Source organism: Xiphophorus maculatus, chromosome 11 (assembly GCF_002775205.1).
Source record: "Xiphophorus maculatus strain JP 163 A chromosome 11, X_maculatus-5.0-male, whole genome shotgun sequence".
In the NCBI taxonomy this organism is placed as follows: domain Eukaryota; kingdom Metazoa; phylum Chordata; class Actinopteri; order Cyprinodontiformes; family Poeciliidae; genus Xiphophorus; species Xiphophorus maculatus.
Genome location: NC_036453.1, coordinates 12,685,608 through 12,950,161, shown reverse-complemented (window position 1 = coordinate 12,950,161; position 264,554 = coordinate 12,685,608). Strand labels below are relative to the sequence as shown.

Genomic DNA, 264,554 nt, shown 5'->3' with positions numbered 1-264,554 from the left:
TTATTTCATTGCATTTTTATCTGGTCGTAATTTGGTGTTTTGTGGGTCTGGCGCCTTTTTGCAGTTTCATGAATTTCTATCCCTTTTTGCTTCCATGTTGCAACCTTAAACAAACCATTTAATTCCTCCAATAAGTAGTTTTAGGAATTTTTCAGATAGATTGTCCACTATCTTTTTACTGGGACTTTGAATCTTCACCTTTTTTCTATGAACAAACTCCAGCATGATTATTTTGTCCACTTCAACAACCAACTGGAGCTGCAATAGCATTTACTCTGTAAAGGCACAATTTAACATTTTCTAAATAAATTCCTTTAATTTGGAAATTAAAGACACATGATCACATGATCAACAACCGGATGTTACTACTGACGGAAAATAACGAAGAAGACAACAGGAAGCAGCATGAGGATCATAGAGCGGAATGTTTTTTTAATGACTTATGTGAACAAACTTATTGGACAATTGATACATTGTGTTTTTCGACATTAGCTTAGACTTAGACTGACTTTATTATCATTTTGCATGCACAGGGTGTATACAGAACGAAATTTCGTTGCATACGGCTCAGGACAATGTTTTGAAGTTCCAATGTTGTGAGGTTACTCCAGAATAAAATAAAATACAGTATAAAATATGAATATAAATATAAAATATAAAGTGCAGGACTGACAGTAAAATGGAAGTTATTTAGCTCTGTACATGTGCAAGGTATGAAGTAGAGACCAGTTTTTGAGTGCAGTCCAGTTAAGAGTTCAGCAGTCTGATAGCAAGTGGGAAAAAGCTGTTTCAGAACCTGGTGGGCCTGCACCGGATGCTGCAGAACCTCTTTCCAGAGGGCAGCAGGGAGAACAGTCCATGGTGGGGGTGTGAGGGGTCACTGATGATGTTTCGGCCTCGGGACACGCAGCTCTGGGATGAAATGTCCTGAATGGAGGGAAGGGGGGCCCCGATGATCCTCTCTGCTGTCCGCACTGCTCTCCTCACGTTCTTCCAGTCGGAGGCGCTGCAGCCTCCACACCACACAGAGAGGCAGCTGGTCAGAATGCTCTCTATGGTGCTTCTGTAGAACGTCTCCTATGATGAGCTCAGCAGTTTCACCAGGTGTTTGCTAATTGCTGCTGGCTAGTCTGAAGGAGCTGAGTGGGGGAGGAGCTGTGTCTCGAAGGCGCGGCTAGGTTGCCATGGAGATTAAAGGATTTACTAAACATGCGTGAAAGAATCAAAGCAACACTGCAGCTTGTTTTTGATGACAGAAAAACAGTAAAACAGGATGGAAAGATCAAAAAAAGTCGATTTTACATGACACTGGCCCTTTAAGGCGTCGCTATGGAGATGAGGGTGTCTGGCTGGGGAACCTCTGGGTTTCATCTTTTCTGTATGCAGATGATGTGGTTCTGTTGTCGTCTTTATGAATCCAAGTCTGAAACCAGGTCTGTTTAGTTTCTGCCCCACGTCTAGTCTTAAAAAAACATCTGGAGTCAGATTTTCGTCATGGAAACGATACTCCCAGGTAAGCAGGAAGTGAAAACTTCATATTTCTTTAAAAAATATGAAGATGTGAATATGTAGAGGAAGTCTTTGGTGCTTTTAGAATAATGGCTTGTTGTTTGTTCAGATGATTTGTGTTCTTGACAGAAAGCTGATGTTCTCACCACAGCGATCACTCTGATGTTTGATAAATGTATTTCCTGTCTCAGTTCAAACCGCAGCGTTCAAACATGGCAGAGCAACATTGACCTGCTGCTTATTGCAAGTTGATGAAGTCTTCCTCCTCTAATGATTTTGGACTGAAATACAAAATGTCTGCAGTGGTTTAGTTTCTGAGGAAACGCAACTCCGTCACGTTGGTGGCAATAATGAATCTTAAGGAAGTATCAAGTAGCAAGTTGCAGCTTGTTATCCGCCAGTTTTATTGCTCTTATCTGGAGCTGCTCCTTGTAGTTCCTGTTGCTAAATGGCAATAAAAAGATATGTTCTAATAAATTAAACACGGACATTTTTCCTGTCTGTGTGACTGCTTTTAATTCATTTTAACACTAAGGAGAACAATGAGAACTGTTTATTGGGGAGATAATTACCACTTTGTTTTTAAATCAGAGACATTTGATGATGCTGTAATGAAGAGCAAATATATTGGCATTTAAAGCGTCAGAAGAAAAACATTTCTAATCAGATGTTTTATTGAATCTCAAGTGCTTAAACCGGCTGAAAGAAACTATTAGGGAGCAATAATCTTGTTGCATAACTGCGAACAGAGTAAAACTAATATTTGTTTTATTCCATTGACTTTACACCTGCTGTCAAAACCTGATTACAGTGAACATCTGTCTATTCACAGACACTATTTACTCAAAATTATTCACAGAAAATCTGACTATATGTGGATATTTGAAGCTTGGCAGGATAAATGCAGCTTGGGCAGATGCTACTAGACTCTGGTATTGATCCAAAATATTGATAATATCGACCAAAACTAACGTGTAAGATCCCTACTTTAGTTTCACATTCACTCTTGAACTTTTTTTTTTTTTTTTTGCATTGCGGTTTCTCCACTCTACCTCAAAAAATGATTTTGTTTTAATTTGCGCTCAAATTATGATTTTTGCTCTTTCAATAGGAAAAAAACTGCACACACATTTATTTAGTTTTTCAATTATTACTGTTAACATGTTCTTAAAGTATTTTCTAGACACCTATTAACTTTGTCTAAATCCTTTTCTAAGACTTAAATAATCAACAAATAAAACCACAAAAAATCAGAAAGGTGAGAAGTTTGCTGATTAAATCAGGGCTAAAAACCCAGAGTTGCTTTTCAGCCATAATAAATGGAATATTGACTGACATTCTGATGTTTATTTGGGATTTTGATGCTGGAACCTGACAAAATGTAATGCTCTTTGTTACCGGTTTCTCAATTATCGACTCCATGTTGTTTTTATAACTTTTTATTTTTGTGTTTTTATGATTTGAAGCACTTTGAACTACATTGTTGCTGAAATGTTCTGTACAAATTAATTTTATTAATTGATATATGAGACTTGAATAGCAGGATCTGGATTTTAACACATTAAATTTGATTAATTAATTTCCTTGGTTTTAATGCATTAATAATTTTAAAGCATTGGTTGCTATTTCTGAGCCGGAACCTTTGCATTTCTATGTTTCTGGTACACCCGTAAATCTGTCGCACAGGGTCTGGTTTACCTGAATTAAGTGCATTAGCAGCTGCCCAGTTTCTCTTGATGTTGAGCAGAAAGCAGCTGTTAACATATTGGATCACTTAACATCAGGAAGGAGTTTCTACACATTAAACCAATTAAAAAGGTTACATTCTCTCCATCATTGTTTTCTCATGGATTTCATCCAGAGCCGGCCCAAGCAGCATGCGAACTAAGCAGCTGCTTAGGGTCCCAACTCCACCAGGGGGCCCACAGGAGCAATTTTACACACATTCTACACTTTCTGCTCCACATGTAGAAACAAAAGATATAAAACTGGAATTTTCTTGTAAATTCAGTGTTTGTCTGCAGCTGCTGCATTTAAATAGTCACATTAATTTTAACATGCCACACTTAAACACCACTCTGCATTTCAAAATGCCAATTAATTAGAGCATCTTTGCTAGTTTGCTGCTCCTGCAAGTTAAAATCAACAACCATAATAACACTGGTATGATATACCTGTAAAAAACACAATCTTAACCTGATGGATAGATTGGATTTACCTAAAGGAATAATAATTAGAATACCAGACATCTCTTTTTCCGCTTCATATATTTTTTTTTAATCATTAACATCCCTTCTGTTGTGGCAGCAAATTCAACCCCATCAGTCCTCCTGAGATTTACAGTGAAAAATCAAATCTTCATGGTTATATAGACAACCTGCACTGCCCCCATGTGGTTAAAAAGAGAACTACTACATGTTTACAATAGAATAGAAATATGCTTTATTGTTCCAAATGCAACAGCAGCAAAAGTGACAGGCAATCAAAGCATGTAAATTCAGACAAAGATAGGAATATTAAAATGTACAAAAACAGAATAAAAGTAACATACTGAACAGTAAGGGCAAAAATTCAACATAAATACTGTTTATCAAATAAAATAATGACTTCCAATCCGATGGAATATGCAACTTAGAAGGTTAATTTTAAAAAATGACCAAATCTGCATATTTGAGCATATTTGACAGACTATTTACAATAAATGACAGTAAAAACTGTGGAACAGCAGAGATATTCAGAAATCAGCATTAACGTTATTTAAAATATATAAAAGCCAGGAAGTGTGCATGTGGTGTTTGTTTTTATTTATTTAATTATGAACTGTTACAAATATATTGAAATACCAGTAGTCAATAAATTACTGAAGTAAGAGTAAACAAGCAACTGGTAAAAAGGTCCCCTGAGTTCTGAGTAAAGGACCTGACTGTGTGACTTAATATTTAAAAATAAAGTAATCAGACAGACATGAATGCAAATTTAGTTGCAAATTCTCGTATTAAAAATGAATACAAGTAACATACTTACAAAGTGGTAATTTTAAGCAGAAGAAGCACTTTTCCAAATCAGTCCATCCATCCATTTATCCACTGAATGTCAAGGTAAACATTTAACCTGTTAACAGCGCAGCTCTTCAAAATAAACACATTTCCGGCCGTGCTTTTATTGTGTTGGTCTCCTGAGCGGAAGTGGAGTGTAAGCGTTAGATAAGGAGCTCAGCATCGACTCCGCTGCTGCTGCTGCGCTTCTCTTCACTGTGTCTGTGCGGAGATGTTAGACCGTTCCCGGTGAAAAAGCACCGAAGCTCTGCCCCGTGGAAATGCCTCACCGCCGCAGGCTGTAACCGAGCGGGATTCGCGGACAGCCGAGCGGGGCAGAGAAGGCCAGGTCTCCGGGACAGGTTGGGAGGAAAACACCGGCAGGATGTGGCAAGTTTTAGCATGCGGGGCTGTAGTTTTCCCCGGTCTTTTCTTCGTCTTCAGGAAGATTCTGCCCGCTGTGTTCAAACACTGGACCGATGCCGACGTGGTTCTGGTCAGCGAGAGGTAATGTGACTCGGTTCGGTTCGGCTGTTTTCGGAACGTCTTGGCTGATTATCGGGGTTTAAGCTAGTAACGGTCGCTCTCATCCAGTTAGCTGGCTGCGCTGCTGCACTTTCTTCCCCCGGCAGAGGAAATGTTCCTGAATCGGGAATATTTCATCTTGCCGCGGGGTATTCCTGCTCCTGCCGCGGTTTAGTTGGCTTTTTACTCACTGGACGCATTATTACATAAATGTCACCGCGCATCCAAACTATGGGTCCCTGCAGGGAAAAAAGCAAAGTGTGAGAAACGTCTCGGTTCTGGGTTTACATGGGAATGTTGATGGGATTAGGTCACATGTAGACTGGGATTACTCTCCTACAGACTGGGATTACACTCCAGCATTTTAAGGAATAATAAATTGGGCTGGGAAATATATCTGTAAACTCATTTATCCCGTTTTATACTCAGTTTTCTTCCTTCCATTTCTCGGTTATCCTTCCTTCCATCTGGTCTTTTTTCCTTCCTTCCTCCTTTTCCTTTACTTCCTTTTTTCTGCCTTTTTTCCCTTACTTGTTTCCTTCCTTGCTCCGATTTGTTTTCTTGTTTTATAAATCCTTATTTTCCACCATTATTCCTTGTATCCTTTCATTCTTAGTCACCTACCTTTATTTAAGTCCCTTTTTCTGTCATCTTTCCTTTTTTAAATCCTTGTTTCTTCCTACTTTCCTTCCTTGTATCTACCTCTTTGTATTCTTTGTTTCCTACCTTCTTTCCTTGTTTATTAAACCGTTTCCTTCCTTGCTGCCTTCATCCTTTCCTTTCCTGTGTCCTCCCTCTCTCACACAGTTTTGTCAGGTCAGAGGTTAGACCTCGCTCCCCAATGATGTCACCAACAGGAAGTATGACTTCATACCCAACTGGGCCACTGTTCACCTCCAGACTGGAAACCAGCAGGATTTTCTAACTGCTGCTGAGTTTTCACTGTCTAACAATAATCCTCACCAACCAAAACAACGGCCACGCTGGAAATGTTTCCATCAGCAGTTCCAATGTGTTCAGTGTAAATATTAACTTTAGTCTTCATAATTCCTCCTTTTAGGTCATGCATAGCCTGATTCAGTCGATTACAAGAAGCTCAGAAAATATAAAGTAATGCAGGACGATGGCAGACAGATCGACCAATGGGGAGTAAAACTGGGCTGACATTAACGACCGATGTTTGTAGCCATCTTGATGCTGACAGAGAAGGGACGAGGTTGGTCATGTTGTGTTTGTTTGGTCATGTGATCAGGATGCACCAATAAATTGGTCGGCCGATATATCTGAACCGATTTCCTTAAATTTGGGAGATTGGAGATTTGTGGTCTGCCGACGTTGAGTGAGTGATTCCACTGAGTGGCTAATGGCTTTCCTCTTTCTTCATCTCCCAGAATGCCGTGCAGTTTTGGATCGGAGTTCAGTGAATATTCCAGACTATTTTATCAGATGAATTTCTATTGACATTGATCACTCGTCTATGGCGATAGATATTGTTATTGATTTGTTGTTCTGCTCTGGTGCAAACGAACAACTACATTAGGATCGTATCGTTTATCACAATAAATTTCTTAGAAGAATTTTGATTTATGGTTGTCATAAATTCCAATTAATGTTTAAAACCTCCTAAACTGTCCTATGATCAGATCGATAGTTTTTCTTTTTCTCCTCTGATTAATTGATTTATTGCTTATTGTGACAGGTTAGTTGTTTATTTCTGGGGCGTTAAATTCGTCTTAAGGAGTTCCCTAAACGTAAACGGTTCCCTCCTCGGTGATGGTTGCTGTTTGTAGTGAGCCGGGTCAGCGGGACGATCATTTCTGCTGTCAGTCCGGTTAATCCTGAACCCTGTTAGTGAGCAACGCTTCAGCTCATTTCCTAATGCTCAGCCAGCGGAGAGCTTGGCCAGAGCAGCGTTCACGCCCCAGGGGAAGACGCCCTGTTCATCCGCCACAGAAACAACGTCTTAGAGGAGGAATCCAGGAATCATTTCTGATGTTTCCTCAATGTAGTTTAGCTTCAGATTGTCAACAATGCTGATATAAGGCAAAAAATAACCTGAGAAAATACAAGCAGCACTTTTCAAGCAGCACAGCAGGTCTGATGTGGAAAAAAATGTGAAGAATTTACTGGTCCTTCAACATGAAGTACAATAGAAATATTCAGCAGCAAAGCGTCACACAGTCAAAGCAAATAGACTCGCAGAAAGATAAGAAAATAAGACACGTAAAAGCAGAGTACAGAGCAAAACACTGTACAGAAAGGTCAAAATTTAAAGATAAATAAAAACAATAAGTAGGTTAATTTAAAAATATGCATTAGTGGTGAGCATTTACTCATGACTTACCATTTATTATAATAGACTTTATTATAAGACTTTTGATTTGTTACTGTCACGATAAATTCCAATTAATAATGTTTAAAATCTTTCAAGTTTTGTAGTTTTTTATTTTCTCCAACGTTCATGGAGTGTATCTATATCAATAAGTTTGAAAATTAAATACGGTTACTGTGTGCAGGTTAGGGATACAAATCACTTTGTTTATTTTATTTAACAAGCTTCCAAAAGAAACGTTTTATAAATGGGAATGATTTCTAAGAGCAGGATTTGTGTTTGTGAAGCTTTAATACCTGTGACCTGCAGTCACAGTCATAGTTATCTGAAGAAGACGTAATGGATGAAACTTATCACCACTTTTATTGTTATCATAATTAGGACCGACATGATAAAATCCTTCCTGGACGATAAAGCGTCCCTGAAGTTATTGCAATAAATAGATTATTGTTTTGAGACCATTTTTCAGTATTGTTATGATAATGGCTTAATAATGCAAGAACACATTAACGATTAATAAACCTTAAATTCTAATGTAGATTTAACACTTAAACATCCAAAACAACAGAAACAACAAATAAAATGAATTCTGAAGTCTCTGTAAACAAGATTATCCTTCAAAAACAGAAGATACTAAAGACCAAAGTTTAATTTTAAAGCCTTTTATCATCCAGTTCTTAGTACAGAGAAAATAGAAAAACAATCATGCAGATGAAATCATTTGAGCTTGTTTTAATTTATCATGCGATTAATCAATTTATTGCCCAAAATGCCATTTAAAAATGTTTTTGAAAATGAATCCTCCAGCCCTGTAAGTGGCGCTAGACATGCGGTATGAAATATTTCTATGAAACCTCCACAGGAAGTTGGCGGAAAACGCAAGAGAAGAAGAGCAACAAAATGCGGCTGAAGTCCTGTTCCAGCTCTTTTATGGAGTTAATAAGTTTATGTGATATGTTTGGCTCCGTTTCGTTTGGCGTGTAAACACAAAGTGATGAGTTTGCCTGAGCGATGCAGAAGAAACTCCAACCAGAGTCACATTACCAGCATTATGCAACCTGACTACTACAGCCGGGCGGGAGGCACGGCGGCCGGCTCCGGTTACCGTCCCGACAGCCACGGTATCACCTTCTGTTAAAAGTGTCTTAATGGCTTCAACGTGACACCAACACAAAGCAGTGGAGGAGGGAAACTAGGGGAAAAATATAACTTCTTAAAAAAAAAAAAAAAACTAAAACAAAGTTTCAAAAAAATTAAATCTGAAAAAATGTATTGAAGAAAATAAAATCTGAAAAGATATCTGAAAAATAATTTCTGAAACAGAATAAAATCTTAAGAAAATACAACCTGAAAGAAAATTCCTTAAAAAAAAAGATGAAAAAATGATCAAGAATTTGAAAAAATAAAATCAGAAAAAATAATTTGGCAAATTAAAATTTGACAAAATAAAAACTGAAAATTATTTAAAAGGGGGAAAAAACATTTCAAAAAAAGCTAACTGCATAAATCTCATGATTGCCAACACATTCTGAATTATCCTCAAAACATTTTTGATTGAGGAGTTTTTCAAACTTTTATTTTCGAAATGCATTTTCCCCTTCAAATTCTCATTTTTGAAACATCCTTTACTTGCAAATGCTGACTCAGCAGATCATCTTCACTCTGGTATTTCTGGAGGAAGTTTGTGGTTTCGTGAATAACATCAATCTTTTTTTTTTTCCTTTGAAGAACTTGTCATAAAACAAACTGGTTCAGATCACAATTGACTGAATCGATGAACTGTTTAGAGTCGATCTCATTTACTCTCCTTCCATCGATCAAAAAGTGCTTCAACATAAACAAGATCATCAACATCATTTCCTGTTTTCTAACTGATTAACCGCTGCTCAGGCACTCAGTGATGTGGCAGCATCCATTTATCAGACAATGTGGTTCTAATGTAGAGAGAGACTTCCTGTTCCAGTCCTGGAGGATCAGAACCGGCTCCGGTACCGAGTGCCGGGCTCTGGTGGGCCGAGCAGCAGCAGCCTGTAGGAAGGAAACACTGAGGTAGCCCGGCCTAATGCAGCAGGAGCATAAAGCCGGGCATTTCTCCTTTTCCCTCCTCGCTGTGCTCACCCCACCGACCTCAGAGTTTCGTCAGCGGGGGGGTTACTGGCGGACACGATGAATGAACGGCAGACTGTGTGAAATCTGGGTCTTGTGACACGGCGTGCAGCCACACAGTCAGAGCTACAGCAGGACTGGAGGGGGAAATGTTTGGCCGTCTTCCCTTCCTCCAGTCTGTGGTTTCAACCAACAACCAGCAACTTTTAGGGTTTTCTTCTTTAAAATGTGCAAAACTGAGCTGAAAACCCGTCTTCATGGAAAACAACTTACTCTTTCACATTTGTTACAAACTTTGTGAACTTTTAGGAAGTTTTCCCTCCTGATAGACCGATAGACTTGGTATATTTGGGACCAAAACTTTATCAACTGCTCCATCTCCAGCTACTGTGGTTCTCTTTCTCTTTGCTCTGAGTCAAACCAATCAAACCTTTTGAGCAACCTCCTCACCTGTGGGGGCGCTGCACCAAGAACCACTGAAGGAAGCGACACAAAAACCTCTGAAGAAGACGCTGAGTGCAACTTCCTTCATGAAATGGAAACAGAAATGGATGTTTGGAGTTTGGTGCCTCTGGGAAGGCACAGACCAGTGCCAGTGTGAAAGTTTGTTACTTCAGAACAAATGTGTTTCCAGCTCCACTTGAGCTCTTTAACTCTTTTTCAGAAAAGCCAAAAACCACTTTAAGCAATAGTAAAGCCCACACTCTGACTTCCACTGCTGTGTGACATCTAAATTCCTCCACCAGGGGTGGGCACTCCTGGTCCTCGAGGGCCGGTGTCCTGCAACTCTTAGATGTCTCCCTGGTCCAACACACCTGAATCCAACAGCTGAATCTCCTCCTAAGTGCAGTCAAGTTCTCCAGAGTCCTGTTAACGACCTCATTATTTGACTCAGGTGTGTTGAAGTAGAGATGCATCTAAAAGTTGCAGGACACCGGCCCTCGAGGACCAGGAGTGCCCACCCCTGCTTCACACATTCAGGTCGCTTTTTAGGTTGTAAGCTGTCCAGCCTGACTGCGGTTGAATTTAATTAGTATCATGAACGACCAATGAAGACAAAACAAATTTTAGGAAAAAAAAAAAAAAATTAAGAACATAAAGACCTGCTATGTGAACGAAGCATCAGACTCTTCTCCAGTTAAACCAGTAAACAGGGCTGGACTATAAATGGATTTATCAATTAATTAAGTTTCTGGCTATTGAACATTTAGTCTTCGCATTTTTTTCTCCTCATGTTTCCGTAATTTAGCGACATCATCACGCCTGGGGTGGCCATCTTGTTTTAAAGCTTCAGTTTATTTGGACTTTGAAATTGGGTCAGGCAAGATTTTTTTTTCTTTCTTTTTTCATTACAAGAATGAGGTCGTAATGTTAGCAGAATGAGGCAGTAAAGTGGGCAGAACAAGGTCGTGTCGTTGGGGGAACGAGGTCGTATCGTTGGCGGAACGAGGTGTGTCGTTGGGGGAACGAGTTCGTATCGTTGGGGGAACGAGGTCGTGTCGTTTGGGGGAACGAGTTCGTTGGCGGAACGAGGTGTGTCGTTGGGGGAACGAGTTCGTATCGTTGGGGGAACGAGGTCGTTGGCGGAACGAGGTGTGTCGTTGGGGGAACGAGTTCGTATCGTTGGGGGAACGAGGTCGTTGGCGGAACGAGGTGTGTCGTTGGGGGAACGAGTTCGTATCGTTGGGGGAACGAGGTCGTTGGCGGAACGAGGTGTGTCGTTGGGGGAACGAGTTCGTATCGTTGGGGGAACGAGGTCGTTGGCGGAACGAGGTGTGTCGTTGGGGGAACGAGTTCGTAAAATTATACTCCAACACAAAATGTAATATAAAATTCTACAAGCTTTTTCTTATTAAAATAACTTTTTCTCAGAATATTAAGATGTTTTTCTAGTACATTTACCTTTATTCTGCTAATATTACGACTGTACCTGTAAAAAAAATGTAGCTGATATTCCATTGTACAAGACACAGAAGGGATGTTTGAAATAAAACCACTTGTACAATGTTTTCTGAAAGAAATATTTTGAAAGGAAAGTGAGAAAAAAAAGCTCTTATCTAAATGTGAGCTTTAATTTTAAGCTGTACCAGTAAAGCCAGTTCCCCTCATCAATGTGCGTTTGTTATGCACATCCATCAGAGGAAATCATTATTCAACAAAGTGTTGTGTAAACGGAGCTATTACAGCTCCAGAGCGGGGAGGGGGGATTAAATGAAATGTTTTCAGATTTTAAAGGAGCTTAGTGTCGGTGCTGCCAAGCTGGAGCGCCGCCAGCAGCAGAGCCGGTCCCAGCTGAAGCTCCCATTCACAGCCTGGTGATGTAACCAGAGGTCCTGCTCCGGCACCACCCGCCTTCATCCTGCTGCTCTGTCCCTTCATCGCTGACTTCCCAGAGGTCATAGAGCTGGTTAAAGACGCAACCTCTCCTGGGTCACCGCTCTGGGCAAAGAGGGAGGAAATGCTAATACAACTGTGCTATGCTATCCTAAATTATGTTATGCTAAGAGTGGCCTACATCTTGACCTCTGTCTACTTTATGAAGCTTTGGTTACAGCAGAGCAGCAGATCAGTCCCCATTATATTTAAAATCTGTGTGCTTGTTTCAGAATCATGCTAAAATCTGTAGAAAACTCCTAAATTTAACTGTGAAATTGAAATGTGCAGAAACCCTGATTTCTGAAGATTTCCCTGAGTTTTAATGTTTGTACCATAAACATATAAAAACTTGTGGCACCTGGAGCTCATCCGTCCTGCTGGACGCCAAAGGAGAACTTCCTGTTAGCTGATTCCTCCGTTATAAACTGACTGATTAATATTCTAATATTAAACGCTGGTCATTTATTGACAGTTGACCAGCTGCTTGTTCAGAGTCTATGAACTTTGACCCGGAAAACGTGAACCGTTAGAAATGTTCTGATGCACAGACGTTCCCCGGAGGCCATCTTGTCTGGAGCATTAATTATTATTAAAGTTATTATATATTTTTTCAGGTAATGATGATGATGGTGATGAACGGATGTCTTTCTTTGCAGACTGGTGTCCTCCATCCACGCTGTCATGGCAACAACAGCGGGGATCGTCGTCGTTTCCTCATGCAGCAACAACATCATTTATGACAGGTCAGATTTTATTCTTATAGTCCTTGTAGCTCAAATTTAATTTTCTTCCAGCATGTTTTAGTGGCCTTATGAAGACCCCTTATGATGGACAAGAACTTTGGACTTGGTGTTCCCTCGCCCGGACGCGGGTCACCGGGGCCCCACTCTGGAGCCAGGCCAGGAGGGGGGGCACGATGGCGAGCGTCTGGTGGCCGGGCTTTTACCCATGGAGCCCGGCCGGGCTCAGCCCGAAGAGGAAACATGGGCCCCCCCTCCCATGGGCCCACCACCCGTGGGAGGGGCCAAAGGGGTCGGGTGCAGTGTGGGATGGGTGGCAGCAGAGGGAGGGGACCCTGGCGGTCCGATCCTCGGTTGCAGAAACTGGCTCTTGGGACGTGGAATGTCACCTCTCTGGTGGGGAAGGAGCCGGAGCTAGTGCGTGAGGTCGAGAGGTTCCGGCTAGAAATAGTCGGTCTCACCTCGACGCACGGCTCTGGTTCTGGAACCAGTCTCCTTGAGAGGGGCTGGACATACTTCCACTCTGGAGTTGCCCAAGGTGAGAGGCGTCGGGCAGGAGTGGGCATACTTGTTGCTCCCCATCTCGGCGCCTGTACGTTGGGGTTTACCCCGGTGAACGAGAGGGTAGCATCCCTCCGCCTACGGGTGGGGGGACGGGTTCTGACTGTCGTTTGTGCTTACGGGCCGAACGACAGTTCAGATTACCCACCCTTTTTGGAGTCCTTAGAGGGGGTACTGGAGAGTGCTCCTCCTGGGGACTCCCTTGTTCTGCTGGGGGACTTCAACGCTCACGTGGGCAATGACAGTGAGACCTGGAGGGGCGTGGTTTGGAGGAACGGCCCGCCCGACCTGAACTCGAGCGGTGTTCTGTTGCTGGACTTCTGTGCTCGCCATGGATTGTCCATAACGAACACCATGTTCAAGCATAAGGGTGTCCATATGTGCACTTGGCACCAGGACACCCTAGGCCGCAGTTCGATGATCGACTTTGTCATCGTTTCATCGGATCTGCGGCCGTATGTCTTGGACACTCGGGTGAAGAGAGGTGCGGAGCTGTCCACTGACCACTACCTGGTGGTGAGTTGGCTCCGGTGGTGGGGGCGAAAGCCGGTCAGACCTGGCAGGCCCAAACGTGTTGTGAGGGTCTGCTGGGAACGTCTGGCGGAATCCCCTGTGAGACGGAGCTTTAACTCCCATCTCCGGCAAAACTTCGAACACGTCCCGGGGGAGGTGGGGGACATGGAGTCTGAGTGGACCGTGTTCCGTGCCTCCATTGTCAAGGCGGCCGATCGGAGCTGTGGCCGCAAGGTTGTCGGTGCCTGTCGCGGCGGCAACCCTCGAACCCGCTGGTGGACACCTTCGGTGAGGGATGCCGTCAGGCTGAAGAAGGAGTCCTATCGGGCCTTTTTGGCCTGTGGGACTCCGGAAGCAGCTGATGGGTACCGGCGGGCGAAGCGGCATGCGGCTCGGGCGGTTGCTGAGGCAAAAACTCGGGCGTGGGAGGAGTTTGGAGAGGCCATGGAGAAAGACTTCCGTACGGCTTCGAGGCGATTCTGGTCCACCATCCGGCGTCTCAGGGGGGGGAAGCGGTGCAGCACCAACACTGTTTATAGTGGGGATGGTGTACTGCTGACCTCTACTCGGGACGTTGTGGGCCGGTGGGCAGAGTACTTCGAAGACCTCCTCAATCCCACCAACATGCCTTCCACTGAGGAAGCGGAGCCTGGGGACTCTGGGTTGGGCTCTCCAATCTCTGGGGACGAGGTCACCGAGGTGGTTAAAAAGCTCCTCGGTGGCAGGGCCCCGGGGGTGGATGAGATCCACCCGGAGTTCCTTAAGGCTCTGGATGTTGTGGGGTTGTGTTGGTTGACGCGACTCTGCAATGTCGCATGGACATCGGGGGCAGTTCCCCTGGATTGGCAGACTGGGGTGGTGGTCCCCCTGTTCAAAAAGGGGGACCGGAGGGTGTGCTCCAATTATAGAGGGGTCACACTCTTAAGCCTCCCTGGCAAGGTCTATTCAGGGGTCCTGGAGAGGAGGGTCCGTCGGATAGTCGAACCTCGGATCCAGGAAGAGCAGTGTGGTTTTCGTCCTGGTCGTGGAACACTGGACCAGCTCTACACCCTCGGCAGGGTCCTGGAGGGTGCATGGGAGTTCGCCCAACCAGTCTACATGTGTTTTGTGGACTTGGAGAAGGCGTTCGACCGTGTCCCTCGGGGAGCCCTGTGGGGGGTTCTCCGGGAGTATGGGGTACCGGGCCCTTTGATACGGGCTGTCAGGTCCCTGTATGACCGGTGTCAGAGTCTGGTCCGCATTGCCGGCAGTAAGTCGGGCTCGTTTCCGGTGAGAGTTGGACTCCGCCAGGGCTGCCCTTTGTCACCGATTCTGTTCATCACTTTCATGGACAGAATTTCTAGGCGCAGCCAAGGTGTTGAGGGGGTCCGATTTGGTGGCCTTAGGATCTCATCTCTGCTTTTCGCAGACGATGTGGTCCTTTTGGCTTCATCAGATCGTGATCTGCAGCTCTCGCTGGAGCGGTTCGCAGCCGAGTGTGAAGCGGCCGGGATGGGGATCAGTGCCTCCAAATCCGAGGCCATGGTCTTGAGCCGGAAAAGGGTAGAGTGCCTTCTCCGGGTCAGGGGGGGTGTCCTGCCCCAAGTGGAGGAGTTTAAGTATCTCGGGATCTTGTTCACGAATGGGGGAAGAAGGGAGCGGGAGATCGACAGGCGGATTGGCGCAGCGTCTGCTGTCAAGCGGGCCCTGTACCGGTCCGTCGTGGTGAAGAGAGAGCTGAGCCAAAAAGCGAAGCTCTCGATTTACCGGTCCATCTACGTTCCCACCCTCATCTATGGTCATGAGCTTTGGGTCATGACCGAAAGAACGAGATCGCGGATACAAGCGGCCGAAATGGGTTTTCTCCGTAGGGTGGCTGGGCTCTCCCTTAGAGATAGGGTGAGAAGCTCAGTCATCCGGGAGGGACTCAGAGTAGAGCCGCTGCTCCTTCACATCGAGAGGAGCCAGTTGAGGTGGCTCGGGCATCTGGTCAGGATGCCTCCTGGACGCCTCCCTGGTGAGGTGTTCCGGGCACGTCCCACCGGGAGGAGGCCCCGGGGAAGACCCAGGACACGCTGGAGGGACTATGTCTCTCGGCTGGCCTGGGAACGCCTCGGGATTCCCCCGGAGGAGCTAGAAGAAGTGGCTGGGGAGAGGGAAGTCTGGGCCTCCCTTCTGAAGCTGCTACCCCCGCGACCCGACCTCGGATAAGCGGAAGAAGATGGATGGATGGATGGATGGATGTTTTAGTGGGGATGTTTGGAGACATTACAAGCAATAAATATCTTACATTCAGTACTTGGCTTTACTTTGGATAAATAGATGCTAACAGCTAGTCTGAGGGAAACTGTTTTTAAAAACATTTAATCTGCACATAAATGAGTATTCACATAATAGTAACAGTTAGCTTTTATTTTTTATCAGAACAATGGCTGTTTTAATTTTAATAGATACACTTGAGTCTTTCTTTGTTTATTTCCTTTTGTTTCTTTCTGTCTTTGTTTAGTTCCATCATTCATTCTTTGTTTCTTTCTTACTGTCTTGTTTTTGTCATTTCTCTCGCTTTCTCAAGAAAGAACATATTGATGATTGAACATATTTAGATTTTATTAAAAAAGATGAAAATTATTGACACCCTTCCTACTAATCAGTGGATAATCACCAATCAAAGCCTTGTATTAAGCGTCTCTAAAGTCCGGTTTGGTTTGGGACAAGCGTTTTTGTTTTTATATAAACCACACAGATAAATATCCATTCATGGTGAGATATTATTGTGATAACAATAAAATGTTGATGGAAAAAACCATTTATTACACATTCTTAGGTTTAACTGAAAATTCTGTGCCATGTAGTTGCATAAAAAAGAAGTAATACTTTTTTTTTTTTTTTAATCATAATTTATATTGTTTTCACAATAGTGCTACAGAATATCATGATGAAATTCCCAGTCCATATTTCACGCCCTTAGTAGCAACCAAGAGAAATAATTTGGTACAAACGAGAGTCTTCATGGACCTGCTATTGGCTGAGGTGTGTGTTAGCGTAGCGCTGGGCTCTCTGTGGTTCAGGAAAGTGTGATACTAGGCTAAAGTTTAATCCCACTGAGTCAGCAGCCGGACCAAGCAGTCCCAGTTTCAGCCTGCTAATCCCCCCCCCTCCCCATATTAAATCCTCAGCGCTGCTCAGTTCAGTGATGCTCGTTGAGCCTGGAGCTTATCAGATCCATGCTCCACACAAACGGCCCAGAGTCGGGACCTGTCCTTTGGTTGGGACGCTTCGCCTCGTCTGGTGGATGTAATGAAACGGGCCTCATTAAATCTGACTTGGTTTATTTACCTGAACCCGTTTTCCTGATCTGTGGAACATCAACAGCATCTGTACCGGAACGCAGCCTGTGGTTTATATAAGACGTCTTAACGGGATCCAGGGTTCCTTCACAGAGTGGGAACATCTGGGTTCACTTCAGTGTTTCCTGCTTTGGAGAAGCAGAATATAAGAAGTCAGGGGGAAATATTAGTATTTCCAGGCTTTATTGTCTATTCAGTTCACTAAATGCTGTCCTTCCATCTTTCCTACCTTGAACTATTGTTAGACTTATAGGAGCCCTGCCCTGCTGTCTGGATGGCACCCTTAAGGCACAATTAGCAACAGAGGTTTTTCCAGCTCATGCAGTCTGTTTTCCATTCTGATCTCTTTGGCCGGTTTCTGCTTTTAATCTTCTTCCTCTAAGTTTCAGAGCTAAAGAACTAAGTGAAAGGTCAAAGGTTGTCATTTTTATTCAGTTCTGTTTTCTTAATGAACCACTACGTTACTCTGAACATGAACCTACCTGCTGATTCTGCTGGTTTTCTATTATACGTCTAATTTCTCCTCAGGCACTGGCTGGCCACCTATTTCGTCATTTGGTACGGCGTCCCCTATATGACGTACGACATCTTCGCCATGTACCTCAGCCACTACTACCGCTACCACGTCAAGGGCCATGAGGACTACAAGCAGCACTCGCTGAAGACCATCAACTCCTTCGTCCGGAGAGAGTTTCTGCTGGTGCTGCACCACATCGCGCTGCTCACCATCCTGCTGCCTATCACACTGGTACGGAGGGGTGGAGAGGGGTCCTGAGACAGCAGTGATGAGGCCAGTAGTTCAGGCCAACAATTAAAAAAGCTGGATGCAGGCAGGCAGGCAGGCAGGCAGCAGCAGCTCGGCTGGTGATAAATCTGCAGCTTGACGCATCAGGATTAGATGTTGCTGACACACCAGGAAGCACCTAGAGAGGAGAAAACGTCCAAACAGGCCCAGAAAGTCAGAAAACACCACAAACACATGAATTTAAACTCATAAAAGTCAAAGTTTCCAACATGAGTTTGTACATTTTGGTGATTCACACATTAATAGAACAAAAGTATGTTTTCAGCAGAATCTCTCTCTCTCTCTCTCTCTCTCTCTATATATATATATATATATATATATATATATATATATTTTTTTTTTTTTTTTTTACATACTACAGTTCCACCCGGAACCTTTGTATTCATGCGTTTCTGGTACATCCATAAATCTGACACACAAGCTGCATGATCCGCTGACAGCAGTGATGGATGAAAATCTCATTTTTTAAAATTATATAGTTTTTGATTAAATTGGGATTAATTAGACTCTGAAATTAACTCAATTAACATTTTAATGTACTCCCAACACTAATTACATGCAAATCTACATAAACTTAGCATTATTATTGTAATCCAACAAATAAGTTAGCTGCTAGCTCTTCTGCGTAGCGCCAACAACTAAAAATACTAACTTATAACTAGATGTGTGCGGTTAACAACGGTCGCCAACTTAGCAACTTCATCATTATATTTATCAACTTTTCAGACAATAAAATTTGAATCGGCAGGTCAGTCTTTTTGAAACATCAATGATTGGTCGACGCTTAGCACCAGCCAAGCAGGATAAAGGGAGATCATAGTTGATTGTTTTCTATTATTGTGAAAAGCCGTCTACGAAGGTTCTCCTGATGTTTCCATGTAGGAGAGAGAAAGTTATCCAATGAATGTGATCAGATGGTTAGAAAACCTGATCAACAGTCCTGAGGTTGATGATTACTTCTGATGAGTAAAAGTCATGTGATTTTTCCTGCCAGTAACCCATTAATGCAGGAGCTCTGATGCGTTGCAGTGGTTTCAAATCAATCCACGCATAAAGCTGCATTACCTCCTAATGATTGCTTAAGTGGCAGCAGAAAATAGACCCAAAACTCAATGTCATGGATTAGCTAGGAGGTACCGTGGGTCTGGCCGGCCCGGGTGAAAATAAGGCGGACGCGGCCTGGAACAAGGAGGCGACTAAAAATAGCAGAAGCATCACTTTGAATGCAGACTTTAGATCTGATGGCAGAACTCATCCCTGCTTTTATTACTGCTCATCTGTTTCTGTTCTGAGATACTCAGCTGAGATGAAAATGAAATTAACTGAGTCAGTTTGGTTTTTAGACTGTCTAGTGCGCTTTGATCCAACTCCAGTCCATTTGTCTAAAAAGTCTGGGTTCGTTTGGGGAGATGTGAATGTGTAGTTGAACTGCAGATAAAAAAGAACTTCAAACTTTGCTCTGGGTTCAGTTGAAGTGAACTCTAGTTTGGTTTGAATGTACATGAGAATGTCAAGCGGGCCGGAGACCGCTCCAAAAGCGGGAAGTGGATTACAGCGCAGGGCATTCTGGGTAACTGCAACTAAAACAAACGTACTAGCCTAGCGCTAGCATGGGAAATGGCTCGTGGTTTTTAGCTAAAGACTAAAGAGAAATCCTCCAACCACTAACATCGCGATAAACAATAAATCAATTAATCGTACGATAAATTAAAACTATCGACGTCATTTTAATTATCGGCATTATTGTCTCTTCCGGTCTTTTTCTCTTTCTGTTGATGACACTGAATGAAAAAGGCTCAACTCCGGTGCTCTCCACTGACCCTCCCTTACTCATTTCCTTAGTGTAAAGCCCAGCGCACACTACACGATCTTAGAGCTGTTGGCCCATTTTCAAAACTTGACAGACCACACATTAGCCGACAGAAATCCTAGGTATAACGGTTCGATCGGTTCGTTCCTGCTGTGTGGTGTCCAACAATGGGCACAAATAATGGCTACAAGTCCAGTGAACTAATTTTAAAACCAGGCATTAATCAATGCTTTACTACAATCTACCTGCAATGCATGTGGCTAGTGTCAGCGTAAAGTCCTGACTGAATGAAAATCATTAGAACCTATTTACGTCACGTTAACGAAGAACAGCTGAAAAGTTACCAGGTTTATCAACTGCGGTAGCAATTTCGCTCCAACTCCTCCCCTTGTCATTTCTATATTCTTTGCATGTTGAATAAACATTAATATTGTTTCCACATATCATCTCCAATGTCCGCTGGACTTCGGGTTGCTCCGTTTCAGCTGTTTGGGATTCCCTTCTGTAATTTACCATCAGAAAACACTGAGGAGAATCCGCGCTTTCTGATTGGCTGCCTGTCACATTCAACAGGCTGCGTTAACTCTGTCAGTCGGGGAAAACCCCTGATTTGGATCGGAGCGGCAACGACGATCTACCGTAACACACCACACACTACAGGATGATCGGTTATGAAATTGCAAGCTTGTTGTAAGGGGAAAAATCAGGACAAAAAAATCATGTAGTGTGAACTATTGCATCAGGTAGTCGATGTGTCCATCTTCTCTATTTAAATCTAATTATTACTGAAGGGCAACATAATATACAGACTTCATAATCTGCACTCTTTTGGTTGAATGAAGTATTTATTTCCACTTTGGAAATAAATTTATGTTTAGTTTTTATTCACGTCCATTTTTTGTTAATGGAGACTGGGAATCCATTTTATTTTTGTTTTTGGTTGTTTTGTTTATTTTGTTGATCAGTTCCAGTGTTAAATATTCTTTTGAAAATAAAGTTTATCTATCTTTGGCAGGAAATCGCATGCATTATTACGTCATTTCCATTAAATCAGTGTAAAAAGGTCTTCAAACAATATTATTGTTTATCGCAATAATTTTTGAGACAATTAATCGCTCAGCGAAATTTGTGACAGGCCTACTGACGACTCCATTTTAGTTTCCATTTTGTGAAGAAGGAAGTTGCGCTCAGTGTCTTCTTCAGAGGTTCTTGGTGCAGCGCCCCACAAGGGAGGAGGGGAACAGGTTGCTCAAAGGGTTTGGTTGGTTTGACTCGGAGTAGAGAGAAAGAACCACAGCAGCTGGAGATGAACAGATGCTGCCGTTAAGTTTCACTTTCTGCTCTTCAACAGACATTTCTCCTCTCCAGTCAACTGTATAACCAGACTGTCCTGCAGGTTGAACATTTGCTTGAATAAATGACCCGATATTATTCTGATCACGTCTCTTTCCGTTAATGATTCAGTAATTGAATCATGTAACCGTGACTGTTGGACCTGTTGGTTTTCTGTTTAGCCACTACACCTCGCAGTGAATTATTCATCATGCAGGAAGATCATTTCTACTAAAACCAGCGGCTAATCTGGGCACTTGTCGCTTATAAAATCCATCTTTATGGATTTTATGAGGTAATTTAAGAGATCGATCAGAACTGCTTTCATGTTTACCCTGACGGCCGGGCAGGTCGGTGGTCCAGGTGGAAACCAGGCCTTTGTTAGCAGTCGGTGCTCTCGGATCACATTACCCTACATTATTCAGCTCCAGCTGCAGTTGGCCTCTCCGTTTGAAACGCTCCTCCCCGTTCTTTGTTTCTACTCCTGTTTCCTCACTCATCAGCTTCATGCCAGTTTGGCCACAAAGTCCCACTCTGAGGCGAGGGGAACGTGCTGGGATGAATGGAAACCTCCCAGTATGGAGAACACTGAGCACACGTCCCGGAACTGAATACTGGAAAACATTTCAGAGGAACTGGAGCAATCAGACGATCATTTATATGCTTAAATTCATTTAGTTTAACTTGTTTATTTTGCAAATAATAAACAACCAAAAAAATGACGGCCTGTATGAATTATAGTTGCTTATTTTACATAATGTAAAATAAAATACTCAGAAAAGACAGAAGAACTAAATTTATCATCTTTATTAGAACAATAAAAAAATTTTTATTGAAGATTTTAAGAGGAAGCTGGTCCAAACCACCCTGGTCATGTGAAAAAGTCATCACAACCTCATTGAATAATAAATCAACGCTAATTAACAACAGTTTTTGAAAAATTAAGTTCAGTTTCCATCAGGATGTTCAGTCTTGACTGTCAGACCAGAAGAAATCTCTTCATTAGAACCAGACTGGCAACATGAAGTAGGCTGAAAGGTTGCAAGAAGCGGGGAGGCCTGCTTCCAGTTTGGAGAGAACCTTTCTCCTGGTTCCAGGTGTTTTTTCAGCAGCTGACGCCTCTGCAGTTGGTTTCCTGATCCTCATCGGCTCTCAGGTTGATGCTGAATCTCATTTGTGTGGCAGAAAATTTGAATGATTCCCTGAGCAGATGGAGCGTCTGATGGGAACCACAGATAAATCCATTGTTACCAGTGGCTGTAGGCAAATCACAGGCGCTTATGTCTCAGGTGGAAAAGTATTTACACCCTAAACTGTTTCTGTTTTGCTTTTCTCCATCACATTTTAGCTTCTTCTGAACAAACAGAAAAGTTGTTTATAGATTATGATTTTCATTTATTAAGAATTTAAAGCTCTAAAGCAACCTGGTGCTAATAGGAAAGTTAGCACACGCTATGCTGGTCTTCAGTAGAAATGGAGTGGTTAAGGTCACATCAACATATCGTAATTAAATTAAAGGATTTAAGTCTGCACTTTAACCAGGCCACTCTAGGGATGTTTTCACCAGTAGATTTGGTTCAAATTTAGACCAAAAATTATTTAATTCTGTAAAGAACAAGTCACACTGGAACTGGAATACATTTTAAATATCCAAAATAAAGCACAAAAACCATAAAAAGAATGGAAATACACTGTGTTCCAAATTATTATGCAAATTGGATTTAAGTGTCATAAAGATTGAATTTTTTGTTGTGCTATTACATTTATAAATGGTATTGTGTGTCAGGGCTCTTTGAATCACTAATTTCAGAGAGCTGGTTGATTAGTTTGTTTAATGAGCTCAATTAAAGGAAATCTACTTCAGAAGGATGTTCCACATTATTAAGCAGGCCACAGGTTTCAAGCAATATGGAAAAGAGAAAGAATCTCTCTGCTGACGAAAATCATCAGATAGTGTAGAGCCATATGACAAGGTATGAAAACATTAGATATTTAAAGAAAACTGAAGTGTTACCGTACTGTAAAGAGATTTGTGGCTGATTCAGAACAAAGATGTGTTTGTACAGATAAAGACTTAATGAGGAAGGTTTCTGTTAGACAAATTCATGAGATTAAGAGAGCAGCTGTTAAAATGCCCTAACAAAGCAGCAAACAGTTATTTGAAGCTGCTGGAGCCTCTGGAGCCTCAAGGTGGAGGATCCTCCAGAGGCTTGTGGTGCATCAACCTACTATTGGGCCCCTAACCAGAGCTCACAAGCAGAAACGGTCTCAGCGGGCCCAGCCGTACATGAAGATTAATTTTCAAACAGACTTGTTCACTGATGACTGCTGTGCAACCCTGGATGGTCCAGATGGACGCAGTAGTGGATTGGTGGTAGATGGCCACCACATCCCAGCATGGCTGCGACGTCAGCAAGGAGGTGGTGGAGTCATGCTTTGGGCTAAAATCATGGGGAGAGAATAATTGGTCGGCCCCTTCAGAGTCCATGAAGGTGTGAAAATGATCTCAGCAAAGTATATGGACTTTCTGACTTCACCACTTTCCTTCATGGATCAAAAAGAAGAGCCGAACCTTCAGTAGCAAACTCATCTTCATGCATGACAATGAATGCTGCAAGGAATATCACTGTGTCATTGGCTGCTATGGGCATAAAAGGGGAGAAACTCATGGTGTGGTCACCATCCTCCTCTGACCTCTGACCTCAACCCTATTGAGAACCTTTGGAGTTTCCTCAAGCAGAAGATCTGAGTTCATATCAAACCAGCAGCTCTGGGAAGGTTTTCTGACATCCTGCAAAGAAATTCAAGCAGAAACTTTCCACAAACTCACAAGTTCAATGGATGCAAGAATTGTGCTGTGATCTCAAAGAAGGTCCTATGTTAACATGGAACTTGGTCTGTTAAGATGTTTTTGATTGAAATAGCTTTTGATTTTAGTACATGTAACCACTTAATGCTGCACATTCAAAGAATGACTGTTTGCAGTTCTTCATAATCCATAAAATGTTTAGAAAATCTGCTGTGCATAATAATTTGGAACAGTTCATTTTGAGTTTTTTATTTTTGAAAAAAATACTGTTCTCATGGGGAGCTTTGTTCAGTAAAATTTGATTTATACTGTAATAGTTCATGTCTTGAAAATTATACTGACCATCATTTGCACTGACCATTTAAGAAAATCTGAGAAAATATGACTTGCATAATAATTTGGAGCACAGTGTAAAAACCAAAACCAAATATAACATCACTAAAACCATAAATAAAATGGATTATGATTTAAAAAATATCAATCATTAGAATTAAAATGGTCATGTTCATCTTAATGTACTATGCAATTAATTGATTAATTTAATTTATAGCGACAGGTTTAGATAGGCCTCTGTGTTCTTTTGGGTCAGCAGAGGTTCCGGCCTTCAAACTCTTCCATTTTTGTCTCTTTCTTATTGAATCATGACCTTTGACCTAAACTAGGTCAGTGAGGCTTGCAGGACATCAGATTTTATTCTGGATGCGTTGTCGATGAGATAAGAGAGATTCTGCTGGCTTGGTGTGTGGATCCTGGTTCTACTGAGGTTCTCTGGACTTCCAGAACCTTCCACTTGGTTCTGTAATCTGATGGACGTTACAGATTTTGCTTCTGTTGTTGAATTCCTTTGGTTTGGGACCAGATGTGTTGCTTTTCTGGATCTCTAGGCCTACTTCCTGCTGCCAAACAGGTTCTGATCCAGTGATTCCTTCATGTGCCTGCTGGAATTAAACCCAAACATTGAGGTTTAGTCCAATTATATAAGCGATAAATACTTTCCCATACTGGGCCAGGTTGATTTGAGATACTTTTTTTTTCTTTTATTTAAATGATGTAAAAGCAGATGTATTGTATATTCAGTTACTGTGATATATTTCTCAGTTCTGCCTCACCAGTCGCCAGGCGGATCGGTAGGCGCCTCTGGTGGTTGGGCCTCTGGTGACAGATGGTGAAGCCTGGCCTGCAGGCTCATGGTTTATTGATCCAGCCCAGCTGCAGACGGGCTTGTCTTTTGTTTTCAGGCTCTTTATCCACCTGGTCTGACTCACCTGTTCTGGGGGCGGCGTCAGTCACCGCTGCTCAATATTTGAAAGCTTCATTCATTACTTATAACCGGGACGCCACGCCGTCCCACCCGCCTGCAGCTGGCTCCGCTGCGGATGTGTTGTTGTTTTAGTGAAATTCAAAACAAATGGAACATTGAATAAAACCTGATTATTATTATTATTATGCCTTTTCTTGGGCAGTAGTATAGACGTCACTGTGTGTCATTAGAGCGTAAATTTTATTGATCTGAGTATGTATTATACTATTATCATTATATAGCCAGGAAATGGTCTCAAAACAACAGTATTACTGTTTATTCCAATAGCGGAACAACTTATCGTCCAGCAAAATTTGTTATTGTGACCGGCCTTGTTGCCACACCGATTATACCCCCACAAACACAAATACTGCTCTTGAAAATAATCCCAGTATTTATAAAACACTTACAGAAAACCAGTCTCACAAAGAAGTGTGATTTATATTACTAAACCTTCACACAGTAACTGTATTTAATCATACGGTTACATTTATTGATGCTTTTATTAAATTAACGGTGGTGAAAAATACTAAAACTAACAATTGAAGCTATATAGACAGGTTTGGGGCGTTTTAAACATCATTAACTGGAATTTATTGTAACAACGATGAATCAAAATTCTTAAGAGTTTACTACGATAAATGATAAATGATATAAAACAGCCATGCACAAGTACCTGAGACTCGGTCTAAAAACACAATCAAACAAAATCAAACAGATTAATTCACAATACAAGGCAATAAAAGTGAAAACGTTCAAAGGGGGTGTGACACTTTTTTTTTTTACATTCATATTTTTAATATTTTTATTGACAGCAAAGTGGAACTGAGGTTTAATTCTTTGTGCAGAAACCTGGTGAATAAAGCTGATTCTGATTGTGGGTGCAGTATTTATATCCTGATTGGTTGGAAAAAAATTGGTCTGTGACTGCGGTTCATCAGAGTTGATCACATGCCAGAACAAACATTTAGCAACGTCTTGGGAGGTTTGAACCTCACAACTCAAGTCATCGTTTGTTCATATTGTAATGCGCTCGGATCGGTCTCACTGCACGCTTCGGTTGGTGGAACAAAAATAACGCTATAATGCCTTTACCTTCAGTTTATTAGCAAAACTGAGAACGTGAGATGTTTAAACACCCACAGCCCTCATGGTTGTGACCCCCATCCTACAGATAACGAGTTGGCTACCATTGAGGCCATTTTAAGGTTCTGGTTTCTAGAATATTAAAAACTGCAAAAATTAGTTTTAAAAAATTTCCCGTTTTAGAATAAAAACCCGAGAGAACCCTAGTTTTAGTTCTGTTTCAGCTGCAGCGTTTATTTGCCTGTAGGAGGAAAACTAAGGAGCAACAAGTCGGGACTTGATGTTCTGACTGCAGAGGGATTTATCTCTGAACGTCGGCCCGATTGAACCGGTTCAGCTGCTACTAACAGGACTAACGCCACCGCAGGTTGGGTTTATTGGTTAAAGCTACAAACTGTGGTTCCTACAAGAACTGTTTAAATTTCTCAACACAGCAAAAACACAGAATGTCACTTCCAATGACATCTTCAGCATCAGAAGTCTTCATTCCACTTCTGTGTCTCCTCAAACAAAGTCATAGTGGACCTGGAGCGTAGCCTGGGTTCATTGTTCTGTAAGAAGGTCCAAAGATCCTCAAGCCATAACTCCCTCACCAACAACAGGACATTTTCTCCTGGTATTAAATCATCAGGTTCCGCAAACGATGCCTCTGCGCCTCCACCATGTTTCATTCTTCCCCCAGACAGTCCACTGATCTATAAACCCAACGGTTCCACTGTTGATCCACAGAACAGATCAGCTGAGTAAGATGAACCTGGCCTTCCTTTGGTCTTACTCACCACCGGCCTCAAACTCAAACTATTCCCTCGCTCCCTCTGAGCGGTACAGCTCAGGCCGGTGCGGTTCAGTGTCTCCCAGTCTCTCTGCTGGTCCACATGCTGGTGCTTCAGCCAATCCGTCTACTGGTTTGTTCTTCAACAATTTACCGGTTTGCAATTTTTTTTCTTGCAACTCTGATGGTCTGGATGGAAACTCCCCTTCGTTCCTCAGAACAACGGTCCGTCTACCGGTCCGTGTTTCTCTGTGTTTGGTGTTTGTTTTTTTGTGTCATTCTCTAACGGTTACAACGCCACCGATTGGCCTGGCAAACCCACCACATCGCGCTTCATCCTGTTTTGTAAACGCAAATTTTTTTTCTTAATCGTTAACAAAAATGTATCTTGTTTGTCGGACTGCTGTGGTATCATGATTAAATCCAGGATTTATTTTTCAATTTGAACAAATCCTTTTCAGATTAGTTGACTATAACTCTTAAAACTGTTCTCCAGTAATTTAATTTAAACACGTAAGCTTTCTGTCCCAGTAGCACGATGTTTGTATCTGACTGAAATGAAGTGAATGTTTGTTGTTTTTCTACTTATTTCCACAAGGAACTAAAAACTAAACCCAGATGGCAGCATTTCACTAAAATCTCAGCTAAAGAAATCTGAAGTAGCTTTAACTGTTCCTCCATGAAAAATAAAGATCAGATGGTGATTATTGGTAAAGTTTGGTAGGAAACGGTTTTATTGTCTCTGTTTGTCTCAGTTCTTCAGGAAGGACCAGGGGGATTTCTTCATCGGCTGCTTGTTCCTGACGGAGCTCAGCACGCCCTTCGTCTCCCTGGGGAAGATCCTCATCCAGGTGAGACGCACCCTAATGCTAATGCTAGCGCTAACTCCTGTTTTCTGTGAGTACAGCCAGCTACTGGTGGAATTGTAAAAAGGTTCAGAGGTGGTTTAGTATTTATTTAAAAAGGTTTGTTTTCTTCAGGTGAACAGAACTGATTTGGGACTTTTTTTATCGGTCAATACATGAGTTATTGGTTATGTTTGTTTATTAATCTGAGTGTAAAGGTAAAAAGGGCTAATCTGGGATTTTAAAATGTATAATAATAATGTTGGAGCAGGTGGAAACTTAAAGAGAGTTTAAACTGATTGATGCTTCAGATATTTTCCAGACTCAAAATGAAAATTAGGCCTAAATATTAACAGATTGTCAAACATTTGATGCGTTTTATTTTGGAGCTGCTGACTTCCTGGTTTGCCCCACTGACAGGAAGTGATGCAAGCTCTCCAGCTCTGGTCTTCTGCTGAGGCGGGCCGATCGTTTCCCCTCAGGGCCTGATGAGGAGCTGTGATTATTGCTGAGGGACGAATTATTCACCTCTGAATATGATTTATTTCAGCTGCTGAAACTGAACCAGAAAAACAAACATAACGAGTTTTATTTTTAATCAGAACCATGCAGCAGCGGTCCAGTCAAAGGTTCTGTCTGTTCAGAGCAACAACAGACCAACGAAAGCTTCAGCCTTCCTAGGAATCTGAACATTTATGCAGAACTTTAACTGAAAACTCGATTATATTGATTATTTTGACATTAAATAAAATTTCTCTCCATATATTTGAAGAGGAGTTTGGCCTGGAAAGGTGTATGTAAACTTCTGGTTCCCGCTATATTTCAGCAGCACAAGAAATATCTGAACTCGGTCCAGTGAGAGGTTCTGATCTCTGTAAGCCCAGTGAATCCTTCAGATCTCTGCTGACTTCTAGTGTCGGCAGGAGGAACTGCGGTGCTGCTGCTCCAGTCGGATCAGAACCATCAGAACCAAGCAGACGTGTTTACCGGGTCGTTTGATTCTGGTCAGTTGACTTCCTGTTGTGTCTGGAACCATAGGAAGTTCCCTCCTTTCGTCAGAACCATGAAGCTCATTGGGTTCCTGCAGGTCTGGAGGTTTAACTAGAAGAAACATGAAAAAATTCAGAGACTTAAACCCGATCCAACCTTCCTCCAAGACGTTTTTCCTTCTGCTAAACTTTCTATTAGTACGCTGAGATACACAGGGATCTGTCTTTCTTCGGGGTTTTTTATTGTTTTTTTTGTCTTGATTTCTTTTTCTTAATTTTTTTTCTTAATATTATTTCTCTTGATTTTCTCATTCTTGATTTCTGTTTTGATTTCTTTCTTGATTTTATTAATTTTGTTTTCTGAATTTCCTTTTTCTTTGATTTATTTCTCTTGTTTAATTTCTCTTTTCTTCTGTTTTGATTTTTACTTTGATTTTCAGTTTGTTCTTTCTCTTTATTTCTATTTTTCCCTCCTTTCTCCTTTTTCTGTCTTTCCTGATCAGAATCTGTTTCTTTAAATCTGGACATCAGAGGCTGAAATGAATATTTCTCATAAACGATGAAAACTCGATGATTCATCTTTAATTTGGACCTCGGGGTTTGATGATGTCAGCTGAGTTTCCATTAAAAGCATCGTTACATCCAACGATCCCGACCCGACCTGGCCCGGTTCTGACTAATAGAACCTCTGGCCAGGTCGGCTCATTAAAACACACCGACGTTCCCCACATGTTGGCGCTCATTATCCAGATTTCCTCGTGCAGCTCTGATGGATGGAAACTCTCACAACAACAGAGCAACCAAAACCGACCCGACCCGGGTCATCAGGATGATAAGAAAGCTTCATCAGAACGAAGCTTCTGTTAACGAGTGGAGGGTTCTGATGCAATGAGTCCAACATTAATTAAAGCAAAATTAATCTGAATGTATCTAAAAGTTTCTGTTTTCTAATAAATTACATTAACAGTGAAACTCCTCTGTACCTCTTTCTACCACATTTTATCCTTCCACTAAACTTTCTATTAGTAAGCTTGTATAGACTGGGTTCCTAGGCAGTTTGGCAACATCTGGAATTAGATAATGATGCGGCACCACTTCCTGTTTAAACCTAACTATTCAAAATCAAGCATTGTGTTGTGTTTAAGGACCCAAAATAAAGTGGTAGTTTTCAGTTTTCATCCATATATTTTATGATCAGGTCGTCTGCTGGTTGAATTTTGACGGCTTCCTCTTCCTCCTCTCCCTCCTCCGCCCCTCCAGCTGAGCCTACAGGAGTGCTGGCTGCATAAGGCCAACGGCGGCATGGTGCTGCTGACCTTCTTCATGTGCCGCATCGCCCTCTTCCCCTTCATGTACTGGATGTACGGCCGTCACTACGGCATCCCGCTGCACGCCGTTCCCTTCCACCTGCCGCTCGCCACCAACCTGGGTAACTGCTGCATCCTGGCGCCGCAGCTCTACTGGTTTGTGCTGCTGGTGAGGAAGGGCTACCGGCTGTACCTGCGGAGCCGCAGGCCGCCGCCCGCCAAGGAGGATTGATGCTGCGGCTGCGCTAACTGGACCCGTTACGGTACTGTAGTTCACCAGGACTGCCTGCTCTCTGTCGCTCCTCCTGGGCCTCCATACTCCAACTCCTCTGTAACAAAGCTGTTGCCTGAAGGACCTCTCACTCTGTCTGATTTTACTGCACTCTGAAGAAAGGTCACATTCACCTCACTGGGAGCGGGAGGCGGAGCTTCCTGGAGACTTTCTCTGATCTTTCACTCCTGCTGTTTGTACAGCTGCTGCTGATGGAGAGGTTTGTTACGGCGCTAATTGCTGGCCGCTAGTGGTTGGTGGTTATGTTACAGCTCTGATGTCACGTCTCCTGGGAGCGCCTCATTCACATTTAAATCTGTTACAAATCTGCATTAATATTCCAACTACACTGTTTATTTTGAAACTTTATTGGGGCGATTAAACGTTTCTGAAATTTCAGGGTGGCAGAAGTTTCAAGGGCTTATTTTTAGGATCTGATTTCATCGTTAAAATCGGAAACGGATTGGATCATCCAGGAGTTTTTTTTTATTTACTGCTGTGTGATTTTTCTAATGTGAATTTCCTTTTTCATTGCATAATCTCAGTTTAGGTTACACTGGAGGAGAGCGGGGTTAGAGCAGCTGGGAAGAGGCAGGATGATGGCTCAGGTTCTGGTCCAGTAAGGCTAATGCTAGCTTCTTAGCTGGACTTATTGTCCAGAAACCCATTTATTAACAAAAAGAAACAATTCAGCATGCCACCTTTATTGGGTCATCACAAAACTTCAACAGCCACATTTACTTAGTTATTCTTTCCTTTTCTTTTTTACATTTTTTTCTTTTCTCCTTTTTTTTAATCTTTTCCTCCCCCCCCCCCCAACAGTTTCATTAAGTCCAGAAAAATGTAACACTAAAATATTCAAACCGGCCAATCACGTGTACAGATGGGCTGACCAATGAGCCGTCAGGGGGCGGGGCTTGCAGTGTGGTTGTAGCAGAGGCTCACTCTGCTCTCAGCTGAACCATTTAAACATTCAGACTCTGTTTTTCTGCACCACCTCAGTTCAAATCAGCTGTTTGAGGTTTTGTTTGAACCGTGTTGGGCCTCAGGCCCGGACATGTCGCCCTGCTAACGAGGCTGATATCAGGAGATCAGAGGTCAGCCTCTCAGTGGGATCCATCAGTTTGTGTGAACTTCTTTATAAGTTAAAGCACTTCACAGGAACGACTGTATATGAAGATTTAAAGATTGAAATCATGTTTTATTTTAGCTTGAAGACAGTTTGCTAACTCAAAGTGAACCTGCTGAACATGAGAGGACAATTCCCTCATCCTGGTAGATATTTATCTGAAAGATAATCAACACTTATTGATTAGTTTTAGTTTGTTGTCTATATCATTAAAATATCTATAGAAAAGCTAATTATATTTCACATCTAGGGTTTGAAGTCATGAAGACTTTGTGTGTCAGATGATTTTATTGTTTCCTGTAACTTCTCTATGCAACAGAGGCCTCTGCAGCACCGCAGTCAGCCGTAACGAAGTCATCCCTTGACATAAAGATCCAACGCTACGTTTCTAACTTCCCCGTCTGGTTGGTCGGATTTAAAGCTGTAGGGTCATTATTGAAAACCGGATCAGGATTAATGCACTAGGCTGCGTTCACACAGCAGGTCTGGATTCTAAACTCCCATTTTTAATGTTTGTGCGACCATTCATGACACTAATTAAATACAACCGCAATCAGATTTCTGTGTGAGCGGTTTGTGACACCATAATGAAGAAGAACGTAGCCGTCTTCCTGCAGCGCTCCGTCTACAGCAGTGAAGATGGCCGCAGCACTCTGGATGGGTTTTAAAGTTACTCAGAGCTGACAATATGGCCACCAGATCAGAACCAGATCACATCAGCTGATAAACAGAAAGCCCAGCTCACAGCAATGGCCTTTAGTGGAGCATTGACTGCGGCTTCTGACCCGGTTCTGTTTGGACGTGGAGTCAGACCAGGAGTGGTCTGACTCCACGGTCAGTCTCCACGGTCAGTCTGAGACCAGGAGACTCCAGTCTCCTGGAGGACGCTGTGATGCGTCTGAGTCAGTGAACGCTGTGATGCGTTCACTGACTCAGACTGATTTCATCACTTCATTATTGTCATTATCATTTTCAGCTGCTGTTTACGTGCAGATTTGCTGCCTGGATTCTTCTGGTCAAGTAAATTTCGGATAAAATGCGACATGACCGTTCAAACTGCAGATGTTTTGAAAACTACCAGATCCAATTTAGTTCCACGTCTGGAAGTGGAGTGGATCCGAACGGGGCCGTTCAGGCTGCTGTGAAAAAGTCCGATTTGGGTCGTAGTCACCTGCTGTGTGAACGTATGAGACACTACGGATAACAAGGTGGGGAAGGTTCTGGTTCAGTGTCGGCTCTTACGGTTCTGGACCAATGAAGGTCGAACCACTTCCTCTGGATTAGTGGGAGGAATCAGTCCGGATGGATGAGGTGAGGCCTGTTGCTCCGATCTGTTAACAGTCGGCTTCCTGGACCCAGCCTTGGGGGTGGAGTAGAGCGTCTCCTTGCTGGGAACTCTTTGCTCTCTTGGGATGTCTTTCCACCTGATAGTCCCGTAGATTCAGTTCTGTTGGAACCAAAACTTCACCATTTGATCCATCTCCAGCTGCTGTGGTTCTCTGGTTCTTGGTTGGTCGCTTGGAGACTGCAGCTAGCTTAAAGCTGCTGCTGGAAGTTCCAACCTTCATCCATAGCCAGCTGATTTCTGGGCCGGTTTTTGCCTGGTGCAGAACCGTGAAGCAGGCCTAACCAGATCTGACTCCATCTTTAGTGATTATCCAGCATTTCTAACACTGGCCTCAGTGATATAAGCTAGCAGAGCAAGCTACATTATAGCAGAGCATTGGACTAAGTTGAGTCAGGAAATGCTTTGCTGTTGTCTGGATTACTGATGGGATCAATCAAAGTTCTGATTGCTTTGTGGTTTTATTTCCTCCACCCACAAGCTAACAGAACTTGGACACTTCAGTGTTTCAGATCATCAAACCAGGTTTTATATCAGACAAAGAGAAACGGAGTAAAAACAATCAATTCATTAGGACCTGTCTGACAGCACGAAGTAGGCGAATCACTTCCAATCTGAAGAAATTCGAGGTACAGACTATAAATAAACATTCAGCAGTTTGGAATGAGTTACAGAACCGTCTAGAAGGTTGTGGGTTTCCAGAGAACCTCAGTAGAACCGGGATCCACACATGGAGAACCTTCCCAGGAAAGGCTAAGGTACCAAAATGGCTCCAGGAAAATATCAGGGACTAATCCAGGAGGTCCAAAAGAACCCACAACAAAATTTTTATGACACATTGGCTGGAACCATAGCTTCTCCCTCAGTTAAGGTCAGAGGTCACGGCTGCACAATAAGTAAGAGAAACTGGGCAAAAATGGCTTCCATGAGAGCGATCTAAGACCAGAACCACTGCTGATCCAAAACAGCACAAAGACTCATCCTGATGTGATATTTCTGGAAGGTTTTGGTTTCGTTACGTCTGGATTCAAACCTCAGCCTTTCCGAACCATCCCTACATTCAAACACGGTGGTGGGGGCATCATGATGTGGGACTGCTGCAGGACTTGGTGGATGGAATCATGAGTTCTGCTGTTTGTCCGACCGTCAGTCAGGTTGTGATCTTAAACTCTGTAACGTCTCAAAAACCAAAACGATGGTTTTGGAGTGGCCTAGTCAAAGTCCAGACATGGCGTAACACATTAGCACTCCCTCAAACAGATTAATCCAGCTAGAAAACCCTCCAGTGTCTGAATTAAATGAATTCAGTAAAGCAGCGAGGGTCAAAGTTCCTCCAGAGAGACTCAAGAACACCTGGTGGAACCAGCGGTTTGGGGTGTGGATGCTGTCCCCAGCGGACCGGTCGGGTTTCCTTTGTCTCACATTATGTCTGGTCTGGTGATCTGAATCGTTAGAGTCTCTTTAATGTGCTAAAGCGTTCCTCCAGATCATTCCCTTCTTCTCATTCGCTGGAGCCAGTCAGGTTAGAGTCCTCTGCTGCCCCCTGGTGGCGGGACTCATCCCTCCAGCCGCATGTTTCCTCCATCCAGCTTCCATAAAACGCGCGGAAGAACAGGAATATGTTGCTGCTTCATTAATACATATTCTGAGGTTTTAATAAACCAGATACCTCAAACATTAATTATTCCTTGTTTTGCTTTTAAGGTGAATCTTATCCGTTCTGAGAGCAGAAACCAGAACTTAAAGAAGTTAATCAACCCATAAAAAAATCTGAGCCTCACATCTTAAATCGAATACATGTAGCATTTTTATTTTAAAACATTTTAATTTGTTTTTACTGTTATTGTATTTGTGAACACATTAAGCATATCTTTATTTGTATGGCAAGTCGTTAGTATCAAAAGTAAATCATAAATAACAGGATAGAGCATTTTAACCAATTCAACTCACCTTACCAGCTATTTTTAAAACACAAAGAATTATTAATCTTTAACAGGAATGTGTTTATTTCTTATTTAGTACACTACTGTAGTTTTCAGTTTTGTTTTATAACTTGAACTTATGTTTTAGTGATTCTAAACTTGTAGTGATCGATTAAAATACCCTAAAATCCAGGAGGAAAGCGCTAAAAAAAAACCCTTCTTAATAAAATATGCACAAAGCCCCATTAGGTCACTGTTGCTAAATAAAAAAATCCCCCCCCCCCCCCCCAAAAAAAAAAACAAAGTTTGATTTGAACAGGGGTGTCCAAACCTTTTGTCACTGGAATCTAAAGTACTCACAGGCCAAAAATAAAAATAAGTAAATAGATTTTGTTTTTTTCGGTTTGTGGGAAAGGGATTTTATTCAATATATAGATAAAAAAACTTTAAAAGGATTTTATTATAAGAAAGGAATCTGCTTTCCAAATTATTTTTGGCTCGATTGAACAAATTTATTCTCAGTTATAAAAGCAGAATTTGGGTCACTTTATTTCAAAATGATTATGTTTAGCCTAATTTAATAAATTAAATAACAGCTGGTTTAGGTGCAGGAAATTTTCTGGATAAATGTTGTTCTACTCTTGATAAAAACCTGGAAATTAAAAGACAAATACTTTGCATTGTACTGAACATTTTCCATTGTTAAAATAGTATGTCCGTATTAATTTTACCTTGGTTAAACTTATAACAATGGACACCCCCAATGCATTAACATGCAGATTATTTTTATACCAACGGCTTGCCATATATCCAGCTCATCAAAAGCTTTCAGTAATAATCCAGAACTTTTTTAGATCCATAAATTACAGTCCTAAGTAAACCAAAGAGTCCCGTTACGGCGAGAATATAAAGACAGATTTTTAATTTCAGTAAACTGAACTGACCTTCAGTCTGTTCAACTTTATTTTTAGCATCTAGCCGTAAAAATACAGACTTCTATTAAAGTTTTATATTATAAATTCTATTTTTCATTTTGGAAAATGGAGTTAGACTGCAAAAACAATTCACCAGGATCTTCTAAATATTAGTGGACGTAGTTTAGACTTGCAGGACCACTTTATTAGGTACACCTGTTTTATTGCTTCCCAACACAAAGCTGCTGATCTACTGGGATTTTCACCTACAGCCCACTTCTACCATAAAAGAAGACTTCTTTAGAAAACACAAATGTGAATTTGATTTATTCAACTTGTTTAAAAGACAGCGATCCAAATTCAGTTTTTATGTCTGACAATAGGCTGAACGTTTCTCTGCTAACTGTATATTTTGATTTTCAGAATGTGAAAAAGTCTTAAGTTTTTTTATCTACAAATATTTAAGCTTCCCCTTTCTGTTTTCAAAAAAACATAAAATGAACAGACTTTTGTTTTCTCATTTAATCAAAACAAAACACTGTAGTTTTTTGTGGTTTTAGAATTTTATTTTGACTTAACAATTTTGTAAATAAGTTTGGAGACTCCTGTCCGACTGAATCTGTGTACCACAGCATGTAGGAGGTTCTGATGGGGGGGCGGTACCTAATAAAGTGGCCATTTATGCCTCTGTTTCTACTTAGCGGTAGAAACTGATGATGTTTTGTCAGTTTTGTCCCCAAAAATCTACCCATAGCGCGTCGTTCCTGACCCGCCTTCATTGGTTGTAGGTCAATAGGTCAACAGTCCGGTCCGGTTAGGGCGCAGTACTTCGATCAGTGGTCAGAAAAACATTGCAGATTTGTCATCGTACTAAGAAGAAACTGAGCACAACTTCCTTCTTCACCAAATGAAAACAAAATGGAGGCATCAGATTTTAGCAGTTGAAGACCACGAGCCATTTCTCCCGCCAGGTTAGCACGTTTGTTATGGTTGTATTTACCCAAAATGCCCTGCCCTGTAGTCCACTTCCTGCGTTTGGAGCAGTCTCCGGTCCGCTTGGCGTTCACATATGCATTCAAACCGAACCAGAGTTCACTTCAACCAAACCCAGACCGAGGTTTGGAGGACCAGAGTTTGATTAGCGTTCACACCTCACTAACTGGGCCGGACTGAACAGGGCTGATCTGAATTCACTCTTTCTTACTCCCAAACTTTGATCCTGCGTTCAGCCGTTATACTAAAGGTCAATAGAATGTTGACCAAGAAGACGTTTCTGCTAACGGTTATAGTCAAAGTTAGCATTTTATGCTAGCTTTAACATAAAGATAAATTGGGATTGTTGATCTTCATGTTGAATCTGAAATTCAAAGATAAAGATTTTGTTTATCAACTTAAACCCTTTAACAGATGTGGCAATCTAGCCATCTACTAGAATGTTAGCATGCTAATCTTTGAGCACTTTTTTTGTCCAACAACACTTTGACCTCTGCTAGCTGTTATTTTACTGCTGAGTCACATCAAGGCCTGGATGAGGCCTTTGATATGGTTTCAGTCAGAGTGGATTTTAATTCATACATTCCTAATTAGCCAACATAATTAGCGCCTGCTAATTTTCAGAACTGCTGAGTCATTTCACGCTCAAAGCTGGCATGTCGATTAGCTAGGTGAGACTTCCTTGCTAACGTTTTAACAAATTTAACAAAAGTTTGTTTCTGACATACAGTAACAATAAAAATGATTTATTAACTTCAGTGTGTCTGAATAAACGTTAGAGCCACTAATCAACAGAATATAATGTTAACGGCCCCAAGCTACATATTTGTGACCAAAATCTCAAAACAGTTGATTCACTTTACAATAATGCTTAATGCTCAGTAAATAGCCAGGATGCATTTATAAATCACCAATAAGTAGCTTTAAGACTATTTCTACTAATTCAGACAGAACTGTTTTTAAACTAAATTACTTTGAAAAGTAATTTATTTTTTATTAGACTTTAATAATGGTACTCCTGTCTTGAAAGCAGTGAAATTTAATAAACTAAATTTTTTGCTGTTCCGTTGAGCTGTAAGTTGCTACGCGCCTTCAAATGAAAAGAATTAGCAAGGTACGACTGGAGCGGGTTTAAATTCTGAGATTTTTTTACTAAAGAAAACCAAAAAACATTAAATTTAAGTCCAGAAAATGGTTTACTTTTTCATTTTCTAAAAGGATAAAAATCAAGAGTCGATGTTGTTTCTTTGGCCTTCAGACCAGGATGCCAAGCGAACTGTTTTTATTTGTTTTTTTGCTTTTAAGAAAATCAATTGAGTATCCAGAAACCAGGCGGTCATTTTCCTCGATGAAGAACCATTAGCTATAAAGATATAAAACCAGACGTTAGGACGATGTTTTGTTTGCCATAAAATAATAAAAACTGATTTGAAAACTTGAATTAACCCTGTTTTCATGGCGTTCTGCATGGAGTTGTGGGTCATTTGCACTACAATGTTGTCACAGGGAACAGAGAGAGGACGCTGTGCTGGTCAGAACATGTCAGCCTAAAACTAACAGACAAAACATGCAGCTAATTTAGATCATCACTAGGGGGCAGCAAATCACATGCCGGGCCACCAGCTGCAGCATCTCATCTGGTTTTTAGTAGAACAAGAACGTTTTTAGTAAAATGTATGCGTCAAAACATGAAGTTTTGTAGTGAAATCCTGCTAACACATGTATGTCATAGAAAAGGAGTTAAAACCTACAGGGTTTTAGACACAAAAATTCAGGTTTTTAGTATAAAACATGCAGGTTTTATGTGTACTGCAGCTTGGATCCAGTAATTTATTATAATTGAGTTTTTTAGTAATTTGATCAGAGGCGGGCTGGAAGGGGCCTTTCAGAGTTTGGATGGGGCCAACATCTCGCATGTCGCCACTAGGGGTCAGCACTGACTCTGCTTGCTGGTTTTGCTCTTATTTTTTAAATTCAATCAGCTCCACATAGAGGACCTTAGAGACGAGGTTTATTCCTCACTTATTTATCAGACATTTAGATTTTTAACACAAATTCACCCACATTAAAGTGTTTTAGGTTAATTAATGTGGATTGTTTGAGGCATTTATACAGATTCAGAGCATGAAAACATGGAACCCATCGCTTTATGACAGCTGCCATATTTATTAAGCTAAATCATGTTCCTCACCTGTTGCTTTTATGACAGTTCCTACATTCATCAGAGTGTTTAAATCTGAAGTTTGAGTTGGAGCGGCTTACGGTTTCTCCATCAACCTCGACCGGATCGTCCGGTCAGAAATTTTTCCTTTATTTAATCAGGTAAACCCCGTTGAGATCTAGATCTCATTTCCCATTCCTCAGAAAAATCCTTCATGTGGCTCAATAAAAAAAAAAAATATCAGAGTGAAGCTTTTCCTGGGGCTGAATTTGATCTGTTGACTGAACCGAACATGGTCTCCGGTGCCTTGTGAAATATTTGATATTTATATCTACAAAACAGAGTTTAAAGAGCTAAGTTGGCAGGCCGTGTTTACAGGTTGTGGCTGTGTTTATAATATTCTTTATTTTAAATTAAAGTTTGCAGAAATGAGGCTCATTAAAGTCAACTTTAGTTTTTAACTCATAAATATCTGATGTAATGAGGTGAAAATCTTTATTTTCTAGTTTTGCAACTTTTAACTGGTCGCTCAGATAATTTCTTTCTATTGCTCGAGGTTTAAATTTTGGTTTCATTTGCTGTGTCTGTTGATTAGTACAGAGGTGTCCAAAGTGTGGCTGGTGGGCCGTTTGTGGCCCTCAGAATCAGTTTGTTCGGTCCAAAATTCAAAACTGGTGGATTTTTTTATGATGTTTTTTAGAAAAGATTTTAGATTTTAGCCGAAGGAGATAAAACACACACCAATTTTTGCTTTTATTTAAATCTCAAACGTCCAGAGAATTTTACTGAAAAAAATCTTGGAAAGACAATAAAACAGAAAATCAACCCAAAAATACGTAAGATAAAACTGAAATGAGGCTGTTCTGTTTGTTCACAACCTGACCTAACATATAGTTCAGTTTGAGTTTTTGTCATTTAAATTTGGCCAGCATTGGCCCTGGAGTTCATCAGGGCGGACAGTTTGGACCCCTCTGCTTTAGTGTTTTGACGTTTGGAGTTCAGGCGTGACTCTGCTGTCCATATCACTCCGTTTTCCTGACCGATTTGAACGCAGCGCCCTCACAACCTTCAACACTTCCTGCCCCACTTATTTTTGATAACACTCAAATTTTGCCATACATATACAGAATCTATCTCAGACATAACGCATCTGTTCCGGTTTTTTTGTAGCGTGACTTTTTTCGGGGAAACTTTTCCTACCTGAAATGTGACTCAGCTGTTTTCTGAGATGAAGCGGAGGTATGTACTGTAGCTTGTGAAATGAGAGCACCCCTTTAAAATCCAATAAATTTGATTTGATAGACTGTTTGCTGTCGGCTTCGTATCTGCACTGTGTTCGACGTTTTCCAGAGTTTATATGAAAAATTAGCACCTATTTAACTATGTTTCTATAAGTTTACAGCATCTAAAAATGTTCAGGCTTCCTGAACGTTCCTGTAACGGAACCACAAACCTTATTTTTCCTAAATGTCGTCAAATCATCCAAGCGTCTTCATCGAGTCTTTGAGGCCAGGAAGGAGCTCCAGTAGCAGTCAGGATCGCAACGAATCTGAAGAGGCCTCTGGCTGAAGACTGTTAGCATGCCATGCAAATGAGGATGGAGGGAAAGGAAGGAAACAAGGTTGGATAAGAGGAGGTGACCAAGGAAGGTAGAAGATGAAGGTGTTAAGGAAAGGAAAAAAGGAAGGATGGATGAAAGAAAATGGGAACGAAAAAAGATGTGAAAAGACGTGAGAAATTAAACAGTTTAGAGGAAGGACACAAGGAAGGAAGGCTAGACAGTGGAGAGCAGCGAGGGGGAAAGGAAGGACCTAAAGCAGGAAATGAAGAAAGAAGAAAAGAAAGAAGGAATGGAGGTAGAGAACAAGGATGTCAGTCTGGCTTCTTCTGGACCAAATTCCAGATTTTTCCAGACTGGGACGGAAACCTGGAGGACGTCCAACAAGACGACGGAAGACATGATGGAGCTTTTAGTTGTGAAAAACCTTTCAGAAGAAAAGCTCTGGAATAAACAGAAACATTTCCAGGTAACTTCAATCATCTCTGCTGTGAAGACCCAGGATGAAACTGATCCCCTCTCACACACACACACACACACACACACACACACACACACACACACACACACACACCCCTCCACCCCCAGATGAAGTGGCAGCTGAGGGACACACAAACATCTGAATAATCCCGGCTCTGCCTGCCCCTTTTATTTCTTCCCGCCCCCTTTATGTCCCAAAATACAGAGGCGAAGTGGCGGGGAAGGAGCTGCGCCTGCCGGACTCTGGGGAGGCTCACCTCTCAGCGGGACAGGATGTGCTCCATGGCGCTGGTTGGCTCTGCTTCTCCTTCCTGCAGCAGCGAACGTCTGGAGGCAGCAGGAGCGTCCGGCAGATAGAGGTTCAGTTTGAAGAGAAGCAGCAGGTCCCATGGAGGAGGGCGCGGTGAGCCGGGCGCTGGCCGGGTTCAGGGCCACGCTGGACGCCGCCGTCAGGGAGGTCCACGTGGACGTCAGTGCCTTCAAGCAGCAGGTGGAGCACCGCATGGACGAGCTGCGGGCGTCCAGCCGGCCGCTGAGCGACGCCGTGGCCCGGCTGCAGGAGGAGAACCTGCAGCTGCGGACCCGGCTGGACGCCCTGAGCCGCGCCGTGGGGGAGCTGGCCGGGGCCCGCGGCCCGGAGAACGGCCACAATGAGGCCGGGCCGCCGGACTGGGCCGCACCAGAGCCCGGCTGGGGCGGGTCTGGACATGCTGAGGCGCCGGGACTGGGCAGCGACAACCCGGGTCCGGCTCCCTGGAGACTGAAGAGACACGCAGACACAAACGTGAGTTTTCCTCCTGCAGACAGAAACACGCCAAGAATTCTGGTCCAGGTTCTGGTCGGGATGCGACGGCATATAATTCATTCCCGGTATCCGCTGTGGTGGAGCGATAACGACACACATCACGGTTCCACCAGTGGATGTTCAGCCTGGTGGCCCGCCAGGCTGAGCTTTGGTTATTTGGTTCAGGTTTAATATTTTTATTGTTTAAAACCTTATAGTTGGTGTTTTAGCCTTTTTTGTCATGTTTTCTAATAGTTCATGTTTACCTAGGGATATTTTCAAAATTTCTGTCAACTTCTAAAAGTTTTTAACAGCAAACCGTTGACTGACTGTCCTTGTGCTCCTGTTACTGCCACAAGGATATTATTCGTTCGTTAATTTATTTATTCATTTGAGACTGGCACCATTTCAAATTAAATATTTAGTTGGCAAGCTTAATTTTTATCTCCAAACTCAACATCTAGCTCTGTGTTACCTAAATATTTTTTCTAACCTAAATATTTATTTCAGTATTTATCTCCAAACTGAATATGTAGCTCTGAGCCAGTTAGCTCGGAGCTAGCACAGAGCTACATGCCTAGCTCACATGCAAATTCTCTTGCTGATAACTAGAAGTGGACTATCAAAATAAAAGCTGTGTCTTGCTAACCTCTGAACTCCTGCTGGTGAGGCTGAATCCATCAAAGCTGATGCGTCACTCAGCAGATCCTAAACGTCTGTTGTCTTGGAAACCGCTCATCCCGTGATTCAACCTAAAATGTTGTACAAGAAAAGAGGAAAAGAAACGTGACAGAGGTTCAGAAGATCCAGCTTTTATTTTGGTGGTCCACTTCTGGTAAGCTAAATATTTAGCTGGTTATGGTAAATATTCATCTTGTTTTCTAAATGCTGACCTTGATAAATACATATTTAGTTTGAAACTCATTTATAAATTAGTGAAAAATAGGGTGAAATTCTGACTTTAAAAAATTAACCCCCAGTGTTTTCAGACAGACTAAATAACCGCATTATTGCTGATAATTTATGGCACATTATTGTTCCTGATGGTCTGTTAACGGTCCATAAGGAACCGCGTTACCGGAAGCGAAAATGAGGAAAATTCCAGGTTTTTGCTTTAAGTGCTGATTTCTACCATCATAAGATCAGAACCTGCATCAATAAATGGGCCGAACGTTCGGACCCTGCCGACCAATCAAAGCCAGATTCTCCCATAAACACACCGTCAGACCTGGACACACAGGTGCACTGATAGCTTGGGGCTAACTGCATTGCTCAGGGGCAACAGGTAGCAAAAGGAAGCTGGAATCGAACCCACAACCTTCCGACTCGACTGTTTCAGACAGACGGAGAAATTCAACACAAACGTAAAAACCAGAATTTTTGCCCTCCATGCAGTAAAGCACAGCCCTGTTAGGGTTGACCTCTGACCCCAGCGCACCGCCTTTCAGTAGCTGAAATGATTTTCCCGTTATTGATTAAATGTGACGGTTTGCGGCTGCAACCCGAAATAGCCTCCTCCAGAACCGAGTGAAGCCCGGTTCTGGGCCGCCTGCTGCTCATGAGCCAGTTTTTTTTAACCCAGCGGGTCCTCCAAAGGGCGCGGATATTTTTGGGTTTGTGATTTGGGCTGCAGCAGGTCTGGACCTTCCTCTCTTATCTGAGGCACACACTGTTCTCAGGCCCCAGCCGGGGGGTCTGCAGGCTCCGTCTCGACACCGCGACCCGGATCGATGAGGAGCGATGAAGATTCCACGTTTAAAACAGCAATCTGGGTTTCTACTAACGTCAACGCGCCGCCATGTGGCACGGCCAGACGTCACTCAGCGACTAAAACAAGCCCACCCCCCTAATCGCTCAGAAATGCAGCCTTCGAGCCAAGTCGGGTCTCAAGTCTCCCGATGGAAAGTTGAAAAGCGTCTCCGTCGCTTTGACCCGTCAGCACACACACTTCAGAGAGACGAGCAGCTGTCCTCTGGAAACACACACCCTGCCAACATTCCTCCCTGCTGAAGTCACCTGGTCTTTAATCAACCCCCCACAGACTGACGTCTCACCGATTAACCCTCTGTCACTCAGGCAGCCTGAGCAGGGAACCCTCCATGCCGCAGATCAGTCAATATTTCACCAACATCACAAAAACACAAAAAGCCTGAACCATCAATTCAAGATGGCGGCCGTTTTTTCATTTATTTCCGGACTTAATTTTGTAATACTTGTCACAGATCAATACTTTCTGCTGTCAAGTCAAAGATAATTGGATCGACAGAAATCCTATTTACTTTTATTTTGGGGATTTTTCAAGATGGCTATCATGATTATTGTGGAAAATTAATGTTTGTGCCAAACGTCAAATTTGATCCAAATCAAATATTTTCTCAGTCTTGTGTTTTCCATTTCTGGTGGGCATTTTTCTAAATGGCTTCCATAGTTTCAATAGAGAATATGTTTGCACTAAAATCGGCAGAAGTTTTTAGCCACAACTAATCAAAAAATTAGGAGTCTAAAAAAAAATTTTTAGTTTCTGATCATTTTTTTCAGTTTAAAAATAATTGTTCATCTTCAAATATTTAAGTTTCACATTTATTTTCCAGTTTCAATTTATTTTCTGTTCTCTAATCTTTTTATCTGTAAAAAATATTTTTCATCTTGAATTCTTTTCAATTTTATATTTTATAGCACATTTTTTGGCCCTAATTTAGGTCCATAGCCCAACATATCCGATGAAAACTAATCCTGTATCAATCCGGCTGAAGCTGAAAATCATCTTTTAGCTTCAGGTGAAACTGTGAAAGTAAAATATTTGATCCAAGGGAGAAATTAATCAGGGTTTCTGCGCATCAGAAATGTAATATTACCTGTTCAGGGCTGCACAGTGGTGCAGTTGGTAGCCCTGTTGCCTCACCTGGAAGGTCCTGGGTTCGATTCCCGGCCCGGCGTCTTTCTGCATGGAGTTTGCATGTTCTCCCTGTGCATGGTGGGTTTGGACTGTGCAGCTTCCTCCCACAGTCCAAAAACATGACTGTCAGGTTAATTGGGTTCTCTAAATTCTCCCTAGGTGTGTGTGTGTGTGTGTGTGTGTGTGTGTGTGTGTGTGTGTGTGTGTGTGTCCTTTCTGTCTCTGTGTTGCCCTGCGACAGACTGGTGACCTGTCCATGCTGACCCCACCTCTCGCCCGTTGACAGCTGGAAATAACAGACTTCCTGACCCCACTAGGGGTTAGGGTGCAAGAAAATGGATGGATGGATTATCTGCTCATTAGAGGGTCGCTGGCACCCGGTGGCCTCCATCTAGAGCCGCCCCTGGCGACTGCCGAGTAATTTCCAGAACCTTTGGATTTGTGCTGCTGACATCATGTCGATGCTTTTAGAGGTTAGTGATCCGGACCCGGCGGGTCGGCTGGAGGATTATCCGGGTCAGACAGCCGGACTCAGATTCCCAAAGACCAGCGATGATCTCCAGCCGATGATGGACTGACGCTGGAACCGTATCGCATGATGGCTGCAGCGTTGCATGCTGGGAGAGCGGCCCGGTGGGCTCGGCGTTCTGCCTGAAGTCCAAAAGGTCCGTTTGGGTCTATATTGGGACAGATGGAGAGGGCAGCGGAAACTCCTGGAATCTAAAATAGATGCAGCTGTCAGAGGAAGAGCTGCTGGCAGCTGGAGGCCCAAACGCCCAGAACCGGGCTCAGAACTAGAACCGGGTTACGACTAATAATAACAGCCCAGAATTAGCTGGAGCTCCACAGAGGTAGCATCACCTGGAAGGGAGGAACGCTGCATGTGGGCCCGAGTGGTGAATGGTTCTGACTGGACCTACTGGTTCTGACAGGTTCTGACTTGGTTTTCTGGTTCTGACTGGATCCCATGTTCTGGTCTTTATAAAGGTAAAAGGTTGTGGTTCTGTAAGATGATCTGGATCAGAACCAGTCCTTCCATCCATCAGCTCAGTCCGTCTCTACATTGTTCTGATCTTTTATAAAATACAAAAAGACCAAAACTGAAATAAAAAACTAATATTTCCAGTGAAATGTGAAAAATGTTGGAACCCTGAGCGTCATTTGAGATTCCTGTCAGATAATCAGTGAGTAAACAAATCAATAATGTGAGATTCCTGAGGAGAATGAGGTTAAAATAAAAGATCTTTGTTTATCGTGACTTCTGGTTTGTGTTGGGTTAACACAAAGATATGTCTGACGGTGAGATGAATTCCTCGGCTTGTTTTTCCTGTCCAGGGCATGAATGCTAAAGGAGGCAGGAGTAACTGTGAAGAAGCCGCGGCTGACCAGGAGAAAGAGACTGAAGCAGGTAGCACTCCTCTCCATGCAGAGCAGTTGCCACGGTAACCATCCTCACCAGGCTGAAGATGGCCGCTGAGTCGCACTAAAGGGCTATTCCACCTCGTTTACTAAAGCTGTACCACAGTTAAAAACATGCAGCTGCTGGTTTTAACGTTACTCATTCTAAAATTAACACCAATGTTTTAGGTTATTTAGTCTTAAAAAAGAGAAAAAAATGAGGTTCAAAGTCATATTTTTACCATGTTATGTATTTATTCATTCATAAATGTCAGTTTCAAACTAAAAGCTAGCAAGCTAAATATTTAGCTCCATAAATATTTTTGCTTCCTTAATGCTAACTAAATATTTAGCCAGCTCAGAGTTAAATATTTACCTTGGAATTAAACAGTAATATGCTAAATAGTTAGCATTATAACTATGTAGGACACTGAATAGCTAATAAAACATTTAGTTTGTTTCTAAACTAAATATTTAGTTTAGAAATATTCAGCTTTCTAACTAAATATTTACATTCAAGCTAAACAGTTAGTTAGCTAATAAACTAAATACTGTAGTTGGGCAAATATTTAAAAACTGAATAAATATTAGTTTATTTAGTAATATTAGTAGCTAAATATTCAGTAGATAAACTGAATAGCTTGCTAACTAAATATTTATGGAGCTAAATATTTAGTTTAAAATCTAAATATTTAGTTTGAAGCCATAAATGTATGAATGAATAACATGTGAAAATATGATTTTGAAAAATAAAACGTCTTTATGACAGTTGATTAATTTAACACAGTCACCTATAAAACCTGCCATACCAGGAATACTCAACCTTGAACTGGATCGCTTTACATAATTTACAGATTTCTATTAATTCCACTTTATGATTGTTTTTGTTTCTTTTGTGAAAACACAACTCCTGATTTTTTTTTTGACTTTTTTGAGTATTAAAGTATCTCTTGGTGTAAAACAGTGCAGTAACAGTTTGAGTTTGGTTATGTGGAATGTTTTAAAGAGCTGGTAAATGCAGCAGAATCGCTCTTCGGTGCTGAATGTCGACGTTCTTGTTTTCGCTCAGGAGTTGCGTCTGAAAGCTGCGATGAAGCCACGCCCCTTTCTCACCTGGCCTCGGAAACCCTCAGCTCACCTGGTCAGTTCGTGTTTCTTCATCCTCCTGCTGCAGGTGAAATACAGGAAGATAAACTTTACTGTCTGACTTAGACTGAAGAGAAAACCATCCACTCTGCTACGCAACAAAAACTAGTAAACGATTAACCAGATTAATCAAGATTAATTGATTATGGAAATAATCGTCAACTAATTTAGAAATCAATTAATCGTTAATTGGAGTATACAGACTCTAAAAAAACGGCCATTTGCTGAAAAAACACATACAGAGCAGTAAATAAGCAAAACTGTTTCCCTTCTAGTGTGCATTCAGGTACTGTTGGACATCAAACCTTCTGTCCGTTCTACAATGACTACTTTCCTAAATCCTAGAAAAAGACAATAAAATTTAATTATTGTCAGGATTGTAACGTTATTCACCCCAAAAAGTGAAGAAATGAAACACATTTGTTTCTTTTACTGATTGTACTGGACTTTAAACCCAGAGTGACGCTTTTTTTGTAGCTTTTTACCGGGAATTGGACCCGGAAACGTGAGGAATATTAAACTCTGATGGGAGACGGGTTAACTCTGCGTTTCTTACTGCAGACCAGGAAGAGTCGGGTCCGTTGACCAAACCGCATCTTCCTCTCAGTGCAACGACGAAAACCAACTCAGATGCTCCAGTGAGCACGCCGTCTCCCACTGCTGTGGCCAAAACCAGCAAGGAATCCCAGTCTAAACCAGTGGAGTCGGCTGTAATCAGCGGTGAGTGGAAACATGGCTTCTGCCTTTGCGGTTTAATGAAACAAAACCTTTGAAATCTGACTGCTCCTCTTTCAGACTCTCATGAGCCGCAGCCCCACCTGCCTGTCACAGCCATGACCACCAAACCTGGCCTGGAGGGATTCCTCGGTGCCAAACCCGTTTACTCTCCGGCTTCAGGGCGGAAAGCCGCAGCAGATCATTTATTTATCGGAGGTCGGTCACACGGATCTGCAGGGTCGAGCCGACATGATCAGGATGTTTGATTCAGTCTTCCTGTTTTCTCCAAACTGTTTCAGTTTGTTAGACTCAACTTCTGGGTTCTGACAGAACTGGACTGCAGTTAACAATTACTATGGTGATTAATAGATTATTCTGACGATTAATCATGAAATTAATCTGTTATTCTGACGATTAATCGATTAGTCTGACGATTAATTTAAAAATTAATCAATTCATTAAAATTAATATATTTTTTTGACAATTAATTGTGAAAATAGATTATTCTGACAATTAATCGATTAATTTGATGATTAATCGGCAGAAAAATGCTGAATTGATTAATCGAATAGAAAAATCACATTCTGCCGATTTTTCATTTAAGCCTCTTTATAGAATAGAAATACACTGAAAGATGCAACGAAACAAATAATTAAATCCTTTTTTATGAGGAAATAAACATTTTATTGCCTAATAGTTAATAATAGCATTGTTTTAGCTTTATCATTTGTAGCAAAGAAAACATCTGCAGCCAGAAATCATGCGACATATGTATGCCAGTGGATGCAAAGTGCTAAATTTCTAATTTATTTACAGTAATAGCAGCATAAGTATATCATGACAGAAATATTTCTCTCTCTGCTTCTGTTGCAACCTGGCAGAAAATGTCAATCTGTTGTGACTCTCCCATCTTTCAGAAACCCATCTAGTGACTTTCTAAAATCACAAAGATTTAGCTGACCACATGTGGAATACAACAAAATGGCCGAACCAGTAGCGGACAGCTTCTCTGTTCATAAATAAATCACCTTTTGTTGTATGTGGCTCTAAGCCCTGTGAAACACCGAGTCTTCTGTATTTGTACAGGCGCTCCCGGAGCAAAGGATCCGATCGCCCAGAATCCCCGGGATCAGTCCGACTCGGAGGCTTCGTCCCATCTTCCCATCGCTACTGCCACCAGAATCCCGTCAGACGTTTCCGCGGCGCCTAAATCCGATCAGACCGCCGCGTCTCGCCTCAATCCTACAGCGCAGGAAACGCCAGCGGCGCTGAAGCAAACGGATCCTCCAGTCAGACACGGTGCGGACAGTTTCTGCCTCCTGGTTCATGCTGGGAGTTTGTTTTAAACCAGTTTACATTTTCATTTTTAGACGTAAACGAACCCAAACACCACCTGCCGCTTTCCGCCATGACCAAGCCAAACACAGAGTCGGCCATTTCTGCTCCGTCTCAGTCTCTGTCAGCATCACTGGACCTCACAGTGAAACCAGGGGAATATCCCTTTAAACGAGGCGAGTTTGGCTCCAGCCAGCAAAACATTTAAGGTGCATTCACTCCAGTCCACTCTAACAAAACTCCAGTCCGCTCTAACAAAACTCCAGTCCGCTCTAACCCAACAGTCCGTTTTTTTAACAGTCTATTTTAATTTTTCTTCCCAATCGAATCGGGTCTACCGGACTGTCAGGTGTGAAAACAGCCTTACTTCTCTGTTATCCTCTGACTGTTGGTTCTGTTTAATCTCTTCAGTGCCGGTCCTGAAGACGCCCAGTCCCAGTTTAAAACGAAGCGTGAGTTTTCCTCAGCCTGCAGGTGCGACTGGCTCTGTGGACTTTCCTCCATTCCCTCTTGTTCTCCCTGCTGAGATTTCTAACTATTCCTCCACAGAAAAACTACTTCCCTCCAAATCCTTCATGAAGTCTGGACTCTCGCCCAAACTGGACCCGTATGTTGTGGTAGAACATCGTCTTCGCTCACGTTGCATAATTTATGACGATAATCTGAACTGGTTTGTAAACCCTTCAGCAGGTCGAACAAGTCCGGAGGTATCGAGTTTAAACCGGAGGCGATGAAATCCCAAACCCTTCCGCGCTCCAACGGCGCCCAAGCCAAACGGGCCCTGTTTGAGCGGATGAACTCTGACCCCATAAAGTAAGTGAACCCAGATTAGATTCTTCCGTCCAGAAGCAGCCGCTGCTGTATAATCTGTTGCACTTTTTACCAAACAGGCCGAAGGACTCCAAGCCCAAACTGAAGCGCTCCCAGAGCTTTGGCGTGTCGAGCGCCAGCGGGATAAAGCAGATCCTTCTGGAGTGGTGTCGCTCCAAAACCATCGGCTACAAGGTCCGACTTCACCAACCCTCACAGGTTTCCATCAGAGAGACGGATGAACGTCTTCCTGAGACGCTTCCTGTCATTTCTCTTCTAGAACATAGACATCCAGAACTTCTCCTCCAGCTGGAGCGACGGCATGGCTTTCTGCGCCCTGGTCCACTCTTTCTTCCCGTTGGAGTTCGACTACAACGCTCTGAATCCGGCGAACCGCAGACAGAACCTGCAGACGGCCTTCACTATAGCGGAGTAAGTCCAACGGAGCTAGAGCTAAAAAAGCTTTGGTGTCTCTATATGGTTCTCAAGCATGATTGGGTTGGTTGGTTGGTTGATTGGTCGGTTGACTGATTGGTTGAGTGACTGTTCACCTTTGCAACTACGTCGCCAAACCACATTGAGGCGCCATGACGGACTTCGGACGCGACAGCAGTATTAATTTCAGTCTGTCAGTCTTTCTGACTGTGGTGTTTTAAAGTACTGGGTGTGTTTCTTTTCAGTCGGTGTCAGTCTTCTCTCTCTCTGTTTCGTCTCAGGCAGCAGGCGGACTGTCTGCGGCTGATCGAGGTGGACGACATGCTGGACATGGGGGACAAGCCGGACCCCATGTGTGTGTTCACCTACGTCCAGTCGCTCTACAACCACCTGAAGAAGTTTGAGTAGCTCTGGCTAGTTTCACGCAGAGTGAGTGTGTTCACCAGCTAACTGAGTGTGTGTCGGGGTGAGCGTGTGTGTGTGTAGCGGGTCCTGCGATCTGAAGATGAATACCGGATGGGAGAGAGGACGTCGCCATCTGCTGGTGGAGCAAAGGAACGTTGCCCCCCTGTTGTAGTTGAAATTAACTTGGTTAACCAAATAACCAAGGCTTGTTGGCTAACCTGGCTTGTTGGTTAACAACAAGCCAGTAAACACATTTCTGTAAATGACTTTTTACATGAGCTCCTGCTCAGTAAGTACACATCACATTATTGCCAAGCTTGTTCATTTCAGAAAAGGTTCTTTTTAACATTTAAAATCCATAAACTGGAGCTTATGTGCTGGAGTCGAAGCCTCACTACAGAAAGTTTTCATCTTTTTGGTGGAGTTGTATTCCAAACAAACTCTGGTTTGAAGTGCTTCACTGAGGCGAGGAAAGTCAAGGTGGTTGCCATGGTTACTGCCTAGTCTGGAATAAGGTTGAGAATGAGAAAAGAGGAGTTTTTCTGTTTCCCGATGTATAAACGTAGTTTCCTTCCTTCCTTTTTCCTCCTATCCTTCCTTCATTCTAGCTTTCCATCTATTCTTCTTTTTCTTCCTGTCATCTTTCCTTCATTTCTTTCTTCTACCCTTCCTTCTTTGGTTTCTTCCTCGTGCCCTACATATCTTCCTTCTTTGTGCTCCTTTCTTCCTTTCTCCTTCCTTCTTTGCATACTTCTTTCCACCATTTCTTCCTTCTATGTTTCCTTCCTTTCCTCCTTCTATCCTTCCCTGTGTCATCTTTCCTTCTTTCTTTCTTTCTTTCTTTCTTTCTTTGTGTACTTCACACACTTCCTTCCTTCTTTCTTTTCTTCTTGTCTCTTTTTATTGTTTCCTTTCCCTCCTGTCATTGTGTCCTCTCCTCCTTCTATCTCTCCTACCTTGTGTCCTTCCTTCCTGTTCCTTGCTGTAGAAATATCTGCCATAGATTAACACTGAAGTTTCTTTATTTTATATTTTAGAAAGAAGGTTAAGGACTGGGAACTTTGGAAAAGTCTGGAACTTTTACATGGAAATGTGTAGCTGCCTGGGTTTTAATCTAATTAAAGTCTGTGTACTATGAAAAAAAAATAAACTAAACAGAAAACACATAAAATCATAGATGTTTTATTTATTTTATATGATTTTAGGTATTTTTAGATTCATTTTTTACTTTAGAAACAACAGAAAAGGGAATAAACACTGGTGGGTGTGATGAAAAGAAATTTAAGCAAATGTTTGAATAAACAACCAACAATGAAGTGAGAAGATGGAGTCAGAGGGAGCACATTAAAACTTTTTAAGAATCTGTTACATATGGAAGCCCATTCCTGCCACAGAAGAAAAGATAAAAGCCAAACAGCCCTTCATAGCTGTGTTTTAAATGTCAAAATTATGACAGTCATAATTATGAGAATGAAAGTCATTTTCAACTTTTAAATTAAGAGTTGCAAGTTTTAAGATAATATTTTATCATAATTATAAATTTTAAAACTCATAAAACTGCACAGGTCCTACACATAAAACCCGTAATTATAACTTTAAACGTGTAATTATGAATTTTATCCTTATAATTTACTTATTCTCATAATTATAACTTTTATTCATATAAGTACCTCCTTTAATTGAATTATTCTCCACCTCACAGAAACCTGATAGCCCTCACTAGCATGCTAACATTAGCCTGACAGTTAAAAAAATTTCATTTGCTAGCTATGTTTAGTATACTGAATGGAGCAAGACAACGTTCTAATTATACCCCACAGGCTACTGACAGCATTTAAGCTAACCATAGCATTTAAGCGAATCATAGCATTTTAGCTATAGTTAGCTAAAAGGCTAACAATTTAAGGTGTTGACTCACATAAAATTGCACATTGAAAGGAGCAATTTAATGTGAGTCAACATAATAGTGATAACCCTTATCCTACTGGAAGTGTTTACATGCCAGTCATTAGTGCTAGCCCTGATGCTAATGCTAGCCTTATAATTAAAGTTTGTCCTGCAATCAATAGGTTGCTGATTCGATTCCTGCTCTGTCTGCCTCTGTCGTCATGTCCTTGGGCAAGGCACTCCACCTGTCTCTTGCCTGCTGGTGGTGGTCAGAGGGCCCAACACTGGTGCATGGCAGCCTCTCCTCTGGGGCAGCTATGGCTACTATCTAGTAGCTTTTGAAAATGAAACATTTTCTTTATCACGAAAAAGTGTAGTTAATGACTTCCATAGGATTCTTTTTTTTATTTTTTAGTGGTCCTAATCCTCTTCCATAGATTATATTTACAGATAATGAAAACCTTAGTGTCAGTGTCTCCGAAAGTTTGAATATTAGAGTGAAACCACAATAAATTCTGATTTGTGCAACAATTTCTTGTTTTTATTCCGATAAAGTAAAGCCTTAATAGTCCCAGTCAATATTTATGCTGAGTTAATGTAAAGTTCGGAGTCGCAGGATTTTCCAATGTTTTTTAGGGGGCGTGAACGCACCGTTTCCCATTGACCGGGCATCCCTTTCCGGTATATGAGGTCAACCTTTCCCTCTATCCGCCATTACGGTCCCAGAGACTGCTGTCGCTCGGTAGTTTTCAGCAATTCTGTGTTTTGATCAGCGGAAACCGGCGGTTCTGTTTGGTTCCGAAGAACTTTAACCGCAGGAAGTCGAGGCTTTGCTGCGTTTGTTTAACAGCGCCGGCGTCGGGAAACAGAAGTTGTATGAGTTACGGGGAAAACGGGGTTCTGTCCTGAAAGCTCGGACCGGACTCCGCTGCCATGGCCGGTCATTTTGACGCCGAGGACCGGGATAGCTGGTACTGGGGCCGCCTGAGCCGCCAGGAAGCGGTATCTCTGCTGCAGGGACAGAAGCACGGAGTCTTCCTGGTCCGGGACTCGTCCTCCATCCCCGGAGACTACGTCCTCTCCGTGTCCGAGAACTCCAAAGTTTCCCACTACATTATCAACGACATAAGCAACAGGATGAGACCTGGATCAGGTAAGGCTCGGTTCTGACTCATCCAGGTGTTTTTTTACGGCACCAAATTTAGTTTTAAGGTGAAGATTCTGGGAGGGATATGGTAGGCCATTTTAACATATAATCACATTGACATTCCAGATTTTTTTAATTGGTTTATGACATATAAGTAAATTAAGGAATCTCTAATAATATTTGACTATACAAAGTACAGGTACCGGGACCGTAAATAAATATATATATAAAACTTTATTTATAGTTTTATAAATAAAGTATTCAAGACAGCCAGAAAGAATTACTATATGAAACACATTTCAGATATCTACATTTAAATTACGACTGGTCAAAAAGTAAATTCAAGAAATCTTACCTTTTGTTCTGTCATCTCCAGTTAAAGATATCTTAATTGTATATTTTGATAGACATTAATTAGATTTGACTAGAGCAAATTAAATTGCAGATGTCTTGAAAGCAATTAATGACTAGGAAAATCTAAATTGGGGAAATCTGAAATCATAATTTTGATTGATTCTTTTTAAGATATCTCCAAATGAATTAGTGATGCCTTTAATCAGCTTTTCAATTAGAGTTAGCATTACAACTAGTCAGAATGACATTACTGGTATCCTGAATTTGTATTATGTCTAATAAAAAATAGAAAAAAAGGATTTTTGAAAGTTCTTCATTTTCAGCTTGGGAATCGGTTTACCATAAAAGCACTCCTACTTTTCTAAAGGCGTTTTTAAGAGCATTGTGTTTGTCGGAAGTGAATAAACAGGAATTTTTCCTGCAGATTTCTGAAGCAGTCTTCAAGTGCATGAAGTTTGTACTGTTTGGTCAGCTCAGCGGCAGCACAGGGTGGGCTTATACCCTCTTGTGTAAATCAGATAGATAAAAATGTAATTTAAGTTTGAGATCTTAAATCATAGTCAGAAATGCATCAAATGACAAATCTGCTGAAGTCATTTAAGACATTAAAAGGAATTTTGACTTGTGGTGATGTAAAGATACATTTAACTATTATTTTTTTCTAGTCAGAATGTGAATGCAGATTTCCTAAATTACCGTTCCGGGTCGTCAAAATGCATTTGTAGATGAATGTAATTCCTTGCGTTCAGACTCGACTGGTTTTATGTTAAAAAGGTTTGCCGTAGAAAGCTGCATGTTGTGACGTCACAACTGGGACATGACTGGGCAGATTGGTGTTTCAGGAATGTCTCTAGTCCGTCCCCTTCACGCTGCTTTTTCCCTGAATCATGACTGCTTCACAAACCTTTCCTTAGGTGTTGGACAGTTCTGCCTGTAACCCACCAGAACCTCTAAATGTTCTGACTTAACCAACCAGAACCTCTAAATGTTCTGACTTAACCATCCAGAACCTCTAAATGTTCTGACTTAACCATCCAGAACCTCTAAATGTTCTGACTTAACCATCCAGAACCTCTAAATGTTCTGATTTAACCCACCAGAACCTCTAAATGTTCTGACTTAACCATCCAGAACCTCTAAATGTTCTGATTTAACCCACCAGAACCTCTAAATGTTCTGACTTAACCATCCAGAACCTCTAAATGTTCTGATTTAACCCACCAGAACCTCTAAATGTTCTGACTTAACCCACCAGAACCTCTAAATGTTCTGATTTAACCCACCAGAACCTCTAAATGTTCTGATTTAACCATCCAGAACCTCTAAATGTTCTGATTTAACCCACCAGAACCTCTAAATGTTCTGATTTAACCATCCAGAACCTCTAAATGTTCTGATTTAACCCACCAGAACCTCTAAATGTTCTGATTTAACCATCCAGAACCTCTAAATGTTCTGATTTAACCCACCAGAACCTCTAAATGTTCAGATTTAACCATCCAGAACCTCTAAATGTTCTGATTTAACCCACCAGAACCTCTAAATGTTCTGGTTTAACCCACCAGAACCTCTAAATGTTCTGATTTAACCATCCAGAACCTCTAAATGTTCTGATTTAACCAACCAGAACCTCTAAATGTTCTGATTTAACCATCCAGAACCTCTAAATGTTCTGATTTAACCCACCAGAACCTCTAAATGTTCTGATTTAACCATCCAGAACCTCTAAATGTTCTGATTTAACCCACCAGAACCTCTAAATGTTCTGATTTAACCCACCAGAACCTCTAAATGTTCTGATTTAACCCACCAGAACCTCTAAATGCTCTGATTTAACCAACCAGAACCTCTAAATGTTCTGATTTAACCATCCAGAACCTCTAAATGTTCTGATTTAACCAACCAGAACCTCTAAATGTTCTGATTTAACCCACCAGAACCTCTAAATGTTCTGATTTAACTAACCAGAACCTCTAAATGTTCTGATTTAACCAACCAGAACCTCTAAATGTTCTGATTTAACCCACCAGAACCTCTAAATGTTCTGATTTAACCCACCAGAACCTCTAAATGTTCTGACTTAACCCACCAGAACCTCTAAATGTTCTGACTTAACCCACCAGAACCTCTAAATGTTCAGTTTATTTCAGTCACTATAGATTAATTCCACACAAACTGGTATTTTCTATGGAGGGTAAAGAGTGTCAAATTACAGTAACAATAAATAATTATTTAATAAATTAATGAATAAAATGGATTAAATATCAATAAATATTCAATTAAATGTTGATTTTATATTAAAAATTACATTTTGCTTTTCATGATACAGGAGTTGCTCACCTACAGTTCGCAGTAAATAACAATTTATCAAAGCTTTTTCCACACTTTCCAGTGAAAATATTGACTCAGAGTGGAAGAAGTTGTCTTGACTTGCTGCCTGAAGCGGCCAATCAGATGTCAGGTTGGTTAATGTTATCAACTAATGATTAACTGATAAGCAGCCATTTTGTTAAGAGTTTTCTTTTGTGTGAAAATGGGCGACTGTCTTTCCATAATCTGTAGGGCAAAATGTGTAATAATACACTGGATTTAAAAAAAATTGTGAAATTTAAGGATCTTGAGAGTTTATGTTTCTAAACAGAACCGCGTAAAGTGCATTCTCCGTTCTGAACCGGACTCTGTTTGGACCATTTCTCTTCCCCGTCCCGGTGTGCCTCCGCCATTTTTAATTCTGTTTTAGCGAATTAACCTGCAGCGCCCTCTGCTGCATGAAGGCCAAAACTACAAGAATAAGAGATTTATTTCTCACGCTTTCTCAAACATTCACAGACTCTAATAAAAACAATAAATATAACATAACATGTTAGACGATATTTTGTTTCAGCCTGAAGAAAACCCAACGTAAATGATTATTTTATATTAAGTGTTAGCGGTGCAGTCAGTCAGCGCAGACGCAGCCCCAGATCTGTGTGCTGGTGCCATGCTATGTATCACAATACTGTTTTAAAAACGGTAAAAGTTCAGCAATTCACCCCGAGATACTGATAAATATTCCTAGAGATACGAATTCCTCTGATCATATAAACGATGCAGCTTAGCCATTATTATTTTTAGGTGCATATTATTTGGTAAGCTAGCTGTACGGGTCGCACTCTGAGGTCATGTCATGTTTACATGCAGTACTTTATGGACCAATGTTTGAGAAAGACTGGTCTAAGCAGGCATTATTAGTTGATTAATTATGTTCCTTTTACATCTGACTAGAGTTTCCTTCATACAACTAGCCAAGTGGTCGGATGCTAGGACTTTGGGTTTTGGAGTAAAATTTTTTTTTTAAATTGACAAGAAATTTGAACATACCCCTAATGTTTTATTAAAAGACATTAACAGTACCTAAACACCAACGATAAAGTCTTAAAAAAGGGAACAATTTTATAAAACTTAAAATAAATATCTGTTGATTAATGTAACTAAAGCCTGGTGGGCTGCCAGGCTGATCATCCACTGGGAAACCCTGATCAGGATTTATTCTGTGTCTGTGATGTAAACCAGGAGTTCATTCATGTTTATTGATTGTTGATGGAGGTTGACCGTCCGTCCGTCTGTCAGGTGTGGAGTCTAATCGGTTCCAGATCGGGGAGGAGTCGTTCTCGGAGTTGGCCGCTTTGCTGGAGTTCTACAAGCTCCACTACCTGGACACCACCACGCTGTGCGAGCCGGTTGAGAAGTCCAGGAGCGCCCCCGCCCCGCCCGCCGCCCCCCAGCAGCCCAAGGAGCAGGAGTTTGTCCGGGCGGTCTTCAACTTCCCCGGCAACGACGACGAGGACCTGCCGTTCAAGGTGGGAGACGTGCTGCGCGTCCTGGAGAAGCCCGAGGACCAGTGGTGGAGCGCCGCCAGCCAGGACGGACGCATCGGGATGATCCCCGTCCCCTACGTGGAGAAGTACCGGCCCGGCTCGCCCAGCGACGGCGGGGCCCCCCAGGGGAACCTGCAGGGCGACCCCGGCCCGTACGCCCAGCCCATGGTCAACGTCCAGCTGCCCAACCTGCAGGACGGCCCTGTGTACGCCCGCGCCGTCCAGAAGAGGGTCCCCAACGCCTACGACAAGACGGCGCTGGCCCTGGAGGTAGGAGACCTCCGACCACATGTCCACACACTGTCTCCCTTCAGCAGCTGCACACAGGTCCATTCACAGGACGGTTCTGAACAGAGCCTTTAGAACCGGCTGGCTATGGCAGGCTGTTATGCCATAAAATCACATTACAATCCAGATATCTGACATTACTTTATGACTACACATATAAGCTAATTAAGATATCGCTGACAATGTTCTGACCAGTATAAATGACTTCAGATTTACCATTAAATGGTCTGGAAGCTGTAATTCAAGTAAGACGGCAGATAACAATTACTTTAATAATTGATTAGTCCAACAATTAATCTGTAAAATAATCAATTTATTGTTTATTTTGATGAGTATTTGGGTAAGAAAATTGGCAAATTTAGCAGATTTTCTTTTTTTGCCAATTTATTTGCTGTTTTGCCATAAAATCAGCTTATATTGTAGATATCTGAAATTACTTTGACTAGACATGTCAGTTAATGGAATGTATCTAATCATCTTTGTGCAGGAAGCCAAATTAGTGCAGATATTTAACGGTTTAGCTCAACTGTGATAATCAAAATGTAGTGGTGTCTCGTCAGAACTCATTTTTCGATATTTACAGCAATCTGCTGCACTAAATGCAGAATCCAATAAATGAGTTTCTTCCTGTTAAACCTGAGGACACAGCAGGAACTAAACATGTAGAGAAAACCTCCAGGTTTTTCAGTGTTTCAAATGAAACACTGATTATAATGGAGTTATAATGGAGCGCTGACTGGAGACCTTCATGGTGCTCTGGGCTTTTTTTCCCGGGAACAAAACTCGTTCAGTGATGAACAAACTAACATTGACGTCTGAACCAAAGACCCACAGTGTCATCCTAAAGTCAGCCTATGGCAGGCGGTTTTGACATAAAATCAGTCTGCACAACTATCTGCCATTACAGCCAAACATCTCCAAAGTGTGGATCCAAGCATAAACATTAGCATGCTAACCAATCAGGTCGATTGTTTTCCTACTTGAATTTTTTTGTAAAAGTGACACTGCAGCTTAAAGCCTGATTGGGTTTTCATTTCCATGTCACTTTTTCTGTCCTGCCTGCAGCAGGACGAGCCTTCCTGTCACTTCTATAGAAAACACAGATAAATATTCTGTTTAAAGCAGCTTCTGAATACTGCACAGCAAAAACACAAACACTTACCAAGCGCCTCTGTCTAGTTTGTAGCGCAAATAATTTGAAATGGCACAAAAACTAACTTATAAGTAACTTTTCAGCACGAAATACAAGCTTGTTTTAAGTAAATAATTCCTTAATATTGATGAATAAGTTTCAGTTCCATTGGCAGGTTATTTCACTTATAACTAGACATTTTTCCCTGGTTATTAATAAAATAATCTGCTAATAGAACTAAAACTGTTTCATCAACAATGAGAAACTATTCATTTAAAACAAGGTCATATTTCTCGCTGAAAAGTTGCTTGTAAATTGTTTGTCTTGCATCAAGTGCAGTTGAAACTCGACCGAATTACATGAAGCTGTCGGGTCGGTTTGGTAGAGTCGTCCCTGGTTCCGGTCCAACAGGCTGGTTTGGTTCTGTCTCCTCCAGGTGGGGGACATGGTGAAGGTGACGAAGATCAACGTGAACGGCCAGTGGGAGGGCGAGTGCAACGGGAAGCACGGCCACTTCCCCTTCACCCACGTCCGGCTGCTGGACGACAGCGAGAGCTGAGCAGAACCGGGCTGACCGGCCGGGAGGAAGCTCGCCCACCGTCAGATCTGGATCGGGACCGTCCGGCAGGAGGCGAGTGGGCCGGCCTCCCTGTTATCTTTGTGGTGGACAGGTTTGAGCCTGGGGTCAGACCGGGGTCGCCTGTTTTATCCCCTTCATCCCAGTTTCAGCTGCTGAGTGGAAAACCAGCTGCATCTCGTTTTATTTGAATTAATGGTGGGTTTTTTATGATTTTAATATTTATTACCATGGTGCAGATAATTCTGGAGTTTCGGAAGAGTAAAGGCGATGTTTGTAAAATGAACATATTAATATTATGGGTGTCTTTTTGTACTTTAGATTTTTTACTATTATTTTTGGACCAAACATCTGCTCAGAAGCTTCCAGAAGTCGGGCTCTGGTTCTGTGGCGGCCATCTTGAAACTAAATACTTTAGTCTTATTTTGGACATTTTTCTGCTCTTCTTGACCACAGAAATATGGAAAAAATATTAAAGTGTTTATTAAACTAAATTTATCACATTTAACAACAGGGGTTAAAGGTCATGGTGTTCTGGTTTCTGTGGTGGAAGGGAACCCTCAGAGGTTTTCCTGGTTTGTGATAAAACGGTGCGATGCATCAGTAAGAGGATCGTCCCGCATCATGACGCCTCCACCGCCGTGCCTTGGTTCTGCTGGTCTCGGATGGAGCGGATCGGTGTCTCGGTTTGAATCGGGATCACCCACAGTGAGACGGTTTAAAAATGTGAACTTTCTCCCAGTTTTTGTTTATGTTCTTTAACTTCCTGTGAAGCGTGTGGACGTCCTGCTGACCTGAGGATGAAACTGATCTGAAGCCAGAGGAGGGTCAGTTTCTGGGTTTTTGTTTATCTAAGCAAGCAGTTCAAAAAAACAAAACATCCACAAATTAACACATTTTAAATTATTAAACTTTCAAGTCAGGATTTCTTTTAACAGTCATTCCTGTATTGTAGATTTGTAGTACAATAACCCCTAACATTCAAACAAACTGTTATTTTATTGTTTGAATTTTGATCTTTTCCCTGGTAATAAAAAAATATTAGTTTTTTTACTTTATTGTTTTTATTCTTTAAGCAGAAGAACATAATTTTATGACTTGAAAAGCTTTTGTAACAAACATCCATGTTTTATTGGGATACAGATCAAACTTCCTGGTGTTGATAGTACTTGTTAGTTGTTCTCTCCCTGACGCTGGATTAATCCCTGAACTCCTGAATCCACAGATGCAGCCACAGGGTTTCTCCGTCTGCCTTAAAAATATCCAGTGAGTTTTGTTGGGAATATTTCTCCTGACCTCAGTTTTATATGAACCTGTTTTTTTTATTGCGTTTTATATATTAAGAACACCAACTCTGTATTGATGGATTTCTTCCCCTGTCTTGAGTTTACAGTCTTTTACTCTCCAGTTTCTTTTGTTAAGTCTTAGAGCAAAATGTAAAAAGAGCTATTTTGTACACTATGATAAAACTGTTTTATTACAATGAAAACCACAGCCAGTCTGCACAACACTGCATATACTGCATTAATAAATAAATATATGAAATATTTCTGACTCAGTCGTCCATTCTTTTGAGGGCTCCTGGAATCTTGTTTTACCAGAGGTGGAAAGAGCACAAAAATAATGCAACCAGGTAAAAGTACAATTACTTTGATCAAATTTGACTCACATAGTTTAGTTACTTACACAGTGATGGCATTGACGGCCCCTCCATGTGGCTGGCACAGAGCGTCCCGATCTGTTGCCTCAAAACAACCGTACAGAAGTTCTTCATGTTCCTTTGACCATCATCTATCAGATTGTTTTATACTCATCTGGACAAAGGAGTTTACATTTCAAGATGAGAAAAACAAGATTGTTCTCACTTTCCCAGAAAAGGTCTATTTTTTTTTTAAATCCTTGACATTTACATTAACAAAAAATCTCTTCTCAGTTAGAGCTGCTGGCAAACAAACACTGCAAGTGTATCAGAGTGAAACATGACTAAAATCTCAAGATAATGTCACAAACGCCTTAGGGTGTTGGTTAGCTACAGAAGTGCTGACATCACAGGAAGTTCCAGGAACAGCTGACGATTGAATGGATATGCTAGTCAAAAAACACAGGAAAATTAAAATGGATGATAACTTTCTGCTAACAGCACAAAATCTATTTTACAGAGATGGATTTCACAGCAGCACCTCCTGGATTATGCCTCTTTTTTTCCCACAAGCATTGCTAATCCACCTCCTTTGCTTTTGCCATTCCTTTTTAAATCTCTGGTTAAGGTCACAAAGAGATACTGGAATAAACTCATCTGTAAAACAAACACTGAATTCTAAAGGAATTAAACGGTTTTATATATATATAAGTTCAGAATGAATTTAGCAGAGAAAGTCCCACCAGCCACGCAATTATAGAAAAAAATCTAGCACTTTAACACATTTTTAAACTGTTTACATAAATGTAGGGTAAATAAAACATTTTAGTAGATTTTGTAGCTTCGCGGGAGGCGTGGATGCTGCTGCTGCTGCTGCGTGGATTTCCCGGATGGAACGGCGGCGCCATCTTCACGCCTCTGCTCACCGGTGGGTCTTCGGCTCAGCGGAGCGACAGAGCTGTTGCTGATCCACCGCCAGGACTCTCCGAGCAGCCCGATTATCGTCCCCTTTATTCCCCATCGGGACGCTGAACGCAGCCCTCCCCGCTACCGGAGCACCATGGCGGACAGAGAGAACCTGGTGTACCAAGCCAAACTGGCCGAGCAAGCGGAGAGATACGACGGTAAGGCTGCGGACACACACAGATCATAACGGTCACTGCGGAGTGCTGCGGCCCCCGCTCCGCCGCCTGCCTGTCTCCCTGCGCAGCGCAGGGGGCTCGGAGCCGCAGGTACAGGCGCTCACATGGATGTGGGGGCTGAGATGACACAAAATGGCGGAGGCTTTCCCTGCTTTATAAAGGGAAACTCTGCGCCTCATAAAAACCGGTCTCTGTCCCGACAGAAAGCGGGGTCCGTTTGCGAGCGCGAGCCCCGGTTTGTGCTTCGCTAACCGGGGAACGTTTCTGTTGATGCAGCTAAGCTAGCCTCCTGCTAGCGCTAGTTAGCTGCTAACTAGCTGGTTAGCCTTTCTTTACTCCTCAGTCCTCTAGCTCAAACTTAAACCAGTTTACTTTACACCAATCATAGCAATAAAAATATCGCTTGGTGTCTAAAATACCGCAATAGTTCATTTTAACGAATCTCCCCCCCAAACTGTGTGATTTAAAACACATGACTAGCCCTTTAATTCAGGTGGTCATGTCCTCTTTACTGCAGGTGGAGATGAGGAATAAGCATGTTAGCAAACATTTACTGAACAATTCAGTCCCTAATTAAACTATTTAATCAGGAAGGGGATTAGAAATTAATGCCACTAGTTTGGGGCAAAAAATTAAAACAGCTTCAGTGTTTTAAAGCGAAACTTTCCTGATTCATGTGTGTCAGTTTGAATTAATACCAGTTAAATGTTGTGAATCAAAAATGCAAAAAATGCCTAATTTAAGTTTTTAAATATTGCCCCTAGATGGAATGTAGCCTTTCTGAATAGCCTTTCCTTTTTTACTGTTATTAATAATTGTCAGTTAATTGACCATTAACTGTCAAAAATTCACATTTTACTGGAAATTTATTTTTTCACCCTTTAGAACAGCAACCAATCGTTTCCTACATGCAAACTAAAACATATTTAGTTTACATTGTTTTTCAACTTGAGCATTGGAGCTAAATCCAGTTTCAAGATGAAAAATTATATCGTTTTTGATTGAAACTAGACCTGCTTTTATTTATTAAATTAACCAACTTTTTTTGTTTTAGTTCTGTTGACATTCTAACAGAAAAAAAAATACAATCCTCAAAAGTGAGTAGCGCAGTTCTTGTTCCTCTCGCTGAGCAGAGTATATTTTTGGCGAGGCTGGAAAGCCTCCTCGTCATCAGCCTAATTTTCCGTAGGTTTTACAGACTCCAATTTTGATTTAGTCCAATTAATGAGACAAATTAACTAATTAATGAACTAATTAATAACTAATTTGCTAGTTAATACTCGGGCTTCCTTTTGTTGCTGTAAGTTATTTGACTGTTCTGATGTCAATTCTAGAGTTTTCTTGCAGCAGTGTGTGAAAACTGACGAATATTGGAAAAAACATTGATATTGTCTGACCTCATTTCCTGTCCTGCTGTCTAAATCATCCGTCCAGACTCCGAGGCGACGCGTTCGGGACGCCCTGCGCCTCTTTCCGTTCGATGCCAGCTCCCAGTGCTGGTTGGCATTTATCGTTTATCATTTATCCTGATAAATTTGTTGGAATAACTTTGATTTATTGTTGTCACAATGAATGTTTAAAACCCCCCAAAACCAGTCCTTATTGTCACGATTGATAGTTTTACTATTTTATTTCCCACTGTTTCTTCAATGGAAACATCAATAAATGCCGATGCGTTTGAAAACAGTGTGAGGTTTAGTGAAGTAAATCACACTTCTTTGTCTGACTGGTGTTATAAACAGGAATGTTTTTCAGGAGCAGCATTTGTGTTTGTCTCTAATCTGGTAAAACTGGCAGCGATGATGACGATGAGGGTCAGAGGTCAGTTCTGCTGCTGCTGATCTTCAGGTGTTCAGAATCATAAACACTGATATCCATAATAGTAATAATAATAGTACTCAGCCCAAACAAAGCATGACAAAGCATTTCCCCACAACGAGACGTTTTCATTTTGCACATTTTCCAGAGCAGCTGCAGCTGATTGGAGGAGTCCTGTGTTTCCCTCGGCAGCAGGTTTAGATCGGAGACCGATAAAATGATCAATATCGATAGATCTGAAGTGACTTGTGGCTGCAGATGAATGTAACGGATATGGTTTGTAAAGGTGATTGTGTTGCTTCAGTTTGCAGGAAGTCCTGAGCATCGATCAGCTTCCTGCCTCTCAGCAAATCAACTTACAGAAATACATTCCATGTTCGGGCTCCAACTCATAATTCATCTACTAATCAATTATTCTGACAATTACTCTGTTAAAAAAAAAAAAAAAAAATCAGCACATTTTGATGATTTTTCATTTAACCACAAAAGGTTTTTTTCTGCAATATAAAAAACATTAAAACATGCAAATAAACCTCTAAACCTTTTTTAAATAAGAAAATAGATATTTTATCACCTAAAACTCTTTTGTTCTAGTGACTGATCATCTGCAGAGAAAAAAAAACTTTCTTAACATTAACATGAAAAAAGCTCTAATTGTCGGATTAACTGATTAATAACTGGAAAGCAAAAGCTGGATATTAGATTTTTTTTGTCTATTTTACACATTTTGAACCAGATGAAGGTAAAACTTCTACATGATGGAACGTAATTATAGAAAAATAAGTGGCTCTGCTTTGTCCTCCTGAATGCTAAATGCATGTTATGTAGGTCTGTCCTAATAATAAATCAATTAATGTCACGATAAATTAAAATGAACTCAATCATTTCCAATTTGCGTGATTCATTGTTTTTCTCTTTGTGTCAAAAACTGGATGATAAAAATTTTCCTTCAACTAGCCGTTTATATGAAGACTTTAGAATTACTTTCATTTGTTTTGTTTATTTATTTTGAATATTAAAATGTCTTCCAGTCCCAGTCTTAAATGTTCATTAGAACTTAACGTTTAATGATCTTTGTGAATTTGTTCTTGCATTATTATTATTATTATTATTATTATTCCATTACTTGAAAATGGACTCAAAGCAACAATATTATCGTTTACCGTGATAACTTCTACTTTATCGTCCAGCAGAAAGCAGATTTTCCATCTGATTGAAAATGCTCCATAAAGTGTTTGCCGTTTGTTGTCGTGTTGTGTCTCAGAAATGGTGGAGTCGATGAAGAAGGTGGCCAGCATGGACGTGGAGCTGACGGTGGAGGAGAGGAACCTTCTCTCCGTCGCCTACAAGAACGTGATCGGCGCACGGCGAGCGTCCTGGAGGATCATCAGCAGCCTGGAGCAGAAGGAGGAGAACAAGGGCGGCGAGGACAAGCTGAAGATGATCCGGGAATACCGGAAAACGGTCGGCCCCGCTCCGCACCGTCTCACCGGGAACGCTGGCTGACCCAGCTGGCCTGATGCCGGTCTGACCAATCACAGTGTGTTTTACTGTCCAGGTGGAGAAAGAGCTGAAATCAATCTGCAACGACATCCTGGATGTTCTGGACAAACACCTCATCTTAGCAGCAACCACCGGAGAATCCAAGGTTTTCTACTACAAAATGTGCGTACACACACACACACACACACACACACACACACACACACACACGCACACACACAAAGTGGTTTACAATCTACCTGAAATCAGTGAACGTGAGTCCAGAAAACCAATCATGATTCTGATGGTCTGAATAAAGTCCTGGTTAAACTGGAAACCAGTAGCTTACTGATGGAGGTTTAAACTGGACGAACGGCTGGATGGATTCGTCCATCCATGAACTGGTGGGAAATACATTATTTTCAGTATGAAAAAACTAAAACTGCTGCTGTAATTAAACCTAAACACTATTTATCTAAAAACAAACTTACTCTAAACACTAATTAAAACTGAATTAGACAAAAAGTCACAACAAAATAAAACTAAACTATAATGACAAACTCAAAACTATTCTAACGCCGACCTGAATTCAGTCCAAATAAATAGAAGCGGTAAGACAAGATGGCCGCCATGGCGTGCTGACATCACTCTGACCTACAGAAACATGAGTATGTTGGTGGGGAGGTGGGAATCCCTCATTTCCAAAAATAAAATCTTCAGAAAACCAAAACAATGAAAAATGGACAAAATCATTTTATTGTCCAAAAACAGGAAACTTTAAGTTCACAACAACCGATCATATTTTCCCTCTGAGTCTTCCTGAGTGTGGAGTCGGTTTCTGTTGGCGCCGCTGACCCGCCTTCTGTCCCGGTCCAGGAAGGGAGACTACCACCGGTACCTGGCAGAGTTCGCCACGGGCAACGACAGGAAGGAGGCGGCGGAGAACAGCCTGGTGGCGTACAAGGCAGCCAGCGACATCGCAATGATCGAACTTCCTCCAACGCACCCCATCCGCCTCGGCCTGGCACTCAACTTCTCCGTTTTCTACTATGAAATCCTGAACTCGCCGGACCGGGCCTGCAGGTACACTGCCGAGCCGCAGAGCGGGACGGGACGGGCCGGGCCGGGCCGGGTCTGACGTATATTAGCATGGCTACCAGTATACTATACCTATACTATATTATCACTGGTATTTTGGTTCTGGCAGGTTGGCGAAGGAGGCGTTCGATAACGCCATCGCGGAGCTGGACACGCTGAGCGAGGAAAGCTACAAAGACTCCACACTTATCATGCAGTTGCTACGGGACAACTTGACGCTATGGACCTCAGACGTTCAGGGAGACGGTGAGACGCCACGCTCTCCACCGCAGCCTTCTCAATTCCCTCCTGAGTTCTTCTTTCCACTAACTCTTCATCTGTTCCTCATCCTCCTCAGACTGTTGAGGAGCCTCCTCTTCCTCCCTTCCTCTCCGTTAGAACAGTGTGTTTAGTAAGTCATTCCTCCTCCCTGGCTCCGCCCCTCACTGCTGCCCTAACCTCCCCTTCACACCTCTGAGCTACTTCCTGTTTCTGGTCTGCTTCCTGTTTCCTGTCTGCTTCCTGACTACTTCCTGAGTTCAGAAACCGTCGGGAAGTTTCAGTGTTTTTGAAAAAATAAACGTATTTCCAGATGATATTCCATATTTTCATCCATCCATCCATCCATCCATCCATCCATCCATCCATCCATCCATCCATTCATCCATCCGTGATCAATAACTGAACTTTTATAAATTCAAATATTAAGTATTTTCCTTCATTCCTCGTGAATTTCTGATCTTCTCTCCAGTGAAAACGGCTCATTGAGTTAAATTAATTCATTATTAATTATGGTAATGACTGTGAGGTCACATGACCCCCGTCCCTTGACCCCTGTCACATGACCCCACAGGTCGCTCCTTCATCACTTCCTGTTTAAATCCTGATGGATTCCAGTTGTCTTCCTTACACAGGTTGCTTTCTTGTTGTCACGGTAACCCCTCTAAGCTACCACTGCTTCTGTCTCAATGTATTTTCCCTCCTACTAACCTCACCAGCACTCTTAACAGCGCCCCTCCCAGCATGGTGCCACGCTGCCAGCAGCAGGTTAGCCTCTGAAGCTAACAGGAGTGGTGCTGTTTGTTTCACTGGAGCGCTTGATGTGAAGTTTTCCATCACTACTAATGGGGAAAATGGGTCGTGCTTTCTTAAAGGGACAGTTCACTCCTTTTTCTGGTGCTCTGATCAGAATCTCAGCATCTTCAGTTTGAGGTGACATGTTATCAGCAAACACTATTCTATATTATGGCTGTTTATGCCATGCTAGAATATACAATGGGATATGTTAGCATATTAGCATGGCTACTAGTATACTATACCTATACTATATTATCACTATATATGCTCTCCTATGTTAATATGTGTTATGGTATGTTAGCTCATGTCTATCTGCATATTCATTCCTAAAATATGGACATTTATACTAAATTAGCTTATGCTATGTTAGCATATATCTATACTATGTTATGCTAGGTTCCCGCTGTCGCAGGCGTTTCCTCCAGACTAAACTTCTGCAGTTATTTTAACTTTATAATCTTGTTTTGTTGCTTTGCTCCTCACTGAACTGTTAGCTTTAAAACTGAGGATGCTGAAAAACAAACATGTTCTGGTTTAAACAGAGCTTCACAAAACCTGACGTAACGTGACGGAGGAACGTTTCTACCCAACTCTGGAACCACGCCAGAGGTTTGACGCGTTAGCCTCGCGAATCCTCGCTAATCGCTCTCTTGCTCTTCATTTCAGGCGAAGAACAGAACAAAGAAGCGCCGCAAGATGCGGAGGAAGAAGCCCAGCGAGACTGAACAACTCAAGACAAACCCTCCTCTTCCTCTTCTCTCTTTTATTTTTTTCTTTCTCGTCCCAGAACCAGCTCCGGTTCCAGCCGGGTTCAGCCCACCATCTTCCTCCTATCCTCACATGCACGTCTCCTGTCTGTCCCCTGAGGGTGCTCCCCGTCCACCGGGGGGCGTCCTACCCTTCCTCTCTCTCCGTTAATCATCCTCTGTGACTTTTTTTTTTTATTATTATTTCGCATTCTTTGCTGCATCATCTGTTGCCAAGTCCGCTCGCCTGTATTTGTACCACACATCTGCAAGGCTTTATTTAAAGATGAAACTTGTTTTTGTTCCTGTGTGTGTTCATGATGCGCGTCGTCTCCATGCTGTCGGTTTGAAACTCTTCAGTCCTCACGATTAGAGACTCCAGCTGAGTCTTCAGGGTTCCCTCATATCATCCTGTCTCTTCCTCCTCTTCTTCCTCCTCCTGTTGGGTATGTGTAACGTGAATCTGATTTGTACTACTGGATATTCTCACCGGAGCCACAAGTACCATCTGTATTCTTTCTGAAACGCAGCATGGAAAACATTAAACTTCAAACTGAAAACTTCAACCTGTGTCCTGTCTAAAACTCAACCACTAGAGGGCAGTCACGTCTTTTCAAAGACTTCAGCCTTCACTCTTCTGAAGTGTTAAAATGTATTAAAATAATTTCATTTAAAAATGAGTCTTAAATGTATGCATAATATATAACAAAAAAAAGGATGCAGTTCTTTGCTACTAATTGTCAGCACTGGGACAACTAAAGACAAAGAAAACTTTTTAATTCAAAAACTAGTGACAGAGTAGGTCAGTTATGCTAGCTTGACTTTGACTACATTAACATGTAGCTGTGCTGTGGAATTCGGTGTGTTTCAGAGAAGTGTGCTAAATGTTTTCAACGTTAGCAAAAGAACAAAGCTAAACTCTAGGTCCACTTAATACTGGAGACCTAGTAGAAGCACAGTAGAAATTATGTGGAAAAATTAACTTGGAAGCTAAATGGACTAAAAGCACATTGTTACTAATAAAAGTGTCAATGTGTTTCTAGACCAACGAGCTTGGGCTCATTGGACGTACGGCGCTGATGTCACTTCCGCATGAGCGAAATGCAGCTTTCTTCTTTCCGCTTTGAGTTACCATGACAACTAGAAAAGACAAAGTCGTATTTGAGAAGCAAATAAAACAATACTATGTACATTGTTGTCTTCCTAATATAATGGGTTTTTAAGTTTTCATGGATTTCCAAGCGGTCCTGAATTAAGAAGACGGTGGCTTGTAAATATTTGTCTCTACCAGTTAAAGCTAGCGCAGCACAGCAAAGTTTGCAGCCTTCACTTCACTCCAAATCAGTTTCTTCGGCCAGGGAGAGACGGATGGTAAATTTCCATGGAATCCCTTCTGTATTCAGCCTGATAGAGCGAGTGTATGGGAGCGACCAGCAGACCAGAGCCAGACAACTGATGCGCCTGTACACACTGCTGTAAACGCCGTCCTATTTGAGCTTTTCACAAGAAACATGCGAAAGTAATAGAACGAAACAACACGGAGTCCTTAAAGAAACACGGTAGCACAACTTTGAACATGAACAGTCAGCTGAACTCTGACACCGGTGCTGCCCTACTATGAGGCTTGTGCTTCGTCATGCTTCGGAAGCAAAAAGCCCGAACTGTAATCTCTTACCTGGTCTCTGACTCCAACGACAATAAAAAACACACAATATACTCGGAAACAAGTACAAAATAATGTAAAAACATCGTCCGATAGAATGGATTAAAAATGTTTAGATACGTAAATAGCACATTTTTACAAGAATAATGAAGAATATTGCCTACTAGCATAAGCTAAAGTTAATGTCAGTCATAAAGTAAAACTCACCTTCGTATCTGTGAACATATAACGAGGCGAACATCTTAAAACCTTTCTCCAGCTTACTTGTTGAGGCTTTGGTTCGATGTACATCATTAATTGTTACCTTGGCCAAGCCCTGCAAGCACCGAGTGTAAAATGCCTTTTTCAATAGTCCGGAAACGACCGAGCCGCTTTTCCCTGAAAGCGGAAGCTGAGGTGCAAAGAGCCCAAGCTCCGCTATTAGTGTCAGTGTCCCCATCACTGAAAATCAGCATCACTTAAAAAAAAATGACACCACATTTTAATCTGAAATTATTTTTTCCTTTACTTAAAAAAGATCAAAATAAAGACGTACAATTAAATCAAAAGACGCCCATGTGACACGTCCGGTCTAGAGACGGATGGCAGGACAGGAATGCAGACCTGGACCGGTGCAGCTGGTTTCTTCCCTTTTCGTAAACATGTATGAGGACGGGCCGGATGATGAAACGTCTAACAGCGCCTCTGGGCGTCTCGTGTCCTCTCGCAGACCGTCCAGCTGGACGTCTCTTCTACAGCATGTTGAGCCTCCCAGAGGATCCACAGTGATTCAGCTAGGACTGGCCCTAATCCCAGTTCAACACACAACATAGTGGGAGAGATGGCGTCGTTCCATTGATGGCGGTAAAGTACTACCCTGATAGTACTGACTCAAGTCTTTTTTTTTTTTTTTTTTAGTTCTCAGCATAAAAAAATAGATTAAAGAATGGAAAAAACTAAATAATCAGAGAGCAGGAAGTTGGTTCCTAGAGCCGCTCTCTGGATCTACGTCTGCACAGTGAGGACTGTCACGGCACCGGCTGTTCCAGAACCACGATCCGGACCAACGGCTCGACCACGCATGCTCTGAAGAAATACTTCCAGATTATTCCTAAAAAGTACATCGACAGAGTGTAATATAGTTGTTTATATTCATATACTTATAAGAGGAGCTATTTTCTAGATAATGAATAATAAATCTCATAAAAGATTTGATTATTGTAAAAATAAAGGCCTATTTTGCCCACCATTGACAGTAGCTACTAGCTAACAGTCCCGTGAGTCCGATTGTTCTCATCTTTGAACTAAACTAGAAGATTTAACACTTCCCGTGAAAATACAGTGTGAAGCCTGTAAGCTCAGTGGTTCTGGTGAAAATTTCAGAAGCATTTAAAGTCAACTGCAGAAGACTCGCAGAAATGTAAGAAATTGGCAGAATTGGCAGAAGAAAGCAAAAGTCTGCAGAAGGCCAATTAGAAAAATAAATTTCAGGAGTGAAAACTTTCAGTGAATGCAAAAATCACACCCAGAGGCTTTTAGAAATTGATGCTTTCAAAGCTAAACTGTAAGGTCACATCAGTAATTAAGGTAAAATGACATAATGACAGTTTGTCATTTTACAAACTATCTTACAGACAATACACCGGGGGGGGGGGGGGGGGGGGGGGGGGGGGTATGGATGAATGAAAAGAAAAAACAATTACACAAAAGTGTTTCACTGTAAAGATGAGTTTTAGTGTGTTTTGTTGCAACCTGAAGTGTAAAATAAACTTCAGTGGAGTTTGAAAACAAAATAGGTTTATGTCTGGTTCAACGATGTGTGAGCCCAGTTGATTTTTTTTTCTTTTTGGGGGGGATTTTATTGTAATCCATAGGGGGGCCCAGAAAATCTTTGGGAACCACTGGCCTACTGCAACATTCATTCCATGCAATGTGAAAAAAACACGTAAAAGCTAAAATTAATTGAAAAGCTAAAGCTAGATGAAATCCTAATAATAGCTTGTAGGCTATCAGTAGCATGTTTACTTAGGATAACAGTGTGAAAAAACCCATACACTAGCTACATTTAGCTAAACTGCTAATATAAGCTAAAATGTTACAAGCTACAGCAGTCACGCCAATTATGACAATTATTCATTAAAATAATTATAACATTGTTTGTGAAAATACATCCTCTTATAACAAATAGTATTTTAATTAATATAAACAAATTATGTTACACTTTGTTGAGCAACATTTTAAGAATAATCCGGAAGTATTTCTTCAGCGCATGCGTATTTCAGCTGACGGTCCAGATTGTGTTTCCAGAACCGATGGTTCCGTGACAAAGACTACACGGGTCGGGCCTACAGGTGGAGCTAGTAACATTCATCCTGGAATATACTTCAGAAACTTTACTGCAACAGGTATCAGAGTATTTGGGCAGTGGATACCCTTCACATTTAGTTCGGATGCTCCTATATTAATAGAATAAACACAAAGTTCATCGGTCGTCGTCCGCGTCGTTATTGCGACGAATAAAATCTCCAGAGATGGTTTAGAAAAGAAAGAGTCTTCACTACAGCGTCCGCTATGTACACGAGTTTAAAAAGCAAGCACAGCCGTGGGGATGTACAGCTAGACTTCCTCCTTAGAATATACATATTTACTAATCTTCACAGTATTCTAGATTTGCTCATATATTCAGTATCAATAGATTTAAATTTCCGCTTTTATGAATAGAAATATCTGCGTTTGTTCCCGTCGATATCTTGTCCGAGAGCGGTCAGCTCAGAAAACAGCAACTAGTTTCAAGTGTGCAGTTTTTTTCTCTGATATTATTTTTTGTCCTCCGGTTGGAATAAAAAAAAAAAAAAAAGTTCTGGTTCGTCCCCCGCGGCCTGGCAGCGACCCGCCGGCCCGGTGAATCTGCCTCCTGGTGGTTCCGGTCGGTCGGTTGGTGTTGCATTAAGGCACTTGAGAGGTTTTTGGTTTTCAAGGAAGCTCGGAGGAGACGAGGGCCAGGCCGGAGCTCTGGCGGACGGGCGGCCCGGTGTGGACGGCCTTGGGGCAGTCGGGCGTCAGAACCCGGCCGTTCTCGCCGACGCTGCCGGTGATGGACAGCCGAGCCTTGTTCCTCATGGCTTCTGTGAAGGTCAGCTGAGGAGGACAGAGACAAACAAGAGGCTTGTTTCACTCCGAGGTTCTTGGTTCTGGTTCTGGACAGGCGGCTGCAGACTGGAGTTTACGGGTCGACACCAAAGTAGAAGTATCTGGAATGGCCGCCGAGTGCCATGAGTTTGAAACAAACAAACAAAAAAAACTGAATCTGAAAATTAATTAATTATGAACAGTTTTTTTTTCAGTTTAACATCCTTTTTCCAGTTTCATTTTTTCAGTTTCAATTTCTTTTCTTTTTTAGTTTCAAAACTTTTTTCCAGTTTCAAATCTTTTTTTTTAAGAATCAATTTATTTTTCAGTTTCAAACTTTTATTCAGTTTTGAAAAAATTTTTCCATTTCAATTTTGTTTCAGTTTCAAAACTTTGTTTACATGTTAAATTTTTAGATCTTTTGAACTAACTTTATTGCCCCAATGTATCTCTGAATCTGCCCTCTTATGGGTTTATTGTCCAAAAAAAAATCAAGTCTCAAACAAATTAATTTAAAGGTGGCCTAATATGCTTCCTTCAACAAGTTAGGATTCAAAGCATGTTGATTGCATTTTTTCCACAAAATCATTATTAGACAAGATTTTATTCTGCTCTGCATTTTGAGCTGTTTTGGGGCCTCTGTCACTTTAAATCCAAATAAGCTGCTGCTGGCCATGCCCCCCACTCAACTTTTCTCACTCCCATGTGAAAATGGCCGCAAACAGATGCACAATTATACAGCCTTATGTCTTTGAAAAGCAAAAGTGGAGCCTCCTGCACGACCAACCAGAATGCAGCAAGTGGTTTCTGGTTGGCAAGTCAACAACAAAACACTCTTTTACAGCAGCCATTGTTCAGTGCAGACAGCTGAGCAAAACGTGCTTGGGTTTCTAGGTAACGGGTGGAGCTCCACTGGAGTTGCTAGGCAACGACGCAGTTGTTTTTAGAAGCAGTTGAGATTGAAATTGTTACTTTCCTAAAATAATGGCCTATATCATTTTCTACCAAACGTAATTTTTTTTAGTTGCCTAAAACATCTTTTGGAAAGAAAGAAGTGGTGATTTTTTTTTTTTATGAAACTGTTAAAAACTCCAATCTGCAAAACCGATGAAAGCACGAGACGTACAGCAGCGCCTCCAAAGAGCCAGAGCTTCCTGTCTCCTGTGAAGAGGTCTTCATCAGCATTTCTGTTTGGACTTTGGCTGCATCTCACGAAACGGTGACCTTTGACCCACTTAGATATCAAACTCAACGGATGAATCAATGCCGTTCCTGTCCACACATCATCAATCAGCATCTTCAGGCACTATTAATTGTTTTTATCTTGTAACCAGGTTGCTATGTATTGCAATTTTTTGCTCAGGTCCCTCTTGAAAATGAGATCTAGATCTCAATGGGGTTTACCTGATTAAATAAAGGAATATGAATATGAAAAATACACAGAGAAAATACCATGAAAATACCAAAGACGTCGCGTGTTTGACCGACGGAGCATCTGAATCCTAATGGAGACGCATCGAGATCAGAATCAGCCGAGTTTCACCTTCACCTAAGCTGTACATTAATTTGTCAGTCAGAAACTCAAAAAGTCAACCCACAATAGACCCTGTTCTACTGGAACCAAAACTTCAAACTTTGTTCCATCTCCAGCTGCTGTGGTTCTCTTTCTCTCTGCTGAGTCAAGCCCTTTGAGCAACCAGTTGTCCTCCACACCTTTGGGGGCGCTGCACCAAGAAACACTGAAGGAAGCGAAACAAAAACCTCTGAAGACACTGAGCGCAACTTCCTACTTCACCAATTGGAAACAGAAATGGAGGGATCAGATTTTAGCGGTTGGAGGATTTCTCCATGAGCTGTTTACCCAGAATGCCCTGCACTGCAGTCCACTTCCGCTTATTTGGTTTGATTACGTGTTCACACCTCCCCACATGAACCAACGAGGTGTGAATGTCCACATGAACTGGACTTTCTAGGCAAATGGACTGAAGTTGGATCAAACATATTGAATGGGGTCTTTGTTTCAGGTCTTTACTAGATGTTTTGCTTTTTTTTAGATTTTCTAGGTTTGCTGAAATTTCTTATGTCCAAAAACCGAGTCTAGTCACATTACAAGGCCCTGCTGGACTCAGAAGATTTATCCAAAGCAACCCAAGTCCAAAGAAAAACTTTGAAGACGCCCAGAATTTCTGGAGAGTTAAAAGTCTGACTCCTTGGAGAGAAAACATGAAAGTGGTTCTGCTCAGTTCTGTAGACATTTATATGCAGCCACTTATCTCTGTATAAACCCATTACCAACAGAATGACTTCACAGTGATAGGTGCAGGGAAGACAGGGAAGCTGACTGAGCAACGGTGAAGCTAATGAAGAGTTTATGCTGATGGGGGACACAGAGTTGGACAGATATAGACTGGGGACAGAGATCTGGAAGTCAACAACAGAAAAGATAAAGTTCTTGGACTCGTCTGGAGGATTCTGTTCCTAAGAACATAAATTTGATGAATGTTGGGATCTTCTAGGGACAGACTTAAGACAGTGTCTCTTACCTGAGACCTTTAGAAGGACACAGATTTTTTCCTATAGGACTTAAAGTTTGAAGACAACGTAAAATGGACAAAAGCTTTGATGTCCTCAAAGCTGTAAATGTGAGACATTGATCCTCATCTATATGGTCTTTCCTCAAGCCTGAGAAAAAAGCATCACCTCAGGGATGACACTGGAAAATAAAGAGACCTAGGTCCAGAAAGCTAAGCACTTATTGGCACTCCTGCCTGAATCCCTAAACCCATTGGCACCCCAGCAGCCCACATTAAAAATGTTTCGTTATTCTGAGGTGATCAGAGCGTTTAGGAGCTTCTAACTGCTGAAGACCGTTCCCACATCAGCTAGAGGACTACCGGTAAAATGGGTCTTATGGGGCAAAGAGATACCAGACCAAGCTAACCTGGAGGCTAACTCTACAACCAGCGGACCAGCGATGGACACATGGTGGAAAAGGAAAGTTACTGGCTCTGGTTCCTTCATGAGCAAAGAAGAAAAATGTTCTCAGGATTCTGGTCACAACTGCGATAAGCATTAGCATGAAGGATCTAGCATAGCATACGTTTTGTGTAGTCTTGCCAAAGTACCAGAATCAGTTCTCATTGCCATATTTACCTGACAAAAATTGCATCATTTTGTTCATTAAGTCTTTACACCTTGTCACCCTCTGCTCCTCTGCCTGGACATGTTCGGCGTAGATCCACTTTGAGTACTCCTCAATTACATGCTCGTAAAAACTGACCGTTGAGTGGATGTGTCCGGCGGACGTCCACTCAAGAACACAGTGAGAAAAATTGATCTTTGCATGGACATATCTGGCAGATGACAACGTGAACGACTACCTTTACTACGCCTCAAGTACAAAGTCGTAAAAATTGACCTTGGTGAGGACGTATCTGGCGGATGTCCACTTCAACTACACCTAAAGTACGCAGTTATAAAATTTGACCTTCCACTTGAGGTGTACTCAAAGTGGACGTCCGGGTCAGGCGGATGTCCACCGTTACAGTGGCTTGTCCGATGGATGTCTAGTTCGAGGGAAGAATGCCAGACTATTTGGAAGCCTTGCCAATAGCTAGACGAGCTTCTGCAGCGTTCAACACTGAATTAAAGGTTGGATGGGGTGCCAATAATTGTGGAAGGTACTGTAGGTTAAAAAGATACTCCTGCACTGTGTCTACAGTGGCTTCTGTGCTGAGAATTAGCAATGCATGTTTTCTTTTGGCGGGAAGAAGGTTTCTGTGTGATGAATGAGGTCCAGTCTCTGTAGCCACACAAACTGCGAAGCATTAGAGACGACATAAAGTCTGAGGATGACTTATCGTTCCTGTCACACCGAGGGGAAGTTCAAACGCAGACCAGGACGTCACAGCAGCACAAAGTGAGCAGCTAAGACAGGGAGGTGGGAAGCGCTTTGCTACTGGTCACCACAGTCACTCAGCATGGTGGCGCGAACACAGGGAGGCGAGGCGACAGGTTTCACTTACAGTCTCTGGCAGGGAGCTAGTGAAGGGAGAGCAAAGGGTTGGGTGAAGCTTCTAGGAAAACCACAGCTACATCTTAGCCTCCCCGTCGCTGCCATTACCATTGAAAACCTCACTAAACTCGGCTAAGTTGCGGATGCTGCCGCTGCGCCTGGGGTTCTGGCTAGGCTCAGGACTATGGCGGGGGCTGCCAGAGCGGCAGAGGCAGCAGCAGTGGTGGGAGTGGTGGGAATGGGGGTGTTGGGACGGGGTTTGGGACGGGGACTGGGCCTCCACCTTCATTCTTTTGGCCTCGTTGCGTGACTTGTAGCAGAATTCGATGAGGGCCACCAGCATTGCCAAACCCAGGCCCCCGACGAGGATGTAGAAGACCCCCGCCACGTTGCTCAGGCTGAGGGCCTGGGACGACTTGTCCTGTTTCCAGTGAGGACAGGAAAAAACCAAAATCAGGACAAGTTGGTACAGAGAGGTCAAAGCATCAATAAATATACATCAGTCAGAATAAAACGGAGAAAAATCTCTCTTCAGACTCTCATCATTCACTCACAAACACACCAAAATCGTCAAACTGCAACCATTTCCACATTGACCTAAACTACATTGACTCAATACTAATGAATCAGTTAAAAGATTTTCTCACTTATCCCAGTTTACTAGAACTATGAGTTTTTAGGCACATTGAAGCTTGGTCTGCAAACAGTTTACACTGTAAATAAACACATTTATATAGTTTCCTTAAATTATAACATTAAGGGGGCAATAATATGCATTTTCCAGGTACAAAGTCCTGTATTGTAGCATAATGAAGTAATTATGTTAACTTCTAGTTATAAAAATGCTATATGTATATATATACTGTATATATATATGACTTAATAGAAATTTAACTTCCTGATTTAACGCTTTGAAATTGGGCCTCTGTCTCTTTAAAAAGCTTCTGCTCTAAAGCTCTGCCTTCGGGAAGTCATCCCAACATGGCTCCTCTATTAACCCTTTAATGCCTTTTTTTTAACAAGTGTTGCTGTGAAAAGTAGCTCCTATAATGAGTTCAGCAGATGTTTGCTAATTGCTGCTGGCTAGTCTGAAGGAGCTGTGTGGGGGAGGAGCTGTGTCTCGGAGGAGGGGCTAGGTCCACCCAGGTGTTTTGCACAGCTGCCATGGAGATCAAAGGATTTATCAAGCATTCATGGAAGAATCAAGGCAACATTCCAGGTGTGTCTTTGGGGAAAACTTTAAAACACAATGGAATGCTCAAAAAAGTTTATTTTACACAATTATGCCTCTTTTAATTCAACTGAACTGTTCCTGTTTAGGTCAGCAGAAATCAATTTTTTGCTAAATGAATATTTACAGAGACTTTCTTCAGATTCAGAAGTTTCTATCCATCTGAGAAAGTCTTCAGACTTTGGTCAAGCATTCCGGTTTTCCTTCTTCAGGATTTTCACCATAGATTAATGGAGTTTTGGTCCATTTTTCCCACACAGAACTAGTATAACTGGGTCACCTTTTCAGTTCTGACCATGACCTTTCTGTGGGACTGAGATCAGAAGCTTCTATTGACTTTGTTCCTCTAACAACCAGTTTATGGGGGCGATTAGATGGGTTTAGAGACATTTATCCCATTAATGAATTAAATGCTAATTTTAAAAGAGCCATTTTTATTTACTAAGGTTATCTATTTCTGGTGTTTCATTATCTGAATAACTTAGGTTTGACAAAATTAATAAAACTCAAAAACCTGTAGGGGGTTGAAAACATTTAGTAAAATGTGATTGTCTCAAGTCTAGCTGAGGTTCAACCACTGACTTCCTGTTAGTTTTCCACTTGTCTTTACACCCTGAGGTAAGTGAGAAAATCTGTTTACATGTTTTATATGAACTGCTCCTTTTATTCCTCCCTTTAAAACAGATCCTGGTTTTCATTCCCGACCTTTGAACCCTGATTTTGTTCAATCAGATGCAGCCGATCTGAGCTCACATCCTTCAGGCACATTCAACCCACGACCTGCTGGCACCAAACGGGTGCCTGTCATGCTTAACCTCATCTAGCTGATGGTGTGTGTGTGCGTGCGTGCGTGTGTGTGTGTAGCGCGCTGTGCTGCATGGGTCTGATTGGAAATGTGGAGTTTGCATGCAGCTTTCCTAGATGAAGCCTCCTCCGTGCTGCAGAGCATCAGCAGAGTGGATCAGTCGAAGGTTCTGGTCATGTCTGAACATGCCTTCTGACCGCTTGTGGTGGTAAACAAAGTGTTTCTGAAGCTGTGACACATTCAGACGTGGCCAAACGTTTTTACAGTGACACAAATGTTGTCTGTTTATTTCAAGTTTAAATTGTTTACCGGAGCAACATGGTGCTGAGAATAGCGCGGTTCCAGCACCAAATTAAGACTAGGCACTCTCACTGGTGGCTAATTCCTTGCAGCAGAAGGCTACATCCATTGCTAAGCTAGCTACTGATCTGATTAATTGGCAATTGGCGCCGGAGGCTACTCGCTAGCGTTAGCTTTCAATAGGCTAGCTGCTAGCATACCTAGACATTCACATCCCATATACCCATATTTTCTTCTTCAAAGGAAACTTTATCAAGACAAATGGAAACCTTGAGCATAGTTTATTAGCTCTTGTTTAAAAACAAAAATGGTCAGACTCTTCACACATGGATGAGATTATTCTACTCTAAAATAATGTTTGAAACCGAGTTTGTGACTAGTGAAACCTTAGAAAGTACTTCATGGATCCACTTAACAGGTGTCTCTATCTAAGATGTTAGAAAAAACATTGTAGCATAAGCACTTTATATTGGTCAACGTTGATAATTATTGATAAGATTTTTTTGTTTTGAATATCTGAAATATTGCCTAACGGTGTGACCTTTCCTGTTTAATCCAGCTTTCTCTCTACGCTGTTTTTGTTGTTTTTTATGAGGCACAGTACTGCTGCACAAGTTACTCAGCAGCTTGTTGCTAGGTAGCCAAAGAGCAACTTAGTTGACGTCACCAACCTAGCTTAGCTAGCGGTGAGCTAGCTAAGCTAGGTTGAAGCTTAGAAAACAACAAGAAGTTGTTTTCTTAACTTAACAAGAAAAAGAAACACAAAACTTTTACAAACAATTGAGTTTTTAAAAAACACGCAGTCATCTATTAGAAAACGATTAACAGAGAAGAATACAAGGATGGGAGGAGGGGAGGGGGGAGGGAGTGGAGCCTTTCTTCCATAGTCTTTCTTCTGCCCACATTCACATTTGCTGCCATTTAGTGGTTGGAGTTATAAATATTTATGCCTAATTTTCTACTAAATCTATAACTTTATATCAAATGCATGCACGTTATGGAAACAAACCATCTCTACTTAATAATGCATTTCTTCATATAATTGTTTTTAAATTCAAGTTTAATGTGTAGAACAGAACGAAGCTAACATGGGTTAGCATGTGGTAAAAAGCCATTTGTGTCACTGCAGAAGCGAGAGGCCCCAGCTGCTGTGCGTGGTGCTCATGCCTCATGTTGGTCATGCTGTGTCCGCCATCTTAAGCTTCTACCTGCAGGTCTGTCATTGGCTGCACTGCCAGCAGGACAAAAAGAGTGCAAAGACACACAGAGAGGAGGGGGGGCACCCAGGCTGGTGGGACTGACCTTACTTCCAGAGTCCTTGGGTCCACACTCCCCTTTATCGTACCACCATTTGTTTTTCAGTTTGTCTAAGACTCCTGCTTCACTCAGTTTCAATACGGCAAGGTTTACGGGCGTTCTTCAAATCACGGGGGGCAGGGAAGGGCAGGGTGGGGAAATAACATAAATAACATCATAGGACATGTTATTTTATGTTATTCAGTCAGAAGAAGCCCAACAAGAGCAGCTCAGTACTCTTCACAAAGTGACGGAGCCAGTGAGGGCCCCACGGACGCTACATGTCTCTTTGCTCTCTGGTCATGTGACCCCAGGTTGGTTTGGGAAAGGGGGCGGAGCTAACAGACATATACAGGTGGGGCCCCCGGCTGCGTCGCTTTTCTGGAACGGGCGCATACTGCCGGGACCTTTCTGGGTTCAACGGCTAGCGCTGCTGGACCAGAACTACCGGCTCCGTTCTGCGTCAAGAACAGCGAGTATTTCTGCTTCAACAGCACTCCTCTTCCTCCTCTTCCTCACGGGGTCGACCCGGCAGATGCTCCTGTTCCCAACAAACATTTCTCTCCTACCCACATCAACGTCAGAGCGACATCGTGGCTAACCTTCTCGCCACCGCCTCCGCTGCCACACTCTCCTTTGTCGTACCACCACTTGTTTTTCAATTTGTCCAACAGGCCCTGCTCATTGAGCTTTAACACGGCCAGGTTAACAGCACTTCTTGAAAACGATAAAGCATATTTGGTGAAAGGGGTGAGTATGCTGTCCAATTTGGGAGGGGAGGAAGAAGAAAAGGGGAGAGGGAGGAGAAGTCAGAGAGGGACAAGGGTGGAAAAAAGTTAATCCCAGTTAAAAGACCTGAAAGCTCCCTGAGCCAAACCTCTCCTGTCAGAGCAGCAGCTTAAAGCTGGAAACAAACATTAGCATCTTTTAGTTCCCATTAGCCACAGGGATTTCAGCATGACAGCCATTTTTCAAGATGGCTGCCGTTTTTGAGCCTTTTAAGCCAAATATTGCCATAAAATGATCCCCATTTTCATTACTTGGATGAGCTTTTGACGTTTGTCATCCTATTTATACAACTTTAAAATAACAATGTGTAGCAAAATCAGAACGTGAGGACGTTGCTGTTAGCGAGACTCAAACCGGTTGTCAACAGGAAGAAAATGAAGATATGAGATAGACCGAAAAACGATCATCTTTAATGGCTAGCATTAGCATTTTTTATGTGTTTAGTGGATTAGTCTTAGCATATGCAATTTTGTTTGTGTTTATCGGGTTAGCATTAGCTTCAGATAAGTTCTTTTTGTGTTTAGCAGCTTAGCATTAGCTTATGCTAATTGTTTTATTGAGAATTAGCTTCTGCATTTTGTGTGCTAGTGGGCTAGCATTGGATTATGCTAATCTTTGTATGCATTTAGTGGTTTAGTGTTAGCTTATGCACATTTTTTATGTGTTTATCAGGTTAGCATTAGCTTCAGATATTTTCTTTTTGTGTTTAGCAGCTTAGCATTAGCTCCTTCTAATTTAGTTAAAGTTACGCCGACTGATATATATTGATGTAATATTCGCTACAGAAGAAGAACTGAGCAAAAGTTTTAAACCACCTCAAAAACAAAGACATGGAAGTAGTTCAGAAAACCTGATGAACGATGCAGGCTGTAATAAATGAGTAAATATACAAGAATAGTTTAAATAAAACAAACAGAAAGTTTTTTTTAAAAATAGCCATGTTAAAAAAAATTAGTCATTAATAAAACTTTTGTGAATAGCGCATCAAAAATTACAGAGATTTCATTTGTACTGCTCAACAAGATTTTAGAATAAATGGGAACAAATAATTCTATGCTTTAACAATAAAATGAATGACAAATATTCTATTTCTGCACATTACTCCTTGATTTTATAAATCAATGCTTTGATTTAAATAAATATACATACATTTATTTAATTAAAGTATTTCTTTTCTTTTTTAAAAAAAATTATTACATGTTGAATTACATTGTGGCCTTTAAGACGAAAGTCTTCAGATACTGTCTCGTTTTAACCAGTAAAGCAATAGTTTAACAGGTCTTCTAAAGCTTTTTAATGTCTTTATGTTTTTCATTTTAAAACAGTACATACTTAATGGTTTAAAACTTTTGCACATATGTACTCAGCTTTATAAAACAGTTAAAACTGCTGAATCAAACAAGTTGCTGCCACCTAGTGGACTGGATGCAAAGCTGCACCAACATTCACATTTCTAAGCTGAAATTTGAAAGTTTGCTTTTTAGTTTTGTGAATACAGACAGGTTTAGTTTACAAAACTAAAAAGGAAATAAATACAAGTAATTACAGAAAGTTGTGATTATAGATCTCTGATTAGGTAGAGATTCAGGTCAAAGGTCAGAGTGTGCTTTAAGGAGCTGATGAAGCTTTTACTCTGCTGCTGTGACCCAGCAGAAAAAATACACCGACCTCCATCGCCATGACAACTGCATAAATCAAATCAAATACATCTCTAACTGTTCCCTACTACTACAACCTGAACCGCAAACATTTAGATATTTTTACATGAATCTGGTGGCTTCTGAAGGCAGATGGTTTAATTTAGGGGTGTCGGTTATAATGAGCTTTAAATGTTCATTAGAATTTAAAGTTTATTGATCTTTCATTAATTTGATTGAAAATGGTCTCAAAAGTACAATTTTATAATTTACAGCAATAAGTTCTGGGATGCTTTATCACCCAGTGAGATTTATTACAGGCCTTGTTTGGATCGGTTTAATAAAATTATGAAGCGTTTCTGAGCCAAATATCGGTGAAATTTTCTGTAAATCTAAAACAGACTTCATGGTTTTACTCTGCCGGCTGCTGTGGAAACGTTCAGGCTTTATTATAGTTCAGTTTTATTTACTTGTGGCTTCTTGTTTGTCTAATTCAGTTTTAATTAGTTTTTAGAGTTTATTTGCTAGTTATTATTAGTTAAATATTGTTCCGTTTTTATTAGTTACAGAAATAGTTTTAGTTTTTTCATAACTTGGTAAAAGGTCAACGTATTGTGATTATGTTTACACTGCATTTATATACTCGGATGGATTCAATTTGCGGACTAGCTTAGCGTAGCGTAGCCGCCAGGAGGAAAACGGGAGAGCCGTAGTTCACCGACAGCTGACGTAAACTGCTTGTTTCACATCAGTTTAAAAGGCTGATAAATAGACACAAATAAACATGAACACGAAAAATAACATATCAATTTCAGTATGTTTTAGTAATATTTTTCCCCATTAACATTTGTATTTCTGTTGCGTAACAAAATGCTTTCTCCAGTTCATTTCTTGTAAATTTTTAACAAAAAAAATTATTTAATAGTCTTGGGATTGTCTACAGGGTCCAGAGGTTTGTCTCCTGCTGGGTTCAGATCCTTTTCATATCTTTGCATCATTGACAAAATGAAACATTGGTAATGGCAGCAGATTGCAGACAGAAAGCAGCATGATGCTGAGTCAGAGGAGCGGTGTGAGCGTCCAGTCTGCTGCTGCTGCTGCTGGTTTCCCGGCAGGAAGTGAGAGGGTGATCCTGCCCCTTCCAGAGGAAGCAGCCTGGAGGAGAGGACCACCGGCATCTGTCACTGACTGTGTCTAGTCAAAGCAGGAACTCCAACCACAGCAGCGCTGCACAGCCTCACAGATCCTTCACTACAGTTTACTGTAATTTACTACAGCTTACTACAGTTTACTGCAGCCTACTGTAGTTTACTGCAGCTTACTGTAGTTTACTACAGCTTTTTGCAGTTTACTACAGTTTACTGCAGCCTACTGTAGTTTACTACAGCTTAGTACAGTTTACTGCAGCCTACTGTAGTTTACTACAGCTTACTGTAGTTTACTACAGCTTACTGCAGTTTACTAGTTTACTGCAGCTTACTGTAGTTTACTACAGTTTACTGCAGCTTACTGTAGTTTACTACAGCTTATTGCAGTTTACTGTAGTTTACTACAGTTTACTGCAGCTTACTGTAGTTTACTGCAGCTTACTGTAGTTTACTACAGCTTATTGCAGTTTACTGTAGTTTACTACAGTTTACTAGTTTACTGCAGCTTACTGTAGTTTACTACAGTTTACTACAGCTTATTGCAGTTTACTGCAGTTCATCACAGTTTGCTGCACTTTATTACAGCTTACTGTAGTTTGCTACATTTTACTACAGCGTACTGTAGTTCACCACAGTTTACTACAGCTTGCTGTAGTTTACTGTGGTTTATTACAGTTTACTGTAGTTTGCTACATTTTACTACAGCGTACTGTAGTTCACCGGAGTTTACTACAGCGTACTGTGGTTTACTACAGCTTAATGCAGTGTACTACAGCCTGGAGCTCAGAAAGAAACTAAAGAGAAATCCAAGACTGAGGAATGGATGGATGATTTAATGTACTGATGATTTGTTAATTGGATTAAAGGTTGGATTGACGATTCTTTTTATGACTAATTCGATGGATGGATGATTTAATAGATGGAAAAATGATTAATTGGATGAAAAAGTCCATCTGGAGTGTCTGGACCTCCAGGTATCCAGGTGAACAGGTGCTGTTCTCTAACCATAAACAAGGTAATGTGAGGCGGCTTTTGCACAGGTCCATATCCCGGATCAGTGGAGTCTGATGGAGGCAGAGCTGGACCTTCACACGGCTCCTCAGAAGAAACACAAATCCTTTAGCTCCATGCAGCTGAATCACACAGACTTACCTGGAATGTACACCTGGAAGAGACACAACAAGAGACAAGCCCCGCCCCCTTCCCGCATCATCACACATGCAGCAAACCCCCCACCACAGAAAGGCAGCACGCCAAGGAAGGTGGAATACCATAACAACACGTCGGCCATATTGTTACACTATTCCACCCACCTTAACTGTGAACCCTTGGGCGTGGCGACGCCGTAACCCTTGGAGTCCAGGTTCCCGCCCACTTTCATGGTGTCGCAGGGCTTCCTCTGCTCCGTATACTCGTTCATGGTGGACTCCAGCAGGAAGGCGTACTTCCCCTTCGACTTGCGGACCCGCGCCACGCCTTCCGCCGTGGTCTTGGTGAACACCGTGGGCTCGGCCGACTTCATGTAGCCCCACATCTTCTCATAGACGGCGATCTTGGAGCGCTGCGGGGAGTCGGCAGGGTTCAGGAGAAACACACCTCCAGAAGTATTCACCCCCCAGGGGTTCCAACACACACACACACACACCCGCACACACACACACACCTCCAGAAGTATTCACCCCCCAGGGGTTCCAACAGACCAACACAAAGCAGAAGTATTCACTGCCATTATTGATTTGATAAAATAAAAAAATCCATTGTCTTTTGGCCTCCATTTTATAACCACGTGGAATGTTACGATGTTAAAACCGCCATGGAGACACGCGAAAAAGCACCAAACCAAAATGAAAAAGAGATTCAGCCAGTCCAAACATTTGGATTCATTTTGGTTTTATTGATTCGCAGACAGACTGAGCAGAGCCATGAGCTTCAAGGTCAACTAGAAGAAAATATGTGGACACTGACCAATGTGTGAGAGAAAGATACATGAACAAAATGGCTGCTGTCCGGACCGACCCGTATGAGACAGAGAATGGAAGCATGTTAGAAGATGTTGACCAGCTACTTCTGATCTCATACTACGATGTAGTTCACTACATAGTGAACAGGAAGAGTTTATACAACATGGAGGAGCTTCACCTGAAATCTACAGACACAATCAGTTTAAAAGAATTTGTAAAGGATGTACAAACTCTTAAGGTGAATAACGAGGTTCTGGTGACTGGCAGAGTAAGAACATGTTGTAACAAACATGTAGGCTACATGGCCGTCTTAGCTAGCAGATAAAAGTTATATTAGCTAAGCTAATTTTGCTAGTTCATCAGTAAGTACTACAGTGAATGTCACTGCTGTTTTATTATTACACAGAGGGTAGAGCTCTTTAAAATAGTAACTGAGTATTGGTGTAACTGAGTATTGGTCGATCCGTATTTATACGTAACGAGAGGTAGTTCTAAGTTTGTAGCTTGTGTTATTGTTGTCATAGCAACTCCATAGCAACTGCCTGTCAAGATGACCGTCAGCTACAAAGTTCATGGAACTGTGACATCACATGAAAACTACATACTCTGCTAAATTCAGATTGTGCCTACAGCTCAGTTTGGTTTTCTCCCATTCACTTGGATTCCTCCAGTAGGTTTTTGACCGGGCCAATCAGCAATCAGAAAGAAAAGTCATAAATTATGACGTTGATTTTCTGCGATGTTTTAAAACTGAAGTCCGCCTGCAGTTTTAGCAATAGTAGTGGAGGAGCTGAATGACCGTGTTTGCACACTTCCAAGTACTGGATTAGCGTTAACAGCCGCCTTCTTTGACACGGCTCTTCTGTCTTATTATTAATTTATTTAAGTTTGAAACGCTAGCAGAAATGCTCTGCTTGTTGACGCCTCTCTTCCACTATGTAGGTTTTTGTATCTGCAGGCGACATGATTGTCCGACGTGGTGAGGAACTGTACATTTAAACGATTCTTTTCTAAATAACTGCAAAAGCTGTCAGATGGCTAAAACAACAATAATAAATGGGAATTAAAACGTTTCCATCCACAGAAGAGGCTGTCTGCAGAGAGGTGGCGCTCTCTCTGTGCCTACCTGCCTGCCACACTTTTCAGATACTGTATCATTTCTTGCTGTTTGTGTTGGTCTGCCTTCCTTCTGGGTCGCAACGAGACAAAGACTTCAAAGGCAAAAAACTGAAAATCAGTTGGCAGAAAAAAGTCCTGATGTGTTCTCCTACCTTCCCTTGAGTTGACCTTTGACCCCTACTCACCCTGAAGAACTCCTTGGTGGATCCGGAGTCCAGCGTGCCGTAGGCGATGTCGGTCTGCTTGGCCAGATCCTCGGCGCTTTCGATGGGCGAAACCATCCGCTCCACGGTGAGGAAGGCCGCCAGGTTGGCCGTGTAGGACGAGATGATGATGAGGGTGAAGAACCACCAGACTCCGCCCACGATCCGGCCGGACAGCGACCTGCAGGGGGCGCCGCAGAGGAAAACCAGAGGGCGAGACAGGAGAGAGACGAATCAGTCAGAACGGAGCAAGAATGAAGAAATGACAATTAAAAAAAACAAGAATAAAGTCTCAATAATACGACAATATTTATGTTGAAGAATAATTAACAGATCGATTTTCAATCCGGTTCAACTCCAAAGAGTTCGGGATGTACAAACATGTCTTCACTGAGGATCTGTACAGCCGTTTACAGTTTTAAACTGATGTCTGTCATCAGTGACAGAACACAAAACAGAGCAGAGCGAGTTTCATCATTTAGGGAACGCATAGGAAACCTGTTCCCACGTCGCCTGGCAAAGAGTTTCAGAGTGGAGGAAGAAGAGTAAAAAAGTTTAAATAAAAAGTGTTTTAATGTTTTTAAATATAGATTAAAATCTTTGATTGTGAAGCACATTTTCTGATTGACTGCCAATCAAATTCATCAAGCTGCTTTACTGCTCATGCTAACTTAGCTAGCATGAAATGGAAAATATTCTGACAAGAGGATGTTGAACGGAACTGCTGCTGCAAAGAACATAAGAACTGTGGGGATAAAACAAAATTTGATGGGATTAACATAAAATACGACATTATAATAAAACTGGTAATGTTATCTGATAATACTGATGGCTAACTGAAATTAGGCAATATGAGGTTAGTATTTATGCTAAATGAATGAAATAATTAGTGAATAAAAACATTGTAAAAGTTGATGTCTATTTTGTAGGATTGTCTGTTGGTTTGTAAAGGGGGTCAGAGGTCAGCGCTGTACAGCAGGGAATCAGAACCTTTCTGCTCCGTGGTAACATCTGAAGCATGGCAGCTGAGCCACCACCAGAGGGAGCTGTGTCTCTGTGTTCAGCCCTCATCAGAGCATCAAACCCTCCATGTTCCCACTGATGGAGGCGATTCTGTTTCTGACCGGAGGAAGAGCGCTGCAGCTCCTCTTCCTCCTCTGGGGGGGGCAGACGGATCAGAGCAGCGAGTGAGGAGAACGTCAAAGCAGAAACCCTTCATGGAGGAGAACAAACAGCAGGGGGCGCTCACAGCACACAGTTCAGGAAAACATCCCCATTAAAGATCTGCTGCGGCTGCTGCATGTTGGGAACTTTAGCCTTGAAATGGACTTATTGATGTTTCAGCTCCAGACCTGAATACCGATGAGTCTCTGCTCCGTCTGTTTCTGGGGATTCCAATCAGTTTAGCAGGGAAATGTCACCAGAGAGGGAGGCGGTGCTGACAGGGTGCATTGTGGGAAAATAAGGTTAAAGTCATTAGAATGTAAACGCAGCCAGAGAGGGGGGCAATATTTAAAATCTGAGCTCAAAGAACTGATTCAGACTTTAAAGCTGCAGAATGTAACTTTTATTAAAATATTTGCTAAAACAGCCAATCAGAACCAGGAGGCAGGTCTTATCGCTGTCAATCAACCGCATGTATGCACTGCTAAATGTGCTAATGGAGAAACAACTTACAGTTACAGAAAAACAGCTTGTCCAACATCATCGGTGGCTATGCTAACTACCTCCAGCATTGACTGTAGGCTGTGCTAGCTGCAGCGTAGCAAAGAGGAAGGAGGAGGATGTGAGCAGTCAACATGGAGAGGGATTGACAGTGCTAAGCCCCGCCCCTTGGCTCTGATTGGTTGTTTCTAATAGGAACAGGGAGGAGGCAGATATCAATTTTTCAAAGATTACCTATCAGATTATATGTAAGAAAAATATTTTTATAAAGTTACACTCTGCAGATGAAGCTCGTGCACTGACAGTCGTTCCTCTCCACTGTCGCTTCCCAGGATGTGGTTTTATTCTGCTGTAATCTGGATTAAACTGGGATGATTTCTCTGAATTGGACCTGAAGCTTCATTGTTTGATGAATTGGTGACATAAACAGAAACTGAACTGACTTAATTAGAAAGAGGAGAGTCGTCATGTTTTCTGTCTCTGCTGCTTTATTCAAACTGAACCAGAGGAGCAGAGTGTTTCCCATGATGCACTGCTGCGTGTTGGCTGGCTGGTAGCTCTGACTGTGATCCGCAGTGACGCGCGGCTGCGTCCCGACGCGCCTGAAGTAAACAGTCAATGGAGGAAACCTCAGCGAGTTATTTCCAGGCTGCATCACTGCTTTGCTTCTTCATTTAACTGGAACTTTGTTGATTCCAAATATTAATCTTCAAAAAAATGGTGAAGAAATATTTTATTTTGAAGTCAGATAATAGATGTACCTTAAAAATGAGTCTTTAGCCATCCCTCATTTTAAAAATTTTACTTCCAAGCAGCCAAACTCTCTTTAGTCCTTTCAGACCGGTTGGATTTTCTTTGGACATTCGGTGCTTTAACACTTATCTTTGAGTCCATTAAATGATTACTAACGATTTTAAACAGAAACACAAAAGATTCAGTTTCTTCCTATTTTCAGCCGAGTGTTTGAAAAGTACCAAAGTTGCAAATAAAATGGGATCTTTTTTTATCTGCTCTTTTTTTAGGCCTGATTTCTGTCCTCCACTTGTTCATTTTCCTCCATTTACTCAAATGTTTAATCAAGTTAAATCTAAATGAGTTGCTGCTGGCTCAACGATTACCCTCACACATGAAAATGACTGCAAACTGATGCACAACTAATACAACCGTAGATCTTTGAAAAGCAGAAATGGAGCCTTCAGCACAACCACCCAGAATTTAGCAAGTGATTTCAGGATGGAAAGTCAACAACAAAACACTTCTCTTTTCCAGCAGCCATTGTACAGCGCATACAGCGGTTAAAACCAGCTCACCAAATGTGTTGGAGCTCAGCTTGAGTTGCTAAGTAACGAGTTCTACTGGGGTTGCTAGGTAATGGGCAGTGCCTGCTGATTTGTGATGTTACATTAAGCAGGTTTTTAAAACGGCTCATTTTCCAGACACCAAAAACATACACTTATTGATTTTTTAAAAAGCTGGACTCTTATTGGAAGCATAAAGTATAAAACTGTACAAAATGAGAATTTTGCACATTAGATCTGCTTTAAACTATTGAAAAGGAGCAGACAAAGTTGACATAATACTCTCAGTTTTTTGTAATAAAAGGTTTGTCAGACATTTTACAAGCAGGATTCCAGATATAGTTTCAGTGCAGAATGAAAGTCAGTTTTCATGAGGAAGCAGAAGAAAGCTCCATCTCTCTCTGATGCTGAGCTGAAACCTGAATGTCAGGATGTATGAGGCGAGTTTTCCCTGAGCGCTGGAAACAAGAAAACCCAGACAGGAGAGTATTAGATGAAATAAAGTGGAAACTAAACAGAAATTGGCTCCAGAGTTGCTGCACCGCAGCCCGCTGAGCCGCAGGGAAAACACAAAACTCAATATTGACCAAAAAAAAGAGACACTTTCAGCAATTAGTCGGCGGTTTTCCACCATTAGTGCAAGTTAAACTCGTTTGTATTCATTAAATAGGAGAGAAGCGCCGCTTTATACTCGGCTTCTCCACATTTTAAACAGCCAAATTCCAGATTTCACAGACATTTCTACCACATATCTAAATGTTGACTTTGGTAAAAATATGACTTTGAAAAATTTATTCCAGAGCTAAACAGGACAAAATATTGTTGTTAATTATTTTTACTTTACTAATGGCCCTGCTGCTAAATTGTGGCTGTTGGTGATTAACAATAAACCCCAATCAAAGAAGAACAACCATAATCTATAAACCTTAGAAATATTGTGATTGTCTACTGCCGCCACCTGCTGGTCAGGAGAACAACGACTCGATGTTTTGCTGGGATTCCTGAGACAGAAAACTTTTAAACTAATTATAAACTGAGCTTAATGCATTGATTGATAAGTAGAATCAGTTGAAATAAATGGGATTGGATTGACTTTTATTTAAAAAGCGTCTCGGGATAAAGTGTTGAACTGAACTGGATTTAAATATTTGTGAAAATTCTTCTTTTGGTGGATTTATTACCTCAAATAAACCAAAAATAAACAATAACAGAAAAAAACCCATTTACAATTCTTTTAATTGAATCAGGGAATTACAGTTTTAAATATGCAAATTCAGAACTACCAAAAAAAACAACAACTGGCAGTTCTGATGGTGGTAATGGAGTCAAACTGTGGAATATTAAAAAAAATTAAACTGTCCAAATGATTGTATAATAACATGACTACTGCTGGATATAATAAGTAATAATATTATTTCATTATTGTTGGTGTTTCTGTTATTGATGCTCGTTTTGTTTTGGTGAAATTTTAAAAAATAATGATTGTTCCTCTACTGTAGATAAAATTAAATAAATGCTATATTCATACGTTAACTAGTTGTAATATTCATGGATTATACATGTCACAAATGTAAAATTATGTAAAAATATCAGGAGCATTGATAAGTTTATACACACTCCCTTAATATGTAAAAAGGTTTTACATTTTTTGTACACATTAAAACAATATTTTAAGGAAAATGCAGTTTGGGAATCTGACATGGCAAACTAGCTAGCTAGCTGACATGCTATTAGCTGGATCCTGAGAAAAATCATGGATGTTAGCTTCTGCGTTAGCGCTAGCCTGGCTTCCACTGAGCGTACTCATTCTTATTAAGGTATATTTGTGGTTTTAACTAATATAATAGGAAGTTTTAAGCATTTTTAGTGGGATTCTGACATATTTTCTGGCAGTCCAGTGAACACCAGGGTCAGCAGTAATTAATCCTCTGAAGTTTGATGCAGAAACATTAAAGTTGTTGATGTTTCATCTGGATTTGAGCGATGTGTGTGAATATATCTCCGCACATCGCTCTAGTGTGACTGAAGAGCCAGAAAGTGCTTTCTGAGAGCAAACATCCCAGCTTCAAAGCCCTGCTGGAACAATCAGCATATAAATTATACGGCAAATGAAATGCTTTTCTTCTTTCCATCTGCAGCCGTAAAAACGAATCATATGATGGGAAAATCAGACGGAGGAACTTCAGAGATAATAATCAGGATGAAAGCAAAACAAATCTCCCCTCAGGATCATTAATACGCCATAATCTGCTTTATTATCAGTGACTGGTTAGCACAACAACCGAAAGGGTCTCCAGTTTTTATTTAATAAAAAGGTTCTGTTGCTACTAAACACCGATTACTGATCCGTTGCACCTTTATTACTTTAAACTTCTGGATTTAGGAATAAACTGCTGACTTTTGTTAAGGAATCATGGCTATTTTTGATGGTTTAATATAGTTAAGCTAATGCCATGTATGTTTAAGTAGACCAACATTCCTTTGGACAAAAGCAGATGCAAGCAGGAGTTCACAGATAAACATTTTTCTGGCAAGGTTGTAACTTAGAGCAACCATAAAACACTATGCTCTTGAAAGGTTTTAAATTAGGAGGCCATAAAGAATATCTTCCCCGGCTCGCAGGTCAGAGGTCGGGGGTTTCCCAGGAGCTCAAAGTTGCATCTGGAGTTGACCACAACTTAGGAATCTTGGAAAACACTTAGTTTAATTTCTGATATACCTCTTAATATTAATAGCAATAGTGTGTTAGATTAAAGTATATTACCCAAGCTACAAGTACTAATCTAGTAAATCGAATGTATTTGAAAATGTACTAACTATGACAATATCGGAATCAAAAGAGAATGATTTGAATGTTATGTTTTACAGGTTAAAAAAGACTTCTATCTCATTATTGTTTGTGATAAAGCAAAGGGTCAAATCTTTGGAGAAGCTGACTGCAGAGGAGCAAGATAGGTTTTGTGAAAATAACTTATAACTTTAATAACTAAAATGACTCTTGATATTTGTCATTAAAACTCAGGGGAAGGTCTAAGTTTTTTTCCAAGGTCGCTCTTGGTTGGTCAAAACAGAGGTACGCCCTATTTGCATATATTAACAAAGAGAAACGCCTTCCCTAGAAAAAGGGAATGCGCAACAATAAAATTCAGACAACTGTCCTGTTATGCTTTTAAGCAACAGCTGTCTCCAAAGGATCCTTTGTTCTTTTTAATTCTTTTGTCTCAGGTAAAGAATGTATTTTTGTACTCTGAAGTTTTCTTGTTAAATTCATACGGTGTTTACTATTGAATTAAACTCTGTATCTCTGTGACGTCATCGAGCCTCGCCGTCTGTTTTTCCAGCCGTGACGGCATCCGCTTGCGATCCGGGCTAACAGGAGGAAAAGAGAGCCATGCTTTTTTCAAAATTTAAGCTAACCTAATAAATTTCCTCCTTAATACTTTCCAGAATAAAAATAAAATGATAGAAATCAGGATTTTACTCACAGAGAATAAAATTATAATTACTCTATATAATTACTATATAATTATAATAACCTGACCAGTAATAAAAAAATGACTCAATCTGAGGCTTCCTGGGTCAAATGTATAATTAATAACTATTTATAGGAGGATAAAAGAAGAGAAATGGTTTTTAAAACTATTTTATTAACTAAAACAGTAAAACTTGTAACAAATGGTTTAATTCCACATTAACGCAGACAATTGTAATAAAAAGCTGAAATATATTTGATGAGGGGCGGCTGTTATAAGTTTACACACTCTTAATGCTTTTTTTTTAAAAAAAGTATGATTAAATATTTCTGATATTTATCCTGAAGAATCCAACTAAAAAACAAACTTCTGTTAGGACATTAAAAAGGAAACAAGCAAAAGGGAAAACGGAGCAAAAACAGCTGAATGCCCTGCGTTGCTTTTGGAGCGGTCTCTGGTCCGCTCAGCGTTCATACATGCATTCAAACCAAACCAGAGTTCACTTCAACCGAACCCAGACCGAGGTTTGGAGGACCAGAGTTTGATTCAGAAACGAACCTTAGAAAACATACATTTTGACAGGAATGTGTAGATTTTTTAAGTAAAACAAGAACATATATGCACCTAAACGTCAGCCATACATGTCTGTTTTTCATAGCCGCAGCATCGTTAGCACAGGGACCCGAATATCAAAGCAGAAGCTCTAAATTGGAGCTCGTCTTTGAAGCTCCGGGCCAGCGGTGAACCCGGCCCAGTGAGAGCCTCCAGTGCAGCCCAGAATATGCGCTGCGAGTGCAGAGAGGCGCTGCTGACATGAGCAATAAGCCATGCGGCAGAGCAGCGCTGTGGCGCCGGATAACAAAAGCTAATTGGCATTGCACTGACGGCGCGGCGTGAACAGATAGAGCAGCTTCAAAGTCGTCCTCCTCTCTTCTTCTGGCCTGCGACTATCTGCAGCCGTCAGGAACGTTTGCTTCACAATCTGAGCTAATCGGCGCTAATCAGGACCAAATGAGCGGCGGCATTACTCAGCAGAAAGATGGTCGGTCCGCCGGAGGAAGTCACCTGGAGGAGCAAGGAGCTCCTGATGCCGCCGCAGGAGGGAAAAACTTCACCTCTATTCAGCTGGGATTTGTAGTCAATTAAAATGACTTTGGTGTCACCGTTTCATCTGAGCTCCCTTCTTCTCCCGTAACCATTGGAGACCGGGATATTAATCACTGAATTAATTATTGCGGCCGCCCAGAGGGAGCGGAGGGGGGCAGAAACCCGCATTTAAAAGAGAAGAAGACTATTTCCAGCTCTGTTTGCCCTTCCTGTCAGAGAGGGAGAAATTAGTTAAAGATCTAGATTAGGAAGGAGAGATTAATGTTCCTGAAGGGACAGAACCACAGACCGGTCCACATATAGCTTAGGAAACATATTCACTCCCTCACTGATTCTCATTTCTTTACATTGTCCCTCTAATTAATCAGAATGTCAACAAGCCAAATGAGTTTTCTTTCAGCTGTTCTTTAAAAGCTCAGGCTCTTTATGAAACTCTGCCTTCAGGAACGACCTGTCCTGTTTCCAATGAGGAGAGGAAATCTAAAATCAGGACCAGCACTGAGCTGTAGCTCCTACAGCAGTTCCACCAGGCGTTTGCTAATTGCTTCTGGCTAGTCTGAAGGAGCAGAGTGGGGGTTTCCAAGCTTGGAAACTGGATTTTCCTCCAACATTCTGAGCTCTTAACTAAAACACACTATGTGTCTGGAAAACACTCCTCCCTCACAGATGTTTCTGGGTACATTTGAAGGTTTTGGTAAAATCTCTCAGCAGCTGTAACTTGTTTTGTAATTGTTTTTGACCTCTGACCTCGTCCCTTCTGGTTTCAGGGTGATCTGGAAGCGGTTGATGGACTGAGGCGTCATGAGATTAGCAGAGATGGGAGGGAAGCGCCAACAGAGCAAAGGATGAAAAGCATTGTTGAGCTTTAAGGCTGTTATCTGCAGGAAGGCAGGCGGAGGGCGGAGGTGGGATGGAGGCAGGTGGAGGTGCACAGCAGGTGTTCTCCTAATCATACACGCCGACCCGCTGGAGTACGGGCTGCTTACGTGAGCTCCGGTTTTGACGCGCCTCTGGATCCTCCGTGCGTGGGCGCGGCTGATACGGGCCGATTTCATCTGCCAGCGTTCACACTATTACTCTACAACAGCAGCCGTTAGAGAAGCAGCAGCACAGGGCGGCGCTGATAGAGCAACCGCTCCTGAAATAACCCGAGCGCACCAGCAGCAGGAAGTTTAAGCCTGACAAAGCCATTCACACTGAGATGGCTTTGCAGCAAATGAGAAACCGCGGGGAATTAGAGGCTTTATAACCGTCTGAAGGCTTCGCCGCGTCGCAGACAGGGAGCCTGATGTCACAACAACAGGCGACTTCCACCGCACAACAACAAGAGCAAGCCAGATCCTCCACCATGTTTACTGGGAACCAGTCTGCCGAACTCCAGGGTTCTTTGCCTTCAAACAATAGAGGGGAAGTCGCAGACAAGCAGAGAACAACAAGTACAGAGACAGTCCGAACCAAAATCAGCAGAATCAGTCAGAGCAACACAAGACGTTCGACAACGAGCGACAGCAAACAGAGCAGCAGATATCAGTGCAACACAGAAAAACAAGCAACAGTTTTTACTTTGAGCTACATGCAAACTCCCTCATCAACTTAAAACTCTCTTCTAAAACAGAAGAACGAGTTCAGCATTTCTGGGAAGCATCATCTGATGCAACAGCGCTGCAGAAAACATTTCAGTAATCATTCTTTAACATCACAATAATTCGTTTCTCATTTTCCTCGTCTCCTTACCTCACATCATTGCAGCTGGAATCATTTCAGACATAAAATTCCTCTTTCTTTTTGAGTTTCCCCCATTTAAACTGGGGTTATGTTGGGTAAGTATAAACAACCATCAACAGGCAGCAATCAGACTTGTCTCTGTTTGGAGAAACAATCAGCATTTCACCTGGGAGACTCAAGCTAAAACCTACATCGTAAGTGTTTGAAATTTAAAACCTTCACAGTTTAAGAAAATGCTATGTGAGCCAATTTTAAACTGAAAATCACCTTGAGGAAGCAACTAAAGCAGCTGACAGTACGCTGCTATGTTGTGGAACGTAACCCCAAATTGGCTTCAACAAACAGAAAAACTGAAAGGAGGGCTAATAAAGTGGTTTTGGATTTCAGCATGAGCCAAATCATACGGACAAAGAACTGCTGGCAGAAGAGGTAAAAACAGAAAGCTAACATTAGCAAAAACAGAAACACAAATCTCGTTCAGATGAGAAGCAGTGAAACAAATAGCAGCCTCTTGCTAAATTGATAAGAATGTAAAGCAGATAAAGTGTTCACAAACGTACCAACCTAAGAATTTAATATAATTAGCAGTTAGCTTCATCATGAGTATCTGTTAGCTTCTCTCTATTTAGCAGTTAGCTTAACCATGAATAGCTTCTGGCTTGTCTCCAGTTAGACAAACTAGCTGGAGCTTGTCTAACTGGGGATAAGCTAGCCGCTGTCTCCACATTAGCTACTCAGATTCCTGCTAATAGCATAGCTATAGTATCTGGTTATGCTGACATTCATTAACTTTTATTTTTGCTCCCATTAGAAGTTTTTTAAGAATCTTCAGACTGAGATTTCTTTGACTGCTGCAAGAAGATTGAGCCGTGGCCAATTTCGGCCATCTTTGTTTTGTTTTCACAATGGACTCCCAGTTTTATTATATATTTCAGCTGTTTAGACAGACAGTATGCCCCTATACTGAATTGTGAATAGATTTGTCATGTCCCTAGGTATTCCCAAAAATGTCAAACTGTTGTTCCAATGCAAATGTTCTCATGTTAACTTATCAGCTTTATGCTGCAGTTATAATAATCTCTGACCCACATTACGGATTCACCTCAAGACATCTACAATCTAACAAAGACACACTGCTGGTAACCTTAAGGATTTAAAACACAACGCAGTTTTTCTTCTTCTACTTCGCTGCCACAAACTGCTGCTCGTCACAGCAGGGTGTTAACATTCACTCAGCTCCTATTTGTGTCAATCAGACATGTTTGAAATATTGATGAAGGACTTAATTGGATTGGCAGGCCAGGGATTTGAGCACTAAGTTATCTGTATGATCAAGATAATGCAGCCTGACATGATGTCAAACTGTGAATTTAATTGGCCTGGAGGTCATGTACACCCTGAGGGGATGAGGTCTGAGCTTCATCACAAGTAGCTGTTAGCTTCTCTACAGTTAACTTCATCACAAGTAGATTTGGTTAGCGGAGTGTCACTAGATTAGCAATTAAATTTATTACAAGGATATGTTAGCTTGTCTAGAGTTAGGAGTTAGCTTCACTATATGACTAAAAATGTCCTTCATTCCAACTCTGTTAGCAAGTAGCTTCACTATAAATAATAATTACCTTCAGTATGAGTAGTTTTTAGCTTGTCTACAGTTAGCAGAACATCACTGTGAGTAGCAATCACCTTTGTTACACGTGTTAGCTTGACTACAGTTAGCTTCATCACAAGTAGATTTGGTTAGCCTTTAGTGTCTAAAGAGATTAGCAATTAAATTTATTACAAGCAGCTGTTGGCTTGTCTACAGTTAGCAGTTAGCTTTACTGTGAGTAGTATTTAGTTTGTCTCCAGTTCGTAATTAGCTTCACTGTGACTTGGAATTACCTTCATCCCAAGTAGCTGCGGGCTTGTCTCAAGTTAGCAGGTCGCTTCAGTGAGTAGCTGTTAGCTTGACATTAAAACTGTTGGGTATGGTGTGAGTGGATGTGATGCTAGCTGTAAAACACTGTTATCTTTTAGTTTCTGGTAGTTTGATGGCGATTAGCTTCATGGTCATTCTGAGGGTCTGTTAGCTTAAGTTTTATTAGCAATGAGTTTTTCTTCTTCTACCTCGCTGAATCTAAACACCCTGCTGTGATGAGCAGCAGGGTGTTAAGATTCACTCAGCTGCTATTTGTGTCAATCAGACATGCTTGAAATATTGATGAAGGACTTAATTGGATTGACAGGCCAGGGATTTGAGCACAGAGTGAGCGCTAAGTTATCTGTATGACCAAGATAATGCAGCCTGTCATGATGTCAAAGTGGAGGTCATGTACACCCTGAGGGATGTAGTTCATCTCAAGTAGCTACTAAATTGTCTCAAGTTAGCAGTTAGCTTCACTATGATTAGCAGATCCCTTCAAAACAAGTTGCTTTTAGCTTGTTTACAGTTAGCTTCATTACGAGTAGCAGTTAGCCTATCTCCAGTTAGCAGTTATGCTAATCATAAGTAGCTGCTAAATTGGTTTCAGTTAGCAGTTATCTATAACTAGCAATTACCTTCATTATGTTTAGCTGTTAGCTTGTCTCTGGTTAGCAGCTTCACTATAAGCGGCAGTTAGCCTGACATGATGTCAATCTGTGAATTTAATTGGCCTGAGGTCACGTCTGAGCAGAGTTTGTGGCGACTCTTGCTCTTCTTGGGTTAAAGTTTAGTGGAAGAGCGAACTCACCTGGGGGAGATGTCACAGCCCTGCTGCATGAAGGCGCCCAGGGAGAACCAGAGAGAGTTGAAGATGCCAAACTCATTGGGGGGCTGGTCGCTTGGCGGACCGTCGGTGCCCTCCTCGGGCTCCTCGGTGTGCCATTCGTACGGGCTGAAGCGGCTGACCAGGAAGAGCACCACGCTCACGCCGATGTAGGCGAACACGATGCACATCCAGATCTCGTAGGCCAGCGGGTCCAGGAAGGAGAACACGCCCGGTTTGGACTTCTGCGGCTTCTTGATCATGATGGAGATGCCGAGCGACATGAACGGTTTGGAGAAGTCGATCACCTCCTCCCGGACCAGCGTGATAGTCAAAGGGGCCACAGCGATTTCCGCTTTCTGTGGGGGGAAGAGGAAGAGGATTTAGTCGAGATTAGGTCAGGATTAGGTTGAGACTGCAACTAAATATTAGGGCCATGGTGGAAAAAAGAGTCAATGTCTGCTTAAAAACTGAGATATTTTGAGAATAATCTCAGAAATTTTGAATCTATTTTTTTTTTCATGATTTAAAAAAAAAAATCTATAATAACTCTTTGGAGAATTATTGAGTTACAACAACATTAATTTCCCTTTGGGATTAATAAAGTATTTCTGAATTTAATTGAATTGGGAAAAAAAGGTCTTTTTTTTTTTTTTTTTACCCCTCCAGGGGGTCTTTTGTGGGCTCTAGTGTCCCTTATATGATAGTGGGCTGACAGGAAACGGGGAAGAAGAGGGGGGAAGACATGCGCCAAATGTCGTCGGGTCCGGGAGTCGAACCCGCGACGGCCGCGTCGAGGACTCAAGGCCTCCAAATACAGGTCGCGCTAACCGCACGCCCCCAACAAGGTCATTTTTGACCTTGAAAAGTTGAAAATTTGCTACAAAAAAACTCACATAAATTTTGAGAATAATCTCAGAAATATTCAAGAAAAAATAAACTCATTTCTGAACTTTAAAAGTAAAAAATTTAGAAGAAAAATCTCAAATCGTGAGATTGATCTCAAATGTTTACGTTTCGAAGGTTAAAGATATTCCACTTTTAAAATGTTCCAACTTTATTTTTCTAAATGATTTCTGAGGTTAAAATCGAGTTTTCTGACTTTAAAGTAGCATTTCAAACCCAGAAGTTTCCAATTTTTTTCTAGAAAATTTCTAAAATTAATATGAAATTTCTAAGGTTTGTTCTAACAAATTGACTTTTAAAAAAGAAGTTCACTTGTTTTTTTGTAGAAATTTGAAACAAATGTCGACGTTTATTTTTTTCCTAGCCATTTTTCAATCTAAAAATTACTGATGTTTTTTTCAAGCAATTTTTGGATTTTCCAAAATCAGAAATTTAGAAATTTTTAAAGACAATTTCTGAGACTAATCACAAAAATTGTGACTTTTTCAAATATCTCTCTGACCTTTCAAGCTCAAAAACCTTTACGTTTTTTCCTAGAAAATTTCTGAATTAACCTAAAAGTTTTTATAGCAAATTTTTTTTTTTACCTTTCAGGCTAAGAAATTTCCTTGTTTTTTTTTTTAGAAAATTTCTGAGATTAATCTCAAAATTTCTGAGCTTTTTTTTCCTATTGACAGTGGCCTTAATACGCTGTCGTACAAGTCCGTGGCAGTTAGGAAATAAAAAGCAAAAATAGACCTTAAAATAGTCCGAGGCTTAACTGTGACTCTGAGAATCAGCAGGAAGGATAAAATAATCAGAGAAATATGCTTAGAGTGCAGGACAGTGTGTCACCTCTTTGCTCTGCAGCTGTGGAAAAACGCTCACCAGCTCGCAGAAAATCCACAAACCAGATTACAGCGAACGGCTCGGCAGCCATGGCGGCGCGGGGCTTACGCTCTCACAGCATTTTAACTTTCATTACGGCCGTCCAACTCGTTGGGAAACACAGCCCCAGGAAAGAAAACGGCAGAGATTAAAGTTCTTACATCCTCAGCAGAATGCGCTAAGACGACAGCCTGGCAGCGTTTAGTGTTTTAAAAACTCGCCGGGTTGAAGAGCTTCTCCGGGGAAGAAATGGAAAAGTGTTGATAATTTCTCTGGATGTTCCCAGTAAACACAGAGCTGTCCTAACTCACATTTCCACCGTAAACCTTCTGGATTTTTCTGCTTTAAATTTTATCCAAATAAGCTACTGGAGGCCACGCCCCCAACTCAACGTTTACATGCCAAAATGGCTGCAAACAAATGAGCCACGGTAAAACCTAGGACTGTAGGATAAACCAACCAACCAACCAACCAACCAACCAACCAACCAACCAACCAACCAACCAACCAACCAACCATCCATTCAACCAACCGTCCAATCAATAAGCTAATCATCCATCCATGTAACCAACCAACCTTCCAACCAACCAACAAATCAACAAAACAACCAACCATCCATTCATCCATCCAACCAACCAGCCAACCATCCAACTAACCAACCAGCTAACCTCTGGACAGAATCGGTAAGCATAGCACCACCTACCCCGTACACCAGCTCCCCGACCATGCCGTTCCAGATCTTGGTCTCTGGGTCCCTAGCGCCGTACTTCCCGTCTGGGACGATGGCGATCTTATACTTGATGCCGATGTGTTTGGCGATCTCGGAGGCCAGGTCCACGCAGTAACCCTCGTACTGGTCGTTGCCCTCGAACGACTCCCAGTTCTTCTTCAGCATGACGTAGGGACCCTCCTACAAGACCAGTGAAACCAGTGAAACCAGAGCGTCAAACACAACACAGGCTGGTGTGTTGTGTTTTCATTTATTCTACTAGTGAAATAGAGCAACAGTCTTTTCCGTATGGAAGCCTTTAGCTGCCAGAAGTAGAAACTAAATTCAGCAGCAGTATGGCATTACAAAATGCAAAACTCATTAAGACAAGAAAATTTCATTTAATTCGATCAGTTGTATATGACAGAGTACTAGCTTCAGGACAACATCTTTTTTCTTTCAATGACGAGAATAAAGTCATAACATTCGATGAATAAAGATGCAACGCTACCAGAAAATAAGTCAGAAAGTTACAAGGAAAATGTTGTTTTAATGAAAAGAAAGCTTCAATAGAGTCAATAAGATCTGACCGGCTCATCAAATCTGGAGTTTCTAAATAGACTCAATACTGGTTCCTTTCGGACGGTTCACCAGCAGCGTTCCGGCCGATTAGGAACCTTTTGGGTTTTGGAGTTTCTCTGAAGGTCACTCCAGCGACAGACGGAGCGCAGGGTCGAACCGCCAACCATGTAATTACTGAGCGGCTCAGTCTACTTCCTGAGGCGGGAGGATTCACGCTGGGGTTAATTTAGAGACACATTACAGGTGTGACTGTAAAATCCCCCCCCCGCTGCTTTACTGCGACTCTTCATGAAGGCAGTTTGTTCCTGGAGCTGATCTGCCAAACCCAAAACATTCAATTCCTAACATCTGAACTGCAGGAGAGAACCAGAGCTACGGACCGGGTCTCACCGGGACCACTGCTGCGTCTCCTCAGAGACTCGACTCAACGCTCGTCTCTGCTCACCTTTCCAACGTTTGTTCACAAAGTGATGAAGAACAGAACCAAAGCTGGGTCAGAGTCCAGCAGGAAGAGGTCAGAAGAACTTCTGCTGCTTTCTGAAGGTGATTACTGAGATTAGAGCGTTTATAATTATTACCTGAACCTAATGATGGTTCAGCACAGAACGGCGATAAGTACCGGCTTCAGACTTCAGTTCAGCCATCTGATACTTTTATTTACCTTCAGATAAATTAAACTTACGTTACATGAAAAATATCTGCTTATAATTTTGGATAAATATTTACTAAAGAATATTTGTTTTCATGATTAAAGAACCATAATTTTATTTCTGTTTTTAGATTTCAACATAAAGAAAATAAAGTGGACGGATACATTATCTTCTATTGGATGTTGACTTTATTTCCTCTAATGTTCACTTGTGAATACTTAATGTCTTTACACTGTGAGCTCTTGATATCAAATTACATTTTTATGTTTGGGTTCATAATTTTGGTGATTTCTGATTCTGAAAATGTGGAAAAGTTTCCAACCCAACAACAACAACAACAAAAACACAGATTTGAAGATCTGATTACGATATTAAAGGCAAACTTAGTTTTTAAAATGAATTTCAGACATTTTAAGGCCTGTAATCTTCTTCACTCGCACAGACGTCGGTGACTTTCTGACGTCTCTAATCTTTAATGAACATAATTATGTTTTGTAAGAAAATGGATGCAAACCATCCTTCACATTATGTTGGTCCATCACATAAAATCCCAATAAAATACGTTGAAGCAGATAAAACTGCATCAGTTTGAGTGGTGAGGTTCCAGTTGGTTTCAATGGGTTCTGAATGGATCGGAGTTCTGGTCGTTTCTGGAGGCTTGGTTCTGACAGAACGGTCCGTGTTTCTGGCACAGGAAGAGAGAGCGATCCTTCACGGTCTTCACTTTAAAAGGCCAACATGGCTGACAGCCTGGTCAATAATCACCGCTCCGCCGCTGTCTAATGAGGCTCACGACACGGGCCGTCCAGAACAAACACACGACCCGGCCCGCTTCATGATCCAGAGCCAAACAAGCACCCCGACATGTAACCAAACGGAACCCGTTTGCTCAGCGCCACGCCGGCTTGTTTGGGTCCGTGTTTGGTGTTCGGGACAAACGGTCTGTTTGGTCAGGAGCGCTAATCAGCACCAGAGCGACGGCCGGCGGTCCAAATGACCCGGTGACACAGAGACAGCGCTGACTCACCCAGCAGCCTCTTCATGCATTATTCCAGTTTTTATGTCATGAAGCTGCTGAACGGTTTATTGGGCTCCGGTTGGTTCCTGCTGCTGCAGGCTCAGGGTTCATCCTCACTGGAAACAGTCTCTGCTCTCAGAGGGACGGACCGTTAAATATCGTACCATTAAAAACTCCTGCTTTGTTTTAGCGAGGCGTTCATTTCTTCTGAGTGATCGACTGAACTCATCTCGTTAAACTAAAGGTTTTTTAGATCCAGTGAAATGCACCTGTTATTTACGCCATGACATTTTCTACTAACTGTAATTTCTGCAATGACAAATGGAAACAAAAATGACCAAAAGATTTCCATCACTTTTCATATTTTAACTGTTAAAGTAAAATATCGTGTCAAGGTGGTGAAATTATTTTTCTTGGTCTTATTTATTTTCTATCATAAAATAATCAGACGTTTCCTTTTAGTTTAAGCCGCTGCGTATAAACACAGCAGGGCTTTAAGCTTTCAGAAGACAAACAGGAAACATCAGGATATTTCACAAGGTCGGTTCCAACCACGACCGACAAACACGCTGATCCGACATCAGAAAGGAAGCCGCCACAGAGAAAGAGTAAAATCATGCTACATAGGAAGGTGATGGATCTGAATTGGTGTGATTATGGGAGCATTAGTCTTTCTAAGCTGTTTTAGGGCTTACAGGGAGTCCTCTGAGTGTGTAATATACTGTAAGTAAGAGCAGGTAGTCTGACAAAGTGACAGATTTAGAGCAAACAGCAACTCTGCTACTTTACAAACCAGGATCCATCAGTCTGGGAGAAAAACATGCAGCTTTACACCTAAAGGACCAAAAACACACACACACACACACACAGTCACACACACACACACACACACGCACACACACGCACACACACACACACACACACACACGCACACACACACACACACACACACACACACACACACACGGCGTGTCTGTGAAGAGACGTCCTCCATCCTCTGAAAAACAACAAAGCCAGCGTCTCCCTCCATATGCATCCCCCCTCCCTCTCCTGGGACTCCATTATGGCTCTGAGTGTTTCTGAACAGGGATCCATTAACATGGCCGCTGTCTCTCCTCTGCTCCGGTTCTTCTGGGCCTCGTTTGGGCTCGGGACGCTGCGTCCATCACTGCCACTAAGGCCTTTCATGTCCCCTCCTGTCCAACTGGGGACCAGTCTGTTAAAATGGGCTGAATAGAGGGAGGAAGCTGAATTGACTCCACTTCCTCAAGGTGCAAAAATAGCTGAGAATTAAAACATTTTACTTTCACTGCTAAAAATAAAAAGTTTGAAGATTTTTAAATCTTATTTTTTTGTAAAATGTTTTGCACATCACTACTATTCTTGATCAGCGAGTGACATGATGGATCTGGAAGATTTTAAGCAAAAGCTAAAAACAGGAAACGTTACATTACTAAGCCTAAAGAGAGCAAAGTCCGGTTTGGGAGTCTTCAAATAAAATAAAATGTCGGGTTTACTTCAAGTGTTCAGAGTTAATTAATCGGATTTTTTATAGCCGATCTCAACTCTAATGTTTCCTGCTGAGGCGTTTTAGCATCGCGGTCACGCCAACTCTGTTTTTCAGTCAGCTGTCTCCTTCCAGCGCTTGGCGCTAATAGCGTTTAGCATTCATCCACAAATCATTGGCAGAAGTGAGAGCACTGCGCAACACAAATAATCATCCAGCCGGAACAAAACGCGCTAAATAGCAAAACAATTTAATGAAGCTGATGAATCGTTACAGCCCTACTGTCCTGATTATGGTAGAGCTGCAATCAGGGCATGGCACAGAAAAAAATGTTTATGTAAACCTACAAAAGAAGCAAGTTTTGCAGAAAAGATGTCTGAGAAAAAGCGCAGAAGGCAGTGAATGCAGCATGCTAGCTTACCATGATGGTCGTCACGATAACGGTTCGGTTATCCATGCCTGTGGTGTCGTTGGAAAGCTGCTGGGTTTCCTCCTCCAGAACCAGTTTGTCGTCACCGTTCCAGTAGCCGATCTGCAGGAAGAACAAAGCATCAGAACCAGAACACCCAGTTCACACGCTAAACTCTATTAATTATTAATATTACTGATGGAGAATCACAGGAGTTTACTGGAGATGTTCTGGGTGACGGAGCAAAGAATCTCAGTATAAACAAGACATGAAGCTTTATTCATTTGCTTTACGAGTTAAACGGTCTGATGCACAAGCCAAATAATTTGGTCTCGACTAAAAAACATCCATAATTTAATTAATTTTATAAAACCAATGCCATGAATGTCAGACTGAACGCCTCAGATTTGGTTTTCTCAGGACAGTTGATATCAGATGAATCATTTAGCTGAACACTGGAAACATGACGCGATCTTCACTACTGCAGTCCCTGATTATACCGAATGGGTTCCTGTGTTTGAAATGTTATGTAAAAATAATAATGGCTGGGTTCTGATAAGCTTATAGTACATTAAAAATAAATTCAGATATGTAAGAATAAGTCAACACTTGTAAATTAATCATTAAGTCATCCTCGGCAATTCAACAAAATGTAATAAAATTGTCAAGAGAAGTTAAGAAACTGATTTTATTTCAGTTCTTACACATTTTTAGAGGACCACCATCATCCTCATACATGTGGCCATTTATCACATGCCATCACATAATTATGGAGGAAAATCTGGGGGTCAATTCCCGACCTTCCGATCCTTGCTCCATGTCTGCCCCCGTCTAGTTCCTGTCAAAATACTTTTATAAATCCATAATTTTAAATGTAAATACCAGAATCTTTATAAAAACACTTATAATGCCCTATTTTAATAGTTACACCAAATGTAGCTTAAAATGCACCAATACACATGTTGGAAACAGTCTTAAAACTATCGCTAGGAAAATAAATGGTTCTCCTGGATTGGCTGCTTTGGACACTCCAGCCAATAGCACGTCAGCTAGCATAGCATGTAGGCAGCCTATTTCAGATTCCACAGATGCTTTTTAGAAATGCTTTACAAAACAATCCATGAACAGGTGGAATATGTATGAAAATGTTCAATTGCCCGAATACTAAGCCTGGAATAACCAGGGGTCCTCAAATTTATTTTAATAATTAGCATTAGCATCTCACAGTATTGAGCTAATCATGATTAGCTCATAATTAGCTAATTAATACCTGAAAATGGTGTTATAAAAACATTTTATTCTACCATAAAGTTGAATAAATAGGATTTTACCACATTGTTAGCAGTTTAGATAAATAAGGTCTAATTAGCATTTAGCATCAGCAACTAACATATAGCAGTTAGCATGAGTAATTATTTGTTTCTGATTGACCATTTCATTTAATAAACCACTAGTCCCTGATTCCTTCTTTGTTAGTTCTCATGTAGTTAATCCAGCCTTTTGGTTTTTAGGTATTATTAAAACCTTTTGCCATTTAGCAGCACATCTGTAGCATCGGTACCATCGGTGTGTGAAAATAACATTTGAGATTTATTGTTTTCCGTTGGCTTGAACTCACTCCAACTAGACTTTCACGTTACTCTCAGATAAAATCTTCTTTTCGTTCTCCAGATTATTCCACATGCTGCGTCCTGCAACAGCTTCCATCTTGTGATGCCGCTTAAGCAGCAACTTAATGACTAATCTTTGAAGATCTCTCTCCGTCTGTAAGAATCTCCTTCCAGAGGTCATCTGGGGTCAAAGTGACTGCCAGGAAGCGACACACAGGATGTGCTTCAGTCAGAGCATCGGCACATCGTGACCAGGGAGCGTCGCAGGAATTTATGGTAAAAAGCCGGAATGTGAGAAGCAATATTGTGTCAGACTGATATACAGATCATAGAGGATGCAGAGGCTGTGACAGGCGCTGCAAACAGCCATAATTCAGACAGAGTGGAGGCGGCGGGGCCGGGGGCGGCGGGGCCGGCGGCCCTCGCCCTCAGGATGATTGAAGAACATGCAGAATGTGGGGGCAAGGCTCTGACCTAACACAAACACACACCAACACCCACGCATCCCGGAGCCGGCCAAAGCAGCTTCTGATTGATGGGAACTCCTCTCCTCCACCAGCATACCTTGATTGCCTTCTGTTTCACTTCATCCTCTCCCCATCACTCTCTCGGCTGCTCCCGCCTTCGCCTCCATTTCTTCCACACACATCCGTCCTCTCAGACCAGAGGCGGAGATGCTGCCCAAGGCTGTTTTTTACACCTCACTTATGATAACAGAAAATGGCGCAACACGCATTAAATCCTACCAACCCCAAACCACTTCATCCATCACAGCAGCCTGGGCACATCTTTGACGTTACTCTGATTTACAGGCAGTGGAGAAGCAGAGCTACTCTTAACACTGAGCCGCAGCTACAGGTGGGACGACTCGGGCATGTTTAGACGAAGGCAAAAGAAAACAATAAGGGAAAACTCATCCATCCATCAGAGCTGCTGCTCAGCCTCTTTTTTCTCAAAACAAGGTCAAAAACACATATGTATATACAGTATGTATATACATATGTACACACACGCTATAGCATTTGGCACATCAACCGTCATTCAGGCTTGATATCAAAACAGCAGACATGGTTTAATGAACAGGTGGGCACTGCTAGCTAAAACATTAGCTATGCTAGCAGTAATACACTAACCATAAACAGTTCCACTGACAATAAACTGTTACACCAACATAGTATTTTGGGGAAGCTAATGCTAAAGCGCTAACTTCATCCAGGTTGATACCCGCCATGTATCAATGACAGGACATGTGCTTATAGCGCCCTCCACAGGCGTAAGCCTGTTATTAAACTCCTTCCTGTACGGTTTGAAAGTGATTCTTTGGGACAGACCTTTCATTCACGCTTTCAGTTTTATGGCTGACTCTGGTCAGAGAGCACGCTGGATTTTAAACGGTTCACAGCAATGCATTCTGGGAAGCTGGGAACCAATCTGGACCCAGATCGGCCATCTGTGTCCAACCTCCAATGATCTAGATGAGCATTTGAAGTTGTGGAGATCTGTGGTGTTTCTCTTTCTCCATTATTCCAGATTCTGTGCAACAGAACCACTGGCAGTGACACGGGACCAGAACCAGAACTAATCCTGTTCAATGAGGCGGTTACATGCTGCTCACGCATTGAGCCCATCCTGTGAAGGTGCTTATTGCCATATAATGGAAACACTTTTTATCCACAGTTCAGGTCAGAAGTGCACATCAACTCATCATTTAAATGAATGTCATTAATGTGGAGCTTTTAATGAGGCTTTTTAAATGTTTTCTTTCCAAAATGGAACAACTGGAGGTTTATTTTAAATTTTCTGCCATCCACTCAGTGTGCTCATAATGACTCAAATATTACTCTGCACTCCCATTAATATTCTCTGAGCAGGTTGTGCCCTGACAACAGTCAATGCTGGAGATTCATTACGTTGTTTACACAGTTTTAGTCAGGAAATGTCCGGATTTAATGTTCCAGGTCACTCTGACCTGAAAAGACAGGAAGGAATTAAAATTTGGAAAGTCGTAGAAAAATTATTTGATAAATTGTTATAAATGACCCAACTGCAGAAAGTCTGGGAAATTTTCACAGGACTCCAACAGGAACATGCTAAGAGATCTGAGTCGGACAAATAACGGGACGTCATCGGCTAAAACATTCAGAAAGATTTAGTAGCTACAGATTTTTATAAGACATTTAGAGATACTGCAGAACCTTCAGCATCACTTATCGAAGCCAATTAGTTAAAGCCCACAGCAGTGTTGCTTTAAAACCCATCACAGTTGCTATCCTGTAATCCTTCCACTCTGGAAAAAAAACAAACTAAAAGCCCCAAATTAAGTTCACGTGGTTCATCTCTGAGACCTGGTCCTCGTCTTCATGTCTTACCCTTCTGGGTCCGTTATTCTTCAGCTCAAACACGTCCATGGAGTAGTTGATCCTCTGACCAAACTCGTTAAACTCAACATTACCTGTTAGTCCCTGCAGCTGGACCTGCACACAGACAGACAGAGTGACGTCACGCAGAGGGGAACCAACCAACGAGACCTTCACCAATTTGTCTGAGCCTCATCCACAGAGCTGGCCCACGGTCGGTTCTTCTTACCGGGATTTTATGTGACAGAACAAATAAAGCAGTAAAAAAATGTGAAGCTGAAGGAAAACGACACGGGATTTTCCTTAACGCTCCACCCAGAGACCTTCTGTAAACATCAACAAGCAACAGATTCCCAGCTAGATTTAGGTCTGCACTTTGACTAGGCCATTCTAAGCCATCGTTTTGTTTTAGAGTCTTCACTTTAAAAACTAAAACATTTGTTGCTTCATTTCTCCTTCCCTTCTCTTTCTGTTGGTCTGTCACTTAAAATATGTTCAAGTTTGAAACCTTTAAACTTTAAGCCTCTTTAGGTTCAGAAAGATCAAATAAGGTCGATATTTGTCCAAATCTGTGACTTTATGTTAGTTTTATAATGTTTACATCTTCAGTGAATCTAGATCATCATGTCAGCCATCATGCAGCTAAACAGAAATAAAGAAAGGAGTTTCTCTCCATCATAATCCTGATTTCCTGAAATAAACACATTTTTTAGATTATGATTAATTTATTCAGTTGTAGTTTATCTCTTTGCGACGCCGTTTGAACAGTGTGTCCAGGCATTTTGCATGTCAACCAAAATGTTCATTTTTAAAACGGGTATAACTTTTCATCGGATGTTTTTCTGTGAAAGATGTTGAAAGTCATGTTTTTATTTTCCTTCCACTTTACATTTATGTAGCGCTTGTCACATCAAAGCCAGTTGAAACAGAAGTTTTATGGTTAGAAGGTGACCAAATGGGAGCAGTTCATGGTGGTGACTAAATGAACTCCAGGTCCACCGGCGTGTTTCTCTCGCCTGTTTCAGGGTGCGCTCCATTTCTTTGCCCTGGTTCCAGGGGGCGGCGGGGTTCGCCAGGCAGTCCCCGGCGTTCCCCCGTCGGGACAGGTCCACCTTTCGACTGCGCAGCGTCCTGAAGGCCTCGGCCATCACCATCACGCCGTCATACGTCAGCGCAGACGTGTACTGCAAGACACGAGCAGGCATTAACAGATAACCGGGTCTGTTTCTGACCCGGTTCTACTGGAACAAAACGTCATCTGTTCCATCTCCAGCTAGTGTGGCTGTCTTTCTCTCAGCAACTTGTTCCCCTCCTGACCTGTGGGGGCGCTGCACCAAGAACCACTGAAGGAAACAACATGAAAACCTGTGAAGACACCGAGAGCAACTTCCTTCTTCACCGAGTGGAAACAGAAATGGAGGCGTCAGATTTTAGCGGTTGAAAGATTTATCTTTAGCCAAAGGCGAATCATTTCTCCTGTTATGGCTAGGCTGGCACGTTTGTTTTGGTTGTATTTACCCAGAATGCCCTGCAATGCAGTCCACTTCCTGCTTTTGGAGCCAGAGTTCACTTCAACCGAACCCAGATTGAACACAACCGCTAAAATCTGATGCCTCCATTTCTGTTTCCATTTGGTGAAGTAGGTAGTTGCTCTCAGTGTTTTTGTGTCGTTTCCTTCAGTGGTTCTTGGTGCAGCGCCCCCACAGGCCAGGAGGGGAACAGGTTGCTCAAATGGTTTGGTTGGTTTGACTCAGAGCAGAGAAAGAACCACAGCAGCTGTTGATGGAACAAGTCAAAGCGAGTCTACGGACTGTCAGGTGCTAAAACACTTTAAAAACGATGTAAAACTCAGCAGGCAGAATGAAATGAAAGTTCTTGTAAGTGCAGCCGGGAGGAGACCCGACCCGGTCTGAGGAATGAGCCCAATTAAACTCTGATTTAGCCCAACAGATTTAATGCTCTGCTGTTCAGGTGTTTTCAGAGGACGTGCAGAGTTTCTTCAACGTAACGGGAGCAGGAGACTGCGGTCATTATTTCCTGGAAACAGAGAGGAAGACGAGAGCAGAGCCCCCGCCCCGGTGTAAACTCACCAATTTACCCTCATTTATCTGTGACCTGAAGACGCGCCACTGCCTCTAATTATTTGCTCTGTAAAAATGTTGCTCTCCTTAAAGCACCATAAATTCTCCTGAAACTAACCTCTGGCAGGGCAGAGAGGTAATTGAGGGAATGACGAACCGGCAGCCTGGCTTTGGGGGTTCAGGGGTAATAGAGGGTTGGTGGGGGGGTAACGGGAAGCATTTTGTCCAGCCGGGAAGCAGCCTGACATTAATTACCCCGGCTGGCGGGAGTTTATTAACTCTGCCTGCAGCCGGGGTTGAACCCCATTCATTAGCCTGCTGTTCGCTGCAACATTATGGCTTCCGGAGCGCTCTAAGCCCCGCCCCCTGCCGCTGCCCGACCAATCACAGCCTGGCACCTGCTTCTATGATACCTTTAGCAAAACAAACCTCTCTTTGAACCCGACACCTGCACAATGCTTCGGTTTGTTTGACACTGACACGTTTAGAGAAGAAATGAGTTTAATATCAGATAAAATTAGAATAAAAATAAAAAACAGTTTTAAAATGACGATGAAGGAAAACCAGTGAAACGTAAATCAGGAAACTCGGCCATGATGAGGAACCTGTCTGACAACATGAAGCAGGTAAATACCTCAACAAGCAGCACATTGAGAAAGTCAACAACAGACGGGTCACCGACTGATTATGTAAGGAAGTTTGAAACCTTTTATTTTTCTTTTGAAGACCCAAAAAGTCTTAAAAATATAATCATGTGCAAGAAAAAAAAATTATATTAAAATATTTTTAAAACGTCCCCTTTTTTTCTTGTGGATTTTTTTTTCTGAAGCTGAGCATAAAAAAATAATAATGTGCAAAATTTGACTAATTGTGTTTTTCTACCAAATATTTAAGGACAATGAAGATACATTTTTCTCATTTATCAGCAAAAAAAACCCCAGTACAATTATTATTATAATTATTATTATTAATATTATTATTATTTTGTCTTTGGGCCTACACGGTAAATGGGTAAAAATATTCAATTCAATTAAGTGAAAAAAAAAAAGTACTGGGAGAGAAAAAAACATTTCTTCAGGACTTAAGCGAGAAATAAAAAACAAGACAAAAGGTATTGATTGAATACATGCATGTTTTTTGTCCCCTTTGACCTCCCACAGGAGGCCAAAGGGCCCGGGGCCTAATGGCTTTATAACTGACGGCTAGATGGAGGAAAAACTCCAGCCTGAGTGGGAATCCTACTTCAGATCCAGAAACGTAAATGCCTTGAAAATTTATAGAACTTTAATAATAATAATAATAATAATAATAATAGTAAATTTTATCTCATCAGGTCTCTACCTGCTGATAAGAAGAGCTTTTACCGAAGCGTTGCTGTTTTTATGTATCTGAGCGAGTAAAGATGGTGGAGGCAGCGGTCGCTTAGCTTAGCTTCAGGCTAACTGCAGAGTCTCAGTGGGGAGTCCACTCATTTAGGCTGAGTGGATTTCCAGGAGAGAGAGAGCAATTCATCAACACACACACCACCGTGGATAATATCACACTGGTGTAAACTTTTAATTTCACCCAGCCCAATACATCACACACCCACACACACACTCAGCTCGTCTCTGCTGCTCCTGCGACTAAAGCAGAGATCTGTGCTGGACACAGAGATGAGCTGTAGGGTGGAGGTTTGCTAGCCGCCGTGGCGTGATGCCCCAGCGCCTGAACCGTGTGCGGGTGAACAGGAAGTGGGTCAGTCTGTCACATCGCTGCATGCAGCAGCAGAGGATGACATGCAGACGGCTCTTCCTCTCTGGGTTCGCTCCTCAGATCTCCAAACGGCCGAGTCATACCCATTTTGCAAACATCAGCATTCAGCTTCAAAATGAAATTAAAACATTTCATCTTTAAACCTGACCCATAATGCTTCCTAGAGCAGGTTAGGATAAGTCTATGGCCTAGTCAAAGCATGTTCATTACATTCTCTGCAATAAATCATTCTGAAATAATGAGATTTAAACTCCTCAGTTCTCCCTATTCTGAGCTGTTTCAGGGTCTCTGTCACTTTAAATCCTATTAACCTGCTACTGGCCACACCCCCCAACTCAACGTTTACACTGACATGAAAATGATGGCAATAATTTCACTCTGTGTAAATAAATAGTTTTGAATCATTCTTGAACTGCAGTTGTGGTTCTAGTTCTGGTTCTGGTACCTTGGGCGGGGCGTCGGAGCCCGGGTACTCCCTCTGGTCCAGTTTGTTCCAGCGCTGCATCAGCTTGATGACCATGGGGTTGCTGAAGTTGACCAGCTGGAAGCCGGTGACGTTGGCGCCCCCGTGCATGAAGCGCTCCAGGTTGATGTCCTTAAATCCCTGCAGAGGAAGAGAGTTACGGCGTTCACAGACGACTCCACGCCGTCACACTACCTGGAGAGGAAAACCAAGATGGAGGCAACCGACTCACCAGGTTGGCCATGATGTAGTGGTAACCCTTCACATGTTTCCCGACACTCACAATCTGAGGAAGACAAAGCCGAGTTAATCTGACAGCATTGCAGGACATCACAATCTGGGATGAAAACACATTTAATGGCTGAGATCTGTGGTGTCTCATCATCAGGCATCACTGTGGATCTATTGGTAAACGTCTGGATTGCCTTTTAAACGACCCTTCCTTTGTTTTAAGATAAAATGTTGAACAAGAAAAGAGAAAAAGAAACGAAATAAAAAGATTAGAAGAGATTTTTTTCTCTTATGACAGGCCATCCATCCATCCATCCATCCATCCATCCATCCATCCATCCATCCATCCATCCATCCATTTTCTAACACCCTTGTCCCTAGGGGGGGGGTCAGGAGGGATGCTCCGGGCGAGAGGCGGGGTTATGACAGGCTAAATAACCCAAATTATTGTTTGACTTTGCTACTTTACAAAGGAGGTCAACTGAGATTTCTCTTTTGTCTTTTTCTAAAGACCACGAGCCATTTCTCTTGCTAACGCTAGACTAACACGCTTGTTTTGGTTGTATTTACCCAGAATGCCCTAACCTGTAGTCCACTTCCTGCATTTGGAGCGGTCGTTTACCAAACCGAGGCTTGGAGGACCAGAGCTCGATTAGCATTCACACCTCCAAGAAACGAACCGGACTTTATAGACAAACGGACTGGAGTTGGGTTAGAGCAGATTAAATTGAACTGGTGTCAGATGAAGCTCAAAGGAAGGTCTCTGTCTGATAAAACAGACTTTATCTGTCTGGTTTCCGGTGCTGATGTTCGGCCGGACCACAGTGACGATGCGTTTCCTGTTGATTGCTCTCTGAACCCCTGACTCCACGCTAATGAGGTGCCGGAAGCTGACCCACGTCCCGCAGTGACTCAGCGGCTTCGTCATTAACCGGATCAGGAGCTCTGCCTTGGAAACTGAACCGTCAACCTTTCACCTCCCTCATATGCATCCATCCAGGCTGCATTTTAAAGCTGATGAAAACTGAAGCAGGAAAACATGCGGTAATATTGGTTACGGGGATATAATGTGAGCAATGTTCCTGCTTCTAAAAGATCATTTAACTCATTATTTACATCTAGAAAACAACATTTTATTGAAAAGTTGCTTTTGGGAAACATAAAATCTCTAATAAATCAAACATAAAACCCGATGATGTGCTTTAGAAGAAAGCTACAGGAATTATAAATGCATTAGATTATTTTCCTGCAACCAATGAAATATTTCTTCCACTGCAATGAAATATTTCACAGACCTGCACAGAAAACAAAAAAAGCCTTTAATAAAATCCTCCTATGGATGTAAACAGAACTGGTTCAAAGTTAAAGAAACAAATTATGAATGAAAATAAAAAACAAAAATCTGAAATTCAATTCAAAAATAAAAGGCAGCAGAATGAAAAAAAAAAACATTTTTTGAAAACGTTTTCTGCAGTTTTTTAGTTCATGTTTTCATCTTCAGTCGGTTTAATAAGCGAAGTCTCACTTTGAACAGCCATTTAAAGCTTTTATGTTTCTACAAAACCAGGACGTTTTATCAATACATAAAATCCCTCGGAAGAAAAGTTTGTTATGCTAATAGCAATTAGCATTCATCAACAACTCACTGGTGGAAGTGAGAGAGTTCAGCAACACAAATAAAGAGTAAAACGTTACAGCTCTGGTTTTAACATAATTAGTAAAAATCTAAATAAATAAACTTCAGATTAAGCTGAGAGTCGGCAGCAGAAGCAGCCGGCCCTCAGAGAGACGGAGGCGGCCATGATGAAGAGGAGCAGGAGGAAGAGGAGGGAGGAGCGGTTTCTGAATGAGCTGCTGCCAGCGACCATCACTGGAGATGAAAACAGACGTTTCCCAGGTTCAAACTGGTCTAATTAGCAGGTACAGTGTCCTCCCAGTACCGTCTGACTGGGAGGGAAACACTCTTTGAAGATGTTGGCATGACGACGCATTAAATCCCTGCAGACCTGAAGGCAACGCTGCAGCCTGAGGGTAAAAACCAGCTGAACTCTGAACCTTCAGAGTCACATAGAGACGGTTACAAAGTCGGCCTTCCATCACCTGAACAGCATCTCAGGATTAGAAGGAGTGAGGAACTCGTGCACACGTTTATCTTTTAGTCGCATTAATTGCTGCAGCAGCTCAGAGAAGGCAGAGGTCGACAGATGACCTCTTACAACAAACTGTCACAGCATGGGGACAGTTTGACCAAATATTTTTAATAAAAGTTTCATCCTGCAGCTTAAAATCCAGGCTAAAACCTCCACACGTTTAGATTCCTTTGAACAATAATAACTGAAACATCGATCATGATATTTGATCTGTATTGATCACTTTAACGATAGAACTCAACAACATGTAACATCTGTTGTTAGTTTTCACTGCTGTTGACCGTATGACGTGTTTATAATGCTTTCATGTTTCCACAAACTGCCGCGTTGCTGAAACGCGCTTTATGATTGATTGATTGATTGGTTGGTTGATTGATCACCTGCTCCAGCATGTTCTGCAGCCTCTCGGCCTCCAGGTCGATGACAAACTTCTTCTCCTCGCGGCGCTCCAGGTCCTCCAGCAGGCGCCGGTAGTTGGCATCGTTGAAGTTTTCCACACAGATGGCGCTGACCTGCCAGTCGTCTAGTCCGGCTTTCTCCATGATGGCCTGCAGGATGGCGTACCCTGAGACACACACACACACACACACACACACACACACACACACACACACACACACACACACACACACACACACACATGCACACGGGGTACGGAGACAATCAGGCTCTGATACGCTTCACAACGGCCTCTGATTATCGATCAATATTCCACTGATCGATCAGGTTTTTAGTTTAGTTTATCACAGTATAGACTTCGGTGTTTGACAGTTTTCACAAATAGAAAAAGCTAAAGCGGTAACTGTGTCTTCTGCTAACCGGCTAATGCGCTAATGTCAGAGCTAATTCTTCCTTTAGCACTTTAGCTAACTGTGAAAACGTTTAGCGTGTTTAGCTTTCCCAAATACGATTTTCCCGTTCGTTTGGTTTGCTGCTTTTTAAACTTTCATTTTAAATAAAGTTGCTATCTTTATTCTGTAGGTAGCCGTTTACATTCATCCTCTTATTTAGAAGTTATTATTAGAGAAACAGTCTAAGATTTAAAACAGAATATCTTCTTGTAATAAATTTAGTTGTACAATAATTTTCTACTTCTGGGATTTTCTAAAAGTTAATATTTCCCAGACTCTTGAAGTCAGTTCTGTTGACAACATTTAATATTTAAATGATGTCCACTGGGTGTTAACGTTTATTTTAAATATTCCAGAGTCTGCTGGTGCTTTTTAATGCTGCTGAACAACAGTCAGGATATTTCTCTGTTCATCTCATATTTGGGCTCCGTATTATTTTCCAGGTTCATCTCTGGATCCGCTCTCTGATCTGTAGCAAACAGCTCTGAGCAGAACCTGACAGGAAGTTTAAAACTGCAGGATTGAATCTCGACGTCCTCAAGGAGCCAAAACAAACTCTGAAGCGTTTCCAGACCGAAGCTCCGGATCGGAGGCAGAGCCGGGCGCAGGGCGGCCATGACGGCGGCCGTCCTCCAGCAGGAACAGATGTCCCCCTTAAACGGCCCCTCCTGGTGGCCATCACAATCTGGCAACCCGGCTCCCTTTGCTCCCAATTAGTGGCTTAACCTGCGCTCTGGCAACCTGGCTGCCTGCACACCTCCATCCCTCCTCGGCCCTTCACAGCCCATTAGAGAGCTGCTATTGCCAAGACACACACACACACACACACACACACACACACACACACCCACACACAGAGACACACACTTGTCCCTGCAGAGAGGAAGCGGTTCGTGGCATTTTGGCTTCTTTACAGCCGAATCCCCAGATGGGAGCGAAGTGTTTCCAGTTGAAAGGGAAGATTAATGAGGTTTTGTGCTGAAAACAAGAAAAACTTGTTTTAAGTTTCACTGAGGGATTTTTTTGGGGACATTTTCATGCATAATAATTTAGTATTTTTAGCAGCTGTAATATTTTATAAATTCTTAAAGACAGGATAAATGGGAAAATAATCAGTGTTTGTTGGTTATTTTATGTAGCGGTGGAGAGAAAAACTTGTTGGATCAAGGACTGCAGCTTTAATTCATTATTATTTTTGTTGTACTTATTGACAGAGTTTATGTAGTTTAGTCATTTTGTTTGTTTTTAGCAAGACTAAGTATTATCCAGATACAACAAAAGAAAAACAGCATTTTGGATAATTATTATGCAATTACAGAAATGCCAACTTATGTGCATTGTCTCTACCAAATAAATAAAATATATGCATATAAACATAAATTGTACATATTTGATTTATTTACAACAACAGCCCTTTTGATTTTTTTTCTGATTGATTTCCTTTTTTGTTGATTGAGATACATCTTTAGTAAAGTCTGCAGCAAGTGGAAGAAAGCTAGAAGAAGCCATAGGACAAGGGAGAAAAGATGAAAGATTGTCACAAATAAAGATGGAAAGAAATGGATAGAAGGACAAAAATTAAGGAAAAAAGAAAATAGGCAGAATAGGGGAAAAAAACTAATAAAGTGAGGAGGAGACATTTAGAAGAAAACTGAAGAAAAAAATTGGGATGAGAGGATGAGAAGAGGAAATGGAACAAAAACTGAAATAAGCAGCAGAAATATAAAAAGATTAAATAAAAGAAAAGTGAAAGAAAGCAAAAAACATTACAGGACTAAAAACCAGAAATGAAAAGAAAAATGAGACATAAAGACAAAACTGAACAGGAAAAAATGTTGAATAATGAGAGGAATGGATATGAATGTCAGTTTGAGCCCAGAAACAGTAAAAACTGTGAAAATGAAAGATGTTGGTAACAAATGAGTCTGCATGTAATCACTGAACAACAATATGAGCCGTCGTCACAACAGACAGAAAACAAGATTTATCCGTCTGACAAACCAAAAACTCAAACATACAACTCAGTAGATATATTATAATTAGGCCTTTGACATGAAATTCACCCGGGAACTGGAACCAACCCATTAAATCTACATTAACTAAGAAAAACAAATAGATCCATAAGTTACACGACGTGTCAAAGTGTTTAATTAATCAGAAACTGAAGGCAGAAAGCCAAGAAAGCAGAAGAAATCTGTCAGCACTCAGAGAGCAGCAAATATCAGCTGATTCAGCAACGCAGAAAAGTTTCTGGATTGTCAAACAAGAAGCGACTCAGGATGAGAAAAAGCAAAAATCAATTTCTAAACCTTCACACAGTTTAATAGAATCAATACTTCTGTTAGAGGAGTCAAAATATTAAACTAAGAGCCTCAGAAAAACCTCCAATTACAGATGTTTGATGAAGAAAATCAGGAATAAACTCAAGAACCCTGGCCTCTATCTGCTCTTACCACACAAGAAACAAAAAGTTTAAAGTTTGGTGGAAGGAAAATCATGGTGAGGAGTTGTTTTTTTTTAAATTTTATCTTTCCATCATGTTACTCCCTGGAGTGATGCTTTGACTCTCGCATGCACGTTTATGAAATCCTTTCATCTCCAAGGCAACCATTCAGCTGATTGGACCTGGCTCCGCCTTCGAGGCATAGCTCTTCCCCCACTCAGCTCCTTCAGACTAGCTAGCAGCAATTAGCAAACAGCTGATGGATCTGCTGAAGTCATGATAGGAGCTGCTGCTCAGAGCAACGCTGGTAAAAATGTTAAAGGGTTAATAGAGGAGCCATGTTGGGATGACTTCCTGGAGGCGGATCTCAGGAAGAGCAGGCATTTTTAAAGAGCCCAATTTCAAGGCATTAAATTAGGAAGTAAAATTTCTTTTAACTCATATTTGATATACAGCATTTTTATAACATGGAAAGTTGACACGGTGACTTAGTTATGCTATAAGGTGGCGCTATATGCCTAGAAAACACATTACTGGCCCTTTAAAACAAATACTCCTGACTTCTCCGCCCTGGTGTTATATGATAAATGAGCTTGCCATACAGTGATGAAGGCTCCACTCTGTCCAGAAACCAGAAGCAGGAGGACAACATGTTCTCTCTCTCCCCACATGTTGCAGCTGCAGTTGCTCGGCCCAGGCTAGCGTTAGCGTTAGCCTCAGTGGGCCGACACCCAGGCAGAGCCGGGTTGATGCTGATTGCAGCCGGCTGCTGTTCCTCCTGCAGCCTCCAGCCACACATTCATCAGCTGGTAATCAGCCGGCCCGGTCCAGGCTGTGCTTCACTTCCTGTCCGGCCTCTTTACACCAGACAGGCTGAGCGCCGCGCAATGGGACACGAAGCCTTAACACCGCGCCCCAAACAGAGCTGCTGCTGCTGCTGCTGGGATTTCAGGCATTTAATCTGTTAGTTTATTAATTTCTGGCTCTTTCTGGTGGTTTGGTTTCTTTTCTCGCAGAGAAAACCAGAACCAGCTGAGAAAGTTCAGTCATCTCAGAAGTACCTGCTTTAGAAAGTTTAAGCTGCCAAAATGTTCAGATAAATATTATTCCTGCATGCAAATTATTACCTGACACAAAACGTTATGAAGTAACAGGACGATAAGCTTCATCAGTTCATTTAATGGCATGAATGTGACAACATGAAACATCAAGTTTCATGTTGTCCAAATCGGACAGAAAAGACGTGCAAAATAAAAAACAAAAGATTTTATAACCTTCAACTGTATATTTAACTGGTGATAGAGGGTTGTAGTCATTGAAGAACAGAGATCATTTTAATTGAAATTAGCACATTAGCATTAGCTTCTGCTAAATATCATGTTGATGCTGTGATTTAGCATTAGGTTATGCTAAATGCTGTGTTGGTGTAACGTTTCAGCGTTAGTGAAACTAATTTTTTAGCGAGCGATGACTGAACTGGAGGATTTAAGCATTTATTAATATTTATAAGGAACAGACAAGAAGACTTTGAGTTAATGAGTTACATCAACATTTAATTTCCCTTTGGGATTAATAAAGTATTTCTGAATTTGAACGACTAGAGGGTAAATGCCTGTATTCTTTCTCTCCGTTTAGTTTTACAGTAAAATCTGTTTTTAAATTTCCCATAATTCTTTGCTTCCAGCGTTTTCCTTCCTTTCCAAGCTGCACGTTTCATATTGTCCTTCCTCTCAGAACGTTTTGTCCAGTTTCCAGACTCCAGAGAAACAGACACGTCTCCATGTCTAAATGTCTAAATGTCTCCATTGTTGCTGCAGTTGTTTTTGTCTCCGGTGTTTCTGTGGGCTGCCTCCGTTATGCTCAGCGCTGGATGAAAGCCCGGCAGTGAGCGGGTGGAGAACATCAAAACTAAACCCCTGAGGCCATCGCTGCGACCGTCACGCTCTGGCGGAGCGTCACAGGAAGTGGCTCCGGTTGGACAGGAAGCAGAATCATTTAGCAGGAGAAAAACTCTGGTTCTGCACAACACAGCAAAACTGGCAACAAAACTGAAGCAAAACTGAAGCAAAGGAGCATGAAGAATTAAAATGTTTGATTGTACAGAAGGTTGAGCTGAGCTCTCTGCTCTAATCTGGATTATTTTCACTTCATTTCCTCTAATCTGTCATTTCCTCATAATTATTCAGATCAGGATAAGAAATAAATCAAAACTGTTTTAATAGATATATGTGTGGACGGTTTTTCCTCCTAAACCACAACACTCTTAATGGAATTCACGTTTTTGCGACCACAGTTTGTCCTTCCACCAAACTTTCCTTGATCTGTAATCTTCGCCAGCAGTCTTCCCATGATTCAGTTCATAGCACCAAATCAAAATCAGATTTTACTGGATTAATAGAACATTCTGATTTATAACGGAAGAAAATAAAAATAATAAAACTACAAAAATAAAGTTGAAATAATGTGAAATCCTATCATTGTGACTCATCTCGTAATTTTATGACTATTCTCACAATATTGACTTTATTCCCATAGTCCCACTTTATTTTGATAATTTTATAACTTCAGAAAAAATTAGCATCCTTTTATTCTCATCTTATTAGCTTTATTCTCATATTTTGATTCTGTTCTGATAGTTTAATATTTCTTCTATAATCCTCCATCATCCATTTTCAGTAAATATTTCTTCTCTCCTCCTGTTTCCTGTGTATTATGATAAAATATCTGATCATGTAAGGCTGCTCCGCGGCTCTCAGCGCAGCAAACCGTTTCTGTTTCTGGATTATCTAGATCAGCTCTGGCTGCGTTTTGCTTCCCCTGCCTTTGCCTCATCACTGTAAAGTTTCTGATGAATCTGCGTTAAAGTCCCGCTGCGTCGTTCTGCCAGGCGGCGCCGCCTCCGACAGGAAGCCATGCTGGACTTCTGCAGAACACTCGATCAGATTCCTGCGGCTTTTGTTGAGCGGAGAGAAGAGAGAAGCTTTTTACCCAGTCAAGCGTGCGTGACCCCCAGATAAGAGACGCAGAGGCAGGAATGGGTTTTCTGAGCAGATTGGGTCGGCGCCGCAGCCCCGTCAGCCAATCAGCTCAGAGATGGAGGCAGCGGCCCGCCAGGCGCCGCCGCCGCTCTGCCTGTAATGGAAATGTGACACGGTGCGCTGAATCCGAACAAACCGGGAGCAGGGAGAGAAGTGTGAACCGAGAAACGCTTTCCGGAGGTTTCACTTCGATATTAAACCAGAAAAAAACCTGAGAAACGACGCAGATAAAACATCCTGACACCGAGATTTATCTGCATTTAAAAACATTAAAGTTCAACTCAGACAGGCAAAAACCAGAAAGAAGGTTTTGGAGTGGCCTAGTCAAAGGCTTTGCGCAAAGCTGTTCAACCGTCTCAAAACGGTTGAGTAGCAGATCAGACCCACGGCGACGCTAACCAAACCTAAACACGCTGATTCAGGGAGCGATTACTTTTGAATAATCTTTTTAAAAACGCCTGTTTGTTTTTACTCTGATGATCTTAAAAATGAGTTTAATGATCTGAAATGAAAACAGAAACATCATCAATGAAAGCTGTTATTATTATTATTATTATTATTATTATTATTATAATTAATAGTTTTAATGATTAGAATGATTATTTTATGATTCCACGATTGTGGAAATTCACGCAAAATCAACAAATCCCCATATTTCTTCACACTAACGCGAGGATTATTGCAAGATTTGAGCAAAAATGGTCAAAACAAAATTACGTTTACGCGATGTTAACTCCCACCTGTAGGTGGCAGTATTTCCAACTTCTTCTCCTTCGCTGTACCTCAGTCAAGTTACAATTCATGTTTCCAGTCTGTTTCAGTTTTCCTTCATCTTTTTCTTCTACATGTAAATTTTATCAGTGGTTTATTGAGGATTTTTCTTGCAAATATTTTAAAAAGGGCAACAAAAATAAATCTGTGACTTTGATAAGAAAAATCCACCAGACCAAACGAGCTATCCACCTATTATTAATGTAATTATAGTGTAAATGGTAAGCAATGCATTTAGAGCTGCATGTTTATTTATTTATTTTATTTCAAACAGACACTAACTAAAAGCAGAAAGAAAAAAGTGAATAATCATGTGGACTTACATGCAATTTCACACGATTTGTTCAGAAAGGAGCAGTTAGAAAATATAACATCTTTTGATTTCCACCAGTTTAAACTCTTCAGTTATTCCCACACTGAATGGTGTTTAAACCTCACATTCAATTATTTATCCACATTTAATATCGACACCCGTCCTATAAAACATAATAAACTAATTATTGAACTCAGATTTCTAAAAGCAGGCTGAGAGATTTATTCTCATTCATTTAAAGCACAACAGCAACAAACCTGCATCAAAAGTCTGGTCCTAAAACTGGACGTTTGGGACCAGACTAACCGCTGGATTAGACCAAACCGACTCATGCTGCATTTGCTTCCCGTTGGAAAGCAGGAACGCGTTTCCAGAGGCGGCCTCACCTCGGTCCGTGTCGTACAGGAAGACGAACTTCTTCCAGTCGTAGTGGTCGAGCAGGGAGAGCAGCGCGCGGCGGATGGACGGCCGCAGCTGCAGGGCGAACTGGCTCTCGCCCTCGGTGGGGAAGCTGGGCGTGATGAGGGAGATGTGCAGCGCGCTGCAGAACGACGTCAGCGTGTGCACCGACCGCTTGTCGTACAGGCCGAAGATGGCGAAGACACCGCGGGAATACTGCGAGCAAACTGCGGACAAACACACAACAGGGGGCAGTCAGCAGCGCAGAGGTCAAAGGTCACCGGCCTGGGAGGAGGCCTGGAACACAGAGTCAGAAAACGTAACTTTAAAATGAAATCCAACGTTAAAAGTGAGCAGAATTTATGACAGCAAACCGAAGCTGCTGGATTTAATCTTTCACTGAGGCTCATGCACTGTAAAAACACAAAATCACTCCAAATATTTTTATCCAGTTTTTACTAGAAATATCTCAGTTCACTCGAAACCAAACCAACTTAAAAGTCACTTTTCAGAAAGAAATGAGTTTAAGTCAGTAATGCCTGACTATTATTATTTCACTTACAATAAGACATTTTTCTCATGTTGTAAGTGAAAAAAATCTGCTTATGGAATTAGAACTTTTTCATAAATATTGAGAAAAATGTCTTATTGTAAGTGAAATAATCTGAGAATGTTTTTATAAATATATATATAAAAAATGATTCACTTAAAAACAAGCTAAAGTATCCTGCTGAAACAGTTAATTGTGAGTGGGCCTGTCATGATAACAAATTCATAAATGATCCCAGCAGTTGTCACCACAAACAATAATATTTATCCAGCATATAAAACAAGAAAGACGTGAACTGTTCCTGTCTCTGAAAATACACAAAAATACAGAAAAAAATTAAAACCTTAGGTTTTTTATTAACCTGTCAGACCTGCAAGAAAGAGCTGCAGAGATATGACTGCTTTTATTTGATTAAAATATTCTGTGATTAGTTTGTTTATTTAACAAGTAAAAACAAAAAATGAAATAGTTTTTGGGATTCAAATTGATAATTGCCACAGGCTGTTTATAAAGGAAATAATCTGCAACATTTTCATCAATATTCTCTTCAGCAGCTCTTATGAAAAATGTTCAGTCCCTCCAGGATTCCCAGGAATTGTTTTTGTGGTGTTTTTGTGATTAAAATATCAGATTTTGTGTCGATAATTTGGTAGGATTTTTTTCTCATTAAATTTCTTCATACAGAAGAAAAATGAGGAAAAAACAAAAGATGTCAGGTTGGAGTCAGAAGCTACAACTTGAATTCAAGTAAGGCTGAGACAGCAGAACAGTAGAAAGAACAAACACTGCCCCCTGCAGGTCGGAGTTAGCATCACTTAAATTTGATGTTTTTGACTTCTTTTGCAGAAAAATTCACCAAAAAAAATTTTTTAATTTTTTTTTCTTTTTTAAATCGGGAATTCAATGATCTTGTGTGAAAATCCAGAGAAAGTGACTTTTAAAAGCATTATTTTTTATACCAGATGAATGAACGCTGCTGTTAGCATAGAGGCTACATGCTAGAATGAAAGCTAACAGAGCGGTTAGCTGGAGCACGGCGTTGGAGGCTGATGGTTGAGGCTCGTTCTGATCAAACATTTCCTCTGTGCTGACATGAACAGAAACTGTTTCCTTTGGCCGCGCTTTGAGTTAAACAGAAACTTTGATTAGCATAAAGTCAACAGCAGCTCTCATTACAGAGCGGCGCGCTGCGGCGCTAATGGCCTCCTTTCTTCTTCTTCTCCTCCTCGCCGCACGGAACGACAACAGGAAAGAAATAATGAGCCGCCGCTGCCACTCTGAGCAGAAAGAGAAGAGGAAGAGCTCAAGATGTTCCTGAGACAAACATTTCCTCTTCTGTTTGACACGCAGCTAATGCAGACGGAGGCCAGATAAACCCGCTAGCAGCAAACAACCATTTTCATCTCAGAATATTTAAACTGCGGCTCTGAGAAAACAACAAACATTATCTCCAGAGAAGAAGAACCGCTTCAGGAACACCCCAAATAAACTTTAACACGACTCAGAAATTCAAGAAATACAGAAAAAAAAGCAAATAAAATCAGACTTTTTATGTTTTATGTCAGGGGGGATCAAAGTGAGGCCAGGGGCCATTAGTGGTCCTTAAAGTTATTTTGTTTGGCCCTGGAATACAAGTCAAGAATAGAAAAAAAACAACTGATGATCCAGAGATGTTTTGGAAAATGTCTGTTTTTCTTTTAATAATGCAAAAGTCCAAAGTCATTTTTATGTTCTGGGTCTTTAATTTTATGTAGATTTCTTAAACATGTTTATTATTGTTGAGCAGATTAAACAAACAAAAATAACATTTTTTTTACATCTTTATTCTAATGAATTTTGTTCCCCTCCAATTGTTCTGATTTGCCAGTTTCAACAGAAACATTTAGTATAATATTGGTAACGTAACATATTAATAATCTAAACTAATTCCTAATTTGTTTCTTAGCAGAAAAATTTTTTATTGCCTAAAACAGAGATGTTCAATGAAAACTGTCAAATTTAAACAGCAGAACAGCCACAAACTCCATTAAACATCGAAAAATTTGTTTTAATGACATTTTCTTGTTTATTTATTTTATCTGCTCAACAATAATAAAAAAAAAGATCTTTATGAAATCTCTATAAAATTTTAATCCCAGAACATGAAATGGCCTCGGATTGTTGAATTATTAAAAGAAAAGCAAATATTTAAAATTTTTTAAATTGTTTTGACCATTCTTGACTTGTAATCAGGGGCCGAAAAAAATAATTTCAAGGGCCACTAATGGCCCCCGACCCACACTTTGATCACCCCTGACTCTGACAGCTCTCTCTCTGGGCTCCATTATTAAGGTCTGGATTTGGGGAAGCATCATTTCTCTTAAATCTTCCAATGAAACTTTGAAACTTTCCCCTGTTTTTGTCTCGTTTTATCAGATAAAAACCACCAAAGGAACCAACTGAGGTAACATTAATGCTAATCTAATGTAATAATGACTGAATATTGAATAAAAGAGATGAAGAACATTTTAAAAGTCAGAGTTTCTGTCCATACTGTGTCGAGCCCTGGTTAGAAGTTGGGTCTAGAAATTGGCAGCTAGATGTGTCAGTGAGGAGCCGTTCCAGGCCTCGGCGGCCATGTTGTGTTCACTGATCAATAATTCATATCAGCCATTGATTTGCTGCTGAGTTATGAATCACAGACTCATCAGCGGCTCTCTGCGCCTGTTCAGGATTTTCCAGCTCACTGCTTCTGGTTTAAATCCTGTCGTTTTTTGTTGTTGTTACTGTTTCGGAGACGCTGCGAGTCTGAAAAGTGAATATCTAGACTCAAAACTCCCAACCAAACTGCCGCATAAAGAAACAAATCTGGACGAACATCGTCCTAATTTCATATTTCTGAACTTAAAGAGGATCAAAGCTTCACCGACAGAGAAAAGTGTTTCAATATTTTAAAGATTTTACGCGACAGAGAAACACAAAGAGAAGGAAGGAGAAAGAAACCGAGAAATGCTTTTGTTTTTAAATAAAAATCTGCAAAAACAAAGAGATGGCAGCATCATGCTGTGGGACAGGGGAGTGTTTAAGAGTTGATGTGAAGGTGGATGGAAGAAACCTGGCAGCAGACTGGGGTCAAGGTTCAACTCAATAAAGCAGAGTCATGTGTTAGAACGGCCTAGTCAAAGGCCTAAATCCAAACTTAAAAACCTGATGTTTTATGAAGAATGGGAAAAAAACGCTCCAGATGTTCACATATGTTTGAGATAAAACCCAGAGAAACTGCAGCCAGAGGTGGATCTACAGAGTTCTGACTCATTTCAGATGAATATAAATGCATGCCGCACCTTTCAGATTTTTTTTGGGGAAAAAAAACATTTAAAAATTCTAAATTTTCTCCTTCAATTTGACAGGTTCTCATAAATTTCTTAAAATTTGTGTTTGGGTGTTTTAAGCTGCATCAGTAGAAAAATCAAGGTCAGAAAAATACAGAAAACAATAAATTCTTGTTTTTAGTCTGTCAGAGATCTGACTGGTTTTATTTCATCACAATATTCTGCCATGAGTTTGTTGACTTAGCAAGCAAAAATAAATAAAACCATCTAAATTCAGACCACCAGAATAAAAACTTTTATCATCCAGATTTTAGTAGAAGAAAAATTCTAAATCATCAAAATGGAAAGTTTGTTTTAATTTACTATGTGATTAATTGATTTATTGATTATTGCTACAGGCCTCCTTATCACTAGAATGCTGAATACTTTGTGGCCCTCGGGGGAGTTGCAGCGTGCCATTCTTGGCCCCCATATGTTTGGCCCCTCAGGTAGCTGGAGCGATCCGGTAGAGGTGTGCTGGTCTCCCGGCCCGGTCCGGCCCGCTCAGCGGTGACCCTGAAACGGCCTCACACTCTGCTGCACATCCAGGTCAGCGCGCCGCTGCAGCGGGTCGATGAGCGGCACACTAACACAGCAGAAGCCCCACCCCCGCCGCGAGGCCCCGCCCACACCGCCATGCTGGATCCATTTATCGAGCCGAGCTGCACAGAACGGACGGCACCGGTTCTGCTGACGGTCGGTAAGGACTCCGCACGATTCAGATTAAATTCAGGGTCAAAGTTCAGCAGGGGCTGGATTAAATCTGCTGACGTTCAGCGACTCCTTCCGGCTAAATTATCTCACATTAAAACTGAAAGTTTAATTTTATTTCGCTGGGATTTTAGGTGATAAACATGGGGTGATCAAAGTGTGGCCCGGGGGCCATTTGTGGTCCTTGAATTGATTTTGTTCGGCCCCTGAATACAAATCAACAATGGTAAAACAACTGATGACCACATTTTTTAAAGTTAATGTTTTAGCTGTGAAATAATTTGATGTGTATAAATGATTTTGATGATATTACTGGACAAAATGTAAAGTTTGTTTCTGTTTCTCGCTGAATAGTTTTTTATTTTTGTGTTTTTAAAGCACTTTGAACCGCGTTGTAGCTAAAATGTGCTGCAGAAACAAACTTGACTGATTAATTGGCTTATTGAACAATCTGAAGCCCTGTTTGTGTTTCAGTGACAAAGTGTATCGCTTTAGCGTTAGGACAGCTACTGCTTTAGCCAGCGGTCTCCAGCATATTGGATGAAGTTGAATCATTTTCAATGAACCAGTCAAAGTCTGAGGAAACGTCTTCAGAAACGCAGCAGGTCTGCCGACGCAGACGACGACGTCGGCCATCTTGGAGGAAACGCAGCAGGAGATCAGAGCTGCTGTGCAACATTTTCGCAATGTGCAGAAAATCCATCAACATCAAATTAAATCTGAGAAACGGAATAAGAGCAGCTCTAATTTCCTGCAGCTAGAAGATCATGAACATGTATGAAGAAATCAGAGTCGCAGTGTTAAGCGTCTCATAAGCATGTTTGACAGAAACACGCCTGCTTCCTGCAGCCACACGGTTAAACCTGTCACCTTACAGTACTCTGCTGCCTCCTCTCATTCCCCAGTGTGTGTGTGTCTCAGAGTGAATAAGGCTCTCATGCCCTGTGCTTCTGTGCAGTCGGGTGGAAGCTGCAGCACGTGAGCATTTGTGCGCAGGAAACCCACAAACGTGCAGCAGGAGGGACAGAGAGACGTCACATCATGCTTGCTGTCGTCACACAGCGCAGCGCCGCATTCTGTCTGCTTCACTTGGTCTCCCATCATGCCCCGGGAGGAAGGAGAGATGCTCCACTCCTCATCCTGATCCTGTTCTCCAGCAGCCCGTCACAAAGATCAGAGTCTTGGGGCTGAACGCTGGAAGGATGAGAGGAGAAATTCATCCTGATGTGATCTGAGCCTGAAAGGAAGAAACTCCTTAAAACTATTTACCACAATACAGAGGTGGTGTAGCGATTTAGCATTAGCTTCCTCCAAATAACATGTTGGTGTAGCTCTTTAGCATTAGCTTCCTCTAAATAACATGTTGGTGTAGCGATTTAGCATTAGCTTCCTCCAAATAACATATTGGTGTAGCTCTTTAGCATTAGCTTCCTCTAAATAACATGTTGGTGTAGCGCTTTAGCTTTAGCTTCCTCTAAATAACATGTTGGTGTAGCTCTTTAGCATTAGCTTCCTCTAAATAACATGTTGGTGTAGCGCTTTAGCTTTAGCTTCCTCTAAATAACATGTTGGTGTAGCGCTTTAGCATTAGCTTCCTCTAAATAACATGTTGGTGTAGCGCTTTAGCATTAGCTTCCTCTAAATAACATGTTGGTGTAGCGCTTTAGCTTTAGCTTCCTCTAAATAACATGCTGGTGTAGCGCTTTAGCATTAGCTTCCTCTAAATAACATGTTGGTGTAGCGCTTTAGCATTAGCTTCCTCTAAATAACATGTTGGTGTAGCGCTTTAGCTTTAGCTTCCACTGAATAACATGCTGGTGTAGCGCTTTAGCGTTAGCTTCTGCTAATACAGTGTTGGTGTCGTATTTAATGATGTCTCCTTACACCAATGCAGCTGAATGTGGACATTTAAATACCTAGATTTTAAAGAGCTACATTTTCATGTGTCATTGTAATGTTACGGTTGAAACTGAGCTCCAAACATCTGCATCAATTTTCCAGATTTTTGTTTAGATCCTGGCGTGAAGGTGTTCTCCAGAAGCTGAAGGATTTGACTGGGAGAATAATTCAGCCTGCGGACTTTAACTTTATGATCCCTCTGTGCAGGAATCCGTAAACGCAGCAGCGTGGCTGTAACTCTGAAGCTGAAGCAGGTCAGTAACTCTACGGCTTTCATACTCGTGACAACAGGTGAATAAAATCTACTCTGACTCTTAAAAACAACAACAAAAAGCTTCAAACGAGGTTCAGCAGCAGACGTCCTGGGGGATTCAGCAGAGGGCACCGAATGCTTCTGAGTGTGAATATTTTAAGTGGCGCCACTGAGGGGTGAGTGAACTAAACTCCTTTTAATGCTTTATCACTTAGCATCCATAAAACATGAGGAACCAGGAGGGAACGCAGACAGAGATCAGTCAAATAAAAAGCTTTTACAGTCACCTGTAGGGAATGATAATTTGGGATCTAAACGCTGAGTCATCTCCAGGATGAAGCTCCAAATTAGCTGTGAAGACACCAAATTATCTTCAGGTACAATTAAACTTTTTCGTTTGGTGAAAAGAATAAAAAGACAAGTTTTTTAAGTACAAATTTGTTAAGATTTGATGGAATTCACAAACGGAGCTAACACTGTGTTTCATTTGGACGGCGGTTGGCACACTTCCGCTAACATGCTAATGGCAGAGCTAATTTGTAGCTCAGCGCTTCAGCATTTTTTGCTAACTCTGAAAATGATTAGCGCACTTAGCTTCCACTAGATTAATCTTTCCAGGCCGATTCTAAAGTACTAAGTTAGCTAGCGCAGTAGAACTTGGTTATTCATCCTAATGTAATAAAACTAAACAAAACAAAAAATCAGATTCCAGCAGAAACGTGGAACATCAGAACATGACTTCTTCTGGCTTTCTTCTCCCAACTGAAAACTATGAATCATTTTCTGTCCACATCACATTAAACTCACATAAAACATTAAGTGAAAAACTCTGAAGTTTATTATAATGTGACAAAATGTGAAGAAACTCTTTTGCTGCTGTTTATAAATTAACCTCCAATCGTCTCCTTGTCTCCATATTTGCTGCTTTTTCAGCAGAACTGCCTCCAGCTCTGTCTCACGCAGATCTGGTTGCCCCACACACACAAACACCCCCCCACGCACACACACTGTGGGACATGCATGAATCCCAGGTGGAAACATGTCAGCACTAAAACCCATAAGCTGCGGTGCGGCTCCCAGTTTTGACAGACGCTGGTGACTTGGTGATGCCGACGCGTCGTTTTCCTCATAAAGACATCAAACATGTCACCAAACAGATGCTGTACGGTGGCGGCCATTTTCAAACTCTGGATCTGGACCAGTCGCCAAGTCAGGCCCAGACTTCTATTGTTACTGTTCATAATAATAATAGTTCATGATGCAAGAGGAAAACTCGTCTTTATTTAGCCCAAAAGTAAATTAAATGTCGTAACCGGATGGTATTGCTCCAGTAGCAGTCAGTATTCCAACAATTTTGTTCAGGCCTCTGACTGAAGACTGTTGCTGCGCGACCTGAAACATGCAGGCAGGAGAAATCTGGAGCCCGTATGAAGACTTTTGGACCCGGTTCTCAAAGGGTTAATTAAAAATGAATTTTATTTCAATGTTTCCGTTGTTTAAACCCAGAAAATGAGCCTGACGTTCCTGAAGACGATGAGACATTTCTGGAAGCGGGACAACAGATTCTGTTCAGGACCGGTTTGTGATTTATTGTTCTGGTTCCAGTTGCCTGAGGTTCTGCTCCAGCAGTAACTCGTCCTGTTTTACAGTCATCAGCTTTATAAACGTCTGCGTCTCCGCGTTCAGTCCAGCTGACGCCAACACCCAGCTGGAGGCCAGAACCATAAAGAACCGGATCATAAAACCAGAACCAGAACTCTCCAAACGGCTCAGCGGCTCCCAGACAGAACCAGAGATCCAGAAGCAGAAGATCAGCAGGCGGTTCTGGTCGTTTGGACCAGAGTATTTAGACGGTGCTGAGATGCTGCACTGGCAAAAATCTAAATCTTACCAAATATTTTCAGTTTGGTTTCCAATGCAAACGTCTTAGTTCACCTGAAATAAGACAAAACTAACCGACAAGAAACTTTAAGTCAGTAAATTCTGGTTCTACTGGCAGATTATTTCACTTGTGACATGATATTTTTCCTGTATTATAAATCAAATAATCTGCCAGTGGAACTAATATTTTCTCATTTAAAAAAAAGTGTTTTTTGACACTTTTGTTTTAAATGTCAAAATGTAAATTTGAAATTTAAAATGTACATTTAAAATATTTTTGTTCTTCCATTTGGGTTTCTACTGTTTCTAAAAATGAGATCACTTAAAAAAAACACCCAGCTGTTTTTCTGCAATAAGCTATTGTCTCTTTGGTGTCTGGAAAATGAGTCATTAAAATACATCTAGATTGTTAACTCATATTCCACAATGTGCTGTTACCTAGCAACCCCAGCAGAGTTCCTCCCCGTTACCTAGCAACCTAAGCTGAGCTCCAGTATGTTTGTTCAGCTGGTTTTACCGCTGTATGCACTGTACAATGGCTGCTGTTACTGACTCGCCACCAGGAAACCTCTTGCTGGATTCTTATTGGTTGTGCAGGAGGCTTCACTAATGCTGTTCAAAGATGTACAGTTGTATAATTGCATATCTCTGTGTTGCCATTTTGATATGTGAATTGGGGGCGTGTCCAACAGCAGCTTATTTAGATTTAAAGTGACAGAGGCCCTAAAGCAGCTGATTCTGAAAGAAGACTGAAATCTCATTATCTAAGAAAAATTCTGTCTAAAAAACTGTAGAAACATGTTCTGTATACTTTGCTAACTTGTTCAAGGAAACATGATAGGTTACAGGTCACCTGTAACCTGACAGGTTATTTTATTTTGAGTGAAATTAGATATTTGTAGAAACGAGACAGAAATGCTTGGTAGATGTTGTTTCTGTGTCCTGACCCGGTTCATCGTCCTGTCAGTCTCCTCCCAGACCCAGAGTGAGTGATGATTCCCCTCCAGGCCACTATGATCACTCCTGTCTCTGGCTGCTGCTCTGAGTGGATGACCGGTTTGGGACGGCCTGACCCGGTCCGGTCCGGTCGGGTCCAGCTCTGAGGGTGAGCGGTTCTGACAGCGTTGGCTGAAAACGGACTGCTATCCTCAGAGCGAGCGGCTCGGTTAGCGAGGTGGCTGGCGCTCTGCTCGGTATGTTCCCCTGATCAGAACCGCGTCCTGTCAGGGAGGAGGCTCCGCTGGGGCCCGGGGCCCGGAGCCGACAGCAAACCAGCAGCCACCTGACCCGGCATCGTGGTGCAGCTCTGCCTCCGGCCCACACTGTGCTCTCTGAGTCAGAAACCATTAGCTTACATGCTAGCACTGCCCATCCCCCACCAGCAAATACAGAGAGAAAAATCAGCCTTCATGACATCAAGACATTATTTATCCTGCAACCCCCCCCCTAAAAAACACAAGCTCTTTCTGATATTAAAGGTGACCTGTTACGGTTTCTTGAAAAACATGTTTCTACATTTTTTACACAGAATCATTCTTAGACAACCTCTGCTCAGTTCTTCTTATGTTTAGCTCCTTTAAGGCCTGTGTCACTTTAAATCCTAATAAGTTCCTGCTGGCCACGCCCCCCAACTCAAAGTTTATACTTACACATGAAAATGATTGCAAACAGATGCACAATAATATCTGTACCACATCTACTTTGAAAAGTAGACGTGGCGCCTCTAACAATGCATCACAAGGTTTCTGGATGTCAAGTCGAAAACAAAACACTTCTCTTTTCCAGCAGCCATTGTACAGTGCATACAGTGGAAAAGCCCGCTGACCAAATGTGCAGGAGCTCAGCTTGGGTTGCTAGGTAACAGACGGAACTTTGCTGGAGTTGCTAGGTAACGGTGTAGTGTGACTCAGCATTCTACAGGCTTTTGAATAGCTAATTTTCCAGACAAATATTAACTTATTGCCAAAAAAACGCTTTTGTGAGTGTATGGCCTGTTTTTTTTTTAAAGGAGTAGAAACTCAGATGGAAACACAAAAACATGCAAAATGTGAATTTTACACAATTCGTCCCCTTCATGGCTGTTTTACCTCCTGGTAGTCCGGCAGATCCGGTTCCGTTAGAACTAAAACTGCAGCTGTTGCGGTTCTTTCTCTCTGCTCTGCGTCAAACCAGGAAACTTAACCAAGTAAATCAAGTTTTACCTGCAAATCTTTAGTTCAGCTTACAAATCTGCTGACTCATCATTTCAATTTTAGGTCTAATTCCTTTTCATTTATTTTATTTTTTTATTTCTCCCCTCCAGGGAGAAATAAAAAAAATAGTGTCTAGTGTCCCTTATATGAAAGTAGTAGTAGTAGGGGGAAGACGTGGTAAATATCGTCGGTCCGGGAATCGAACCCGCAACGGCCACGTCGAGGACTCAAGGTCTACAAATGTGGGTCGTGCTAACCCCTAAACCACCACAGCACACCCCATTTATTTTACTTTTAAATGTGACCAGCTTTAAGACTCGAAGAAAAAACTGATATTTATTGCTGTTGCTTGTTTTTATGTTGTGTTTGCCTCCAGAGTTGGTGTTTAAGTATCATCAGTAGTTTCTTCCAAATACACATAACTACCGAGTCATATTCTCAAACTACTGAGTCATATTCTCAAACTACTGAGTCATATTCTCAAACTTCCTGTCAAAAACAGAAACAATGAACTATAGGTTGTTTACGTTAGCTCCAGGTAACAGGCTAAGCTAGTTTTCTGGGGGAAAATCCTGAATTATGGAGCAGATATCAATGTTTCTATAGTTTCAGCCAATAATTATATTAAAACGCTTTGTTAGTTTCGTTATAATTTTGGGGGGGGGATTTAAAACCAGGGGCTGCACAGTGGCGCAGTTGGTAGCACTGTTGCCTTGCAGCAAGAAGGTCCTGGGTTCGATTCCCGGCCGGGGTCTTTCTGCATGGAGTTTGCATGTACTCCCTGTGCATGGTGGGTTCTCTCCTGGTACTCCGGCTTCCTCCCACAGTCCAAAAACATGACTGTTAGGTTAACTGGTCTATCTAAATTCTCCCTAGGGGTGAGTGTGTGTGTGCATGGATGTTTGTCCTGTATGTCTTTGTGTTGCCCTGCGACAGACTGGCGACCTGTCCAGGGTGAACCCCGCCGCTCACCCGGAACGTAGCTGGAGATAGACACCGGCAACCCTCCCGACCCCATTAGGGACAAAGGGTGAACAGAAATGGATGGATGGATTTAAAACCAGGTTCTTGTGCAGAAAGCAACAAAATGAAGGAGTTTCTACAGGAACCGGTGAATAGAAGTTTCAAACATCAGGCAGTGAAAACCTGCTGGAAGTTGATAAAGTGCTGAAATGTTGATGTTTCCCCGGCTGCTCGTCTGGGTTACTAACCGGTCAGAACTCGGCGACGGGTCAAAACCCGACCCAAACGGGCCTGACGTGGTGGAGGCGACGTTCCCGGCTGCGCTGCTGCACCGAACACTGCAGAGATCCCGGATATTTTTAGAAACAGCTGAAAGCGTCTCAGAAGCTCAGACAGGCAGAAGATATCAAAGGGCATGCAATGTTTAGAGTTCCCTGGCACAGAAATGCGTGGGGGAGGGGCGACGGGATATTTACAACCTAAAGGTGAGAACCCAGCCGGGTTCCCAGGAAACGCCAGGAGGAACTCCTGATGGAGGAGAAGCAGATCTGCTGCCCCCTCTAACAGAAAGCTACGCTACAAAACGACAAGATCAAACCAATCCAGGGACAAGGTCGTCATTTCCGTGGCAACCGCAGCCTGGGCGACCCCCGCTGCAGGGCGCCAAACAAAAGACGCCTTCGTTTACCGTTGGTGATTCAGCTTCAGCCAAAAGAAACAAAAGGTTCAAGAACAATATGAGAATACAGTCCTCTGCATTCAGTTACACATTAAATTAATTTATAAATAAATCTAAAAATGTATCCATATATCGACAAATATATAAATACACTTGTGGATAAAGTAATTTATACATAAATACATACATTTATAAATAAATATAACTAGATAAATATATAATTACATTTTGTAGAGGTAAATAAATGGATAAATAGTTATGGATAAAAACATTTGTAAATGAACATGTAAATTTATAAATAAATTATAAATAAATTGTTGTTGGTGGTTAGGCTTTATGGATCTGCAGACAATTTATCAACATATAAACCAATAAAAAGCTACAAGAAGTTCACATCAACTAAAATAAACTGTATTCAGAAATTAATTTAAAAACAAGTTAACTGAACAATGAAGTGAGAATATTCCCCAGTACAGATTCAGTTTCCATGAACTGAATCCTGACAATGAAATCCATGAAACCAACATGATTCAGAAACACTTTAGAGTCAAAACATGAAAACATCTCCTTTAAGACATTGAAGGAAACAGCAGCAGCAGAAGAAGAAGTAATGACTGAGTGACGGCGCCTCCATTAAACCCAACCTGGAACCAGACGGGCGGGTTAATGAGCAGAGAGTCGGGCCGAAACATGGAGCCTCGCGCTGGGAACCAACTGGGAGCGCCGAGAGGCTCCTCTGGGACCCTGAGTGTCTGTGTGTGTGTGTGTGTGTGTGTGTGTGTGTGTGTGTGTGTGTGTGGGTGTGTGTGTGTGTGTGTGTGTGTGTGTGTGTGTGTGTAAGGATTTACAGTAAGTGGTGTTTGCAGAAGAGAACCGAACACTGGAGAAAAAAGCTGCATCAGTGGCAAACTCCATCAGGATGCAGGGAGAACTGGGAACACCCACAGACAGATGGTTCCCCAGTCCTCCCAGTGTTCACAGTGTTTCCAGTCCTCCCAGTTCCCCCAATACTCCCAGTGTTCCCATCCTGGTGGGTCCAGAGATCCTGCTGGCAGCCATGCAGTGTCCACATCTCTAACCATTATCATTAAAGCTCATCCAGTAAATATCCCAGACCCAGTTTGTTGTTTCTCACTTCACCATGAAGATCGTAGCCAATCACAAGTCGACTTCTGAAATGCCTGGCTCTAACCAATCACACACCAGCTTCATCAGAATCTGTCCTGGTTTACAGTAGAAAATGGGTCCAAAGGGAACCAGAACCACAATGAATAAGAACAAAGAGAAATAAAATGTATTTTAATAATAATAATACGCTTTGAAGGACTGAGCCATAAAGATGAGAAATGGACCGGGTCAACGACTGGGGATCTGGATCTGTTTCAGTCCCACAGGCTACCAGCACACTCAAAACTGAAAATCCTGTTTCTTTATGGTCAGTGAACGCACCGCACTGAGAAAACAGTCAAACATTAACAGCGATAATTTGCGTTCATAGAACCTGCCATAAGAACAAGTCATTTTCACCATGGTATTAATTCATTTATAAATATCTCACAATCTGTATTGATATGTTGGAAAGTGGTAAAAAAAAACCCCAACAGAAATAAACCCAAAAAGTAATCGATTAATTTCTAATAAAAGTCAGGTAAACTCCACTGGGCCAGATGTGTTTTGGGCAGATTAAACTAACATGCAGCTTTCCAGCCATAAAACCTCCAGATGAAAAGGAAGGAAAACACTGTGAAGTAAAGAGGAGGTTCTGTGATGCTGTGGGCCTGATTCTCTACCAAAGGCCCTGGAACGTCAGCAGCCTGAGGATGGGCCGCCGTTTGGACTGTTGGCACGAAAACGGCGTAAGTAACGTCAACAATACTTCAGCAGAGACAGGAAGTGACCTAAAGCCTGGACCATCTACAGGAAGTGACCTAAAGCCTGGACCATCTACAGGAAGTGACCTAAAGCCTGAACCATCTACAGGAAGTGACCTAAAGCCTGGACCATCTACAGGAAGTGACCTAAAGCCTGAACCATCTACAGGAAGTGACCTAAAGCCTGGACCATCTACAGGAAGCTACAGGAGTTTAAGGGATAAATCTGATGAAACGTTCCTCCAGCTGCTCCTCATATCGTCTCTCTGGAAATGATTGGACGGCTGGAGCGCCCTCTGGTCTCCTTCCTCCTTCTCCTGCTGCAGAGCATCAATAGAGCGGCTGTGAATTGTTTCAACCCGGTTGTTTAATTGCTTCTGTCGTTCAGGACGGCTCCACACAAAGCCACCGCTGCGCAGCAGCAAGCGCCGCTGTGAGACCCAACCCCGGTGCTGGACCGACACCAGAAACCCAGTCAGTTCATTTCAGGGTCTGTAATTAATTCATCATATTTCTATCCATAAAATAAGCAACATAAATTGTTGAATAAGTAGTCATATGAACTTGTTTTAAATGTATTTAGATTATTGAACCGTCTGGTGCAAAGTATTCTACCTACACTCATAAGAAATGAGAATATTCATTCATTCTGATTTTGAAAATTGACAACCTTTAAGCAGGTATTAAACATAACATTTCATAAGGCCACGGTTCTGTATTAAACTGTTTTTCCATTACTCTGACATAATCACATCAATATTAATATTCACATTTAAATGGTTTTACTGGCTGTAAGCAGAAAATCAGTGTAAATAACAGAAATAAAAGCCTTCCAACTTCGATCTGGTGTAATTCATCAGTATGGATTTCCTGGAATAAACGGGCTTTTAAATAATGTGCCAGTTTATTAAATGTTTCTGTGTTTATCTTCCCAGAGTTTCTCTGATTGTTCCTGGATCTCCTTCAGCTCTGCGTCTCCCTCTGCGGTTCAGACACCAGCATCTTTATCGGGGTGAGCCTGGAGGCCAGCGGACTTCTTCTCCTCTGGATAAATCTCCATCTGAGGTGGACAGCGGCGACTCTGACCTCATTACTGCTGCTAAGCGGCGTTAGCGTCGCCGTTAGGACTCAGGATTTATCAGCCTCCACCTCCAGCTGCATTCCTGCAGGCGCAGGAAGAGCTGCAGCAGCGAAGCTTTCAGTGCAGCTGTCGGCTCTAAGGGATATAAAACCTTCCAGTAGAAGAGAAGGTCTTCATCAACCATGTCTGGAACATGGGTTTAAATCAGATATCAATAAGTCATATCAGAACTTTTTCTTGACTTCTAGGTTTTTTTTTTGGTTTAGACGTTTCGTGTTTGCTCATTTACTCATGTTCAGGTTCATGAGGTGAGGAAGATCGTCGTCTGGATCTTTGTTTTTTACTCTGGTGATGCAAAAACAACTTTATTCCCACATCCTGACCCACATCAACATAACGCGCGTGCGTGTGTGTGTGTGTATGTGTTTTATATTAGCCTGATGTCAGAGCACATCAGGACGTTTCTCCTCCTCTCCCCTGAGATCACTTCCTCTTCCCTCTCAGTCTCTAGTTTTTGCAATCGCTTCATTCATCGCAGGTTTAGTAGATTTTTTTCCAGCGTTTCCCTGAAAACAAAGACTGATGGTTTACATTCGTTTTCTATTACTCTCCTAACCCTAAACCTCTGAATAGACTATTTTCTTAAGGTGCAGACACAGGAAAGATGCAAATAAAGTACACAAGAGAAAAATACTCCAAACACAAAATGGAAATATGCTGTAAAAATGAAAAACAGCAGCAAACGTTGCAAAATCTCTCAACAGAACAGAAAGCAGAAGTCCTCCTGACCAGCAGGGGGAGTCGACCAGCAGATGATCTGCAACACGATGCTCAGTAAAGAAGAAAGTTAGAGGAAGAAATAAAAGCTGCGTTATACTTTTTGTCTTTTACATTAACAGCAACAGATTTATTTAGGTAATATTACCGACTCCAGACGCCCCCTGGTGGCCTGGAGGACTTCTGTTTAGTGGAGCGAGCTAGCAGAGTTTGATACTCGACGTTTTTGTTATTTGTAGATTTTTTTTTCCATTTTCTGTGATTGCAGCTTCTCTGTTTAAATTTGTTTTTTGGAGTTTGCATCGTTCATGTGTCGTTTTCACCGCCATATTTCCTAAAGATTCACCGATCTGACGAACGACGATTCCTGGTCTTCATTAGGATTGTGACCGGTCCAGATTTTTTATTCTGACTTTCAAGATCAGCTCAGACCAAAATGCACTGCAGCTTCAGCCCGCAGCACCCTGAGTCACCACCGTGCTTCAGTGTGACTGGTTTTCACCTCCACAGTCAACGTTATAATCAAAGTTCATCTCTGAATGGAAAACCTGGCAGTCTGAGCTCCACACTGATGATTTCTGTTTGAGTGAATGATCCAGTAACTGGATCAGCAGCGCTCATGTTGAACCTGCTGCTTTTCTGTTCCTCTGCTACTGAATTATTCATCACCTCTCCAGGCGGCGACCGATCCGGTGCTGCTGTTATTTTAGGATCAGATCTACGTTTCCTTCCAGGTTCTGAAGCAGACGAAGACCCGGTCCAGTAGAAATCAGCATTTATTGCATCATTTATCACGATTAATTACAATTAATATTTAAAACCGCTAAAAACTGTCAAAATATTTAGTCTTAGTAGCCTATTTTTTTCACACTATTTGTCTAATGAAAGCATCAATAAATACAGATAAATTAGAAAATATGATTAAATCCAGTTACTGTGGGCAGAAATCAAACTTCCTCATGTTACAGCTGTCCAGATGAAGCGTTTTATAAAATAGGAATATGTTTCAAGCAGGATTTGTGTTTGTGGGGCCGTAATTACTGTGACACACAGTTACAGTCATGGCGTTACTTTGGATGGGAACTGATCTAAATTTATCGATACAGATTCCATTATTGATCTCGCTTATTAATTCTGTTTGAGTTGGGAAATAAACTCTTTTAATTCAAAATATGAACCATGTCGTATTCTAGGGCCACTTCCGGTCTCCACAGGAACAGGAAGTGGCCCTGCAGGAGGCAGGAAGAACCCCAGATCTATGAATGATAGATGTGTCAGCGTGAGGGGAATCTAGTCTGGAATAGACTAGATTCCAGACTCATCTAGTCTGGAATATTCCCAGTGAGTCGGATTTATGGCGTTGTTTCTCATCTTTTGTTATTGGTGCAACGCTGAAATTTCATCCCGCACATGAAAACATAAAACATGCCGTGAATGCAGAGCAGCAGCTGAAGCATGAATACATTATGTGTGGAAAACAGGATGAAGACGGATTCATTCTCCATTCATGGCTGAAATAATATTCTGCTGTTAATCAGTTTCTTCAGCTCCGCTGTAAAACGTGAAGCAGAACCGAACTACAGAAACGGTCCAGCTAGAGTCAAACTGGATCAACTTCATGAATATCTTCATTCTTTAAACGAAGAGCAAGTAGTTATAAAATACTCTGAGGTGAGGATTGTTTGCATGCCATCGAAATAACTTTAGTTCTATTAGAGAAACTCATTTATACAAACATTGCCGAATGTTTGTTTGGATCATTTTAGCTTGAAGCTCCTTTAAACCCCCAGCCTCACTGATTTAATGCAGAAATGATCTCAGACACGAAGGTTGACATTCAACTAGTCTGAGTTTATGGATCCACCGGAGACATGAATATGAAGCGATTCTTCACCAAATAACTCCAAAACTGTCAGATGGCTAAAAACTCCTCATGGTAATTGTAACATCAGTGCAGCAAATTATCAACCTTAAATTATGTTTTAACTAACCCTCAGAAATCAGAAGTGGGAAAGGTGGATTGGCGCATTCTTAATTTACATCATTTAATCACATTTTCAAGTTGACTGTTTTGTCGATGCTCTTGTGGAACAGAAAATGGAGAAAGTAGAAACAATAACATTTGAGATAATGTCAGTTCTTCTTTTTTTTACCATCAATAACTGAAGAATAAATCATAATAAGACATTTTTCCCGATGAATGCCCAGCTCTAAGTTGAGGAAGGAAAAGCCGGCCATTTGCATTTGCTGATAATGACAAATTCTTCTCCTTCTCTGCCCTCTCTCCTCCTTTGCGTCTGCCTCTTTGATGGTGTTTGTCGGACTGAGATGTCCGCTGATGCTCCCATCATGCTTTCTGTTCCCACAGGAAGCAGCCAGTCAGCGGATTTAGCAGAGATCTGCGGTCAGGACTCAAGGACGATCCCTGATCTCCGCCGCAGAGCACAGGGGCATGATGGGAGCCGTCCGCAGTGAAAAGCTCGATTATATGAGTTTTGATTGCCCGAAGTGAGCAGCGAGGAAAAGTCAAGGGCGTGACCTCCAAATCCACAGCTAGCCGTCTGAGGGAGTCTGCTGAGTGTTAGCCGAAGGGTTCAGGAGGAAAATGAATCTGCAGCGTAAGTTCTGTTTCCTCTGCAGTCAGCAGTAAGCACAAAGTGTGCTGCTCCTGCACCTGATACGTCCGCGTCGCTAATGCAAAAATACCTGCTAAACATCAATAAGTGAGAAGCTGAAAAAAACAAAAAATATATACTCAATGCAGAAAGGTTCAGTTTTCCACCAGTGTTTAGAGACCCAGCAAACTTTGTTTTTAGCACTAGAAACTGATGTTTACAGTAAGAATGCACTGTTAGCTACAGATACTGATACTTTTAGAATAATTACTGTTGACGGATATCTGCATGATGACTGAGATATGCAGCAACACTAGAGGTTCAAAAACTATCAGGAACTGGATCAAAAAGCTGTGAGGGTGATAGAAAGTTTTCCTGCAGCTGGAAAACATCAGAGGTACTTGGGAATTCAGCAATAGTTTGGGCTACTTGGCCGGTCAGGAGGGCAAAAGAAGATTGTTTTTTCAAAGTCATAGATCAGGGGTGTCCAAACTTTTTGCAAAGAGGGCCAGATTTGATAAAGTCAAGATGCCTGGGGGCCAATAGTTTGTTCGGACATTTTTTAACTACAAAAGTTTCATGCAAATACACACTGTTATAAAATAATTTTCATTGTCACAATTATCTTTATTTTTCAAATGACAAAATAACCAAATATAAGCCACTCAGGCAACTCTAAAAACAGAAATTCTGCTTTTCTTTCATATCTGGAGAGTCAGATAACATTGAACACACTGTATAAAATACCTTAAATTTACATGAGTTTAAAAATATCTTTGCCTCAAGAACATTTTAAACAGGAGTTATAAGTAATGCAAAGTTGTCTGTTATTAAATTTTAAAACAAGTGAATTTTGCTCGTCATTTACAATATCTTTCAGAAAGTAATAATTTGTATCACATCTACAGGTTCATAACATCAACAGTAAAAACCAAATCTTACTCAAGAGTTTAATAAAAATAAGTGCCATAAATCCAGGTGCATAAATGTTCTTTGGCTCTTCACTGCTGATAGTGACAGACGTTGCCGTTCAAAATACTCAGTTTCATGTCCTCAGCTCTCAGTGCCACACTGTTACTGCCAGGCAAACATTTTTCTCAAATTCTTGCTTCTTCTCAGGGCAAAATGTTCTCCACCATTTTCATAACACAGTCTTTGATAAATGTACCTTCAGTAGAAGGTTTGCCATGTTTAGCTATTAACATTAACTTCATAGCTTTGGTGGTATTTTCTTTTGACTCAGGCCCAAAGAAATCGCTGTTGTGATGCCAGGGCAGCTTGGAGTTGCTTCAGTTTTTCAGCATGGTCACTTCCTGTTAGCTTGTTGTATGTGTTAGCATGTTTAGTCTGGTAGTGTCTCTTTACGTTGAAATCCTTAAACAAGGCAACCGTCTCATTACAAATTAGACAAGCACAATTGGCTTGATTTTCAGAAAAGAAGTATTATAATTCCCATCTCTCTTGAAAGCGGCGGCCCTCACTGTAAACTTGTTTTCTTTGCAGTGGCCATGGCAGAAATGAATGGAGAGCGGTTCGCTGCACGGAGGCAGAGACTGATAGTATTAAAGTGGTGCTGCCACCATTTGGTGAAAGGAGGAATTACAGTTTCAAGTTTTATGATTTATTTATTCTGTTTGACAGTGGAGCCATAAATAATACATTATAAGACCGAAGCTGCGGGCCGTATGAAATCTGACCGCGGGCCGTGATTGGCCCCCGGGCCGGACTTTGGACATGCCTGTCATAGATTTTCAATTAAGAGTCATGATTTTTAAAAGTCATAATTTTACCTAGTAATTAATTCGTTTATAAATGTCACAAATCCAAACTAAATATTTAGGTTAGAGCTAAATAGTTAGCTAGCAAGCTAAACATTTAGTTCCAAATACATTTTGAACTCTTTGAGCTAGCTTGCTATTTAGCTAGCCAGTTAGCTCAGCGTCATAGACATTTAGCATGCTAAATATTTACCTCCAAAGTAAATAATTAGCTAGAACTATGCTAAATATCTAGCTAATATGCAAAAATGGCATGTTAGCTAGCTAGCTAAATATTTAGAATAATATTGAGCTAGCTAAATATTTAGCTAGCTCAGAGCTAAACTTAATATTTAGCTAATTCAAAGTTATATATTGTTAAATAAATATTTAGCTTCAAACTAATTATTCAAGTTGCTAACTGAATATTTAGTTTGTTACTTAAATATTTAGCTTGAAATTGTGAGATTTGAATAATGAAAGAATTATGAAAATATGAGTTTGAGCCTCTGTGTTTTTCTCTGACAGCTAAATTATCAGTGTTAATTTTTGACTGTAGCTTTACATATAGGAGAGTTATAATTGAGGTTGTACGCTGAGTAACGCTCAGAAAGAACTAAAGAGGACAAACAGATTCAGAGAAGGCCCTGAGGCTCTGGAGCAAACCGCCTGCAGTAATCGGTCGAATGAGTCAGTGACCTCCTTTAACTCGCCTCTCATTTTTCCTCTTTATATCCACTTTTATCTGTAATTCTCATTTTCAATCAGCCTCACTGAATCAGTTGTGTTTCGTCAGATTGATTTTCCTGAAAAACTGGAAATTCAGAAAGTTTAAGGTGACAGGCAGGCTAATAACAGCATCTCAATATGAAAATGTTTTAAATGTTCGTCTGAACATTTTGGATTCTGGTTTCCTGTGACCAGTAAGTCAGCGCGGTTTAGATTAAATTCAAATCACGTTCGAGCGGCAAGTCACTAAAAATCATGGAAGCGGCCCAGGTAAATCACAAATATATTGATAATTCAGCCATGGTGCTCATCATCCATCAGCCAATCAGAGGAGATGTTTGTACCTGGGAGAGACAACCTATTACGTGAGAAAACTGTAGGCGGCCATTTTACAGAAGAGCGATGGATTCAGCACGTTGAACTGTGATGCTGTGAGACTTTCACACAGTGTCTGAAAAATAAAGTCTTCATCCTCTTCCCACTTCCTGTCATCTTCTTTGGTGTTTCCGCCAGCAGTAACATCCGGTTGATCATGTGATTGATCATGTGATTAGAAAAAAGTGTTTCCATTGCCGTTTTGAAAATACATCCATTTTGATACAGTTGAAAAAAACCCTCATCCTAAATTTGCGTGTTTCTACGAAACAAATTTATTTCAGTTGGCTGGATGTCAGGCTACATGGAAACACAGCTACAGACACTCTGAGGTCTGTGAACAGGAGCGCCATCGGCTGACTCCTCTGAGCCACAGACGTCTGGATGGAGCGGCTCAAACTGCAGGTAAAGGAGCAGAAACATCCAGCTAAGAGAAAACATCTGGGGTTTTTACAGAGTATCATCAGCCTGGCGGGCCTCCAGGCTTTACCTGCCCCCCCCACCAGCCAGAGCATTGTTTACTTATTTTAACTTATACACCGCTAATAGTGATAGCAAAGACGGGTTAAGCTAGATTGATGTACAATAAAACATCAACGATTTTAGCAGACAATTATCTATTTAAAAAGAAAATGACATTTGATTGGACATACACAACGGACAGAGAGATTAGTTTTATTAATTCACTGCTGGATTTTCTTTGTCGTTTCCAAAAATTTCCTGTCAACTTTGAACATTTTTAAGAGAGAAACCCGGTGGGGCAGCTGGCGGTCGGCCTAGCGCCCCCTAGCGCCGAGCTGAGCAGGTTTTCTGGAGGAAACGCTGATTTGGTGGCAGCTCTAAGGAAATCCGTTTCCAAGTTTCAGTGTCGTCGTGTCGGCTGTGTGAAGGTCATGGCGACCTTGGGCCGGTTTCCACCTGGAGTGAAGCAACACCTCACACACGGCTTCAACAGCAGCAGAGAAAAACCGACTCTTCCTCATCAGCTCATCCTCTGGCTCTCTGACCACCATGTGGGGAGGGGGCTTGGATAAAAGCGAAGTAATTGGCCAATCATGCAGCAATCAGGGGCTTTTCTCTGCTGGACCGCTGGAGAGAATTCAAAAGCTGCAGCCACTCCAGCAACACACACACACACACACACACACACCCACACGCACACACACACACACACACACACACACACACACGCACACACACACACACACACACCCACATACAGTGATGGTCCAGAATTGATAACCAGTAATCATCTGATCTAATAATAGATCAGAGCGAGCAATAGTACAGGAGCGAACACGCTGCTGCTGGTCTCCATGTTGGGACCCAGATCATTCCTCTGAGGGAAAACCAGCAGCTGGACGACACAGCGCCTCACCCACACACAGACACACAACCACACGCAAACACACTCACACACACACACACACCTTTGCTGACACTGAGCCAAGTCCTGTTACCGGACGAGAAGCAGTGACATAACAGTAATGACATAAGGATGCAAGATCAATAAACTTTATAATGAACATTTAACACTGGAACTGGAAGACATTTTAAATATCATTTTAAATATAAGTTTAAAAAAAATCAGATGCAACATTTTAAATAAATAAACAAAACAACAGAAACGACTAGGTTACACTATGTTGTTTTTGGTCGTTTTCAGGACAAAATGACAGTTTATTAGACTTTTACAGGGCAACGTTGCATTATTATGTAATTATCAATAAATTACTTGATAATGGTCCCAAAACAATCATTTATCTCAATAATTACTGGGAAAAGGGATCGTCCAGTAAAATGTCGTGCACAGCTTATTACTAAATATCACTAATGTATGTTATGTTCTTTTGACTTTTTTCTTACAATACTGTTCTATTAGAGTAGAAAGCTAAACATTTAGCTAGCAAGCTAAATACTTAGCTTAAGACTAAATATAGCTTAACGTTAGCCAGCTAAATATTTAGATTGAAGCTAAATCTCAAGTCATCGACAAAACTACAAAATTCTTCAACTAAAATGGAGCAGAAAAAATCTAACAAAAAAGTTAAATAATCAAAACATTAAGAAAAAATAATTGCTCCTTCCAAAAACTACTAAAACTTAATGACAATATTAGTCAAAAAATAAAAAGAACAGTAGAAAAGAGTTGAGCTGCAAAGAAGGTTGTATCTAAATGTTCTGATGGCCATTTTGTGGTAGGATGTGGTTTAGTGACGTTGGTCCAGTGAACTGACCCGTTGGTAAAAATGCTTGTACTCTGGCTGGCTGCACACAGAGAAACTCCTGGTTTCCCTCTGAGAAAAGAAAACCGAGCGGAAACCTGAAATCTAACTGGAAACCTGATTAACACAAACTGGAACGGCGTGCTGTCCCAGTGTGCTGGGCATGCATCAGAGCATCCAAGCAGACTTCTAGCTGAGAAAGACGGTGACGAAGACGCTGCGTCTTCCTCTTTAAGCGTTCCGACAACGCGTCCGATAATAACTCAGCTGACACGTCAAACCGTTTCCATTCAAACGGCGACAACATGGCGGCTCCGTCTGAACCGCTCAGCCTCACGTTTAACCACAGCAGCTTCAAACCGTTTCCTCATCAACACCCAGCAGCAAAACCAACCAAACAAAACCTCTTCCTCCTCCTCTTCCTCCTCAAACATCTGATCAACACCTGATCATTTTGTTCTTCCCCTAATATTGACGCCTTCACATTTCCCCCCTTCTCTTCAGGGGAAAGTCATTAACCAGAGAAACAGTTTTCCAAACCAAACGTGAAAAAATAATCACTATGCTTGTTCATTATGATTAAATGTGATTAACCGCTCATTTTATTGGAAAGCTGAGTCCATTTTCACCAGGTTTGACCCAAACCCAGGGCCTACGGAAGCCCTGAAAGGCAAAAACACACTTTCTAACTCATATATTCTTTTGACTTTACAAGTTATGCGCAAGTAAAACGAAAACAAAAGAATGTGCTTTAAAAAAATATTTTAAAACTACGTTTTTGTCCTTTGAAGGTTAATAAAAAAATATGTGCAAAATTTCATTATTTGTGTTTTTCTATTACTTCTGACTAAATTTCTTTAATTTGTACAGGGAAAAAACCCCAACAGAGTGAAAAAGAAAAATGTGTGTCTTCTTTTTTCTCACCGAAGTCCTTTAGTGAAGAAAAAAACATTTCTGCTGTGTTAATCTGCTTTTCCTCTCATCTGACACAAATGATGTTTTTGTTTTGCTTTAACAATTTTTTAAAATATTTGTTGAATCAGAATGAAAAGAAGACAAAAAATACAATAGAAATATTCTTTTATTGTCCCACAATGGGGACATTTCAGTCTAACAGAAGCAAAAATGGCCAATAGACTTACACAAAAACAGAAGGTAAATGAAAACAGAAATATCTAGAATATTTTTTTACAGCTCTGTGCTTTTAATAATAATTTTTTTTTTTTTTTACAAACAAAAATCATTTTGGAAGAAAAACTGTAATTTCTGTGGCTTCTTTTATTCATTATTTCTAAGCAGCCGACAGACGTGTAAACAGGTCAGATTAGACTAAATACCTGACGAGCAGCACATCACCTTACATTTACCCATCTCTGCAGGCCAGCTCCACTAGTTTAAATGTAGACATTAAACATTAATATGTTACAGTTAGACTCTGATGAGCTAATTGCTTAATTACAGGCATTTTAAACTCATAAAATTTTATAAAGCACCTTTCAAGATATAAGAGTCCCAACAACGCATAGAAATTAATAAAATGAATATGTTCCAACTGGCTTTAAAAAAAAAGAAAGAACAGAGCTTTGCATGAATAACTATCTAGTTTGGTGATATTTCTCACATGATAAAAACTAAATATTTGCAGATTTTCCACTGGAATGTGACTCCAAATTATTCATGGGAAATCAAACTAATGAAAGATTTTTTTGGAGATAATCTACCATCTCTTAAATTATCAGTAGGTTTAAATGAGCTAATCTATTAGAAATAGCTCATTTCCACATCAATCACTTATTAATATTTGCAAAATAAACATCAAGTCTGAAAACATTAAATTGTTTTACGGACTGAATGGTCTGTTCTTTGTGTGGTAAATTAGTGTTTTTTGGTGTTGAACCCTGATAAATTAGTGGCGTTGTCAGTTGCTATGACAACGAATCTGTGTGTAGCGTAGCGACGCAGAGAACGAGAAAAAAAGTGGTTTTGAGTTGTTGTGATTAGCTGTGGCGCAGTGCACTACATTAATCATGCTTATATCTCCTGGTTTCAATAAGTTAACATCATTTATGTACCGCGGCAAATAAAAGAATCGGCTTTTCTTTTCCTGCCTTGTGCACATGCGCGAAATTTCCGGATGTAAACAATACATCACTTAGTGAAAAAGTTTCTGAAATAAATGGACTTTTCTGTGATATTCTTGTTTATTGAATTGACAGGTAGGCGCAATGCTATCAGACAGAAACATCTGTACACGTTCTTACCGCTAATAAAGTGATGAGAACCAATCCGTGATGCATTTCCTCTGGGTATCAGCCAGCCAAAGTCCTCAGCGCTCGATGTTTCGTAGCAACCGCCCCCTTCAGACGGGATGTAATGGAAACTTCTCTCTACTGTTTTACCGCCTTTGTTTTCACGGCCTTGAATCGAACAATATCCGACAACCGCGGTTCTCCAGCGTGCGATCAATGGACCTTACCAAGCTCCGCCCACAACCGACCTAGAAAATCCCAGGTGGCCGCAAGTCTCACAAACAAAGCCTGGTGGCGCATTGTTTCTATGTAAACATGGCGTCTTCCACTTAGACTGAGTCTCTGCAGTGTATTTCTGACTGGATTAGTGCATCATTTCTACCGGATTTTCACAATATATCAGCTACTACAATGGACAGAGGAACTAACAAGTTCATGTCATCTTTTTTGGATGAAATCAAGGTGTTTGAGCCACACGATGCCTCCAACATTGTGCATGTCACAGCAAAATGCTTTCACTCGATGAGGAAAACAGCAGATCCACACACCCTCTACATCAATATAGCTGTGGACAAAGATCACTGATGCCTATTGATCTTGCAAGGCTGGGTAAGTCGGCCAGTCATCGTTTTATAGGTTACTTTTGAAATCAGTGGGTGATTCCTGTGGTTTATTGGCAAATGTTTGAGTGTGCCAAGGCCTGATACACTGTACTTGGTGCTAGCGTGGCTAACATGAGTAACAGTTTAGTCCAAAGCCTTTTCTGCTAAAATAAAATCTTTAGTGTATGTCAGATACAGACACATTACATATTGATCTGTTTAGCTAAAGTAAGACTGTGTAGCAGACAGGCTTCAAGGTGTAGAAGTTGTATCAGTTCTGCCATTGTGCTGAACTTAATTAACGGGAAGCTAAGTGTGTTTGTGAGACGGCCACGCACGTGACCACGTAGGATGGGCATCAGCCAATGAAAAGCGGCCCCTGTGGTAAGGTCCATGAAGTGGAAAGCCGCTTCGCAGGACGGCCACAGAGCACCCGGATGTTGAAGGCACGACGTTATAGTTACAAAGCGGCCAATACAGGAGCGCCATTCATTGTTCTTGCTGCTTATTGGCTGAACCTCCAAAGAGCGAAGGGCTGTTAGCTTGTCTAGTAGCCTTAGGACGTTTTCCATTGTACTTATTAATGAATATTATGGAATATTTGCAGTTGGAACCATTAAAATATGTTGTTGAAGGTGTTTTTAGAGGCGGTCTGGAATGGTCACAAACAGCTGTGGTTTCCAACCCTCATTGTTCACTGTGAAGCATATATTTTTTAAACTTACCTATTTATATTTGACATATTTTTTTTTATTATTTGTCATTAATTAGAACATTCAGTGAAAATTATAATAAGGTGAAGAAAAAAAGCAAAGTGGGACTGCACTCCCACTGCAAATTAGATATGCTTTGACTGTGTGAAAAGTTGATGATTTTGTCTAATTCTCTCACACTTGTTTTTATCGAATGGTTTGGCAGCCAATCGGTACAAGGCAATAACAGGACGAAACCAATTACTGGTGTCAAACATTTTTAAGAAGATATTCTCTGCTCTCCAAATCACCCACTGCTTATGTCAGGATACTATTCAGATAAGCGTCAAATGAAAGCAGGCTTGGTGTTCATCACTTAGTTTATCTGTTTTATTTTAATATTTTCACCGATATTTGATAGTATCATGACTGTCTCTATGTTCGTCTTAAGTTTCCTCCCTGTGATATTAACCGAGGTTTTAGCTTCATGCTTTCCTCTCGGTGCTCCTCCTTCTCTGATAACTACTCCTAGTTCAGCTGATTGTTTGTTTTTCATGGCCTCTGGTTTTTATCATATCATGTGAAGCACTTTGTGTTGCCGTCGTGTTACAGCTGTCAATAAATAAACACTGATTGATTTAAAAGATGCTAAATTATTCTGCAGCCTGAATGCTCCTACGCGGGAAGATTTCACAGAGGGATCTTCACTCTGTCAGCCGCTTCTTCAACTCTTTCCCTTCAGGCTGTAATAACGGAATAAATCAATCATCTGAACGATCGTAGCTTGAACACAGCGCATAAACACGCCCGTCCGGAAGCACCTCGGACCAGGAGGCGGAGGAACAACGAAGGGAACAGACGGAAAGCAGAGCTGCGCACACTGACTAACGAAGAGGCGATAAAGGCGGCACCAAACGTACGGCGGCGGCGTGAAAGTAAATGATGTCGGTTAATCTTGATTACTTTTTTGGAACGCCAACGGCTCCTATCTAAACTGGAATCTGTGCACATTCACCTTGTTTAGTGTAGAACAGATGGTTTCCGGGTTCTTCAGCTTCTAGTCAGTAAAGTAACAAAGAAGTGATGAAGTGAACAGATCCTGACAGATCAAAACATGTAAACATGTTTTCCTTTAAACCTCTACAAAATACAGGAAGTTGCTATATGTCAATAATTCCATAAGACAGATGAAAAGTACTAGTGTGAACAAGAACTCTTTCATCAATGTCGAGGAATTATTGACGTAAAACAAGCTCTTGAAAAGTTGTAAGTTAGTCTTTCTCATTTCTAGTGAACCAAGACATTTGCACTGGAAACTAAACAAAAATACTTGGTAAGATTTTGTATTTATGTAGCGTAGTGACCCCAACACATTGGTTTGTACTAGTGATACCTCAGCACCACAATTCCAATAAAGAAGTATTGAATTGGAGCAGACAGGTTTGGCTCGTTTTGATCAGACAGACAGCAAAGTCCTAACTTCCTCTGTGAAGACATGTTTGTCTTTCTGCGAGGTTTTCCTTTCATCTGCTCATTATTCCTGCTTCTCTGCTGCTTGACTGCATTAATCTCTCATTAGCAGACCTCTCGTTTTCTCCAGAGCCCAACGTTTCGCACAGAGGCAGCCAGTGACGAAAAGGCCTCAGCGTTTCCGTCCAAGCGGAGGCATGTCCGGACAAACGGGGCGCGCGGCGGCCATTTAAAGGCCGGCAACAGCAGAACAAGGAGAAGTAATCAAGCCCAGCAGGGCTGACATCAGGCCGAGGAGACGGAGAGAGGAGGCGTGCACGTGAAACCGCGCCGCGCTCGTCGCAGGAGCAGAGGTGGCTGCCTGCTGTCTGGATGTGGAGTGAGTCAGAGCGCCACGCTGAATATGAATGACTCAACGCACATTAAGATGTCACCGATTGAATGGAGGCCAAGGCAACGCGGAGGAGGGACGCCTTAACCCCTTCCTGCCCGGCAATCATCAGGCCTCAGCCTGGGCACACGAGACGAAGGCAACTCGCTCTCTGGGGAGCGGCCATGTTGGTCATCCTCCTGTTAGGATGGCGGCCATGTTGGTCATCCTCCTATTAGGATGGCGGCCATGTTGCTCAGCTTCCTGTTAGGATGGCGGCCATGTTGGTCAGCCTGTTGTTAGGATGGCGGCCATTTTGGCCAGCTTCCTGGTAGAACGTTTGCATATCAGAGGCTTGTAATGAATGATCACTGTGACTCAAACTCTCCTTCCTCCAGCCGCTCACATCATTTACGTTAAAAACACTCGACTCTCCGAGAGCCGCCCAGACCGGCTGCCTTAAAGAGAGTCACTCATCGTTTCTCTGCTGCACCGTGAGGCAGTTAGGCTGCTCAGTCAGCTCATCCATCCATCCATACATCCATCCATCCATCCATCCATCCACCCATCCATCCATCCATCCATACATCCATCCATCCATCCATCCACCCATCCATCCATACATCCATACATCCATCCATTCATCCATCCATACATATTCCTCTGAGAGGAGGTGTTCTGAATGTGCTTCTTTTATTTTGAAAGGCAACATCTTTCCTTCCTGTTTACCAGACTCCGCAGCGATAAACAGAGCGAAACTCCTTAATCAAATAAAGACTGATGCAGATGAAAGCGTTTGTGTTTATTAATGGTTGCTTTAGAGGCGTAGTGACCTCAGGGTGAACCGAGTTATAAATCAAACACGTGTGAAATCATTTGTGTCTGTGTCCACAGGAAGATTATCAGCGACACGGAGAACATCTAGCTTGTCCTCTTCCTCCTCCCACCAATTATCTCCATCATCCCCCCTGACAGCAGCCTCCCCACATCCCACCGCCTCCCCTGGCCTAACCCACTACCTGCCCTCTACCGCCCTGATCACACGCAGACCTTCTGAGGCTCCGATGGCTGAGCCGAGCAGCAGCCGAGGAGCAGAAATGCAGTGAAATGTAACACGGAGGACTGGGGGTGAAAACAAGCCGTGTGGGTTCGATCTCAGACTCCCAGCTGACCCTGAGCTATCACAGCCATTGATTGGCTCATGTAATTCTGCTCTGATTTGGCTCGGCCAATCAATGAGCTGCAGACCGACTTTCAGTGGATGTGGAGCCATTAAAGTGGGAAGTGGAAAAGCCAGCGTAGCGTTCTGTGGAGGGAAAGCGTTTTCTCCGGATCATTTCAGGATCTGAGCGTGGAAGTCTTGAAAACTCCCAGCAGGAGGATCTGAAAACATGCAAAAATCTAAAACGTTCAGGTGTTTGGACGAAAGTTACACGAGAACACACGAAGTGGTTGGAAACAAACTGATATGACAAGGAAGTCCAGAGGAGGTCGGGGTCAATTCACAGTAGTCCAGTCCAGTTCACCTTAATCCAACTCCAGTCCGGTTTGCTTGGCGAGGTGTGAATGCTAATTGCCTACAAACCGTGGTCTCAGTTCGTTTGAAGTGAACTCTGGTTTGGTCCGAATGTTTTCGACCAACACCACTCCAACAGCAGGAAGCAGACCATAAAGGGATTAGATGTTTAACATGGCCAGTTTCTGTGCAATCTGACTGCAGACAGAGCCAACCCGCCTTTAAACTGGCCCGGTTGCCATGGTTACCCACTGCTGTTTTAACATTAGCTATGGCGTGATGAAATAAGTTATCCTACCAAGCAGACATTAGTGAATAAGATTTGTCCTAATGACCCAAATTTTTTTTTTTTTTCTTTCGAAAAATTTTTATTGTTACTGTATACATTAAAAAATTACATTATTGCAGTTATACAGAAATTTTTTTCAGGAACTTACAAAATCGACCTAATGACCCAAATGTGTTAAGTGGATAAATGACAGGAAAAACCAAGCAGTCATTTTGACTGCAGGGAATTTCCTTCCAAAATAAAAGCACATGGTGGTTTTCTTACGGTGCTTGGTCATCCTTACAGAAAAACTCCCATGAATTTCACATAAAAAAACAAACATACAGCTGCAGCCTTCAAGGCAGGTGGTAAACGAAGTAATCGGTGCAGAGACGCTGCACTGAAAATAAGAACTTGCAACTTTGTAAGTCATTTTATTTGCATAATTCTAAATAGTTTAAATGGTTGGAATAATATAATCCTGCTTTCTTTATGCAAGTGACATGTACAGTACAAAAGTTGCTGACACAAAGTGACGTTAACTGAAAATCCCTCTACAAAGCAAAGCATTCTGGGTAAATACAACCAAGACAAATGTCTTGTAGTGTTTAGCCAAAGACCAAAGAGAAATCCCCCAACTGTTCAAATCAGACACCACTCCATTTTAGCAGGGTTTCCTCCAGTGAATCATCAGCCTGGCGGGCACCCGGCTTCATTTGCCCCTGCCAGGCTTAGCATCATTAGTTTATTTTAAATAGGATTGTTTATACACCAGTAACAGTAAAGGTAGATGAATCTAGATTTACAGTTGACGCATTGAACTGGCTGTGAACCAATTGCTCCATCGCTGCACCTGCACACTGACATCACACAATATTATACCAGACTACGATGCCATCCCATAAAACTTCAAATGTTTGCAACATTTAACATATTTCAACACAAAAACATGGTGGACTTAGCAGGTTTTCTGGGGGAAACTGAGTTTTGCTTCCATTTGGTGAGGAATGAAGTTGTGCTCAGTGTCTTCTTCAGAGGTTTTCATGTCTGTCTGGTACTGGAGATCCTCCCTCCCTCCACCATCACCATCTGGATGATCTGAGTTACAACGGCCAGACGGCCCGTTCTGCCTGTCCGAGGTAAAACCCAGCTGCCTGCAGCCTGCCATGCACCAACATGAAGCCACTTCATTCTCTGCTTAATTTAGCCATTGATTTTTTAAAACAGCAGATAGTGGGAACATCAGGCTGAGGTGTTTTACGGTCCTGCAGCCGCTGACAGAGTGAGCGGGGTGAGAGAGGGAGGACGATGCTCCTCCAGGGAGAACATCCCCGCCTGCTGCGGTTAGGACACCCAGGCCCGGTGTGGGTCCGTCTTCCTGTCGCCGTCGGCAACCATGGCTCAGCTGTTGACGCCGCGTCATCAGTACTCAGCTGATGGAAGCACAGAAACCTAACTCTGTTTGGGGGAGGTGGAGGACACCGATAATATACCCGTAATTATCCATTTTACTCTTTACTTTATGGCTGTGACTTCCAGCAGCAGATGGTCGTTTAACCAAACTCACTGCGATGTTCCTACACTGATCTGAAATGCTAAACGCACAAGCAGAATCAGCAGAAATCCGTCAGCGTCAGTAAAACTGTGAGGGAAAATCACCCAGTTTTCCTCTACTGTTTATTTATTCAGCCATCAGCAGCTAACATCTAGGAGAAAATTCAAAGCAAGTCTCTTCAGACCCGGACCAACTGATCCTGGTTTTCAACAGGAAACCAGCTGGCTCTTTAGTTTTTATGAATTTAACTAAAATATCGTCACACAAACGTTGCCATTTTGTTTACGGTGCAATGCATTCTGGGTGGACGACGCACGCTAGGTGCAAAAAAGCTCTAAAAAGCTAGCTGCGTCCAGAAAGAAGACTTATCTTTGCGGACTGAGTAATGGTCCGTCCTTTACATTTGAACCAGAGCGCTTTGAAATAGAAGGTAGAGAAGAAATGATGAGGAGAAATGAAGATGAGGAGGACCAAATGGAGGAAGAAGAGAGAGCCGGTCGTTAAAGCCGGTGTTTGTGCTGCTGATGTTTGGAAATGCTAACCGGAAAGCGGAGCTCCACTTTCCAACTCAAGCTATTGATGGTTAGCATCGAGATCAAAACATTGTGAAAAAGACGCTTCATTGTCACTTTAAGCAACCATTTATTATCTGCCAAACTGTTTTGATTTCATATTAACTCTAACTATCGGTGTTAGCTCCTGCTAATGGCCTAAACTCTAGTTATTGGCATTAGCTCTTGCTAATGGTGTTAGCTCTTGCTAAGATAGTAAACAATAGATCCTAAGCTGATCAGGTTTGTTTGTTTCAACATATCTCATGTATCACAATGACACTTTTTATATGAGATATTATATTACGAAGACAATAAAGATATACAAGTTTTTCTGTATCAAAAAGCAGCAGTATTTAGGTTAATAGGAAAATTACAACATATTTAGGCTAATCTGGCTTTAAATAACTCAAACTAAACTCTGAATTAAAGCCATAAGAAACAATATTTTCAGTTCAAGTCCATCACGGCTGTCTGTGACATCAGAAGAGTAATTAGCATGTTAATAACTTTTCCGAATCAGTTGCTCGCTGCACAAAAGGACAAAAAGATTCAATGGAAGGTCACAAGTTCCTTTTTCCATGTCATTAATCTTAAACTGACCAACACAAACCTCGGAGAGCATCGACTGAATGTGAACGTCAGAGAGAAATAAGATTAAGAGAAGCAGAATCTCAGAATTCTCTTTTTTTTTACTGCAGCTTTTCGAACCAAAACAGAACAAAGTTTAATGTTTTAACCGCCTCATTAATTACACGCTCACTTAAATCCCCGACGCAGAGCAAAGCAGCTAGAACCAGCAGAGTTACGGTCGTTTTTCAGCCCGTTATTTCTACTGCGTGCGTTGAATCAGTAGGAGACGCTGTGGACTCACAGGCGTTGGTGACGGCGAAGCTGTTGGCCGTTTCGATGTTGTCCACATGAGGCACCAGGTTGAACGGGGCTTCCGACGCGTTGGGGCTCGTGTTGTGCAGGAAGATGGCCAGGCGGAAGGCCGTGTACTCTTGATCCGTGTTTCTGATGAACAGACCACCTGCAGACGGGACGAAGAACATTCAGACCATTCAGCCAGGAAACAGCAGCAAAGAAACGACACAAACTGCAAAAACTGCAAAAAAAAAAAAAAAAACTAAACTGTGGAAACACAAATCCTCTGCTTCTGCCTCATACAAATGGAGGAGGAGATTTAAGGACTCCTGTAATAATTTAAGCTGATTTTCATGTAAAATGCCCTGCATCATTTTTAATTTAAAAACAAAAAGTGTTTTCATAAAGACAAAATCACAAACACAGCGATAAAACAAGCAGTTAAGAATCAACGCCCTATCCCCAAAGTCTGATAAATTCAGATTAAAATCAAAACCAGCGATGGAAGATGATGGAAAAGCAGCGGCTTCCTGATGGAAATTATAAATGAAAACACAGAAACGCAGGAATAAATGGACCGGAAGCAACGAGAGAACAAAATCTGCCAAAGAGGGGAGAAAACGGACTGGCTTTTAAACATCTGGGAAGGCGGATGGCGGCAGGAGAGACACGCAGGAACGATTGGGACAAATCTCCCTTTACTACGACTTCATTGTTGTGAAACTTTCTCTGTTTTTTTTTAATCTCGTATTATGTCTTTATTCTCATATTATCTCAACTTTTTTCATTTGACTTTCTTCTTGTGTAATAACTGTTTTTTCTTGTGTCATATATTTCTCATATTATTTAGACTATTCTATGAATAATTTTGACTCTTTCATTGTATGACTATTCTATTATTACAAGATTTTTTTTGTATTATTCCAACTTTAACCTTGATTTATTAAGACATCTTGATCGTACCATTTCTTTAATCATATTGCAACTTCACCCTGGCATTGTTATGATTACATTGTCATTTTATTTTGACTTTATCCTCATAATTAAGTTTTTTTCCCCCCCAGTTTGAGTCTAATGCTTCCTGCACGCCTGTTTCTGTGTCCCTGCCTGTTTGTTGCTCGGCTGGATGAGGCGATGCCGTTCCTGCAGCCTCCTGCCGGATCCTCTGAGTGTTTCTGTTTCTTAGCTGAGCGCTACGTCAGCCTGGCGCTGCGGATCAGCCTCGTCCGCTTCAGTCTTCATCCGGAGACCCGAACTAAGCCGCTCGTGGTTGTGCAAATGTCACAGGTGTTAGAAGTGGTTTGTTTCATATTTTGAATTCAGACTTAAGGCAACATTTGCGCGGACGGGACAGTGTAAATGTCATTTAAAGCTAAATGTCAGAACGGTCTTTCATGGCTGACCTCTTTGAAGAAGGTAAGGCTCAGAATAATTCACTCATCTTTACGCTCGGTTCAGGTTTCACCTGAGCGCACAGATGACCCCCTGTTGTCTTCTGTGTTTCATTAGCAATGGGAGAAAATGAAACCCTCTGGTAAGTCTTAACAGTGGTTGTTACGGCCCTGGGCCTTAATGGCTGGGTTGCAGGTGTCTTGTTGTCTGTCTTTGTGCTCCTCCCCTTTACAGGTGCTGCTGATTTTATTCATTTGGAGCACAGAGCATTTAAACCTGGCTGTCTCCACCTTCTGGGTCGCCATCAGCGTCCACTCTGCCTCGATGCTTGCGGTGTTTGGTTGCCAGGCCTCAGCTCCCCTCCTTTTGCACATTTGAGTTTGTCTTTGTTTTTGCACTTCAACAATTCCATATGCACTCATACATCACATCCAAGCATTTGCATTACACCACTGATACTGACATCCTCAATCCATTGTTGTTTGTGTTAATAAACATTCCTTTTTATGCACTTTAATCCCTGCATGGTCTCCCGTTATTGTTATGACCTTGAGCCAGTCGTAACAGTGGTTAACAGTCTCAACATTTAGGTTTAGAGCGCTTCCCTCTGATCCGCCTGAGTAAAACCAAGAGGAACTAGTAGTTGTCTTCAAAGGTTAGGAAGAACCCAGAGAAACATGGTGGTGGCAGCATCATGCTGTGGTCCAGAACCCAAGAACACAAGCAGCAACCAAGAAACCGATGCTAGAAAAATTAAATCATTAGAAAATGTTAAAGACATGAACTATAATGTAAATAAAACGTTCTCCCCTGATCCGAACCGGCCCAAAGCATAACCAAACTAAGGGAATTTAACACAGACTATCGCCGTCATCAAAATGATTAGATCTGCTTACTGAAAATGAAAGGAAAACTTTGTTTATGTAGCACCTTCAAGACATTAACAATATTGTCAGTACATCCAATAGTTAATCCAGTAGAATAGTTTTACATTTGATTTGCTAGGTAGACATGTTAGCTGGACTTAAGATACATTAAAAGAATTGAAATTGTTTCAAATTAAATGTAAGATTTAAAGGAATCAGATCGTTTGTTTGTAAAAGAAACTTTCCAGCCGTTGCCTTACTACACTATTCCACTTGATTCTCATCTCCCTTCAGAGTCTGTCTGGGATTTCTCCCATTGAGCTCAATTTCAATTCCTATTTGAATTTAATTAATTCCTCTGGTTGAATTTTAATTTAGTTTTAATCAGTGTACAGAGGGAGGAATGATGTGTGCGATTTTCTGAACTGTTTCAGGATTGCAGTCTGCTTATCGACTCTTTACTTGTGACATCAGGCTCTTCAGAAAGCGAACCACTCAGCCATGACAGACCTTAAAACAAGTTAGGTGAGCGCTAACTCCTGTAAAGCTGGTGAAAGACGTACAGCTGGTCGCCTGATGTCACTTTTATTTTGCTGATTTCACAGTAGAAATGGTTACAGGGCGCTGAGCTGCACAAACAGACAAGGACGTAAACCAAATTTGATTCAATCATAAACCTTTTGACAAAGAAAGATGACGGCGATGGACAGCACTGGTTTATTCATGGATTTGCTGTGAACGTTTTTTTTAGAAAGTAAGAAGATTAATGTTAACTTAATTTATAAGCATGATTCGTAAGATACAATCAAATACAGCACTATGGAGAAGGAACCATTAATAATTATTAATGCAGGCTAAAAACCACCACCATTTAGCCTAGCATGCACGAAAAAACTGGTTAGCATGTAGACTTTTGTACAGTATTAATTCTGCTTTGATGTAAGGGGAAACGCTGTTTTTTGTGGCATGAAATTAGGCAAAGTCAGTTATTTGATCAAACCAACAAAAACGTCAGAAGGGAGAAACTTTGGGTCGGTTTCTAAGCTAGCTAGCTACTACAGTTGGCTAGACAAGTTAGCTTAACTCAAACAAGTAGTAGCCATGAATAAACTGCTAAAAACAATTTAGGAAAATAATGGCAGTCCCTTCCATGCCTCTCTTCCGGCCTCCATCATGGCGGCTCGGCGTCGCTAGGTGACGTAGTTAGATACAGTTTAGTAATGGCAGCGGGTGAAGTGAAACGAAGCCGTTCAGTCCGTGTCGGCAGTTAAAGTCAGAGCAATATTTAAGCTCTTGGAGGTGCAGGCTGGTTGTTTACAGCACATTTCCGGTTAGCTTCACAGCTGAGCGCCACTTACTGACCATTAGCGATCGGGTAAAACCAGATCCGATCGCTTCTCTTCGTTTCTCAACACCCAGATGGTCCAGATCTTCTGTCCGAAGCAAAGCGCAGAAAAACCGGAGCGGCTCACCAGAAACCTGCGCATCTGCAGACCTCTCTGTCTCTGAACCTGAGGGGTTGTGGGTGAGAATCCCGGCGGAAGCGCTGGTTCTGCTGGGAGTTATGGTTTCCATTGGAGAGGTTCTTCCTGGTTCTGCTGCGTCTTCGACACGTCAGCACGAACCAACGAACTGAGCTGCTGCCATTTTGATTGGCCAAGCCGATATCGGCGTTAACGAGCATGTGAAGAGCAGGGAGCGGGGGGGGGGGGGGGGTGCCTAATAAAGTGGCCTCCTTTGGTTCTGAAGAGGCTCCATGCACGGCGGAGTACCTGTGATGCTGTGGACCGTTTTACAGACCCGGATCCTGTAGAGACGACCTCAAACAACCAACTAACAATCCAGATTTTGCTCTAATGTGTCACATTTTCTAAATGTTTCATTTACAGAATGTGTTCATGTTTCATATTTTTTCTCTTGATAGAATTATTCATTTCTGTTCCAAATCCACGGAGTCATGATGTCGGAGGCTGCTGGACCTGGACCAGCCTGGACCTCCAGGTAAAATGCGAAGCGGAGTGCGTGTTGTGCGTGTTGTGCGTGTTGTGCGTGCGTTGCGGGCGCAGGTCAGCCTGGGCCGACCGGAGGTTGCATAAGCTGCGTTATCTGGCAGCGGTTCGGTTAAACTAACGGTAATAAGCTGCGATTGTTGGTTTAAGCAAATATCTGGACGCGCACACTCACACGCACACCGGTTACATAAAGCTGCAGCCCGTAGAGGTGACGCTCTGCAACGAGCCCTGAACTTTGACCTCTCCTCTCCCCTCCAGTGGGTCGCTCTGGTAGTTGCGGCTCGTCGTTTCCCTCCAGCCTCTCTGTGGTTTTTCCTCTCGGAGGATTGGAGGCTTGTTTCTGATTTTAGAGGTGATCAACAGCTGGAGGTCACGCGCTGCCCTTCCCTCTCTAATGGAAACCATAAAGCTGTCACCTCTCTGCTCCCAGCAGGAGCTGCAAAGTGGTTAAACTGGAGGGAGACGAGTGGGACCCACACACATACACAGAGAGAGTCACAGTTTACCGCTGTGATCTGCTGCAGTGGCCGCCTGAGCCCGCAGATACAAAGCGCATTAACCCTCCTGACTGCATCCTGGAGGAGCAACCCGAGCGCCGCCGCATCCGCAGCCGCATGCGGGACGTCCACGCAAGCGAGCCGCACTCACCGATCTGAACGCTGCTGGGGAAAGCTCCCATCGCGAAGCCCGAGAACATCCACACCATCCAGCCACAGGGAGAAATCCTCATCTTGGTTCCGTGATTAACTGAAGAGCAACATCGAGCAGATCCTCTCCCTTCCTAGGGCAAAAGCAACATCCTTAAAAAAAAAAAACAACAAAAAAAGAAAAAAAAAAAAAACCAAACACTCCAAAATAAATCTAAAGAAAAATCTGCAAACAGCGTGTTGTTGGTGCGGAGAGCAGCGTGCGGGTTAAACATCCATGTCCGCTCCGGCGGCTGCTCCTCCTGGGTCCCCTCCGTCCGGCGCGGGAGATTTTTGCGCACAACAGCACCAAGATGAGGGGCGACGCGGAGATGGCAAGGAGGATGATGATGAGGAGGAAGAGGAGGAGGGGAGGGGAGGGGAGGGGGCGGGCATCAGCCAGCGGCGGGCAGCGCGTCTGGATGCGGCGCAACTGGCAACACAACCGCAAACACACATGCGCCTTTTTTTACGGTACCGGCGCAGCCCGGAGGGGCGGCAGACACAGGGACCCTCCCCTCCCCCCAACACACACACGCACACACACACACACACACACACACACACACACACACACACACACACACACACACACAGTGGGACCCCAAACTTCTTAAACTGCTGACATCAACACACCCAAACATCCTGGACGGACCGGAAACAGGCGGGACCGTCAAAGCACATCGCGAACATTTTACGTTTCTGTTGAAATAAATAAATACATTTTAACATCAGACAGTAAATATAGATATAAAACCTAAAACAAGAGTAAAATCTCCAAATCAACCACAACCCGTGTGAAAAGTGGTCACACCCCTTGTTTTCCTCCCATGTTGTATTATTATTCAAATCACGAGCAAAGCACAGAAATGAGTTTAAAACCATTAAAAACTGGAAGACTGATTTTAAAAAATAATCCAATTTGGCTCGTGTTAATGCTGAGGAGAGCCGGGATGATTGATTTTACCAACTGAGCCTCGTTTCAATCACAGTTCTCTGACTGTTTAATAAAACTCAAAGCAAACTGATGCTAAATACAGAAAATCACATTTAGAAATAATTATTCCAACATCATTTTTGGCGCCCCCTCCAGCGTGGCGCCCTTCTGACTCATTGGGGCGCCATAGCCACATTTCTTTTTTTTAGCTAGCTGTATTAGCATTGTCCTGCGAAAAAAACGCATCACAGTTTCCTAGAAAAGTTGACAGTCATTTGATTCTAGTTTTAGCTGTGAAATAAATCACTCTTACCACTCTACACATCACAGATCTACGTTTTTAAAACTGAAGTATTAAAATATTTTATTAACCAAACAGGCATAATGTGAAGTTTTTCTCATCAGTAATGCGTCGTTTTGTATTCTTGACGTGTTTACAGACAGTTTGGTGGTTACAATCTGAGCTTCAAAATAAAAGCACATTTTAACGTCCGTCTTCCTCGTGTCGCCTTTCTTCTGTTTGATCTCCTTTATTTAACCAGATGAAACCCCGCTGAGGTTTCTAAGACGTCCTAATTAAAGCAATGAGAACATGTGGCGTTAGTTTGCTGCTCCACAGAGACGATGACGATCTGAGTGATTTCTAACCTTCAACATTTATCCCCAAAAGGAGAAAACAAAAAGAAAGTCCTAAACAGAAAAAATTCAGCCCAGACTTTACGCCAACTGAATAAAACCCAATAAAACCCTTTTGCTCAGAAATTCTTTGTCGTGGAACAATAACTACATGCAGCATGAAGGAATGTTTCACTCCTTACCAAATTAATCAAAAATACAAAAAAACAAACAAACATAGAGCCAACTAAAGAGCGGTGCAATAAAAATTTTACTACTGCTGAAAACCACAAAGAGGAAGACATCAGGAAGCAGCAGGAGGGTCCCCAGATGTTCCTGATGTTTTTAATGAACTCTTCCTGCCAAAAAGCGGACGCTTCTCCTTTAAGTGATGAGGTCAAAGTGCCAGTTAATCAGCAGCAGCTTAAGGAGAAACGTGTTGGTCCGAATCTGCAGCTCAACTCAGAATAAACGACATGGAACTGGAGGAGGAGGCAGGAAGTGCTGAAGCTCGGCGCCGGTTCTGCTGATCTGGAGGTTTGCTGTTTCCTGCAGGTGGAGAACCTTTTCAAAATGAGTTATTATGAGAGAGAGACAGAGAGACAGAGAGAGAGAGAGAGAGAGAGAGAGAGAGAGAGAGAGAACTGGAGGTCGGTCTGTGTCTGTTCCCCGCTTCAAGTTAGAAAACCAACAGAACCAGGCTGCTCGGCTTCAGAACCGTTTGATCCAAACAGACTGGAGCCGTTCTGCATGACTTTAGTTGTTTGTCCTAAAGAAACAAAGTGCAAATCAAAGCAAATTGGTTTATGATTCATCTTTAAGAAAATACAATACAAAACAATTTTAATTAATTAAACATTGAGAGGAAATCTGAAACTACAGTGGCGCTCTTGCCACACTGGTATGATCCGATACTTACACCGATGTCATCAATCAATCGATCGATCACCTCTGGCAAAGAACCGTCTGAAGACTCAAACGGTTCTGAAGAAGACGGAAACAAAAACAAGTGAAATCAGAAACATCACAGATTCTCTTACTCATTTTTACCTCCAGTCAGACGGAGAGGAAAACTTTCATGTTTTCGCCTCTTTGTGGCGAATAAAAATCCACAATTTGTTTTTACGCCTAATAAACGTTTACTGTTATTGTCCTACTGAGTCTCCAAATGACTCATCGTGTTTGTATATTCATGACGTCACCAAGCCTGGTGTTTTCTCAGAGTTTTGTGCTGTTGGTTCCAGTTCTTAGAGGAATAAACAGCTCAGGCAGAAGATGACATAAAACTCCGTCTTGGCTTGTTCAGAACCCCTCCTAATGCCCAGACTAAACTTTCCAGGAGCCGATCGATAAAATAAATGTTTGCAAACCGATCCAGAGCAGAAGTATCGCATCAGCAGCTCTATGCGGAGCGGCTGCTGCTTCTCACAGAGTGCAAACACTCCAGAAGTCCATGACTCGGCGCAGATCACTGCGACGTGCAGGAACAAAATTGCAAACATCCCATTTCTGCTGCGCGCGTGCTTTTATTCTGAAAGAAAAACGACAACAGGTTAGCCACCGTCGCGTGGGGTCAGAGGAAGCAGCAGCGCGTTGCATGTCGCCCGGGTTGCTCTGGACCAGCAGAGATGCTGAAACGGAGGCGATCTTCTTCGCTCCTGAAGCCGTGAAGAGGAACTTCCTGCAGACGCTCCAGCTCCTCACATTAGAGGGGAAATTGAATCTGCTGTTCCAGCTGCCAGGTTGGTGCTGAGTGGCGGTGCAGCTGTCAGGGCACATTTCAGAGGTCTGCTGTGACTGAGCAGCATGAAGCAAACGCATTTATCAGGACGACAGGCAGACATCTCCTATGAAGTGGTTTGCCGACACAAGCAGCTCTGAAGCCTCCTTACTCTGATTTATGGAACGACTGAAACTCGGAAAACCACAGAAAACTCATCATCTGCTGCAGAAGCACGAATATATGATATTTAAAGTGTGGCTGAGTGTTTCCCCTCCACGCCTGCACACACACACACACACGCATACACACCCAAACACTACACACACACACAGAGCAGCGTTAAATATTACAAAACTGTGAGGCGTTCGTGGGACGTAGTTTATCAAGGTTTCAAGTTCAGTGAAGCTAACAAACAGGAGGGCTCCGTTTACTACAGTAAAATATATATTAAAATAAAATCTGAAACCAAATCTACCCTCATTATTCTCTTTAATGTTTGATTTACTATTTTAGGTACAAGCTAGCATAGCACTGCAGTCCAGCTGACTGCTGCCGGACGCTAGAAAAGTTGAAGTTTAAAAATTTTTATAGCTTCACATTTTGCCTTAATATTCTGGTTTATTATTATTATTAACATTCATTAAAGTTTTTTCAGCACTGAGTCAAATCCTGTGAAAGCTACATGGATGCTAAAGCTAGTTAGCTTGTTAGCATAAGCATTAGCAGGTTAGCCTACGTCCAAAGTACACTACTGACGGAGCTTCAGAACAACTGAAGATAAAAACGACATTCAACATTTTTGACAGTTTTTACTTAAATTCACTAAAACGGCAATAAAATAATGTTTAACCACTAATTAAAGAGAGAACCAGCGGCAAGTGACACAGATAACGCCTCACTGGCATGAAACGACTCTGCAGGAATAAATCTGTTTGTTTTTATCTGAAATGCATTAAAATGAACTAAACTGAATTCATGTTCATTTGGACCAAACTGGTTCTAAATAAAAGCGTCTAATTTTGGACCAAAGCAGCTTAAGATGACGCTTTGATGATTTTCACATAAACCAAATTAAATATTATGGAACTTTTTTTTTTTTTTTTAAAGAAAGGTTTTAGAAAAATGTAAAAAGGAACTCATGAGCATTAAAGTGCCTCTATGAATGAAGCGTGTGTGTGTGTGGGGTGTGTGTGTGTGTGTGTGTGTGTGTGTGTGTGTGTGTGTGGGGTGTGTGTGGGGTGTGTGTGTGTGTGTGTGTGGACCGCTGCCATGTCGCGGTGCTGAGCAGATGGTCGGCTGCAGCAGGTTTTCCTGCTCACATCAGGGTGACACTCAGAGCTGTCAGGGAATCCCGAACCGCCGACACGTTGCAGGTGTTTGGATGCCAAGGTGTGCTGGTTTGTCACCCGGGAGAAAAAAAACCACAAAACAAAACCCAACATGCTGTTTTTCTGCAGCGCTTGGCAGTTCCAGTTCTTGGCTTCCTGTGGGTTTTTTTTGTTTTGTTTTTTTAAGCTCTTATTAAAACCGTAAATGGTTGGAAAAAGTGTGAAATAAAAGCACGAAGGTGAACGAAAAGCAACTGGAATGAATAAAACCTGAAAAGTTAGAATAATATAAATCCTTGATCGGTAGTGCTGTGGGCTTTTTTTTTTTTTTTTTTTACCTTCTCTGTTCTGATTACGTTCAGAGGAAAATGTTACGCTTTCAGGAGGTGAAGGACTGAGGCGAAAATCACGAATCAGTAACAACACACTGAAACTAAAACGAGGAAGACGTGGACACGGAAAACAAAGAGATGAATGCTTCCAATAATAAGAGATGAAAACTCAAATAATAGCCTTCAGACTATTTATTAGTCTGAAGAAGAATAGAATAACTCTGAGTCACTGAGGCATAAAATGTTCCTAAATTAATCCAATTCAATTTAAAATATTTTATCTCAGGAAAAGTAAATGACATCATAACTCATATCATCCACGTCTGATGCTGTAGACGGGAAGGGTCTCCTCCAGCAGCAGTCAGTTTTCCAACAACTCTAAAGAAGCCTCTGACTGAAAACTACAGCAGTAGTCTTCCGACTAAAGACTAGCAGCAACTGTTAGTTTTTAGCATGTTAGCATGCTAACACAATAACAACTCAACATCAAATATTCCACAGCAACACGTCCTGGCTGACATCATCAGCTGCTTGCAGCTGTTAGCAGCTCTGCTAATCCGCCTCCTTTGCATTTGCTGCATCTCTTTAAATCTCTGTCTGGCCGTCGACCAAAAAAAAAAAGAACAAAAATAGAAAAAAACCAGTCAGAGCTGACAACACGAGTGACACAAAACGACTGAATGGACGTTGAACGTGACGAAGCAGATTTTTAACAAACGTTCTAATTTATCTGAGGAAACATTTTGATCCCGATGCTAACAGAGTCACACACTGGAGCAGCAGCAGCACAAACTCAGGTTCTTCTCCCAAATATCTCTTCTTCATCTGTTTCCTCTTCACCTTCATTTCTGCTAATTCACACTGAATTTGGTGGATGTTACCTATAGCGCAAAAAAAAAAAACTACTGTTCTGACTGGACTGAGCTAGCGCTGCTAACACCTAGCACACATCACATCAAACAGGCTATACAGGCTTTCGCATGGCTCAAACCAAACCTGATCTGAGTCCGATAAAACTACAAGCAAACTGAAGCGCAGTCTGAAGCGGCGCCTCCTGCAGGCCGGAAATGAATGAGAACATAAAACAGATGAAACGTTTGTGCTGCAGCAGGATTAGCTCTGATGCTGCATCAGTTTGTGGTTTCAAACAGCCACCAGCAGACCCAGTGCGACCGCCGTAGCAGCCCTGCTCTTCCTCTGGCTGCTGCCTGCTGGCTGAGTGTGTGTGTGTGTGTGTGTGTGTGTGCAGGTATGTGGCTGCGTGTGAGAGCCGCTCTGTTATTTGTAATCAGCTGCTGCTGCTGCAGGCGCAGGAACTGTGCGCTGTAAGAAGGCAGCGGTGCTGGTGGTTTATGATAAATAGCCTTTTCTTGCCTCAAAACCCATAACACGCACACACACACACGCACACACAGCCTCCTCTGTGAACTCACACTCATGACATTTGCTGGGGCCAGATTCATTTGTCGTACCCAGAGCCGCCTCCTGTTTTCCCATCAACCTGAGCCGCTCCTTCCTCCAGCGGCTGTTTGCCGTCGACATCCTTGAAATTCAAGACGAGCCTCCAGGAAGCGAGGCTTTATTAACTTTACCTCACATAAGCTTGTTCTGGTGATGGCATGCAGCTTTTGATGCAGCCCAGGAGATGTGATGTTACAGACCTGCTGAGGGGAACATTTCCACCGAGTCCCCCCCTCCACACTGAGTCAGGATCGCTGAGGCGGCTGAATGAAGCCGGACCTCAGAAAATACAAGAACCTCAGAGAGGAGGGAGAATTCTGTCTGCTGCTTTACAGGTAGCGCCAGGCTACGCTATGCTACAGCATGCTATAGTAATCTTAGCTATGATTTGGTTTGGTCTGGCAGAGTATGCTATGGTCTTTCCCAGCATGGCCACTGATATCCTCCATAAGAAAGGTAAGTTAAGAGCTAAACCAGCTGGTTTTGGCGTTTTGACCAGGTTTTGTCTCTGGCCACTCAGCCAAAGACATTTGTCCATCTTCTGCCATTTTGTCCCAAACTCTTGAGCGAGCGTGACATCCGATCTTCTGGAGGCTGCAGTTATCTCTGCTGCTCCTCCACATGTTTCCGTCACATTTTGTCCTTCCATTCAACTTTCTCTCAGAACATCGTGATCTTGGTCAGATGCAATATTAACATTTTCTGAGGGAATCTGAATTCTGATTTTTTTTTACCGGCTTTACGCCAGAATCATTAAATCTAACAGAAATAAAGTGAACTCACAAAGTCGTAGTGTGGTGGGGTTGCTCTCTTTAAGCTCGTCAAGTTAATAACATCGACTATCAGAGTGAGTTTTGGAAATAAGCCAGCAGTCTGATGACCTCATGGTTTCTGCAGTAGCTCCTGCAGCAGTGCTGGTTTACGGTGTAAACCAGCCGCTGTGAGTTAGCCTCCCTAACGCCCGGCCCAGACTGTTAAACCTGTTGATTCAGATGTGATGGCTGAAGTGTGGCGCCGCTGCAGCGCCTCCTCCATCCGTCCTTCTGAACTCCAGCCTTTCATGCGCCATGCTCTCGGTTGCTCTGTGACGGGCGAAGGTGGGCTGAGGGAGAATGAAAGGCATCATTATTGTGCTGAGTGTGACTCACGCTATGATTCACTGTGGAGCTGCTGAACAACAACACCATGTGACTTCAGAAGGTTAACCTGTTTGTATGCAGCCCACCTTTCTGTCCCGACGGCGCAGCACCGAAAGGTTACATCTGCTTCATCTCGCCTTTGTTAGCCTAATATGTCCTGCACTACTGAAGTTAACGCGTTTTTATCAGGGTTTGTTGGTCAGACAGGAGCTTCTGTCAAATGTTTGTGAGGTCACAGTTCATCATGAAAAAGTCTTCATCCCCTCACAGATTTATTGTGTTTTTGTCACACTTGGGGTGTTTTCTGGTGAACTGCGGAACCAGAACTTCAATATCTGTTCCATCTGCAGCTGCTGTGGTTCTCCTTCTCTCTGCTCTGTGTCAAACCAACCAAACCCTTTGAGCAACCTGTTCCCCTCCTGGCCTGTGGGGGCGCTGCACCAAGAACCACTGAAGGAAACGACACAAAAACCTCTGAAGACGCTGAGAGCAACTTCCTCCTTCACCAAGTGGAAACAGGGATGGAGGCATCAGATTTTAGTGATTGGAGGATTTCTCTTTGGTCTTTGGTTAAAAACCACGAGCCATTTCTACAGCTAGCGCTAAGCTAGCACGTTTGTTTCGGTTGTATTTATGCCCTGCGCTGTAGTCCACTTCCTCCTTTTGGAGCGGTCTCTGCTCCGCGTGGCGTTCATGTATGCATTCAAACCGAACCAGAGTTCACTCCAACCAAACCCAGACCCAGGTTTGAAGGACCAGAGGTCAGAGGTCGATTAGCGTTCACACCTCGCCAACTGAACTGGACTTTCTAGACAAACGGACTGGAGTTGGATTAAAGCGGACTGAAATGGACTGATGCAAATGCAGACAAATATTCTTCAGGACATTACAAAAACAAGTCTTTAACATCTCTGTGGAGGAATTTGGACTCTTTCCTGAACTGGTTTAAGCTCACCTCACAGCCTTTCATTCAAGTCTGGACTTTGACTAAGCCACTCCAAAACCCCCCCTCTCTCTCTCTCTTTTTTTTTTTTAGTTGTTCAGGTGAATTTGCTGCTACAGTAATACCATTGTGCTTCATCCTAACTCCCTTACTTCCCACATTTAAATTAAAAAAACATATTTGTGCTTTTTTCTGTCAAGCAGATGTTAAATTTAGAAGAGACAGTTAAAGATAGTGCATCCAATAAATACAGATATTATTATTATTGATGAAATGGGGCATAACTTCAACTACTGCTGGGAGGCAGGTGAAAGCAACCAGCAGTCAACAGAGCAATGGAGCAGCTGAAGAAATGACAGAAACAAGGAAATCATGACAAAAAGCAAAACAATGATCAAAATGTAGCTTCAGTCTTTGGTTTAGTTAGACTGGTTGTGATTGTAAATGTTTTCTACCGTAAAAAAAAAAGCATCTCAGTTATAAAGTAGAAACGCATTTCCTAGAAGAACTCAGCAGACTGTTGGTAACTCCCATAGTTTATACGCTTTGTGTTCGTTTCTGCAAACGTACAAGTCCTAAAAAAGTCCTGAAAAACTAAGAGTGGTGTAAATCACATCTGAATCTTTCCTAAAACTGCTTTCACGGAAGCAAACTGCATTAAACTCAGATTATCGGGTGGAATATTGGACCATCACGAGGTTATTCATGACATTATTGCATTTCTGCCTGCAATCTAATCTGCAGATGTTCCCTTCCTGCAGCCGCGTTCAGATGTTGGTTTGTAGTTGAGTGTGGAGAGCGAGGCTGCTTTCTGAGGAGCGGCTAAGTGACAACACGCTGACATCACATTAGCAAATTATCAGAGGTAATTTCAGTACAGCTGGCTAATTTAGAAAACGGGAGACAATCTGAGGAAGCACAAATCAACGGAACAGGAAATGAATGGCAGACATCAAGCAGGTACCTGCAATTAAACTCAATCATATGAATACAAGAGAGAAACGTCATGAACTACGTTACAGAAACACACAGCGATGCCACTGTGCGTCAGATTTACAGAAATACTGCAAACACAAAAAATGGGTTAAAATCGAACCAAGTAATTCCTCAAAGTTAACGTTGTTAAAGTCGTTGCTTTAGTAAATAACAAAGACGATAAAAAGATCCAATAACGCGGCCTCTTTCACTGACACAGATTTTAATTCCCACTTTGACATTTCAGAGAGATCGTTACTGAATATGGAAAAATTCTCCCCAAATCAGCAGCTGCATCAAAACATGTGTGAAGCAGAAATCATGTGTTTGCTTGTTAATAATTCTCCTGTTGCTCCTCATGAACGTCTCATCCTGCTCGGATTGTTCAGAGCGTTACCACAACGCACCGCAGCTCCATTCATCTCTCTGTTGACCATCTGCAGCACATGCAGCATTACTCTGGACATGGGAGCTGAAGTGTTTCCTGGAACATCAGACGCTGCTGCTGCTGCTGCAGCAGCTGCTGCGGTCCGCAGCGTGACAGGCCACCCGCATTAAATGATGAATCGTTTCTCATTATGTTTTCCAGTTTGAGCCGCTGGTCCCATTAAACGCCGCCGAGCAGCATCGATTCCTGAATGCTCACAAACACACGAGAATTCATTTCATTATTCAACTGTAGCTTTAACTGTTGATTGGTTTGACTAACAGCACGATGCAGCGAAGCGGCGCTGTCTGCATGCAGGAGGCTGACCTGCAGCTGCAGCCGTGTTTCCAGGAGCCCATCAGGACTCTGACGCTCCTGCAGGAGTGGAGCTCCGTACGAATAATAGCTAATTAGTGTTTATTTAAATGACCTCCTGCAGCCAGAGTGTGTGTGGCAGCAGATGAACTCGCCGTGTGACTCACATCGATGGCAAAAACTAACAGCTGCTCTCGTTTTGGGACCGGTCGGTAATTAAGTCCTCTGAAGCCTCAGGCGCCATCTCAGCCGGATCCTCCGTTTTCAGATCCGTTTGCAGACACCGTGTTTTAGAGCCACCTCAGAGGGGTTAGAACCTGGACCTGGCAGCAGACCGAACCCATTTATTGAATCCACAATGAAATCATAGTAACCGGCAGCGCAGTGCGCTGCAGATCCATGACTCCACGGTCAGACCTTGAGGTCCAAATCTTTCATCACTTCGTGGAGGAAGTAACCGAACCAGACCGCAACCAGCCAGAGAGACTCGTTTCCATGGAGAAGAGGCTTTAGTCAGGCTCAGGGTAAAGGTTTTAACCAACATGGCGTCCTGTTCTCGTCTTCTGCATCACCGTTCCTGGGCTTCAGAGATATAAACCCGGGTTCTGCAGGGTATCCAGACATAACGCCGTAACTTTGATCAATTATTCCAGGCTGTGTATGGATATTTGTCTACATGTCTGAAAGGTTTCTGCTTTACAATAAACTGCAAACTTGATGTATTAATCTGTGATTTAACTATTAAGCGATGTAATGATGACAAAATCCTTCATACAGGCCAACATGTAGCTATCTGTCAGTCACTGGTTTCTTCAGCTGCAGGCATTTATCCACGTTTTACATTTTCCAGACAATGTTTGGGTTTTGGAAAATGAATAAACTTGACTCTGCGCTCTGGGAAAAAAAGTGTCTTCATTGCATGTTCCCCACTGAGGACCTTTAACCACTTTTAAATGAAATAAATGACAAACACCAACAGTTTGTTAGAAGTGACCCATCCGGCTCTCTGTCTGCACACAGACAGGATGTGTGGGCCGTCTTCTTCCTGCCAGCTGATTAACCCTTAAATCAGTCGATTCGAATGAATCAGCTCCATTAACAGTATAATACGAAGTAATTACAGTCATTTAGTGTTAAATCATGGGGGGGATAAGCCGGAGCTTATAGATGGAATTATTAATTACTCCTGTGGAAATAAAGCGACATGATGAACAATCCTCAATCCTCATGTCTGTTTCACCGGCAGCCGGTTTCGGCTCTGTCAGGTCCGGTCCTGGTCCGGTCAGGTTCAGATGAAGATCCTCCTCCTCTGGTCTAAATTCAGCCACTAAATTAACCAAACCAATGGGAAACATGGAACCAGCTCATTATGCCTTTAATAATGCACAATGGAGGAATTAAAAATGAACCAGCGTTTTATGAGTCGCCTATTTACAGAAAGGATGAGAAGCAACGGCATTAATTTTTAAAAAAAGGGGAAAATCACCAGGGGAATCATTATTAAAGCGTTTGTCTTCCACCCTGGTCATAATAATAAGCCTCAAAGCGACACATGTTGACCATCTATGGAAGAAGCTCAGAAAGTTGTGAATATGGTTTTTGTTGCTGCAGCTGCTGAACCGGATCTGGACCCGGATCTGCTTCCAGATCTGGACCCGGATCATCCTGCATGGCTGTATGATCAGAGTCCAGTGACTTCCTCAGATCATTTGTGACATTTGACTTTGCAGTCACAGAAAACTAACCGTGGATGGATGGATGGATGGATGGATGGATAGATGGATGGATGGATGGATGGATGGATGGTGGATGGATGGATGGGTGGATGGATGGATGGATGGATGGATGGATGGATGGGTGGATGGATGGATGGGTGGGTGGATGGGTGGATGGATGGATGGATGGATGGATGGATGGATGGGTGGATGGATGGATGGATGGATGGGTGGATGGATGGATGGATGGATGGATGGATGGATGGATGGATGGATGGATGGATGGATGGATGGATGGATGGGTGGATGGATGGATGGGTGGATGGGTGGATGGATGGATGGATGGATGGATGGATGGATGGATGGATGGATGGGTGGGTGGGTGGATGGATGGATAGATGGATGGGTGGGTGGGTGGATGGATGGATAGATGGATGGATGGATGGATGGATGGATGGATGGATGGATGGATGGGTGGATGGATGGATGGATGGGTGGATGGATGGATGGATGGATGGGTGGATGGATGGATGGATGGATGGATGGGTGGATGGATGGATGGATGGGTGGATGGATGGATGGATGGGTGGATGGATGGATAGATGGGTGGATGGATGGATGGATGGGTGGATGGATGGATGGATGGATGGATGGGTGGATGGATGGATGGATGGGTGGATGGATGGATGGATGGATGGGTGGATGGATGGATGGATGGGTGGATGGATGGATGGATGGATGGGAAAAGCGAAGAAATTCTGGAAAAATTGATCATTTTACTTTCCTCACTTGAAAGTTCCATAAAATGCTCCGTAAAAAGTGAGGCTGTTGCTAAGGAGCATCACTTGTGAAGTTTGCTCCTCTCTGAATCCAGGATCAGTGTTGGGAATGGGGTCTGGTGCCTTGCTGTCCGAACCATTTGCCCTCACCAGTCTGCCCTGCTGGTTTCTCTGCACCCAGACTGGGAGGCTGCTGGATGTGACGTTCTCAGCTCAGAGGCACCTGAAGGTAAAAACGCTGAAAATGAGCCGCTGAAGGTTCCCATCGTTTCCTGAAACAAGGGCGCTGATTCAGAACCAGGAAGTGGAACCTGACAACAACAACAGCTGATGAGTGTTTTTGTAATCAGGCAGCAAATTAAGCCGTATTCTCCACATTCTTTGTTTTGCTCCTGATGAATGAAACAGACGAGTAGGTGGAAGAAAAAAACCCATCTGAGCTCATTTCATCTTCATGCATAATTGCACTGCGGTATTTTTTTTTTCTTCTTCTTGAGTCAATGCCTGCAAGACACAAAGCTTCAGTTTATGCAGCTCTCTCCATAAATAGCAACATGCCACCCCCTGTAGGCTCCCCCCCCACCCCACCCCCCTTTAAATTCAAGGCTGGCCTAATCCCTGCGCTGTGCAGCGCCACAATCTCACCAGCAAACGCTTTCCGCCTTTCATCCTGCACAGCAGCGCTCAGCAAACCCAGCCGATGCGCCACGGCGACATCTTTAACTCTCTCGGCTCGTCATGATTTCTGACCAATGGTGACCTTTAACGCCCCGCAGCCACTTACCTCTGCCAAACAAACACCTGACTTGTGCATAAAGTAAGTCTAAAGAGCTGACGGGGAAATTAGATTCGATTTAGTGAGTCAAATTTAGCCATGTGAGCTGAAATTAAACTCACAGGAAGAAGAAATGGAGGAGTAAAAAGTTCAGGAGGCCTTTAGGAACATCTGATGATGACGAACCAGTCGGCTTCGGCCACAGAAGACCATAAGGAGAAATGAGAGCTTCACTGCTGAGGCCTCAACCTGTCACAGATTTACAGAAATCATTTGGGTTATTTGGTCACAAGAGAAAAATGGTGGTTCGCTTTTCAAAATCATATTTACTCCGTTTTATTCATTCATTTATAAATGTCAAAGTTTAAATACTTAATGAGAAAGCTAAATATTTTGTTTATAGACTAAATAGCTTCAAACTAAATGTTTATTTAGCAAGCGAAATGATTAAAACACAAACTGAACTTGTTAACCACGCGGGACTGGAAGCATCTTAAAGCTGCTTCACCATTAAATGTTTCTGTATGAAGTTTTAAACACATTTTTTCGGTCAGTGGGTTTAATATTAGCTGAAATGCTAATAACATTAGCATTCGAACTGCTTCTGGTATATAAACTAAAACTGACACACAGAATGAAATAAGTCAACGTTAGCCAACATAGTGACAACATTTTATCTAACTTTAGCATTTTAGCTAATTCTGATATGTAAGTTGGACTGCATATTTACTTGTTATGTTATTCTGGTATTTAGCAACTAGGAAACATTTAGTTCGTCCAAACCGACTGGAAACCGGAAACATTTTGTCTGATTTAATGTCAGTTCGTGTCTTTCTATGTGATGTATTTAAATATGCAGCTCCAGCTGATTAGTACAGCTATTTCACAGTTTAATGTGTTATTTTTTTTTTTATCACAATGCAAAAATTCAGCTACTCTGAGTGTTTTTGAGGAAATGTTTTGCCAATCAGTTAAAAAAAATGAGCTGACAGGCAAGATAAATATTCAGGCAGAACACATATGAACTGGAATTGTTTTGGCGGTAATTTTTCAGAGTTAAACCAGATTTAATTATTGAGAACATGAATGAGTGGTCGTGTCAGAGAAAGCAGAGAAAACTCCCGTTTCCTGTCCAGCTCTCACGAAGCCGAGCGAAGCGCCAGCAGCTGCGCTGTCGCGTCGCTTTCTTCTTCTCTCAGCAGCTGGAAAATCTTTCCCAGGCAATTAAAACGCTCTGCTTAAAACAGTCAAATTAATGGTTACATAAATCCCTGCGTCACTAATGACAGCCTCCCCACAAACGGCTGCGATAAAAGGATTTCATAAACAATAAAACTAATGAAGATTAAAGAGGAGGAACGAGCATTAAGATTCAAATAAACGCTCAGAAGAAAGTGGCATCTGTACGTCTCTGCACAGCTGGAGAACATCTGGGATGATACCCTCACATTTAATCAAATGAAAATGACAGAGGTCTCCGCTGAAGACCAGACAAAATTAATTTCCGATATTTCCATTGATCTCGTCCGAATTTGGTAGATTTATGGTTGAACTGTTTGACTTGGACCAAATGTTTCGCTTCAGTGTTTCCACAACAGTTTTCTCTCTTCAGGATGTTGTTAAGTTCATGAAGGGCACCAGTCCTTCCTGGAGCAAAACAGCCCACATCGTGATGCTGCCACCACCATGCTTCACTTGGGCTGCCGTTCCCCGACTCAGAAACTTACAACATTCGTTTGTCATTATGAACAGACACTTTGTTGGTTGCTGAGTGTATTTACAGACAAAAATCTTCATTTGCTGTTGACCTTCCATGGGTGGCTTCTTCCTCTCTGAGCGGCTTTTCAGTCCAGTCCAGGTTTTATTTCACTTCATTCTGGGGTTGATTCACACGTTTCAGTCAGGAACTCTGAGCTGTTTCCTTCCTGAGCGGCACGACGGATGAACAGTCCCATCACGTTTATGCTAAGTTGAAGCTACCACTAGCTACCTGTTAGCAGCTAGACGGCTAGCTCCTTGTGTTTATCACGGGTGATGGACTCGATGAGCGACAGTGAAACTCATCGCCACTCGGTGTCTAACCCAACACACAGGAAGCGATAGCGATAAAAGCTGAGCATTCTTCAACATTCTTGTGTTTGCGTGTGTGTGTGTTTACATTTACAAGTGCAAACTTTCCCGTGCATGTCATCGTTGGCTTGGCTGGAGGAGGGGAAGTGATTGTTGTTTTTGTTGTTTGCGTTGAGCCTTTTAAATTTGTAAAATGTAAATTTAAAGGGCCGGTCGACTTTCTCATTCGGCTAGGTGCTTCTGTGCTAAAACTCGTTTAACTTGGCAGTACAGGGTTAACATAGCAGAACATGAGCAGTGGGAAAAGCACAAAGCTGCTGCCAAGAGCCACGGAAACCCCAGAAACTTCATTATTTTTGCTTTGCTTCATTGTTTTGCTGCAGAATCCTCCAGCCGTCCTCCATATTTACAGTTTTTCTGTCTTAAATTTAGTTGAAGGTGACATTTAAAAAGTTTTTAAAAAGTCTTAAGTTTGTCTTGCTGAAACCTGCAGGTGCCCTGGGAATAGAAATCATGTGGTTAACAACTGAACAAACCGATTTAATGTCAGATGATTTATGCTGTGGGTCCAAATGGTCTTTTAAGGAAACGGAGAAAAAAAATAAAAATCAAGTCATTAATTTTTTTCAATGGTCTAAAGTGGCTCTGCTACGACCTTTAACCCGGTTGCACGTCTTATTTCTATTTAAACAAAGTGAGTAGAAAATAACCTGAAACAGGAACGGCAGCAGACGTTTTCACACCCTCCAAACACCCGGACAGACGATGGCGCTCGTTAATATTCGATGAGTCCCAGTCGTCGTGTAAGTGGGTGTAAATTATTGACGCATCGTTTCTCAGCATCATAACATCATAACTGTGACGGGCGCTAACAGAGCAGCTGAAGGACGAATCCGTCTGGAAACATCCAGCCCTGCTTTTCTGAAGGATGTTGGCTAAAATCACAAACACAAATATGATGTCGTTTCCTCGGCAATGACCGGCTCTGTTCCAATCATGTTGGTGTAAAAATGAAGCTGACAGTTTGGGGAATCCGTCAGAAGAGTAAACATCAGCAGCTGCTTCAGTTTCAGAGGAAATGAGGAGGAAACCAAATAATTTGGATTTCTTGTTCTGCACCAGAATTTGCATCACAGAATATATAAATGATGTATCAATATCATAAACACAACTATAAACTTTTGGAAACTGCAGGTCCACATGTGCAAAGATTGATGCAGCAGAGCGAAACTGAAGCAAATTTACAGAAGTTTTATTTTGAAGAAATGTCCAGGTGTTCTTCGTATGGACTGGGTCAAATAAAGGACAGGATTTCTGTTGTGTTTTTACTCACTAAACTAAATAAACACATTTTAACACGTCTAAAACTGTTTGTTTCTGATTCTTTTTTGAAATAACCACATGTATTATTTTTATCCAAGTAGAATAAAACAATAAAAAAAATGCTACATTTGAATTGAAGTGTGTTTTTTAAAATCCATTTTAGAAAAAAAAAATTACAACAAATTTAGGCACACTTTATTGAAATGTTTTTTTTTTTAAAAAATAACCGCATAGCATCACTTCTCTTATAGAGAAAAATAAAATACATTTACAGCATATTTGTGAATCTGCTAACCTTAAGTCCTCCTGAATTTCTCCACATCGGAATAATAACGGATGTTCCTATTATTTTACTTTTTCATTATTTAATTATAACCTGACAAACCGTGATCAGAGATCAAAAATCTTTAAGAAGCAGTTTTATTTTATTTCCTGGTTTGAGGCCAGTCGCAGCCTGTTGGGATGAGTTTCTGTGGTACTTTTTTATTTTTTACAGTTTATTGTTACTGAACGGCGGCGGCTCTTTGTGTGGGTGGGAGTGATGGAGTCCCCACTCTGTCTGACGGAGGCCCATCCATCACCTGGAACCAGCCTGAACCGGCAGCCGTCTCAACGCCGCGGCTGCAGACTCCGTTTCACCTGAAATCCTTTATCAAAACCTTTAAAGGGCCAGCATCACGGATAATCATCGAGAGGGTTTCGTCGTGTTTTAATGTTTTTCCCGCATCAGAAACAAACCTGGAGACATCCTTTCATCTCCATGGCAACCACTCAGCTGTTAAAACACCTGGGTGGGCGTAGCCATTAGCAGCTTATTGAAACCAGAACTTCTTTACGTCAGACGTAACTTCTGGACGTATCATATCTTCGACGCCATAATGTTGCTTCAGTTGTGAATAACTGCATGTGAAATAATGTTCTGGCTGCACTCTTACATCGTGTCTAGTAACATGCTCGGCACGTTTTTATTTAAATATGTTGTTGCTATGATTCATTTCAGTGATTATTTTTCTCCAACCTGATGTTTTGGCGCCCATGGCCGCTTGGTGTCCTACATGCAGGAAAACAGGAACTGATTCATTTATGCTGTTTTATTCAGATCTGTTGTCAAACTTCACTTAATGCTTTAAAAAGAAAACCTGGACATGCCGTAATTAGTTATTAAACTACTCCATCAATGATTTTTACCACTTTTATTTGTTAAATCTGGTTATTAATAAGCAGGACGGGCTAAGTCACTGATGAACGGTAGGAGCGAATCAAAAACAAAGATTTGAATGATGAAATGCGGGAATCTGGTTGTAAAACAAGATCAGGTCTTTTTGTTTCTGTAGCCAGTGGAATGGAAAGTGCTGCTTGGAGAGCATATGGCTCTGTTTACAGGAACGGCCTTTTGTTTGAGGAGACCAGACGGAGCGAAGCCGCGCGGGAAGCAAAGCCAAGTCCTCTGAGGCAGACCAGCAGCGAATGTGGGTCAGAACCAACCAACACAAACAAACTCATCCATTCAACCCATTTTTATTATTACAGACTCATTCCTCCATGGATGTTTGGAAAGTGGGAAATCCCCCCGTCTGAAGGAAGCTGTAAGGCGCTGAGGCAGGGAGAGTCAGCGCAGAACCAGCCTGACCCGAACCCCTCGGCGCCGTCTGAGGGGAAACTCCAAATCACGGGCGGAAAACGGAAAACTGAAACCGGGCGACGGCCAGAGATCATGTTGTTTCTGCTGCTCAGCTGATCCTGAAGCTTTAAATCCCAACAGCCTTAAAATAGTTTAGAGGTTTTTTTTTTTACTATAGTTCACTTTTATTTTGTTGTGACCTTTTGTCTTATTCGGTTAGTCTAAATACGTTTTTATAGTGTTTGCCAGTTTTTATCAGTCATTGTTATTTAAATACGGCTTAGGTTTAGTTTTTGCACACTGGTTGCATTTTAAGTGCAAAATTTATGAAGATTAAATTGTTCGATTTATACATGACTTGATAAAAAATAAATTAAAATGTTGAACAACTCTGAAACTTCCTCCAAACTTTTGCTGTTGTCATTTTGTGGACTAGCTTAGCGTACCATAGTATAGCATAGGATAGCGAAGCGTAGCATAAGATAGCGAAGTGTAGCATAGCGTAGCATAGGATAGCGAAGCGTAGCATAAGATAGCGAAGTGTAGCATAGCATAGGATAGGATAGCAAAGCGTAGCATAGCATAGGATAGTGAAGCGTAGCATAGCGTAGCATAGGATAGCAAAGTGTAGCATAGGATAGTGAAGCGTAGCATAGTGTAGCATAGGATAGCAAAGTGTAGCATAGCGTAGCCGCCATGAGGAAAATGGAGCGCCGTGATTTACCGACAGGTGACGTAAACCGCTTGTGTGGGGAAAAAATAATTTCACTTCAGTTCAAAAGGCTAATAAATAAATTCATAAACACAAAAACAAAGGATATTAAATGATTTCAGTATGTTTTAGTTAGTGTTATAAACATGATACAGTTCAAGTGAGCTTTAGTTTTTCCTCATTGATTGCTGTTTTTTATTTCAGTTAATGAAAATGTTTTCTCAAATCCATTTTTATTATTTCATTAGTTTAATTTAATTATAATAACTTTGGTTTGAACAGGAGGAAACAGATTCAGGCTGAAAGCTGCTGAATGGATGAAACTTTGGACTGCTGGAGAGATTTAATACAAAAATGTTCAAAAATGTTTTAGTTTTTTTTTATTTTTAGAAAAGTTGGAATTTTCTGAGTTTCAGATGTTTTTCTTATATGTTATTTGTTATTTTTGACTTATAAAACTCCAACTTTTTTCTAGAACAAATCAGAGATTAATCTCAAAATCTTTTACTTTTTTCTTGTTAATATATTCACTTTTTCTGTGTTCAATGGCCCTAAATCACCAGAGTCATTAGAATGTGGATTATATTCTGATTTATTGAATGTGGTTCTATTCTCATAAACCACATGTTTTATAATCTAATGCATTCCTGACCTAATAATAATAATAATAATAATAATAATAATAATAATAATAATAATAATAATAATAATAATAATAATAATAATAATAATAATAGTTAAATTTGAGGAGTTTCCTCTGCTTCCGTCTTCAGAGCCAGTTGGTCCTGATGAGGGATTAATAATCTGGGATGAATTTCTTCCTCTCTGCCTCCTTTAGTCTGTGTGGGATTGAATTAAGCCTGGCTGTATTTATGAGTGAAAGATATGAATATTATTTAGGTTTTAATCATTCATGATGAGCTGCTGAGCTCAGAGACATTGGCACCCCTGGAAATTACCGGTTCACCTCAGCTGTCCGTGTGTGTCTCTGTGTGTGTCTCTGTGTGTGTCTCTGTGTGTGTCTCTGTGTGTGTGTGTGTGTGTGTGCGCGCGTTTGTTTCTAATACGTTGTGGGGACACACTGCTTCTTCTTGTGGGGACAGAAGCCTGGTCCCCACAAGGGGAAACGCTGTTTTTGGGTCAGGGGTCAGATTTAGGACTAAGGTGTGAATTGAGTTTTGGTTAGGGTTAAGGTTCGATATGTAACGGTTAGGGTTAGGTTAAGAGTAAGGTTTAGGCTGTAGAAATGAATGGAAGTCAATGGAAACTCCCCACAAAGATAGCTGCGCAAACGTGTGTGTGGGGTGTGTGTGTGTGGATGTGTGTGTGTGTTCAGGTGTTCAGGTGTTCTCTGTACCATCTACTAATGAGATCTTCACCATCACATCCTCACTGGTCAGAGAAGTTTTCACTTTGATAAACTATGTGGGATTAATTTATTTACCCCACCTGGAAAATATTTTTATTGTTAATTAATTAGATTTTAGTTTTTACTTTTTATATTTAATAGTATTTTATTATATTATAGTGTCATGTATTTTAAAGGCATATAGAGCCATTTTATAGCACAATAAATGAACTGTTTGACCTTCACTTGATATAAAAATGCTACACACATCAGATATTTAAAAGAAATTTTACTTCCTGATTTAATTGATTAAATTGGGCCTCTGTCTCTTTAAGAAACTCCTGCTCTTTCTGAAGCTCCGCCTCCAGGAAGTCATCCCAACATGGCTCCTCTGTTAACCCTTTAGCATCATTACCAGCGTTGCTCTGAGCAGCAGCTCCTATAATGAGCTCAGCAGATCCACCAGCTGTTTGCTAATTGCTGCTGGCTAGTCGGAAGGAGCTGAGTGGGGGAGGAGCTATGCCTCAATGGCTGGGGGTCCAACCAGATGAATGGTTGCCATGGAGATTAAAGGACTTCTCAGGAAAGAATGAAAGAATGAGGGAAAAACTTACTGAGATGATGGGAAGATTTTTATTTATTTATTTATTTTTAAAGTCGATTTTGCACGTTTCTGCCCCTTTAAAGTCAGGATTCTTAAAAAAAAAAAACAAAAAAAAAACAACAACAACAGATTTTTAATCCTCTCTTGAAGCTTTCTATGCTTTCCAGACTGAATTCATAAAACACCTGACTGCGACTTCAGCATGGAGGCCAGTTTTCTTTCCGGTTTTTGTTCTGGACTGAGACGAACCGAAGGCAGAGAAGCAGAGAGAAGTTCAGGCTGAGCTCTTCTTCAGCCCTCATGTTATTAGTCGAGCGGCAGAAAGCCAGCGCAGTAATTAGCTTCCCAGGGGCGGCGTGTTTAGCACCGATAAGCGCCGCTCGGGCTGGAGAGCAGAGGAGCTGCTGGTTATCTGAGCAGAGCAGAGGAAGAGGAGGGAGAGGAGGAAGGAGCTGCCGAACTCCGCAGACCGGCGCGGAGAGGGTGGAGGTCTGCATGCTGCTGCAGCCTCCACCCTGCTCCACCCTGCATGCTGCTGCAGCCTGCAGGAGGAACCAGGGCCAGGCGGGATGTTCCGCTGCTAGCCGCGGTGAGCATCGTGTCTTCGCGCCAGCATCATTATTCATGGTGCGTCGCGGCTGCGGAGCGGCTCGTGACGCAGTGCTCGTCAGGATGCGCCTGTCGACTGAGCCCGACCGCCGTGTCATGTGAGGAAGAGGAGGGAGAGGAGGAAGAGGCTGCTGGGAAGTCAAGCTGAGGTCCGGATGGTTTAGAAGCGGGCTGGGCAGAAAACCCAGACCGGTTCTGGTTCTGGTTCTGGAGCACAGCAGCTGATTACTGTGAGCTGCAGAGAGTGATCTTTTTTTTTTTTTTTTTAATTAAAAATAAATATTATTTTACATATTTGTTCAAAATGTCATGATAGTTTAATGAGAAACAGGTAATTGCTATTCTCCTCTGTCTGAAACAACCAATCAGAGCCAGGAGGAGGGTCTTAGCGCTGTCAAGCAGGCTTGTGTACGTGCTGCTCATGCTGCCACTCTGCTATGATTCATCTGAAGGCCTTTCTGTCATTTTAACTGATTGTAATCCCCCCTCCTGGCCACTAGGTGGCGACACGCTGAGTCCAGGTAACTAAACCAGTCAAAGTCCCAGCAGGGGGAAGTCACGGGATCAGGACGTCTTCTGATCAATTCAACTGGAGAAATGTTCCCCGATTTCCAAACTTTTTCCAAAGTGTCTCTTGTCGTCCCCGTTTCCAGTGTGGCAGCAGAAAAACATCAAACCCCAGAACGACGTCGCCCTGGAAACCAGGAGAGACGGAACAAACCAAAATGATCAAATTAACCTGAAGGTCCAACAAATCATGACGACATTTAAAGCTGGAAAAACCAGACAGAGAAAAAAGCATTTGGAAAAAAGAGTAAAAGTTTAACCTTTTAGATGGTTTTGTTGAACTTTGGATGTGAAAATATGTTTTCAGATTTGTTTTTTTGCAAGGTTTTATGCAAACGTAATAGTAAATATACTATTTTGTGAAAGTGTTACACAAAAATAATACATTTCCTTGATTTAAAAACATTTTATTCACAAGTTTTATTAATCTGGTACAGATAAACAGAGATTTTCCAAGTTGTGTCAGTTTGTGCCTCTTGATCAACTTGATCAAATTTTCTAAACAATTTTAGGTGAAAACATTTGTCCACTTTGTCTAAATATTACAACACGTTTATTTCAAACACTGCGTCCTGCAGGGATAAACCGCTTTCAAATTTACATCAGTCTGCTGAAGAATGTAAAAAATAAATAAATATCTGAAAACTTATAAGAAAGGAAACACGGACGTTTGTGTATAAAGTCTCCATAGTTCAGCTGAGACTGAAATCAGGGCTGGACAGACGGAGCAAATCTTTCAAAAAATAACTCGGACACAAGAGGACAGGTGAGAACCTGCAGCGGGCAGAGAGGCTCCTCGTCACCTGGACCGGCTGATTGGAAAGCTTTTTACCCGGGCAGAGAGCAGCGCAGCGGGCCGCACTTCAGGAACACGGAGCGGAGGAAGGCTTCAATCAGCGCAGCGGACCAGAACCGCTTTCAGGTCCGAAACACTGATTCTGGGTTTTATTGCTAACAGAGCCGGACGGAGAGCGGCTCCTTATGCAGCCACTCAGGGGCCCGGCTGGCTGCTGGAGCCTTCAGGGAAACACCAAGGGTCTTTAAAGAGTTAGCAGCCTGTAAATCAAACCTTAAAAGCAGGAGGAGGTGGAACATGGGATTCATTTTGGGTTTATACTCTATTTTTTTTGACTTGTTCCTTTTACAACTTCTATACTTCAGGGTCTAATCACGTTTTAATCAAAAATTACGTCTATAAAATAAGCCACATTTTCTGTTCCTCAACCTTCAGATTGGAGCAAAGTTTCAGGAAGTCCTGATCATTCACGGATCTTCTTTAGAAATGTGGGCGCTAACATTAGCATTAGCTGCTAAATGTTTAGCATTGAGATGCTATTTTAGGCTAGCTTTGGTTCACTGATATGCTAGCTCCTTTTAGCACAACTTGAACACAACAGTAGTCTTTCCCAGCGTCCAATCAGATCGTTTAGAAGCAGAAATTAAACCCCGATTGGCCGAGAGAAGCAGTTTCGTCGTCCATCGCTGTAAATAAAAAAATATTGATGACTAATTTATTATTTTCATAATTACCTACACTAGTATATAATTTTTCTAAATTGTAAAACAGCGTGAATGTTTCTATGACAGTACAGTAAAGTGAGTTTTCAGTATTTAGCTGGATTGTAGACACTCTAATGTATTTATAAACAATTTTCTATTTCTGTGTTTTATGTTTTTGTAGCATTTGTCATGTTTTCTATGTGTTCTGCGCATCACTTTGGTCCTTTTGATAATTTAAGGTTCTTTATAAATAAATCTGGATTGGACAAACACCAATAGCTGCTCAAAAATTTATGTTGAAATTCAATTTTGAACCTAATTTGATGTCGCTGAAGTGGCTACAAGCTAATGGGACTGTGGAGTGATGGGTTTTAAGTACTATAGTGATGAAAAAGTAATAATTGTTCAAAATACATACATAAAGTTTGAGTGAATCAACACACTGACATTGAACAGTCTGTTTCATTCCTTAAGCGCCCAGCGCACCTAATTAGCATCACAGCTAAAAGTACACTTATGGCCCTTGACATGTTTTAATTTATAATCTCTTAATAATCTAATATCTGATTAAAGGTAAAAACATCAAAGGTTTTTAATTCGGACTTTGGGGATTAAAACACTCCTGGACCGAAGTGGAGAAAGTTTCTCTTCTAACATCCAGCAGAAACATCAGGATGAGTCCCGGTTTGTTCCTGCGGTTCTGCCAGGTGTGGAGGGGCTGACCAGCACGTCTCATTGTTTCACTCATTCAAACCTTTAATTAACCATAAAAACAGAAACGGGACGTTAGGCACAAACTCAGTCTTTTGTCTCCATGTTTCTGCAGAAACATTTAAAAGTAAAAGTAAACCCCACTTGTTCTGACGCCTCCCTGGGCATTCTGATGCAGTCTGAGCTGGCTGCTGTTTTCATATTCATTGCTCTCTGATCTCATTGTCTTCATGCGTATTTTTATTTATTCATTGGTTTTGGGCTGCATGAGGAATCGCCCCGCAGTAAAATATTTATTAACCTTTTTCACCTCAAGCTGCAGCAAAACTCTTGGACCGAGCAAGAACATCGTTAAGAGAAAAAGAAAAAAATGTTTTCATGAGGAGTGAGACATTCCAGCGATGAAGTCTGGAGCAACAAACGAACTCCTGGAAACCATCAAGACCAACGCATTGCACCGTCTGAATGTCCAGTTTCAGTTCAGAGAGAGAAGAGTCACGTTTTAAATCAGAGAGGAGGGAGAAGTCTGGGTTTGAGACACACCGGCACCCTGCCCAGGGTTTTAAATGCGACATGTGGTTATGTGATAAAAACTGTAATTCAGTCTTTAATTTATATTTTAATTCATTCTTACAAAAAAAACCTTAAAAACGCACGCAGTTTAGATTCAGGTGTTTTTCAGGTACGTTCTACGTTGCTGATGCTGCTAAATTCATTCTGAATGAACTTCACTGTGAACCTTTCAGTGACGTTATAACTGTTATAATTATATACGCATATGTTGTTTGTTGTGGTTTCTAGGATGTTTCTTTTCTCTTTCTGCAGGTTTAAGAGCAGACTCCCTCACCTTCCTCTCTTTCTCTTCTTCTTTCTTTTCATCTCTGTTGTCTATTGCAATTTAAACAAATTCAAATGAATTTCTAGTAAAGCCTCATCTTTCTACGAAGTGGAGCATCATGGCGAACCCTGCGATGCTGAAATCTGTTGGCTCTCACCTAGGAAACGTTAATAAAGTGTTTCTGCTCCCGTTCTGACCAGCATTATTACTCTGCATTTCTACTAACATCTGTGTCACCAAGCCATCCATTCATCCCAACTGACTCCTCATTTGGGAAAGCAGGGACGCTGTGTGTATATCAATAGATGATGTCACTTCTGTATATGATGAGAATAAGAAATTTAAGCAGTAATAATTATACATTTTGCATTTTGATAGCACCCTGATGTGTGATTTGTGCTTCTACAGAAAGCTTTCATAAAACATTTAATAACTTTAAAGCAGATCATTTGAGATTCTTAATATTGTATCAACCATGAACATTTTTCTGTTTTATAACTAAAACTGTGATCATCGGATTGTGTTAAAGCTCTTTTCTCTCTGAAAGGTTTGTTTTAAAGTCAAACTGAATGTATTTCTGCTCCATCCTGTCAGGATTTGCTGGTTTTCTGGATTTCACCTTTAAGTCTGGTTTCTGTTCTCTGAGTCGGCGGCTCGTTGTTCTCCTTCACGCCGCTCCCTGTGAGCAAACATCGCTCATAGCAGCGTTCTCCGGTCTTAATTACAATGAAATATTACATTTACAACAAACGTCTGCGTCGGCGCTGTAAGGAGCGGGTTTATGTGTTTGGGTTTTCCTCTGCTGCTTTGTTGGATCTGGATGTGTCTGTAATTAGTCCAGGGTTTTCCCAACAGCCTGGGACTTGCAGAGACGAAGAGCTGGTGTTCCAACATGGCGTCGGCGAGATTCACCGTAACCCACGCCGACGTGTAGATGCCAGCGGAGAGTTCAGCCTGCGGCGCTGCAGGTGAGGGGAAGCCCTCCAGTCCTGTAGAAGATAGAGTCACATATCGGTTTTACTCCGTTCTCCTCCAGGCTCGCGTTGTTCTTCTTGTCTTTAAGAGGACAGGCAAGTGGATGCTCCTCGTTAGAGGCTTTTTACAATTCAGATCTAATCCTGACATCCAGAGCAAAACGCCTGCCATGCAGACAGACACTGTGTGGAAGCTGAGGACCTCTGTCGACATCAGTCAGCCTACACTTCAGGTCCAACAGGTTAGCAAAGCCTCTGAGAGGCTAACAGAAATAAAACCAAAAATATAAAAGGATTCAAATTTTACTGAGTCATCATCCTAACTAAGGTCTGGAGTTTAACGTGTTGATTTCGATTATTTACATGGATTTTAATGAGTTAAAACGGTTCCAAGCGGAACCTTTGTATTTGTGTGTTTCTGGTACACCCGCAAATCTGACGCACATCACCTGCAAACAACACAAACAGGAAACCCTGAAAACTGAAAAACAGCACTTTGCACCAAGCGATGAATAACTTCACATTAAAGCTGTGAATGTTTATGTTGTTGAGCTCATGTGTCTGTTTATTCAATAATCTAGCAGAAAAAAGGGATTTTTTTTTAACTGAAAAAGCTGCGTATTTATTTAAATAGTTTGATTAAAATAAAATTAACTTGATTAAAAATTTGTTTTTTTCTGAAAATGTATACAACATAAGAGTCCTCAAAAGTTTTCCTAGTATTTCCAAATCTAGTTTAAAAGTTAAAAGCTCAAAAAGAATCGAAGAAGAGCATGAAGATAATTATTAAAACATGTGAACCATTTTATGCTAAAAGATTACCTTCTTCTGTTGGATTTGTATTTATAATATGATAAAAAATGTTGTGTTTTTCTGTCAACACAATAAGATTTTGCAAAACATGATATTTAGCAACAAGAGTTTGGATCAGTGGAGCCGACGTACTAATATTAATAATACTACTAATACTAATACCAGCATAAAGTGCTGAACAGTAATCAACTAAACTTGATTTAACTCTAATGAAGCATTTTAAATGTAGCTGTTGTAAAAATGTGCGGAAGCAGAATCACTTATTCATTGATTATTGATTCCAGTGAAATCAGAGAGGAAACAGAAAAATCAAATCTCACAACCAGGAAATGCTACAAGCCGTGACGCTAACTCCACTGATCATTGACAAGTATGAACACAGATATTTATTTAAACGTTTATCCGAGCCGCAGAGATCATTTATTCGGCTGAGATGCAGTCCACCTCTGTAAAAAAAAAAAGAAGAAGAAAAGAACAAACAGTTGTTGCCTGGCAGACGCTGTGAAGGTCACATAAGATGAATCTGCCACCCAAGTAATGAGTTTGCCATTTACGGCTTGATGAATTGTGATGTAAACAAATTAATGCAAAGCAGACTGGGTTTTTTTTGTTGTTGTTGTTTTCCAATGTTCTAAAATTCAATGATTTCTCTGGAGCGAAGTGAAGAGGCGGTCTGTCTGAGGTCTGATGCAGGTGGAAACCTGCAGCTCTCATGACCTTTACAAGGTCATTTACTCTAACCGGAAGCTTTGCTGCATCGCAGAGAAGCGTTGAAGGGGGGGAGAAGAGGGGCCTGATGCGGTGGGTCCGTTCAGCTGCTCTGTATGCATGCGTGTCCGTCCGTCCGGCCTGCCTGCATAATGCAGAGCACAGCGGATTGCTTAGCGATTCCTCAGCAGCGCCGCGCTGCCGCCCCCTGCGAGCGCAGCGGGTCGAAGCGGCTGGAGGACGGGACGCAGCGGGAGAGGACGCTGCTGCCGGGGCAGCGAGCTGACTCCCGCCACGGCTGAACTCAGCGGCAGGCGGCAGGCGGGCCAGGTGAGGTTTAAACACACCTGGATCCGATTTATTTACTGAACTGATCCGTCATTTTGATCCGCACGTCTCAGGTTCTGCAGACGTTTCTAATTCTTCTTTAACATGTTCAGGAAAATGATTTAGAGTTTAATAAAAGAATTTTAAAAATCCATTTAATTGACGAAGAGTTTCATGAAGAGTCACTGCTGAGCGGAGTGTTGGCAGTAACTATGGTTACCTTTATTTGAGTAACTTTGGGAAAACATTTACTCTTATGGGTATTTTTTTCTCTTATTTGAGTAAAACGTCTGGATTCTCTCCCCACTGAATGAAAAGCAAACATTAAAAGTTCATCAGACCCAGGCCTGCAGTTTTCGCTCAAGTTTCATGAGTTTTTTTTTTTTTCTTAAAAGAAACTGATGTGGAAAAAGTTTCTCCTGCATGTTTATGTCGTTTTGCAAGGATATTATTTATATGACTAACTTCGGTCTTTAAAGTACCAACATTTCCACTTAGCTTTATATTTTTGCTCCAACTCTTGATGTGGTTTTTGAAATACTAAATGATTGATAATTTGATCAGTTTCTCGGTACTCGAGTACTGCTGACTGATTAGAAACCAGCATTATGTCACGATGGGCGAGTTTGTAAACCAAAAAGCAGACAGGAACTGCAAGTCTGAGATAGCATGACATGCTACATGTAGGCTAATACTTTCAGTGTCGCTTTAATGACATCATCAGGTTAAAAAAAACAGAGATATGATCTAAAAGTGGAGGGCGATTTGTCATTTAGTTAAACTAATTGATAAATATTTACTCCTCCTTCCCGCCCGGTGCGTCGAGGAATGTGGAAATGAAATAAATGAATTAGATGATCAGAAATCTTTCACTGACAGAGGAGTTAGATCTGAGTCTCACTAAACCACGTCTGTTTTGATTTTCTCTTCAGTTAGAGTCGTTTTTATCCTGTCATGGTTTTCTCTTCTTGTTTTAGTCTTTGATCCATCAGATTTGGAGCCAGACGCGGTTTTAAAGGGGAACGTGTGTGAAACAGAGAGAAGCGTCAAACATCAGAAGAAAGGAGTCCAGAACTAGCTGGTGCTAAAGCTAACGCTAGCTTAGCCACTGAAAAGCCTTTGTGATGTAAAGTTTTCCGAAACATAAAGTCCAGCAGGAGAAACGGCGCGCATCAGCTGTTCAAATCACTAAGAGAAGAGGAAGAAGCTCGACTCTGTTAGAGGAAATGCCGCCATTTTGATCCGCATCCAAACAGGAAGTGACCCGTTTTACCCACACCCGGACGGGCTCTTCTGCACAGGTTGGTTTGGATAAACACTGAATGAAAACTACGTTTTCATATTTATTCGTTTCTTCTACCTTGTTAATCTGTTGAAGTGAATTTGATGGTTTGAAACATTAAAGTTTGGGAGGAAAAAAATACAACAAAGCAAAACTGAAAATGTGTCCTGAAGAAAAGGCGAATATCTCTTTATGAAGAGAGTCAGGCCATCGCTGCCCATCATTACACATTTCCGCGTTTGACTGAAGCGATTCACTCCCAGGCTCTCTGCCTCCATCTTAATTAACGGCGCAGAGATAAAACGTGCCTCCGAGGGCGATTCATCCATAATGTGCATTAGAATAATTCTCTTTTCATAAAAACACAGGGCCTCGGCTGATTGGCTTTGCGCCGCCAGCCTTTCATCAGCTGCCATGCAGTGGAAAACCGACACAGAGCGTCAGACCAACAAAAGGATTTATTCACTTCCATTTCCCTCTTACTCTGAAAATGAACAAGTTCGTTCTGTCCTCCACTTGAGATATCACCTTTTTTTTAGACCAGAGGTTCAATTTAATCTGATGGAAACGGAGCTGAAGCTTAAAAAACAACATTTCCTGTGATTAGAAGAGTCGCAGTGAAACGTCCCGACATTGAACGGACTTCAGCAGCTAGACTTTGCCATAATTATGAGTTTATGACTTCATTTCATCTTATTTATATGAAGGTTGTTATAGAGGATCTGCTAAGTATATATAAGGAACTAAACATGTTCGTTTCAATTAATTAATCAAATGAATTAAAGATTTTAATGCAGTTAATCATCTTATTAAATGAAATATTTCAATAGAAAAACAAATATCTTATTTGGAACTACAAAAGTGAAACTAAACATTAAATTTTCTGTAGTTTAATTGGTACTAAAATAAATATTTACTTTCACTAAATATTTAGTGTCATAACTAAATGTTTAATTTGCAAGCTGAAAACACAGCATGCATATTTTTGCTCTAACTTAATTAGTTTAAATAAATGCTTATTTTTCTAACTAAATATTTAGTTTGCAAGCTAAAAATTGAAACAAAAATATTTAAAGGTACAGTTAGGTACAAATGCTGAAATTTGTACCTATTTAGTTTGTAAACTACTTCTTTAGCTCTAAATTAAATATGTATTTTGCCAACAGAATGTTTGAATTGCAAGCAAAAGTTTTGTGATAAATCATGAATAATGTGGTTCCTATAAATCTAGACTAAGAGCCAAATGTTGGAGTTGTTTTTAATTTTAAATTAAAACTATGTAATAATATAATGTTGAAATAGTTGATTTTCATGTTTACATGATTTACAGCACTTTGAACTGCTTTACAAATAAACATGATTGATTGATTGATTGATTGATTGATTGATTGATTGATTGATTGATTGATTGATTGATTGATTGATTGATTGATTGATTGCATATGAACGCTGTTATTCCCAGAAGCAGAACCAGTTTTATGATCAACTGTAGCGGGTGAAAATCATCCAAGGTCATGCTCTGAAAACATTTATGTTACAGTTAAACAGCCGTTTAAGGAGGCGTTAATCTTAATGGTGCGTAGAGCACCTCTCTTTATGAGAGCCGTGAACAAACGACTCGTTACAGGAACCGAGTCCCGGAGTGGCTGGGAGCTCGTAAAAGAAACTCCAGCGATAATTACACACAGTGATGGAGTCCAACGGCAGCGCAGCGGTGATCGGGTCGTCATGGTAACGAGTCACAGCAGCCGACTTTTTATGATCCAACCAGGATTCAAGCTGCTTAAAGGTCCACAACGTTAGCAAACCAAACGAGGCTGCAGGCTGATGCTACGATCTTATCCTGTAAGCAGAGCTGTCAGCAGTACCACACACACAGACACACACACACACACACACACACACACACACACACACTGAGGCCGGTCCTGGTTCTGCAGAACCGGAGCAGTCTCAGGTTCAGGCCAGTTTGTGCAGCGCAGCGTGACCCGGCGCTGACACCAGGCTGACTGCAGCCGGGGCACAGAGGGAAAGTTATGGATAAAAACTAAAAACAAGATGTGATCCAACAAAACATTTCAGTACTGGAAGCCATTTACACATCTGGGCTTTACTTCAGCTTTGGTTCTCACAGTTAATTGTACAGCACCGGTGTCCAAAGTGTGGCCTGGGGGCCATTTGTGGCCTTTGAAAGGATTTTGTTTGGCCCCCGAAGACAAGAAATTTGGTAACAATTTGGCCAATAAAACAGAAAACAACTGATGAACCAAAAACAACAGATTATTGTCTGTTTTTCTTTTAATAAGTTAACTGCCTGAAGCCTTTTTATGTTTTGGATCTTTAATGATGTAAAGATTTCATTAAAAAAAAGTTTAATGTTGAGCAGGCTCTTTGTTTATAACAGACAAAGTTTCCGACCAGAACCTTTGCATTGTGTTTCTGGTACAACCGTAAATCTGATGCACAAGCTAAACCCGCTAACAACAGCGATGGGCGATAAAGCTGCTTCACTGAGCCCAATTCATTTCTGCTAATATTATCTAGAAAAAGGATCTAGTTTCACTTGTCTGGTTTCACAGAGCAATTAATTTATCACATAATCTGAGCAAAACGGCTCATTAAACGTCTTTCATCAAGTTGGAAAAAGTGCAAAATAAAATAATGAGTAGTAAACTGAGTCCAAAAATGATTTCAAAATCTTAAATAGTGGAGATAAACATTTGAATAAAATATAAGTAGAGCTGGGATTTTAACACATTAACTTAGATTACTTAATCACTTAATTAATCACATAAGTGCTAAAAAAATCATAATCACATTTTTTATTTTTACATTAAAAAGTCTCAAGTAGGAACCTTTGTATTTATGTGTTTCTGATACACCTGTAAATCTGATGCACAAGCTAAATCCGCTAACAACAGCGACAATCTGGTCCCATTGGGGGTTCATCTCTGCTTCTAATCGATCTGATTGATTGTGTTCAAGATGTGCTAAAAAGGAGCTAGCCTAGCAGTGAAGCTATGCTAGCCTAAAATAGCATCTCAATGCTTAACACACAGCAGCTAATGCTAATGTTAGCGTCCACAGTTTACATTAATATAGAAGCTCCATGAATGATCAGAACTTCCTGAGACTCTGTAAAGATAAAATCAAAAAGTTCGATTCTCAAATGTTTATTTATTCAATAATTTAGCAGCAAAACAGGGACTTCATTTGAAAATGTTACTTATTTTGTTGTATGAGTTTTAATTCATTATTTTTCTAAATTTGTCTTTAGAAGAATATAACCGAACACAAACATGTATAGATTTTATGAAGCAGTCTGTAGATTTGTGCAGTAAAATGTCGTTTTAAGGCCTTGTGTCAATTCATCGACAATTAATCTACAAATCCAGAGCAATTAAAGCGGAATAAATCACATGAAGTGGAGGCGGCTTGGTTCAGTGATTAATAGAAATAAGATGTGTTGTCAGCGTAGAGCAGGGTGACTTTGTCCCGATCTGTTTGTGTGGCGAAGGGAAGCGTGACCAAACTGATGTGAACGCCGCTAATCCGGTTTTCCACTCGGCTCGTTTGCCTCCTTCACCTTGAAATGGGACGGGACGTTTCCTGACCAGCCAAATCGGCCTGATGACGGTCACCGTGGCAACCAGTAACTCAGCCCGGTCGTGCTCTTAATGCAGAAATTAGCAGCACTACTGTGGGAATCCAATCAGGACTAATGGGAATTAAATCTAAACGGTGACATTAATGTAGGAATCTGTTCACATTCAGATCAATCTTCTCAACAACCCATTAAAACCAGAAGAAGATAAAACTTAGTGCAGTGAACTGAATTCACCACATCCAGCTAGTTAAGAAAACTTAAAGCTTTACTGACTCACTTTATTTTGGTTTATAAATAATTTGCTAGACCATTAAAGAGTGTCAGATGGACCCAGGAAACTTAAAGTACCTGATTAAATGGGAAAAAGAAGTACGGTGTAAATGGCGTGTTGAAAGTAAAATAAAGAAAAAGCGTGGTGTTTTAGTTTTAAAATAAGGGTTAAGTAAAAAACTGGTACCAGAAAACAGGAAATTATTGGTTGTTGGTAGATTCTAACATAAGTTTGAGATGTCCCTTTTTAAACGTGCACGGTATTTAAAACAGGTTCCTGTAGACTAGAGTTTAAAATTAATTAAATTAAAACATGAAAAATGTTAATAAAACATTGGAATATTCCTGAAGCTTCAGTGAAATTTGATAAAATTTCACAGATACCTGTGAAATCTAAAGTCTCTCTCTCCCAAGCTCAATTTATTGCCCTGCAGGAAAATGCTAATTTTATGGCCTCCTGTGCTGTGGGTGCTTGCCCAGCTGGCTTCATTTTGAATGCTTAACACAAACCTGTTCAAACTAAAGAAATTCTGTTCAAAATAAGAGTGTTGACTATACCTTTTACACATGCCGTAAGATTAACTGTATTAAGCACTAAAAATAATCATTTTTCCTCAACACATGCAACATAATTTAATGCAATTAATGAAATCATTTAAAAACATGAAGAATTAAAGACTGAAACTGTCAAAAAATAAAACTAGAGATCATTTTAAAGCTCAGAAGGTTCAGGAAACAGGACAAAAATAATTAAAAAACAAATATTACAAACGTATTAATTCAGACGTCGGCCCGTTAAAGAAACACCTGTAGCTGATGCGTCATGGCAGGTTTGCTGAGTCATGGCGGCAGTGAGTGGGCAGCCGCCATGACTCAGCGTTTCATCAACACGCAGTCGGTGACTTCCACCGGAGCCGCTGTCCAGGCTGGCTCACCTAAGACTAGCAGAGAGCAGAGCTGGTGATTGACAGCGCTATGCCCCGCCTCCTGGCTCTGATTGGCTGTTCTTAGTTAGCACTGGGAGAAGGCAGAGGAGATTAGTTTTTTCTGATTATCTTTTCTGCCAAATTTGGAAAGTTTTTTTAATTTATTTCCATCAACCTTTATCAATGCAATTCTTCAAAATGCAAACAAACAAAAGGTGGCAACACGGCTGGAAAGTCTCCAGCTGCGTTTCCATTCACCATATATTTGCAAAATTTGACGTTTCGAAAATAAATTCTGTCAATGGAAGAGAGTTTGACAAAACTTGTGTTGCAACTAATAGTTTTGGTGTCAAAGTTGATGTATTTCACAAAACTCCAACGGAAACACTTTTTTCTGATCACATGATCAACTACCGGATGTTACTACTGGCAGAAACGACAAAGACGATGACAGGAAGTAGTTGGAGGATAACTGTGCTGCAGGTTTCTTAATGACTTATTCACGTTTCTTAATTAATGGAAACACAATGGTGAAATTGTGTTGATTTATTTTATTTTTTTACATTGGTGGAATATTGACAACGTTTTGAGTAAATACGTCGGGCTCTGATTAATAAAAATAAATTTAAATACAGATCAAGTCCTTGATTACTGACTGACTGGAGCACAGGGAGCAGAGGGAATGAAGAATGCTCCCGTTTCTCACGTTGGGCTGTAAAACGGGCCAAATCAGAAAAATGAAGCCAGTTTGGGGGGTTTTGTGTCTGATTTGTCGCAGCTCTGTCGCTCTCTCTCTCCCTCAGCAGCACAGCTGTGTTCCTGTTACTGACTCTAACGCCAAATCTGAGAGTTCATGTAACATCGCACACACCAAGCTGGCTGAGATCAATAAATTAAACGCTGTATAATTCCTGAAACCACCCGAGCTTCTCTGGTTTTCAAAGAGTCGCTGCTTCGCTGTCGAGACGTTTTGGTTTCAACGTCTGGTGGAAACATCAGCGATGGCAGCAAGGTTCAACAACCGAGTCAGTCTCTGAACAGTAATGTTGTTGAAAAATGTTTGAAATCTGCATGGAAACGATTGAAACAGTTTTTCCCTTTCAGCAGCGCATAGTGGAAACGATGGCCGGCCCAACATGGCGACACCAAACCCAGCAGCAGAACCTCGGCTGCCAGAACATCCGACACATTTTACAACTAAATGATGATTATTATATCAAAATCCATAAATCACCTCCATGTCAACCCACTAAACACATTTCTGGCTCCAGCACAACAAAACTTTACAAAACTGGAACTAAACATGAGTCCAACACGAGTAAAGACCACCGATTTGATTTGATTTATTTTATTTTATTGTTTGTTCGACACGGAGAGAGACAGGAAACATATAGATCAAAACAATCTGATGCCTGCAGCCTACACTCGTCCAGAGAATGACCTTTAACAGTCGGTTTAAGATCAACAGTAAATGCAGTGAAGTGGTGAAAAAGAGATATGAAATAATGTCTTTAAAGCTACTGAATAAAACCAATTACAATATTTAAATTAAGTGAAATTCTGGCTGAGATTTTGAACCTTGAAATAAATATTTTAATGACTTCCAAGGCTGACAGAGAAGACTCTGTCCAAAGTCTGACCTGCAGAACGATTATTGGTGGAGCTTCTACTGACTCCGGTTCTGTTCGGTCCAGCCGGCGGACCGGACGGATTCCTGCTCCGTGGCAACCAGAGTTGACATTATTTTAAACTAAAACCTGTAGCTACAGAAACAACCGGCTGCAAAATGTGCGACTCTGTTTGATTCTAGTGACTGATTTGTCGCAGTCAGACGCAGCGGCGGTGAAGAAAACTTTGGAGGATTTATTCTGGTTCTGATTCGTTTCTTATGGTTCTGAATGAAGCCGCTGGACTGGGTTCAGCTCACAGGCTAACTCTGGTTCTGGCTTTAGATTGCATTCTGCTGCTTTTCCTCACCTGCTAATGAGAAGGTGCCGACCTCAGTGGGCACCATGGCAACGGGCCCATTGTGTCCCAGGTGACATTTTGCCTTCCGTTGTCCTCATCACACTTAAAGGGTTCAGATAAATAAACGCCAATATCCGGCAGAAACGGTCAGAATAAATATAAAAATTCATTTTTAAAGGATATTTTATTTACTCAGATAAAAACAATTTGTCTATTCTTTATCTTTATAAATTATCTCTGCGAAAAAACCTGGACATTTCTCACCTCAGAAAGTTTCAGATTTGCAAGAAAAAAAATAAAAAATGTTGACATTTTTCTCAGAAGTCTTCAGGAAAAAACCTGGATATTTCTGAGCTCTGTGAGCAAAACATTTGCAAGAAAAAAACTAAAGGAAATTTAGATTAATCTCAGACATTTTTCAGAAAAAATGTGCAAATTTTGGGAATCCAGAGGTCAAAATTTTCCAAGAAAAAGGTGAAGATTTTTGAGATTTCTGCCACAACGTTTCTAGAAAATACTTGGAACTTTCTGAGTTTTGAAAGTTGAAAATTTGCCAGAAAAAAAAACAAAAACTCAAAACATTTTAATTTTCTCTCAGAAAAAAATGAGAAATTTTCTGAGCTCATAAAGTTGAAAATATTTTACTTTTGTAAAAAAAAAATTCAGAATTTGAAAAGGCAAAATAAATTTCCAAGTTTTTTCTAGAAAATTTCTGAGATTGATCTACAAATTTCTAATGAAGGGTTGAGTGGATGATGTGAGCTGATGGTGGAGTTTTGCCTCTGGCTGCAGATCAGTGATCTGCTGAAAAGCTGAGACGAGCCGCCAGCGGGTTCCTCTCTTCCCTCTCTTGTTCTCACTGCAGTCCTGCATTTCAAATCAGGCGGTGGAATAATAAAACCCATCGCACATAAATTAGTGAGACATGCTGGATTCCCCTCAGGATTCATCTCTATGAATATTAAAGCAAATTCAGAAGGTTAAAGGGAGAAAGACGCAGGAAGAGGGAGAGGGCGGCCATGTTTGTTTATCTCACAGCTGAGAGGAATCAGGAAATGTTTTCCTGCTCATTAAAGCTGTCATGTTTTATCACATTAAAACCAAAGTTATGACATTTACAAGAAGCAAACCATTACTAGCTATGCAGCAGGGTCAAAGGTCAGGCCTTTTCTTCAGATTACTCGGATTCACGTTTGAAAATTGAAAAACAAAAAAAGAAATTGTTTCGAGAGTAATTTACAATGTGTTTGCCATAGACGAACCTGCTGTGATGTCGTTTGCTGTATTTTAGATTTTAATTATGATTTAAGATATTATAAAATTAAATTCTTTCAGATAGATTTTTTTTCTCCAAATATTATGTTTCTCAATTTATTTTTACGTATTTTATTGTTCAATTAATTACATTTTTCAGATTTTACTTTTCCCTATTTTGTTTTTTGAAATTATTCTTTTTGCAGATTTTAGTTTTTCAAAATATTTTCAGATTAAATTTTTTGAGATTTAATTTTGTCAGTTTTCTTTGCCAAATTGCATTGTGTGTGAGTCAGACATAACCCAATCTGCTGTAAGCGATAGGAAAATCCAGCTGCAGTACCACAGTTCTTTACATAGAGGGCAGCACTGACATAGTTCTTGCCTAAATATTGCTAAATTAAACAAATTTACACAAAAATCTTGAAATTTGCACATAAAAACCCCCATAAAGATAGAACCCTTCGGAATTGACTGAGAAAAATAAAAAGTTAATTTTGAGTTTTTCAGTTTTATCTGCTCCAGATGAATAAATGCATCAATCTGTTGACTGACTGCAGCAGGCTGGGTGGATGTGTTCAGGCCGGTGCTGCAGTTGATGCAATCGGAGCGATATTACAGGAAACTGAAGACATCAGGAAGGAAAAGAGCTCCAAAGAGGGAAGAAGTGAAGCTTCAGGTTGTCTTTGTAGAAAGGGCACCAAAAAAACTCACCTTCATTCATATCTTTTGTCAGCCAGTTTCATGAAAGAAGCCCCTTCACTTTTCAACAGAATACACGTTTATCACAGGCCCACATTCCTCCAGCAGTGACACATCTCCTCTGCGTTATCGCGCTTCCCTTCACCTCTCCTATGCTAAGAGGCCCATTTGTATTCCGCAGCAGGCTGCGCTTATCTCCTCTGAAGACGTCCTCTGAACAGCCTCCATCCCACAAACCCGACCCGGCTGACATCCAGTGGCACGCGGGCAGGCAGGGTTCAGGGTGTGTGTGAGGGGGGAAGTAGCCATCACGGCTGGGACGGCCCACAGTGCATTTGGTGCAGCGCCGCATCAACGTGTTTCTGCCAGAAGCAGACGGAGAGTCGGAGAGAGAAGCAGGCTGCTGTTGTTGTTCGGAGGCTGACAGCGCTAGCCGCTAGCTAACCGAGGAACCCGAGGCTTGGTGGCGGCTGCAGGAGGGGAACAGAGGAAAACCAAGAAGAAAAAAGGTGTCCACCCATAGAGAACAGATGTGAGGTGTTCACGTTAAATAGCATCAATTACAGTCAAAATTAGTGACGCACCAACTAGAAAATTTGGGTCGATATTGACACCCGATATTCACATTGCTGTCATGGCCGATTACTGATACTTATCAGTATTGTATGAGTTTCACTTTCCTTTCGACTCCAGCATTACCTCACCACCACTTCAGTTAAACTCCCCACAACCCTGCGCTGCATCACAAGTCGTGTTTCCTTTACAAATGAGCTCAAAACTTTGTTGAAAACACAATTTTTCAGTTGCACTGTTTCTATTAATTAAGTACTGTGACTAAAATTACACGTGAATAAGTTTGTTCATGTGATAAATCATTAAAGGTGACTTATTATACTTCCTTAAACAGGTCAGGATCAGTTATGGTCTATACAAAACATGTTTACATGTTTTTCCTACAGAATCATTATTAGGTCAAAGGAGTTTATTCTGCTCAGTTCTGCCTGATTTCAGCTGTTTTAGGGTCTCTGTCACTTTAAATCCTGCTGGCCACGCCCTCAACTCAGAGTTTGCACTCACACGTGAAAATGGCTGCAAACCGAAGTGCAGGTGTACATCTTTGAAAAGCACAAGTGGAGCGTTCTGCACAACAAGAGGTTTCTGGATGGTGAGTCAATAACAAAACTCTTTTTTTTTTTCCAGCAGCCATTGTACGGCGCACAGAGTGGTTAGACCAGCCGAACATACCTGGTGGAGCGCCGCCTGGTTCCTAGGTTACCAGGTGGGGTTGCTAGGTAACGGAGTAGTGCCTGCTGTTACATTCTGTTTGGAAAAATTTTATTTTCTAGACACCAAAAAAATTAAGTTATTGCTAAAAAAACGCCAGGTGTTTTTTTTAAGTGCTTAGTTTTTAGAAGCAGTTCAATCCAAATGGAAGTTTAAATGTATATTTTGTAAAAGACGTCACCTTTAAAGAAAACACAGACCCTCCAACCACTTCCTGTCGTCTTCTTTGTCATTTCCAGCGGTAGTAACATCCGGTCGTTGATCACATTAATCACGTGACGCAAAGAAAATGCAGTTTTGCAGTTTTCTGCACCTAGATATAAAGAATATGATTAAACGTGTGATTTTCGCCCAGACTGAGCCTGAAACCTGCCGATCCTTCACGCTGTGCCTCTCCAGCGGAGCTCAAGACTGATGACGGCCGAAACCAAACTCCAATCCGGATGATGCCGTTAGAGCCTTTTTAACCTGGTCAGCGTTTTCTTCCGAGTAAAACTGATGTCAAACCACATATTTTCATGCTGGAGGTCATGAAGTCTTGCACCCCGCTGTGTTTTTAAAAATAAAGATGAACAGCTGTTTTGTTCACGCTGAGACGGGAAAACGCTGCCAGAAGCAAAAGTTCTGCTGAAACACGGAAAATGCAGTAATGGACTTTTCTTCTGACGCTCTGAATAAGTAATTATTCAGACATTACTGAGGGAGGCTCATTATTTCTACTGAGAACAGTCCTAACATTGCTTTTTTTTTTTCTTCCTTCAGCTAAATCATTTCTTTTGTGATTTAGATGTGGAGAAACATAACAGGCAGGTGTAGCATTGTGTTATAAAATCAAAGGTGGAATTTATTCCGTCGACCAAACAGAAGCGTCAGAGAAATGAGGACGAAGATGAAAGGCTGAGAATCACCGCAAAGATTCTCCGGAGGAAAACTGAGGAAATAACAAATACAACTAAGACCAGCCAGAACTGCAGGCAGTTGTTAATGGGTTCCAAGAGAAACTCTAAATATTAGTAAAAAAAAACAAAAAAAAAACAGATATTTTCTGTCTTCATATTATCTTATCTGACATGATAAAACCTTAAGCTGAAATTTATTCAAGATTTATCAAAGATTGTCAAAAGTTTAATCCCTCTAAAACATTCAGTTTCCTATTAGCTTCAGTTAGCTCAGATAAATTGGCCTGTTTGCTTAAGTTAGCTTAGCAAAATTTGCTAAAAAGTCAATAGGTGCTAGCTTAGGTTAGCTTCCCACAGTTTCAATAAATAACTAATTAAATGGTCCATTACCTTAGCTTAGCAAATCAATCTGTGTTAACTTATGTAAAAATAGCAAGTTAAACAATAACCTGCTGTACCTTTGCTTTCCAATATTTTTTCTTGTTTTATTTAATTTTTATCATACACGGCACTGTGAACTGCCTTGTTGCTGAAAATGTGTGATAAAAATAAACAAACTGCTTTGCCTGAAAGCTTTGCTGTATTTGTTTAATAAATAAACACATGTTAGTTTAGCATAGCTTAAATCTGCAAAACTCAATTACACACATTTACTTAACATCATTTAAAAAACATAATTTTAGCATTATCTGTTATTTTACCCTTTTTTTGCCAGCTTAAGCTCCACTGTGAGCAGCGCGCTAGCAGGAAGCCTCATTAGCATCGGCGACACGTAGCCACCTAGCAAGAAATTATGACAACTTTTGTATTGAAGAGTATTAAGCCTTTATTACACTGTTAGTGTTTGTCTGCCCTTGGTGTAAAAAGTATAGATTTCCAATGTGATGCACAGTTTAGCATTAACCTAAAGCTAACGCAATTAGCATCAGTAAGCTAACAATTTAATTTGGTATTCTGGACAATCCAGTCATCCACCCGTCACATGTTTTCTGCTGATCTGAGATTTCCTGAAAGCTAAAGAGAGACTTTAGAGATGATCTTTAAAGATAATTAAGGTTTTGATGCCCAGTTCGTCCGTTCCCTCTGTCAGCGCCGAGACCTGATCGGAGCAGGAAGAGTGTTTCCATCAGTCTGAGGTGTGGCGGCCTGGGCATGCTGATCGCTCTGAGCAGGTCAAACATGTTCAGGATCTGATCGGTGCGAAACAGGAACGCTACCTGGAGAGCAGCACAACCAGCAGATGTTTGTTTTGATCACTTCTCCCTGCTGGTTTTCATTTCAAGTATTTATCCACATTCATAAAATCAGCTCAGGTTCTTATTTATTAGTAACTAGAACATTTTAGGACTGCTGAATGTTTTCATCTGCTAGGTGATCTCAAAAGAGTTGATTTCATTTCCACTTGCTTAGTTAAACAAACGGCTTATTGCACCAATAATTACGCTTCACTGATCAGTCAGTAAAGCAACAGAAAACCCTCCTACATTTCTATTTGTTCTGAGAAGAAATCCCAGATCAGAGGAATTTTCAGCAAATAATCTGGAGTCATGTTCCCCAGAAAAATAGTCCACTCCAACGAAAACAGACATTTCTGACAGGTTTTTTATATTAAAAATGTATGCTGAGTATATTTTAACACTGAAAGAGTGAGTACAAATATGCAACATTAAAGTTTCAGTGGTATTTTCTAACCAAATCCCAGTGACACATATTTGCCTCCATATTGTGCGTCTCTGATCCTGCAGTGTCCCGTCAGCAGCAAGCAGAAACCCGGCTCTGTTTCGGCTGCAGCTCTTCCTGTCTTGATGATAATTGTTTGTTTGACAAATTGCCAGTAATAATGCGCCGGAGCCTCTGTTCTTACTTAAATAATTACTCTTATTCAGCGTCTTGTAGCCCACTTCCTTGTGCAAACACTGATATGCTAATTAGCCTTTCAGTCTCGTCCTCCGTCAGCTGCTTTCATTGGACTCGTGTGCTGCGTCCAGCGGTCTGTCCCGGTCCGTCCCTTGGTCTCAGGAATGGAAATGTGTCTCGGCCAGCTGCTCTGTTTTATTTAAACGTCTTTAGTCAAAGTCCAAATTAAATCTGCTGGCTTTTCCTCAGGAGGGAGCCGGAAGTTTAGGAGTTTTTATCTTCGCTGTCCCTCCGTCCCTCGTCTCGTTAAAGAAACGTCCCCCACCGTCAGGCTGTCATGACCTCTGACCTTCAGACGGTTTAACAAACGTCCAACTGGACCTGGATGTGATGAAAACAGAAACGAAGCTCTGAAATCCTTCAATCTATCCAGAACGAAGACACGGTGGAAGCCTACTGAGGTGACTGGGAGGAATGGTGAGTTCTTCATCAGAGATGCCAGAGGCTTCATTCAATGGGCCAGAAGAAAGTACTGTGGAAGGAAGATCATTTTCAGAGGATGTGCTTGTGTCTCACATATTTAACTGAACTTTGTCAACACAAATTAACCTGATTTTACTCCCTTAAAGGGCCAGTACCACATAAAACCCTCTGTTTCTATCTTTACATCAAAGTTTTTCTCTCATCAAAAACAAACCTGACTCTTTCAGGCATGTTTGAGAAATCCTTTCATTTCCATGGCAACCGTTCAGCTGTTCAAAACGTCTGGGTGGACCTAGCCCCGCCTTCGAGGCGCAGCTCTTCCCCCACTCAGTTCCTTCAGACTAGCCAGCAGCAATTAGCAAACAGCTCATTCTCAGAGCAACGCTGGTAAAAACGTTAAAGGGTTAATACAGGAGCCAAGTTGGGATGACTTCCTGGAGGCGGAGCTTCAGGAAGAGCAGGAGCTTCTTAAAGAGGCAGAGGCTCAATTTCAAAACATTAAATCAGGACGTACATTTTTTATGTCATATTTGAAAGAACAGCATCTTTAAAACAACTGAAGGAAACACAGCTCTGCTTCTGCTTTCATGTTGTTCCATTTTCCTCAGATATTTGCTGCTCAGCTCCCCACAGCATGACACTTCCACCTCCATGCTACACACCAGGTTTATGCTGAACATGCTTATTCACACCTGACCCGTTCTGGTTCTGTCCGGACCGGGTGTCGTTGCCACGGTTACCCCTAGCTTTGCTCTGCTTGGAGCAGATCTGCCAGACCCGCCGGGACGCGCCGCTGGGTTCCTGCGTTCTGCTGACTCATGGTTCTGAAGCGGCTCGTATCATTGTGGATTGCTGAAGCGCTCCAGTCTTCAGTTCACCTCACAGCAACACCAACCGTTCATCTGCCCCCACTAATTACCAACAGCAGGAGCAGGAAGACGGAGCGGCCGAGGCGTCGCTGTGGCAGAATAAAGGAAGAGACTGGATTATCATAATGCTGATATGCAGCGCTAGCCGGCATATTAGCTCATCCTCCACTCTGATGGGCATGTAGCGCTGCAGTGGCGGGATTATGCAAATAGCAAATTGGAGAGGAAGGAGTTGCTGGTTTCCCTGCAGTCGACTTCAAAGCAGGAAGGAGAGGAGAAGGAATTAGAGCTCAGCTTAATCCCACCGGAGGAGGGAGAGGAGCCGCGCTTATTAACGCACCAGCAGCCTCCATCAGAGAGTTAAAACATGATGGAGGGATGAGGAGGAGCAAAGGAGAAGAGGTGGAGGAGAAGAAGAGGAGGAGGAGGACGGACAGAACCAGATTCTGTTTCAGGTTCAACAGCTGCAGGCAGAAACTAACAAACATTTCCTGGAAAGTTTTCTATTCCAGCGAGGATCCAGAGCCGTTCCTACTGTGAGCGAACACTTAAAGGGCCAGCACCGAGGTTTACAGCCACATGGAGCCATTTTATGGCAATCAAGTAACTATGTTACCGTCAGCTCTTATAAAAATGCTGCTTTCGTCTAATACGACTAAAAGAAATTTGACTATGTAATTTAAAGTTTTGAAATAGTGCCTCTGTCTCTTTAAGAAGCTCCTGCTTTTTCTGAAGCTCCGCCTCCAGGAAGTCATCCCAACATGGCTCCTCTATTAACCCTTTAACATTATTACAGGCGTTACTCTGAGCAGCAGCTCCTATAATGAGCTCAGCAGCTGTTTGCTACTTTACTTTTAAACAAAGTAAAACAAATATCTTAGCATCCTCAACACTGCAGACTTTACATTATTCCTTTGTTGTCGTTTGTTGAGTCGCGGGTTGCGGTTTTTCTGGGCTTGTTTTTGAACATGAAGTTGCTCATTTGGGCCTGTAAATAAGCAGAACCACACAATGAGACCCAGATGTTGTCTGACACCCAGGTAGTTTTAGTCAGGCTCTCCCTGTTCACCATTTCCCGAATGAACAGGGAAATGTTCACCTGTGTCTCTTTGTTAATGTCAAGGTAACATAAATAAGCAGTGACGTGCGGTCAGGGGAGGCAGGTGAGGCAGTGCCTCACCAGCCATCATGGAAAGAAAGAAAATATATAATCATAAAGTAATTTAAATTGTTATATTCATCCGGTGGTTTGTACTAAAAAATATTTATTTTTCATGTAGCTTCACCAATTTCGATTTTTATTTGTTCAAAATCGCTGAATTTTCTTATTTTCCCATTCAAATGCTTGGAAGCGATGCCGGTGAGGCAGCAGCGAGCTCTGCCTCACCTTGGATTGCGCAACCCCTGGCTCTGCGCTGGCTGCTAAGCGGAGAGAGCATGTTGCTGTACGGCGTCAATAAAACGGTTTAAACAAATTTAATATGTGAACTTATTTCCAATAATTTAGCTTATGTATATAATGTACAGTGCTTTTTGTCACCAACTGTGTTTGTGTAACGTGTTTCGTGTAATGAGCGATTATAAACGGCAGAGAACAGGTTCGAGGTGAGGCATGCAGTTCTCTTGCCTCATGGCAGGGGGCGCTCAAGATCCCAGACGTTCGTTTTGTTCACTCCTCAACTGCCGAGTAAGTGACAGCGAGCTAGGCTAAACGATTCGGGAAGCAAGTCAAGTGCAGCGATAGATTTTGTGAGCTACAGTTTGTATGTGTAAGGATGCAGAAGTGAAACATAACCTGTAAACTGCTGTCAATCTATGCATCTATTTGCAAATCTGATTCTGATGACGTCAGTGCCTCACCAGCTATGAACCTCACCGCACGTCACTGTAAATAAGGATAAATTTAAATATAAAAATATATTTATTGGCCGTCCTAGCCAAACAGGCTTAAATTTAAAATTACATTTCATTTAAGCCTGTTAGATTTCAGTGCCAAAATTAAATTTGGTTCGTGCAGGCGGTGTTGTGTTGACGTCCCAGTTTGATCCGTCCGTGTTGTGTTCAGGGCCTGTAGGACGTGACGGCGCTCTTGTGCCTGCAGCAGTCTCCCGTGGATCAATAATCCAGCCCTGATGCATTTCACATAATTAGAGCTGCAGATATGAAACCAGCGGCGCATTTTCTCTGCTTCTTGCCACAAATTGATCTATCTGAAGGAATGGAATTGATTTTCCCTGGGAAACCAGCCGCTCTCTGCATCCTGCGGAGAGCGGCGGAAAGCAAAAGACTCTACTGTTTGGACAGTGTGTGTCGCTGCCAGATTAAATCAATAGGAAACAAGACAAAGTGTCCGACGCCTGGACACCGCGCTGCAGTATTTCACCGGGCTGCAGGTAGAGCTGAGGGTTTTCTGTCCAGCAGCACCTTCACATGGACGTCTGGAGACACGGCGGAAACAACCACAGATGCACTTCCTGCAACCATATTTGGTGTTTGGCTCACTTTTTAACTAAAGAATGAAAGTTAAATATGAAGAGCCGTGTGTAAACATACAATAAGAAAAAATAAATTAACAGCAATAATTTGTGTTATTTGATCTGTCACCAGAGGAAAAAATAGGTTTCATTTCTCATCATGTTATTCATTTATAAATGTCACAGTTTAAATAAAACGTTCATCAATAGGCTAAATATTTAGTTTAAAATCAAAATATTACTATATTTACCTCCAATTTAAATATTTAACTAGCTCTGATTTAAATATTTAGTAAAATATTCGGCTGGTTAACTAACATTAGTTTGCTAATTTCAAGCTAAATACTTAGTTTCAACCTAAATATTTAGTTAATAAACTAAATATGTAGCTGGCTAGCTATTTAGTTTAGCTAGCTTTGATTGAAATATTTAGCTACCAATATGTTAGGTTTGCTAACTAATAATAGTTTGCTAGTTTGAAACCATTTAGTTTTAGTCTAGATATTCAGCTAGCTCTGATTTAAATGTTTAGCTACTAAATATTTAGTTAGCGAAACGTTTAGTTTGAATCTAATTGATTGTTTTGCAAGCTAAATGTTTAGCTCAGAGTTGAGTATTTACTGTTTTTAGTTTTAAAAGTGAAGCTAAGTAGCTCCAACCTAAATATTTAGTCATGAGGTAAATATTCACTAAGGTCTCCTCTCATTAGTCTCCATCTTCCTCTCACATTTTACTGTTTGACAGAAATAAAAACCAGAAAAGACGGATTTGAACCTGCTAGCTCATCACACCTGGATTAGAAACACTGACTGTGCTGTTGATGTGCTGAATGAGCTGAAACACGTTACAGATTTAACAGATTTGATTCGAATTGACCAAAGCTGACCCTGGTAGCCGCTGAGTCCTCTTACAGTAATCCCTCAGCGTCAACACTGCAGAAAGGTGAGGAAGAACTGAGTGAACATGTTGACTGAATGGATGCTGCTGTCACGAGTCGCTGCTGTTTGGTCCAAACTTGGATCCAAGTGTTCCAGTGATCTTTTTTGAGCTTTTTTATGTCAAGTAGTATGTCATTATTGCATTTCAGTCAATGCAATTAATTAAACAAAATTATCTCATTAAAGTCCCAGCCTTAAAAAAAATCCTTTAAAAATCTGTTTCGTTTCTGTAAGTACTGTGACGTCGCACCTTTTTGACATGAAGGTTATTAAAGTATTTTAGGTTCTTCTCGGAGAAGCTGCAGTTCTGCGGGTTTGCTAAAGCAAACCAAACAGAAATCGCTCAGATTGCTGCAGGAATCATCCCAGGAGACACACACACACACACACACTACCTGTGCTTTTCATGTTTTTAGCTCGTTAACTTCAAGGTGTGAAGGATCCGGATTGATCTGGAGTTCAATCCATTATCCGTCCACTCAGCCTCACAGCGGAGAGACGGGAATCCATCAGAGTCAGCACTGCTCTGGGATCTGAACACCAACTCCTTAAAGTGTTTGTGACAACTGCAGCGCTGCGAAGCGTTTCAGCTGGCTGCACTCCACACCGCTAATGTGTGTCCCTCCCTGAACAAAGCTGCTCTGAGCAAAGCTTTCATGTAGGGAAGTTTCAGCTGAAACATTTTTGATTTGGCCAAAAAAAAAGAAAAAAAAAAAGGAGAAAGTTTTCAAATACAAGGTGATAAAGTGTGAGCGTTAGTCACCGTCGTGCATATGGAGGATCCTGACTTGTAAAAGTCACTTGCATATCCATTGGGAATACAGGGGGCGGACATGTGAATTGCTTGTCTCAATGAATAAATATCTGAGCTCAATGAGGGGTGACTCATTTCATAGAGTGCAAAAGGAAGAAATTGTGTTCGCCTCCGATTTATCAGGCTGTCAGTAAAGCTGAATCAGCTGCCGGCTCCACCAGATGTCTTATTGTCAGGACGCTCTCCGAGACATATTTAGAGGCAGACTTTCTCTGAAGAAGAACGCTGATGTTCCCGCTTCCTCAATGACGACGATCCAGCGACAGCTTCTGGGCTCTTCTGTTCGCTCAACGTACACCTCTAGCTTCTTTTAGCATGATAAACTGAACTATTCGGTTCAGTTTTTCATGAATAGTTCATGATAAACAGTTAAACTTGCCCTGTGAAAACAGGAGAGGTTTGTTACTCCTGCAAGGTTAAAGTCATCAGCCATGATAACACTGATGTGATGTAAGCTAATAACAAACTATGCTAATGCTAGCAGGTATGTTACACATGTAGAGTAGCTCAGGAATGATGAGGCTTCTGCTGTTGACATGTTGGCAAAGGGGGCCCCAAACGAAAATCTGCCCAGGGCCCCAAAAGGCTTGGGTCGGCCCTGCTAACAAGGACCGTCCCAGTCCGCCAGTTTTCCGCTGAAGCAAAGCCGTCAGCACGGAAAGGCCTAAAACCCGCAGCGCTGTTCTCCTCGCTGCTTTCGTGTTCGGGTCAGTAAACCGAGGAGTCGCTGACTTCAGCGGAGGACTGGAGCTCCGCCCCGCGGCTCTGACTGACTCTCATTACACCAGTTCGCCTGCCGCTAATCCGCGGCTTTGCTCATGTTGCTATGGTGACACAACGCGGCCTGCGCGGCCCTCTGGGGTCACGAAACAAACCGAAACACTGACTGGCTGTCAGAGAAGCGGCCCAGCAGGCCGGGAGACTCCCAGCATGGAGCTAACTGGGAGCTAACTGGGAGCTAACTGCGGAGTTTAGTACTAGCTAGCTGCAACTTTAAATCAGGACGTTAAACTTCATTAGGAAGCAAGAGGAAAACTACAGGGCGCGGTGTGTAAAGTTACCCAATAAAAGGTGCGTGTTCATTTCTCTAAGTCATATCTTCACCGTTTTATTTCTACATTTTTAATATCAGAGTTCCAATCTAAATATTTAATTCACAAGCTAAATATTTAGTTTGTAAGCCAAATATTTAATTTGGAGCTAAATATTCAATTTGAAAGCAAAATATTTAGCTTCAAATTAAGTATTTGCAAAGTTACTTTCAAAATGTCAAATTGTGTAATTATGGTCAATGCAAACACAGATAGCAGTACTAACAGAACTAACTTAAAATTAAACTTTTCAGTAAGATATAAAAGCGTTTTTAAGTTCATAATTTTGAATATAGATTTAAAAAGTCTTAGAACAGACTTTTCTTGTTTTAAGTGAAATTATTACTTATTTAAATCTATATTCAATCATTGTTACGTTTAAACAAGCTTATATATTAACTTTTACGTTTTTTGTGTCTCTTAATTTAAGTGTGTGAAGATATCTGCTCTTGAAGCCAAACTAAAATTTTCAGTTTCTGTCCTCTCGGCGCTTCGGCTTAGACTCTCCTGTTAGTGTTTGTCTTTTTAACATCTGCTTTTAAAAAAATTATTACATTTTGTCAAGCTTTTAGAAATCGGATAATTTCACTAAAATAATGACTCTTACACCTTGAAGTTGTATTATTTCTTTCCCTCTCAGTTCAACCATGTTCAATTTTGTGTGAGTTTGCTGCCCTCTGCTGGTCACTGAAATTCAAAAAGGTCCAAATAAATCATCACAACTCTTCAAAAATACAACAAAAAACTCGCTGCTGCTGCTTTTACCTGGTAGAATAAATTACGTCAATTCAAGATTCTGACCTTTGACCTAATTTAAGAAAAATAATGAGCAGCTGTGTTTGTTTATTATGACCAAACATCTAAATGAATGCTAAAGCTTCTTACTCCTGACACTTTGACACATTATTATTATATCAATAACAGAAAACAGAAACAAAAAGACAACAAGCCAAATTTAACTGACATTTAATTTTTATTAATGTTTCTAAAAGTACAGCACAGACAAATTAAATCCACAGTTACAATTACCGTTACAGTACTTTAGTGAAGCATACAGAATGAAAACATCCATGCAGATTAAAGCAGAATACTGGAGCCTAAATTCATCTAGATTACAGTGGAATGCCACAGATTACCAGATTAACCTAAAATAGTTTGGAGCAAAGCAAGGCGGCAGAACGAGGTGAAATCAGAAACATTCAGCGGCTGCTAAACACCGACTAAAAGCTTCAACTCGACCCAAACAACCAGCAGTGGCAGTAAACATTGATGCTGTACATTTTAAGGATTTTCACACCGTGGTGATGAATATTAAAGCAAAGCAACGACCTTAAAGGAAATGTGCAACTTAGAGCAACTTAGAGCTGAGACAATCAAACTGCTGCTGAGCCAATAAACGGGACGTTTACGACTCTTTAGTCTGAATAAAACTCATTTATTATTTCAGATTAATGACTGTCAAAGCTGAAGGGTCATAAAAATATCAAGATGAGAAATGTAAAAAATAAACTGAAAGGTTTAACAATCTTTGGTTGTTTCTGACACCCAGTAGTGAAAGTATAAAGATTTAAATGTTTAATTTAGTTTTTTTGTTTTTAATGATTTCTGGAGAAATAAACAGATTCAGTTTGGAGAAACTTGGCGAGTCAAGCTAACATTTCCATCTGCTGCAGGTAAGATACTGACTGCTAACAGCTCCACGTGACCACCAAGCTATCACTTTGGAACATGATTAAACTTTAACTCTGAAGTCCTGATTTATCTTATTTACATGGTTCCAGTTAAAACTACGTTCCTCCAGAGTAAATAAACAAAATAAAGTAAGAAAGTGACCCAGTTAAACTTATCCTTACATTTTATTAAGTTTTTATTTTTTGCTCTTAATAGACCTTTGGATCTCTGTGTTTAAATATTCAAAAAGTACTTTTAATATCTTAACGTCCATCTGATTGAATGTTTAGTATTTGCATTAAGGACTATTGTAGATTTGACAGCTTGACTAGTTTAAGTTCTAACAAATTCTAATTTGATAACTTTTAACACGTTTTTTAAAATATCTTATCTGAAGATATGCACACCGGAGAGACGGTGACTAGAACAGGTTTGTTTAACCTTTGACCTCTTGGTGTGTGTGCAGCAGCCTGACCTTCAGCTCCGACCCACAAAGCGAAACAAGCAGGCACGCGCGGCGCGTTTACAGAAACCAAAGGAAATTATTGCTTTGGTTGAAACAACTATAGAAACATTCAGGAAATGAAACAGATTCAAACATTCAGAACAGAAGAAAATGTGCAAAAACTCTGAAATGTGAAATATTTATAAGTGATTCAACTTTCATATTGAAATATTTCAACACCATTTAGCGTTTTTTTGTTGTTGTTTTGTGTTTAATATTGAGCTACAAACTAACTGCTGCTGAGTGTTTTTGGCAAGAAGACGTCCCTCGTGTTCAAGTGTCCAGAAAATGTCAATTACAATCTATGGCAGTTTCAATAATACAGATACAAGGTGAAGCAGCTCCTTAAGTTCATAAAACCACCAGGAGCTTTTCCTCTAACTACGTCAGAAACATCTGAACACAAAACGCGTCGCTAACGGCACGTCAACATCCCAACAGACGGCTTTTACGGATGAAATGATGAAAATGTTCATGTCTGAGGTGAAACGGCTGCGATACAATCAACACGATTCCTTAAAGCAACGATGAAACGGAGAGAAGCAGCTACAATCGCCAAGGTCGTCCTGATGCTGGTGGTCTGAGCTGCAGCCGGAGGCAGTGAATGAGACGGGAAGGTCAAACTGACTGAAAGGTCAAACTGATTCAAGGTCAAAGAGACTGAAAGATCAAACTGATTCAGGGAAATAACCAGATTATAGCATCTGCACCTGGCTTTAGCACGAGGCTAACTCCACCCTAACAGATACTTTCCACACTTTCTGCTGTGTTTGAACTTCTCGTCCACATGCTAACAGCTAACTGAGCATTTTTTGTTGTTAAACTTATTTCTGTTGAAGTGGACCACAGAGATCTGTGCTAAAATCTGGATTTTTTTTTTTTTTTAAAGTTCTTTAATGTGTTTAAAGTCCAGTTCTGTTGGTGAGGTGTGAACGCTAAGCTAACTCTGGTCCTCCAAACCTCGATCTGGGCTTGGTTAAAGTGAACTCTGGATCGGTTTGAATACTTATGAGAACACCAAGCGGACTGCAGACCGCTCCAAAAGCAGGAAGTGGACTGCAGCACAGGGCATTCTGGGTAAATACAACCAAAACAAACACGCTAGGCCAGCAGGAGAAATGGCTTGTGGTTTTTGGCCAAAGACAAGGTGCAAATGCACAGCAAACAGCAAAACACACAAAGAAAGACGGGATGTCCAGGTGAAAGACGGAGGAAGAATGAAAAGGTGTGCTATGTAGAATTAGGCAGGTAACATTACAGACTCCAGACTCCCCCTAGTGGTCTGGAGGACTTCATTTTTGTTTTTTGTTTTTTGGGGGGGTTGGCAGCGTTTCTCCGTCACATTTGTTTTTTTGCTTTTGTTGTTTGTGTGTTTTGGAGTTTGCATTGCGACGCTTGCACGTCTCTGCCACTAATTAAAGTAATTCAAATAAAAGATTAGCTTCGTCGTTTGGGAGAATGATAAGTTGCAGTGGAGCCCCGCAGTTAGAGGACGTGAGAAAATATCTGAATACCTCTAAACATTTAGAACTGCCTAATCTAACACTTCACACATCAAATATACCTGAATATGGATTAATACGCACAGTAAAAACCAAGCTAGCGCTACAGCAGAAGCTAACATTTACAGTCTTCCTTATCTCTCTGCTCTGAGGGGTTAAGCCAATCAGCAGCCAGGAAAATAAATGCTGATTTGCATTTTGTTTGTGATAATTTACGAGGATTTTACTGTACAAAACAATCCATGAATTATTTGTAGTTACGTCTCACAGAAAAATGGGTGAACACTAAAAATAGGCGGGGCTCCACTGAACTCTCAGGATCAACTTCCTGTGTGATATTTTTACTTCTTCGGTCAATTCTCGCCACCTGCTGGCCCAGGTTCTGGTGTTGCTGTGAGTTTTCATGTGGACACACGTGTCAGCCTGACATGCAGACGATGTGGAGGCCTGAGGGCGACCAGGAGCAGGCGGAGCGCCGGGGACGGTGAGCTGCTGGCAGTGACGCCATGACGCTAGCTGGGAAACGCCTCCAGCGGGTCGAGGAACCATCAGCGTGACGCTTCGCCGACCCGCTGGAGGTCGCCTGGGGGACGGGGGGTCACAGGTTGACCAGGTGGAGGTCGGAGGCGGAGAAGTGGGGGCACAGAGCCATGTCCGGGTTCTTCAGCTGCCGCAGGATCCGCCGGTGGAACTTGGAGCGGACCCGGTTGAACTCCATGATGTCACTGGGATCCTCCTCGATCCAGAACCGCTGGAACTCCTGCATCAGGTAACCTATGGATGGATGGATGGATGAATGGGTGAAGGAAAAAATGGGGTTAGTTTTTAAACATCATATTTTCACCATCATTCATTTCCAAAGATCAATGTTTCAAAACTAAATATTTAATAAGCAAGATAAATGTTTAGTTTGAGGCTATTTATTTAGCTTCAAACTAAATATTAGCTAATTACTTGGTTTAGAGCTAAATATTCAGTTTCCTAACTAAACATTTAGCTCCATACTTATAATATACAGCCAGCAAGCTAAGCGTTTCATTTGAGGCTAAAATTTGACACGCTAAGTAAATATCTTGTTTCAAGCGAAACATTTAATTGGAAAGATAACTAAATATTTACCAGCTTTAATGAGCTAAATCTTTCTAATTAAATATTTAGCTCATTAAATATTTAGTTAGTAATCTAAATATTTAGCTTGATTGGATTAGCAAGCTAAATATTTATGTCGAACTAAACATTAATCTAGCCAACATAACAACTTGGTTATTACGGCAATTATGAGCCAAAATGTGGTTTTTCTAACAAGATGACTACTTTTTTGTTACATTTTTCAGTTTTGGTCTTCAATGTTTTTGTTCTCGTTGTTAAAATGTTATTTGTCTTTAGCTCTTTAATTAAATGTTGAGTTGTTGGTGTGGGTGCTCACAGAAGATCTGCTGGAAGTGCTGCAGGCCGGCCATCTCCGGCGCCACGTTGTACAGGTGGGTCTTCAGGGCGCCGCTCACCAGCAGCGAGTAGGCCAGGTCCGTGATGTTGATGCCCACGATGGCGAACGAATATCTGGACGGAAACAACAGACGGTGAGCCACGATCACAGGATCAGAACCGAAAGTTTGGACCAGTAAACTTTAAGCAGAACATTCTGTCTGATCAGAGTCTGCAGCTGAACTCCGGTCCAGCCGAGCTGTTTGTTCCCCAAACCTTCAGGTTCCCTGAACCCACCGACCCTTTCAGAAACATTCACACCCTGTCAGAGCTGGGTACTAATTATATTTACTTGAGTAACTTTTTAAAAAAACATTTACTCTTAGGAGCATTTTTTCTACCATGTACTTTTTATTTTCACTTGAGTAATGTTATTATGAAGTATTTCTACTCCTACTGGAAGAAATGTGTGGATTTCCTACCCACTGAATGAAAAACAAACATGTTTTAACCAGAAACTCACCAGACACAAACACACACCTGCAGTTTTTATTAAAGTTTCAAAGTTTTTTTACTGAAAGAATTTTATTTATTTATTTTTGCCTGATTTCATTTTTTGGTTCCTTATATGAATTATTGTCATTTTTGTCCTTAAAACACCAAAATTTCCACTTAATTTTATATTTTGGTCCATCTGATTGTGTAATTTTTTTAATACTAAATGATTGATGATTTGATCAGTTATCAGTACTTGAGCAGACTTTTTACCAAATACCTTTTAACTCTGATTTGAGTCATTTCTTGGCTACTTTTTGCTGTTGGTTGAGTATAAAATTTGGGAACTCTGCCACCTCTGGAGCCAGTAAACTTTTCATATTTTATCACATTACAACCAAAAACAATGTTATTTATTGTTTTTATTTGTTGTGACAGACCAACGTAATGTGAAGGACAAACTTCTAGAAAACTGCAGAGATGCTGAAACACTGAGTTCATTTAGAGTTGCTTTTGAACCATAATTAACGGCTCATTAATTAAATCCAAATTTTGTTCTCAAATCTATGACTGTATGATGTTTTTGTGACTTTTTATTTTTGTGTTTTTATGATGTAAAGCACTTTGTTGCTGTAATGTGCTATATAAAATAAACTTAACTGATTGATTAATCAGTTAAAACATTTGAAAAGCTTGAACCAGTCGAGCTGAACCTGCGGGTAAGACACTAACCGCTCATATCCGCTCCACTGACTCACAGAGACTCACCCGATGGCTTTGTCAGGGACCTTCTGCTCCCAGTCAGGCTGGTTCAGCTCACTGTGGACGACACGCTGTGAGTCACGGTGGGAAGCAGCACACACACACACACAAACACACACACACACACTGTAAACTGCTTTACATGAGCTGGTTCACAGATGTGTCGTAACTGTGACACTGTGACATGTTGCATCGTTTAAATGATGCAACATGAGCTAATAAATACAAGTATAAATAATCTAATAAAGTCTCAGAGGTTCTGATCAAATAAAAGCCACATTTTGAGCTGCGGCTGCATCAGCAGACCCAGAATTAATTTTCAACTGAAAAACCAAACAGACATGGGAAAAAGTGATTCCGTTTTTTTGGGGGGTTTTTTTTGCTTTTTTGTCACATTTAAGGCTTCAGATGATTTCAATATCAAACAAATATAAACCTGAGGCAAGAAGTTACCAGCTACATTTACTCAGGAAAAAAAAATACTTTCAGGAGTATTTTTACTACATTGTAATTTGTACTCCTAGTTTGTTCTGCATGCAGTGAGTGAAGAACAAACATTTGGTTTTTAACCAAAAACGCACCAGAGACAAAACTAAGAGTTTATGTCAGAGTGAGACCTCTTGTTTCTATACCAGCTTTGCTGTTTTAATGTTATTTTCTATCTGCTGAAACTTTTCTGGCTTCAGGGGGTCAAATAAAAACACAAACACCATAAACTTTAACCTGTTAGCTAACAAAGATGGTAACAATCAGGCCAGATTATTATTATTATTATTCTTTGTCTGATATCAACATTTATTTGATGCTCTGAAACATTGAAATGTGACAGAATGCAGAAACAAAACAATTTTATTTTACAGCTTTCTTTTTTTAAACTTTAGACCTTTAAGTAACAGAGAAACTATTTAAATGCAGTTCATCTATATGAAACTTGACCCTGAAGGACAAATCAATGAAAGGTCAATGCAAGTGAATGAAAGTGGAGGTCAGTACCTGGGCTTTCTGTGAGAACTCCTAGATGGACAGAAAGTAAAGGAGTGCGCAGAAATGAAGGTGGAGAGCAAAACAAACAGAAGAATCTTCATTTGAGAAATGAGACGAGTCAGTGAGAAGCAGCAGCAGTCAAGAGAACAGTGAGGCAGCGATGGCATGGAGCAAAGCAGGCAGAGAGATGGAGGCTAGCGGCGGCTGGTCTGACTTTAACTAGCCAGTAACACAGACTGATCTCAGGTCAGGAAACGTCACGCCAACGTACTTGTGCTTTGGCTGCAGTGAGTCCTGGAGCATCTGCAGCGCCGCGGCTCTGTCATGTTCTGCAAAATACCTGCAGAGATCCAGAGCAGGTGGACAGACGCTCAGCAAGGCAAACACTGCAGCTAGCTTCCTCTGCAAACCAACAACGAGTTAGCGTGCTTTCAGATTAACAGCTATAAACTAACAGGAGCCGTTTGTAAAAAAAAAAAAAAAAAACACAGGAAGAATTAGCAGCAATAATTTCAGTAAATTTGCCTGTTATAAGAGGAAAACTGTCAGCCTCTCACTGTTTTCACTCATTTATAAATGTCACAGAAACTAAATATTTCATTAGTAAGATAATTATTTAGTCTACCAGCTAAATATTTAGCTCCAACCTTAATATTTAGCGGGAAGCTAATTATTTAATTAGCAAGCCCCAACTAAAAGCTTTAACTCAGAGCTAAATATTTAGTTTGAGGATAAATATTTAGTTAGCAAGCTACAATTTAGTTCACAAAGTTTAAAACTAGATATCTAGTTTGTAGCTTAATATCTAGCTAAAAAGTCTTAGCTAGCTAAATATTGAGCTAGCTAGATGGCTAGCTCAATATTTAGCTCAGAGATTTAGCTCTGAGCTAGCTAATTTAGCTTGTAAGCTAAATATTTATGTAGCTAACAGTGACATTCATAAATGGATGAATAACACAAACGTGACTTTAGTGAATAACCTCCAGTTTTTGCCTCTAATTAATTTGAAATGTTTCCAGGTGGCGCCTCGTATTGTGACAGTTTGTTGGTTTCTTGGTTCTGAGCTTACAGCAGGTTCTGCAGTCCCAGCAGGCCCATCCCTCTGAAGTCAGTCTTGGGATCGTTGCCTTGGAAACCGATTTCACACCACTGCTTGGAGATGCGTCCGGTGAGGGGCGTGTCGGGACGCAGCTCCTTCCACAGCTACAACACAGAACCAGAAGCTCGCAAAGCCATGACATCATCATCTGGGCTTTCCCAAATACTTTAAAGGTGCAGCGATACTGGTTTATATAACTAACAAGCTAATTGAATATTTCCTCTCCTCATTCTGGGTTTTCCCAGCAGACTGCTGTACCTTCATCAGCATGCTCTCATGCTCGGCGTTCTCAGAGTCGTACGGCTCCCTGCGGAGCTTCTCCACCTCGGCCATCAGACTCCGGTAGCCCACGATCTGCAGCAGGCTGGCCTGCAGCGAGACGCCCAGCCTGGAGGCACAGAGACAGGCGGGGTGACCTCTGACCTCAGTTACCACTACGCTCAGGATAAAACAGAGTCGTACTGCGGGTTGGTGTCCGGGTTGATCTTCTTCAGGGCCATGATGTCGTCGATGGTCTTCTCCACCTGGTCAGGATGGACGCTGAGGGCCGACCGCAGCAGCTGCACAGGAAGAGAAGAGGGAGAGGGTGAAGGAGAACAGGTGGAGAACAGGTGGGCTTATTTATCCAACATGGTGCCGACAGCAGACTGGTACCTCATACTTGGAGTAACGCAGGGACGACTCTGAAAGGAGAACGTTGAACAGCGTTAGTAAAAATGATGAGAAGACCAAATAACTAATTATTATCCTATTAATGCCAGTCAGACGGGGATCAGGATTTTAAAACTGAATTTTCCAAACAGTAGAGACAGAAACAGAGATTCAGTTTTCACTCAATATTCAGGGTTGGTTGGAGCTTTTTTAAAAAAATTTAAAATAAAATCTTGATTTAAAAACATCTTCTTGTTTTTACTCCTGTCAGTTTTATGTTTTATGTATTAGTTATATAGTTACTGGATTTGCCATTTTATAGCAAATCCAGTAACTGTGTTACGTTCAGTGGTTATAAAAATGTTACATATATCTAATATGACTTAAAACTTATTTCACTTCCAGATTTAACTCCTTGAAATTGGGTCTCTGTCTCTTTAAGAAACTACTGCTCTTCCTGAAGCTCCGCCTCCAGGAAGTCATCCCAACATGGCTCCTATATTGACGCTTTAACGTTTTTACCAGCGCTGCTCTGAGCAGCAGCTGAAAGGTAGACGTTAGCAAACTTCAGATGTTTGCTAATTGCTGCTGGCTAGTCTAGCGGAGCTGAGGGGGGGAGGAGCTGCGCCTTGAGGGCGGGGCTAGGTTCACCCAGGCGTTTAAACAGCTGTGTGGTTGCCATGGCGATTAAGGATTTCTCAATCATGAAAGAATCAAAGCAACACTGCAGGTTTGTTTTTGATGAGGGAATAACATTCTAATATGATGGAAATATTAAAAAAGTAAATTTTACATGATACTCTTACTTTAAACATAGAAATGTGGTGAATACCTCCTGACCTCTGACCTCTGTAGCTGCTGTTCCAGGTTATTAATGGATTCATTTCTGAACCTACAGTAATGAAGTCAGAACAGGTTCTAAACATGAGGGAATCTTTCACTGCAGACGTTGGTTTCCTGTTTTCATGTGACGTTAAAGAATCAGGCAGCCTGCAGGTATGACAGGGGCAGCATCCGTTGACGGTGCGCAGGGGCAGCATGCGTGCAGGGGCAGCATGCGTGCAGGGGCAGCATGCGTGCAGGGGTAGCATGCGTGCAGGGGTAGCATGCGTGCAGGGGCAGCATGCGTGCAGGGGCAGCATGCGTGCAGGCACCGCGGCGGCGGCCCACCTATCTTCAGAGTCCTGCGCGCTCCCGGCTTGTTGCCGTAGCAGATCCTCTGCAGCTCACAGCGGCCCGTAAACTTCCTGGTGACGAACTTCAGGCCTCGCCACAGACATTTACAGTAGAGGAAGACGAAGAACTGGGTCACCACTCTGCAGATGAGGAACAAAAAAATACACAAAACACAGGCAGAATCTGAGTCTACAGATTTGATCATTATTTCATGTTTAAAAGGTGAAAATTACAATTCATTTGTTACATAATAACATTAAGATTGTTCAATATTTTAGCTGGTTTTTTTTGTTACAAACATATGAAGATTCAATGGTTTGTTTTTTTTAGTCTGAAGATGTTTTTACTCCTGACCAAAAATTTCTGAACTGGGTTGAGTTCAGATTTCCTACAAACTCTGGAAATCCTTCATTTTTAAAGTTTGTGGATTGAAACATTTTTCTGTGGTAAATCTGGACGATCCAGATTCTAGATCTTTACCGATCCAAGTTTATCCAGATACGTAAAAAAGTCCTTTACTGCTTGCTGTCTGGAAAAAATATGACAAATATGAATGTTTTCACTAAAATGAGCATAAAAAATTTAGAAATGATAAAAAATGTAGAAACGTTTGACTTCTGAAATGAAAAATTTACAGAAGCCTTTCACACTGTTCCTCTATCTTTACATAAAGAGATTTTAACCGCACCGAATACGAATAAACTTATTTTTCTCTAATTTTTGCTAAAACCTCTGAATAAAAATCAAGTTTCAAAAGTTCTCCTCACATCTGAATCTTAGCTCTTACTATCCCTGTCTCGATAACAAATGCAGCCAGACGATAAATCGTCCCAGGAGTTATTGCGACAAACGATAATATTGTTGTTTTGAGATGATTTTCCAGTAATGAAATGGTAATGCATAATAAGACAAATACTCATTCTCAAATATCAACCAAGTGTAAATTCTAATAAGCATTAGAACTGGAAGACATTTCAAATATTCAAAATACAAATAAAAAAACAAATGAAGTGGATTTTAAAGTCTTCAAAAAAAATAGTTTTAGTTGAGACCAAAACACCAGACTGAAAACTTTTATCATCCAATATTTGGTAGAAAGAGAAACATGATAAATCATCCAAATGTTAGTTTTAATCTATCACGTGATTTATTGATTAAACCTATAACTGGTTTGGATTCCGAATCACTGGATGTGAACTGGATCTGTTTTCAAAAACAGGATAAAGAAGACAAACTGAAGTGAATTTATTTCTGTTTGTAATGAGATCGGAGTTAGGAAACAGAGAGAATCTGGCAGGAAAGCAGAGACGTTGCCGGACCGCCGTGCAGCAGCAGACCTCTGGTTATTTCTGTCAGCCTGCAGGGAGAAAAACCTCCAGCAGCCGGAGAAGAATCACGTCTGCATGTTAGAAACAGAGAAAACCGTCTTCACGTCCAGATCAGCCTGAGCCGAACGGCCCAGCAGGACTAGAGCTGCTGCAGGAGCAGAGCTGCGTGCAAAAACGGCCCAGACAGACTCAGTTGCTTCCTGTTCACCTCCAGGGGAAAAACGAGCGGCGAGCAAAAAGGAAAACGGGATTCTGACTCCAACCAGTTCCACATCCTGGCACTTCGTTCTAAACTCTCAGCAGATAAACGGCATCGAAACGAGCTGCAAATCTGAACAACGGCCTGCAGTCGTTAACTCACTGAAATGATTTCAGTTCTTACAGCAAGAGTTCAGACCTGGTCTGAACTCTTGCTGTAAGAACAAGAGAACAAGAGCAGGTGGTACCAGGTGGTACCGGGGCTTTGATCTGCATTGTGACTCGCGGTTCACCTATGGAGGGTCAGGGGCTCAAATTTAAAAAAGGGGCACATTGAACAAAAACTCTGTACAACAACATAGCAACGACCCATATTAATCAAGAATCTAATTGGTTCCTACTGTATCATCGCCATCATGTGGGGAAATGCAAAGCAAATCTAGTCTATATTTTCCCCAACAGGTATAAAGTTTCTGTTTCTGCTGCTGACAGTCCTGGAGATCTGAGCTGATCTGAGACTGTAGCTGTTAAACAGACCAGAGGAGGGAAGGTCAAAGGTTATGAAGTTATGAAATAAGAAAATTTGCTGCCATTTTACTAATTAATCCCTAATAATATCTATTTAACCTCTAGAACAACCTGGCTGCAGACTGATTTATAGATCAAAAAGCTCACAGGGGTTAACTCTATATAATAGTTTGATGTTAAACTTCCAGATCTAGAATTATAAGACTGGGATATCAAGGCAAAGAAAACTGAGTAGCTGCTGATGGGGGCCATTCAGGGGCCTCCAGACATTCAGGGGCCTCCAGACACTCAGGGGCCCCTAGAAATGGTTTAATTATAACACAGACTGTAGAACTAAACCTGTAGCATCATTTATAGAGAATGACAATGTTATTACATTTTATTTAATGCATTCAGCTGAGAAAAATAAATAGTACATTTAGGATTTAATTAGGACGTTCACTTTGTAAAAGTTTAAAGAATCATCTTGATAGTTTGATTGTTGCGTTACCATGGCTACAATATGGTGTAATCTTTGTGTTTGAATTGGGTTTGTTCACAAATACATCACAGCAAATAACCAATAATCAGTGATTGATTTTAAACTGGGCCAATAAACCTGGTCTCCTTCTCACAGATTCACCTGATCGACATTTAAACGTTAGTCATGCGGAGGTTCTTAGTAGGACGGGTTCTGGAGGGAGGGGGGTTCTGTCTAAGGCCCCATATTACTTTGGGCCGGCCCTGGAGGAACAGCTGCTGCAATGCACATCTCTGGAATCTACCTGGAATCTACCTGGAATCTACCTGGAATCCCCTGGTGGCTCCTGTCAGTCCGCCGATGCTTTGGAGACATTTTGATTAATTTCATTGTGGCATGTTTGGCTTTTTGCTGCGGTTCTAATTATTGCTACAATATTTTCTCTGATGTTTATTTCATGAACTCTAATTGGGCCGAATCTTCCTTTAACACTTGAGGTTCTGCAATAAGTTCTATTTACAGTCGTGAACCTCCAGCCCAGATCCTGTCAGCAGCAGCTTTAACCTGCCTGGTAGAAACGTTAAGGAGAAGCAGAGCGAACAGAAAGCAGGTGGTACCAGGTGGTACCAGGTGGTACCAGGTGGTACCAGGTGGTACCGGGGCTTTGATCTGCATTGCGACTCGTGGTGACAGTCGGTACCGTGTCTTATATCAGGATGTCTGATATAAATCAGATATTCTTTCTATCTGTCGGTGGACCGACTCAAGCTGCCTGTAGTGAACCGGGCTTTTAGCAGAATGATGAAGTTAAAAGTCAGAAGTTTCTCTGCAGCTGAAACATTTCTGTGTTTATGGGCGAGGCGGGTTTTGTCCCGCTATAGCGAGGACGATTATAAAAATATAAATAGAAACAGTTTTTCTAACATCAACATCAGACCTACAAACCAGTGTATGAAAAAATATTCTTGCCCATAATTTGATAGAGGACACAGATCCGCCTCCTCCTCACCATGGACCCGGAGTCTGAACAACATGGAGGCTCTGAGAGTCATTATTAGACTGAGGGCAGCCAGACTAGTTTATTTTTACTAAATTATTATATTTAGCTAAATATTATTGCTGAGGGGCACAAACAGGCCTTCTGACATACAGATTAAAAATAAAAATTATAAAAAAATGTGAACATTTTTTTATGAAAAAAAATAATCAAAAAGGGCATCAAGGATAAAAGGGGCTCAAGCCGCCTTCGCCCCCCTTTCTGCACGTGCCTGGTTCAGATTCAGCTAAAAGAAAAAAAAATGACAAGCTGCTGTTTCAAACGTCATGCAGAAAAACAGGGTGTTTGTTTTTACAATTTGAACTGAAGTACTGACTGATAAGAAGTGAAAGACAAAGAAATAAATATTATTTTATTTTATCTCCATGTTATAAATAAAGAACAGAAACTAAAATAAGAGCTGAAGTCTCTTCTGTTTATGCCTAGCTAGTTAGCTTTAGCGCTGCAGCAAAAAAGGATCAGCAGCAGATTAGAGCAGCAATAGTTTATATTATAGAAAATAATAATAATTATTATTATTATTAAATTATTATTATTATTATTGAAATAATACATCGTGGCTAAACATGTAAAATTCCAGCATTTTAAAGGTTTCCTTTAGAGTGATAACTGTCTTCTAACTTAGAATAAAAATTGTGACCAGAAACAGATTTTGAAATTATTTTAAGCTTCTGGTTAAAAACTGAAAGTCCTCTATGTTATGTCATGTTATGTCATGTCATGTTATGTCATGTCATGTTATGTTATCTGTTTAATGCCTTTTAAATCGCCAGCAGTGTAAACATGTCCTCTAAAATCGGCTGGATTTTATTATTTTACATCCAGCAGTTCAGGCCGCCGCTCATCATTAGCCATTAATCTGATTCAGGTGTTTATCATCCAAAGGCTGAACAGTCACAGACCCTGAAATGGAGTCAGGATAATCTGGATTTTACCAGTTTAATAAATTACAAACAGATTGAAAAAAAGAGTGATTTTTTTTTCTCCAGGACTAAAATCCTCTGAAATAAAAAGCTGTCCAACATGCTGGGCTTTAAGCAGAGCGGCTCTTTCTGCGCCTGCAGAGAAACTCCGTTCATGAATTAATCAGATGTTTCATTTTCTCGGTTCGCCCGTCAGCCGCGCAGGTAAAACCCATTCGGTTCGGTTCGGTTCGGTTCCGTCTGCTTTTCAAGCCTCCATCTTGATTCTTACCGGAGGAAGTGCTTCATCTTGGCGGCTCCTGCTGGTTCGGCTCGGCTCGGTTCGGTTCGGTTCGGTCGTGGACCTGAGGACGGAGCAGATTCTCTGTTATTCGGGCCCGGATATCCGGAGCTGTCCGCGGTGCTGACGGGCCGCCGCGCCGAGCCTGATCCCCGGATCCCAGCAGGATCGGTTCGGTTCGGTCCGGTCCGGTTCGGTGGCAGGTGCAGAAGTGAACTGTTTTCTTACCTGTCCTGGTGACACGAGGCGATGCAGCGGAGGGATCCTGCGTTTGTTGCCCAGCTACAGCCTCTGCTGCGCCTCCATGACGGCCACAGACGGTATGGCAAGCCGTCACCGCATTTAGTCTGACACCCTGGAACCAATACGTCATCGATCACCAAGTTCCGTTTCTTGGACGCGTGGATGGATCGTGTGGAAAAACAACTCAGTGTGAGCTTAACTAAAGTACAGGCGTCCCAAAAGTATTCATACCCCTTGAAGTAGTTCACGTTTTGTCCTGTTCCAACACCGTCCATATGTTTCTTCTTCTTCTTCTTTTAAATCACTGACATTCTGAAAAGTGTGGCATGCGCTTATAGCCACCGTTCTCTGCAGGTTGGACGGAGAACACCTTACAGTCTCAGTCTGGACTTTGACTAGGCCATCCTAACCCATGAATTTTTCCATAATGTGAGGCTGCCGCCTAAAATAACTGAAATAAACTTTTAGCTGAGTTTGAGCTCCTCTGGTAAAGCCTGAAAAGCAACCTGAGGCCAAAATGATTCATACCCCTGGCAGATTTAGATTTAAAATAATATCAAACCTGACCGACAGGTTTCTTCTTACGTGAAATGATATTAACATTCTGGATAAACAGAACTGTGGATTATGATATTATGACATTTCTAACTAATTAAAGCTCCATTAGGCCTCAATAAGTGCAGCTAAAAAAACAAAACTCGTTTCTCATTGTTTGATTTTTGGTTCACTGCTGGCTGTTCGATTCGCTCCTGGACGTCAGATGAACGTAAATATAACAATTATTTCAGAACTGAACTGACGTTATGATTCCAGACGTCGTCTTGTTATGAGGGTCTCTGATAAATGCTACAATGACTTGCCATAGCGCCGACAGCTGCAGCGCATGCAAACACTGCAGCAGACAGACAGACGTGCATCATCCCGGCGCTGCGTGGTTTGTTCCTGCAGCTCAGGACGAGTCCAGAAAACACGTCGATCGTCAGAATCCCGCTGGATTCTGGGAAATGTCATTTAAAAATCCGGCCTGGCATTAGGATGCAAGGGTTTACCACTTCTAATCCCTTATTTTCTCACCACTTGGTGGCGCTGCACCAACCTCTTTGTCCTCGTATTAAAATTTTTCTTCCGACTCTAAACTTTTCCTCTGAGAGGAATCTTTATTGTTGTTTATTAAAGTTAATCACATAAAAACCCAACAATGTGCTGAGGTATGGATTTATTATCGGAGTAAAGAAACTAAAATGATTTGAAGCCTGAATTCATCAAACTCACCACTAGATGGCACCAAACCCATCAGTTGGAACAGGAGACAGACTGCAGATTTCATAAAATAAATCAATTTATTAATAAAACAGTAAACTGTGACGGCATGGTAACATGTACAGCATCTTCATCTTTGGTCAATTGATAACAAAACACAACAGAACTTGTAACGACAACAAAAGGCAAATAATTTGGTATTTAGACGACAGACTCTTTTACATCCAGTCCCAGATATTTACAGTAAATTAATTTAATCTCCTCCTCAGGTGGCGAAGCTTCAATCTATGGATGCACAGTTGAAACAAAAGGACACTTGGTGGACAAAGTTTCAGCTCTGACTCACAAAATAAAAACCATAAAAAGCTGCAGAAGGTAAACATTCACGTGTTTCTTCATGTAAAATGCAGCTCAGAGTTAAAAATAACATACAGACTGGCTGAAGTCCAACTGGAAAGCTTTAGGGATGCACCATATATTGGCATCAGACGATGTTCACCATTTATCAGTATCATTTATATATATATATATATATATATAAAAAGAATAGGAACATCCAAAATATCAATGTCAACATCATCAGTATCGGCTGATCGGCCATTTTGTAACGCATCGTATCGGTTCGATGAGTGAAACTGGGCCAATAAACAGATGAAATTTATTTATTTATTTATTGTTTGTGTCACATGAAGGAGCGGGGCTTGTTCACGTGACTCGTCGTGATGCAGCAAAGGATTCTGGGATGTTAAACTGAAGCAGGATGGCTGTGTATTCATGAGGTCAGAAGAGGCGATAAATATATCCGATATCAGATGTTGGCAATATAACAGTTGTTGTTGTTTTAATATCAGATATTCATATTGGCACAAATCTGGATATCGCTGCATCTCTAAAATAAAATAAAGGTTAATATAATATTATTAAGTATTGATTACCATCCATCAGACACTGAGATCAGTCCGGTCGTATCAGTTTATCCGTATTAAACTAAATTAATATTTGGGAAGTTTTCAGATGGTTTCAAATATTTGCGGTTTTGTTTCATTTTTGGTCGTATTTCACTTTCTGGAGGTAAAAGTATTCGAGTCCTTCAGGATGTTTAGTAACAACCTGAAATCAGCTTTCACCCATTTTAAGGCAAAAATTAAAAAGTTATTTTACAATAATTTACCCAGTCTACTGTAAGAAACGTGATTATGTAGAAATAGTCCAGAGAAATACAAACTTTTACCTTTCTGCACCCGCTAAGACAAGAGGAATAGTTAAAGAAGTTATTAAAATATTATTTTATTTTGTTTGATTAAAGCTTGGAATCTGGTTTATATTTTATGCATGGAGATCAGAATCAGCAGACTGGAGAATTTTAAAAACAGTTTTATCTCTGAGACTCAGTCTAATATGGAACTACAAAAATAAAGACTAATGAATGTGTAACAGCTTCAGCTCACTGGTTCTGTACTGGTTAGTTTACTGGAGGCAGGAAGGGGAGACGGGGCCACATGCTGGTGCAATGAGGAGTACAGAGCAACAGAGTCAGGTTGTAATGATGGTCCGACCTGCTAAACCTATCAGGAATATTGAATATTCTTTAACAGGAACAGCCACATAATTCAGCGATTCAGAAACAGGAAAAACTAAAAAGGTCCGTGACCCGGACTGTAAACTGGCTTTGGAACAGAAAACGATCCGGTGTAACTCGTAACAGCAACTGGCCTCGGTTACAGAACCTGGTTCCATCAGAGAGGCGTGAACATCTCGACCGTTCCGGTTCTCTGAGCGTCTCCGCCTGCAGCCAGCAGCCGGTCGGCGGCTGGATCGGCAGCGGCGTCAGGCGCCCGCGGGCCGGCGCCATCCGGTACGGCGGAGAGCGTCGGCACGGCGTTGAACATGATGAACCCCACGGTGATGATGATGAACGAGACGATGTACAGCACAGAAAACTGAGCAGGAAACAACATGGAGACGACAGAAGGTCCATTTAGTAACAGCACTGAGTATCAGCTAATGCACTAAACATGCAATACCAGCGATGGACACTAGGTGGTCTCTAACGGCGAAGCTTTAACAGCGTTCGGTGGCAGTCGGTCTCACCTGGTAGCTGAAAAGGAAAAGGCCGCAGAACAGGCTGAACAGGTCGGCGGTGAGCAGCGACAGGTTGACGGCCGTGGCGCTGGTCAGCCTCACCACCACCGGCATGAAGCTATACAGCGCGTACATACACAGGGCATAGACCGCAAACAGCATGACTGCAGGACAACAACGTATGGCTGTTACTTAGCAACCAGAGACAGGAAGCACCATCACAGATTCAGGTGACGCTGTTGACTTACAGACGTAAAGATCCCATTTTATCGCTTTAACAGCATTGATTTCTAGTGCAGCCCTGAAATCAGAAAGCAGACGAGTAAACTCAAAGCTGTAGAAACAGAAGCTCCAACAATAAGGCTAACAGCTCCAACATGGAGGCTAACGGTTCCAACAATAAGGCTAACGGTTCCAACATGGAGGCTAACGGTTCCAACATTAAGGCTAACGGCTCCAACATGGAGGAGCTCTTAAGCTCTTAAACAGTGACTTACAGCTGCACGCCGCTGATCAGAGTCCCAAACAGTCCCATCATTCCCAGGAACTCGACCCGGCTCAGATTCTTCACCGTGTGCTCCTGGCACAGGTTGGACACAGCATAGAGCACGGAGCTGAGCAGAACCAAGCCGTCACCCAGAACCACATCACTTTCTGCATGGAGGGAAAACTGGCAGTTAGAAACACTGGAGATAATAAAAACCTTTAGTCCAGCAGAAAACACAGGAGATGGAATTAAATTAGTGAACATAAAAGCAAAATGAAAATCATATCACGGTCCAAAATATTGTAAATAGATCTTCAGAGTAAAACAATTTAACAAACCATCTTTTTTTTTTAAAGAAAAACAGAGAAGTAATTTTCTGATCCAAGAATCTCTCTTGAGTTGTTATTTTTGCTTCATGCTGAAAGTTCAAAAGATGCTTTGAAGATTCAGAAATAAAACTGATTTAGTTCCACATATGGAAGTGGGACAAATCGGATTTTTGAGGGATAAAAATATCAGAACTGGGCTGTTGACCAAAGTGCGCTTTTAAATCCCTGGGTAGAGTGCCGGTCTGTTGGGTCTCCATGTTACTGCTCTCATTTGTTCTGAGTTTCTCACCAAATTTACTTCACCATCTCACAGCAGAGCTGCAGATTCACCACTTCACCGAGTGGACACTGTTAGCTAACCAGAGTCAGCATCATCGCTCTTCAGCAGTGAAACACCAGACTGAAAGCGTCCTTACCGGATCCCTGGTTCCTCCCGGCTACGATGTCAGCCCCCACCATGGCCCCCACCCCCAACAGGCACACCACCACGGCTACGAAGTGCAGCGGCCTGTAGCGCGTCTTCAGGAAGATCCACGAGAGAACCATCAGCACCGGGATCACGAAGCAGTCCAGCAGCTGGAACCGCAACACAGGAAACACATTCAGCGATAAAAATGAAACATTTTTCAGTTAAAATGATTTCTGGCTCATTTAAAATGTGAATCATTTCACTTTTCTGCATCACTTGAAAAGAAGCGCCTCGGATAACGACAGTTTGCTGCAGCTGCCTGCGTTTCCTCCGTACCTGAATGCTGGTCAGGGTGGTGAACTGATACGCCTTCACCACCATGTAGTTTGCCTCCACATCGGCCAGACCCATCAACAGATACTTCCACCACTTGGTTCTGAGGATCTTCAGGATGTTGGCGTCACCTGCAGGAACACATTGGCAGGCAGACGCCATTTTCTCCCAGGTTTGCAGAAAAACGCAACAACTTTCCGCACAGAGCAGATCCACTATTCAGCAAAAATAAAACAAAAATGGTTTACCTGGTAAATAAATCACTACAGTTCTGTTTTCTTCCATTAAACGGCAAGTTTTAATTGCACCAGTTTTTAAAAAAAAAATTAAAAATCAAAGTGAGGAAGTTGCTATGGATGCTCAGATTCCCAGGCAGTCGTTCTGACCTCGGTGGATGCAGAGGGTAGGGGTGTAGGTGAGCAGCAGCAGGGCGTAGTTCAGGAAGCTCTGCAGCATGGGCGTCTCCACCCCGGCATCGGCCAGGTACTGACAGCTGCCCGCCGTCCCACAGATCAGCAGGGACAGGACCTGGCCCATGGCGATGGTCTTCAGCAGCCGGCTGCAGAGAGAGAGAGTTACAGTTTTCTGTTTTCAGGCTTGATGTTTATTTTGTGATTACTTATTAGATTGGCTACTGCTGTGGTTAGCTAATCTAAATTAGCTAATCTGCCACAGCGGTGGTTGATTAGCTTTTTTTAAACACCTGCTCTCCTGATGATCTGTCAGAGTTGGTGTTTGGGTAGCCTTATACTTTAACTGAACCAAAACGCACCTAATTCCACAGCATGTCTACATGTTAAGTTGTCAAAGTCAAGCTAGCGTAACTGAGCTACTTTCCTCTCCCTCGCCATTTTTGGCTAATTAAAACTTTGAAAACTATTGACCCCCTTTAACTGTTCATTCACGGTGCCATTACAAAACCAAACGTCCAAGTATTTCATTAGGATTTTATGTGACAAACCAACTCTAAGTGGTGTGTGTTTATGAAGAGGAAATGTTCAAGTCTTTCCTTGGTTAGTGTTAGATCTGTCATTAACATGTACACTTGCTGTGGCCATTAGGGCTGGAAAGTCCTTTCAGTTTGCCAAATATGTTACTTTCATGCAGAGCACAATGCAAAATCTGAATAAAAGTTAAAGGACCAGCAACACATGATAAATCTGACAAAACAGTCCAAGAATAAATATTTTACACACAGTAACTAAAAGCTATAGATAAGACGGACAGAGCGCTGCTCACCATGAGAAAATGTCCTTCAGCCTGTTTCTGTCCAATCTGCAGCCGTTTCTCCATTTGCCACACAGGCTGTCCTCTGTGGGCCCCTCCATCACTGTGACAGCTCAGCCTGGCCCCACGGGATTAAACACAGAGTTAATGTCATTTTTAGTCATCTTCATCTGACAAGCCGAGCAGAAAATCTGACAAATATCCAAAAACCCTGGTTCCTTCTCACAGAGGAAAAGAAAATTTCTAATATATATTTTTTTTCATAATGGCAAAACATAAATGTAATTCTGCAGAAAATGAGGAACAGACCAAAGCAAACAATCTGAATCATTTGGCTCAACTGGGAAACTTGAAAACACTTACTTTAAATGATAAGTTTACACTTTCGCTCCAAAAGAAATAAGCCGATTGTTACAGGAACCCTGATTGAGTCTTACAGCTTGTATTATTCCAGTTGACCAGCTTTAACTACCTGCCAAGAACCGCAGAAATGTTAAAACTGCTACTATTTCTGTGGAATTTGTTCTAGCTGCTCTACACACGAGCCAGGCGGCGCTGATCGGCGCTTCTCTGTGTTTTTAAACAACTCTCGGCTAAAATACAGAGAAAAACGTTTTTAAAGACATGAACAAACCTTCTTCTCCCCTGTCATCTCATTTCATTGTTCAGATATTTTCCAGACGAAAATATTGATCGTATTTCAGCTTTATCTTCACACGCGCCTCCCAGGACCTACTCACTCTAACCTCGTGTCAATAAAGCCTGCCTGGGGCGTCCTGTGGCGGCGTAGTATGGGACAGCGCGACCCACGTTTGGAGGCCTCGAGTCCTCGACGCGGCCGTCGCGGGTTCGATTTCCGGACCCGGCGATATTTGCCGCATGTCTTCCCCGGTCTTCTTCCCCCTTTCCTGTCAGCCTACTTTCATATAAGGGACACTAGAGCCCACAAAACCCTGGAGGGGAGGAAAATTAAAAAAAATAAAGCCCGCCTCCTGCGCTCTGATTGGTTGAAGAGGAGCTGACGGACGCGTACACTATTCATTCATTGGTTTAGGGCTGCTGCTTTTCCAGTCTGCTTTTAATATGCAATGGACCGTAACACAGGGGCCGCTTTTCATTGGCTGATGCCCATTCTACGTGGACACGTGCCCACGCCCGTCTCACAAACACACTTAGCTTCCCGTTAGCTAAGTTCAGCATAAAGGCAGAACTGATACAACTTCTACACCTTGAAGCCTGTCTGCTACACAGTCTTACTTTAGCTAAACAGATCAATATGTAATGTGTCTGTATCTGACATACACTAAAGATTTTATTTAGCAGAAAAGGCTTTGGACTAAACTGTTACTCGTGTTAGCCACGTTAGCACCAAGTACAGCTAGTCAATCAACCGTCGCTGTGTTCAGGGAAGCGCTGATTAATAATCGATAAATAAATATCAAGCCTGGAAACTTGATATCGTAACGGACTGAATGTTATGTTTTTAACTAATCTTTGCTCATCTTGCGGGGCGCAGGCAGTTGTCATGGTAACAGGTGTGCTTAAACTACAGAGAGAGAGAGAGAGTAAAAAGGTAGAGTGGTTTTGAGATGATCACCTGTTCGGGTTATTTTACCTTTGTTTACCTTTGCTGTGGCTCATTACAGCCGCTGTAGTTTCTAAACGTTGGACTAATTACCTCGATCGTTTGTGAGTTTACGTCATTCACAACAAACATCAAATAGAACAAATATATTTCATAAAATTTTAACAAACAAATGGCTTCTACCGTGGTAATTATGTGAAATTAAATTAATTATATCCCAACTTCAGAAGATTTGCCTTTACTTTTACAGAGCTCTTTGGTTCCTCCTATCAGTCTGTAGCTTCTCATATTGACGTCATCAAACCAAATGTCAGATCTACCATAACTGACTGACACCTGCTGGCCTCAGGTTTGCAACCAGCTTGTGACTGAGAAACCAGTAACCTCCTCCCAGATGATGACATGAACTTGTTAGTTCCTCTGTCCATTGTAGTAGCTGATATATTGTGAAAATCCGGTAGAAATGATGCACTAATCCAGTCATGTTGACATAGAAATAACACGCTGCCAGGCTTTGTTTGTGAGACTTGCTGTCACGTGGGTCGGTTGTGGGCGGAGCTTGGTAAGATCCATAAATATGATTTGGGGAAGTATTTACCGCCAGACAATTAGCTTTTTTTGTGTGTGTCATATTTACCGTAGATATTTTACATCATGCTATAAAATAAAAGTTTTAAAAAACTGTCAATAACTATTTGGGCATTTTAGGAAAGACATTTGATTAATTATAATTCAAAAATGCTTTATTTATCCCAAAAGTAAACTAAATGTTTCTAGCTGGTATTGTTCAAAGAGCCGCTGTGAATGGTGATGCTGTGGGCAGGACGGACCTCTGATAGCAGTCAGTCTGAAAAGCCTCTGACTGAAGACTGTTGCTGTCTGTTAGCTATTGTGACGTTTCAAAAGCTGATTATCCAGGCAGCAGAGACGATATTTCACCCAAACATGTCTTCTGTGAACAACACCAATTGTTGGCTAGCTCACTGATAATAAAGAAATGAGAAATAATGACACTTTGTTCCTAGCTTCCTTGGCCTTCAGTTCTAAACCTTGGGAATCAGTCAGGACTCTGATTCTCAAGGTTTAGAACTGAAGGTTTAGGACAAAGCATATTTGTCTGTAACATGTTGTAATATCTTCCAAGCAGGGAATGGAGTCAAGGCCAGTTCTTCCAAGACAACAAGACAAGCCTGAACGGTTAGAGTTTGACTAAAATTTCAGGACATTGTTGTGGCTCTGTATGCTGAATTCTGTAAATCATAATTTAAGAACGTGGTGGACGTCTTGGTGGACGTCGTGGTGGACGTCTTTTGTTTGTCAAATGTCTGATGTGATGACAGGAGGTTGTGGTAAAATGATTTTTTTCCACCACTTTTTGCACTTGTAACATCTGAGTCAACTTTTGTTTCCATCCAAGTTGTAAGACATTTTTAGTTATTGTTTTGTCCACATTTTTGCTGGAAGTAAACTGCATTTTATTTATTTATTTATTTTTTTTCAAACAATCAAGTCGGAACTGCATTCAAGAAACAAAACACCTGGAAAATTTTGGTTTTGGAAATTGAAGGCCACAAGGAACATCGTTTTTGATTCTTTTTTGTACACCATGAAGTACAAAAATTAATGGAAAAACAGTTAATTTCTCAGCCCTAGCATGAAACTAATAATTGTCATATTAAACTAATATTTAAGCTATTAAATGCAGCCACACATAGATATACAATCACTAAACTGAATTCATCAACTTGCATTGCAAAATAGTTGAACAGCTATGATAAATGTAAAAAACAATAAAACAACATCTTTTAGAGAACAATAAGGGTTTGTTACATCACGGCCGGTTCTACTCCAAGGCCAAGACCAGGAAAACCACCCCAGACTGGTTTCCAGTCCTCCATCCTGGTTCCTACTGTGGAAATGTGTCAGTCTAAAAGTTTTAGAACAGTTCCATCAAAAGCATGAGAATATGTTTTATTTACTGCTGAATCAACAGGAAGCCGTGTACGTGGAGGCCTAACTGAGGCCGTTAATGAAACTGTGTTCACAGGCACAGGGCCGGCCAAAGCCTTTTTGGGGCCCTGGCATTAAGTGTGAAATATTATTTTAACTATTTGAAAGTAACGCCAGCTGATGAATAATAAAAATACAGAAAAGTAAAGTAAGTTAACAAGTTTGATATATTTCCCCACAGTGGCAGCAGGAAGATATTAACCTATTATTTGGGTAACAACTATAAAAATAAACTGTTTTTCCATGTGCAATAGCATTTAGTTTGTATTTTTAAATATGCATATATATTTATCATGCTAACCCTTGTGCTGTGGCAGCTGCTTAACTCATATGTGCCTTGGGCCGGCTCTGCACAGTGAACTGATGGCAGAAGGTGTTTGTTTAACAGCTCTGCACAATTCCCAGGCAGACTCCTGTCCTGGTGGTGAATATTAACATTACCTGAAAGCAGACCAACTTAGAAATTACCCAGGATTTTAAAATATTGCTTCAGTTTTCTGAAAATCCTCCTTTCGGTCTCAGCAGCTGTGTTGTTTGCGTTCTGATTATCTGCTCTGTTGTTTTTCTACGCGGGTTGAAATCCCTCCTGCTGACGTGGGAAACCTTGATCCACGTTTGTCAGGCAGAACAAGGAATGATAACAAACACTGAGGTGCAGACGGAGCAGGAAGTTCCCCTGAGACCGTTCCGATCCGTTCTGATTCTGATCCGACTCAGTGGGATCTGTGTGAAAATCTGCCTGTTGCAGCAACGCCTACCAGACGGTGCTGAGGGGAAAAACCCGGGTCAATCCCTACATGGAGGCCAGCAGAAGTTCAGTTTCTGTCTATTTATTAAAGAAATGCCACAATTAATAACAGCGCTGTGAAAAAGTAATTACACTCCTCTACGGATTTCTGCTGATTTTATATTTTTACATTTGAATTGAACCAGTCAAAGATTAGACATAATCTATTTTATAGTTTTTGGGCGACGTGTCCCTTTCTAATGCCTCCTTGGGCAACCGCCCATATCAAAAACAACCAACATCGAAATATTACTTTAGTGTGAAAAATGGTATTTCAGTGCATGATATAAACATTGCCACACAGTGATATTGCGATGACGATATATTTGCAACACATTGTGCAGCCCTCAGTGGATGGACAACAACAGTACAACAACAAGTTTGCTGTTTAACACAAACTATAACTGTGTCTCATGTAATTTTGGTTAAAACATGTGAAGTTACTCTTAATTGGTGGAGGATTCAGAAATTCAACTCAAGTAAGAATAACAGTATTACAGACATCAATATAGAAAGAACAGTATCCTAGCGCTACTTCTGAAAGTATTGGTTCCAGTAAAATGTAACATACTAGCTAGTTACCGCCAACAGCCGCGAACCTCTGCCCAGTTTCAACCTGAAAAATCCGAGGGGACTCGAACGCAGCATATTTCCCCACTTTTGATGTTGACGCGAGATTTTCCGAGAGGATAAGTTGAGGAAACATGGCGGCGCCGTCTAATTTGCTGAAGGTAGGAACCTCAATTCAATGATGTGGTCTGTCGGCTGACTGCAGCGGCCGTCCGGTCCGCGGTACCGCAGCGGTTCCGCTCCGGGTTTACCGAACAACACCGGGCCACGGCGGTGCTGTCAGGGCCGCTCCTCCGGGTTGTAGCAGCTAAACTCAGGGGCTAAAGCACAGCTAGCTGTGGGGAAATAAAGCAGAAACAACGGGACCCGGTGGGGAACAGAACTTGGTTCTGAATGGGATGTTCTGCCTGGGTCTCCTTCTGGGCTGGTCTCAGATCTGATCCGCTGACATTCAGTAGATGTGACGGTTCTTCCAGACCCAGCAGGAGGTCCATGGATCAGCTGTCAGCCTCCTCATGTTGTCCCCTGATAAACTGATTCTGTCAGCTGGGCAGAGACGAGGTTTGGTCAGAACAAATCATTTAATCTGAAGGAGTCAGTTTATGTTGTCCTTCATCCAGTTTAGCCAAGTTTATTTGTGTTTCAGCAGCAGAACAATTCAACTTGTAAATGACAACAAACATTACAGCAGTAAAACAAAGACAAGGAATGGAAAGTTGTAATCCAGATTAGAATCAGTTCATATTCCAGATGTTATGAATGAAAAGCGGCTCTGATCAGGCGGGTGTTTAGTCTAGACTTAAAGGAACTCAGCGTTTCAGCTGTTTTTCAGTTTTCTGGATGTTTGTTCCAGATTTGTGGTGAATAGAAGCTGAATGCCGTTTCTCTATGTTTGGTTCTGGTTCTGGATGCAGAGCAGAGCCAGAACCTGAGAGGTCTGAAGGCTGATCCAGCAGCAGCAGATCTTTAATGAATGCTAAGCCATTCAGTGATCTATAAACAGCAGCACTTTAAAGTTTATTCTCAGACCTGTGAAGACGCTGCTGCAGTAATCAACAAGACAAACATCTGGATGAGTTTCTCTGATGCTGGGACATCAGTCCTCTGAGCCTGGAAATATTCTTCAGCTGATAGAAGACCCACTTTGGAAAAAATCTTTATGTGGCTCTGAAGGTTCAGGTCAGAGGTCAGCCTGATCTCTAGTTTCTATAACAATAGATCTATAAGTATAGATCGTTCCCTTTAGGCTCAGAGATAATGAGAGATGGATGAGGGTTTCTGGTTTAAGATGCCGCAGTTATGAATTAAAGTTTTTGTTTATTAGTGAACATAAATAGCGAGAATAGGTCTGATATAAAGAGCATGCTGTAGTTTGTGCTCCTCCTCTGTCTGTCTCCAGAACAAAGGCTCCCTCCAGTTTGAGGATAAATGGGACCTGATGCGCCCCATCGTCCTGAAGCTGCTGCGCCAGGAGTCCGTCACCAAGCAGCAGTGGTTCGACCTCTTCTCGTGAGTCTTCTTGTAACTCTCACCGCCTGTGTTGCTTCCTGTGGGCGCCACCTTGTGTCTCCCGGTTGTCTCTGCAGGGACGTCCATGCGGTCTGCCTGTGGGACGACAAAGGACCCGCTAAGATCCACCAGGCGCTGAAGGAGGACATCCTAGACTTCATCAAACAGGCTCAGGCAGTAAGGCGCCCTGCTCGTCTTTCTGGTTAAACTGTTATAATCATGTTGTTATAACAGAAAATCTGCTCTTAAGGGGACAGTATCATGAAAAACAATTTTTTTTAGCTTTTCTTCATGTCATGATGTTAATCCCTCATCAACAACACAAGGGGAAATCCTTTAATCTCCATGGCAACAATTCACCTGAGCAAAACACCTGGGTGAACATCGCCCCGTCTTCGAGCCGAACCTCCTTCAGACTAGCCAGCAGCAATTAGCAAACACCCTCTGAGCCCATTATGGGAGCTACTTCTCTGGCAAAAACGTTAAAGGGTTAATAGAGGAGCCATGTTGGGGTGATGATTCAGAAAGAGCAGGAGTTCTTAAAGAGACAGAGGCCCAATTTCAAGGCCTTAAATCAGGAAGGAAAATAAGTTTTAAGCCAAAATTCTATAAGTAGTATTTTTATACCACCTGAAGGAAACATAGTTACTGAAATGGCGCTTTGTGCCTTTAAGACATGGTGGTGTGTTTGGTCTCGCAGCGGGTGCTGAGTCACCAGGACGACACGGCGCTCCTCAAGGCCTACATCGCGGAGTGGAGGAAGTTCTTCACTCAGTGCGACATCCTGCCCAAGCCCTTCTGCCAGCTGGAGATCACTCTGATGGGCAAGCAGGGCAGCAACAAGAAGTCCAGCGTGGAGGACAGCATCGTCCGCAAGGTGAGCCGCTGTCCGGTTCTGACCCGCCTCCGGTTCCGACCCATTCTCCTGACTCTCCCCCCTCCTGACTGACTGCAGCTCATGCTGGACACGTGGAACGAGTCCATCTTCTCCAACATCAAGAGTCGTCTGCAGGACAGCGCCATGAAGCTGGTCCACGCCGAGCGGCTGGGCGAGGCCTTCGACTCGCAGCTCGTCATCGGAGTACGGGAGTCCTACGGTGACAAACTTCAATCATCTCTGCTTCTGCCGGCTTTTCCTAAACTCACAAACTCTTAACGTTCAACACGACAAATCACAATAATTGACGCAGTCTAGTTTTTACATTCGTTCCACATCAGCAGGAATATATTGTTCGTTTGGAGGATTGTCGTTTACAGCGAGTAAAGGAAACACAAGTTCTGCTTCTCAGAAAATCAGGACCTTGCATCGTCGGGCCGGTCGCAATAATCAATCAGGAAATAACGACACTTTTAATGCAAGAACACATTTTCAAAGATCAACAAACTTTAAATTCTAATGATCATTTAACACTTTAACACTTTTCAGCTGGAAAACATTTGAAATATTCTAAATGGCTATAGAAAGCAACACAAACAACAAATAAAATAAATTATGAAATCTTCAAGAATAGTTCTAGTTGAGGCCAAAACTCTAAACTGAAACTTTTATAAACCAGTTTTTGATGAAAAAGAGAAAAACAATAAATGATACAAATGGAAATTAATGAGCTCGTTTTTATTTATTTATTGTTTATTGTGACTGTGTCTCACTTATGTTATTTAATTTATAGGAATTACTGCCATATTGATGTTTAAAACACCAACATTTCCACATAAATTTGTTTCTGCTCCATCTGATGAATAATCTTTAAACATTTAATGTTGTTTTGTTCAGTTTTCTGGAGCCTTTTTAACAAACACTTCTTTTCTCTTCTTTGAGTCATTTCTTGGTCAGGATACTTTTTACTTTTACTGGAGTAAGAAGATGTTGACGTAGAGTTACTACCTACACAACTACTGGCTGATATTGGATAAATACAGTGATGGCTTGCCATAGGGTTGTGATTATATGCCACAGTTCCAGTTGAACGCTCATAATGATTCCTTGAGCCAAACGATGTTATTACTGCATTAGTTTGGTGTGGAGTGCTTCAGGAAACACATGCAGCCTTTACTCAGCTAAACCGACACATTTATGAGACTCTGAGCAACAGAACCACCTGGTTAACGGGCCGACGTGATTGGCTGCTGGACTCCAGATGCTGCCAGCTGCTCTCTGACCTCTCTGGTTTTTTTTGTTTTTTTTCTAGTCTCCTGCTATTTGCTGATTTCTCTCTTTTTGTTTGCTGATTTTTCTCTGTGATCAGTGAACTTGTGCTCCAACCCTGAGGACAAGCTGCAGATCTACAGGGATAACTTTGAGAAAGCGTACATGGACTCCACTGAGAGGTTCTACAGAACCCAGGCGCCGTCCTACCTGCAGCAGAACGGAGTCCAGAACTACATGAAATACGTGAGTTCAGCGCATGAAGCCACAGATTTACACACGCTCAGTAAAAACGTTTTTTTTTTTTTTCTCTCTGTCTGAAGTTAACAAACGGAACAAACTTTTCTTGTTTCGGGTCAGTAAAAATGACCAAAATTATTTCTGTTTGCCAAATGCCAGAAAACCTACTGAGGACATTTTTTTTAGGAATTTTTTTGTAACTTTCATCGAATTCAAAAGTTTTATTTCGGTCAAACCTTTATGGTTTCCTTCCACTAAGATCTGATATGTGAACTGACACATTTGAGTTAACTGGAGTCTCTTATGTTTATGAATTTTAAACAAACAAAAGTCAAAGGAAATCAGCCAGGATGGCTAATAGGAATAATTTTGGTAATTCTAACTAAACTAAAACAAGAAAAGTTTTCTCCGATTTAACTTCAGACACGGAGAAAAAAAAAGTGTTTGTGATTCCTTCATGTTTGCTGAGAGATAACATGGTTCTGGTTTCTGTAACTGGTTCTGGTTTCTGTCACTGGGTTTTTTTTGGTTCTGTAACTGGTTTTCTGCCCAGGCGGACTCGAAGCTGAGGGAAGAGGAGAAGCGAGCGCTCCGATATCTGGAGACGAGACGCGACTGCAACTCCGTCCAAGCTGTGAGTTTCACCTCCACATTTTAGTGATAAATCATAAAACATGGTTATGAATGTTATGAAATGTTCTTACTGGATATTTCTGATGTGCCGGCAGCTGATGGAGTGCTGCGTAAACGCTTTGGTGACGTCCTTCAAGGAGACCATCTTAGCCGAGTGTCCAGGCATGATCAAACGAAACGAGACCGACAGTGAGTCCATAACCCAAACGGATCAGTGGGACTTTATTTTTTTTATTATCATTAAACTTTATTTTTAATTCCGCTGAGTTTAAAAATCAGTTTTACTAGAGAGTCCTGACCAATGCTGTGGTCGGGATAAACCAAGTGTGGATCAGAAACAAAACGTCTCAGGAGGTCAAACGCCGCAACCAACCATTATATTAGTGACAGATTCTTCTGACGATTAATCGACTTTTCTAATGATTAATCGGATAATAAAATTGGCACATTCTCCAGTATTTCCATAGCACCACAAAATATACATTAAAAGACGAAAATAAAGAAATAATTCATTTAATTTTTCAAGTTAAGAAAATAAACATTTTATTGCCTAAAATACGCTAACAGCATTCCGTTAGTGAAAGCTTCATCATTTGTAGCAAAGGATAAAAAAATCCTTCTGAGTTCAACATGTAAAAAGCTCAGATTTGTTTGTTTTATTTTATTTTGATTAACCAATTAATAATTGAAAGCAGAGATTTATTTCTGCAGAATGTGCATCAGCTGAAGCTGAAATATTTACTGATGAAGGTTTTTTATTTGTGTTTTTGTCCAGTTTTGCCTTAATTCTGCTCCGTCTGTGTTGTTCTGTTAGCAAATGATCTTTTCTCTCTATACTATCGATTACTTGAGTAATCGATTCAGCTCTGGTGCAGATTTTTTTTTTTAAGCAGCAGAGCTTCTACAGCTTCTCTGAAACATTTGAGCTAATCCTGTATTGACCTCTGACCCCCAGAGCTCCACCTCATGTTCTCCCTGATGGACAAAGTTCCCAGCGGCATCGATCCGATGCTGAAGGACCTGGAGGAGCACATCATGAGCGCCGGCCTGGCCGACATGGTGGCGACAGCCGAGACCATCACCTCGGTGAGCGACACACACACACAGGAAGTTCACTCTGGTCTGGAAAGCTCCACCAGTTTAACCAGTTCAGCCATCAGATCCAGATCAGAACCAGAAACTTCTTCCATTCTGTGAATTCACTCAAACTAAACACTCTGATTTATGAGAGATTTACAATATAAGGTCATATACACTAGCGAAGCACTAAATGTCACCCAAAGGTATTTTATTTTTACTTTTATTGATAATATCTCAGTGCAGACAAAACTTTCTTAAAAATGTCTTGACGGAAATGTTAGGAAAGTGTTCACTGCAAAAACAGAAACTCTTGACCTGCTCAGGTCCAGTCGGCGTTTTCCTGCCGGGAATCCGACCCGTAAAAACACCTGGATCATAAGAACCAGCTGAGCGTGTCATAATTGTGGAGCTTCTGCTTCCTTTACAGCGGAACAAATGTTTATGGTTTAAAATGTTTCCTGCTGCAGGATTCAGAGAAATATGTGGAGCAGCTGCTGACTCTGTTTAACCGCTTCAGTCGGCTGGTGAAGGAAGCCTTCCAGGACGACCCGCGCTTCCTCACCGCCAGAGACAAAGTCAGGTTCCTCTAAAAACACAAAAATAAAATCGTTTAAAAAAAAAAAAGCGGCGATGAGGTTTTCCTCTGACGCTTCCTCTCTTGCAGGCGTACAAAGCCGTGGTGAACGACGCCACCATCTTTAAGCTGGAGCTTCCCATGAAGCAGAAAGGGTGAGAGGAGCTCCTGTTGCTGACGCTGCGCCTCTGGGCAGCGCTGACCTCTGACCTCTGACCTCTGACCTGCTGCTCACAGGGTGGGGCTGAAAACTCAGCCGGAGTCCAAGTGTCCGGAGCTGCTGGCCAACTACTGCGACATGCTGCTGAGGAAGACGCCGCTGAGCAAGAAGCTGACCTCAGAGGAGATCGAGGCCAAGCTCAAGGAAGTGGTGAGTCCACAAGTATTCATACCCCCCCAGCCGCTCCACGTTCTGCCGCCGCAGGGGATTTAAAGAGACGGACGCCGAAAAATGACGGGGTCATGATTACAAGGTTTACTGGACAATAAAATGTCCCAGAAGTTACGAACATAATAATATTGTGGTTTTAAGATCATTTTCAAGTAATGGCATAAAAATGAATACAGGAACACATTGACAAAGATTAATAAACTTTTAGTTCTAATGAACATTTAACACAGGAAGACATTTTAAAAACCGGATAGACAAAACAACAAATAAAATGAATTATGAAGTCTTCAAATAAAGATCTAAACTGTTAAATAATAACACACAGCTGCTCTGCATTCAGAAAGTGCATCTTAAAGTAAATAATATCGAACATCTTTTCACATTAATTTCACGATTGCTTTCGAGAAATTAATGAGAAAATAAATGCACTTCACACTTTTCAGATTGTGTGGGTGGAAAATAATCAATGATGAGTCTTTATCTTCTGATCGATCCTTCAGAACCTGATCTGGGTCATGAAACGAGCCGGATGTGATCCCTGAGCAGAGCTCGGTGTGCTAACGACCCGTTTCCTTTGTGCAGCTTCTGGTTCTGAAGTACGTCCAGAACAAAGACGTGTTTATGCGGTACCACAAAGCCCACCTGACCCGCCGCCTCATCCTGGACATCTCGGCCGACAGCGAGATCGAGGAGAACATGGTGGAGTGGCTCCGGGTACCACACTCAGCCCGCGGTTCTGATCAGAGCGGGTCTGCTGGTCCGGACCTGATGCTGTGATGTCATCTCTCCTGACAGGAAGTGGGGATGCCGGCGGACTACGTCAACAAGCTGGCCCGGATGTTCCAGGACATCAAGGTGTCCGAGGATCTCAACCAGTCCTTCAAGGAGATGCACAAGCACAACAAGCTGGCGCTGCCAGGTAAGCGCAGCCGCACAGAACCAGAACCGGGCTTTGGACCGCTCCTACGGAGAATGATACGCTCATATTGTTCCAACAAAATACAAGAAAAACGGTGATCAGCCAGGCTGATTATATACAGTAGGAATATTCAGTGAGGTAGCCTGCAGGGGGCGCTCAAACATTTCATAAACCTGCAGCCAGTTCAGATCAAAACCTTCAAAATATATAAACGATAATGAAGAGAAAAGAAAAGAAAATATTTGATTTACTTTTGGGAACCAGCCTGACTGAGTTACCAGGTTTCCCACTCTGCCTGTTTTAACAAGGCCACAGATCAAACTGTCCGTCCCTTATATGCAGCGGTGGGCGCTGCTAGCTTAAACGTTAGCTGCACTAGACCTAAAGCACAGATTATAAACATTAGAGCTGCTGACACGCTACACCAAGAGTGTTTAGCTTAAGCTAATGCTAAAGCACTATATCAAAACAGTATTTAGCTGAAGGTAGTGCTAAAACGTTAGAGTTTAGCTAAAGCTAAGACCTGCGCTAACATAATGTTTAGTGGAAGCTAACATTAAAGCATTATATCAGCATGGCATTCAGTGGAAGCTAATGATAAAGCATTTTACCAACATGATTTTTAGCTAGAGCTAATGCTAAAGCGCTACACAATATGGTCCTTAGCAGAATCTAATGCTAAAGCACTAAATTCACCCTTGTTGATACCCAGTAGGTGTAACCAGAACGTCTCAAAACAATAAATAAGTTAATTTATGTCTGGTGATGGTCTCGGCGATATTAGCATAATTGCGGTAACTGGTGCTGGTGTTTTTCTGAAGCTGTTTGCATCCTGCAGCGGACTCGGTGAACATAAAGATCCTGAACGCGGGCGCGTGGTCGCGCAGCAGCGAGAAGGTGTTTGTGTCTCTGCCCACGGAGCTGGAGGACCTGATCCCAGAGGTGGAGGACTTCTACAAGAAGAACCACAGCGGCAGGAAGCTGCACTGGCACCACCTCATGTCCAACGGCATCGTGAGTGCAGCTGACCTGCAGCAGACACGGCAGAATGCTCAACCAACTAACCCTCAACCTGCCTCACGCCTTCAGATCACCTTCAAGAACGAAGTGGGCCAGTACGACCTGGAGGTCACGACCTTTCAGCTGGCCGTGCTGTTCGCCTGGAACCAGCGGCCCAGAGAACGCATCAGCTTCGAGAACCTGAAGCTGGCCACGGAGCTGCCCGACGCCGAGCTGCGACGGACGCTCTGGGTAAAGAGCCGTAACGTTCTTTGGGGTGCTGGGTTTGGATTGGCTGACTCGGTTCTGGTCTGATCCGTCTCTTCCAGTCGCTGGTGGCGTTCCCCAAGCTGAAGCGCCAGGTTCTGCTGTACGACCCGGTGGTGTCCTCGCCCAAAGACTTCGCAGAGGGAACGCTGTTCTCCGTCAACCAGGAGTTTTCTCTCATGTAAGGAAGCGGAGGGAGGTGTGGAGGGCAGGGCAGCTCAGGGCAGCAACCGGCACGGGACTCACATTACGTCACACAAGATGCTCAGACAGGAGCAGAGAAATGTTCAGGAGAGTCAGACATTAAAAACGGAGTGCAGTTGTTACCAGACAACACAAACCAGAGTTAGTCTGATGCAAGTCATAAACCTACAGTGTCGTAGAAAAGTTAATTTAGTTTAATTCAAATTAGAACGTAAACTACATGAATGTATTTTTTAATAATTCTGGCTCACAGGTAACGCAACCCGAACCTTAAAGCCTAAGAGAATCACATCATATTGATAAAGAAAGGACTTCTGGAAAGGAAAGTTAAGTGGAAGGAAAAACTCAACAAGCAACAGCCAGAATAATACATATCCCTGTGTGTGGAATGAATCAACAGACCCAATGGTAATGTTAATCACTTTAAAGGGAGCAAATATGCGTACATATTTTTTATTTAATTGTCATTTATAGAAATCAGTTTTCATTTATTAAGTGTTTTTATTTTTTTTAAAAAGTCAAATTTTGTTGCTCTGGATTAATTTCTAAAAGCCATAAAAATGGTAAAACATTGAAAGGAGTGAATACTTTTCATTGACACACAGGGATATGTACTTCTGATGATTCTGGCTGTTGCTTGTGGATTTTTCTTCTACCACAGTTTTTCCTTCCACTTAACTCTCCATTGAAGTAATAATTTGTTATAGATTTGACGTGATACTGTGAGGACTTGAGGTTTGCTTTCTGTTTTCTGTAAGTATGTATCATCAAAATGAACAGAAATGAGCACATTAAATGTGTCACGGTGCGTTTAATGACTCTACTTGAGTACAGCTGTTCAGATCCACAGATCTTCAGCTATACGTTCCCTGAACAGAACAGCTCAGACTCCTACAGTGACTTTTAATGTTTCCAGAAAAAACTCAAAGGTCCAGAAGAGAGGAAAGATCAACCTGATTGGTCGGCTGCAGCTCACCACCGAGCGAATGAGAGAGGAGGAGAACGAAGGCATCGTCCAGCTCCGGATCCTCAGGACTCAGGTAAGAAGGACCAGCATGAATGTGGACATGTGGACTTCAGTGCAGGGCATTCTGGGTAAACGCAACCAAAACAAACATGTTAGCCTAGCGCTAGCAGGAGAAATGACTCGTGGTCTTTAGCCAAAGACTAAAGAGAAATCCTCCAACCGCTGAAGTCTGACGTCTCCATTGTAGTTTCTATTTGGTGAAGAAAGAAATTACTCTCAGCGTCTTCAGAGGTTTTCATGTCGTTTCCTTCAGAGGTTCTTGGTGCAGCGCCCCCACAGGCCAGGAGGGGAACAGGTTGCTCAAAGGGTTTGGTTGGTTTGACTCAGAGCAGAGAGAAAGAACCACAGCAGCTGCAGATGGAACAAAGGTTGAAGCTTTGGTTCCCAATCAAACTGAGTCTATCGGTCTATCAGGAGGAAAAACAGTCTGAATCTGATCGCGCCGTGCTTCGACTCAAAATGCTTCTTTAAGTTTGACATGATGTTATTGTAGCTAGCTGAGACAGAGAATGTCTTCAGCTTCAAAATGTCAACATTTCAAGGTTGTTTACCTTGTGTTGCTGAATTAATGTGACTTAACCTCATGCTGAAAACGTGACGTGTTGCAAATGACAAATATGTCCTTTAGGAAAGTAAAATGAGGAAGATATGACTTTAATGAGTGACTTTAATCTGATAACACATTAGAGTTCTGTTGCTTCACCTCCTCTCCTCCTTTTCCGCCTCCTCTTCCCGTCCTCCTCCTGCAGGAGGCCATCATCCAGATCATGAAGATGCGGAAGCGCATCAACAACGCCCAGCTGCAGACGGAGCTGGTGGAGATCCTCAAGAACATGTTTTTACCACAGAAGAAGATGATCAAGGAGCAGATAGAGTGGCTTATAGACCACAAGTACATAAAGAGGGACGAGACGGACATAAACACCTTCATCTACATGGCGTAGCGCCGTCGGGTCTAAGCTTCCACTGGGCCGGGCCTGACGGATTCCAGAACATTTCCAGGACTCCCAGACTGCTGAACAGAACTTTGTTTGTTTACTGCAGGGAGGCTGAGTTCAGAAGAGACGAAACAAACTTCCTGCCTTAAACCTGTACACAGAAAAACAGCAGCAGAAGAAGAAGCTGCGCCTCTGACGCCGGGTCACCACAGGTTCTACAGAACCACGACTGCGACTACACTCCTGGTCCGGGTTGGAGGAAGCTGCAGAACCTCTGCAGTCCGACCCGAATCCAGACCACTTGAACTGAAGCGCTGCCACGATTTGCTGCTACGTGACCCGGTTGCTCTGGTTCCACACGGTTCTGATCCGACACGATTGGAACCGCTGCTCGGATTCATTCTGGGTCATCCTCAGAGAAACACTTCAAAGGTCAGAGAGGTGCTGGACCCAAACAAAGGGCTGGCTCTGCCCACATCGGGCCTCTGGCTCCGCCCACATCGGGTCTCTGGCCCCGCCCACATCGGGCCTCTGGCTCCGCCCACATCTGGGTTCTATGCTGAGACGTGAGACTGAAACGTCTCACTGAATCAGAAAATTACCAAAATAAAAACATAATTAATTCCTTAAATTCACTTCAGAACTCAAACTGAACACACTCTGATGTTATTCAAGCCATAATTTCTGCTAGTTTTCATGATTTCTCAGATATTTACAATATAACATCTGACCTTTACTCTTCAAAAACACAAAATCTTACCAGAAAGTATTCATTATGATAATATCTCGGTATATATGAAATAAGACAAAAGTAACCTTTTTGCACAATATAGCAGCTTGTTTTAAGTCAATAATTCCTTAATATTATTAAATATTTCTTGTTCCACAGGCAAATTATTTCACTTAAAACGTGAGGAAAATGTCTTATTTATTGAAAACAATCTCCTATATGTTGCTGCAAAGGTATTTTTGTGTTATTTTTTTTTATTCCAAGTGTAATAACATATTTGCATTTGAAAATTGACAAAAGTACTTTTGACAGCGTAGAACTTAATGCAGAACATTATTCCTGCTGAGCGGGTGTAGACTCTCTGCTCTGGGCTCCGTTTGAAATCCTGCATCAAAACGAACAGAAATAGAAGCTAGAAATGTCTCAGTGTGTGTAATAAATATGAGTTTCACTTACTGCATAAAGAACAGTTTTTAAATGATTTTCTGATTTATTAAGATGAGTTTATTTAATGATAAACGGACACGGTTCTGGCCAATTTAGTTTCTTTCCGTGTTGCTTTGGCATCTAATTAAAGCAGCTGCTTTTCTGGACAAACGTTTAGAAAACAGGTCTTGAGTTTTTCATAGTGGCAGCCATTTTGAAATGAGCTCTGAGGATCTGAGACCCAGTTCCAACTTTAGCAGTTCTGTTGTCGAATTCCAGTTGAAACTGAAAAATCCAGTCTTCCCAGAACAAACTGAACGCACCGTAACTTAAATAGAACATACAGAATCAATTTAAACATTTAATAATCAATAATGCTGTTAAAAATATAAAATCATGGTTTAATCATTTTTGAATTCATTTTGATGAAATCAATCTACATTTGTCTTGGTGCTTTTATGTTTTTCATTTAGCAGCATCAGAACCATCTGTGGGCAAAACTTGTTTGACCCGATTGGGTCCAGACCGGCCCAGAGTGAAGAGGACTTAGAGTTTAAACAGAGGCTGAAGGCTTAGTATGGAGATAACCCTCAGTACCCGGGGTCAGAGGGTGGAGCCAGAGAGGGCGGAGTCGGGTTTGGGACAGAACCCTGGTCTCCAGGAGGCTGAGGTCAGTATTACAGAACAGATCCAACGTATCAGGAGCAGGGGGCGGGGCCAGATGTGAATAATGGAATAAATAAATAAACAGCACCTTATTATGAGATATTGTACAAGTGTGTCTTTGATTGTGGCTCAGAGAGCTCAGGTTGGTTCGTGTTTCATTTGTTTATTTATTCTCTGTTTAGTTTCTCTTCACCTTTGAAAATGATCAAATAAGCTGTTTTAGAATCAACCCAATAAAAGCTTTGCTTACAAAAAATGCATTTTGGGTCCAGAAGATATTTCACATAAAGTGGAGTAATATTTCTGATTTCCAATTTTTGGTGTTTGTCTCAGAACATTTATTTAAATTTAAGACGACACACATAAACACAAAATACAGTTTTCAAATGACGTTTATTGTGAAGTTGGAGAAAGACCTGGACGGCCCAGAGGAAGGGTTAGCACCTGGTTAGCATCTCGTTAGCGCTGCTTGTCCTGCCTCACATGGGGAACAGCAGATGACCGCTGAAGGTGCAGATGTGGTCTTCATCGTCGTGGACGACATGGCCGGACCAGAGACGAACAAACACGACGTCTCCGGCCTCCAGCAGCAGCGAGGCGCCGTTATAGGCACTGCCAAAGCCCACCTCCGGATTATACTTTGGGTCCAAGTTGTTCCTTGCGGTGAAAACCTGCTGGTCGTTCTTCACCAACGAAATTATTGCGCTTCCATCCTTGTTGATGCCGATGTACCACTCAGAGTGGTACGCTCCTCTCAGCGGGGCAGTAAAAACTCCAGCAGGACAAACAGAGGAATCCTCTCTGGTCATAGTTTCTTTACCTCTGGCAGAACAGCAGCTTGTTTCTGTTGTTACCTGTCTGTGGGTTGTAGGCGTCTCCGATGTTTGTGACGACGTGTTTGAAGGCCAAAGTAGTCTCTGTAAGGGCGGGTCCAGTAGTTCCAGAACCTTGATCCAGCAAAGAGGCTGAAAAAGCCACTTTGTTTGCTGAAACTGAGCAGAAATGTTATGTTTTTAGCTTTATGATTCATTATTTGACCTAATCAAATGCTAAAAAAAATCAGATTTTCTTGTGGTACCTTGAAGCTGCTGCTTTAGATTGTCAGCCAGAGAAATCAGATTCTTCTCTTGAGCCTCTACCTGAACCCACTTCCACTCCTGTCCTGAAGAAAAAACACATGATGTTTCCGTACATACTTTCAGAAGAAAGCAGAAGCTTTGTGGATAAAATGTTCATCAAATGTGGAGAGCTTTTAGACCTCTACCTGCAGTTTTCTCCGTCAGTGTGGATATTTCATCCTGTTCCTACCTCCAAGTTCTCATCTTCTTCAGTTTTGCTCCTTGCTCTAAAAATCAACCATCAATAACTGTAAGCTTGACTTGATTTGGTTTGACACATTAAAACCAAATTATTAATCAGAAAACGAGAGCCGTTCCTCACCTTCAGTCTCCTGTTGTAGAACAGAGACTTTGCTCGTCAGGGCAGCCAGGGCAGCGGCCATCTTTGCCAGGGCAGTGTGGACGTTCTCCTCGGGAGAGATCTCTCTGTCTGAGTCCATCTGGTTTGTGGAAACAGAGGAGAAGAGAAGAAACAGCAGGAAAACCAGGGCCACCTTCATCCTCATGGTGAAAATCCGGAGCTGGTGTCGGCTGCAGACCTGATGGAGATTTAAACGCTGCAGCCGGAGTGAAGAAGAGGCGGGTCTGAGGTCAGGAGGTCACTTCCTGTGACTCACAGACTTTAATTCATCTTATAACTGTTGGAGGAAGCAGTCATGCAAAAAGTAAAAGTGGCGTAAGAGCATGATGCTTCCACCTCCATGCATGTACGATGCGTTCAGGTAACGCTCAGTATTTCTCCACCTTTCTCCACCAACAGCAGCTGACTTTAGTCTCGTCTGATGAACTTTCTCTCTAACTCTAAGGGAGAGCCCAGACAACCTACGGAGAAAACCCATTTTGGCAGCTTGTATCCGCGATCTTGTTCTTTCGGTCATGACCCAAAGCTCATGACCATAGATGAGGGTGGGAACCAGTGGTGGAGAAAGTACTTAAAAAATGTACTTAAGTAAAAGTACAAATACACAGGCAAAAATGTACTCAAGTAAAAGTCAAAGTACCACATTAACATTTTACTTAAGTAAAAGTAAAAAAGTACTGGCTTTTAAAAATACTTAAGTATTAAAAGTAAAAGTACTTGCTGAATACATAACCTAATCGCTAATATCATTAAGTGTGCCGATAGTATTTAATTCGAATACATCATAAATGTGCCATTTTAATAAACAATGTCACAAATTAAACATGTTCTTATTGTGTTTATTCTCTGTAAGAGTTTAGACTTAGATATGTGATTCTATGCATCATAATTTCAAGGATGGAAACATCTTATTTCCTGTTCTAATGTAGCATGAACTTCATTAGTGACATTTATTTAGAAAGAAATCCAACTGAAAGGGGATGGAACGAAGGTGTGGGGGGGAAGACATGCAATCGAGGAGCCACGTAGCAGAGTTGTAGTCAAGACCACTGAACACGAGACCAAGACCAGCGCCCTGCGCTACATGACACAATAAAATGAAGTGCACCTATCAAAATTGGTTCTCAGATTGATCTGAAAGATCCACATTTCCATAAAAACACCTAGATATAAATACTTAGAGCTGAAATATATTTAACCAGTATCAATTACAACTCATTTCATTCTGTTTTGCTTTCATCGCTGTGCTACAATCCGCAGAGGTCGCCTGCCAACCCTATAAAAATAACGCCCTGGGCGGTTGCCCATATTGCCCATGTCAGAAACCACAACTGTCTGCACCATTAAACCATGTAACATAGCAATTAACTGTAATTGCTATGTTACAATTACAGTTGTAATTGTAACATTACAACAACACTATGAACACTGTCCAACGGCGCAACAAGCAGAAGGAGCACCATGACTGTTCTCATCCTCCCTCCCACTGCATGTTTGCCACCATGACAGGAGACAAAATCAATCAATGAGCATGCTCTGTGTTCATACGTTCAACTTTTACTTATTCGGCAATTAAATAAATGTGTGTGTGTGTATATATATATATATATATATATATATATATATATATATATATATATATATATATAGCTATATATATATAGCTATATATAGCTATTGCAGTGTATACAAGAACAAAGAACGGCTCTCAGTGAGGCTTCAGTCCCATCAACTTTAGTAAAGATCCGTCCAGAAGAATCAGATCGTTCCTGAATCCACACAATAATTCAGCGCATGAGTGACAACTTTTTTTCATCGCAGATGCAACATGTGTCTCAGTACAGCTAGCTTTGCTAGCATCACGTCCACAGATCTTACCTTTCTTTAAGCTTTCCTTCCAAGTGACGCTAAAAGTTGGACAAAGTCCCACCGTCTGTGAAAGTGAAGCGCTGCTGGTTTTACATGTCGTCATATCTTATGATTTATGCAGCTATTATCGATTAGTTAGACATCTTCTCCCGCTCAGAGGAAACCACTGCGCATGTCTGGAGCTCCGCGTGCTAGTAAAGGGGGAGGCGATGGGTGACAACAGACACTAAGTCACGTTATTGCTTGGATTTTACGGCGCCACCTTAAAGTCCCTGAACTTCATATTTTAACGGACAAAAAAGAGAGCAGTGCGACTTGGATGTAACGAGTAACGCGACACTTTTGTAGAAATGTAGTGAAGTAGAAAGTACAGATACTTACTGTAAAATGTAGTGGAGTAAAAGTAGAAAGTACCCATTATTAAATCTACTTAAGTAAAGTACAGATACATGAAAATTGTACTTAAGTACAGTAACGAAGTACTTGTACTTGTACTTCGTTACTTCCCACCACTGGTGGGAACGTAGATCAACCGGTAAATCAAAAATTTCGCTTTTTGACTCCGCTCTCTCTTCACCACGACAGACCGGTACAGCGCCTGCTTGATGCCAAACGCTGCGTCAATCCACCTGTCGATCTCCAGCTCCCTTCTTCTCCCTCAATCGTGAACAAGATCTCGAGATACTTGAACTCCTCCACTTGGGGCAGGACACCCCCTACTCCCACCACTCCACCCCCGACCCGGAGAAGGCACTCTACCCTTTTCTGGCTTAAGACCATGGCCTCGGATTTGGAGGCACTGATCCTCATCCCGGCTGTTTCACACTCGGCTGCAAAACGCTTCAGCGAGAGCTGCAGATCACGACCTGATGAAGCCAACAGGACCACATCATTCGCAAAAAGCAGAGACATGATCCTAAGGCCACCAAAAAGGATCCCCTCAACACCTTGGCTGGTCCAGTGTTCCACGACCAGGACGAAAACCACACTGCTCCTCCTGAATCAGAGGTTCAACTATCCGACGGACCCTCCTCCCCTTCTGAGACACCGGATGGTGGACCAGAATCGCCTCGAAGCCGTGCGGATGTCTTTCTCCATGGCCTCTCCAAACTCCTCCCACGCCTGAGTTTTTGCCTCAGTAACCACCTGAGCCGCATGTCGCTTCGCCCGCCGGTACCCATCAGCTGCTTCCGGAGTGCCACAGGCCAAAGAGGCCCGATAGGACTCCTTCCTCAGCATGACAGCATCCCTCACCTAAGGTGTCCACCAACGGGTTCGAGGGTTGCCGCCACGACAGGCACTGACAACCTTGCGGCCACAGCTCCGATGAGCCACCTCGACAATGGAGGCACGGAACATGGTCCACTCAGACTCCATGTCCCCCACTTCCCTCGGAACATGTTCAAAATTCTGCCAGAGATGGGCTCGGTCTCAGGGGATTCCGCCAGAAGTTCCCAGCAGACCCTCACAACACTTCTGGTCCTGCCAGGTCTGACCGGTATCTTCCCCCACAACCGGAGCTAACTCACCACCGGGTAGTGGTCAGTGGACAGCTCTGCACCTCTCTTCACCCGAGTGTCCAAGACGTACGGCCACAGATTAAACGACGACAAAGTCGATCATCGAACTGTGGCCTAGGGTGTCCTGGTGCCAAGTGCACACCCTTATGCCTGAACATGGTGTTAGTTATGGACAATCTGTGACGAGCACAGAAGTCCAACAACAGTACACCACTAGAGTTCAGATCGGGGGAGCCGTTCCTCCCAACTACACCCCTCCGGGTCTCACTGTCAATGCCCACGTGAACGTTGAAGTCCCCCAGCAGAACAAGGAAGTCCACAGGAGGGACACTCTCCAGTACCTCTTCTAAGGACTCCAAGAGGAGTGGGTAATCTGAACCGTCGTTCGGCCTGTAAGCACAAACAACAGTCAGGACCCGCCGCCCCACCCGTAGGCGGAGGGAAGCTACTCTCTCGTTCACCAGGGTAAACCCCAACATACAGGCGCCGAGATGGGGAGCAACAAGTATGCCCACTCCTGCCCGACGCTTCTCACTGTCTCTCACCTATGAAACACCTACAAAAACACCTATGATAAAGCCCAGCAGCTGGAATGGAAACACGCATGAGAAGATAAAGGCCAGCCACAGTCCCAGAGCTCCCTCGACGCCTCCAGGTGGTCCCAGACCTCCCGCGTCGCCTCCAGGTGGTCCCAGGCTCCCTCGTCGCCTCCAGGTGGTCCCAGGGCTCCCTCGACGACTCCAGGTGGTCCCAGGGCTCCCTCGACGCCTCCAGGTGGTCCCAGGATTCCCTCGTCGCCTCCAGGTGGTCCCAGGGCTTCCTCGACGACTCCAGGTGGTCCCAGGATTCCCTCGTCGCCTCCAGGTGGTCCCAGGGCTCCCTCGACGACTCCAGGTGGTCCCAGGGCTCCCTCGACGACTCCAGGTGGTCCCAGGATTCCCTCGTCGCCTCCAGGTGGTCCCAGAGATCCCTCGTCGCCTCCAGGTGGTCCGGCCCCTGTGCCGACATTGTCCGCCGGACCCGCCTCCAGGGATTCGCCAACAAAGTTGCCCCCTTGCTGGATGGATGGATAGTTTTGGCCCCACTTGGAGAACATTCAATCCCCATGAAGACAGAAGAGCCCAGGCTGGGTTCTCGAAGCTGCGGCAGCGGTTTGACGCCCCCTACACCTTCTGGGCTAATTTACCCACCGACCTGCAGCTGAACCAGAAACACCTTCCTGAGCAGATGGATTGCCACAGCAAGGGGCAGTCATGTGGCAATCCACAGCAAGATGACCCAGGCAAACATTTCAGAAAATAAAAGAAATGTTTTAATCACACCTTAGCAGAATTCAGAGACCAGTTAACAGTTGTGATTTTAGACTGTGGCAGGAAGCCGGAGTACCCGGAGAGAAACCTGCAAACAGGAAACTACTTTTTGATATTTATGAAATGTAATCACAAAAATGTATGTTTGACATTTGCTCAAAGTAGTTTTGGCCAAAACTACTTTAAGCAATAAAGAGGGAAGAAGACATGGGGCAAAGGTCAACTAGACAAGCCAAATAAATCAACAATCATTTTTTTGGACTCTGGGAGGAAGCCGGAGAGAACCCACTAATGCACTAGGAGGAAATGCAAACCCCATGAAGACAGAAGAACCCAGGCAGGAATTCAGACCCAGGCAAACGGTTTAGTCAAGGAAAAGAAAAGAAGTGTTTTAATCACACCTAAGCACAATTTAGAGATCAATTAACTAAACAGTCTTGATTTCAGACTGTGGCAGGAAGCCGGAGTACCCGGAGAGAAACCTGCAAACAGGAAACCTGTCAAATCTTTTTACCTTTCAATCCCATAATTTCATTTAACTGAACACATCAGGACACATGTTCATTCCCAGTCAGATTTCTCCAGCCTCGAAATGGTCAATAATGATCTGTTCTGGAATTTTTTCCATCTTCCGAATTTGTTAGTTTTAGTTCCTCTCCAAAAGTTCCTTGATCATGTTCAAGAGGAGGGGCTGGAGAAACCGTAACGTCAGGTGTGACTTCATTTCTTACCTTTTCCCACAGACATCCGTTGGTTGTTCCTTGAACTTGAAACGGTTTCCAAAAGCAGTTGCTCCCGTCATCCTGCGAGACCTGGGACACACTTTGGTCCTCTATCGTCGCCATACCCGACGTCGCCATGCATGAAAGGTCCCGATGAAGCGGGAGCGTGGAGGGAAAAAGCGCCTCCTTCTGGCACCGAGAAGAGCATTGGAAATGCTCCTTCGGGCCGTGCTCCATCGGGCCTTTGCTTTGGCCATCCACCTGCTCAGCAAGGTGTTTCTGGGGTCCCTCAGCTGCAGGTCAGTGGGTAAATTAGCCCAGAAGTTGTAGGGGACGTCAAATTGCTGCCGCAGCTTTGGGAACCTTTCAAAGATCAAGTCAATGATAAAAATCTTGATCCCTACAGAAACACCTAGGATAAAACCCAGCAGCTGGAATGGAAACATGCATGAGAAGATAAAAAACAGCCACAGTATCACATAGATCTTAACAGTGAGCTCTGGCCAGGCCCACATGCAGAGGTTTTTTATCTTCTCAAGCATGTCGGCCATGTTTCCAAAAAGCTTCTGAGTTTTCTGAGCAGTTTTGACAATCCAGTGGAACATCTGAACCATATTTAGGTTGTCTTGTAGATGTTCCACTGGCTCACCCATGTTGGGTATGATGCTCCACTCGATCCTCCAGCCTTTGGAAATTAGATAATTTACAGAAAGCTGGAGAATCATGAAGAGCACGACGAAGGAAATGGTCCAGCCAAGCCACACTGTGCACATGTAGATGAAGAAAAAACAGGCAGTCATGTGCACAGAGCGCCAGCTGGACAAAGCAGACAGGTTTCTAAAAAAGTGTTCCACAGATCTGATGTCTTTTTCAAAGCGTCTCATGTTGTGGGTCATCTTTATGGGGTTTAATCCGTCCTCGCTCTCCTCATTCGCCCTCTGGTGAAAATGGAAGTTGTCCAAAAATGCTCTAAAAGGATCACTGATCTTCATTTTGGCTGTTGGCTTCTGGTCTCTGAAAACTGTTTGGGGGTTGGGGAAACGATCAGAACAGTTCTGAATGAGTCAAGCTGAAATAATGACTAAATACTTAAATATTAATAGGAATGTCGCGATAGACGATAAATCAATTAATCGTACGATAAATTAAAACTATCGACGTCATTTCAATTATCGGCTTTATCGTCTCTTCCGGTCTTTTTTTCTTTCTGTTGATGACACCGAATGAAAAAAGTCTCAACTCCGGTGCTCTCCACTGACCCTATTTCCTCATTTCCTTCGTGTAAAGCCCAGCGCACACTACACGATCTTAGAGCTGTCGGCCAATTGTCGACCCATTTTCAAAACTTGACAGACCACACATTAGCCGACAGAAATCCTAGGTATAACGGTTCGATCGGTTCGTTCCTGCTGTGTGGTGTCCAACAATGGGCACAAAATAATGGCTACAAGTCCAGTGAACTAATTTTAAAACCAGGCATTAATCAATGCTTTACTACAATCTACCTGCAATGCATGTAACTAGTGTCAGCGTAAAGTCCTGACTGAATGAAAATCATTAGAACCTATTTACGTCACGTAACGAAGAACAGCTGAAAAGTTGCCGGGTTTATCAACTGCGGTAGCAATTTCGCTCCAACTCCTCCCCTTGTCATTTCTATATTCTTTGCATGTTGAATAAACATTAATATTGTTTCCACATATCATCTCCAATGTCCGCTGGACTTCGGGTTGCTCCGTGTCAGCTCTTTGGGATTCCCCTCCGTAATTTACCATCAGAAAGTAGGAGGAGAATCCGCGCTTTCTGATTGGCTACCTGTCACATTCAACAGGCTGCGTTAAGCTTCCAGTCGGGGAAAACCCCTGATTTAGATCGGAGCGGCAACGAGGATCTACCGTAACACACCACACAATCTTAGAAAGACCAATGTTCTAAGATTGTCGTAAGGGGAAAAATAGGAGCAAAAAATCGTGTAGTGTGAACTATTGCATCAGGTAGTCCAGTGGTTCTCAAACTTTTTTCAGTGATGTACCCCCTTAAAAATATATTTTTAGTCAAGTACCCCCTGACACGGGCAAAACATTTTTGGAATTAAAAAGGGGTACAGTGCTGTAAAATCACTGTCTGATTTATTAAAGCCAAACAACTTATATCAGTGAACCTGACAAATACATCCATATTGCAAACATTGCATGGTTAAACAAAAAAGAAAAACAGAAGACGGTGACCACCAGGAAGGTATAAAACCAGTCAAACCGTTTTATTTTAAAGGATATTGAAACTATATACTGAATATAAAATTCAGTACATGAACACACATTTATATTTTATCGAAGTTTTCACAAAATAATTTTTCCCAAGACTTATTATGAGGAGCCTACTGATTTTTTAAAGATATTTTGAAAAGCTTCACGTACCCCCTGCTGTACCTCCACGTACCCCCAGGGGTACACGTACCCCCATTTGAGAACCACTGAGGTAGTCGATGTGCCCATTTTCTTTATTTAAATCTAATTATTACTGAAGGGCAACATAATATACAGACTTCATAATCTGCACTCTTTAGGTTGAATGCAGTATTTATTTCCACTTTGGCTCTATGTTGTTTAGTTTTTATCAAGTACATTTTTTGTTAATGGAGACTGAGAATCCATTTTGTTTTTGGTTGTTTTGTTTATTTTGTTTATCAGTTCCAGTGTTAAATATTCTTTTGAAAATAAAGTGTATCTATCTTTGGCAGGAAATCGCATGCATTATTACGTCATTTCCATTAAATCAGTGTAAAAAGGTCTTCAAACAACACGCCACGCTCCATCGAAACCAGTCAGGGTTGGAATACACAACCACTTATACCACAGCAGGTACGGAAAACCACAAAATTCAATCATGTAGAAATCTACTGTTGATGTCTTCATGTTAAATAAAAAATATTACTTAATATTTAGGCCTGTCACGATAGCAAATTTTGTTGAACAATTAATTGTCTCAAAAAATTATTGCGATAAACAATAATATTGTTTGAAGACCTTTTTACACTGATGTAATGGAAATGACGTAATAATGCATGCGATTTCCTGCCAAAGATAGATACACTTTATTTTCAAAAGAATATTTAACACTGGAACTGATAAACAAAATAAACAAAACAACCAAAAACAAAAATAAAATGGATTCTCAGTCTCCATTAACAAAAAATGTACTTGATAAAAACTAAACAACATCAAGCCAAAGTGGAAATAAATACTGCATTCAACCAAAAGAGGGCAGATTATGAAGTCTGTATATTATGTTGCCCTTCAGTAATAATTAGATTTAAATAGAGAAGATGGACACATCGACTACCTGATGCAATAGTTCACACTACAGATTTTTTGCTCCTATTTTTCCCCTTACGACAATCTTAGAACGTTGGTCTTTCTAAGATTGTGTGGTGTGTTACGGTAGATCGTCGTTGCCGCTCCGATCCAAATCAGGGTTTTCCCCGACTGGGAGCTTAACGCAGCCTGTTGAATGTGACAGGCAGCCAATCAGAAAGCGCGGATTCCCTCCGTGTTTTCTGATGGGAAATTACTGACAATCTGCCGACAGCTCTAAGATCGTGCAGTGTGCGCTGGGCTTTACACGAAGGAAATGAGGAAGGGAGGAGTCGGTGGAGAGCACCGGAGTTGAGACTTTTTTCATTCAGTCTCATTAGCTGAAAGAGTAAAAGGTCGGAAGAGACGATAATTAAAATGACGTCGATAGCTTTAATTTATCGTAAGATTAATCGATTTATCGTTTATTGCGACAGGCCTAATTAGGATTCAAACTACTTTAATTAAATGAATGCATTACAAAACAATTTAACCTTTCACCATTGTTTAGAACACAAATAAACCCTGGAGCCTGATCTACATATCCCGCTTTAATTCCGCTGCTACAGTGTGCTAACCAACTAGCATCACGGCATGTTAGCTACGCCCTCTAGCCACTGCTGGCTGAGAAATACAACAAAACTCTTTCGATATCTTTACACTTTGACGCATTTCCTTAAACATTTCTCGAACGGTACCAAATAATAAAAAAGTACTTTATTAAAACGAACTTGAAGGTTATTCTCACCTGAAAAATGGAAATGGAAATGAGGACACGGGAGACGCAGTCTGTGTTACTCCAATTTCTCTCAGCTTATGAGAAAACCGCAGAGCAACAGGCAGCTCAGAGTCTCCATGCGCCACCTACTGGTGAAACACCATTACTACACCCATCGTCAAAGAAATGCATGCTCCTTTTTTTCCTATTGTGAGCACACACCCGTGGGCATCACAATACATTAGTGTAAATGTGGATCAAGTCTGTATTTTCTGTGACTGTGAAACAGGGAAATGTTCAATCTGCACTGACTGGTTTTCATGTTTTGGTTTCTCTGCTGAATCCACCTGATACAGTAGGACCTGTTCCTGTGGCCTTAAGGAGGAAATGTTCTGTTTCTGTGTTTCTCATCAGTCGCCTGACATCAAGGTTTCCTTGTTGGTTCAGTCTGTGTTTGTTCGGCTTCATATCTACACCAGAAAGTTTCCACAGCCCCACAGTGTTACACAATCAGTTTTGGTTGCTTTTTGTTACTTTTGTTGTTTTTTTTTTAATCTACACAAATACCTCACAATGATGAAACTAAAAATGATTGTAGACACATTTGTAAGTTTATAAAAATGTAAAAGTATTCATTGTGGCAGTCAATATTTCCCTGATGATCCTTCAGTTGTTTTGCTGCCACTTGTGATGAATTCAGCAGACTGAACAGGATGTGGAGTGAAAGCCTTGTGTCTACAGAAAGTATCTCAGCTGATGAAGAGGTTTCAAGGGTCCATAGAGTAGATAGATTTACTGATGTTTTAAAACACACTGGAGGACATTTCTGATTGGAACATCAATGATTAAAACACCTAAAGCAGACAAACGCAAGAGGACACCGTCCACCAACACCAGGGACGGGCTGGTTTTATACATGCCTGACAACGGATGTCGAGGTCAGTCTGGCATTCGTTAGAAAAAAACTGGACTTTATTATTTCACAACAAAATAAAAGACCTACGGTCAAATCTGGAGTACGGACACAACCACAACGGAAAAAAACTAACTAATCCCAACAGTCCACTGCAAGACCCTGTTACCACTGAAGAAAAACCTTGGTTGTTAAAGAAAAGTCTCAATGTTTACTATTGCATATGTCTGTCACAACCAGTGGCGCAAAAAGTGGGTATGCA

At 41.8% G+C, this 264,554-nt stretch overlaps 8 protein-coding genes across 14 annotated transcripts; 5 read left to right on the top strand and 3 right to left on the bottom strand.

The window, feature by feature from the left end:
* The first annotated feature begins 4,083 nt into the window (after nucleotides 1-4,083).
* Nucleotides 4,084-34,498, top strand: LOC102237402 (protein FAM57B-like). The gene is made up of 5 exons (XM_023341783.1): nucleotides 4,084-5,051; nucleotides 12,540-12,626; nucleotides 17,552-17,771; nucleotides 27,693-27,788; nucleotides 30,032-34,498. Exons 1-5 carry the CDS (start codon nucleotides 4,930-4,932, stop codon nucleotides 30,308-30,310), a joined length of 804 nt encoding a protein of 267 aa, XP_023197551.1. The 5' UTR covers nucleotides 4,084-4,929; the 3' UTR covers nucleotides 30,311-34,498.
* A 6,545-nt stretch (nucleotides 34,499-41,043) lies between these two features.
* Nucleotides 41,044-51,948, top strand: LOC102219622 (smoothelin-like protein 2). Of its 3 annotated transcripts, none has more exons than XM_023341781.1 (13): nucleotides 41,044-41,635; nucleotides 45,867-45,939; nucleotides 46,999-47,103; nucleotides 47,637-47,795; nucleotides 47,871-48,008; nucleotides 48,879-49,091; nucleotides 49,163-49,303; nucleotides 49,539-49,601; nucleotides 49,677-49,734; nucleotides 49,818-49,940; nucleotides 50,018-50,132; nucleotides 50,218-50,369; nucleotides 50,654-51,948. In XM_023341781.1, exons 1-13 carry the CDS (start codon nucleotides 41,240-41,242, stop codon nucleotides 50,778-50,780), a joined length of 1,863 nt encoding a protein of 620 aa, XP_023197549.1. In that variant the 5' UTR covers nucleotides 41,044-41,239; the 3' UTR covers nucleotides 50,781-51,948. The 3 variants fall into 3 exon arrangements, with proteins under 3 accessions (XP_023197549.1, XP_023197550.1, XP_023197548.1); XM_023341782.1 differs by having other exon boundaries at nucleotides 41,045-41,635; nucleotides 46,999-47,070; nucleotides 49,815-49,940; XM_023341780.1 differs by having other exon boundaries at nucleotides 41,045-41,635; nucleotides 49,815-49,940.
* A 1,370-nt stretch (nucleotides 51,949-53,318) lies between these two features.
* On the top strand, nucleotides 53,319-61,566 carry LOC102218757 (adapter molecule crk-like). The gene is made up of 3 exons (XM_005816653.2): nucleotides 53,319-53,817; nucleotides 57,775-58,292; nucleotides 59,879-61,566. The coding sequence occupies exons 1-3, from the start codon at nucleotides 53,598-53,600 to the stop codon at nucleotides 59,999-60,001; spliced, it is 861 nt and encodes a 286-aa protein (XP_005816710.1). The 5' UTR covers nucleotides 53,319-53,597; the 3' UTR covers nucleotides 60,002-61,566.
* A 978-nt stretch (nucleotides 61,567-62,544) lies between these two features.
* LOC102219021 (14-3-3 protein epsilon) lies at nucleotides 62,545-69,566 on the top strand. 2 transcript variants are annotated; one of them, XM_023342772.1, is made up of 7 exons: nucleotides 62,545-62,782; nucleotides 65,883-66,082; nucleotides 66,177-66,283; nucleotides 66,977-67,183; nucleotides 67,308-67,444; nucleotides 67,536-67,589; nucleotides 68,921-69,566. In XM_023342772.1, exons 1-6 carry the CDS (start codon nucleotides 62,719-62,721, stop codon nucleotides 67,541-67,543), a joined length of 723 nt encoding a protein of 240 aa, XP_023198540.1. In that variant the 5' UTR covers nucleotides 62,545-62,718; the 3' UTR covers nucleotides 67,544-67,589; nucleotides 68,921-69,566. The 2 variants fall into 2 exon arrangements, with proteins under 2 accessions (XP_023198540.1, XP_023198539.1); XM_023342771.1 differs by lacking the exon at nucleotides 67,536-67,589 and having other exon boundaries at nucleotides 62,546-62,782.
* A 2,905-nt stretch (nucleotides 69,567-72,471) lies between these two features.
* On the bottom strand, nucleotides 72,472-164,717 carry LOC102224370 (glutamate receptor 4). 2 transcript variants are annotated; one of them, XM_023341954.1, is made up of 17 exons: nucleotides 164,582-164,717; nucleotides 164,349-164,481; nucleotides 159,438-159,596; nucleotides 125,370-125,609; nucleotides 117,948-118,132; nucleotides 115,419-115,472; nucleotides 115,169-115,327; nucleotides 111,904-112,071; nucleotides 110,900-111,004; nucleotides 106,933-107,043; nucleotides 102,749-102,955; nucleotides 100,258-100,631; nucleotides 88,258-88,456; nucleotides 86,306-86,553; nucleotides 82,021-82,135; nucleotides 78,070-78,207; nucleotides 72,472-73,780 (listed from the first exon to the last, which is right to left on the bottom strand). In XM_023341954.1, the coding sequence occupies exons 2-17, from the start codon at nucleotides 164,428-164,430 to the stop codon at nucleotides 73,616-73,618; spliced, it is 2,709 nt and encodes a 902-aa protein (XP_023197722.1). In that variant the 5' UTR covers nucleotides 164,431-164,481; nucleotides 164,582-164,717; the 3' UTR covers nucleotides 72,472-73,615. The 2 variants fall into 2 exon arrangements, with proteins under 2 accessions (XP_023197722.1, XP_023197723.1); XM_023341955.1 differs by lacking the exon at nucleotides 82,021-82,135 and adding an exon at nucleotides 81,425-81,539 and having other exon boundaries at nucleotides 164,349-164,717.
* A 49,530-nt stretch (nucleotides 164,718-214,247) lies between these two features.
* On the bottom strand, nucleotides 214,248-228,682 carry elmod1 (ELMO domain containing 1). Its single transcript, XM_023342346.1, has 11 exons — nucleotides 228,566-228,682; nucleotides 228,329-228,401; nucleotides 223,558-223,703; nucleotides 222,391-222,419; nucleotides 222,199-222,296; nucleotides 221,995-222,124; nucleotides 221,707-221,840; nucleotides 220,909-220,977; nucleotides 219,660-219,710; nucleotides 218,398-218,531; nucleotides 214,248-217,745 (listed from the first exon to the last, which is right to left on the bottom strand). The coding sequence occupies exons 2-11, from the start codon at nucleotides 228,343-228,345 to the stop codon at nucleotides 217,570-217,572; spliced, it is 984 nt and encodes a 327-aa protein (XP_023198114.1). The 5' UTR covers nucleotides 228,346-228,401; nucleotides 228,566-228,682; the 3' UTR covers nucleotides 214,248-217,569.
* A 1,219-nt stretch (nucleotides 228,683-229,901) lies between these two features.
* On the bottom strand, nucleotides 229,902-235,583 carry LOC102236299 (solute carrier family 35 member F2-like). 2 transcript variants are annotated; one of them, XM_005817090.3, is made up of 9 exons: nucleotides 235,342-235,583; nucleotides 234,720-234,825; nucleotides 233,867-234,039; nucleotides 233,484-233,611; nucleotides 233,155-233,314; nucleotides 232,420-232,576; nucleotides 232,171-232,223; nucleotides 231,932-232,086; nucleotides 229,902-231,780 (listed from the first exon to the last, which is right to left on the bottom strand). In XM_005817090.3, exons 2-9 carry the CDS (start codon nucleotides 234,806-234,808, stop codon nucleotides 231,577-231,579), a joined length of 1,119 nt encoding a protein of 372 aa, XP_005817147.1. In that variant the 5' UTR covers nucleotides 234,809-234,825; nucleotides 235,342-235,583; the 3' UTR covers nucleotides 229,902-231,576. The 2 variants fall into 2 exon arrangements, with proteins under 2 accessions (XP_005817147.1, XP_023198115.1); XM_023342347.1 differs by having other exon boundaries at nucleotides 235,454-235,583.
* A 4,178-nt stretch (nucleotides 235,584-239,761) lies between these two features.
* On the top strand, nucleotides 239,762-250,686 carry cul5 (cullin 5). Of its 2 annotated transcripts, XM_005809323.2 has the most exons (19): nucleotides 239,762-239,820; nucleotides 241,059-241,168; nucleotides 241,246-241,345; nucleotides 241,869-242,045; nucleotides 242,124-242,265; nucleotides 243,415-243,560; nucleotides 244,108-244,188; nucleotides 244,283-244,376; nucleotides 245,143-245,273; nucleotides 245,735-245,842; nucleotides 245,932-245,996; nucleotides 246,079-246,211; nucleotides 246,815-246,946; nucleotides 247,028-247,151; nucleotides 247,990-248,165; nucleotides 248,241-248,402; nucleotides 248,480-248,598; nucleotides 249,538-249,661; nucleotides 250,398-250,686. In XM_005809323.2, the coding sequence occupies exons 1-19, from the start codon at nucleotides 239,794-239,796 to the stop codon at nucleotides 250,590-250,592; spliced, it is 2,346 nt and encodes a 781-aa protein (XP_005809380.1). In that variant the 5' UTR covers nucleotides 239,762-239,793; the 3' UTR covers nucleotides 250,593-250,686. The 2 variants fall into 2 exon arrangements, with proteins under 2 accessions (XP_005809380.1, XP_023198476.1); XM_023342708.1 differs by having other exon boundaries at nucleotides 241,059-241,345.
* Nucleotides 250,687-264,554: the final 13,868 nt, after the last annotated feature.

Coding starts and splice junctions, on each gene's coding strand:
- elmod1 (XM_023342346.1), bottom strand. Junction 222,420..223,557: donor GCGCAGGACTCTGAAGATAG/GTGGGCCGCCGC, acceptor TTCTCCTTTCAG/AGTCGTCCCTGCGTTACTCC. Junction 220,978..221,706: donor CTGGGACTGCAGAACCTGCT/GTAAGCTCAGAA, acceptor GGATCTCTGCAG/GTATTTTGCAGAACATGACA.
- LOC102236299 (XM_005817090.3), bottom strand. CDS start 234,808: ATGGAGGGGCCCACAGAGGACAGCCTGTGTGGCAAATGGAGAAACGGC. Junction 233,315..233,483: donor CCACCCTGACCAGCATTCAG/GTACGGAGGAAA, acceptor TTGCGGTTCCAG/CTGCTGGACTGCTTCGTGAT. Junction 231,781..231,931: donor TTTTCCTTTTCAGCTACCAG/GTGAGACCGACT, acceptor TTTCCTGCTCAG/TTTTCTGTGCTGTACATCGT.
- LOC102237402 (XM_023341783.1), top strand. CDS start 4,930: ATGTGGCAAGTTTTAGCATGCGGGGCTGTAGTTTTCCCCGGTCTTTTC. Junction 12,627..17,551: donor AACAACATCATTTATGACAG/GTCAGATTTTAT, acceptor ATTTCTCCTCAG/GCACTGGCTGGCCACCTATT. Junction 27,789..30,031: donor TGGGGAAGATCCTCATCCAG/GTGAGACGCACC, acceptor CCGCCCCTCCAG/CTGAGCCTACAGGAGTGCTG.
- LOC102219622 (XM_023341780.1), top strand. CDS start 41,240: ATGGAGGAGGGCGCGGTGAGCCGGGCGCTGGCCGGGTTCAGGGCCACG. Junction 49,092..49,162: donor GGATCCTCCAGTCAGACACG/GTGCGGACAGTT, acceptor TTTCATTTTTAG/ACGTAAACGAACCCAAACAC. Junction 49,735..49,814: donor CTCTCGCCCAAACTGGACCC/GTATGTTGTGGT, acceptor TAAACCCTTCAG/CAGGTCGAACAAGTCCGGAG.
- LOC102218757 (XM_005816653.2), top strand. CDS start 53,598: ATGGCCGGTCATTTTGACGCCGAGGACCGGGATAGCTGGTACTGGGGC. Junction 53,818..57,774: donor CAGGATGAGACCTGGATCAG/GTAAGGCTCGGT, acceptor TCCGTCTGTCAG/GTGTGGAGTCTAATCGGTTC. Junction 58,293..59,878: donor AGACGGCGCTGGCCCTGGAG/GTAGGAGACCTC, acceptor TGTCTCCTCCAG/GTGGGGGACATGGTGAAGGT.
- LOC102224370 (XM_023341955.1), bottom strand. CDS start 164,430: ATGAGGATTTCTCCCTGTGGCTGGATGGTGTGGATGTTCTCGGGCTTC. Junction 125,610..159,437: donor CTTCGCCGTCACCAACGCCT/GTGAGTCCACAG, acceptor GTTTGTCCGCAG/TTTGCTCGCAGTATTCCCGC. Junction 115,328..115,418: donor ACTACATCATGGCCAACCTG/GTGAGTCGGTTG, acceptor CTTCCTCTGCAG/GGATTTAAGGACATCAACCT.
- LOC102219021 (XM_023342771.1), top strand. CDS start 62,719: ATGGCGGACAGAGAGAACCTGGTGTACCAAGCCAAACTGGCCGAGCAA. Junction 62,783..65,882: donor GCAAGCGGAGAGATACGACG/GTAAGGCTGCGG, acceptor GTTGTGTCTCAG/AAATGGTGGAGTCGATGAAG. Junction 67,184..67,307: donor TCGCCGGACCGGGCCTGCAG/GTACACTGCCGA, acceptor TGGTTCTGGCAG/GTTGGCGAAGGAGGCGTTCG.
- cul5 (XM_023342708.1), top strand. CDS start 241,088: ATGGGACCTGATGCGCCCCATCGTCCTGAAGCTGCTGCGCCAGGAGTC. Junction 245,843..245,931: donor TCCTCACCGCCAGAGACAAA/GTCAGGTTCCTC, acceptor CCTCTCTTGCAG/GCGTACAAAGCCGTGGTGAA. Junction 246,947..247,027: donor ACATGGTGGAGTGGCTCCGG/GTACCACACTCA, acceptor CTCTCCTGACAG/GAAGTGGGGATGCCGGCGGA.